General features: G+C 44.4%; 1 protein-coding gene across 1 annotated transcript; it reads left to right on the top strand.

The window, feature by feature from the left end:
- Nucleotides 1-24,896: 24,896 nt before the first annotated feature.
- LOC141116688 (Fc receptor-like protein 5) lies at nucleotides 24,897-175,956 on the top strand. Its single transcript, XM_073609078.1, has 11 exons — nucleotides 24,897-25,020; nucleotides 33,742-33,762; nucleotides 39,228-39,491; nucleotides 75,632-75,901; nucleotides 80,895-81,176; nucleotides 116,332-116,613; nucleotides 137,909-138,172; nucleotides 142,686-142,866; nucleotides 156,635-156,786; nucleotides 159,959-160,240; nucleotides 175,868-175,956. Exons 1-11 carry the CDS (start codon nucleotides 24,897-24,899, stop codon nucleotides 175,954-175,956), a joined length of 2,211 nt encoding a protein of 736 aa, XP_073465179.1.
- Nucleotides 175,957-225,998: the final 50,042 nt, after the last annotated feature.

Consider the following 225,998-nt stretch of genomic DNA (forward strand, 5'->3'; position numbering starts at 1 on the left):
TCTGTATGATCTTGGAGGAATTCCTCAATCTATCTTGATTTTGTGGATGGAGGACTCTATTAAGCTGGGTATTGACTGTAAAGCCTCGTACACATGATCAGATTTTCGCCAGGGGATTGTGTGATGACAGACAGTTTGCCTAAAATTCAACCGTTAGTACGCTCCATCAGACAATTGTTGTCCAACTTACCGCCAACAAATGTTGGAGTGCAGGCTAGTAAATTTTCGGCGGACAATGGTCTGTTGTCAGATTTTCCTATCGTGTACACAAGTCCGTCACACAAAAGTTGAAATTACAAACACGCATGCTCAGAATCAATGCTCACCAAACACGACATTCGCAGTTTGGATATGATCACCAGGTATAAATACATAGGGTGAATATTATCACCATGTATAAATACATAAGGGGGGACATGGTCTCCATGTATAAATACATAAGGGGGGATATTATCTCCATGTATAAACACATAAGGGGGGACATGGTCTCCATGTATAAATACATAAGGGGGGATATGATCTCCATGTATAAATAAATGGGGGGGGGATATGATCACCATGTATAATTATATAAGGGGTCCATGTAGTGAACTTGGTGTTGAGTTATTCACTTTAAGGTCATTACAGAGGACAAGGGGGCACTCTTTACATCTGGAGGAAAAAAGATTTCATCTCCAAATACGGAAAGGTTTCTTCACAGTAAGAGCTGACCAGCTCAGTAGATTGCTTTAAAAAATGCCTGGATCCTTTCCTAAATGTACATAATATAACTGGGTACTGACATTTATAGGTAAAGATTTTCCAGGGAAAATCCTATCCTCTGGATTAAATGTGGGTATAGGATTGTATATATGGGATTGTATAATTTTATTGTTTTTTTTTGTTGGTTGAACTAGATGGACTTGTGTCTTTTTTCAACCAGACTTACTATGTACTGTAGCTATGCTGGTGGCTTCTTTTCTGAAAAGAAACTTTTCACATGAGATGAGAAAACTTGAGCAGCAGTTTGTGGCATCATGCCTGCTCACTCGGCCTCACTTCTGATATGTGTAACAAGGGGTTAAATTCCGTGTTACATTTATTCATTTATATTTACCCTTCAGATTCATGTATGAAGTACAATGATTCAAACAACACACAAGTAGTATAGTAATAAAAGAGATGTACTTAGCTTCGAATAAAGATGTATTACAGATGATAAAATACAGATAAATACAGCCTTCAATCCAGGGGAGTCACAATCTCATTAGAAATGAAATACCTGGAGGCGACGGTCAACTTGATTCAGACTTTCTCTTCTTCAGTCCTGAATCAAAACTCAAATTCAATCCCCGGCCTCCCAGTTATATATGGCAGGGAAAACAATACTACAACTGGTGAAAAGAAAAGGTCAAAGGTTCCCAACTTCCCATAACATAATGAAACAGAAGTCTCATGCATTAAGCATGTTGTATATAGACAGAAGTGACTACTTATATACCAACATAAAACTATTACTAAGTTTCTTGTAAATCAATAACTAAAATGAATTCTGAATATAGACCCGTACTACAATATGTTACAAAGGAATCCTATCTTTCCTTTTCATAGAATGTTGAGAATACTTGCGCAGTCCTGTTTGCCCCATTGTGAGAAGGACTAGTAGTGCCAGTTTGACTACCAGGATCATTATCCCTTTTCTTATGCCCCGTACACACAATCAGATTTTCTGACAACAAATGTTGGATGTGAGCTTGTTGGCGGAAAGTCTGACCGTGTGTATGCTCCATCGAACATTTGTTGCCGGACTTTCCACCAACAAATGTTGGCTAGCAGGTTTTCAAATTTTCCACCAACAAGTGTTTGTTGTCGGACTTTCCGATCGTGTGTACACAAGTCTGTCGGACAAAAGTCCATGCATGTTGATGCTTGGAATGCAATTCCAGCAGAGATAGTGAGCCAGTGAGCAACATCTTTTTAAAATGGAGCTGGTCGTGGAACTCGATGTCTGTGGAGAAATAGCCTGGAGATGTGACCATCCATTTATGAGCTACCCAAGGAGGAGGAAAAGGACATCCCTTGATCTGTTGATGCACAACTAGACCCATTTGGGGTCTTCCCTTGAGGTGAGAGGCTAGCACTTACAGGGTGTGGATTGGAGAAAGGATTCTTATAAGTTATTATCTGCATTAGAACTTTTTTTTTACGTATTTACCCATATAGAGACCACTTGCTTAGCATCTGAAGATCCATCTTGTCAATTTTGTGAACTTTACTATTTTGATGTCATTATCATTGCATCATTTTGCACATTTAGCCTTTTGGAGCTACATCAGTCATCTTTGTGAATGATTTTATTTGATGATACTATTATTGCACCAGTTTGCACATTAATTATTATATTTTGCTAATAGCACTTTAATATTAGCACTTTATATTGCTACGATTGATTCAGAGGTACTCAGGAATAATATTAGCACTTTATTTTTATAATTTTTGAAGTGATATTTAGCTCTGCTTCACCATTTATCACTTTATATCTTGGTGCTGGCAACACTACAGACGTCAGCTGCTTTATATTTATCTTTTGCACATAAGCACTTTACTATATACTCTGTTGACATGTTTTAGCGGCGCATTAGTACTTCACTTGCAAAATCAGGCTCACTTCTGCAATGAAACCAATGAGCTTCCAGGTTTTATTACCAAAGCTTAATTGAACAATCTGGGGTTAGAAGCTCATTGGTTTCTATACAGAAGTGAGGCTGATTTTGCACTTTCCAGCTTTAGTAAATAAACCCCATTGTGTTTTTAAAAGTGGGATATGCCTGTATTTTGCACTGCGTACTTTACTCCCGTGTTTTTTTATTTTTTTTTTACATTTTTTCCAGATTATGTCATCCTGCAGAGATTTCCATCTGCCATCTATGAAGGAGACCCCCTGACTCTGAGATGTCATCATTTAAAAGGTTTTAGTGGCTTTCAAACAATATTTTACAAGAATAATGAAGAGATAAAATCACAATTCCCGAACTCTGAGTTCAGTATTCAGAAAGTGGATCTAAACACATCCGGACATTATAAATGTTCTAAACGAATAGCATTTCGTAGTAGTTCTGATTACAGTGAGTACTCTGATGAATTCTCGGTCTCTGTGAAAGGTGAGTCCCTATAACACGGCACATCCTGGGGATAGTACGGGGATCTGGGGATGGATGAAGGGCTCAGTATGGGGATCAATGTTATTATTGGATGGATGGGGGCGGAGACAACATTTTCTGCTGTCAGCAAGAAAAGCCTCGTACACCGATCAGATTTTCCGACTGGAAATGTTCGATGTCAGGCTGCTGGTGGAAAATCCGACTGTTTCTATGCTCCATCGGACAATTGTTGTCGGATTTTATGTGGACAAATGTTGGATGGCAGGTTTTAAAATTTTCCGTAGACAAATGTCTGTGGTTGGATTTTCCAGATCGTGTGTACACAAGTCCGTCAGACAAAAGTCCAAAGTACAAACACGCATGCTCGGAAGCAAGGACGAGCCGGAAGCGGTCGGTCTTGTAAACTAGCATTCGTAATGGAGAATTAACATTCGTGACGCGGCAAATTATGAAATCTGGAAATGCAGCGCACAATTCTCTTCTTCTTTAATGGGATAATAATGAAGCTGCTTTGCTGGTGAGACTGATGGAGTTATTGCAAACAAATTTTCAAAGGCTTTTTTTTCCTTGTCAAAAGAAGTTTATTGAGTATACAATGTTATAAAGATACATAAAGTAAGTTTACAAGGATCTATAAAGTAAGCTCATTGTTTTACAGTAGGGTTTATATAGGTAAATATCATGAAATTTCAAATATTAAACATTGGGTTCACGTAAACCTAAATTAAAGATATATATAATTTCCTTAGTTACTTTTGTAGGTATTTAAATGATTTATACCTACTATACATATTGTTTACAAGTAGAGTGTATATAGGTCACATAAATTCTGATAATGAGCTTTAATCGTAAGGTGGAGAAAAGGAAAGAGAAAGAAGAAAAAGGGTTGAAAGGTAGAGGTATGGTCCACAAGGTTGTCCCGCTCGTCAGTTTATTATTCTTTTTAGTTCTCTTTGAAGCCTTAGAATGGGTGTCTCTGTAAGTCATTTAATCTGTTACCATGGCAACAGGACATAGTCATTGAAGTTTGACAGGAACTGTTGTTTTATCCAAGGATGCCAAAGTTTTTCAAATTTTGGAATTTGATTTTGATCGATGGCTACCATCTTAGCATGGGACATTGTATTATTCATTCTGTGAATTGTTTCTGCTAGTACCAATGTAGGAGATTTCCATGCCTTGGCCACTGTTTGTTTTGCAGCCGTTATTAGTTGGATCATAAGTTTGAATTGAGAGAGTGTTAACCATTCCGGTTTTAGATTAAGTAAAGTTAAATATGGATCTGGTTGTATTATTTTTTTAAATATTTTAGATGCAATCACGAAGACTTCCTTCCAGAAGGTTTGGATTACTGGGCACGTCCACCATATGTGTAAATATGTGCCTATTTCTGGGCATCCTCGAAAACAAAGAGCTGAGGTATTAGGTGAATATTTTGCCACTCTAGCGGGTACAAGGTACCAGCGAGTTAGGACTTTATAATTTGTCTCCAGTGCTAAGATGTTAGGTGAAGATGACTTAGATGTGAGCCATATGTTAGACCAGTCCGTGTCTTCTAAAGTTCGTCCCAGGTCCTCCTCCCACCTCTGAACGTAAGAGGGTCTATTAAGATTTGCTACTCCATATAATTGATTATAAAGTGATGAAATTGTTCCTTTAGCAAATGGATCTTTTGTACAGATTGATTAAAAAATGGATAATTGGGATAATGGTGTATCCCCCTTTAGGAATGGTGTATAGAAATTTTTGATTTGGAGATATCTAAATATCTCAGAGTTTGGTAGATCATATTTTTCTCTAAGCGATGGGAATGAAAGGAATGATTTAGATGCTATGAAGTCATTTAGTGTCTGAATGCCTGATGTTGTCCAAGCTTTAAAAGAATTTGGGTAGATCCATGCCGGATAAAAGGCCGGATTTCTGATAAAAGAAAGGAGAGGATTGTGTGGAGATTGTAACTGATATTTGGTTTTTAGTTTATCCCAGAGAGATAAGAAGTGTTTAGTTATGGGATTATGAATTTTAAAGCGGTCTTTAGGATCAAGCCATAATAAATTTGATATTAATAGAGGGTCATTTTCTGAAGCCTCTATAAATACCCATAATGGGATTTCCTGTTTTGCATGGTATTTGGACAGACTGGCCAAATGTGCTGCTCTGTAGTAGTTAGTAAAATTAGGGTATCCCAGGCCTCCTTTATTTTTGGGAAGATGTAGTGTGTGTATAGGTATACGTGGTTTAGAAGAGCCCCATATAAATGAAGTTGCTCTTTTTTGTACTATTCTCAAAAAATAGGAAGGAATTGGAATAGGGAGGACTCTGAATAGATAAAGCAATTTGGGTAGAATAGTCATTTTGATTGCATTAATCTTCCCTATCCAGGATAAAGGAAGTTGCGACCATTGTTTTATTAGATTTGTGATCTGTCTTAATACAGGAGGATAATTGGTTGAGAATAAGTCAGAATGAGATGCTGTTAAATGAATTCCAAGATATGGGATTGATTTTTCTGCCCATGTGAATGGGAGTGCAGCCCTAGCCGGGATCAATTCCATGTTTGTGAGTGAAATATTAAGCACTAGGCATTTCTTAGGATTAATCATAAGGCCGGATAGGGCTGCAAATCCATCAAGAGCTGGTATTAAGTTAGGACCAGAGACCTGTGGTGATGATAGAAAAAGTAATATATCGTCTGCAAATATACATAATTTGTGTGTAATACCTCCTACTTCAATGCCAGTTATAGTTTGGTTTGTTCTGATGTATTGGGCCATGGGTTCGAGTATAAGGGCAAATAATAAGGGAGATAATGGGCAACCCTGTCGGGTACCTCTTTCGATATTAAAGGCTTCAGATTTGTATCCAGCATATTTTATATAGGCTTTGGGTTTATTATATAATGCTTTGATCCATGTTAAAAAGTGGGGTCCAAAACCCCATTTTTGTAATGAATATTGCATATATTGCCAGGATACTGTGTCAAATGCCCTCTTAATATCGAGAGATAGAAAACATAAAGGGATTTTCCGTTTTTTAGCAATATGTGCCAATAACACTGCCCTGCGTATATTATCGCCTGCCTGTCTATTTGGCATGAAGCCTACTTGATCTCTATGTATTAATTTTCCTATAATGCTATTGAGGCGTTTTGCTATTATTTTTGCTAATAATTTAATATCGAGGTTTAACAGAGAGATAGGCAGATAATTCACACAGGAAGTATCATCAGAAAGGGGTTTTGGGATCATACAAACAATTGCCATTAGTGTTTCTTGCCGAAAAGAATGTCCATCTAGAAGTTTGTTAAAAGTTTCAGTGAGAATGGGAGAGAGTATTTCTGAGAATGTTTTATAGTATAAAGCCGAGTAGCCGTCTGGGCCTGGTCTTTTGTTAAGTTTTAGGTCTTTTATGGCGTTAGCAACTTCATCTATAGTTATAGGCTCATCCAAACTGCTTTTTTGATTTTGAGATAACTCAGGTAAGGTTATTTTTGAGAAGAAGGATTCAGCCTCTGTAGGATTAAATTCATTGTTTGTCTTGTATAAAGTTGCGAGATGTGAGTGAAATTTATGGACTATTTTAACTGGATTACAAGTGTAAACATTTTTTGATAATTTCAAACGTATTGGTTTGAAAGATTTGTTAGTTGAATTTAATGCCCGAGCCTAATATGTACCTGGTTTGTTTGTATTCATGTAGAAATTGTGTTTGGAGCGTTTGAGGGATTTATCAACTGACTCAGTGAGAAATAGATCGTATTCCAATCTAGATTTTTCCAGATGAGATTTTGTACTCTGAGATGGATTATCTTGAAATGATATGTAGGCTGCATTAAAATTGAGTTCTAGTTTTTTTGCTAGATTTTTGCGTTCCCGTTTAAATAGTGCCATTTGTCTTTGTATTGTACCACGCAAGACAGGCTTATGAGCTTCCCACAGTGTTATTGGGGAGATGTCTGTTGTATTATTAATTGATATGTATTCCTTTAAAGCTTGTTCAATGGCCATCTGATGTAGTGGGTGTTTGAGCATTATGTCCGGTAAGTACCACGTTGGGTCATGCGCTTTTGGTATGGCTGAGGCTATAGTAGTGTATACTGCATTATGGTCAGACCACGGAATCGGAATTATATCTGATGCAATAATTTCTGGTATCATTCCTATTGTTAGAAAAATATGATCTATTCTGGTGAAGGTTTGATGAGGGTGCGAGAAATAAGTGAATTTCTTTTTCATTGGGTTACTTTCTCTCCATGAATCTACCAGATTGTATTTGGAAAGAAGTTGAGAAAAAGGTAATCTAGAGGTTATTTTGGATGGTGTAAAAGGTGATTTATCTAGAAATGGGAGGAGGACCTGGTTCGAATCCCCACACATTATCACTGTTCCTATTTTGTGTGTATTAATCACTTGTAATATATGTGAGAGGAATGGTGTAGGTTGTTTGTTAGGAGCGTAGTAGGAAATCACCGTGATTGCTGTATCCATTATATAACCCATGAGTATCAGGTATCTATCTTCTGGGTCTTTAATTTCTGATGATAAGGTGAATGGTGTGGATCGGTGAAATGCAATTAGAGTTCCCCTTTGCTTGGTACAGGCAGAAGCCGTGTAAATTTGTTGATAAAAAGGAGAAATATATTTTGGAGTAGAATCTTTGGTGAAGTGTGTTTCTTGGAGGCATACTATGTGAGCCTTCTTGCTATGGAAAGTACGGAAGGCTTTGGTCCTTTTTTGAGGGACATTTATTCCCTGAACATTCAGGGAAAGTATATTCAGTGGTGCCATGGCAATAGATCAAATAGTTTTGACTTACTTTTTGTTATGCAGAGCTGACTGCGCAGATCAACCTGTGTGGACTGAAGAGATGAATAGATAGAAAAGAAACCAGTGAATTCTGGAGTAAAGAGTAAACAAAAAACATACGAGATTAGATGATACATTGTATAAATTATTTTTTGCAGGTAATCACAATTTACCCGTGAAAGAGAATAAATATCTCTCTCAGGGGAATAAGTGCCTTTGTCACACTCCCACATAATATGGTTGGGAGAATGAGGAGGGCTAATGGGGGTACACGGATCTTCCGCTTACAGGAGAGAAGTGCTATGTCAAAAGACATCAAAATGATGTTTCATTAATTGGAGTGCAGAATATAGTTTTTGTTGAAATTATTTATTCCAGGGTGGTTGTATATGGTTAGTCTTGCTCTAGGCTAAATAATTCAGTTAGAAAGGTACTGTTAATAACTTTGGTATTGATGAAGATAGTTTGAATTATTTTGGGATTTTAACCCTTTTAGAGTAAACAATTACATATTTTATTCATACGTAACTGTTTAGATATGTTAACTCATAAAATTGAGGTTGTATTGCTTCAGATTAGAATAAACAAAAACATAATTCTAGGAACTAGTTAGGTAATAATATATTTGTTTTAAGAAAAGAAAGAAAAAGCTTCCATTACTTCTGGATTATTGAACATATTTGTCCTAAAAAGTAATAAATCTATTGTTATTACCTGATAATATATAACTGAACAAGAATTTCCTTATTTCACTTATATATTCTAAGGCTATATGAATCAGAAGTAATAAGAAATATAACTGGAATGTAACATGATCCCACACAGTGTGTGACTATCAGAATACAGTTACATTCAGTTATAAATATAGGTTTTTTATAGAGAACCATCTCTTAGTATAATAAATGAAGAGATATCAGGAATTAGGATGTCAGTCAATTGAATCTTCTTGGTCCATGGATGATGTGGCATAACGGCCTCTTTTGTGAGAATGATGATTCCCATTTTGTTCTGAAATTTTCTGGGTGCTGCCTGAAGGTGAAGATGATGCCATTCTTCTGCGTGTGGGAGTGTTGCTGCTTGTGGGTTCTGTCAGATTTAATTTTAAAAGGGTTTGTTGTAGTTCATCTGCTGATCTGCTTCTGTAAATTGTACCTTGGTAGTTAAATCTGACTGAAAAGGGGAAGCCCCATTGATACATAATGTTGTGGCGTTGCAGTTCCATTAGTTGGGGTTTCATGGATCGTCTTTTAGTAATAGTAAGTTGGGATAGGTCAGCAGAAATTCGATAATTGTGTCCTTGAAAATTAAGTTCCTTTTTTTCTCTTGCAGCAATTAGTATTTGTTCTTTCGTTCTGTAATAATGACATTTTGTGATTATATCACGTGGGGGTCCATCTTTCTTTTTGGCTGTGAGTGCTCTGTGTACTCTGTCCAGTTCTAAACGTTCAATAGGGATATCTGGCTTTAGTTCTTGTAATAGAGCAGTAATAGTAGATTGCAGGTCTGTCACAGTTTCAGGTATTCCCCTTATGCGCAAGTTTGAACGTCTGGCTCTATTTTCGTAATCTTCGAGCTTAGTTTGAAGTATTAAATTCTCTTTTTTTAATTGTTCCAATTCTGTTATATTTTCTTGGGTTGTAATTTCAATTTCATCCATTTTTATTTCTAAGGCTGCGGTGCGGTTTCCCAGCTCTCTTATTTCTTTGGTTAGGCTTTTTGTTATTTGGTCTGAGGTTTGTTTTAAAGCCTTATGAAGCATCTTTTCAAATTGTAATAATATTACTGGGGATACTGAGGAGGCTTGTGGAGAAGTTTGTGAGAGGATTTGTTCTGTATCTGACTCAAATGGAGAGTCTTGCTGTGACATTTTCTGTCTGTGAGAGCGCCCTGATGCTGTATCTTGTGAGGTGACTGGAGCTGCTTCAGCTGCAGTGAGTGCCTGTGAGCTCTTTGTGAGGTGATTTTTATTTCTGCCACGGTTTCCTCCCAGTACCATATTTCCTGCCCAAACTTTCACAGTTTGTTCCCTGGGGCAAAAAGGTTCAAATGGATACCTTTTGAGCCTGCAGGCTCCGCTTTGTCCTTCTCTTCTCTCCTCAGCGGTGTGGAGCTCTAACAATGCATGTCTGCTCCGCTAGGCTCCGCCTCCTGCCCCAAAGGCTTTTTTTTCTAGTGATATCAAGAATAATATTATTATGCTTTCTTTTTTTTTATTTGGGCAAGTTACCAAAACACCATTATCCTGTAGTTTTTAAGATCAAAGATACAACTATGTTGGTGTCCCTTGTCAATTTTACATTGTATTTTTTAAAATGTAACTGCCTACTCCCAGACTGTCATTTGAAGTAAAACACATAGCCAAGTATTATTCTCCATAATTTTTTTATTGTGCAATAAAGAAAGAAAACAAATAAAATTAGACATTCTATCTGCCAATAGAACTCAACCAAAAAGTGCATTCTATGCATCCAAAAATATAGAAAATATACCAAATCAAATCATTATTATTCAACCAAAAAATAATGTCAAAGCAATAACTCCAAGGCCAATAATAAATAACACGTTATCTCCTCCGATTCTGCAACATGTCTGGTTGACGAACGGCCGTTCAGAAATGAACCGAAAAGCACAAAATGAAAAACGCGAAATGAAAAGTGCGAAATGAAAAGCACGAATCAACACTCACCAAACTTCTACTAACAGGAAATTAGCAGAAGGAGCCCAAAGGGTGGTGCTAGAGAGCTGAAAAACGACGTAATACGTCACTACGTTCATATTTGTTGGCTGACAATTCCTTGCAAGACAAGTATGGGCCAACGCCCTTCGGACAAAAGTCCACGTTTTTGTTGTCCGACAATCCAATCGTGTGTATGAGGCTAAACAAACAGCTGTTGGCTGCATTTCAGCTACAGATAAAGACACAGAGGTAAGTAGCTGAGGATGGCGACTTGGCGAGACATTTATATACAAATACATTTTGAGGGTTATGTGTAAAGGGATTTTACTGTATATTGAGCACTTCAACTCAAATGTAATGCTTAGCCTTAGACCAGGGTTCAGCTTTAAGCCCCAAACTCTTTTTTTTTAAGTGGTTAAGTGGTAAACCCTTCTATATTCCCAGTGAAGGGACTGGTCTCAGGTGATACACAGAGATGAGACAAATCCTCCTTCATAAGTTGTACCTGTTTATCTGCAGTCTTCTCCTCTCTACATCCGTTCAAAGTCCAGAATGTATAAAGCTTGTCCAAGCATTCAGAAAAAAGGGGGCGGAGAGCTGATGTTATACTCTGCAGAGGTCAGTGGGGTCTCTGAGAGCTGATTGGAAGTAAGAGACACACCCTTTTTCACATAGCTCACAGAAACAGTGCTGAGGCTGTCAATCTGCTGAAGGTCCCTCCCCTGTCACCATTTTTCTCTTGGTGTCAGGAAAACTTGTCAGAAGTGATTCATGCTGATAGCAGAGGAACGAAGCAGCAGACAGAGATGACACTTAGTGCTCTGGACTGAGACAAGTACACACTATACAGGGTTATGATTTATTCATATTTCACTTCTGAGGTTTAGCAACAATTCCCCTCACAAAATATATGTGTAGCGCACCCCCTAAGAAGCCGCAAGTAGAAAGGTATCCCCCACACTGCACAGCCAGGCACATCACATTTTCACAGCACACTTGAGTCAGGAAACAGTCCAGTGCTTGATTTTTATGTTTTATTGAGAGGATAAAACTTGGATAGGAATAGGGATAACCTGGGATGTCCACTTGACTGGAAGAACGATTCTTCAGGGACACTTTAACCATGTACAGTCTTTATATACACTCCTCCTCTGCCTGCTGCACAGATTTGCTTGCAGAACAAATCGCAGACCCAGCTAGAATACTGTTGGCTGGGATCTGAAAGGGCATGCTGTCGGCTCCAGTGAAGGCCCATAACAGGCAGGGACTGTGGGCCCCTTTGTAATGTAGAAAAGTCCCAGTGCCCAGCTATCTTCCTGTGGCTACTAATCCCAGCACCACCTTTTCAGGCACTGCCAGCCCACCTGGCTGCAGCTGTCCCTTTCACTAACCCACCTGGCAAATCTCCCACAGTCCTCCCAGACTGACTCTACAACCGGGATTTGAATCATGTGCCCGGTTTTGAGCCCCCCTGAAAACTGGACACATTCAGATAGGATCGTGGCTCATAGCTGGAGAGAGGATTAGGTGTTCTCCCTCCAGCCTGCAGGTGGCAATAGAGAGCGGCACTGACTGAAAAGTCTCAGTACTGCCGAGGAACGAACACCGAGTATGTGGAGCCTGGAAAGAGAAATGAGGAACTTCTTTGCAGTTAGTGATCAGTGAATACAGGGGGAAAGGGGGGCTCTGGTGTCATATCTGATGTAAAAGGGGGCTCTAGTGTTACATATGATGTAAGGGGGGGCTCGGTTGTCATATCTGATGTAAGGGGGCGCTCTGGTGTCATATCTGATGTAAGGGGGGCTCTGATGTCATATCTGATGTAAGGGGGGGCTCTGCTGTCACATCTGATGTAAGGGGGGGCTCTGGTGTCATATCTGATGTAAGGGGGGGCACTGCTGTCATATCTGATGTAAGGGGGGGCACTGGTGTCATATCTGATGTAGGGGGGCACTGGTGTCATATCTGATGTATCTGAACGCTGATCAGGAGCCAGTCAGCTGCTGGTTTTCCAGCATCCTCTAGAAGATGGCAAAAATGGACGGGGTTCTGTCAGACTGGGTGCCATACACACAGGCCGGATGTCAGATGGTTTTTATTGAACCGGCCAATGTTGCCCAACATTTGGCCTGTGTGTACTAGGGTTTAGGGATGAGTGTGCTATGTAGCTCATACAGTAAAGTAGCCAATACCATGTCAGGTAAAACCGACCGAGACAATAAGAACTAACAACACAAAGCTAATAAATGCAAAGCAAGACAACAAAAAAATAAATAAACATAATGAAACATAAATACCAATGATGAACCTGTCACAGGTATGTCAGCCCACCAGTCTCCACCTTGTAATTTTACTGCAAAATCTACATATACAGCATATCTTAAATTATACAATCAGATCAGGGTCTGAGCAACCACAATTCCCTTACTTGAATATGCTGGGTTATATGTCATACACTTATGTGGTTTATAACATAATAAACATATGTAGCACCCTCTAGTGTGCTAGATTGAGAAATGTGCATATTTTTGTATGTAAAGTACGTAAATGCAGTGTTTTAAATCTGGGTCAAGGTGACTTACTCAGGTAGGCTGAAATGACTCACCAGGCAGCATATATGATACCTACCCCTACTTGCTGGAACTTTGCAGAAACTTCCAGAAGAGCAGGGTTGCCACCTTTTCATCAAGTCAAACCCGAGCACTTTAATCACTTCAGCCCCAGAAGAATTTACCCCCTTACATCAGATATGAAACCAGAACCCCCTTACATTAGATATGACATCAGAGCCCCCTTACATCAGATATGACACCAGAACCCCCTTACATCAGATATGACACCAGAACCCCCTTACATCAGATATGACATCAGAGCCCCCCTTACATCAGATATGACACCAGAGCCTCCCTTACATCAAATGTGACACCAGAGTCCCCCTTACATCAGATATGACACCAGAGCCCCCTTACATCAGATATGACACCAGAGCCCCCTTACATCAGATATGACACCAGAGCCCCCTTACATCAGATGTGACATCAGAGCCCCCTTACATCAGATATGACACCAGAGCCCCCTTACATCAGATGTGACATCAGAGCCCCCCTTACATTGGATGTGACACCAGAGCCCCCCTTACATCAGATATGACATCAGAGCCCCCCTTACATCAGATATGACACCAGAGCCCCCCTTACATCAGATATGACACCAGAGCCCACCTTACATCAGATATGACACCAGAGCCCCCTTACATCAGATATGACATCAGAGCCCCCTTACATCAGATATGACATCAGAGCCCCCTTACATCAGATGTGACATCAGAGCCCACTTACATCAGATATGACACCAGAGCCCCCTTACATCAGATATGACACCAAAGCCCCCCCTTACATCAGATATGACACCAGAGCCCCCCTTACATCAGATATGACACCAAAGCCCCCCTTACATCAAGAAAATAGAGACCTGACTCCAGGACAAATTGCCAATATCTTGATTTCGTCTTCCAGAGATCTTCTCTCCTCCAGAAATAAAAGTGACCCCGTCCAGGGTAATAGAAGGAGATGAGATGACAGTGAGATGTGACACCAGACTGGATCTGCTCAGAGGTTGCACAGAGCTGCACTTTGCCTTCTACAGAGATGGATGGACTGTGCGGGGATACAATGTATCTGATACATACAGAGTGCTGTCAGCTCAGCAGGAGGATTCTGGGAATTATACCTGTGAAGTGAGGATGGAAGTGAGGATGACGAATGACACAATGAGGAAAATGAGTGATGGGCTCTATATTTAGATATACGGTGAGCACATAACAATTAGCCAGCATCTTGTTCCATCACATATTACCTATATATAATGAGAGCTGCCATTGGAAATCATTGGGCCTGCAAACAGTCTATCTGGCAGGCCCCCTTTTGGTGGTGAATTGTGAATTTCACAAAATTGTGCTAACAGTGGGGGGGCCTTAAAATCTGAGCCTTCTTACAGTGTACAAGAGTCACAAATATGTAATGTACAGAGTGGCACCCGGAGTATGTAACATACACAGGTGCCAGCAGTGAGTAATGCACAGAGTTCAGGGGTTCAGGAGTATGTAATATACAGGGGTCAGGAGGAGTATGTAATCTATAGGGGTCAGGAGTATGTAATGTACAAGGGTCAAATGTATGTAATGTACAGGGTCAGGAGTATATAAGGTGCAGGGGTCAGGAGTATGTAATGTACAGAGTGCAGAAGTCAGGTGTATGTATGTAATGTACAGAGGTACAGGTGTCAGCAGTGGGTAACGCAAAAAGTTCAGGAGTATGTAGTGTACAGGTGTCAGGAGTATGTAATGTACAGGGGTCAAGAGGAGTATGTAATGTACAGAGGTCAGGAGTATGTAATGTACAGGGATCAAGAGTATGTAATGTACAAGGGTCAGATGTATGTAATGTACAGGGGTTAGGAGTATGTAATGTTCAGGGGTCAGGAGTATGTAATGTACAGGGGTCCAGTGGAGTATGTAATGTACAGGGGTCAGGAGAAGTATGTAATGTACAGGGGTCATGAGTATATAATGTACAAGGATCAGGAATATGTAATGTATAGGGGTCAGGAGTATGTAATGTAGGGATGAGCCCGATGTTCGGGTCGAACATCGGGTGCTTGGATGTTCGTCTGTTCACCGAACAGCGAACAATATGCGGTGTTTCGCGGCAAATTCAAAAGCTGCCGGAATACCGTTAAAGTCTATGGGACACTAACATGAAAAATCAAAAGTGCTAATTTTAAAGGCTTATATACTAGTTATTGTCATAAAAAGTGTTTGGGGACCCGGGTCCTGCCCCAGGGGACATGTATCAATGCAAAGTTTTTTTAAAAATGCCTGTTTTTTCGGGAGCAGTGATTTTTTCAATGCTTAAAGTGAAACATTAAAAATGAAATATTCCTTTAAATATTGTGCCTGGGGGGTGTCTATAGTATGCATGTAAAGTGGCGCATTTTTCCCGTGTTTAGAACAATACCACAGCAAAATGACATTTCTAAAGGAAAAATTGTCATTTAAAACTGATTGCGGCTGTAATGAATTGTCAGGTCTCTGCAATATAGATAAAACTCATTGAAAAAAAGAGCATGGGATCCCCCCCCCCAGTCCATTACCAGGCCCTTTAGGTCTGGTATGAATATTAAGGGGAACCCCGAACCAAAATTTAAAAAAAAATTGCGTGGGGGTCCCCCTAAAATCCATACCAGGCCCTTCGGGTCTGATATGGAAATTAAGGGGAACCCTGCACCAAATTTAAAAAAAAATGGTGTAGGGGTCCCCCAAAATCCATACCAGATCCTTCAGGTCTGGTATAGATTTTAAGGCGAACCCTGCGCCAACATTTTTTAAAAAATGGCGTGGGGTCCCCCCCAAATCCAAACCAGACCCTTATCCGAGCATGCTACCTGGCAGGCTGCAGGAAATGAGGGGGAACGAGAGAGCCCCCCCTCCTGAACTGTACCAGGCCACATGCCCTCAACTTGGGGAAGGTGCTTTGAGGTAGCCCCCCAAAGCACCTTGTCCCCATTTTGATGGGGACAAGGGACTCATCCCCACAACCCTTGCCCAGTGGTTGTGGGGGTCTGCGAGTGGGGGGCTTATCGGAATCTGGAAGCCCCCTAAAAACAAGGGGACCCCCAGATCCCCCCTGTGTGAAATGGTAAAGGGGTACAAATGTACCCCTACCATTTCACAAAAAAAGTGTCAAAATGTTAAAAACAATAAAACGCAGCTTGGGACAAGTCCTTTATTAAAAAATAAAAAAATAAAAATGTCCCACGATGTCAATTCATCTGCGACCAATCCACCTCCATGGGAGGCTCCCGCTGTCTGACGCTTGTGACAGTTCTTATATACCTGAGGGTGGGGCCACCCATGACATACCCGGGTGACCCCGTCCCCTCTGACACCACAGGGACTTCCCCATGGCTTCCCCGTGGCATCAGAGGGGGGCGGGGCCACCCATTTACGTAAATGGATGACCCCGCCCCCTGACGCCACGGGGAAGCCATGTGGAAGTCCCCCGTGGCGTCAGAGGTGGCAGGGTCACCCGGTTACCTCACCGGGTGGTCCTGCCCTCAGGTATATAAGAACTGTCACAAGCGAAGAAGCGTCAGAGGGCGGGAGCCTCCCATGTGTCGGATCGGTCACAGATTTTTTTTTCTTTTTCAGTCCATCGCAGCGTGATAGAAGAAGATGAATGGACATTTTTATTTATTTATTTTTTATCAAAGGACTTGTCCCAAGCTGTGTTTTGTAATTTTTAACATTTTGACAATTTTTTGTGAAATGGTAGGGGTACATTTGTACCTCGTTACCATTTCACACAGGGGGGGAGGTCGGGATCTGGGGGTCCCTTTGTTAAAGGGGGCTTCCAGATTCCTATATGCCCCCCTGCCCACAGACCCCCACAACCACCGGGCAAGAGTTGTGGGGATGAGGCCCTTGTTTCCATCAACATGGGGACAAGGTGCTTTGGGGGGCTACCCCAAAGCACCCTCCCCATGTTGAGGGCATGTGGCCTGGTGCGGTTCAGGAGGGGGGGCGCTCTCTCATCCCACCTCTTTTCCTGTGGCCTGCCAGGTTGCATGCTCGGATAAGAGTCTGGTATGGATTTTGGGGGGGACCCCTACGCCATTTTCTAAAACATTTTGGTGCAGGGTTTCCCTTAAAATCCATACCAGACCTGAAGGGTCTGGTATGGATTTTGGGGGGGACCCCTACGCCCTTTTTTTTTAAATTTGGCGCAGGGTTCCACTTAATTTCCATATCAGCCCCGAAGGGCCTGGTATGGATTTTAGGGGGACCCCCACAAATTTTTTTTTTTAATTTTGGTTCGGGGTTCCCCTTAATATTCATACCAGACCCAAAGAGCCTGGTAATGGACTGGGGGGGATCCCATGCTCTTTTTTTTCAATGAGTTTTATTCATTACAGCCGCGATCAGTTTTAAATGACAATTTTTCCTTTAGAACACTGCTCCCGAAAAAACAGGCGTTTTTAAAAAAAATGTTTGCATTGGGGCAGAACCCGGGTCCCCAAACACTTTTTATGACAATAACTTGCATATAAGCCTTTAAAATGAGCACATTTGATTATTCATGTTCGTGTCCCATAGACTTTAACGGTGTTCGTGTGTTCTGACAAATTTTTTGCCTGTTCGCATGTTCTGCTGAAACCCAACAGGAAGGTGTTCGGCTCATCCCTAATGTAATGTACAAGGCTCAAAGGTATGTAATGTACAGGGTCAGGAGTATATACAATACAGGAGTATGTAATGTACAGAGTGCAGAAGTCAGGTGTATGTATGTAATGTACAGAGGTACAGGTGTCAGCAGTGGGTAATGCACAAATTTCAGGGGTTCAGGAGTATGTAATGTACAGGGATCAGGAGAATGTAATGTACAGGGGTCAGGAGTATGTAATGTACAGGGGTCAGGAGTATGTAATGTACAGGGGTCAGGAGGAGTATGTAATGTACAGGGGTCAGGAGTATGTAATGTACAGGGGTTAGGAGTATGTAATGTACAAAGTGCAGAAGTCAGGTGTATGTATGTAATGTACACTGTGTAATCCTCTTTATTAAATAGTCCCCCCCTCTGTCCCCTGGGCCAGTCAGTTCAGCAGAGGGCTGGGGGCCGGGAAGGAACTCTTTAATTACTCTTGGAAGCAGGTGAAGTAATTCTCAGCTGCTAACATGCAAACATTTACATTAAAATCTTGGTCTTTACCAGCTAATTGATACATAAGAAGAGACCGGAACTTTAATTTATTTTCAGGTACCATGGCCTGGAGGTTTATTCCACCTATGCCCCAAAATGTTTAAATAGTCCCCTCTCCGCCCCTGCCCCCCTGCTGAACTGATGTGGATTGGGAAACTTTTGAGGTAAATGTTACACATTCATTCATAGTGTTTCAAAGCAGGCAGACAGTGTAAGGCTTTTAAATGTAAAGCCCTATATGAAGTGCCGGATTTAGATCTCAGGAGGTCCAGGGAATCTCAAAATTTTGGGTGAAAATTGCTAACAAAGTTTAACTCTATTCAACATTGCAGAGTGTTGAATTTGCCCCTTGATCTTCTCTCACTTCTTTCTCACTGCTGGTCATTACCTTCATTCCGACACAATGGGGTCGGGGCTGTTGCTTGGCATTTTCCAACATTTTTCAAACTTCTCCCTTTTTAACCCGCTTGTCTCTCATAAACAGGGCAATGAATTCCACAATGCAGTCATGTCAAAAGGAACATCTTAAAAAGTAAAATAGTATGAGAAGTTGAAATGTAAAACGTCTGCCAGAAGCCCACATCCCTTTCTTTGCCTCTGAAGTCAGCCTTAACTGCTCTGTATCCTGACACCCACACACTTTGTTAATTTTTTAATAATGAAACAAATTTTATAACTAGTAAATTTTTTATAAAGAAAGTTTAGGGCCCCCTCTGGCAGGGGGAATGGGGGCAGAGGCAATTGTCCTTTTTGCCCCCTTATAAATCCTGCTCTGCCTGTATGCTTTGCAAGCAAAGAAACTGATTTACTAAAGGAGTAAAGAGTACCTTGTATTAAAGAGTAAGGTGATCTTGTGTTTACTTTGAATATCCAATCATGTGTAGGGATGAGTGGAGGGATTTAGATGAAAATAATTTTGCTGTAAAATTACCAATTTAATTGAAATTTATTTACGAGGCTGGAGTTGACTTTTGCTGTTTTTAGTCAAAATTTTGCTGAAATTGTTTATAAAGAAAGCCAAGTCACTGACAACATTTCATTTCAGATAGAATAAATATATTATTATTACATTTTAGAAAATATAAGAAAAAATTTAAACTAATTTCACAACTACTACTACTAATACTAATATAGAAATACCTTGGATTGCGAGTAATGCGGTTTACGAGCGTTTCGCAATACGAGCTATTATTTTCCTGACTCGGTTTGCGAGCATTGTCTCGTAAGACAAGCAGGATTCAAGCCTCTGGGGTTTGCAGTACCGCATCTGGCCAGAGGTGCGGGGGTGTCGGTGACACTCGGAGCCGCTTGGAGACACCTGGAAGCACATAGAAACACTCTGTTCCCAAGTGTCTCCGAGCGGTCTCCAAGTGTTTCTGAGTGTCTCTGGCACCCCCCACCTCTGGCCACAGGCGGTATTGCATACAATGGCAGTCACTGTGGAACAAATTACCTGAGTTTCCATTGACTCCTATGAATAAACTCGCTTTGATATACGAGTGCTTTGGGTTACAAGTATTCTTTTGAATCTAATTATGCTCGTAATTCAAAGTACCACTGTAATGCATTTAAAAATATTTCAGAAAAATAAAACAATTGCAATTTTGTTTATCACTTTCTTGTCCATTTGTATGAAAGGTTGGGGTTAGCGTTCCTCGGTTTCTTAGACTCTAATGTCATCTTCTCAGCTACTGAGGGGCAATTTGTGCCACAAGAACTGGTCCAGAAAATAGTTGAAAGGAGCTATTTTCCCTGAACCTAGATTCAAGGTCTTCTATTGTCTTCCCTGCAGAGAAGGAGGGTTATTATTCTGGTGTCCATGCCACTGGCTGGGGGACATAGACCCTTCATTATGGGTCCTCCCAGGATCCTGAAGACTTTAGTGATGGGATGATAAGGTAAACTGTTCAGTGTGGGCTCAGATTGCAGCTCTGATCCACCGATTGTCAGTCCAGGAAGTGGCCTTGGTGAAGATCATGTGAATGGCAGAGTTGGGTGAGTATGAAAAACCTTTGTAAGGCATTATATTTTTTAAATAAGTGCTGAATGGGTGATAAGTGGGTAGAAGGAAGGGATGGGGGATGTCTTTCATACAGATGGTAAGCAAACACAGCTTCACTTTATTCACTAATCTAAGTGAACCTTACTTTTCAAACTGAAGATTGACTCTGCAAGGTCAATGGCCTCTACTCCTTTTCAGGATTCAGAAGACCTAAGTGATGACTAGGTGACCAATCAGTGTGGGCTCAGACTACACCTTTGAATCCGCTAGTTGTCTCTCCAGGAGCTAGGGGTGGTGAGGGACATAAATGGTAGATTTTGGTGAGAATAAAAAGTCTTTATTTTATTCTTATTTATTTTTCTAAAAAGCGAATGGAGGAGGGGGAGAGATTTATCCTAAGGTTGGGCCTTAAAATAAGCTTCACCTTATTAAATATGTGAACATTAAATTACTTTTTAAAGTGAAGATTGACTTGCAAGGTCAACAGCCTCTACTCCATTAGTGGATCAACATCAAAGAGTGAAGATCATTTCTATACAAGATTCATGCTTTATTTTGACTATGTATCCTCTGATTATCTCCACAGATTACACCATGCATAATATAATACGACTGGTGATCTCTGGATTTGTATTAGCTGCCGCTCTATGCTTCATCTACTTCCACAACAAGTGGTAGAGAAGAGGAAGAACTTCCAAGAGGCTTCCAACATCAGGGAAATTTACTATAGGAAAACAGAAACGGTTTTAGTTTGACTGAAAGAACAATTTTTTATGATATTTCATTTGGTTTATGCGAATAAATATACACACAGATACTTTATAACAAATATAATATAATAATAACAATAACAAACATACAGAGACGTTCTGATGTAGAAATGAAGATGGCATCACAGATATTTTCAGGCTTTGCAGCTTATGATTTTGTATTAGAGACTTTGTATGTTTTTGAAAAATATGTATACTGGTAATGTCCTTATTGTATGCATTGTGACTGTGCAATATAATAGAGTTAGGCGCGCTACATACAGATATAGATAGATATGGATAATAAAGAGGTCGGGGTTGAGGGTTTTTTCTTCAATGGAATATCCATAGTTAATGTTCATACAACCATCTGTATGGATCAGTCATTGGGATCTTCCATGAAAACCCAGGCAATGTATACAGTGGAGCATGATGGGAAAGGGAGGAGCTTCAGACAGACTTTGAGTTATATAGACCCCAGCCAATGATGTTTGAGGAGGAGGGAAATGCTGAATACTGCAAAAGGATAGTAAGCTTTAGTTCTGTCTTAAGGTGTTTCTAACCACCAAGTCCGGACACTTTCACTCCCTTCCAGTCCAGACCAATTTTCAGATTTCAGCGCTGTCACATTTTGAATGACAATTGTGCGGTCATGCTACACTGTATCCATATGACATTTGTATCATTTCTTTTCACACAAATAGAGCTTTCTTTTGGTGGTACTTGATCATCACTGGGATTTTTTGCTATATATAAAAAAAAAAATTTGCTTAGTTTTTGTTAAAAAAAACTTTGCAAATAAATAATCTTTTTTCATAAATTTAGGCCAAAATGTATTCTGTTTCATTTTTTGGGTAAAAAAAAACAAATCAGTGTATATTATTTAGTCTGTGTAAAAGTTATAGAGTCTACAAACTATGGGATATATATCTGAAAATTGATCAGCTGAGACCATAAATGCTGGACGCTGGTATGATGTATTGCAGTGGGCAGGACACTAGTATGGGGTATGGAAGTGACCAGGATGTTGGTATGGAGTATGGCGGTGATCGGGACAGTGGTATGGGGTATGGCGGTGATCAGGACAGTGATATGGGGTATGGCGGGGATCAGGGCAGTGGTATGGGTTATGGCAGTGATCAGGACACTGACATAACATAGGGTATGATCAGAACGTTGGTATAAGGTATGGCGGTGATCAGGATGCTGGTATGGTATATGGGGTGATCAGAACACTGATATGTGGTATGGCTGTGATCAGGATGCTGGTATGGGGTATGGCGGTGATCAGGATGCTGGTGTGGGGTATGGCGGTGATCAGGATGCTGGTATGGTGGTGATCAGGACAGTGGTATGGGGTATGGTGGTGATCAGGATGCTGGTATGGGGTATGGTGGTGATCAGGACACTGATATGGCATAGGGGATGATCAGAACGCTAGCACAGGGTATGTCGGTGATCAGGATGCTGGTATGGTATATGGGGTGATCAGAACACTGATATGCGGTATGGTGGTGATCAGGATGTTGGTATGGGGTGTGGTGGTGATCAGCATGTGGGTATGGGGTATGGTGGTGATCAGGATGTTGGTATGGGGTATGGTGGTGATCAGAATGTTGGTATGGGGTATGGTGGTGATCAGGATGTTGGTATGGGGGTGATCAGGATATTGGTATGGGGTATGGTGGTGATCAGGGTGCTAATATGGTGTATGGTGGTGATCAGGACATTGATATGGTGTATGGTGGTGTTTTTGTGAGCATTGGGACAGGTGACAAGGCTGCCTGCATTTATTATTACATTTCACTGGGGGCAGTGATCAGGGACACTGGGGGCAGTGATCAAGGACACTGGGGGCCAATGATCAGGGACACTGGGGGGCAGTGAATAGGGAGACTGGGGGCAGTGATCGGGGACACTGGGGACAATGATCAGGGACACTTTGGGCAGTGATCAGGGACACTGGGGGGGCAGTGATCAGGGACACTGGGGGGCAGTGATTAGGGATATGGGGGTTAGTGAATAGGGACACTGGGGGCCAGTGATCAGGGACACAGGGGGGGGGCAGTGATCAGGGACAATGGGGGGCAGTAATTAGGGATACTGGGGGGGCAGTGAATAGGGACACTGGGGCAGGCTGGCACTGCAGTTTTATGAGTGTACAAGCTGCCTGACAGGCTGCAGCATCAGTTCTTTCTGCTTTCACAAAGAGAGCAGAAAGAACCGATCTTTACTTTTGCTTTCTATTATTTACTACGTGATTGCTGTGAATAGACATAATAATCACAAAGTATAACAACTTCCTATCACCCAGACACACCGGTAATGTGATCCGCTATGCCCGGGTGACATACAGACCACCGGGCTCCCGGGAGCATGCTCTGTGAGCTGTACAGGAGCCGCCAATGCAGGGTGACGGAGTTAAAAGGCACCCAAACCCAAGAATGAAATGTAATGGGGGAGGTTTACTAAAACTAGAGCACTCAGAACAGTGGTGGCTGGTGCTTGATGATTTGGGGGAGGGGGGCACCAACCTCCACCCCCCCTGGCAGGAGACAAGTCAGTCCACCCCCCCCTCCCGAGGGAATTGAATGCAGAGACTGCGCCCCCCCCCATGAGACGGACGGCCTCCTTACCTCTTCACCTCCGAGCCTGTCGGAGCCGGGGAGTGCCGCTGCGGGTGAGCCAATAAATCAGTGGTGGCTGGTGGGTCAGCGGGTCTTCCCCAGTGGCTATGCTCTCCACTCTCCTCTCTCCTCCTTCCTCCTAGTCATCCAATAGGATCGCCTGGCATTTTGGCCAATCAGGAAATGGGTCTCATAACCCGCTCCCCGATTGGCCGGGAGGAGGATTAGTGTGAAAATAGCAGATATTCATTTGCAATTGTCACACAACTGGGTGGGCTCTGAGTGCAGTGCTCTGCGCCCCAAGCCCACCCTTTTTTGAAGCCAATAAAAGCCTCTGGCTCATCACATGCTTAAAAACAAACACCCCCCCATTGGAATCCATGGTCCAGCATCCCTGTATGTAGATCAGGGGGCCAGAGGCATGGATAGGGAGGAGGCAGCGCCCGTAACCCCTCTATGGATGGGCCGCCACTGACTCAGAATCTGGTGCAGCTGTGCACGGTAGCCAATCAACTTCTAACTTCAGCTTATTCAGTAAAGCTTTGACAACAAAACCTGGAAGCTGATTGGTTTCTATGCAGAGCTGCACCAGATTTTGCACCCTTCCGTTTTAGTAAATCACCCCCAATCCCAATAAATTGCAGTGTACCAGTCTTGTCAGACAATGAATGTGGACACCGCATTAAAAGACTTGTGAACTGATATATAACACACATGTGTTCCTTGGTTTATTACATTTTAAAATGGGCTTTAAATTGTAAGCCTAGGCAAAATAAAAAAATAAAAAACGGTAATCTCTACAATTCTCTGGGGGAGACGATGCCGACGACACCCAAATCTATTTCTCTACCCCTCAGCTCACTCCCTCCATCTCATCACATATCTCTAATTTACTATCAGATATATCAGTCTGGATGTCACACCACTTCCTCAAACTCAATCTATCCAAAACTGAGCTCATGATATTTCCTCCCCCAAATGCCCCTTCCGACTTCTCTGTCAAAATCGATGGCACAACTTGAAGCCCATCTCCGTATGCCGGGGTGCTAGATGTAATGCTGAACGCTAAACTCACCTTTAAGCCCCTCCTCCCCCCGGGTTTCTCTTGAATTTTATCCTCTGCCTCAGTTTTACCAGTTATGACATTTCCTATGTATAAACCTCAGGAAGTTAGAAGAGTCAGAACTTCTGCTTTACTGACAGAAGCTCAGAGCTTGCTGGACACGTCCACCATGTCTACCTTCATCATCATCATATTCCTGTGTAAGTACAAAGACATTTCTTCTATATCTTATCTGTGTTTCAGCTGAGAGACTTTTGTGTGTTACACCAACAAAAAGACACATGAACTATAACACACATAAAACACATAACACACATACAACACATGACACACATACAGTATAACCCACACAGACACAACACAAAGTGCAAAACACCCAACATTACACAGAGCAAACAGAACATACAACACAATACATAACACAGAGCAAACAGAAAATACAATACAAAACATAACACGCAGCAAGCAGAACATACAACACAATACATAACACACAGCAAACAGAACATACAACACAATAAATAACACAGAACAACAGAACATACAACACAATACATAACACAGAGCAAACATAACATACAACACAATACATAACCCGCAGCAAACAGAACATACAACACAATACATAACACACAGCAAACAGAACATACAACACAATACATAACACAGAGAAAACATAACATACAACACAATACATAACACAGAGCAAACAGAACATACAACACAATACATAACACACAGCAAACAGAACATACAACACAATACATAACACGCAGCCAACAGAACATACAACACAATACATAACACTAAGCAAACAGAACATGCAAAACAATACATAACACGCAGCAAACAGAACATACAACTAGGGATGAGCCGAACACCCCCCGGTTCGGTTCGCACCAGAACCTGCGAACGGACCGAAAGTTCGCACGAACGTTAGAACCCCATTGACGTCTATGGGACTCGAACGTTCGAAATCAAAAGTGCTCATTTTAAAGGCTAATTTGCATGGTATTGTCCTAAAAAGGGTTTGGGGACCCGGGTCCTACCCCAGGGGACATGTATCAATGCAAAAAAAACTTTTAAAAACGGCCGTTTTTTCGGGAGCAGTGATTTTAATGATGCTTAAAGTAAAAAAAAAAAAAGTGAAATATTCCTTTAAATATCGTACCTGAGGGGTGTCTATAGTATGCCTGTAAAGTGACGCGTGTTTCCCGTGTTTAGAACAGTCCCTGCACCAAATGTCATTTTTAAAGGAAAAAATCTCATTTAAAACTGCTTGCGGGTTTAATGTAATGTCGGGTCCTGGCAATATGGATGAAAATCAGTGAGACAAACGGCATGGGTACCCCCCAGTCCATTACCAGGCCCTTTGGGTCTTGTATGGATATTAAGGGGAACCCCGCACCCAAATTAAAATAAGGAAAGGTGTGGGGCCACCAGGCCCTATATACTCTGAACAGCAGTATACAGGCTGTAGGTTTGTTGTTAAGTAGAATCTCTTTGTAATTTTGAACGGGTACATTTTTAACGTGTTTAGCTCCAGCCAAAAAATCTTTTTTAAGCTTTTTGGAAAACATAGGGAAGGGTTATCACCCCTGTGACATTTGTTTTGCTGTCTTTCCTCCTCTTCAGAAGATTTCACCTCACTTTTTGTCCCAATGGATTGGAAAGCATCAGTGGAAAGGAGAAATGTTTTTCCCATATTAACTCTTACAGGAGAGAATTTCCCTTCCTAGGGGTAGATTTATTCTCACTTCCTGTTGTCTCCTTCCGTTTGCAAGTAGGAGTTGTTTGTAAGTTAGTTGTTTGAAAGTAGGGTCCTGCCCTATATACTCAGCAGAAATTTGGGCCTTAGGTGTTGCTGTGGCCACAACACTGTAAGCCCTCACAGGGCTCTGCTGTGAAATATTAGATCAAGAATTGTAATTACATGCCCCTGTTGAACAGGAGCTGAAAAATTAGGCCTTAGGCACTGGTGCTGGTGCCACAACAATGCAACCCCTCACAGACACTCTAGTTGGAATGCAGGAACGAGCCCTGCTGCAAAGTATTGCATCAAAAATTGTAATTACACGCCCCTGCTAAACAAGGGCTGAAAAAATTGGGCCTTAGGCACTGGTGCTGGTGCCACAACACTGCAACCCCTCACAGACACTCTAGTTGGAATGCAGGAACGAGCCCTGCTGCAAAGTATTACATCAAAAATCGTAATTACACGCCCCTGTTAAACAGGGGCTGAAAAATTGTGCCTTAGGCACTGGTGGTGGCACCCAGAACCAAAAATGTTCTTACAAGCTATCAGCGTGATGATTGAGGAGGAAGAGGATAATTACTCAGGGATAGTCACTCAGCATCAGCATAGGCAGTCTTTGAAGGGATCTGAGATTTCAAAAAAAATTATTCGGTTACATCAGCATCAGGTGCTTGGTAGCTGGTGGTGATCCAAGACTCATTCATTTTTATGAAGGTCAGTCGATCGACCGAGTCAGTGGACAGACGCACCCTGTGATCGGTTACCACGCCTCCAGCAGCACTGAATGTGCGTTCCAAAAGAACGCTGGATGCAGGACAGGCCAGTAGCTCAATTGCATACTGTGCAAGCTCTGGCCAGTGATCCATCCTCAAGACCCAGTAACCCAGAGGATTTTCGGTGGGAAAGGTGTCCAAGTCTGATCTTGTCCCTAGGTATTCCTGCACCATGTAAAACAGACGCTGGCGATGGTTGCTGGAACCGATCATACCTTGGGGCTGCGGACCAAAAAATTGTCTGAACGCATCGGTCAGACGGCCACCTTCTCCACCGCTCCTTCTTTGACTGACCAAAGCCTCAGCAACACGTTGTCCAGAAACAGGAGTTTGTAACCTCCCAGTCTCTGGGAACGTGTTGCACAGACCTTTCTGCAAGGCCTCCCGAAGATGTTTCATCCTCTGCTCCCTCTGCGATGGCAAGATAAGGTCCGCAACCTTACCCTTGTAACGTGGATCAAGGAGGGTTGCCAGCCAGTATTGGTCCTTCTCCTTGATACCACGAATACGAGGATCCTTACGCAGACTTTGCAGGATCAGGGAGGCCATGCAGCGTAGGTTTGCTGAGGCATTCGGTCCGGAGTCCTCTGGGTCACTAAGGACGACATGGTCCGCAGCCACCTCCTCCCAGCCACGTACAAGTCCATGTGTTTCTTGGGACTGATCCCTTAAAGACTGCTGCTGATGCTGAGTGCCAGGCTCCACATCCATACTGACACAATCTTCCTCCTCCTCCTCCTCCTCTTCCTCCTCGTCCTCTTCCTGTGTGATCGGCGGGCACGCAGGAACACTGTCTGGATAAAGGGGGCCTTGAGAGCTAAGGAAGTCCTCCTCTTCCTGCCTCTGTTCTGCCTCAAGTGCCCTGTCCATTATTCCACGCAGCGTGTGCTCCAACAGGTGGACAAGGGGGACAGTGTCACTGATGCATGCACTGTCACTGCTCACCATCCTCGTGGCCTCCTCAAATGGTGACAGGACAGTGCATGCATCCCTGATCATGGCCCACTGGCGTGGGGAAAAAAAACCAAGCTCCCCTGACCCTGTCCTGGTGCCATAGTCGCACAGGTACTCATTGATGGCCCTCTGCTGCGTGTGCAGCCGCTGCAGCATGGCCAACGTTGAGTTCCACCTGGTGGGCATGTCACAGATTAGGCGGTTCTTGGGCAGGTTAAACTCCTTTTGGAGGTCCGTCAGCCGAGCACTGGCATTATATGACCGGCGGAAATGCACACAGACTTTCCTGGCCTGCCTCAGGACATCCTGTAAGCCCGGGTACCTGCCCAAGAACCGCTGCACCACCAAGTTAAGGACGTGAGCCAAACAGGGCATATGGGTCATTTGTCCCTGTCGGAGGGCAGAGAGGAGGTTGGTGCCATTGTCGCAAACCACCATTCCTGCCTTAAGTTGGCGTGGCTTCAACCACCTCTGAACCTGCCCCTGCAGAGCTGACAGAACCTCTGCCCCAGTGTGGCTCCTGTCCCCCAAGCACACCAGCTCAAGCACCGCATGGCATCTTTTGGCCTGCGTACTTGCGTAGCCCCTTGAACGACTACGGAGCACCGCTGGTTCCGAGGAAGAGGCCATGGAGGAAGAAGAAGAGGAGGGGGTGGAGGAGAGAGGTGTGTCACAATCATTAGCATTTTGGAGGCGTGGTGGCGGAACAACCTCCAACACTACTGCACCTTGTCCTGCATCCTTCCCAGCTGCCAGCAGAGTCACCCAATGCACCGTGAAACTTAGGTAACGTCCCTGTCCATGCCTGCTGGACCATGAGTCAGCGGTAATATGCACCTTACCGTTGACCGCCCTGTCCAGCGAGGCATGGACATTGCCTTCCACATGCTGGTAGAGAGCCGGAATCGCCTTCCGTGAGAAAAAGTGGCGTTTGGGTACCTGCCACTGAGGAACCGCACATTCCACAAACTCACGGAAGGGGGCAGAGTCTACCAACTGAAAAGGCAGCAGTTGAAGTGCTAGCAATTTTGCCAAGCTAGCATTCAACCGTTGGGCATGTGGATGGCTGGGAGCAAACTTCTTTCGGCGGTGCAGCAGCTGGGGCAGGGAAATTTGCCTGGTACAATCTGACGTCGGTGTACCAAAATCAGATTGCCCACAAGTACGTGGCTGTGACACACCTAATTCTACACCTTCATTCCTCTCAGTGCAGGTCTCAGAGAGGACTGAAGGTCTAGTGGGGTTGGAAATCTCAGCTGATGAGGAGCAAGCAGAGGTCCTCTTTGTTCTTTGGTGTGGGTCTTTTAGATACGCTTGCCAACGAACTGCATGGCAGGTCAACATATGTCTGGTCAAGCATGTGGTACCCAAGCGGGAGATGTTTTGGCCACGCGAGATACGCTTGAGACATATGTTGCAAATAGCAGCGGTGCGATCTGATGCACTCGTCTCAAAAAAGGCCCACACCAAAGAACTTTTTGAATAACGCGCAGAGACTGCAGCGCCCTGCACATGTGGAGCTTTGGGGTGTGATGCAGTCAATGTGCTGCCCTTAGGCTGGCCCCTGGAGGGCATCCTGCCTCGTTGGTGATGTGCCGCCTCCTCCTCCTCCTCTCTCCTATCAGGCACCCACGTTGAGTCAGTGACCTCATCATCCCCTCCCTCCTCATCACTGGAGCAAACCTGGCAGTATGCTGCAGCAGGGGGAGCATGACTGCCAGATTGCTGTCCTTCTTGGGCACCCCCTCTGTCCGTGCTCGTGTTACTGCCTTCATCGAGCTCAGTATCATCATCAGAGCCTTCCAAACGCTGGGCATCCTCCTGGAGCATGTACCCAACACTGTGGTCAAACAGTTCGAGGGACTCCTCAGGAGGACATGGTGGGGCTAGGGAAGGAGTCACTGATGACATTGAGCCGAGGGAAGAGGCCGCTGCTTTGCCAGACAAAGTACCCTGGTCATGGATGATAGAGGAATTAGGAGGATGAGGACGGCTTGGTCATCCACTCGACCAAGTCTTCCGCATGTTGCGGCTCAACACGGCCAGCTGCCGAAAAAAAGGCCAAGCGTGTCCCATGGCCACGTGCTGATGAGGATGCACCGTCTCCACGACCAGCACTAGACACAGAGCCTGCTTGCCCTCTCTTATTGGCTTGTGACTGTCTGCCTCTCCTTCTTGGCCTTCCAGACATACTAATGGCCTGTAGCTGCACTAAGCTGGGATATATATATATATATATATATGTACTGATACTGCAGCTAGCAAAATCAACTGCCTGCCACCACCAACCTTCTACAGGTAGCTTTAGCTGAACACTGTGAGGTGGACGCACCCCACTAACTTGTAGGTTTAGCAGAACACTGTGAGCAGGACGCACTGCACTAACTGTAAATAGTCTAGCTGCCTGACTGTGGTACTAATAGGATCAAAAGAACACCAGCAATTTTCTTCAGGTAGCTGTATTTACTGTAACAAGACAAGCCTGCCTGTCAGTAAGAAGATAACAGAAACGGATCTAGCTGAACACTGTGAGCAGGACGCACCCCACTAGCTTGTAGGTTTAGCTGAACACTGTGAGGTGGACGCACCCCACTAACTTGTAGGTTTAGCTGAACACTGTGAGCAGGACGCACCCCACTAACTTGTAGGTTTAGCAGAACACTGTGAGCAGGACGCACTGCACTAACTGTAAATAGTCTAGCTGTCTGACTGTGGTACTAATAGGATCAAAAGAACATCAGTAATTTTCTTTAAAATACTGTAACAAGACAAGCCTGCCTGTCAGTAAGAAGATAACAGGAACGGATCTAGCTGAACACTGTGAGCAGGACGCACCCCACTAGCTTGTAGGTTTAGCTGAACACTGTGAGGTGGACGCACCCCACTAACTTGTAGGTTTAGCTGAACACTGTGAGCAGGACGCACCCCACTAACTTGTAGGTTTAGCAGAACACTGTGAGCAGGATGCACTGCACTAACTGTAAATAGTCTAGCTGCCTGACTGTGGTACTAATAGGATCAAAAGAACACCAGCAATTTTCTTCAGGTAGCTGTATTTACTGTAACAAGACAAGCCTGCCTGTCAGTAAGAAGATAACAGAAACGGATCTAGCTGAACACTGTGAGCAGGACGCACCCCACTAGCTTGTAGGTTTAGCTGAACACTGTGAGGTGGACGCACCCCACTAACTTGTAGGTTTAGCTGAACAATGTGAGCAGGACGCACCCCACTTACTTGTAGGTTTAGCAGAACACTGTGGGCAGGACGCACTGCACTAACTGTAAATAGTCTAGCTGCCTGACTGTGGTACTAATAGGATCAAAAGAACACCAGTAATTTTCTTTAAAATACTGTAACAAGACAAACCTGCCTGTCAGTAAGAAGATAACAGATAGCTGAACACTGTGAGCAGGACGCACTGCACTAAATGTAAATAGTCTAGCTGCCTGACTGTGGTACTAATAGGATCAAAAGAACACCAGTAATTTTCTTCAAAATGCTGTAACAAGACAAGCCTGCCTGTCAGTAGGAATATAACAGGAACGGATCTAGCTGAACACTGTGAGCAGGACGCACTGCACTAAATGTAAATAGTCTAGAAGATAACAGGAATGGATCTAGCTAAACTGAATACAGTGTATATATATATATATGCAACACCTGGGATGCATGTATATACACAATACACTTTAAGTGCAGCTAACTGACTGACTGTCCTGCCTAATCTAGCTAACTCAAATGAAATGACACTGTCTCTCTCTCTCTCTAAGCACACCGGAACACACTGCACAGGGCCGCCGTGCAGGCGGCCTTATATAGTGTGGGGCGTGTACTAAATCCCCTGAGCCATAATTGGCCAAAGCCTCCTTGGCTTTGGCCAATTATGGCTCTCTGTTAAGGCGGCGCTGTGATTGGCCAAGCATGCGGGTCATAGTGCATGCTTGGCCAATCATCAGCAAGCAATGCACTGCGATGCCGCAGTGAATTATGGGCCGTGACGCGCCACACGAATTTGGCGCGAACGGCCCATATCGTTCGCAATTCGACGAACGATCGAACAGCCGATGTTCGAGTCGAACATGGGTTCGACTCGAACACGAAGCTCATCCCTACATACAACACAATACATAACACACAGCAAACAGAACATACAACACAATACATAACACAGAACAACAGAGCAAACATAACATACAACACTACAACACAATACATAACCCGCAGCAAACAGAACATACAACACAATACATAACACACAGCAAACAGAACATACAACACAATACATAACACAGAGCAAACAGAACATACAACACAATACATAACACACAGCAAACAGAAAATACAATACAAAACATAACACGCAGCAAGCAGAACATACAACACAATACATAACACAGAGCAAACAGAACATACAACACAATACATAACACACAGCAAACAGAACATGCAACACAATACATAACACGCAGCCAACAGAACATACAACACAATACATAACACTAAGCAAACAGAACATGCAAAACAATACATAACACGCAGCAAACAGAACATACAACACAATACATAACATGTAGCAAACAAAACATACAACACAATACATAACACACAGCAAACAGAACATACAACACAATACATAACACAGAGAAAACATAACATACAACACAATACATAACACAGAGCAAACATAACATACAACACAATACATAACACAGAGCAAACAGAACATACAACACAATACATAACACACAGCAAACAGAAAATACAATACAAAACATAACACGCAGCAAGCAGAACATACAACACAATACATAACACAGAGCAAACAGAACATACAACACAATACATAACACACAGCAAACAGAACATGCAACACAATACATAACACGCAGCCAACAGAACATACAACACAATACATAACACTAAGCAAACAGAACATGCAAAACAAGACATAACACGCAGCAAACAGAACATACAACACAATACATAACATGTAGCAAACAAAACATATAACACAATACATAACACACAGCAAACAGAACATACAACACAATACATAACACACAGCAAACAGAACATACAACACAATACATAACACATAGAATACACACACAGCAAACACAACCTTTGTATCAATCAGTAATAAAACATAAATATCTGGTCCACAATATAAGAGTTTAAATCAGTTAGATTGAATTTGTTACTTCACCTCAGTTTTTCCCAGTTCAGTTTATTTAGAAAATAGATCTACAGCTTACAGAGGATTCCAGACAGGAGGGAGGGGAACACTAAAATATTGCAGGGGCTCTAGGCAGGCAGGAGGGGTTTGGTCTCAGCACTGTACATAGGCAAGAGGGGACCACTGAGATATACTGTAGGTGATATTATAGAAGATAGATTAGATATAGGAAATTTTACATTTTGTATTTTCTATTTTCAGCACTCATGATGGGAAAATCTGGTAAGTGCAAAACAATAATATACAATAAATAATATACAATACAATACAATATACAATAATAATAATATACAATAAAAAATAATAGTTAAAATGAATGAGTTGGTAATATTATTGTTAATATGTGGAATTGATAGATAAATTGTTTAATTTGATTACTTGAATTTGTTTTAACTTTGCAATTAATTAATACAGTTCCAAAAAACGAATAAAATAAAGCTCCCTGCACAAGAAGAGGTGTAAAGTACATTTTCACTTTTGCAGCCAAAGTGAGATAATAACACCCACTATATTAATCTTACAAGTTCCCAATCACATAGAATAGCCACAAATCCATCTCTACTTACATTTTATTACTTTTACTTGCTAAAAAATTCTACTTAGCTTCCCTCTGTATAAAATGTTAAGAAGGGGGCTGGAGAAAATTTAACATAATTAAAGTGATTGTTGTCATGAAGTTTGGAATAGTGGTTGATTCATAATGCTGGGACAGATACTGTTAGGAGACGCTGATGTAAATTCCAACACCTGTCTGTCTGTTCCCTGCTAGAATGTGTATTGTAAATAAGTCTACTATGGGATCTAAGAGTCATTAGATCCCCATTGTTGTTTGTGCTATTGTGTGAAGAAGAGTCTGTGTTGATTTGTGATAATGTTGATTGTGTTTTCTGAGCTACAAGACGGCCAGTCTGGCCTAAAGGTCATGTCTGAGTCATCTAGGCTGTCTAAAGGGATTAGTTAATTAGCCCATGTTAATTAGGTTTCTGGTCACAGGTGTATGTTCAGAGTAATATGAGCCGGAGGTACACACCTCCTCTTTTATTGTATAAAAGAGCCTGTATTTTTCAATAAAAGAGATTCCTGGTTGAACTTACATACAGCCTGCCTGGTGTTTGTTCTGAGCTACACCACTGGATTAGAACAGCACCTCGCTGTAGGTCTAATCCCGGAGCATCGGATCACCGAACAATCAGATGTTGCGATCTGCAATCTGATTCTATAGCAGCAGAGGAGTGTCGGGAGAGTGGGACCGAGCGAGCAAGGGCTCGTTACAATTGTAAAGCCTGATTTTTTTTAAAATAGCAAACATGTCATACTTACCTCCTCTGTAATGATTTTGTGCAGAGCAGGCCTGATCCTCCTCTTCTAGGGTCCCCAACTGGTGCTTCTGGATCTTTCTCTTCGCTTTGCGCCCCCATAGGAAGTAGCTTCCTATAGAGGTGTACCTGTGGGCTCCCTCCTGAGCTGGGCTGTGTGCGTCTATTGACATGCGCAGTACGTCTCAACCCCATTCCCCTCAAACTCTGCTCCTAGAATTTGATTGATAGCAGCAGGCACCAATGGTTCCCACTGCTGCTTCTGTGAGCAGAGAGAGGAGCGAGCAGAGAGCAATGAGGAGCGAGGAGAGAGGAGCGAGGAGAAAGGAGCGAGGAGAGAGGAGCAAGGAGAGAGGAGAGATGAGCGAGGAGAGAGGAGCGTGGAGAGAGGAGAGAGGAGCGTGGAGAGAAGAGCGAGGAGAGAGGAGAGAAGCGTGAGGAGAGAGGAGCGAGGAGAGAGGAGCGAAGAGAGAGGAGAAAGAAGCGAGGAGAGAGGAGCGAGGAGCAAGGAGAGGGGAGCGAGGAGAGAGGAGAGGGAAGCAAGGAGAGAGGAGCAAGGAGAGAGGAGCAAGGAGAGAGGAGTGAGGAGAGAGTGTCCACTTGATAGCACTAGAAAAAAAAAGCCTTTGAAAACTCATTTGCAATAACTCCATCAGTATCACCAGCAAAGCCGCTTCATTATTATCCCATTAAAGAAGAAGAGAATTGTGCGCTGCATTTCCAGATTTCATAATTTGCCACGTCATGAATGTTGATTCTCCATTACGAACCATTATTTTGTCCGACGGACTTGTGTACACACGCTCAGAAAATCCGACAACACACATTAGTCCGCGGAACATTTTGAAAACCTGCCATGCAACATTTGTATGCAAAAAATCCGACAACAATTGTCTGATGGAGCGTACATACGGTCGGATTTTCCGCCAACAGCCTGTCATCGAACATTTCCTGTCGGAAAATTTGATCGTGTGTACGAGGCCTTAGACTAAAACTAAATTGAAATTTGACGTCAAACTGCAAACCTCAATACCATAAATAGTAACATATTGGATTTTGCGCTCCAGCAGTATATAATGAGTTTGGAAATTGTAGAGAAATGCTTAAATAAAGTATTACAATTTAAGTACACCCATTAGATTTTAGACGACTAAAATGTACCGGAGATTTAGTCTACTAAATACGACTAAAACTAAAGCAATTGCAGATGACTAAAAGAGGACTAAAACTAAAATATAATTTTAGTCAAAAGACTAAAGCCTCGTACACACGATCGGACTTTCCGACAACAAAATGGTTAAATTTTGTCCGAAGGGCATTGGCCCAAACTTGTCTTGTATACACACGGTCACACAAATGTTGGCCAACAATTACAAACGTAGTAACGTACTACATGATTTTTCAGCTCTTTAGCGCCACCCTTTGGGCTCCTTCTGCTAATTTCGTGTTATTAGAAGTTTGGTGAGTGTTGATATATTGCAGCAATGTATTGAATAAATCATTATCAATGTTGATTGCATCTTAGACCGTCCTTCCAATAATGCTGTGCCCAAGGCTGTGCTCCAGGATTACACCACTATCCCTATTTGATTTGCTAAGCATGTATATTGGCTGAGCAAGGGTATTATAGAGAGGATTGTGGTTGCTAGTGGGCGGTTCCTGCATATTTAGGGGGCAGGACCACACCAGAAAGTGAGGAAAAGATGATCCGCACTCCGGTGATTGCTCTTAAGAAATATAATATTTATAGACAAGCCACAGTGACCAAACGCAAATAAGAACAGTTGACGCGTTTCAGCCTATAAGGCCTTAGTCATAACCAGAAAGTGGGCATTGCCTGGGTGTGACTGCCCAGGAAGTGGGTGTGTCAAGTGTTGGCAATGGGCAGCAGTGACAGTGGGACTGAGACTGATATGCTGGTAAGTAGGCAATCTTTGCTCTCTTGGGAGCTACAACAGCTTAAGCATTGAATTTTCACTTATATTAAGCAGCCCGGGTAGGGTTGCCACTTTTTCTTTAAGCCAAACCCAGACACTTTAACGGCACATGGCAAATTATTATTTTTTTTAGTATGTACTAGAGGATAACAGACCTGGGACACCTTTGGGCATGCCAAAGAGAAAAGTAATGCAGCGCGCATAGCGCCCCCTTCTGTCAGGCCCTGTTTTGAGCTACATTCATTTCTGAATAATGTGTCTGGGTTTTAGATGGACTAAAACCCGGACACATGATTCACAACCCGGGCTGTCCGAGTGAACCCCGCACAGGTGGCAACCCTACCAGTGGGTTGAAAAAAAAAAGACTCAATTCTCCCATCCACAAATCTAGTGTGGATGGGGGAATCCTCCACGCTGAACCATTGTATTCTGACAGGGGGGAGGCTCCCCAGGCATCAGAATACTGTCAGGGCTGGGCTCAGCCCTTCCTTCAATGAGCTGGCCACTCACATGTCAGCTAATTGCCAGCTCCTATCTCTCCACAGTTACTCAGCTGTTGATGATCCTGCTCATCAGTGCTGCCTACTTAAGCCGTCCAGCCCAGGTGATCTCTGCCTTCGCCTTGGTCAACATCACAGAGACTATCTCCTGCATTCCTGCTTAAAGACTTGCTTTGCTGACATCCCTTCTGGCTCCAGATCCTGCTTTCTGTACCACTACATTGATCCCTGACTTCTGGCTTGGCTGACTATCCATTCCGGTTCCTGAACTCTGGCTATGTTTTGACTATATTTATTAAACAAGTGTGATTTAACTGATCTTCTGTCTCGGTCTGATTTCATGGTTTCTGACAAATACATTGATCAGCTGGCAGCGCTGATGGAGTAGGGAAAGTCCAACAGGCTAGTTGTACAGAAGCTGATCAGTAGATGAGTTTCTGTACAGAGTGCCTGCCCATACAGGGGTTTAAATCCGGCCAGTCTCTGCTGAACCTGCCAAATTTTGATCCATGCATGACCAGCTTTAGTCAATGAGATGAAACAATGTAATAATTCACTTTGCAAGGAATACCCAATCATGTACAAGAAGAATGTAAAAAGCATGATTAGATGATTGAAGTCAGCACAACCTCCCTTCATTTACTAAACTAAGTGAAAATTCAATTTGCACAGAGAAAATCCATTTTGAAAGTGAACATGTTCTAATAATTTAGTATATCAATCTTGCTGCCGGGTGTGTTGGATACCGGGTCCTCCAATGTGTGTGGTGGTTCCATCCCCCAGGCCCTACGTCACTACTGAGGTCTTGTTATTTTTATAGAATGTTAATTACTTTCTTTGTCTTTCTGGATTGTAAACCGAATGTCTTAGATTTCTGAACATAAATTCTCTGTAGGATGCATTGTTAAACATTGTGCTATGTAGGGATTTTTTTCAGCGGGAACGCGGGGGAACACGGGGAACAAGGGGGAACGCACTTCCAGCACTGAATATACAGTATGAAATGGCAAGGGGTTCTGGAGGGTATTGATGCTGGCTGTTGAGGGATCTATTATGGCTGGGGGGGGTCCATTGTTGCTTGGTGGGGGTCTATTCTTGCTGGCTGTTGAGAATATATTATTGCTGGGTTGGATCTATTGTTGCTGGGGGGTCTATTGTTGCTGACTGTTGGGAGTCTATTGTTGCTGGGTTGGATCTATTGTTGCTGGGGGGGTCTATTGTTGCTTGGTGTGGGGTCTATTATTGCTGAGTGTTGGGAGTCTATTGTTGCTGGGTTGGATATATTGTTGCTGGGGGGTCTATTGTGGCTTGGTGGGGGGGTCTATTGTTGCTTGGTGGGGGGTCTATTATTTCTTAGTGGGGGGGTCTATTGTTGCTGACCATTGGGAGTCTACTGTTGCTGGGGTGGATCTATTGTTGCTTGGTGGGGGATCTATTGTTGCTTTGTGGGGGGGTCTATTGTTGCTGACCGTTGGGAGTCTATTGTTGTTGGGGTGGATCTATTTTTGCTGGGGGGTGTATTGTTGCTTGGTGGGGGGGGGGTCTATTGTTGCTGCCCTTTGGGAGTCTATTGTTGCTGGAGTGGATCTATAGTTGCTGGTGGTGTCCATTGTTGCTGGGGTGGATCTATTGTTGCTGAAGGGTATTTTGTTGCTGACTACGGGAAATCTAATTTACTGCTTTTCTTGTTTTCATTAACAAATTCCATATAAATTAGTTGGCACCACAAAGTGATATGTGGTTCTGTATTCTCTAAAAGGGGTGGTACTGGGAGGTGGGTTGGGGGCGGAACCAAGGGATGTTGCTTGGAGGTGGGTAGGGGGTGGGGACAGGGGGTAACTTGGAAGGGGGGGTTGTTCCTGCACCTATATTCTGAGAAATAAAGCTCTGGTACAATCAATGTGGTTATGTGTGATTCCCTCTCTCTTCTATAGGAGGTTCCATCAGACCGGTGGTGACCTTTACACCCAACTGGGGGAATATACTACAAGGTGATGATGTGACTCTAACATGTGAGTTGCCGTCTTCTGTACCATGGAAGCCCCAGACCTATCAGTGGTACAAAGATGGGGAAACAATACACGGAGATAAACAGATCCTTCGGATCGATTCTTCAGCAGAGCGGGACAGAGGAGATTACCAGTGCCGGATCAATACCAGTGATATCAGTGATCCCGTCAATCTAAATGTTACAGACCGTGAGTTATCTCCTCATCTCCATAATTCCATTATATGATGTCTGTATGATCTTGGAGGAATTCCTCAATCTATATTCATTGTTTGGATGGAGGAATCTATTAAGCTGGGTATTGACTGTTAGTCAAACAACAGATTCCTCCATCCCCTGTAGGAACTTTGTAGGGACATTGTAGGGACTTTGTAGGGACTTTGTAGGGACATTGTAGGGACATTGTAGGGACTTTGTAGTCACATTGTAGGGACTTTGTAGGGACTTTGTAGGGACATTGTAGGGACATTGTAGGGACTTTGTAGGGACATTGTAGGGACATTGTAGGGACTTTGTAGGGACATTGTAGGGACTTTGTAGGGACATTGTATTCTCACAGCTTTTGTTGAATGAGGAGGGCCACACACAGATTGAAACTTGGCTGGTTCCTGCTGCAACAGCTGAATTTCGATCCCTCTATGCCCAGCTTTATTTTATTTAGTGCAGCCTACTAGTATATAGCCAGCAGTAGAACTACACTTCATCTGAGCACCACAAACGCTATTTAATTTGTTTTTAATATTCAAAGCAATCGCCCCCCATTTACTCACGTCTCCATACTTCATTTTCTTGAGAAATCACTTTTACCCCCTGGAAAACCCCCCCCTATCCTTTCTGGCCATGGCCATCTTGAGTAAGGACAGATGATTCATTTACTTCCTGGAATCCATCTTCCCTTAGCGCAGGCATGCAGGCGGGAAGAGGTTCTTATTTGAGAAAGCCCCTCCCCTCCTGAAGACTCCTGGGATGTATGACATCATTTGCCAAGGCCAGAAACCAGGAAGACACTGAAGAAATTTAAAATAAAAAAGTTTAAAACAGACAAATATGATATACAGTACCTTCCTATCTATTTACTAATAGAGGCAGCATAAGGGTTAGACAATAGGGATGAGCCGAACACCCCCCTGTTCGGTTCGCACCAGAACATGCGAACAGGAAAAAAGCTCGTTCGAACACGCGAACACCATTAAAGTCTATGGGACAAGAACATGAATAATCAAAAGTGCTAATTTTAAAGGCTTATATGCAAGTTATTGTTATAAAAAGTGTTTGGGGACCTGGGTCCTGCCCCAGGGGACATGGATCAATGCAAAAAAAAGTTTTAAAAACGGCCGTTTTTTCAGGAGCAGTGATTTTAATAATGCTTAAAGTGAAACAATAAAAGTTTAATATCCCTTTAAATTTCGTACCTGGGGGGTGTCTATAGTATGCCTGTAAAGGGGCGCATGTTTCCTGTGTTTAGAACAGTCTGACAGCAAAATGACATTTTGAAGGAAAAATTCCATTTAAAACTACCCGCGGCTATTGCATTGCCGACAATACACATAGAAGTTCATTGATAAAAACGGCATGGGAATTCCCCAAAGGGGAATCCCGAACCAAAATTGAAAAAAAAAAATGAGGTGGGAGTCCCCCTAAATTCCATACCAGGCCCTTCGGGTCTGGTATGGATATTAAGGGGAACCCCGGCCAAAATTAAAAAAAAAAATGACGTGGGGTTCCCCCTAATTTCCATACCAGATCCTTCAGGTCTGGTATGGATTTTAAGGGGAACCCCGCGCCAAAAAAAAAAAAAAAAACGGCGTGGGGTCCCCCCAGATATCCATACCAGACCCTTATCCGAGCACGCAACCTGGCAGGCCGCAGGAAAAGAGGGGGGACGAGAGTGCGGCCCCCCTCCTGAACCGTACCAGGCCACATGCCCTCAACATTGGGAGGGTGCTTTGGGGTAGCCCCCCAAAACACCTTGTCCCCATGTTGATGAGGACAAGGGCCTCATCCCCACAACCCTGGCCGGTGGTTGTGGGGGTCTGCGGGCGGGGGGCTTATCGGAATCTGGAAGCCCCCTTTAACAAGGGGACCCCCAGATCCCGGCCCCCCCCCTGTGTGAAATGGTAAGGGGGTACTTACCCCTACCATTAAACTAAAAAACTGTCAAAAATGTTAAAAATGACAAGAGACAGTTTTTGACAATTCCTTAATTTAAATGCTTCTTCTTTCTTCTATCTTCCTTCATCTTCTGGTTCTTCTGGCTCTTCTGGTTCTTCCTCTGGCGTTCTCGTCCAGCATCTCCTCCGCGGCATCTTCTATCTTCTTCTCCTCTGGCTGCTCCACACCCATGGCATGGGGGGGAGGCTCCCGCTCTTCTCTTCTTCTTTTCTTCTCTTCTTCTCTTCTTCATTTTCTTCTCCGGGCCGCTCCGCACCCATGCTGGCATGGAGGGAGGCTCCCGCTGTGTGACGGCGCTCCTCGTCTGACAGTTCTTAAATAACGGGTGACCCCGCCTCCCTCTGACGCACGGGACATGACGGGACTTCCCTGTGGCATTCCCCGTGACGTCACAGGGAAGTCCCGTCAAGTCACCGTGCGTCAGAGGGGGGCGGGGTCACCGGGTGGCCCCGCCCCCGTTATTTAAGAACTGTCAGATGAGGAGCGCCGTCACACAGCGGGAGCCTCCCTCCATGCCAGCATGGGTGCGGAGCGGCCCGGAGAAGAAAATGAAGAAGAGAAGAAGAGAAGAAAAGAAGAAGAGAAGAGCGGGAGCCTCCCCCCCATGCCATGGGTGCAGAGCGGCCCGAGGAGAAGAAGATAGAAGACGCCGCGGAGGAGATGCTGGACGAGAACGCCAGAGGAAGAACCAGAAGAGCCAGAAGAACCAGAAGAACCAGAAGATGAAGGAAGATAGAAGAAAGAAGAAGCATTTAAATAAAGGAATTGTCAAAAACTGTCTCTTGTCATTTTTAACATTTTTGACAGTTTTTTAGTGAAATGATAGGGGTACTTTTGTACCCCCTTACCATTTCACACAGGGGGGGGCCGGGATCTGGGGGTCCCCTTGTTAAAGGGGGCTTCCAGATTCCGATAAGCCCCCCGCCCGCAGACCCCCACAACCACCGGCCAGGGTTGTGGGGATGAGGCCCTTGTCCTCATCAACATGGGGACAAGGTGTTTTGGGGGGCTACCCCAAAGCACCCTCCCAATGTTGAGGGCATGTGGCCTGGTATGGTTCAGGAGGGGGGGGGGCCGCACTCTCGTCCCCCCCTCTTTTCCTGCGGCCTGCCAGGTTGCGTGCTCGGATAAGGGTCTGGTATGGATTTTTGGGGGGACCCCACGCCGTTTTTTTTTTTTGGCGCGGGGTTCCCCTTAAAATCCATACCAGACCTGAAGGGTCTGGTACGGAATTTAGGGGGAACCCCACGTCATTTTTTTTTTTTAATTTTGGTTCGGGGATCCACCTTTGGGGAATTCCCATGCCGTTTTTATCAATGAACTTCTATGTGTATTGTCGGCAATGCAATAGCCGCGGGTAGTTTTAAATGTAATTTTTCCTTTGAAATGTCATTTTGCTGTCAGACTGTTCTAAACACAGGAAACATGCGCCCCTTTACAGGCATACTATAGACACCCCCCAGGTACGAAATTTAAAGGGATATTACACTTTTATTGTTTGACTTTAAGCATTATTAAAATCACTGCTCCTGAAAAAACGGCCGTTTTTAAAACTTTTTTTTGCATTGATACACGTCCCCTGGGGCAGGACCCAGGTCCCCAAACACTTTTTATGACAATAACTTGCATATAAGCCTTTAAAATTAGCACTTTTGATTTCTCCCATAGACTTTTAAAGGGTGTTCCGCGGCATTCGAATTTGCCGCGAACACCCCAAATTGTTCGCTGTTCGGCGAACTGGCGAACAGCCAATGTTCGAGTTGAACATGAGTTCGACTCGAACTCGAAGCTCATCCCTATTAGACAAGTCAATGTTGATAGGGTTGAGTGGAGTTCCACTTTAAAGTGCTTCCAAAGCCTTATGCACAGCACCCAACTTTCTGAGATGGGAATGAGGAACACCTATGAGCAAAAAAATATGTATGCATAGGACACACCCCCTGCCACACCTCCTTAAAGGTCACAAAGTGCTTTTTTTCCCACTTCTATTCCTTTATTTCGGCTTTCAGAATTTACAAATACAGCAATTTAGAAATCAGATGACAGATTTAGTGCTGGAAAACACTTTTTGAAAGATAAAAAGTGCATTTTATATACAACTCTATAGATCAGACCAAAATAAGGGACAGATGAGGAGGGACAGAAGGAGTTCCAAATCATGGAAAATCCCTCAAAATCAGGGAATGTCATTCAAAATCAGGGACAGTCCCTCCAAATCAGGGCCAGTCCTTCCAAATCAGGGACAATCCCTCCAAATCAGGGACAATCCCTCCAAATCAGGGACAGTCCCTCCAAATCAGGGACAATCCCTCCAAAACAGGGACAATCCCTCCAAATCAGGGACAGTCCCTCCAAATCAGGGATAATCTCTCCAAATCAGGGACAATAACTCCAAATCAGGGCCACTCCTTCCAAATCAGGGACAATCTCTCCAAATCAGGGACAATCTCTTCAAATCAGGGAAAATCCCCAAATTTAGAGACAACCCCTCCAAATCAGGGACAGTCCCTCCAAATCAGGGAATGTCCTTCCAAATCAGGGACAATCCCTCCAAATCAGGAACAGTCCTTTCAAATCAGGGACAATCTCTCCAAATCAGGGACATTCCTTCCAAATCAGGGACAGCCCCTCCAAATCAGGGACAATCCCTCCAAATCAGGGACAATGCTTCCAAATCAGGGACAATCCCTCCAAATCAGGGACAATCCCTCCAAATCAGGGACATTCCTTCCAAATCAAGGACAGCCCCTCCAAATTAGGGACATTCCCTCCAAATCAGGGACAATCCCTCTAAATCACGGACAGTCCTTCCAAATCAGGGACATTATTTCCAAATCAAGGACAATCCCTCCAAATCAGGAACGGTCCTTTTAAATCAGGGGCAGTCCCTCCAAATCAGGGACAACCCCTCCAAATCAGGGACAGTCCTTCCAAATAAGGGACAGTCCCTCCAAATCAGGGCCAGTCCCTCCAAATCAGGGACAGCCCCTCCAAATCAGGGACAGTCCCTCCAAATCAGGGCAATTCCTTTCAAATTATGGACAGTCCTTCCAAATCAGGGACAGTCCCTCCAAATCAGGGAGAGCCCCTCCAAATCAGGGACAATCCCACCAAATCAGGGACAGTCCCTCCAAATCAGGGGCAGTCCCTCCTAATCAGGGACAATCCCTCCAAATCAGGGACAGTCCTTCCAAATCAGGGACAGTCCCTCCAAATCAGGGCCAGTCCTTTCAAATCAGGGACAGTCCTTCCAAATCAGGGACAGCCCCTCCAAATCAGGGCCATTCCTTTCAAATCAGGGACAGTCCTTCCAAATCAGGGACAGCACCTGCAAATCAGGGACAGCCCCTCCAAATCAGGGACAGTCCTTCCAAATCAGGGACAATTCTTCCAAATCAGGGACATTCCCTCCAAATTAGAGACAATCCCCCAAATTTAGAGACAGTCCCTCCAAATCAGGGAGAGTCCTTCCAAATCAGGAACAATCCCTCCAAATCAGGGACAGTCCCTCCAAATCAGGGACAGTCCCTCAATATCAGGGATCGTCCTTCCAAATCAGGGACAATCCCTCAAAATCAGGGACAGACCCTTCAAATCAGGGACAGTCATTCAAAATCAGGGACAATCTCTCCAAATGAGGAATAGTCCCTCCAAATCAGGGACATTCCCTCCAAATCAGGGACAATCCCTCCAAATCAGGAAAAGTCCTTTCAAATCAGGGACAATCCCTTCAAATCAGGGACAATCTCTCCAAATCAGGGACAGTCCCTCCAAATCAGGAACAGTCCTCAGGGACAATCCCTCCGAATCAGGGACAGTCCCTCCAAATCAGGGACAATCCCTCCAAATCAGGGCCAGTCCTTCCAAATCAGGGACAATCCCTGCAAATCAGGGACAGTCCTTCCAAATCAGGGACAATCCCTCCAAAACAGGGACAATCCCTCCAAATCAGGGACAGTCCCTCCAAATCAGGGATAATCTCTCCAAATCAGGGACAATTCCTCCAAATCAGGGCCAGTCCTTCCAAATCAGGGACAATCCCTCCAAATCAGGGACAATCTCTTCAAATCAGGGACAATCCCTCCAAATCAGGGACATTCCTTCCAAATCAGGGACAGCCCCTCCAAATCAGGGAAGATCCCCAAATTTAGAGACAACCCCTCCAAATCAGGGACAGTCCCTCCAAATCAGGGAATGTCCTTCCAAATCAGGGACAATCCCTCCAAATCAGGGACAGTTCCTCCAAATCAGGGACAATCCCTCCAAATCAGGGACAGTCCTTTCAAATCAGGGACAATCCCTCCAAATCAGGGACAATGCTTCCAAATCAGGGACAATCCCTCCAAATCAGGGACATTCCTTCCAAATCAGGGACAGCCCCTCCAAATCAGGGACAATCCCTCCAAATCAGGGACAATGCTTCCAAATCAGGGACAATCCCTCCAAATCAGGGACAATCCCTCCAAATCAGGGACATTCCTTCCAAATCAAGGACAGCCCCTCCAAATTAGGGACATTCCCTCCAAATCAGGGACAATCCCTCTAAATCACGGACAGTCCTTCCAAATCAGGGACAGTCCCTCCAAATTAGGAACATTATTTCCAAATCAAGGACAATCCCTCCAAATCAGGAACGGTCCTTTTAAATCAGGGACATTACCTTCAAATCAGGAACATTCCTTCCAAATCAGGGGCAGTCCCTCCAAATCAGGGACAATCCCTCCAAATCAGGGACAGTCCTTCCAAATAAGGGACAGTCCCTCCAAATCAGGGCCAGTCCTTTCAAATCAGGGACAGTCCCTCCAAATCAGGGACAGCCCCTCCAAATTAGGGACAGTCCCTCCAAATCAGGGCAATTCCTTTCAAATTATGGACAGTCCTTCCAAATCAGGGACAGTCCCTCCAAATCAGGGAGAGCCCCTCCAAATCAGGGACAATCCCTCCAAATCAGGGACAGTCCCTCCAAATCAGGGGCAGTCCCTCCTAATCAGGGACAATCCCTCCAAATCAGGGACAGTCCTTCCAAATCAGGGACAGTCCCTCCAAATCAGGGCCAGTCCTTTCAAATCAGGGACAGTCCTTCCAAATCAGGGACAGCCCCTCCAAATCAGGGCCATTCCTTTCAAATCAGGGACAGTCCTTCCAAATCAGGGACAGCACCTGCAAATCAGGGACAGCCCCTCCAAATCAAGGACAGTCCTTCCAAATCAAGGACAATTCCTCCAAATCAGGGACATTCCCTCCAAATTAGAGACAATCCCCCAAATTTAGAGACAGTCCCTCCAAATCAGGGAGAGTCCTTCCAAATCAGGAACAATCCCTCCAAATCAGGGACAGTCCCTCCAAATCAGGGACAGTCCCTCAATATCAGGGATCGTCCTTTCAAATCAGGGACAATCCCTCAAAATCAGGGACAGTCCCTTCAAATCAGGGACAGTCATTCAAAATCAGGGACAATCTCTCCAAATGAGGAACAGTCCCTCCAAATCAGGGACATTCCCTCCAAATCAGAGACATTCCCTCTAAATCACGAACAGTCCTTCCAAATCAGGGACAGTCCCTCCAAATTAGAGACATTCTTTCCAAATCATGGACAATCCCTCCAAATCAGGGACAATCCCTCCAAATTAGGGACAATCCCTCCAAATCAGGGACAGTTAGGAGCTATGCCTTAAAGCAGGGGTCATCAACCCCCGGGCAATGGCCCACTACCGGTCTGTGGACTTTCTGCAGCCGGGCAGTGGGTGCGGGTGGTCGGCATGAGACACCTGGGCTGCCGGCATAAGAGAGCTGGGTGGATGAAAGATGTGAGTGGGCGGGCAAGCAAAGATGACATCATCTCTCTCCACCCCCGGCATCACCGCTCTTCCGCCCTCACAGCCGGTGTTCTTTCAGTGTCGGATGTGCGGCAGGGAGCAGAGAGATGACATTATCTCCCACCGCCCACTCTGCATCACCGCTCTCCTGCCTTCATTCGGAACCCACCACTGCACAGAGGCCTGCCTCTGTGCTAAATGGACCAGTGCTGCCACCAATGCAGTGCCAAAAAGGTTGAGGACTGCTGCTTTAACCACTTCCATACAAGGCATTTTCACCCCCTTCCTGCCCAGGCCAACTTTCAGCTTTCAGCGCTGTCACACTTTGAATGAGAATTGTGCGATCATGCGAGATTGTACGCAAATTAATTTTGTTAATTTTTTTCCCCACGAATAGAGCTTTCTTTTGGTGGTATTTGATCACCTCTGCGATTTTTAATCTCTGCGCTATAAACAAAAAAGAACGACAATTTTGAAAAAAAAACACAATATTTATTACTTTTTTCTATAATAAATATCCCAATTTTTTTAATAAAAACATTTTTTTTCTCAGTTTAGGCCGATATATTTTCTTCTACATATTTTTGGTAAAAAAAATCGCAATAAGCGTATATTGATTGGATTGCGCAAAAGTTATAGCGTCTACAAAATAGGAGATAGAATTATGGCATTTTTATTTAATTATTTTTATTTTTTATTTTTTTTAGTAATGGCGGCGATCTGCGATTGTTACCGTGACTGCGATATTGCGGCGGATTATACAGTGACCAGTGCTATAAAATGCATTGATTACTGTATAAATGTGACTGGCGGGGAAGGGGTTAACACTAGGGGGTGATCAAAGGGTTAACTGTGTGTCCTAGGGTTAACTGTGTTAACTGTGTGTCCTAGGGAGTGATTCTAACTGTAGGGGGAGGGGACTCACAAGGGGAGGAGACCGATCGGTGTTCCTCTGTAATGGGAACACACGGATCGGTCTCCTCTCACCTGACAGGACATGGATCTGTGTGCCTGGTGGACATCGTGGCCATCGGTCCCAAGTGATGCGGCGGCGCGTGTGCACTCTCCACAATGCAGGGAATCCCAGGACGTCATATGACGCCCGCCCGGAGGGACGAAGGGTTCCTGCGGACGTTGTATGACTATACAACAGTAGGGAAGTGGTTAAAGCATAGCTAAAGGCAAAACTTTTTTTTTTTAGTTTTGGAGTAGAGAGGGATTATAACTCCTGTCAGGTTTTATTGCTGTGTGTGACCCTGTTAGGGAGATTCACCCTCTTCATTTGTAGGAGGAGGAGCTCCAGGCTCCTCCTCGTTAGAAAGTGCTCCCCAAGGGAAAGTCGCTTTTCCTGGGAGTCACTTTCTAAAGAGAAGGAGCCTGGAGGGCTGGCAGGGGGCCTCAGAAGAGGAGGATCGGGGTCGCTCTGTGCAAAAGCATTACTCAGAGCAGGTAAGTAAAACATGTTTGTCATTTTAATAAAAAAAAAATTAAAGCTTAATAAGGTGGGGTTCACACATTTGGGGGTGTGGCTTCAGTGCGGGAGTCCGGTGAGGTTCTGTTCAGCAATTCAGGCGCAAATTTTTACCTGAAATTAAATTTGAACTGGACCCAAAATCGCTTAGCGCTCTTTTTAAAAAACGTTCAAAATGCATCTGATTCGCATATATGTGAACCGAGCCTTAATGTCACTTTAAGTTGCAATCCTGTGATAGGAAACTCCAGCTCTAATGACAGCTACCTCCCTCTGTCCTCAGCCACACATGAATAGCTCTAATAGGCAAAATACGAATGTGGATAAAATGTTGGGTTTGCTATGGAAGGAGCCCCTGGTTTTAGTAGATCATATGCTCAATAATTACATGCAATACCAAGCTGTGGTTTCCAAGTCGAGCAAAGTCCTTTCTTGTATTAGGAGAGGTATGGACTCCAGAGAGAGAGATATCATTTTGCCCCCCTGTACAAATCATTAGTAAGACCTCATCTGGAATATGCAGTTCAGTTTTGGGCACCAGTTCTCAAAAAGGATATCAGGGAACTGGAGAAAGTGCAGAGAAGGGCAACCAAACTGATAAGAGGCATGGGGGAGCTCAGCTATGAGGAAAGATCTTCAGAACTGAATCTATTCTCTCTTGAGAAGAGGAGATTAAGGAGGGATATGATCAACATGTATAATTATATAAGGGGTCCATACAGTGAACTTGGTGTTGAGTTATTCACTTTAAGGTCATCACAGAGGACAAGGGAGCTAGGACTCCCTCCAGAGGTGGTTCTGGTGAGCTCAGTAGATTGCTTTAAAAAGGCCTGGATTCTTTCCTAAATGTACATAATATAACTGAGTACTGACATTTATAGGTAAAGTTGATCCAGGGAAAATCTGATTGCCTCTCAGGAGATCAGGAAGGAATTTTTTCCCCTGCTGTAGCAAATTGTATCATGCTTTGCTGGGGTTTTTCACCTTCCTCTGGATCAACTGTGGGTATAGGATTGTGTATATGGGATTTTATAATTTTTATTGTTTTTTTTTTCTTAATTGAACTAGATGGACTTGTGTCTTTTTCATAGGCGTGCGCATAGTGTGTGCTAGGTGTGCCTGGGCACACCCTAATCCCCCCTTGCTGTGCCGATTCTCCCTTCTTTCTGTCTCCCCCCTGCAGTGCTGCCACCTTCCCTCCTCTCCTCTCAGGAGCGGGGAAAGGGCTGGTAAATATTTAATTGACTGGACCCTTCCTTTTCTAAATGAACACAGTGAGTGATCTGTACTGATCGCTCCTGTCTTGATTCTTAATTGAAGCATAGTAAACTATGTTTACTGCAGGCTGCAGAGAAAGGGACCAGGGAATCTCTGTCCTTAGTTTCTTTCTCTGTCTCAAAAGTGAGACATCAAGGGTCTGTTTAGATCCTTGATATTGCACCAACGCCCCATAACGGGGCTCCTAAAAAAAATAAAAATAAAATAAAAAAAAAAAAAAAAAAAAAAAACAATTGCAAAAAACTATAAAAAAATTCCAAAAATAAAAAAAGCTACTGACACCATGCACTGCCCTACTGACACCAATCTTTGCTCTGCTGATATAAATACATGTGTGTTTGTGCTCTGGGGTGCACACCCTAATGCAATAGGCTGCGTACACCAATGGTCTTTTTTCAACCAGACTAACTATGTACTGTAACTATGCTGGTGGTTTCTTTTCTGAAAATAAACTTTTCACAGTCTGCATTAGAAAACTTGAGCAGCAGATTGTGTCATCATTCCTGTTCACTCGGCCTCACTTCTGATATGTGTAACAAGGGGTTCAATTCCGTGTTACATTTATTCATTTATTGACAGGTTCATTTATATTTACCCTTTAGATGAAGTACAATGATTAAAACAACACACAAGTAGTATAGTAATAAAAGAGATTTACTTGGCTTCAATTAAAGATGTATTACAGATGATAAAATACAGATAAATACAGCCTTCAATCCAGGGGAGTCACAATCTCATTAGAAATGAAATACCTGGAGGTGACAGTCAACTTGATTCAGATTTTCTCTTCTTCAGTCCTGAATCAAAACTCAAATTCAATTTGGGTTGCCACCTGTCCAGGATTCACAGTCCAGGTTTTGAATCACGTGTCCGGGTTTCAGTCCACCTGAAACCCGGACACAATATTCAGACAGACAGAAGGGTGAGGGGCCACTATGTGCGCCACATTACTATTCACTTTGGAGTTCGCAAAGATGTCCCAGGTCTGTTACAATCCTATAGTGTATACTAAAAAAAATTACTGTGCGGCCGCTAAAGTGTTTGGGTTTAGCTTGAAGAAAAAGTGGCAACCCTAAATTCAATCCCTGGCCTCCCAGTTACAGTGCCTTGCAAAAGTATTCACCCCCTTGGCTTTTTACCTATTCTGTTACATTACAGCTAGGGATGAGCTTCGTGTTCGAGTCGAACCCATGTTCGACTCGAACATCGGCTGTTCGATCGTTCGCCGAATTGCGAACGTTATGGGCCGTTCGCGCTAAATTCGTGTGGCGCGTCACGGCCCATAATTCACTGCGGCATCGCAGTGCATTGCTGGCTGATGATTGGCCAAGCATGCACTATGACCCGCATGCTTGGCCAATCACAGCGCCGTCAGTAGAGAGAGCTGTAATTGGCCAAAGCCAGGGTGGCTTTGGCCAATTATGGCTCAGGGGATTTAGTACACACCCCACACTATATAAGGCCGCCTGCACGGCGGCCCTGTGTAGTGTGTGTTCCGGTGTGCTGAGAGATAGAGAGAGAGAGAGACAGTGTCATTTGATTTGAGTTAGATAGATTAGGCAGAACAGTCAGTCAGTTAGCTGCACTTACAGTGTATTGTGTATATATATGCATCCCAGGTGTTGCATATATATATATACACTGTATTCAGTTTAGCTAGATCCGTTCCTGTTATCTTCTATCTAGACTATTTACATTTAATGCAGTGCGTCCTGCTCACAGTGTTCAGCTAGATCCGTTCCTGCTATTTACATTTAGTGCAGTGCGTCCTGCTCACAGTGTTCAGCTAGATCCGTTCCTGTTATCTTCTAGACTATTTACATTTAGTGCAGTGCGTCCTGCTCACAGTGTTCAGCTAGATCCGTTCCTGCAATTTACATTTAGTGCAGTGCGTCCTGCTCACAGTGTTCAGCTAGATCCGTTCCTGCTATTTACATTTAGTGCAGTGCGTCCTGCTCACAGTGTTCAGCTAGATCCGTTCCTGCTATTTACATTTAGTGCAGTGCGTCCTGCTCACAGTGTTCAGCTAGATCCGTTCCTGCTATTTACATTTAGTGCAGTGCGTCCTGCTCACAGTGTTCAGCTAGATCCGTTCCTGTTATCTTCTAGACTATTTACATTTAGTGCAGTGCGTCCTGCTCACAGTGTTCAGCTAGATCCGTTCCTGTTATCTTCTAGACTATTTACATTTAGTGCAGTGCGTCCTGCTCACAGTGTTCAGCTAGATCCGTTCCTGTTATCTTCTAGACTATTTACATTTAGTGCAGTGCGTCCTGCTCACAGTGTTCAGCTAGATCCGTTCCTGTTATCTTCTAGACTATTTACATTTAGTGCAGTGCGTCCTGCTCACAGTGTTCACCTAGATCCGTTCCTGTTAAATTCCTACTGACAGGCAGGCTTGTCTGGTTACAGTATATAAAGCTACCTGAAGAAAATTACAGGTGTTCTATTTGATCCTATTAGTACCACGGTCAGGCAGCTAGACTATTTACATTTAGTACAGTGCGTCCTGCTCACAGTGTTCAGCTAGATCCGTTCCTGTTATCTTCCTACTGACAGGCAGGCTTGTCTGGTTACAGTATATAAAGCTACCTGAAGAAAATTACAGGTGTTCTATTTGATCCTATTAGTACCACGGTCAGGCAGCTAGACTATTTACATTTAGTACAGTGCGTCCTGCTCACAGTGTACAGCTAGATCCGTTCCTGTTATCTTCCTACTGACAGGCAGGCTTGTCTGGTTACAGTATATAAAGCTACCTGAAGAAAATTACAGGTGTTCTATTTGATCCTATTAGTACCACGGTCAGGCAGCTAGACTATTTACATTTAGTACAGTGCGTCCTGCTCACAGTGTTCAGCTAGATCCGTTCCTGTTATCTTCCTACTGACAGGCAGGCTTGTCTGGTTACAGTATATAAAGCTACCTGAAGAAAATTACAGGTGTTCTATTTGATCCTATTAGTACCACGGTCAGGCAGCTAGACTATTTACATTTAGTACAGTGCGTCCTGCTCACAGTGTTCAGCTAGATCCGTTCCTGTTATCTTCCTACTGACAGGCAGGCTTGTCTGGTTACAGTATATAAAGCTACCTGAAGAAAATTACAGGTGTTCTATTTGATCCTATTAGTACCACGGTCAGGCAGCTAGACTATTTACATTTAGTACAGTGCGTCCTGCTCACAGTGTACAGCTAGATCCGTTCCTGTTATCTTCCTACTGACAGGCAGGCTTGTCTGGTTACAGTATATAAAGCTACCTGAAGAAAATTACAGGTGTTCTATTTGATCCTATTAGTACCACGGTCAGGCAGCTAGACTATTTACATTTAGTACAGTGCGTCCTGCTCACAGTGTTCAGCTAGATCCGTTCCTGTTATCTTCCTACTGACAGGCAGGCTTGTCTGGTTACAGTATATAAAGCTACTTGAAGAAAATTACAGGTGTTCTATCCCAGCTTAGTGCAGCTACAGGCCATTAGTATGTCTGGAAGGCCAAGAAGGAGAGGCAGACAGTCACAAGCCAATAAGAGAGGGCAAGCAGGCTCTGTGTCTAGTGCTGGTCGTGGAGACGGTGCATCCTCATCAGCACGTGGCCATGGGACACGCTTGGCCTTTTTTTCGGCAGCTGGCCGCGTTGAGCCGCAACATGCGGAAGACTTGGTCGAGTGGATGACCAAGCCGTCCTCATCCTCCTCATCCTCTCTCACCCATGCCCAGGGTGCTTTGTCTGGCAAAGCAGCGGCTTCTTCCCTCAGCTCAATGTCATCAGTGACTCCTTCCCTAGCTCCACCATGTCCTCATGAGGATTCCCTCGAACTGTTTGACCACAGTGTTGGGTACATGCTCCAGGAGGATGCCCAGCGTTTGGAAGGCTCTGATGACGATACTGAGCTCGATGAAGGCAGTAACATGAGCGCGGACAGAGGGGGTGCCCAAGAAGGACAGCAATCTGGCAGTCATGCTCCCCCTGCTGCAGCATACTGCCAGGTTTGCTCCAGTGATGAGGAGGGAGGGGATGATGAGGTCACTGACTCAACGTGGGTGCCTGATAGGAGAGAGGAGGAGGAGGAGGAGGAGGAGGAGGAGGAGGAGGAGGAGGCGGCAGCACATCACCAACGAGGCAGGATGCCCTCCAGGGGCCAGCCTAAGGGCAGCACATTGACTGCATCACACCCCAAAGCTCCACATGTGCAGGGCGCTGCAGTCTCTGCGCGTTATTCAAAAAGTTCTTTGGTGTGGGCCTTTTTTGAGACGAGTGCATCAGATCGCACCGCTGCTATTTGCAACATATGTCTCAAGCGTATCTCGCGTGGCCAAAACATCTCCCGCTTGGGTACCACATGCTTGACCAGACATATGTTGACCTGCCATGCAGTTCGTTGGCAAGCGTATCTAAAAGACCCACACCAAAGAACAAAGAGGATCTCTCCTTGCTCCTCATCAGCTGAGATTTACAACCCCACTAGACCTTCAGTCCTCTCTGAGACCTGCAGTGAGAGGAATGAAGGTGTAGAATTAGGTGTGTCACAGCCAAGTACTTGTGGGCAATCTGCTTTTGGTACACCGACGTCAGATTGTACCAGGCAAATTTCCCTGCCCCAGCTGCTGCACCGCCGAAAGAAGTTTGCTCCCAGCCATCCACATGCCCAGCGGTTGAATGCTAGCTTGGCAAAATTGCTAGCACTTCAACTGCTGCCTTTTCAGTTGGTAGACTCTGCCCCCTTCCGTGAGTTTGTGGAATGTGCGGTTCCTCAGTGGCAGGTACCCAAACGCCACTTTTTCTCACGGAAGGCGATTCCGGCTCTCTACCGGCATGTGGAAGGCAATGTCCATGCCTCGCTGGACAGGGCGGTCAGCGGTAAGGTGCATATTACCGCTGACTCATGGTCCAGCAGGCATGGACAGGGACGTTACCTAAGTTTCACGGCGCATTGGGTGACTCTGCTGGCAGCTGGGAAGGATGCAGGACAAGGTGCAGTAGTGTTGGAGGTTGTTCCGCCACCACGCCTCCAAAATGCTGATTGTGACACACCTCTCTCCTCCACCCCCTCCTCTTCTTCTTCCTCCATGGCCTCTTCCTCGGAACCAGCGGTGCTCCGTAGTCGTTCAAGGGGCTACGCAAGTACGCAGGCCAAAAGATGCCATGCGGTGCTTGAGCTGGTGTGCTTGGGGGACAGGAGCCACACTGGGGCAGAGGTTCTGTCAGCTCTGCAGGGGCAGGTTCAGAGGTGGTTGACGCCACGCCAACTTAAGGCAGGAATGGTGGTTTGCGACAATGGCACCAACCTCCTCTCTGCCCTCCGACAGGGACAAATGACCCATGTGCCCTGTTTGGCTCACGTCCTTAACTTGGTGGTGCAGCGGTTCTTGGGCAGGTACCCGGGCTTACAGGATGTCCTGAGGCAGGCCAGGAAAGTCTGTGTGCATTTCCGCCGGTCATATAATGCCAGTGCTCGGCTGACGGACCTCCAAAAGGAGTTTAACCTGCCCAAGAACCGCCTAATCTGTGACATGCCCACCAGGTGGAACTCAACGTTGGCCATGCTGCAGCGGCTGCACACGCAGCAGAGGGCCATCAATGAGTACCTGTGCGACTATGGCACCAGGACAGGGTCAGGGGAGCTTGGTTTTTTTTCCCCACGCCAGTGGGCCATGATCAGGGATGCATGCACTGTCCTGTCACCATTCGAGGAGGCCACAAGGATGGTGAGCAGTGACAGTGCATGCATCAGTGACACTGTCCCCCTTGTCCACCTGTTGGAGCACACGCTGCGTGGAATAATGGACAGGGCACTTGAGGCAGAACAGAGGCAAGAAGAGGAGGACTTCCTTAGCTCTCAAGGCCCCCTTTATCCAGACAGTGTTCCTGCGTGCCCGCCGATCACACAGGAAGAGGACGAGGAGGAAGAGGAGGAGGAGGAAGATTGTGTCAGTATGGAGGTGGAGCCTGGCACTCAGCATCAGCAGCAGTCTTTAAGGGATCAGTCCCAAGAAACACATGGACTTGTACGTGGCTGGGAGGAGGTGGCTGCGGACCATGTCGTTCTTAGTGACCCAGAGGACTCCGGACCAAATGCCTCAGCAAACCTACGCTGCATGGCCTCCCTGATCCTGCAAAGCCTGCGTAAGGATCCTCGTATTCGTGGTATCAAGGAGAAGGACCAATACTGGCTGGCAACCCTCCTTGATCCACGTTACAAGGGTAAGGTTGCGGACCTTATCTTGCCATCGCAGAGGGAGCAGAGGATGAAACATCTTCGGGAGGCCTTGCAGAAAGGTCTGTGCAACGCGTTCCCAGAGACTGGGAGGTTACAAACTCCTGTTTCTGGACAACGTGTTGCTGAGGCTTCGGTCAGTCAAAGAAGGAGCGGTGGAGAAGGTGGCCGTCTGACCGATGCGTTCAGACAATTTTTTGGTCCGCAGCCCCAAGGTATGATCGGTTCCAGCAACCATCGCCAGCGTCTGTTTTACATGGTGCAGGAATACCTAGGGGCAAGATCAGACTTGGACACCTTTCCCACCGAAAATCCTCTGGGTTACTGGGTCTTGAGGATGGATCACTGGCCAGAGCTTGCACAGTATGCAATTGAGCTACTGGCCTGTCCTGCATCCAGCGTTCTTTCGGAACGCACATTCAGTGCTGCTGGAGGCGTGGTAACCGATCACAGGGTGCGTCTGTCCACCGACTCGGTCGATCGGCTGACCTTCATAAAAATGAATGAGTCTTGGATCACCACCAGCTACCAAGCACCTGATGCTGATGTAACCGAATAATTTTTTTTGAAATCTCAGATCCCTTCAAAGACTGCCTATGCTGATGCTGAGTGACTATCCCTGAGTAATTATCCTCTTCCTCCTCAATCATCACGCTGATAGCTTGTAAGAACATTTTTGGTTCTGGGCGCCACCACCAGTGCCTAAGGCACAATTTTTCAGCCCCTGTTTAACAGGGGCGTGTAATTACAATTTTTGATGTAATACTTTGCAGCAGGGCTCGTTCCTGCATTCCAACTAGAGTGTCTGTGAGGGGTTGCAGTGTTGTGGCACCAGCACCAGTGCCTAGGGCCCAATTTTTCTGCCCCTGTCTAACAGGGGCGTGTAATTACAATTTTTGATGCAATACTTTGCAGCAGGGCTCGTTCCTGCATTCCAACTAGAGTGTCTGTGAGGGGTTGCAGTGTTGTGGCACCAGCACCAGTGCCTAAGGCCCAATTTTTCTGCCCCTGTCTAACAGGGGCGTGTAATTACAATTTTTGATGCAATACTTTGCAGCAGGGCTCGTTCCTGCGTTCCAACTAGAGTGTCTGTGAGGGGTTGCAGTGTTGTGGCACCAGCACCAGTGCCTAAGGCCCAATTTTTCTGCCCCTGTCTAACAGGGGCGTGTAATTACAATTTTTGATGCAATACTTTGCAGCAGGGCTCGTTCCTGCGTTCCAATTAGAGTGTCTGTGAGGGGTTGCAGTGTTGTGGCACCAGCACCAGTGCCTAAGGCCCAATTTTTCTGCCCCTGTCTAACAGGGGCGTGTAATTACAATTTTTGATGCAATACTTTGCAGCAGGGCTCGTTCCTGCGTTCCAACTAGAGTGTCTGTGAGGGGTTGCAGTGTTGTGGCACCAGCACCAGTGCCTAAGGCCCAATTTTTCTGCCCCTGTCTAACAGGGGCGTGTAATTACAATTTTTGAAGCAATAATTTGCAGCAGGGCTCGTTCCTGCGTTCCAACTAGAGTGTCTGTGAGGGGTTGCAGTGTTGTGGCACCAGCACCAGTGCCTAAGGCCTAATTTTTCAGCTCCTGTTCAACAGGGGCATGTAATTACAATTCTTGATCTAATATTTCACAGCAGGGCCCTGTGAGGGCTTACAGTGTTGTGGCCACAGCAACACCTAAGGCCCAAATTTCTGCTGAGTATATAGGGCAGGACCCTACTTTCAAACATCTAACTTACAAACGACTCCTACTTGCAAACGGAAGGAGACAACAGGAAGTGAGATGAAATCTACCCCTAGGAAGGGAAATTCTCTCCTGTAAGAGTTAATATGGGAAAACAATTTCTCCTTTCCACTGATGCTTTCCAATCCTTGTTCCACAAAAAAACCCAAATTTTCAAAAAACATTTTTCATTGGGACAAAAAAGTGAGGTGAAATCTTCTGAAGAGGAGGAAAGACAGCAAAACAAATGTCACAGGGGTGATAACCCTTCCCTATGTTTTCCAAAAAGCTTAGAAAAGATTTTTTGGCTGGAGCTAAACACGTTAAAAATGTTCAAAATTACAAACAGATTCTACTTAACAACAAACCTACAGTCCCTGTCTTGTTTGCACCGCCTGTATACTGCTGTTCAGAGTATATAGGGCCTGGTGGCCCCACACCTTTCCTTATTTTAATTTGGGTGCGGGGTTCCCCTTAATATCCATACAAGACCCAAAGGGCCTGGTAATGGACTGGGGGGTACCCATGCCGTTTGTCTCACTGATTTTCATCCATATTGCCATGACCCGACATGACATTAAACCCGCAAGCAGTTTTAAATGAGATTTTTTCCTTTAAAAATGACATTTGGTGCAGGGACTGTTCTAAACATGGGAAACATGCGTCACTTTACAGGCATACTATAGACACCCCCCAGGTACGATATTTAAAGGAATATTTCACTTTTTTTTTTTTTACTTTAAGCATCATTAAAATCACTGCTCCCGAAAAAACGGCCGTTTTTAAAAGTTTTTTTTGCATTGATACATGTCCCCTGGGGTAGGACCCGGGTCCCCAAACCCTTTTTAGGACAATACCATGCAAATTAGCCTTTAAAATGAGCACTTTTGATTTCGAACGTTCGAGTCCCATAGACGTCAATGGGGTTCTAACGTTCGTGCGAACTTTCGGTCCGTTCGCGGGTTCTGGTGCGAACCGAACCGGGGGGTGTTCGGCTCATCCCTAATTACAGCCTTTAGTTCGATGTTTTTTAACCACTTAACAACCGGCCCATAGCCAAATGATGGCTACAGGGCGGTTGCTTAACTCTGGGAGGGCATCCAGGGACATCCTCCCAGAATTCTGCTCTCGCGCGCCCCCTAGGGCGCGCACTCGAGAGCATCCGTGACCCATCACGGATCTCGGTAAATGGCCGCTAATCGCGGCCGTTTACCATGTGATCGCTCCATCAAATGACGGAGCGATCACATGTAAACAGACCGGCGTCATTTGATGATGCCAGTTCCTCTCCTCCCCTCCTGTGTACCGATCGGTACACTGTGAGCGGAGAGGGGGATGGATGGATGGTAGCAACGTTGTGGACTGCATCTGTAGTGCCCACAGCGCTGCACAGAGACATCCAGCCATCCATCTATCCATGCTCAGCCATTCCCACTACTCTGCATGCCCTGCAATGCTGTGCAATACTCTGCAATGCCCTGCAATACTCTGCAATGCCCCGCAATACTCTGCCATACCCTGGAATACCCCGCAATACTCTGCCATACCCCGCAATACCCCGCAATACTCTGCCATACCCTGGAATACCCCGCAATACTCTGCCATACCCTGCAATACCCTGCAATACTCTGCCATACCCTGGAATACCCCGCAATACTCTGCCATACCCCGCAATACCCCGCAATACTCTGCCATACCCTGCAATACCCCGCAATACTCTGCCATACCCTGGAATACCCCGCAATACTCTGCCATACCCTGGAATACCCCGCAATACTCTGCCATACCCTGCAATACCCCGCAATACTCTGCCATACCCTGCAATACCCTGCAATACTCTGCCATACCCTGCAATACCCTGCAATACTCTGCCATACCCTGCAATACCCCGCAATACTCTGCCATACCCTGCAATACCCCGCAATACCCCGCCATACCCTGCCATACCCTGCAATACCCTGAAATACCCCGCAATACTCTGCCATACCATGCAATACCCCGCAATACTCTGCCATACCCTGCAATACCCCGCAATACTCTGCCATACCCTGGAATACCCCACAATACTCTGCCATACCCTGCAATACCCCGCAATACTCTGCCATACCCTGGAATACCCCGCAATACTCTGCCATACCCTGGAATACCCCACAATACTCTGTCATACCCTGCAATACCCCGCAATACTCTGCCATACCCTGCAATACCCCGCAATACTCTGCCATACCCTGCAATACCCCACAATACTCTGCCATACCCTGCAATACCCCGAAATATCCTGCAATACTCTGCAATACCCCGCAATACCCAGCCATACTCTGCAATACTCGGTGATACCCAGCCATACTCTGCCATACTCTGCCATACCCAGCCATGCTCTGCAATACCCCGCAAAAATCTGCAATACTCTGCCATAACCCACAATACTCTGCCATAACCCGCAATACTCTGCTATACCCAGCCATACTCTGCAATACCCCGCAATACCCAGCCATACTCTGCAATACTCAGTGATACCCAGCCATACTCTGCAATACTCGGTGATACCCAGCCATACTCTGCCATACCCAGTCATACTTGGCGATACTCTGCAATACCCAGCCATGCTCAGCCATACCCAGCCATGCTCAGCCATACTCGGCCATGCTCAGCCATACCCAGCCATTCTCAGCCATACTCGGCCTCTGTATGTGGCCAGGCTGTGGAAGTCTCACACATGTGGTATCGCCGTACTCAGGAGGAGTAGGAGAATCTATTTTGGGGTGTCATTTTTGGTATGTACATGCTATGTGTTAGAAATATTGAATAAATGGACAACTTTGTGTTAAAAAAAAAAAAAGCGTTTTAACCACTTCCCGCCTTCCGTCATACGACGTCCTTGACTTTGTGCGGGGATATCTGAATGATGGGTGCAGCTACAGGCATCATTCAGATATCAGCTTTTTCAGCCGGTGATTCCCTACACCATAAGAACAATCATAGCGGCTGTTACACTGCTTGATCGTTCTTACGGGAGGCGAGAGGGGACATCCCCCCTCCCGCCGCCCTCCGGTGCTTCTACCGACTCACCGCTACGATCGAAGCCAGGATCTTTTTTTTTTTTTTTTTATTTCAGGCACAGCCTAGAGGTGAGATGTGGGGTCTTATTGACCCCATATCTCACTGTAAAGAGGACCTGTCATGCCATATTCCTATTACAAGGGATGTTTACATCCCTTGTAATAGGAATAAAAGTGATCAAAAAAATTTTTTTTTGAAAAAAAGTGTCAAACTAATATAAATAAAGTAAAATGAACAATAAAAAAAAAAATTAAAAATTTTAAAGCGCCCCTGTCCGTGTGCTCGCATGCAGAAGCGAACGCATATGTAAGTCCCGCCCACATATGAAAACGGTGTTCAAACCACACATGTGAGGTATCGCTGCGATCGGTAGAGTGAGAGCAATAATTCTGGCCCTAGACCTCCTCTGTAACTCAAAATTTGTAACCAGTAAAAAATTTTAAAGCGTCGCCTATGGGGATTTTTAAGTGGCGAAGTTTGGCGCCATTCCACAAGCGTGTGCAATTTTGAAAGGTGACATGTTGGGTATCTATTTACTCGGCATAACTTCATCTTTCATATTATGCAAAAACATTGGGCTAACCTTACTGTTTTGTTTTTTTTCCAAAAAAAACGCGTTCGAAAAATTGCTGCGCAAATATCGTGCGAGATAAAAAGTTGCAATGACCACTATTGTATTCTCTAGGGTCTTTGCTAAAAAAAACATATATAATGTTTTGGGGTTCTATGTAATTTTCTAGCAAATAAATGATGATTTTTACATGTAGGAGAGAAATGTCAGAATTGGCCTGGGTGCTCCAGAACGCCTGAAGGTGCTCCCCTGCATGTTGGGCCTCTCTGTGTGGCCACGCTGTGTAGGAGTCTCACACATGTGGTATCGCCGTACTCAGGAGTAATAGCAGAATGTGTTTTTGGGTGTAATTTGTGGTATGCATATGCTGTGTGTGAGAAATAACCTGCCAATATGACAATTTTGTGAAATAAAAAAAACGAAAAAAAAAAACTTGATTTTGCAAAGAATTGTGGGAAAAAATGACAACTTAAAAAAACTCATCATGCGTCTTTCTAAATACCTTGGAATGTCTTCTTTCCAAAAAGGGGTCATTTGGGGGGTATTTGTACTTTTCTGGCATGTTAGGGTCTCAAGAAATGAGATAGGCCATCAGTACTTCAGGTGTGATCAATTTTCAGATATTGGCACCATAGCTTGTGGACGCTATAACTTTCACAAAGACCAAATAATATCCACTGATTTGGGTAATTTTTACCAAAGATATGTAGCGGTATAAATTTTGGCCAAAATATATGAAGAAAAATTACTAATTTTCAAAATGATATAACAGAAATGAAGAAAAATTTATTTTTTTACAGATTTTTCAGTCTTTTTTCATTTATAGCGCAAAAAATAAAGAACCCAGCGGTGATTAAATACCACCAAAAGAAAGCTCTATTTGTGTAAAAAAAAGGACAAAAATTTCATATAGATACAGTGTTGCATGACTGAGTAATTGTCATTCAAAATGTGAGAGCACCAAAAGCTGAAAATTGGTCTGGTTATTAAGGGGGTTTAAGTGCCAGGGCCGATCCTAGACGGGGCGCACGGGGTGCAGTGCACCCAGGCGCCAGAGAGGTGGGGGCGCTGAAGCGCCAGAGTGCTCCCTTCCCTCCTCCTCCTCCTCTTGATTGTGTCCGGCGGAGGCGCTCTCCGCCGGTGTTAAAAGAAGAAAGGCGCTGCCGCCGCTGTGTGTGCTGCTCAAGCCCCTCCCTCCTCCCGTCAGAGAAAGAGAGACATCGGAGGCAAAGCGGCTGGTCTCTGCGTGGAGAGAGACCAGCCTCACAGTGATGTCGCGCGGGGGGGGAGCGGAGGAGCGGAGGAGCGGTCCGTGCCTGACACATTCTCCTCTGTGTCTCCCACTCCTGCCTGCTTTAAACTGCTCTGCTCTCCACCCAGGCGGCGCGGCTGGCTGCACACTGTTCTCTCCTCTTCAGCTGCCGCCCGGGTGTATATAAATACCCTAATGGAGGGGGGGGCTGTACTAATGGAGGGGGGCTGTACTAATGGAGGGGGGCTGTACTAATGAAGGGGGGCTGTACTAATGGAGCGGGGCTGTACTAATGGAAGGGGGCTGTACTAATGGAGGGGGGCTGTACTAATGGAGGGGGGGCTGTACTAATAGAGGGGGGCTGTACTAATGGAGGGGGGCTGTACTAATGGAGGGGGCTGTACTAATGGGGGGCTGTACTAGTGGGGGGGGCTGTACTAATTGAGGGGGGCTATACTATAAATGGGAGGGGGCTGTACTAATGGGGTGGTCTGTACTAATGGGGTCTGTACTAATGGAGAGGGGGTCTGTACTAATGGGGTCTGTACTAATGGAGGGGAGGTCTGTACTAATGGTGGGGGGTCTGTACTAATGGGGGGGTTCTGTACTAATGGAGGGGGGTCTGTCCTGGGAGGGTCTGTACTAATGGAGGGGGGTCTGTACTAATGGAGAGGGGGTCTGTACTAATGGAGAGGGGGTCTGTACTAATGGAGAGGGGGGTCTGTACTAATGGGGGGTCTGTACTAATAGGGGGGGTCTGTCCTGGGGGTCTGTACTAATGGGGGGTCTGTACTAATGGGGGGGTCTGTACTAATGGAGGGGGGTCTGTACTAATGGAGAGGGGGTCTGTCCTGGGGGGTCTGTACTAATGGAGGGGGGTCTGTCCTGGGGGGTCTGTACTAATGGAGGGGGGTCTGTACTAATGGAGAGGGGGTCTGTACTAATGGAGGGGGGTCTGTACTAATGAAGGGGGGTCTGTACTAATGGAGGGGGGTCTGTACTAATGGAGGGGGTCTGTACTAATGGAGGGGGGTCTGTACTAATGGAGGGGGGGTCTGTACTAATGGAGGGGGGGTCTGTACTAATGGAGGGGGTCTGTACTAATGGAGGGGGGGTCTGTACTAATGGAGGGGGGGTCTGTACTAATGGAGAGGGGGTCTGTACTAATGGAGGGGGTCTGTACTAATGGAGGGGGGTCTGTACTAATGGAGAGGGGGGCTGTACTAATGGAGAGGGGGGTCTGTACTAATGGGGTCTGTACTAATGGAGGGGGGTCTGTACTAATGGAGAGGGGGTCTGTATTAATGGGGTCTGTACTAATGGAGGGGGGTCTGTACTAATGATGGGGTCTGTACTAATATGGGGGTCTCTACTAATGGAGGGGGGTCTGTCCTGGGGGGTCTGTACTAATGGGGGGGTCTGTACTAATGGAGGTGGGGTCTGTACTAATGGAGAGGGGGTCTGTACTAATGGGGTCTGTACTAATGGAGGGGGGGTCTGTACTAATAGGGGGGTCTGTACTGGGGGGTCTGTACTAATGGAGGGGGGGTCTGTACTAATGGAAAAGGGTTTGTCCTGGGGGTCTGTACTAATGGAGGGGGGGTCTGTCCTGGGGGTCTGTACTAATGGAGGGGGTCTGTACTAATGGAGGGGGGGTCTGAACTAATGGAGAGGGGGTCTGTCCTGGGGGGTCTGTACTAATGGAGGGGGGTCTGTACTAATGGAGGGGGGGGTCTGTACTAATGGAGGGGGGCTGTACTAATGGAGGGGGGGCTGTACTAATAGAGGGGGGCTGTACTAATGGAGGGGGGCTGTATTAATGGAGGGGGCTGTACTAATGGGGGCTGTACTAGTGGGGGGGGTTGTACTAATTGAGGGGGGCTATACTATAAATGGGAGGGGGCTGTACTAATGGGGGGTCTGTACTAATGGGGTCTGTACTAATGGAGAGGGGGTCTGTACTAATGGGGCCTGTACTAATGGAGGGGAGGTCTGTACTAATGGTGGGGGGTCTGTACTAATGGGGGGTTCTGTACTAATGCAGGGGGGTCTGTCCTGGGAGGGTCTGTACTAATGGAGGGGGGTCTGTACTAATGGAGAGGGGGTCTGTACTAATGGAGAGGGGGGTCTGTACTAATGGGGGGTCTGTACTAACAGGGGGGGTCTGTCCTGGGGGTCTGTACTAATGGGGGGTCTGTACTAATGGGGGTGGTCTGTACTAATGGAGGGGGGTCTGTACTAATGGAGAGGGGGTCTGTCCTGGGGGGGTCTGTACTAATGGAGGGGGGTCTGTCCTGGGGGTCTGTACTAATGGAGGGGTGTCTGTACTAATGGAGAGGGGGTCTGTACTAATGGAGGGGGGTCTGTACTAATGAAGGGGGGTCTGTACTAATGGAGGGGGTCTGTACTAATGGAGGGGGGTCTGTACTAATGGAGGGGGGGTCTGTACTAATGGAGGGGGTCTTTACTAATGGAGGGGGGGTCTGTACTAATGGAGGGGGGGTCTGTACTAATGGAGAGGGGGTCTGTACTAATGGAGGGGGGTCTGTACTAATGGAGAGGGGGTCTGTACTAATGGAGAGGGGGGTCTGTACTAATGGGGTCTGTACTAATGGAGGGGGGTCTGTACTAATGGAGAGGGGGTCTGTATTAATGGGGTCTGTACTAATGGAGGGGGGTCTGTACTAATGATGGGGTCTGTACTAATATGGGGGTCTCTACTAATGGAGGGGGGTCTGTCCTGGGGGGTCTGTACTAATGGGGGGGTCTGTACTAATGGAGGTGGGGTCTGTACTAATGGAGAGGGGGTCTGTACTAATGGGGTCTGTACTAATGGAGGGGGGTCTGTACTAATAGGGGGGTCTGTACTGGGGGGTCTGTACTAATGGAGGGGGGGTCTGTACTAATGGAAAAGGGTTTGTCCTGGGGGTCTGTACTAATGGAGGGGGGGTCTGTCCTGGGGGTCTGTACTAATGGAGGGGGTCTGTACTAATGGAGGGGGGGGTCTGAACTAATGGAGAGGGGGTCTGTCCTGGGGGGTCTGTACTAATGGAGGGGTGGTTTGTCCTGGGGGGGTCTGTACTAATGGAGGGGGGGTTACCTGGGGGGGATCTGTACTGAGTAAGGTCTGTACTGAGGGAGGGGTTTATACTTAGTGCGGGTTCTGCACTGACGGAGGGGGGTCTATATGTAGTGGAGGGGGGGTCTGTACTGAGGGGCGACTATAGTTGGTGGAAGTGGGGTGACCCCAACCCTAATGAAGCCAATGCAGCTGCCGCCTCTCCTTTCCCCCCTTCCTCTCCTTTCCCCCCTCCCTCTCCTCCTGCGTGCTGCTGTACTAGTGAGCGGTGCTTGCCAGCACAGTTGCCCACTATGTTTCTTCCCCCGCCTTCATATCAACCAGGGAGGAAACAGAATAGAAAAAGGAGCAGAGAAGAGGATTGTGGGACATATAGTCCCGAGAACTGGCAGCCCCACTGTAACACGGAAACTGCAGCCCACACAGCATGCTCAGCTGAATGGGAAAGAGAGAGAGAGAGAGAGACAGGAGCCTGGGAAAGTTTTCAGGGAAGTACACCCAGGACTCCAGAGGGAGAGGACAGTGCTGAGAGAACATTATCAGAGAGAGAACCCTGCTGCCCTGCGCCACTAGAGGGAAAGCCACACAGCCTAGCGCCATCCCTGGCATTGAAAGGAATGGAGTCATTGCAGGAATACAGCGGAGTCACCATGGGCAATTCAGAGTAAGCTGACTCTTGATCAGAGAAACCGTTGCTGTATCGCTGGGTCAGGTGAGAGGGCCGATCGGACAATATGTACTATGTCTGCAGTCTCTGACCATCTCTTGTAGTATGTCTGCAGTCTCTGACCACCTCCTGTATTATGTCTGCAATCTCTGACCATCTCCTGTACTATGTCTGCAGTCTCTGACCATCTCCTGTACTATGTCTGCAGTCTCTGACCATCTCCTGTAGTATGTCTGCAGTCTCTGGCCATCTCTTGTACTATGTCTGCAGTCTCTGACCATCTCCTGTTCTATGATTGCTTTCTCTGACCATCTCCTGTACTATGATTGCAGTCTCTGACCGTCTCTTGTATCATAACTACAGTCTCTGACCATCTCCTGTACTATGTCTGCAGTCTCTGGGCATCTCCTGTACTATGTCTGCAGTCTCTGATCATCTCCTGTTCTATGATTGCTTTCTCTGACCATCTCCTGTACTATGATTGCAGTCTCTGATCGTCTCTTGTATCATAACTACAGTCTCTGACCATCTCCTGTACTATGTCTGCAGTCTCTGATCATCTCCTGTACTATGTCTGCAGTCTCTGGCCATCTCCTGTACTATGTCTGCAGTCTCTGACCATCTCCTGTACTATGTCTGCAGTCTCTGGGCATCTCCTGTACAATATCTGCAGTCTCTGATCATCTGCTGTTCTATGTCTGCAGTCTCTGAACATCTCCTGTTCTATGATTGCAGTCTCTGATCATCTCCTGTATTATGTCTGCAGTCTCTGACCATCTCCTGTACTATGTCTGCAGTCTCTGACCATCTCCTGTACTATGTCTGCAGTCTCTGATCATCTCCTGTACCATGTCTGCAGTCTCTGATCATCTCCTGTACTATGTCCGCAGTCTCTGACCATCTCCTGTTCTATGATTGCAGTCTCTGATCATCTCCTGTATTATGTCTGCAGTCTCTGACCATCTCCTGTTCTATGATTGCAGTCTCTGACCATCTCCTGTATTATGTCTGCAGTCTCTGACCATCTCCTGTGTTATGTCTGCAGTCTCTGACCATCTCCTGTATCATGTCTGCAGTCTCTGACCATCTCCTGTACTATGTCTGCAGTCTCTGATCATCTCCTGTATCATGTCTGCCGTCTCTGACCATCTCCTGTACTATGTCTGCAGTCTCTGATCATCTCCTGTACTATGTCTGCAGTCTCTGACCATCTCCTGTACTATGTCTGCAGTCTATGATCATCTCCTGTACCAGGGCCGATCCTAGGGTCACCGGCGCCCGGGTGCAGAAATATTTCTGGCGCCCCCACATGGGCGTGGTCATCTTACCAACTGCTTCCCTTTACAAATGTTTCTATGGCAATGACTCAAACACAGAGATGCTCCCCTAAGAAGTCTTTGTTACCCTGGGATCCTCCCATGATCTTTTAACAATAAAAAAAAAATACAAGAAGAGCGTACACTAATGAGACCTGGAGGGGAGTCTCTCTGATGCACACAAAGAGGGCTTCTGTTAGAGAGTCTGTTAGAAAGAACCCCCAGACATAGTACAGGAGATGATCAGAGACTGCAGACATAGTACAGGAGATGATCAGAGACTGCAGACATAATACAGGAGATGGTCACAGACTGCAGACATAGCACAGGAGATGATCAGAGACTGCAGACATAGTACAGGAGATGGTCAGAGACTGCAGACATAGTACAGGAGATGATCAGAGACTGCAGACATAGTACAGGAGATGGTCAGAGACGGCAGACATGATACAGGAGATGATCAGAGACTGCAGACATAGTACAGGAGATGGTCAGAGACTGCAGACATGATACAGGAGATGGTCAGAGACTGCAGACATAATACAGGAGATGATCAGAGACTGCAGACATAATACAGGAGATGGTCAGAGACTGCAGACATGATACAGGAGATGGTCAGAGACTGCAATCATAGAACAGGAGATGGTCAGAGACTGCAGACATAATACAGGAGATGATCAGAGACTGCAATCATAGAACAGGAGATGGTCAGAGATTGCAGACATAGTACAGGAGATGATCGGAGACTGCAGACATAGTACAGGAGATGGTCAGAGACTGCAGACATAGTACAGGAGATGATCAGAGACTGCAGAAATGGTACAGGAGATGATCAGAGACTGCAGACATAGTACAGGAGATGGTCAGAGACTGCAGACATAGTACAGGAGATGGTCAGAGACTGCAGACATAATACAGGAGATGATCAGAGACTGCAATCATAGAACAGGAGATGGTCAGAGACTGAAGACATAGTACAGCAGATGATCAGAGACTGCAGATATTGTACAGGAGATGCCCAGAGACTGCAGACATAGTACAGGAGATGGTCAGAGACTGCAGACATAGTACAGGAGATGGTCAGAGACTGCAGACATAGTACAGGAGATGATCAGAGACTGCAGACATAGTACAGGAGATGGTCAGAGACTGTAGTTATGATACAAGAGACGATCAGAGACTGCAATCATAGTACAGGAGATGGTCAGAGAAAGCAATCATAGAACAGGAGATGATCAGAGACTGCAGACATAGTACAGGAGATGCCCAGAGACTGCAGACATAGTACAGGAGATGGTCAGAGACTGTAGTTATGATACAAGAGACGGTCAGAGACTGCAATCATAGTACAGGAGATGGTCAGAGAAAGCAATCATAGAACAGGAGATGGTCAGAGACTGCAGACATAGTACAGGAGATGGCCAGAGACTGCAGACATACTACAGGAGATGGTCAGAGACTGCAGACATAATACAGGAGATAGTCAGAGACTGCAGACATGATACAGGAGATGGTCAGAGACTGCAATCATAGAACAGGAGATGGTCAGAGACTGCAGACATAATACAGGAGATGATCAGAGACTGCAATCATAGAACAGGAGATGGTCAGAGACTGCAGACATAGTACAGGAGACGATCAGAGACTGCAGGCATGGTACAGGAGATGATCAGAGACTGCAGACATAGTACAGGAGATGGTCAGAGACTGCAGACATAGTACAGGAGATGGTCAGAGACTGCAGACATAATACAGGAGATGATCAGAGACTGCAATCATAGAACAGGAGATGGTCAGAGACTGCAGACATAGTACAGCAGATGATCAGAGACTGCAGATATTGTACAGGAGATGCCCAGAGACTGCAGACATAGTACAGGAGATGGTCAGAGACTGCAGACATAGTACAGGAGATGGTCAGAGACTGCAGACATAGTACAGGAGATGATCAGAGACTGCAGACATAGTACAGGAGATGGTCAGAGACTGTAGTTATGATACAAGAGACGATCAGAGACTGCAATCATAGTACAGGAGATGGTCAGAGAAAGCAATCATAGAACAGGAGATGATCAGAGACTGCAGACATAGTACAGGAGATGCCCAGAGGCTGCAGACATAGTACAGGAGATGGTCAGAGACTGTAGTTATGATACAAGAGACGGTCAGAGACTGCAATCATAGTACAGGAGATGGTCAGAGAAAGCAATCATAGAACAGGAGATGGTCAGAGACTGCAGACATAGTACAGGAGATGGCCAGAGACTGCAGACATACTACAGGAGATGGTCAGAGACTGCAGACATAGTACAGGAGATGGTCAGAGACTGCAGACATAGTACAGGAGATGGTCAGAGATTGCAGACATAATACAGGAGATGGTCAGAGACTGCAGACATACTACAAGAGATGGTCAGAGACTGCAGACATAGTACATATTGTCCGATCGGCCCTCTCACCTGACCCAGCGATACAGCAACGGTTTCTCTGATCAAGAGTCAGCTCACTCTGAATTGCCCATGGTGACTCCGCTGTATTCCTGCAATGACTCCATTCCTTTCAATGCCAGGGATGGCGCTAGGCTGTGTGGCTTTCCCTCTAGTGGCGCAGGGCAGCAGGGTTCTCTCTCTGATAGTGTTCTCTCAGCACTGTCCTCTCCCTCTGGAGTCCTGGGTGTACTTCCCTGAAAACTTTCCCAGGCTCCTGTCTCTCTCTCTTTCCCATTCAGCTGAGCATGCTGTGTGGGCTGCAGTTTCCGTGTTACAGTGGGGCTGCCAGTTCTCGGGACTATATGTCCCACAATCCTCTTCTCTGCTCCTTTTTCTATTCTGTTTCCTCCCTGGTTGATATGAAGGCGGGGGAAGAAACATAGTGGGCAGCTGTGCTGGCAAGCACCGCTCACTAGTACAGCAGCACGCAGGAGGAGAGGGAGGGGGGAAAGGAGAGGGAGGGGGGAAAGGAGAGGCGGCAGCTGCATTGGCTTCACTAGGGTTGGGGTCACCCCACTTCCACCAACTATAGTCGCCCCTCAGTACAGACCCCCCCTCCACTACATATAGACCCCCCTCCGTCAGTGCAGAACCCACACTAAGTATAAACCCCTCCCTCAGTACAGACCTTACTCAGTACAGATCCCCCCCAGGTAACCCCCCTCCATTAGTACAGACCCCCCCAGGACAAACCACCCCTCCATTAGTACAGACCCCCCAGGACAGACCCCCCCATTAGTACAGACCCCCCTCCATTAGTACAGACCCCCCTCCATTAGTACAGACCCCCCCTCCATTAGTACAGACCCCCCTCCATTAGTACAGACCCCCCAGGACAGACCCCCTCTCCATTAGTTCAGACTCCCCTCCATTAGTACAGCCCCCCTCCATTAGTACAGACCCCCAGGACAGACCCCCCCTCCATTAGTACAGACCCCCAGGACAAACCCTTTTCCATTAGTACAGACCCCCCTCCATTAGTACAGACCCCCCAGTACAGACCCCCCTATTAGTACAGACCCCCCTCCATTAGTACAGACCCCATTAGTACAGACCCCCTCTCCATTAGTACAGACCCCACCTCCATTAGTACAGACCCCCCCATTAGTACAGACCCCCTAGGACAGACCCCCCTCCATTAGTAGAGACCCCCATATTAGTACAGACCCCATCATTAGTACAGACCCCCCTCCATTAGTACAGACCCCATTAATACAGACCCCCTCTCCATTAGTACAGACCCCCCTCCATTAGTACAGACCCCATTAGTACAGACCCCCCTCTCCATTAGTACAGACCCCATCTCCATTAGTACAGACCCCCCTCCATTAGTACAGACCCCCTCTCCATTAGTACAGACCCCCCCTCCATTAGTACAGACCCCCCTCCATTAATACAGACCCCCTCCATTAGTACAGACCCCCCCTCCATTAGTACAGACCCCCCTCCATTAGTACAGACCCCCTCCATTAGTACAGACCCCCCTCCATTAGTACAGACCCCCCTTCATTAGTACAGACCCCCCTCCATTAGTACAGACCCCCTCTCCATTAGTACAGACCCCCCTCCATTAGTACAGACCCCCAGGACAGACCCCCCTCCATTAGTACAGACCCCCCAGGACAGACCCCCTCTCCATTAGTACAGACCCCCCTCCATTAGTACAGACCCCCCCATTAGTACAGACCCCCCATTAGTACAGACCCCCAGGACAGACCCCCCCTATTAGTACAGACCCCCTATCCATTAGTACAGACCCCCCTCTCCATTAGTATAGACCCCCTCTCCATTAGTACAGACCCCCCTCCATTAGTACAGACCCTCCCAGGACAGACCCCCCTCCATTAGTACAGAACCCCCCCATTAGTACAGACCCCCCACCATTAGTACAGACCTCCCCTCCATTAGTACAGACCCCATTAGTACAGACCCCCTCTCCATTAGTACAGACCCCATTAGTACAGACCCCCATTAGTACAGCCCCCTCCCATTTATAGTATAGCCCCCCTCAATTAGTACAGCCCCCTCCCACTAGTACAGCCCCCCATTAGTACAGCCCCCTCCATTAGTACAGCCCCCCTCCATTAGTACAGCCCCCCTCTATTAGTACAGCCCCCCCTCCATTAGTACAGCCCCCCTCCATTAGTACAGCCCCCCTCCATTAGTACAGCCCCCCCTCCATTAGTACAGCCCCCCTCCATTAGTACAGCCCCCTCCATTAGTACAGCCCCCCCCTTCATTAGTACAGCCCCCCTCCATTAGTACAGCCCCCCTCCATTAGTACAGCCCCCCCTCCATTAGGGTATTTATATACACCCGGGCGGCAGCTGAAGAGGAGAGAACAGTGTGCAGCCAGCCGCGCCGCCCGGGTGGAGAGCAGTGCAGTTTAAAGCAGGCAGGAGTGGGAGACACAGAGGAGAATGTGTCAGGCACGGACCGCTCCTCCGCTCCCCCCCGCGCGACATCACTGTGAGGCTGGTCTCTCTCCACGCAGAGACCAGCCGCTTTGCCTCCGATGTCTCTCTTTCTCTGACGGGAGGGGCTTGAGCAGCACACACAGCGGCGGCAGCGCCTTTCTTCTTTTAACACCGGCGGAGAGCGCCTCCGCCGGACACAATCAAGAGGAGGAGGAGGAGGGAAGGGAGCACTCTGGCGCTTCAGCGCCCCCACCTCTCTGGCGCCTGGGTGCACTGCACCCCGTGCACCCCGTCTAGGATCGGCCCTGTCCTGTACTATGTCTGCAGTCTGTGACCATCTCCTGTATTATGTCTGCAGTCTCTGATCATCTCCTGTACTATGTCTGCAGTCTCTGATCATCTCCTGTACTATGTCTGGGGGTTCTTTCTAACAGACTCTCTAACAGAAGCCCTCTTTGTGTGCATCAGAGAGACTCCCCTCCAGGTCTCATTAGTGTACGCTCGTCCTGTATTTTTTTTTATTGTTAAGAGATCATGGGAGGATCCCAGGGTAACAAAGACTTCTTAGGGGAGCATCTCTGTGTTTGAGTCATTGCCATAGAAACATTTGTAAAGGGGAGCAGTTGGTAAGATGACCACGCCCATGTGGGGGCGCCAGAAATATTTCTGCACCCGGGCGCCGGTGACCCTAGGATCGGCCCTGTTAAGTGCCCAGTGGTCAAGTGGTTAATCTGAATCATATGTGATGGATCAGAACACAATAGTCTAAGTTGGTGAAGTAAAATTAGAAAAATATATACATAAAACTTTTTTTCAGAAATAAAAAACTGATAATTGGTATGTGCGTATGTATTCACCCCCTTTGTTATGAAGCCCATAAAAAGCTCTGGTGCAACCAATTACCTTCAGAAGTCACATAATTAGTGAAATGATGTCCACCTGTGTGCAATCTAAGTGTCACATGATCTGTCATTACATACACACACCCTTTTGAAAGGCCTCAGAGGCTGCAACACCTAAGCAAGAGGCACCACTAACCAAACACTGCCAATGATGACCAAGGAACTCTCCAAACAAGTAAGGGACAATGTTGTTGAGAAGAACAAGTCAGGGTTAGGTTATAAAAAAATATCCAAATCTTTGATGATCCCTAGGAGCACCATCAAATCTATCATAACCAAATGGAAAGAACATGGCACAACAGCAAACCTGCCAAGAGACGGCCGCACACCAAAACTCACGGACCGGGCAAGGAGGGCATTAATCAGAGAGGCAGCACAGAGACCTAAGGTAACCCTGGAGGAGCTACAGAGTTCCACAGCAGAGACTGGAGTATCTGTACATAGGATGACAATAAGCCGTACGCTCCATAGAGTTGGGCTTTATGGCAGAGTGGCCAGAAGAAAGCCATTACTTTCAGCAAAAAATAAAATGGCACGTTTTGAGTTTGTGAAAAGGGCATGTGGGAGACTCCCAAAACGTATGGAGGAAGGTGCTCTGGTCTGATGAGACTAAAATTGAACTTTTTGGTCATGAAAGAAAACGCTATGTCTGGCGCAAACCCAACACATCACATCACCCAAAGAACACCATCCCCACCGTGAAACATGGTGGTGGCAGCATTATGCTGTGGGGGTGTTTTTCAGCAGTTGGGACTGGGAAACTGGTCAGAGTTGAGGGAAAGATGGATGGTGCTAAATACAGGGATATTCTTGAGCAAAACCTGTAGCACTCTGTGTGTAATTTGAGGCTAGGACGGAGGTTCAACTTCCAGCAGGACAATGACCCCAAACACACTGCTAAAGCAACACTTGAGTGGTTTAAGGGGAAACATGTAAATGTGTTGGAATAGCCTAGTCAAAGTCCAGACCTCAATCCAATAGAAAATCTGTGGTCAGACTTAAAAATTGCAGTTCACAAGTGCAAACCATCCAACTTGAAGTTGCTGGAGCAGTTTTGCAAGGAGGAATGGGCAAAAATCCCAGTGGTAAGATGTGGCAAGCTCATAGAGACTTATCCAAAGCGTCTTGGAGCTGTGATAGCCGCAAAAGGTGGCTCTACAAAGTATTGACTTTAGGGGGGTGAATAGTTATGCACATTGACTTTTTCTGTTATTTTGTCCTATTTGTTGTTTGTTTCACAATAATAAAAAAAAAAAAAAAAAAATCTTCAAAGTTGTGGGCATGTTCTATAAATTAAATGATGCAAATCTTCAAACAATCCATGTTAATTCCAGGTTGTGAGGAAACAAAACACGAAAAATGCCAAGGGGGGGGGTGAATACTTTTGCAAGGCACTGTATACATGGGAGGGAAAACAATATCTACAACTGGTGAAAAGAAAAGGTCAAAGGTTCCCAACTCCCTATAGCATAATGAAACACAACTCTCATTCTTTAAGCATATTGTATATAGACAGAAGTGACTACTTATATACCAACATAAAATTATTACTAAGTTTCTTGTAAATCAATAACTAAAATGAATTCTGAATATAGACCCGTACTACGATATGTTACAAAGGAATCCTATCTTTCCTTTTCATAGAATGTTGAGAATACTTGCACGGTCCTGTTTGCCACATCGTGAGAAGGACTAGTAGTACCAGCATGACTACCAGGACCATTACCCCTTTTCTTAGTCTATAGGAGGAAGCTCCAGCTGGTCTATTATTTGTATTTTTATCATAATTGGGATATCTGGAGGATTTCTCTATATCAGTCAGGCTGCTGTTATTCGGATACTGAGATTTTCCTTATATTTTGCACGGCGTAATTTACTCACTTTTTTTTTTTTTTTACATTTTTTCCAGGTCATGTCCTCCTGCAGAGACGTCCATCTGCCATCTATGAAGGAGACCCCCTGACTCTGAGATGTCATCATAATAAGGATTTTATTGGCTTTCAAACAAGATTTTACAAGAATAATGAAGAGATAAAATCAGAATTCCCGGACTCTGAGTTCCGTATTCAGAAAGTGGATCTAAACACATCCGGACATTATAAATGTTCTAAAGAAATAACATCTCCTGGTAGATCCGAGTACCATGAGCTCTCAGATGAATTCTCGCTCTCTGTGAAAGGTGAGTCCCTATAACACGGCACATCCTGGGGATAGTACGGGGATCTGGGGATGGATGAAGGGCTCAGTATAGGGATCAATGTTATTATTGGATGGATGGGGGCGGAGACAACATTTTCTGCTGTCAGGAAGAAACAAACAGCTGTTGGCTGCATTTCAGCTCCAGAAAAAGACACAGAGGTAAGTAGCTGAGGATGGCGACTTGGCGAGACATTTATATACAAATACAGGTAATGGGAGAAATGCCGCGCCAACTCTAAATTTTAAGCAGCCAACACGACAATCAGACTAATTGCAAAATATAAATGTGAACAAAAATGTGTAGCGCTAATAAAGTTGAGTATATTGAAAAATAACATACACAGTATCACAGTATCTAAACCGTGATGGTGACACAAAAGATAAAAAGTAGAAATGTATGTAATGAAACATATATCTATTTATGTGATTATATGGACAATTAAAAAACACAGAAATCGCTGTAACCTATATACCAAACAATCACTAATAGACTGTGTAAAAACCAATGTGAATGGTACTAGTGACAGGAATATATCTGTAGATCACAGTGAATATCACATCCCTAGTGCAAAGCCGAAAAAATTTTATAAATAGAAAAATCGGGATCGACACACAGTGAATGGGTGATCCTAAAAATCACAACATATTTGCTGGGGTAGCAAATAGACCCGACGTGTTTCGTCCTCATAGACTTCTGCTGGGTTATCATGTCTATCAGGACAAAACGTGTCGGATCTATTTGCTACCCAGCCACTTTTTTTACTGCGCTTTTTAGTTCAATTGAACCAAATTTTTACTGCCCATATTTTTACTGAATGTTGGATAACTTTTTTATTTCAATAAATCCTTTATCCTTGTCGGATTTACACTATGTGGAGGTTCTCTTATTTTCCTTTACACTATGGGAACTGTCTTTGATTGAGCGGAGCTCGGTTGATGATCAAAGCCAGCCCTAGGACAGCAAATCAAGAGAGCAGGAAGTCCAGGCTTAGTTCATCCCCTTTGGTGGCGAGTAAGTCTCCAGGCTCCCCTTCTGTCTAGAACATCCGATCAGTCGGGATTAGATCCACTCTCACCGCTTGGTGGTACAAGCACATTTGACTCACCGCTGATGGCCTGTGAGTCCACCATATCTGGTAAGGGTATTTCATCTTTCTTCACTTGAAGCTTTTTGATGAGAAGACAGCACCCTATATGTCAGCGCACTTTCAGCATTCTCCGAGAAGCGTTTAAGATTAGAAATATCAACAGTATTATGGTTTCATCTCCATGAACCTTCATCCTGTATATTGATATGGACTCTAGATGCAGAACATTATATCTACATGATAACATCTGTTAATATTTATGACATACATTATCTTGGCACATCAGGCACGTGGTGTTGTCATTTTTGTTTTATTCATTCACTTTTTTTACATTTTTGGTATGCTGTGATTTTTAGGATCACCCATGTGTGTCGATCCCGATTTTTCTATTTATAATTTTTTTTCGGCTTTGCACTAGGGATGTGATATTCACTGTGATCTACAGATATATTCTTGTCCCTAGTACCATTCACATTGGTTTTTACACAGTCTATTAGTGATTGTTTGGTATATAGGTTACAGCTGTGGCTTTAATTGTCCATATAATCACATAAATAGATATATGTTTCATTACATACATTTCAACTTTTTATCTTTTGTGTCACCATCACGGTCTAGATACTGTGTACACACGTTGATTATTTTTCAATATACTCAACTTTATTAGCGCTACACATTTATATACAAATACATTGAGTGTTTCGTTTAAAGAGCTTTAAACAACAAGCTCTTCAACTCAAATGTAATGCTTAGCCTTACACCAGGGTATAGCTTTAAGCCGCAAACTTTTTTTTTTCCTTAGGTCTCTTTCAGACCCGCGGATCCGTATTTAGCCATCCGCTTGCTCAGCGGGGATCACTCCATTGATCCTCGCTGAGCCGGCGGATGACAAGTCCGTCTCTGCACATTGTGCAGGGACAGACCTGTCAGAGAGACCGCTCTCCGCTATGGGTGGATCGGATGATTACGGACCGACTGTCCGTTTTCTTCCGATCCGATCCGCCAGACGGATGGAAAATACAACCTCCATCCGTCTGGATTTTGCGGAGCGGATCAGATCAGAGCGGATCGGATGTCAGCGGGCATGTCACCGCTGACATCCGTCGCTCCATAGAGATGTATGGAGCGACCGTTCAGATCCGCCTGAAAAAACTGACAGGCAGATCTAAACGGTCCACACATGTAAAAGGGGCCTTAATGGATGTAAACCCTTCCATATCCCCAGTGAAGTGAGTGGCCTCAGGTGATACACAGAGATTTAACAAATCTCCCTGGTTGTACCAGTTTATCTGCAGTCTTCTCTTCTCTCTTTTCAAAGTGCAGAATATTTTAAAGCTTGTCTAAGCGTTCAGAAAAACGGGTGTGGAGAGCTGATGTTACACTCTGCAGAGCTCAGTGAGGGGAGCTCTCAGAGCTGATTGGAGTGAAGGGACACACCCCCCTCCACACAACACACAGGAACAGAGCTGAGGTTGTCAATCAGCTGGAGCTCCTCCCCTGTCACCTTTTTCTCTTGGTGTGAGGAAAACTTGTCAGAAGTGACTTATGCTGATAGCAGAGGAAGGAGACCGCAGACAGGAATGACACTTTGTGCTCTGAACTGAGACAAGTACACACTATAGATGGATATGCTTTATTCACATTTCCTGTCTGAGGTTTAGCAACAATGCCCCTCACAAAATATATGTTTATTATGTTATGAATTACATAAATGTATTGCATATAACCCAGCATAACCAAGTAAGGGAATTCTGGTTGCTAAGACCCTGATCTGATTGTATAATTCAAGATATGCTGTATACTGTATGCAGATCTTGCAGTACAATATCAAGGTGGAGTCAGGTGGGCTGACAAACCTGTGATAGGTTTATCATTGGTATCTATGTTTCATTATGTTTGTTTTTTGTTCTGCTTTGCATGAATTCATTTTTTGTTAGTTCTTTCTGTCTCGGTGGGTTTTCCCTGACACGGTTTTGGCTACTTTAGTGTCTGGGCTTCATAGCACACTTATCCCTAATATCCCTTATATCTGCATATTAGTCTTTTGTTTGACAAGTTGGAGCACTGGTGTTTGTTTTTTGGTTTGCCTGGTGGGCTGAGCCTAGTTTCTTATATGTCTAGGGTGCTCCAACAGTGAGATCTTTCTGCCATACTTTCCAGGTCTGTTTCTGCCCACCTGGGAGTTCTAGGTGTTCCATTAGTGTGTTCCTGCTTCGCCAGTTACAGTATATTCTCCATGGTTTTATGTAACCCTATTGTTAACACTGTTAGGTATTTTCCTTTTTTTGAAGGCTACTAATATTTCTTTCACATGTATAGAACTAGAGACTGAGCCTCTGCTAAGAGGGGGTTATAATGGGACTTCACTGTACAAACTGGCAGAACCTCTACCCTGTTGGGCCTTGATTGTTACATTTTGGGGAATGGGTTCAGGTGGAACACTCAAAAAGTAAGCACATAATTCCCTGGGTGATAGTCCCCAGATGAATGGTCAGGCTTCCTCTTGCTGGTTCACCCTCATATCATATTAAAGTATCTTTGACAAAGCAGAGGTTCTGGTGTTGTCTCTGTATCAAATAGACAACTGCATTAATCAGACCAGTGGATGATCTAACGTGGCTTCATTGCCATCCCCAGCTCTAACTTTCTCATTAGAAACAGCATGGGTTAGGTCCCCAACAAGATTCAGGAGTTCTTACTCTCAGCCCTAGAGGGGTGAGCCATCATGGCCTGGACTCACACTCAGGATCTTCAACTAAGACCACAACCTGCAAGCTAAAGACCCTTCCAGAACTTGCTCTGTATATTTGTTATTTTTGGGTCCATTCCCTTGAAGATCATCTCTCCAGGGATTGACCAACCAACAAATATGCAGAGTTAAACAATGTTCCAACTCTAACACAGCACAAAAAAGTGGAACTCCCTTTCCCAGGTAGTTGTATCAGATGGGAGCATTAATAAATAAAAAAAAAAAAAACCCATGTGGATGTCCTCAGTCAGTACAATAAAAAATGCATGAGTATTTTCCTAGGCTCGAAAACGTGAACCAACATACACACAAATACTGTAGGTTGGAATAGATGAACATATGTCTTTATCCAGGCTAATCTACTATGTAGCTATGTGTAGCGCTACACCGTAAGGGCTGCTTGAAAAAGTTTGTCCGCAGTGGTTGCCCTGACCTTGAAAGTTTCCTGACCCCTCTGACAGCCTGGGTTCAGATATTGGTTGGTGCCTCAACCTAGGATAAGCACAACTGTTTAGCAATGTTTCACAGAATATTTGTAAACTCTTAATACACTGTTCTCTAAAAGAAACAGTTCCTTGAAGATATGGCCAATATAGTACCCAATAGCAGGTGGGGGTTGGGGGATTTGTGAAGCAAGAGAAGCCATTTTGTTGCAGGTATTCTGTAACTCAGCACAGAGATGGTGGGACCCCCCTCATAAAGTTTGTTAGTGGACAGATATCCCTTTATGCTCTGGATTTGCATTCTGTCTTGGTGAAGCTTAGCTTCTTTAGACACACCCTTGTTCAACACCATGAGTAAATGGGTGACATTCTTGGTTTGCAGCACTGGAGTTTCAAACTGAATTCCCACCAGAAACACCTCCTCCATTGAACTTGCCTATCTTTTACTTGTTTGTTGTGGGTTCTCCAGTTTCCTTCCACGATCCATACAAATAGCTGGGTTCTGGCCAACTCTATGGATATGGTGGCTATACAGAATCTCCTTTTGGGGACTAATGTCACAGATTCTATTTACTTCTATTTAATAATGTAAGTGCAGGATGTGAATCAAACAGTTTATAAAAAAAAACTTTCAGCAAGGGAAAAGAAAACCGACTCCAGAAATTTGTCATTGTCACAAATTTTTTCTTCCAGAGCTCTTCTCTCCTCCGAAAATAAAAATAACTTCTGATTGGGTAATAGAAGGAGATGAGATGATGGTGAGATGTGACACCAGACTGGATCCTCTCAGAGGCGGCACAGAGCTGCACTTTGCCTTCTACAGAGATGGACGGACTGTGCGGGGATACAATGTATCTGATACATACAGAGTGCAGTCATCTCAGCTGGAGGATTCTGGGAATTATACCTGTGAAGTGAAGACGGTGTCTGACACTGTGAGGAAGATGAGTGATGGGCTCTATATCCAGATATACAGTAAGTACCTAAATACTGATCCTGTCTTCATAGTGCTTTTAAAAAAAGAGTACTCCCATAGGAAGGTCTCTCATAAAAATGTACAAACTTTTGGGTGGATTGATCCTTTAAATCAGAACTTTAGCCCTTCACTAAAACTTTTCTAGGACCAGAGACCAACGAAGACCAACGAAGACCCCCAACCCAAGTCTTTATGATAACACCAAAAACAGTGGGAAGAGTAGCGTTTAGTAACCACCATCACTCATGGCTTTGAAATGCCTTGATGGTCAAGTGGTAAATGTGTTTGAGATTGAAGTTCATTTATGCTGAGCCAGGGCTGTAGTTATGCTTTATGGGGACCCATACCGCATAGTTAACAAAATCATTAATGGCCCTCATCTCTCTACTCTGCATCTCAAATGCAGTTCCTCTAGTGATACAAACACCAAATGCATTCGGAGCAAAATACATTCCCATACCACAAATATCATTAATTTCACCCAAACTTGTTTGTCCAATGTAACCACTACCTGCATAAATTAGATATGCTTCTGGGCCCCCTGTGGCAGTCTCATAGTCTGCTCTGGCTTACATACACTCTTGTGCTGCTGAGCAGGTCACACAACCTCAGCAAATGCCATGGATACTCATTAAATTATATTCTCAGAAAAGTCCTTACTATTGCTCTCAGCCTCCTCCATATCTTTCCTGAATTCCTGTTAGAGGGTGACTGTTAGGGTTGTCACCTGTCCAGGATTCACCCAGATAGTCCGGGTTTTTATTTCATGTGTCCAGGTTTTAGATCACCTGAAACCCAGACACATTATTCAGATAAGACTGTGGCTCCTGAAGTAACTGAGTACCGCAACCGTCAGCATAGGCAAGCGAACGGCCAAGGCTAGGGCAGTATATGGGAAGGCTAGGGTAGTATATAGACAGGCTGTGATAGTATATAGACAGGCTAGGGTAGTATATGGACAGGCTAGGGCAGTATAGGAAGGCAAGAGTAGTATATAGACAGGCTAGGGTAGTACATAGACAGGCTAGGGCAGTATATGGACAGGCTAGGGCAGTATAGGGGAAGGCTAGGGTAATATATAGACAGGCTAGGGCAGTATATGGACAGGCTAGGACAGTATATGGACAGGCTAGGACTTTATAGGGGAAGGCTAGGGTAATATAGGGACAGGCTAGGGCAGTATATGAACAGGTTAGGGCAGTATAGAGGAAGGCTAAGGTAGTATATAGACAGGCTAGGTGTAGTATATGGACAGGTTAGGGCAGTAGATGGACAGGCTAGGGCAGTATAGGGGAAGGCTAGGGTAGTATATAGACAGGCTAGGGTAGTATATGGACAGGCTAGGGTAGTATATAGAAAGGCTAGGGCAGTATAGGAGCGGGCTAGGGTAGTATAGGGGCAGGCAGTTGTCCTCATAACACACAAAACTGCTGGAAAAAATCTTGGTCGTCAATTTGCTTGGTAAATAGAAGAGAAAGAGAGGCGGCCGTGGTTCAGTTTGTCGCCCCTCTCAAAGTGCTGCCTAGGTCCAATGGACGCACTGGCACCTATGGTAGGGCCGGCTATGTCCATAACAATATTTATAGTCTTTTTATTTTTTTTCCCACAGGCAGAAAAGTCTTTGTGACAGTCCTTGCTGTGTCCATAGTTGGGGTTTTTGTGATCATTGTCCTTTCTGCTGTTCTTATCTGGAGATGTAAACATAGAAAAGAATCTTCTGCTTCAACTCAAGGATCACCTCAAGAGGCGGCCAGAATGGGTAAAAATGTTATCACACATGTACTGGGATGTCTAAATCCACAACAAAAAATTATTATATTGCAGCTTTTTGGTCCGTAGATGTGGCGTCTGCATTTTTTTTCCTTGTTCAGGTTAAAAACATTTTCAGCCTTTACAGAAAATATAGTTGATTTTGTCCACAAATACAAGGTTCTTGATGTTTCCTGAGAGCTGCACTGAAATCACAAGCAAGTTTATCAGCGTTTCAAACTATATTTTGCAAATACAAACCCCCCCATAGCCATGTGATGGAGATGAAGAGATGGAGGCGTGTTTGTAGTCCAAATCAGCAGATCAGCTTAGTCCCCTCTATTTATGTGTCTGGACCCCTAATCTACATGCAGGGCGCCAGACACATGGATTCCAATGTTTTTTTATTTTTTTTTTGAAGCACATGATTAGAAGCAGAGGCTCTAATAGGCTTCAAAATAGGGTGGGCTTGGGGCGCAGAGCACTGCGCTCCGAGCTCACCCAGTTGTGTAACAATAGCGAATGAATATTCGCTATTATCACACTGATTCTCCTCCCGGCCAATCAGGAAGCAGGTCATGAGACCCGTCACCCGATTGACTGAAAGGAGAGGCGATCTGATTGGCTGCCTAGCGGGAGGAGGGAGGAGACCCACGGTTCATGGAGGAGAGGAGGGAGGAGACACACGGTGCATGGAGGAGAGGAGGGAGGAGACGCATGGTGCATGGAGGAGAGGAGAAAGGAGATGCACGGTGCATGGAGGAGAGGAGGGAGGAGACGCACTGTGCATGAAGGTGAGGGGGAGAAGAAGCACGGTGCATGGAGGAGACGCACGGTGCATGGAGGAGAGGAGGGAGAAGACGCACGGTGCATGGAGGAGAGGAGGGAGGAGATGCACGGTGCATGGAGGAGAGGAGGGAGGAGACGCACTGTGCATGGAGGTGAGGGGGAGAAGAAGCACGGTGCATGGAGGAGACGCATGGTGCATGGAGGAGAGGAGGGAGGAGACGCACGGTGCATGGAGGAGAGGAGGGAGGAGATGCACAGTGCATGGAGGAGAGGAGGGAGGAGACGCACGGTGCATGGAGGAGAGGAGGGAGGAGACGCACGGTGCATGGAGGAGAGGAGATGCACGGTGCATGGAGGAGAGGAAGGAGGAGACGCACGGTGCATGGAGGAGAGGAGGGAGGAGATGCACGGTGCATGGAGGAGAGGAAGGAGGAGACGCACGGTGCATGGAGGAGAGGAGGAAGGAGATGCACGGTGCATGGAGGAGAGGATGGAGGAGACGCACTGTGCATGGAGGCGAGGGGGAGAAGAAGCACGGTGCATGGAGGAGACGTACGGTGCATGGAGGAGAGGAGGGAGGAGACGCACGGTGCATGGAGGAGAGGAGGGAGCAGATGCACGGTGCATGGGGAAGAGGAGGGAGGAGTTGCACGGTGCATGGTGGAGGGGGAGTGCACAGTGCATGGAGGAGAGGAGACACACTGTGCATGGAAATGAGGGGGAAGAGATGCACGGTGCATGGAGGAGAGGAGGGAGGAGATGCATGGTGCATGGAGGAGAGGAGGGGGGCACATGGTGCATGGAGGAGAGGAAAGAGGAGACGCACGGTGCATGGAGGAGAGGAGGGAGGGGATGCATGGTGCATGAAGGAGAGGAGGGGGGGCGCATAGTGTATGGAGAAGAGGAGGGAGGAGACGCACGTTGCATGGAGGAGAGGAGGGAGGAGACCCACGGTGCATGGAGGAGAGGAGGGAGGGGACACACAGTGCATGGAGGAGAGAAGGGAGGAGACCCACGGTGCATGGAGGAGAGAAGGGAGGAGACTCATGGTGCATGGAGGAGAGAAGGGAGGAGGCGCACGGTGCATGGCAGAGGAGGGGTGCACGGTGCATGGAAGAGAAGAGGGAGGAGACGCACTGTGCATGGAGGTGAGGGGGAGGAGATACACGGTGCATGGAGGAGAGGAGGGAGGAGACGCACGGTGCATGACGGAGGGGGGGTGCACGGTGCATGAAGGAGAAGAGGGAGGAGACGCACTGTGCATGGAGGAGAGGAGGGAGGAGATGCATGGTGCATGGAGGAGAGGAGGAAGGAGACGCACGGTGCATGGAGGAGAGGAGGGAGGAGACGCACTGTGCATGGAGGTGAGGGGGAGAAGAAGCACGGTGCATGGAGGAGATGCATGGTGCATGGAGGAGAGGAGGGAGGAGACGCACGGTGCATGGAGGAGAGGAGGGAGGAGATGCACGGTGCATGGAGGAGAGGAGGGAGGAGACGCACTGTGCATGGAGGTGAGGGGGAGAAGAAGCACGGTGCATGGAGGAGACGCACGGTGCATGGAGGAGAGGAGGGAGGAGACGCACGGTGCATGGAGGAGAGGAGGGAGGAGATGCACGGTGCATGGAGGAGAGGAGGGAGGAGACGCACTGTGCATGGAGGTGAGGGGGAGAAGATGCACGGTGCATGGAGGAGACGCACAGTGCATGGAGAAGAGGAGGGAGGAGACGCACGGTGCATGGAGGAGAGGAGGAAGGAGATGCACGGTGCATGGAGAAGAGGAGGGAGGAGTTGCACAGTGCATGGTGGAGGGGGGGGGTGCACAGTGCATGGAGGAGAGGAGAGAGGAGACGCACTGTGCATTGAAGTGAGTTGGAGGAGATGCACGGTGCATGGAGGAGAGGAGGGAGGAGATGCATGGTGCATGGAGGAGAGGAGGGGGGGCACATGGTACATGGAGGAGAGGAGGGAGGAGACGCACAGTGCATGTAGGAGAGGAGAGAGGAGATGCATGGTGCATGGAGGAGAGGAGGGGGGGCGCATGGTGCATGGAGGGGAGGAGGGAGGAGACGCACGGTGCATGGAGGAGAGGAGGGAGGAGACGTACGGTGCATGGTGGAGAGGATTGAGGAGACCCACGGTGCATGGAGGAGAGGAGGGAGGAGACGTATGGTGCATGGAGGAGAGGAGGGAGAAGATGCATGGTGCATGGAGGAGAGGAGGGGGGGCGCATGGTGCATGGAGGAGAGATGGGAGGAGACGCACGGTGCATGGAGAAGAGGAGGGAGGAGACGCACGGTGCATGGAGGAGAGGAGGGAGGAGATGCACGGTGCATGGAGAAGAGGAGGGAGGAGTTGCACGGTGCATGGTGGAGGGGGGGTGCACAGTGCATGGAGGAGAAGAGAGAGGAGACACACTGTGCATTGAAGTGAGGGGGAGGAGATGCACGGTGCATGGAGGAGAGGAGGGAGGAGATGCATGGTGCATGGAGGAGAGGGGGGGGGCGCATGGTGCATGGAGGAGAGGAGGGAGGAGACGCACGGTGCATGTAGGAGAGGAGAGAGGAGATGCATGGTGCATGGAGGAGAGGAGGGGGGGCGCATGGTGCATGGAGGGGAGGAGGGAGGAGACGCACGGTTCATGGAGGAGAGGAGGGAGGAGACGTACGGTGCATGGTGGAGACGATTGAGGAGACCCACGGTGCATGGAGGAGAGGAGGGAGGAGACGTATGGTGCATGGAGGAGAGGAGGGAGGAGACCCACGGTGCATGGAGGAGAGGAAGGAGGAGACGCACAGTGCATGGAGGAGAGGAGGGAGGAGACCCACGGCGCATGGAGAAGAGGAGGGGGGAGACCCATGGTGCATGGAGGAGAGAAGAGAGGGGACGCACAGTGCATGTAGGAGAGGAGAGAGGAGATGCATGGTGCATGGAGGAGAGGAGGGGGGGCGCATGGTGCATGGAGGGGAGGAGGGAGGAGACGCACGGTGCATGGAGGAGAGGAGGGAGGAGACGTACGGTGCATGGTGGAGAGGATTGAGGAGACCCACGGTGCATGGAGGAGAGGAGGGAGGAGACGTATGGTGCATGGAGGAGAGGAGGGAGAAGATGCATGGTGCATGGAGGAGAGGAGGGGGGGCGCATGGTGCATGGAGGAGAGATGGGAGGAGATGCACGGTGCATGGAGGAGACGCACGGTGCATGGAGAAGAGGAGGGAGGAGACGCACGGTGCATGGAGGAGAGGAGGGAGGAGATGCACGGTGCATGGAGAAGAGGAGGGAGGAGTTGCACGGTGCATGGTGGAGGGGGGGTGCACAGTGCATGGAGGAGAGGAGAGAGGAGACGCACTGTGCATTGAAGTGAGGGGGAGGAGATGCACGGTGCATGGAGGAGAGGAGGGAGGAGATGCATGGTGCATGGAGGAGAGGAGGGGGGGGGCGCATGGTGCATGGAGGAGAGGAGGGAGGAGACGCACGGTGCATGTAGGAGAGGAGATGCATGGTGCATGGAGGAGAGGAGGGGGGGGCGCATGGTGCATGGAGGGGAGGAGGGAGGAGACGCACGGTGCATGGAGGAGAGGAGGGAGGAGACGTACGGTGCATGGTGGAGAGGATTGAGGAGACCCACGGTGCATGGAGGAGAGGAGGGAGGAGACGTATGGTGCATGGAGGAGAGGAGGGAGGAGACCCACGGTGCATGGAGGAGAGGAAGGAGGAGACACACAGTGCATGGAGGAGAGGAGGGAGGAGACCCACGGCGCATGGAGAAGAGGAGGGGGGAGACCATGGTGCATGGAGGAGAGAAGAGAGGGGACGCACAGTGCATGGAAGAGAGGAGGGAGGAAACGCACGGTGCATGGAGGAGAGGAGGGAGGAGATGCACGGTGCATGGAGAAGAGGAGGGAGAAGACGCACAGTGCATGGAGGAGAGGAGGGAGAAGACGCACGGTGCATGGAGGAGAGAAGGTAGGAGACCCACGGTGCATGGAGGAGAGGAGGGAGAATACGCATGGTGCATGGAGGAGAGGAGGGAGGAGACGCACGGTGCATGGAGGAGAGGAGGGAGGAGGACCCATGACGCATGGAGAAGAGCAGGGGGAGACCATGGTGCATGGAGGAGAGAAGAGAGGGGACGCACAGTGCATGGAAGAGAGGAGGGAGGAAACGCACGGTGCATGGAGGAGAGGAGGGAGGAGATGCACGGTGCATGGAGAAGAGGAGGGAGAAGACGCACAGTGCATGGAGGAGAGGAGGGAGAAGACGCACGGTGCATGGAGGAGAGAAGGTAGGAGACCCACGGTGCATGGAGGAGAGGAGGGAGAATACGCATGGTGCATGGAGGAGAGGAGGGAGGAGACGCACGGTGCATGGAGGAGGGGGGGCGCACGTGCATGGAGGAGAGGAGGGAGGAGATGCACGGTGCATGGAGGAGGGAGGAGATGCACTCTGCATGGAGGAGAGGAGGGAGGAGACGCACAGTGCATGGAGGAGGGAGGAGATGCACGGTGCATGGAGAAGAGGAGGGAGAAGACGCACAGTGCATGGAGGAGAGGAGGGAGAAGACGCACGGTGCATGGAGGAGAGAAGGTAGGAGACCCACGGTGCATGGAGGAGAGGAGGGAGAATACGCATGGTGCATGGAGGAGAGGAGGGAGGAGACGCATGGTGCATGGAGGAGAGGAGGGAGGAGACCCACGGCGCATGGAGAAGAGGAGGGGGGAGACCCATGGTGCATGGAGGAGAGAAGAGAGGGGACGCACAGTGCATGGAAGAGAGGAGGGAGGCAACGCACGGTGCATGGAGGAGAGGAGGGAGGATATGCACGGTGCATGGAGAAGAGGAGGGAGAAGACGCACAGTGCATGGAGGAGAGGAGGGAGAAGACGCACGGTGCATGGAGGAGAGAAGGTAGGAGACCCACGGTGCATGGAGGAGAGGAGGGAGGAGACGCACGGTGCATGGAGGAGGGGGGCGCACGTGCATGGAGGAGAGGAGGGAGGAGACGCACGGTGCATGGAGGAGGGAGGAGATGCACTCTGCATGGAGGAGAGGAGGGAGGAGACGCACGGTGCATGGAGGAGGGAGGAGATGCACTGTGCATGGAGGAGAGGGGGGAGGAGACGCACAGTACATGGAGACATATAATACAGTCAGGTCCATAAATATTGGGACATGGACACAATTCTAATCTTTTTGGCTTTATACACCACCACAATGGATTTGAAATGAAATGAACAAGATGTGCTTTAACTGCAGACTTTCAGCTTTAATTTGAGGGCATTTACATCCAAATCAGGTGAACGGTGTAGGAATTGCAATAGTTTGTATATGTGCTTCACACTTTTTAAGGGACCAAAAGTAATGGGACAATTGGCTGCTCAGCTGTTCCATGGCCAGGTGTGTGTTATTCTCTCATTATCCCATTTACAAGGAGCAGAAAAAAGGTCCAGAATTCATTTCAAGTGTGCTATTTGCATTTGGAATCTGTTGCTGTCAACTCTCAATATGAGATCCAAAGAGCTGTCACTATCAGTAAAGCAAGCCATCATTAGGCTGAAAAAACAAAACAAACCCATCAGAGAGATAGCAAAAACATTAGGTGTGGCCAAATCAACTGTTTGTAACATCCTTAAAGGAAAGAATGCACCGGTGAGCTCAGCAACACCAAAGGACCCGGAAGACCACAGAAAACAACTGTAGTGGATGACCGAAGAATTCTTTCCCTGGTGAAGAAAACACCCTTCACCACAGTTGGCCAGATCAAGAACACTCTCCAGGAGGTAGGTGTATGTGTGTCAAAGTCAACAATCAAGAGAAGACTTCACCAGAGTGAATACAGAGGGTTCACCACAAGATGTAAACAGATTAGAGTTTGCCAAACAACATCTAAAAAAGCCTTCACAGTTCTGGAACAACATCCTATGGACAGAGGAGACCAAGATCAACATGTACCAGAGTGATGGGAAGAGAAGAGTATGGAGAAGGAAAGGAACTGCTCATGATCCAAAGCATACCACCTCATCAGTGAAGCATGGTGGTGGTAGTGTCAAGGCGTGGGCATGTATGGCTGCCAATGGAACTGGTTATTTGTATTTATTGATGATGTGACTGCTGACAAAAGCAGCAGGATGAATTCTGAAGTGTTTCGGGCAATATTATCTGCTCATATTCAGCAAAATGCTTCAGAACTCATTGGACGGCACTTCACAGTGCAGATGGACAATGACCCGAAGCATACTGCGAAAGCAACCAAAGAGTTTTTTAAGGGAAAGAAGTGGAATGGTATGCAATGGCCAAGTCAATCACCTGACCTGAATCCGATTGAACATGCATTTCACTTGCTGAAGACAAAACTGAAGGGAAAATGCCCCAAGAACAAGCAGGAACTGAAGACAGTTGCAGTAGAGGCCTGGCAGAGCATCACCAGGGATGAAACCCAGCGTCTGGTGATGTCTATGCATTCCAGACTTCAGCCTGTAATTGACTGCAAAGGATTTGCAACCAAGTATTAAAAAGTGAAAGTCTGATGGATGATTGTTAATCTGTCTCATTACTTTTGGTCCCTTAAAAAGTAGGAGGCACATATACAAACTGTTGTAATTCCTACACCGTTCACCTGATTTGGATGTAAATACCCTCAAATTAAAGCTGAAAGTCTGCAGTTAAAGCACATCTTGTTCATTTCATTTCAAACCCATTGTGGTGGTGTATAGAGCCAAAAAGATTAGAATTGTGTCCATGTCCCAATATTTATGGACCTGACTGTAAGTCTAAACCTAAAATGTCACTTTTGGGTGGACTGACCCATTCAGGAGGGCTTTAATCTGAAAACTTTGTGGTTGTTTCATACATTTACTGATTGAAATATTTTGTTTGACCTTCTCCCTCCAGTAACTGATGAAAACCCAGATCCACAAGATGTTTGCTACACCTACCTAGAATTAAGTCACCTGCCTAAAGGTAAGTTTATTATTTTGTGGCAGTCATGTTTTTGCCAAGAATAACCCCAAATAACCTAGTGTGACTGTTAAAGTTCTGTCGTATTTGACCACTTGCCGACTGCCGCACACACACATATACGTCGGCAGAAAGGCTCGTACAGGCAAATGGGCAAACCTGTATGTCCATTTGAATTTGGCTCCTTGCAGGCACGAGCCACCACCGACGGCAGGCGCACGCCGCGGGAGCGTACCCGCAAACTCAATGTTCGCTGGTGGCCCGCAATCGTGAGACGGAGAGGCAGAAGGGGGAGATGTCTATGTAAACAAGGCATTTCCCCGTTTTGCCTAGTGACATGACAGAGATCACTGCTCTCTGTCATCAGGAGCAGTGATCGCTGTCATGTCAGAGGTAACCCCTCCCCCCCACAGTTAGAATCACTCCCTAGGACACACGTAACCCCTTCATCGCCCTCTAGTGTTTAACTCCTTCCCTGCCAGTGTCATTTACACAGTAATCAGTGGCTATTTATAGCTCTGATCGCTGTAAAAATACCAATGGTCCCAAAATAGTGTCAAAAGTGTCTGATGTGTCCGCCATAATGTCGCAGTCCCGATAAAAATCGCAGATCGCCGCCATTACTAGTTAAAAAAAATAATAACAAAAATGCCATAAATCTATCCCCTATTTTGTAGACGCTATAACTTTTGCGCAAACCGATCGATATTGCAATTTTTTTTTACCAAAAATATGTAGAATACGTATCGGCCTAAACTGAGAAAAAATTGGGTTTTTTTATATATTTTTGGGGGATATTTATTATAGCAAAAAGTTAAAAATGTTGCTTTTTTTTTTTCAAAATTGTCGCTTTTTTTGTTTATAGCGCAAAAAATAAAAACCGCAGAGGTGATCAAATACCACCAAAAGAAAGCTCTATTTGTGGGGGAAAAAAAGACATTAATTTTGTTTGGGTACAGCGTCACATGACCGCGCAATTGTTAGTTAAAGCGAAGCAGTGCCAAAAAGCAAAAAATGCTCTGGTAAGGAAGGGGGTAAATCCTTCCAGGAATGAAGTGGGTAACCCCCTCCTGTCCTCAATCTGTATATTAATATTTCCCAGTACAATGCCCCATGCTGGCCATACGTTGTAAATAAATGTCTTCTGTTTGAGATCCATCAGCTGACAGCGGGTGACTCTCAATTCCTGATGCCACTGACAGCTTCAGTCCCCACTGAGGGTCAGGAACCAATCAGATTAGTTTCCAGCTATGTAAGCTCTTATCAGACATATTGATCATATGAGGACTGGAGGCTTTGCTGACAAAAATAGCTTTCAGCCTTCAGATGCTACTGCAGCCTGGTTGTGACCGCTGACATCTTTTTAGTACTATAATTGTCAAATACAATTAGAGCATTAAAAAAATAATACAAAATGTTTTTTAAAAAATAGGAAAAAAACCTTTGTTTTTATACATTTACCACAAGGCAGAAGTGCTAACCACTAAGCACGTCATCTTTATAGCAGCTGATGCATGATGACCAGTGTTCATCTTTATAGCAGCTGATGCATGATGACCAGTGTTCATTTTTATTTCACATTTCGATTTACTTTTAGCTATAGTCTTTTAACTAAAATGCCATTTAGGTTTCAATCGTATTTTAGTCATCTCAGTTGTTTTAGTTTTAGTCATATTTTAGTAATCTCAATTGTTTTAGTCGTATTTTAGTCATCTCAATTGTTTTTGTTTTAGTCATATTTTAGTCATTTCAATTGTTTAGTTTTAGTCGTATTTTAGTCATCTCAATTGTTTTAGTTTTAGTCGTATTTTAGTCATCTCAATTGTTTCAGTTTTAGTTGTATTTTAGTCATTGCAATTGTTTTAGTTTCAGTCGTATTTTAGTCATCTCAATTGTTTTTGTTTTAGTCGTATTTTAGTCATCTCAATTGTTTTAGTTTTAGTCACCTCAATTGTTTTAGTTTCAGTTGTATTTTAGTCATCTCAATTGTTTTAGTTTCAGTCGTATTTTAGTCATCTCAATTTTTTTAGTTTTAGTCGTATTTTAGTCATCTCAATTGTTTTTGTTTTAGTTGTATTTTAGTCATCTCAATTGTTTTCGTTTTAGTTGTATTTTAGTCATCTCAATTGTTTTAGTCGTATTTTAGTCATCTCAAATGTTTTTGTCGTATTTTAGTCATCTCAATTATTTTAGTTTTAGTCAAATTTTAGTCATCTCAGTTGTTTTTGTTTTAGTCGTATTTTAGTCATCTCAACTGTTTTAGTTTCAGTCGTATTTTAGTCATCTCAATTGTTTTAGTTTTAATCGTATTTTAGCCATCTCAATTGTTTTTGTTTTAGTCGTATTTTAGTCATCTCAATTGTTTTAGTTTTAGATGTATTTTAGTCATCACAATTGTTTTAGTTTTAGTCGTATTTTAGTCATCTCAATTGTTTTTGTTTTATTCCTATTTCAGTCATCTCAATTGTTTCAGTTTTAGTCGTATTTTAGTGGACGAAATTAACACTGATGATGACATGGCTAAATTTGTCCTTTGTATCTAGACATCACTAACATCTAGTAATAATGAGATAGTGGGGGGTTGATTTACTAAAACTGGAGCCCTCCAAATCTGGTGCAGCTGTGCATGGGAGCCAATCAGATTCTAACTTCAGCTTGTTCAGTTAAGTTTTGACAATAGAAACTAGAAGCTGATTGGTGCTGCACCAGATTTTGCACTCTCCAATTTTAATAAATCAACCCTCACTGTGTTCTCTGCAACTTTTTACTGTATTTAATAAAGCATTAAAGGTGCCCTCGCATGCATGTGAAAAGAGAATCACTCAACATGAATCATAAGCGGCACTGCAATGTGTAGATATGCAGAATGCAGATGTATTAGATCAAAGATCGGTCCAAACTTTTGTGTCAATTGGAAACATTTGGGATATGTGGGACTTTAAAGGTGCAAAACGACAAAATATGAGTCAAAGATGTATAAAAAAATATATACAATTTTTATTAAATGAGCAACGTCTTAAAAACAGTACATACCTGAACATAGAGTCAAATTAATCTGAATAAATCTAGGAAGCTGTGTATATGTATTTGTACTTTTATTGTATTTGTATTTTTATGAAATGAAAATAATAAAAAGAGATTGAAAACAAAAACAGTACATACAATATAATAATAGCCAAAGATGTGTGCAAGTCATCCTATAAATGACAGTGATTTACTGTGGTCACGTCCATATTTTCTGACATGTTTCGCCATATGGCTTCTTCAGGAAGAACATGATGGTTCGTTTAGTTAAATATGAGAGCCTATAATCCGACAACTTTAATTGTGCAACAAAAGACAAAAGAAAAATGTCAATTGATTAAAAATGTTTAATTATTCTCCAGTCATTAAACTGTTAGTAATTGTAACTGTTAGATTGTAAAATTGCAACTGTTAAATATTAGTAGACGTGTTGGCCTTCATGTTGGTTTTCTTGCAATGTGATGTAGTTACTATTATTCTATTTATTTTTTATTTTATTTGTGTTTCATCCTCTGTAGGAAATAAAATCAGAAATGTAAGTATGAAAATACTTTTCACGCTATATTTTAGATATGTAGTATCACAGTGCCACGAAAATGTGTTGTTAGTGTTTTAAATTGTTGCATGACCAATAATTGCTTACCTTTTCACCATGGAAAGCCTCTACTGACTTCATCTCAATTTTTTGGGAGAAAGTCTTCCACTTTACAACAAGGGACATAGTGATAGGAGGAGAGAGAGCGGAGTGACAGAGAGATGAGCTAAGAAGTCTGCTGCTTATCCCTTCACTATCCAGTCACAGGCTAAGAGAGGAACAAGAAAACAAGATAACATACATTGCCATAATGCCATTGCATGAAGAGGCATTACATTCCATTGCAAACATCTGCTTAGAGAACAAGAGGTGACCCCCCAATACATGTTAAACCCAGGACAGCCCATCAAGGGAGGCCAGGAGGTACATATGAGGGATGACATTGCTTCTCCCCCAATATGACTTCACTGCTGAACAATATAAGAGATGATATTGATAATATAAGGGATATCACAGGTCCCCAAATATAGGGATGTCGTCGCTGCTTCATTATGCAGAATGACATCACTGCTCCCCAGATATGAGGAATAACATCAGCACACCACACGTCCATTTAGGTATGGATTGGGGAGGCCAGGAGGTGATCTCACTACATAACCTAAACCCAAGCCTAGGGCCCTCTCACTACTTGGCGGCAGGGCCGATGGGGGTAGCACGGCACCTGCCCTCCTGTACAGGGCTCAGGCTCAATAAGTTCAACGGGGGGCCCAGATCAGTGGGAGGGGGGTGAAATTACTGGAACCAACCGCCCGGTGTTTACTATGCTTCAGTTTGTGAATGAACAGGGAGCCTCTGTACAGAGCGCCCCCTGTTCATTCATTCTGCAGCTAAGGCCGCACAGAAAGGATTGAGGGATCTGTGTCCTCAATCTCTCTCTCTGTCTCATAAATGAGACTCTGTTTAGTCCCCTGTTAAAAAAGAAAACATAAAAATAATGTAAAAACAAAATAATTGTACAAAAATAATAATATAAAAAACATAATTAAGGGCACATTCTCACTGCATGAAGGAGTGGTTTGTTCATGTGGGTGGGGCCATGTGTTAGACTTGGTTCACTGTTCCTGTCAGCTAGGCTGTACGGGCCCCATGATTTCGAACAGCAGCCCTGCTCGGCGGTTCCCATTCACATTTCTGGCCGGCTCCACTCTGCTAGTCCCAGGAGAGAGGCAGGAGCGGGGTCAGCGCAAGTCTGATTGGCAGTACTCCTACGTCAAAAGTTGAGCCACCAACAAAGTTGGCTGTCACTGAAGGGTTGCAAAGGAATGCAGCATGTCCACCTAATTCACTGGCCATTCTTGATGTTCCAGTAACAGCCAGTGAGTTAGGTGGACATGCTGCATTCCCTCACAATCCTGTGACAGCTGTGGGGGAGATGCCTGAACTCTCCACTGTACAGGACTCATCCTACTTCCAAGCTAAATCTGACCCCCTCTGCTGATCCAATGGGCATAATACATAATAGATGGATGTTCCACCCTATCAGCGGCCTTAAGAACATCCCAATAGCTTTATAAATAGTGGTGTAAAGTTCCCAGAGTAGTGATGCGGAACACCTGAAATGATATGAAGCCACCTAATGTCTCTTTTCACTAACCTGTCTGCGGTCACAATTCTTTCCCAGGATGGGTTGACTGTCACCTATGCTACTGTGAAGGATCCAGATATCTGAGCGTGTATATGAGACCCAAACCAGATGGAGCATCTCTGCTGTCCAGGATGTTTAAAAATGTTTTTATGTGGTCAGCAACTCAGCATATCCCGAAGATCTAACACAAAGCTATTACAACCTCAAGCCAAAATAATTGGATTCAATGGAGTGAAGAAGAATTAGATATTTTTGGATGTTCTCTGTGTCCCAGTTGGGGAAATGTCATCTGCCTGATGAAGGGCTCCTGTGTGGCCCTGAAATGTCGCTATTTTGCTGTGATGAGATCAATAAAGCTTTGGACCCTTTTTGGAGATCCTGTTGTACTGGTGACGTATCCTTCATTCCCAGTTTGGGAAAATTCCCCTCACTTGCTCTTCTTGTTGACACCCATCAGAGGACACAGATAGGAGTGAAACCTGGACAGAGGTTCTAATCGTTCAAAAAAAAAGTTTTTTTCCCAGAGTTGACTGTTTTATCAGTAAATGCAGCTTTTACCTTACTCAAGCTATCTGTGAATTAAGAGATTTATAACTGTTACAAGTTTTATTTTGGCTGTAAATAAGTGATTTAATTTTATAAAACATGTTTGGAACTTATTTTGACCCCCTTTTTACGAATAAAGGTTCAAGAAGAATTTTATGTTAAAAGCTTTTCTTAATGGAACATGGCAAATAAAAGTTACATTGTATGGTCTTTTCCATGGCGTCTAAGTGTGGTTTTTGGATTCCTCTTATTGGAATGGTTAGGGAAAGCCAATCAGAAGAGAGCACAGGGATTTCTACTGTAGGACAACCTGAGCTTCCTCCATCCTGACATGTGATCAGAAGAGGACAGCGCTGTCATGGGGGCTCCAAAGAAGGTCAGGTGTGTACATGCAGGTGAACAGGGTAGGTGAAGACTAAGCCAAGCTTCAGACCAGAATGGCTAAAGTACAGTTTCGCTGAAGAGTTAAAGAGCAACTACAGAGTATTGGACCCTACAGCCACCTGCCTCCCCTTGAAGCCCCTCCCTCCAAGTGTTTTTCATTAAAAATGGAACCCTACACATACCTTTTTTCTTGCAGTCTTCTAGCTGGTGGTGACACCAGTACTTCCTATTCTTCCTCTGGCAGCGGGGGGGGGGGGGGTGAGCATTCTTCCAGGACTGAACAACAGTCAAGCTATGACAAGTGAGTACCACTCAGTCCTGGAATACTCTGAAACCCATTCTGTTTATTGACCCGCCCCAGAGGTGCCGTGGAGGTGCAATGTAAACCACAGACCAGGATATAGGAAGAATGATGTGAGTGTCATTGTCTGGACCAAGATGGAAGTCAGGGCTGGAGCAGGGAGAGTTTAACCACTTAAAAATAAAAAATATGGGCTCCCAAGAATTGATGCGAAAAAATTGCCAACATCCCTGAATATAGTAAATGGAAATACCTCAGCTATTGGGATTTTAAGGGCAATTAGAGATAGATTGAAAATTGTGTAGAAAATTAAATTGAATTTATTGATATACAAAATTTAAAAACAAATTTAGAGCAAAAGACAATTACATAGATAACAAAAGGACATACAGTTTCTTTGGGTACAGCGTCACACGACCGCGCAATTGTCACTTAAAGTAATACAGTGCCATATTCCAAAAAAAATGGCCTTGTCACGAAGGGGGGTAAACCTTCTGGGGGGCAAGTGGTTAAACTCCAGATATTGGGATTTTAAGGGCAATTAGAGATACATTGAAAATTGTGTAGAAAATTAAATTGAATTTATTGATATCCACAATTTAAAAACAAATTTAGAGCAAAAGACAATTACACAGAATAAATAGTATATAATAATTAACAGTGGTGGCAAAAAAATCCCACTACATAAATGATCATCATCCATGAGTGAGAGGCTGACGCGTTTCGAAATGTATAAAAAAATATAATCTTCATCAGGGACAATTTGCCATTTCTGAAAATGTAACGTACAATGTCAATAAATGAAATACAAAAACAGTTCATGGATTACAAGACTGACAGGTTTATGTAATTCCTGTCAGAATATACAAAAACGTATGTGTCAAGAAGAAAATTCCTATATACCATCCGATGTTCACACAGCCTGTATTAGCCCTTCAACATGCAAAGGAACCCCAGGATATTGTAATCCAATCGAGGCGCCAAAATAATGAAGGCGTGGTAGCACCTTGGAAAACAAAGGCTCAAGGTAACAAGGCAAGGGGAATCTAAACGAAAAATAAAGACAGATGATAAGGCTCCCAATTCAAATTTAAATTATTATATAGATGGTATATATATTGATTGAACAGGTGGATCTGCACTCCAGACTTGAGCAAAAATTGGGGCAAACCCTCCACAGACCCCTCCAGAAGGGGGGTCAGGGGGGCTAGAGAACCCCGGTGCCACAGGTGTGGGGGCGGCCACTACAATCACAAAAAATCCATAGAAAATGATATTAATAAAGGTGACACTTACAAGTTGATGGATTTAAGCCATAACTTTAAGCGACAAACTTTTTCCCCACAAATCGAACTTTTTTTGGTGGTATTTGATCACCTCTGTGGTTTTTATTTTTTGCGCTAGAAACAAAAAAAAGGCTGACAATTTTGAAAAAAAAAAACAACAATATTTTTTACTTTCTGCTATAAAACATACCCAATAAAAAAAATTAAAAAATCAAATTTCTTCATCAATTTAGGCCAATATGTATTCTTCTATATTTTTTTTTCGGTCACAAAATCACAATAAGCATATATTGATTGGTTTGTGCAAAAGTTATAGCATCTACAAACTATGGTATATTTTTTTATTTTTTATTTTTATTTTTTTACTAGTAATGGAGGCGATCAGTGACATAGCAGGACTGTGATATTGTGGTGGACAAATCTGACACTAACTGACACTTTTGACACTTTTGGCGACCAGTGACTAATACAGTGATGAGTGTTAACAAAAATATTCAATATCACTGTACTAATGGCTGGGAAGGGGTTAACATCAGAGATGATCAAAGGGTTAAATGTGTGCCTATAACAAAAAGATGGCCCCTGACCCCACCTATAACTGGCCTTCACAGCGAGGAGCACATGGAAGGGCAACACATGAAAGACAAAACCAAAACAAATTCCCAGCTCAACTCACCAACCAGTCTGCTTACCAACTGAGTTAACCTGTCCAACAGTCTGCGTTAAAAAGCAATTTTCTTTAGTTTTCTCTTTCATGCTTTTCCCTTCCATGTGCTCTTTGCTGTGAAGGCCAGGTATAGGTGGGGGGCAGGGGCCATTCCATTTTTTACTGGTGTAAATTTGGTCAGGGGACACACTGGGCACCCTTGCTGCAATAGTGCTATGTGCTGGGTGTCCAATATGCCCCTTTGACTTTAACCACTTAAGCCCCGGACCATTTGGCTGGCCAAAGACCAGAGCACTTTTTGTGATCGGCACTGCGTCGCTTTGACTGACAATTGCGCGGTCGCGCGACGTGGCTCCCAAACAAAAATGACATCCTTTTTTCCCCACAAATAGAGCTTTCTTTTGGTGGCATTTGATCACCTCTGCGGTTTTTATGTTTTGCGCTATAAACAAAAAAATAGCGGCGATTTTGAAAATAACGCATTATTTTTTAAAATTTTTGCTGTAATAAATATCCCCCAAAAATATATAAAAAACATTTTTTTTCCTCAGTTTAGGCCGATATGCATTCTTCTACTTATTTTTGGTAAAAAAAATAGCAATAAGCGTTTATTGATTGGTTTGCGCAAAAGTTATAGCGTCTACAAAATAGGGGATAGATTTATAGCATTTTTTTTTAATTTTTTTTTTTTTTACTAGTAATGGCGGCGTTGTGGGACTGTGACATTATGGCGGACACATCGGACATTTTTGGGACCATTGTCATTTATACAGCAATCAGTACTATACAAATGCATTGATTACTGTGTAAATGACACTGGCAGTGAAGGGGTTAACCACTAGGGGGCGATGAAGGGGTTAAGTGTGTCCTGGGGAGTGATTCTATGTGGCTATGTGTGACACGACACTGATCACCTCTCCCGATTACAGGGAGCGGTGATCAGTGTCCTGTCACTAGGCAGAACAGGGAAATGCTTGTTTACATCAGCATTTACCAGTTCTTCCTCTAAGTGAGACGATCGCGGGTATGCCCGCGGACATCGAGTCCGCGGGACCCGCAATCACACTCACGGCCCGCAAACCGCTTCTTAAAGGGCAACGTACAGGTACGGTAATCTGCCTATATGTGTCCTTCTGCCAGTGTATATCGGCGTTAGCCGGTCGGCAAGCGGTTAAGGAGGATTGGACCACCTCCAGACCCACCTGCCCCTTATCTATCTATTAGACCCACCTGCCCCTTATCTATCTATTAGAATGCATGTGATCCCACTGTGGAGACACTCATAAATTTATAAGGGTTGGGACTGCAAGTGATACAGGGTGCTGTTAAGGGGCCTTGCAGCTTACGCATTCGTTTGCAAATGTGTGCTCCCATAGACTTCAATGGGGTTCGCCAGTCGGGTTAGAACTTTTCTCCTGTTTCGGGAGTTCTGCCACGAACTGAACACGGAAGTGTTCTTCCCACCTCTAGTTATCGGTGTGCGGCTTCTTCTTTTTCTATCGGGGGAATCTTCACGCAGCTAGGACTGGTTCCTTACACCAGTAGGTGATCAAGTTTGCAACAGTGGATATTTGGAGCGGTGACTCTTGTATGATTCACTGACATATTAACCACCTGCCGCCCGCCATATAGCAATATGATGCCGGCAAAGTGGTTGCGATATCCTGACTGGACGTCATATGACATTGCCAGGATATCAAGCCGCTGCTTGACCCCAGGGGCGCTCATTGCGGCGATCGTTGACACAGCCTGACACACAGCAACTCCGATCTAGGTAAAGAGTCTCTGACAGAGACTCTTTACCACGTGATCAGCCATGCCCAATCACGGCTGATCACGGTGAAAACAGGAAGAGCCGTTGATCAGCTTTTCCTCACTCGCGTCTGACAGGAGAGCCGATTGGCTGCTCTTCTGACAGGGGGGGTCTGTGCTGATTGATTATCATAACATACAACATACAAGGCCATTCACAACATTGCCCCCATCTACATCACCAACCTCATCTACAGATATCGCCCAAATCGTCCCCTCCGCTCCTCCCAGGACCTCCTGCTCTCTAGCTCCCTTGTTACCTCGTCCCATGCTCGCCTTCAGGAATTCTCCAGAGCTTCTCCCATCCTCTGGAACTCCCTGTCCCAGTATGTCCGATCAGCCTCTACCCTGTCCACCTTTAGGAGATCCCTGAAAGCTCATTTATTCAGGGAAGCCTATCCCACACCCACCTAACAACTATCCCTAAGCCACCCCCATCAAATCATTCTCTGCAGCTATTACCTTTTGTACCACCACCCCCTCCCTTTAGAATGTAAGCTCTACGAGCAGGGCCCTCCTGTACCCTTTTGTATTGAACTGTACTGTAATTGTGTTGTCTCCCCCTATACATTGTAAAGCGCTGCATAAACTGTTGGCGCTATATAAATCACCTATAATAATAATATAATAATAGTTATCAACGCAGCCCCCCCGAGGATGCCCACACTGGACCACCAGGGATGCCACCAGGACCACCAGGGATGCCCACCACTAGTCACTACCAGGTATGCCACCCATGGCCACCAGGGATGACAATCAGTGCCCACAATGGATGCCAATCATGGGCATCACCGATTGGCAGGCATTATTGTTTGGCACTGATTGGCATCCATCAGTACCATCCATTAATATACATCAGTGCCACCTATCGGTGCCCATCCATGCCAATCCGTGCCACCTATCAGTGCCCATCCATGCCGCCTATCAGTGCCCATCCATGCTGCCAATCAGTGCCCATCAGTGCTGCCTTTCACTGCCCATCAGTGCCACCTATGTATACCCATCAGTACTGCATATCAGTGACACCTATCAGTGCCCATCATTGCTGCCTATCAGTGCCCCATCAGTGCCACATTAGTACCCATCATCAGTGCCCATCAGTACCACCTCATCAGTGCCACCTCATTGGTACCACCTCATCAATGCCCATCAATGCCGCCTTATCAGTGCCCGTCAGTGCAGCCCCATCAGTGCCCATCAGTGAAGGAGAAAACTTACTTATTTACAAAGTTTTGTAACAGAAACAAAAAAAACTTTTTTTTTTCAAAATTTTCTGTCTTTTTTTATTGGTTTAGCAGAAAATAAAAGTCCCAGAGGTGATCAAATACCACCAAAAGAAAGCTCTATTTGTGGGAACAAAATGATAAAAACTTAGTTTGGGTACAGTGTAGCATGACCGTGCAATTGTCATTCAAAGTACGACAGCGCTGAAAATTGGTCTGGGCAGGAAAGTGTATAAGTGCCCAGTATTGATAAGGTTAAATGTTTACTTGTAAGACCAGTAATGTATCCCAATAGTGAATATACTGTATATATTTGTTTGTGTATTTTCTGCATGTTTGGTTGCTTGTTTGCGTATTAAAAAATGTTTTTCTTGTACTTATGATGTTGAGCGTGTGTTCACTTATCCTTGTAGCCTAATTTTTGATGGATATATGGAAGATCTATTGATTGTGCCAGTGTCCTGATGAAGCCGTTCCCAGGAAACATGTTGGCACAATATTACCCTCTTCTTATGCCCCGTACACACGATCAGACATTGATCGGACATTCCGACAACAAAATGCATGGATTTTTTTCCGACGGATGTTGGCTCAAACTTGTCTTGCATACACACGGTCACACAAAGTTGTCGGAAAATCCGATCATTCTGAACGTGGTGACGTAAAACACGTACGTCGGGACTATAAACGGGGCAGTAGCCAATAGCTTTTGTCTCTTAATTTATTCTGAACATGCGTGGAACTTTGTGTGTCGGATTTGTGTACACACGATCTAAATTTCCGACGGATTTTGTTGTCGGAAAATTTTATATCCTGCTCTCAAACTTTGTGTGTCAGAAATTCCGATGGAAAATGTGTGATGGAGCCTACACACGGTCAGAATTTCTGACAACAAGGTCCTATCACACATTTTCCATCGGAAAATCCTATCATGTGTACAGAGCATTAGAGGGCACGATATTGACAAAATATTTGTTGGTTTTATAATTCATTAGTGGTGTTCTTTACCCCATCTTTACTATTTTTGTTATATGATTACATTTTTTCATTTAAATATTTACATGTTATCATGTATCATAACCATATCTAATTTCCCGGGTGACATATTTTACAATCGTACATGGTCCATATTGCTTTTCTAGATTTCTCTACATGCGATAATGCCACCACAGTTTCACATTTGGAGTATCATTTAAATCCTACCTTTTATAGGTAGTATGGAGTATTTTAAATTTTGACTTGCAATGCTTTTCCTTTCTATAAATTATGTTTTATTCACTTACAATGGGCCTTTAAACTTGCTAGACAAATTTGACTATTCCAGGGAGAGTCAATTTCCTAGCCTAGTATTATACCTGTGAAGAAGGAGCAATAGTGACGTGTGGTTCTTGTTTATGTTATTCTTATCAGTACATTTACACCAAAGGAGTGCCCATATGGTGTAACCAGAGTTTACTATTCAGTGACATTGCAATAAAAGCCATACCTTGCCAAAGTGACAATAACACTAACACTGGACACCAAGCAAGGTCCTCAGCAATCTCAGGTACAAGTGGAGTTGCCACCTCATCCCTTAAAAACCAAACACATATTAATTACACGGGTTATGTGGCTGATTAGGATGGTAATTAAACTCACTTGGTGCCTTATCTGCATTAAATTAGCCTCAGAACCCGTGTAATTAATATGTGTTCAGGTTTAAAGGGATGAGTTGGCAACCCTAGGTACAAGGGCAGCAGCGTCCACCTTAAAATGTAACATGAGATTTGTCTAGACTATCATATCAGATAGAGCACTCGTAGCAGAACTAATTACACTAAGCTGAGGTATGATTGGATATCACAGATTGGTATTAACTCTCGTAAAATGTGTATAAATAATACTCAGGAAATGAGAAGATGATCATAACTTCTGCTTCTCCGAGAGACACTCACAACTTGCAGGTCTCGGCTACCATGTCTGTCTTCCTCACCATCATGTTCCTCTGTAAGTAGAACGGTTTTAATTTTTTTTATATTATCTGAGTATCAGTTGAGTGTCTTTCCGTCAAGATCGTGTGACACAGAAAAAAATAACTAATTACTATGAACCTGTTGTAGGTTCTATGAAAAACACACTCATTATATTTGCATCTGATGAGGACAAAGTATGGTGATGTCTCTTCTTCATCTACTTTACCTCATATTTACCTTCCAACTGGCACTCTATGAGCTGTCTTTTTCCATGAGAAATACATTATTTTATTTTTTTTAAATTCCTTTACTGAGCAGCAAATTACATCATACAAAAGGCAATGAAAACAAAATGAACTGAGATAAAGAGTAGTCTTGGACGGTAAACGGTGATGACAATAATAGATCAAGCAGTTTGAGCACTTCATCTTGTGATAGTACAGTCAGATAATATAGCATTTCTAAAGGAGGCTTAATTAACATAGACACCTTCAGTAATGTGTAATGAAATACACATAAACAAGGCATATAAATAGTTCTGGATAGGGGAACACACAAAAATATAAATCATGATGCTGCTGATAAAGGCGCATACATGGGAGAACATACCGGTGTACATATCCAGCAAATGGTCACATGGCCAAGTTGGGTTACGAAGGGGGGAAAAGAGGGGGAGAAGGACAAAGAGAAAGCGGGGAGGTAGGGAAAGGAAGAAGAAAAGAAAGTGAGGGAAGGGGGAAGAGAGAAGAAGTAATAGAAAAGCTATTGTAGTATAGTTGTAAACCAGAGGAGAAAGGTAGGACTTTCACGGGGAGAAACACAAGTAGACCAAAACGTGTCACACAGGTTGTGTAAACTCATTGAGATAGGCTTCGGTATATGCAAAATGCTGCCATGGTCTCCAGGTTTCACATTATGTTACAATTGTTTAGTATAACTCTCTCTAAGTGATAGTGGATTATACATCACGTAAAGAAGCTACAGAAGGTATCTGGGAGGAACATTTCTTGACTAGTGCTGCTTTATAAGTATTGATTGTAAACTCTGTTTGTGGTCTTGTCACACAGGTTAGACGATTCCCATTTATCTAAATAAATCAGAACCAAAAATTTAATTTTCAGAAGAGTTTTGTTTAAATTGCCAAAGTCAATAATGAAGGAAGCTGAGGGTCACCTGCAGGGTGAATAATGTAGTTAAATGTCAGGGCAATGCTATGGTTGGGTACCTGGGTACATGTACTGAATCTACTGTCAAAATGCCCCTTGTCTCATGTCATCGTTTTAAGTTATATTCTTTTTCCAATTCAATCCCAGAATTATACTTCTAACCCTTGGCTTATACAGGGGTGGGGGTGGGGGGTCTGATTACTCCATAAGGGAGTTGAATGAGGGTGTCTGGTTTAGTAAAGTGGAAATTGTGGTTTCATAGTTCAAAGTCTGATGACTGATTGACTGGAATTTCATGAGGAGGAATGGGAAGGGTCTGGCTGCTGATTGAAATAAGCTTCATAAAGGTGGTGGTGATGGATTGGCTGGAGGCTACATAAGCATGATAGAAGAGGTTTGGTAAGAGGGTTATGATGGATGCATTGAAGTATCTGATGGGTAAATGAACATGTCCATTCACTGTATAAGGAAGCTTATGGGACGAATATAAAGGCAGTTGATGTTGACACAATGGTGGAGTGGTAACATAAGGTCTGGTTGCTTAACCACTTCCCACATCCCCCCCTCCTGCCACCCTCCGGGGTCTCTCCAGGCTGGAAGTGGTTAAACCAACCTCTCTAAACCAAATATTTTGTTTTTCGATGTCTACTTGTCACATAGAAGAAAGTGGCAGTTCAACTGGTGACCTGAGAAAATTGGGATCCTAATATCATCATTGTTATAAAGAAAATGTATGATTTCCAACTAAAAATGGAAGAATGAAAAATGATTGAAATACATTAGATATGTTTTAATGACATACTGTACTGTACATAGCATTTTCTAAAAAGTGCATTTTGGCTTTTCAGCTTTAAACATGGGAAAATCCGGTGAGTACAGAGCTCATACTTGATACATCTATCATTATAATATGCCATAAATACATTAATATTATAAAGAAAATGTTGATCTTAATGTTTCTGAGAAAGAAGGAGTTTGGGGTATTGATTATAATTGAAGCACACTACCCCCGTAGGAGCTGCTGGGTAGTTCATTCTTTCCTGAAGTGTGTTCCCGTTACCCCCTTTCCCCTCAAAAACTGACACGGCAGACAGTCCATGAACATTTAAACTTTGAACTTTATTTTGCTTCCAGCATTCGTTGCGGTATTGCATTAAAGAGCCACTCTGAATAACTCCCAAAGATTTATGCAATGAGAACACAACACTCAATCCAGAACATGTAAAACCTCTGTAAATAACTTCGATCTTGCACCGGTTCCAAATGTGTAATGCAGCTTTCCTTCCTCCTGTTAGTTACTATTTTCTGACTTTACAGCACTTCCAAGCTAAGCTCTAAGGACGATACTCTGAATAAAATCCAAAGAGATGACTGATTGGATTCCTCCAGGGAGTTAATTCTTTAAGGCCCACTTCTGTACCTTCCCTCCTCCTCCTGGACGCGCACTCTAACCCCTTTAAAGTCTCTTAGAAGTGCTGTTCCCCTGGGTTTACACTCACGTGTGCTCCCGAGCGACCGTCCATGCTTGCCACAGAGGGTCCTCTCCCAGTCCTTGTATCTGTCAGTAGTAGCAACCTTCTCACGAAATCTCCTCCTGAAGTCTCCTCTCCACATGACTTATCCCCCTCCTCCAAAGGGGAGAGCACCCGAGCTGCACCAGCCTCTACATCCTTCTTCTCTGGATCTCCAAACTCCAACCTCCCCGAAAGCATGTGACCTTGTCTTATGTAGAAGTCCCGCCTTCGCCCAAGCAAAACAATGATTGGCTCAGAGGGGTCTCCAGAAGACTACCTGCCACTCTATTCCTTTATTTCTCCCACTTTCCAGAACATTTCATAGAAAGGGATGGAAATTACACAGGCAGAGTGTAGGTGGCCACTCCTTCCTCTACCTTAACATAACCTCCCAACCAAATTAAACCCACCAGCTTAGATCACAGGGTAAAACATTGGCAATTTGGCCTAGCTTTAATCCTAACTGTCTAATCTAGCACACACCTAAGTAGGTGGGCGCTACATAAATTTGTTAATAGCTTTACAGTAATGCAGTAATAGAAGAATCAAAAACAATGCGGGTTAGCAAAAATGTGCACGCAATTTAAATTAAACGTTAATTTGAATGTATCACAGGAAAGCTTGGTGGAAATGGCTGCAGTGCTGACATTTATTACAGGTCATTCTCAAATTCAATGTAAATTTATTAAAAAGAAAAAAAAAATGAAATATCACATGCACTTACAGTATGTATTCAGACCCTTTACTCGAACTACACTACTACAGCAATTACAGCTTTGAGTCTTTTTGGGTATGACATGACAAGCTTTGCACACCTGGACTGTGGGATTTTATGCATTCTTCCTTGCAAATCCTCTCTAGCTCAGTCAGATTGGGGGGTACTGTCGGTGGACAGCCATAGCCTTTAAGAGAAATAGTTTTCTTTATTACAGAGGTGTTGTAAAATCTCTGTGTCAAGGACTATAAACCAGTGGTGGCTGACCACAAATGCACCGGACCACCCAAACTCCCCCCCCTGCCCCTGGGCCCATGCGGGTGGTACTCACGCGGATGGGCTGTGTTGGTGCTGATGCAGAGCACTGCTACTGAGAGATTGCTCTCATGAGGACGACCTCCTCCGGATCTCCCGGATCTCTATGAATATCCCCCCCACCCCGGCCAATACGGTCGCTTCTCCTCTCGACTAATCGGGTCTCAGGACTAACTTCCTGATTGGCCAGGAGGAGAAGCAGGAAGACAATAGCAAATATTAATTTGTTATTGTCACACAAGTAGGTGGGCTCAGGGCACGTATATGACATTGCTATGACTCTGTAGCACCCTCTAGTGTTAGTGCAGAGAAATTTAAGTTATGACTCATGATTAGTTTGTGAGTCTGAAATTGGGTCAGGTTACAGCTGGTCAGGCTGGATGACTCTACAGAGTCAGGTCTCTGGTACCTTCCCCTGGATCTAGAAACTGGTAGAAGCTTCTGGATGCTAGTGGGAAAAAGCCAGGAGGTACTAATCTGAATACCTGAGGAAACTTAGACAATCCCCAGGCAGAATGTACTGGCCGGGTGGCTAGGTCAGTCCTTAAAGGGGTTGTAAAGGCTCATGTTTTTCCGCCTTAATGCATCCTATGCATTAAGGTGAAAAAGCACATTGCAGTCACTGCCCCCCTAGCCCCTTCGTTTTACTTACCTGAGCCCCGAATTTCCGTTGGTGCGTTCCTCTCTCCACGGGTTCCCGGCTCTTGTAGGTGGGCTCAGGGCACGTATATGACATTGCTATGACTCTGTAGCACCCTCTAGTGTTAGTGCAGAGAAATTTAAGTTATGAATCATGATCAGTTTGTGAGTCTGAAATTGGGTCAGGTTACAGCTGGTCAGGCTGGATGACTCTACAGAGTCAGGTCTCTGTTACCTCCCCCTGGATCTAGAAACTGGTAGAAGCTTCTGGATGCTAGTGGGAAAAAGCCAGGAGGTACTAATCTGAATACCTGAGGAAACTTAGACAAACCCCAGGCAGAATGTACTGGCTGGGTGGCTAGGTCAGTCCTTAAAGGGGTTGTAAAGGCTCATGTTTTTCCACCTTAATGCATCCTATGCATTAAGGTGAAAAAGCACCTTGCAGTCACTGGCCCCCTAGCCCCTCCGTTTTACTTACCTGAGCCCTGAATTTCGGTTGGCGCATTCCTTTCTCCACGGGTTCCCGGCTCTTGATTGGATAGATTGATAGCAGTGCAGTCATTGGCTCCTGCTGTTGTCAATCTAATTTAATGACGTGGGCATCTGGGGGCAGGGTCGAGTCCTGCATTCGACCTCTATGGATGCCAAATGCTGGACTCTGGAGCGCGCTCGCAAGGTAACCCCCTCCGCCAAGGGGGTTATCTAATGCAGGGAGGAGCCACAAGAGCCGCTTAGGGACCCCGGAAATGGATGTTCGGGGCCACTCTGTGCAAAAGGAGCTGCACAGTGGAGGTAAGTATGACATGTTTGTTATTTAAAAAAAATAAAAAATGATCCTTTAGTATCACTTTAAATATGGAAGAGTCATGCCAGCATAGGAGTCAGGTGGAATATGGAGTTCTGAGGAGGCTGTCGATAGCCTAGGAGGGACCCCTGGGCCTGGGGGCCTCTGCCACCAGGCTGGGCTCGGACTGGCTTGGGAAGATCCTGACAGCATTACGGTTTGAAAAGGAATCTTGCCTAAGGAGTAGCATGGAGCAAAGTGGACAGAGTGAGTACATCAGAACATCCGGGTATTCAGAAGGGGAGAGACTACTATATGTAGTAAGCATTCAGGAGGACAGTACTGTGCTTAACTCTTCCTATTCCTTGCCCTGGGAGATTTTTTGAGTGAACAGGTGGGCTGGTGGACAAGCAGCCAGGAGGGCTGGTAGTTCCTGCAGGCAGTAGAGCTGGGAGCAGTTCTACAAAGGAGAGGAGATACTCCTGTATGCAGCTTACAACATACTGTGCTGTTTTCTAAAGGGAGCTGAGAGCTTCTAGTCCTTAAGGGACTTTTGCTTTTGATCACTAAAACTGTGGGTGTCCAGGAAGGAGAACAGTCCAGGAATTGATAAAGTAATTGTATGTACTGCTAAGTAATGGTTAATGCTCGTTGCTGTAGGGGGTGTAACATTCTGTGCAAGGACGTGTCTTCCCCTGCATGACTCACTTACTGCTTCTGAAGTGATTTATGCATGAGTAGACCAGATCTCGAGGCTTTCTATGCATGGGAGGGCAATGTGAGGAGTACCTGTGTTGTTATGTGAGCCAATTTAACAAAGTAGTTTCCCAGTAGCCTCCCTGACGGTATTCCCGAGTGTGGCTCGAGATTAAATTTCAGTACCATTAGCGGTAACCCCGAGCCACACTCTGGATTGGATTGCAGGATCCTGGTGCGGTATACTTACCTTGTCCCCAGGATCCTGCGATGTCCCCCCACTGTGTCTGTGGGCTCTGTCCTCCTCCTGAAGCCTCTCTGTGCCGGACTCCTTTTCCCTGCGAGCGTCGCGACGCACGGGGGCGGAGCCTGGCGGAAAATTAAAAAAACTGTAAAAATCATAACACATACAGTACTGTATGAAATAATTTTACATCCCTTTTGTCCCCAATGCTTTATCCAATGCCCTGCATGCAGTTTTATATGATATATACTGTTCTTTCTGTCTGGAAACTTGAGATTGTCCATAGCAACCAAAAAGTGTCCCTTTACGTCAAAAGTGGTTTTAGAACAGCTAGAAAACAGCAATAGTAAATTAGAACACTTGCAGAATTGAGCGATAGTGAATCGTGGGGAAATTTATTTTGTTATTATTATATTATTGTTTTTTAAAATAATTTTTACTTATTTATTTTATTATAATTTATGATTTTGTGTTTCAAACTTCATCATACCCGGGATATCTACTAGACTCTTGGTGGACAGATTTAAGTGTGTTATTGCTAAGAATTACAGACCTACAATATAAAACGCCGAATTTTTATGCAAAATAATTGTACCACTTTGAGACGCAAAAATCTGAAATAATCATAATGCCAGGGAGGTTAACAGGATCCTGGGATGGGTTCTGCATATCGGACTGTTAAGACTATTTCATGGAAGGGGATTCATACTATTTTAAAGTTATGGACTGTACCACTCAAAACAGCACAGCCTAAAGTCTCGTGCACACGATCGGATCTTCCGAAGGGAAATGTGTGATGACAGGCTGTTGGCGGAAAGTCTGACCGTTTGTACGCTCCATCGGACAATTGTTGGATTTTCCGTGAACAAATGTTGGATGGTAGGTTTATAAATTTTCCGTGGACAGCGGTCTGTTGTCGGATATTCCGAGTGTGTGTACACAAGTCCATCGGACAAAAGTCCAAAGTACAAACACGCATGTTCGGAAGCAAGGACGAGCCGGAATCGGTCGGTCTTGTAAATTAGCATTCGCAATGGAGAATTAACATTCGTGACGCTGCAAATTATGAAATCTCCAAATGCAGCACAAAATTCTCTTCTTCTTTAATGGGATAATAATGAAGCTGCTTTGCTGGTGATATTGATGGAGTTATTGCAAACGTATTTTAAAAGGCTTTTTTTTCTAGTGATATCAAGAATAATATTATTATGTTTTTTTTTTGTTTTTTTTGAGCAAGTTACCACAACACCATTATCCCGTAGTTTTTAGAATCAAAGGTACAATTATGTTGGTGTCCCTTGTCAATTTTACATTGTATTTTTATAAAATGTAACTGCCTACTCCCAAACTGTCATTTGAAGTAAAACACATAGCCAAGTATTATTCTACACAATTTTTTTATTGTGCATTAAAAAAAGAAAACAAATAAAATTAGACATGCTATCTGCCAATAGAACTTAACCAAAAAGTGCATTCTATGCATCCAAAAATATAGAAAATATAACAAATCAAATCATTATTATTCAACCAAAAAAGAAAATAAAAGCCTCATGCATTTGTCCTGCTTCTTAATATAGGGGATCAACAATGCCAAGAGTTGGTGAAAGCAGGGGTCCGTCATCCGGAGATAATTCCGAAAATCATCTGGATTATTCTCCTGGAGCCTCCGCAGCAAAAGCATATGACATAATTGGTCACGATTAATAAAGCAACCAATTTTTGGTCCAAGAAATCTTCTTCCTCCTATTCCTGGACTAGACTTTGGTCAAAGCAATAACTCCAAGGCCAATATTAAATAACATGTTATCTCCTCCGATTTCGCGACATGGCTGGTTAACCTTTTCAATACCAGGCACTTAGACACCTTCCCGCCCAGGCCAATTTTCAGCTTTCAGCGCTGTCGCAATTTGAATGACAATTGTGCGGTCATACAACACTGTACTCAAACAATTTTTTAATCATTTTGTTCCCACAAATAGAGCTTTCTTTTTGGTGGTATTTGATCACCTCTGCGGTTTTTATTTTTTGCGCAACAATAAAAATAGCCCGAAAATTTAGAAAAAAACCAAGTTTTTCTTTGTTTCTGTTAAAATTTTTTGTAAATAAGTACGTTTTCTTCTTCAATGACGGGCACTGATATGGCTGCACTGACGGGCACTGATACGGCAGCACTGATGGGCACCGATGAGGTGGCACCAATGAGGTGGCACTGATGAGGTGGCACTAACGGGCACTGATGATGGGCACTGATAGGCGGCACTGATGGGTACTGATAGGTGGCACTGGTATGCGGCACTGATGGGCACTCATAGGTGGCACCGATGGGCACTCATAGGTGGCACTGATGGGCATTTGTAGGTGGCATTGATGGGTACTTATGGGTGGCACTGATGGGTACTTATGGGTGACACTGATAGGTGGCATGGATTGGCACTGATGGGCACTGATAGGTGGGCACTGATGGGCATGGATGGGCACTGACAGGTGGCACCGATGGACACTGATGGGTGACACTGATGACACTGATTGATGGCACTGATGCCCCTAAGGGTGGCATTGCTGGGCATCACTGCTATATAATGGTGCCAATCAGTGCCCATTTGTGGGCACTGATTGGCACAGATTGGGCACTGACTGGGCACGTTGGGCACATGTGGATGGCCATGGGGTACATACCTGGCCACCAACATGTTGCCCTCTTCCCTGGTGGTCCTAGTGGCGATCCCTGGTGGTCCAGTGCGGTGATCTGAGGGGGGCTGCGCTGATAAACAATCAGCGCAGACCCCCCCTGTCAGGAGAGCCGCCAATCGGCTCTTCTCTACTCCCGTCTGTCAGACGCGAGTGAGGAAAAGCCGATCAACGGCTCTTCCTATTGACATCGTGATCAGCCGTGATTGGACACAGCTGTTCACGTGGTAAAGAGTCTCCGCCTGACACACCTCTCCAACGATCGCCGCGATGTGCGCCCCCGTGGGCATGTTATCCTACTGGACATCATATGATGCCCAGTCAGGATAACTGAACCATAGCCTGGCCATCATCTACTATGGGCCGGGCGGGAAGTGGTTAAAGAACAGCCGTTCAGAAACAAATTAAAAAGCGCGAAATGAAAAGCGCGAAATGAAAAGCGCGAATCAACGCTCACCAAACTTCTACTACACGAAATTAGCAGAAGGAGCCCAAAGGGTGGTGCCTGACAATTGAACTTCCTCTTTATCGGCTCATAATATGCCTAGTACATCACTACATTTGTGCTTGTTGACAGACAATTGTGTGCCATTTGTATGCAAGACAGGTTTTTGGCCAACGCCCTTCGGACAAAAGTCCGAGGCTTTGTCTGCGGAAAATCCGATTGTGTGTACGAGGCTTAAGTCACGAATAGTGTGTACAATGGTTAAAGTGGTTGTTGGTCAATCACATAAAATCCCAATAAAATACATTTACATTTTTGGTTGTAACATGACAAAATGTGGAAAATTGCAAGGGGTATGAATACTTTTTCAAGGGACTGTAAATGTTGAACTTGCAACATGAGAACTTTTTTTTTTTACATAAAATGTGTCCCAGTATGTATATTTTGCTGCACACTGTGCTATCTACGTGTTCTGTGTGATCTCTTTACTTCTATAGGAGGGGCCATCAAACCTGTGGTGTCCTTCACACCCAACTGGGGGAATATAATATACTATGACAATGCGACTATAACATGTAATGTGCCGTCTACTGTACCAGAGGAAGCCGGAACCTATTACTGGTTTAGAAACAAGACACTGATAGAAGGAAATCAACAGAACCTTCATATCATTAAATCTTCAGTAGTGGAGGACAGAGGAGATTACCAGTGCCAGATCATCGGTGGTGATATCAGTGATCCCGTCTTCCTAAATGTTACAAAAAGTGAGTGAACCATCTCATCTCCATCATTACAGATTGTTGGGTGTGAATAGAACAACCTAAAGTATCATTTTATTACATTTCAGATTATGTCATCCTGCAGAGACCTCCATTTGCCATATATGAAGGAGACCCCCTGACTCTGAGATGTCATCATGTAAGAGATTTTAGTTCAATAAACACAAAATTCTACAAGGATGATCTGAAGATAAAATCATCAGAATATGACTCTGAATTCCATATTCCTAATATAGCGATGAGTCAGTCTGGACTGTACAAATGTACTAAACAAATACAAAGTTATGATAATTCATATGTACATGAGCGCTCAGATGTATTCAATATCTCTGTGAAAGGTAAATTAAAGCCCAAGTCATGGCAACTTTATTTTCTTAATGCTGCCCCAGCCATAGTTCAAAATGAAAATCAATCTGACATACATACCTTCTCTCTGACTCTGTCCCCACAGTGGTTACATTTAGCAACTAGATGTCCCCAGCCTTTTGGGTTGAATGAAACCCAGCGTCGTTAAGCCTGAAAGTTCGAGGACATCCTGTGGGTGTAGGGTGTCATGGACATCCTGTGGGTGTAGGATGTCATGGACATCCTGTGGGTGTGGGGTGTCATGGACCCTCCTCCCCACACACAGGGGGTGTTACCCCTATGCCCTGCACTCACAATGTAATGAGGCAAATACCGGCATCAGCCCCACTCTCGGCATCATTGAGAACAACCCAACACCAGAGGAGAAGACCAAGTGGAAAAAAGAGGTGGAAGGCACGTGATCTAACGCTTGGATTTTGTATATGAATAAATTGTATTAACTTGATCCAAGCGTTAGATCATGCGCCTTCCACCTCTTTTTTCCACTTGGCCTTCTTCGGACCACCCATGGTAGGTTTAGGCAGCGGGACACGCATGATCATCTTCTACTTTTCTTCTTTTGTAAGTACTACCACTCTATATCAACAACGCCTTCACAATCGCAGGAGAAATTCTTTCTTTGTTTACATTTTCACCGGAGGAGAAGACGCTGTATTTCACATGACTGGCTTGATGGCATTCAAAAAAGGTCAGTATTAAGAAAAGAAAATACATGCAGAAATTAAAAAAAAAACTAAATTTCCTCAAGCCAATTTTCTTAATTGTTAGTTTCTTACAGAGCAAAGCAGTGGGAAAAACCATCACATCCAAGTCCCCAACCATCCAATCAACTGTTCCCTATGCCACTACAGTACCTGACTACAGCAAGAAATATCTTTAAAAACATATAAATTTAGTCCTGACCATAAAAAAAACATGGAGATACTGTGTAACAACCTATACATTTCTAGAATTTCCTCAGTCTAGTCTGATAACTGAGGTCCTCGCAGCTCCTTTTGATTTCTTTGCACTCTTCCCTGTTCCAGGAAATCCTTATTTTGTGTGATGTGTGTGGTATTGTGAAAGGTGGCATTGGTCTAATCTGTCCAGTTACAGATGTAATAGATATGGACACATTTTTATTTTGGCCGAAAAACATGATAAATTCATATGAATTCTAGAAATTATGGCTTAGAGGAACTGGTCACCATATCTTGTGAAGTGATGTGTGGTGTATATGTGTGCCAAGACTTCCATTCAGCTCTGGAGGCTGCCATTGTGTGAATATTGGATGTGGTGCTAGTTCCAGGGACAGAGTAGACCTGTACAGCCTCCCATAGAGACACACCTGTCCCGGAACCATCACTACCTCCAGCAGTGAGGCTCAGGACTCCTCTAATACTGGATGAGATGGTCGGATGGTACTAACACTAAATATATTGCCTTTTCCCCCTCTTGTTGACGAGAAAAAAGGAAATATTACTGAAATTACTTAAATTTTTATTTTTTTTAGTTGAACTTGAAGGACTTGTGTCTTTTTTCAACCTGACTAACTATGTAACTATGAAAATGACTGGGTGGTTACATTGATGGTGGACTGCTAAGTCTTAATACTTTATACAGGGGGACTCCCTTGCAGCACTGGAGCTCTGAGCCTAGTTATCATTCAGTAGATTGACCGATTGAAGTTTGTATGTTTGTGCTGGTTTCCTCCAGTGTCTCAGTTTACCACTCACCATCCAGATATAAATACAGGTAGAATAAATGACTTGTGACAAAGCTGATCATACCGGATTCTCTATTACTGTGTATTATTGTAGTGGATACAATGGCTCTACTCAACTAAAGACTGATGTAAATTGTTTTATATCCCTGCACAGCATTGTGTGATCACCAACATTTAGCTTATAATTAATATATTCCCATCAATCTTCATTTTTAACAATTTCCTCTTCCAGAGCTCTTCTCTCCTCCAGAAATAAAAGTGACCCCATCCAGGGTAATAGAAGGAGATGAGATGACGGTGAGATGTGACACCAGACTGGATCCGCTCAGAGGCGGCACAGAGCTGCACTTTGCCTTCTACAGAGATGGACGGACTGTGCGGGGATACAATGTATCTGATACATACAGAGTGCGGTCATCTCAGCTGGAGGATTCTGGGAATTATACCTGTGAAGTGAGGACGGCGTCTGACACTGTGAGGAAGATGAGTGATGGGTTCTATATCCAGATATATGGTGAGTATATGAAATTAGGCCATTATTATTAATGTCCAATTGTAAATTACTTTACTAGTGTAGCACCACCCCGTAGGGGCCACTGGTGACCGACTCTCCTATTCCTGCACAGCCAGGCAACACACACTTTACCACTTGCAGCCAGACACAAGAAGTCAGTCCCAAAACTTTTTTTTGTTGTTTATTTTTGGGGGATAACAACTTGGATAGGGTAAAGGGATTTATGCCCAGCAAACAATGAACTAGGACTGCACGATTAATCGTTAAAAAATTGTTATCGCAATTCAACCCCCCTCACGATCTTAAAGGAGTTGTAAAGGCAGAAGGTGCATTCTATGCATTAAGATAAAAAACCTTCTGTGTGTAGCAGCCTCCACAGCACCCCCCTAATTACCTTCCTGAGCCCCATCTCTCTCCAGCGATGTCCATGAGTGTCTTAGCTGTCCCAGACACTCCTCCTGATTTGCTGAGACACAACAGCGGCGCCATTGGCTCCCGCGGCTGTCAATCAAAATCAGCCAATCAGGGGAGAGAGGGGGCAGGACCGCGCCGGGGCTCCATGTCTGAATAGATGCAATGAGCTCTGACTAGGCTTGTGTGCCCCCATAGAGAGCTGCTGGCTGAATTAGGGGCCAGGATCACAGAAGAGGGACCTGAGAATAGGAGGATCGGGGCCGCTCTGAGCAAAACCAACTGCACAGAGGATTTAAGTATAACATCTTTGTTATAAAAAACAAAACAAAAAAAAACGAGCCTTTATAATCACTTTAATACAGCATTTCCCCCGATTCTATGTAACAAGTGCAGAGCCTTCTCTGCTCAGAGCTGTCAAAAGAAAAAAAAGATAATTCAGCTGGCAGCGGTAAGGAAAAACAATGTATCTCTGGTTCTTTTAGATCAGGGATATGCAATTAGCGGACCTCCAGCTGTTGCAAAACTACAAGTCCCATCATGCCTCTTCCTCTGGGTGTCATGCTTGTGGCTGTCAGAGTCTTGCTATGCCTCATGGGACTTGTAGTTCTGCAACAGCTGGAGGTCCGCTAATTGCATATCCCTGTTTTAGATCAAAGAAATGAACTTTGGTCTCTGAATGAGGTCAGTTTAACCACTGAAAGACTAAACTTTTTTTGACACTTGTTGCTGACAAGTTAAAATCAGTATTTTTTGCTAGAAAATTACTTAGAACCCCCAAACATTATATATATATATATATATATATATATATATATATATATATATATATAATTTTTTTAGCAGAGACCCTAGATAATAAAATGGAGATCATTGCAATATTTTATGCCACACTGTATTTGCGCAGCGGTCTTTCAAAAGCACATTTTTAGGAAAAAATATATTTCAATTAATTAAATAAACTAAACAGTAAAGTTATCCCAATTTTTTTGTATGGTGTGAAAGATGTTGTCATGCCACAAGAATCGTGAGAGAGAATCGTGATCTTTATTCTAAGCAAAAAAATTGTGATTCTCATTTTATCCAGAATCGTGCCGCTCTACAATGAACACAGCAAAACTTGGGGACAATCTTCCTCTCTCTGTACAAAAATCCAAAACTGCTTCTTTCTGTACAAACTCACAGCCCTCTGTAGATTAATAGCAGTCCATTACAGACTAAGGGCCCTGGACCCACTTGGAAAGTAGCAAAAATTTGAGGTAACTGCTTGCAGGAGTATATCCCCTCCCCCTGTGGATCTGGTCCCAGCTCCACTACTCAGCTGGCCCTACCAGCCCTCCTGGCTGCTCCAGAGATCTCTCAGGGTAAGGATGAAGGGATGAAGCACATCGCTGTTCCTCTAGAAAGCTGGCTACATATGGTAGACTTTTCACCTGTAGTATCCTTGAGTGTGCTGATGTATTCACTGTCCTCGACTTGCTTCCACTGCTCCCAGGTGGTGGTCCCAATCACACCGCACTGCAGATGGGATGCTTCCTGAGCCAGCCCGAGCCTTCAGCCTGTGGGGCCCCCCTAAACCTAGAGAGACCTTTAAGGCCACCGACAGACTCCTTAGCACTCCATCCTCATCTTCCACCAGACTCTCTATGCCAGCCTGACTCATCCATACTTAAGGGCTGGCTCAGGAACCCTGCCATGTCCACTGCCTAGGGATTGCCCAAGCTCCCCTGAGTATGCAGAATGGCTCTCCTAGGCTCTGCCGTTCAGTTTCCAGAATGTTTTTTAACTTTCCAGAACCAGTGGGAGGCACCAGAGACCTGCGCGTATGAGTCAACCAGCCCTAAACTAAAAAAAACCCTGACCCAGATTCCATGACTCAGACTTAATCATAAGCCAAAATACATCTTGCCTGTTCAGACACTAGTAGCACTACATTCGTACTCTTTTTACGGTTTCAACCAATCATTGTGATCCTTTTCTCTGCCAGAGACCTTCTCTCCTCTGGAAATAAAAGTGACCTCATACAGGGTAATAGAAGGAAATTAGATGACGGTGAGATGTGACACCAGACGGGATCAGTTTAGAGGCGGCACAGAGCTGCACTTTGCCTTCTACAGAGATGGGCGGACTGTGCAGGAATTCAGTGTATCTGATACATACAGAGTGCGGTCATCTCAGCTGGAGGATTCTGGGAATTATACCTGTGAAGTGAGGATAAGGAATGACACATTGAGGAAAATGAGTCACGGGCTGCACATCCAGATTTACGGTAAGTGTAACCCTAAATTAATGTACAATCATATATTATCCTTATATACATGTTTCATTTCTTTTCATTTCATTCTAGTATCACTTCTGAGAATGAGAATCAAGTTCACCATCACCATTGATTTGTAGAAAATCTCTGGGATTTGCAAAGTTTGTGAGCTTCGAGCAAGGTTTATAAACTAGAAGAAAAAATGTCTGTCTCTGTGGTACCACATTCATTATTCGTATCAAACTCAAAAAGACCCTTTATATGTCAGACTTTGCTGGTACCAAGAAGGGCAGACACATGAAAAAAAAATGCACAATGAGTTTTATTACAAAGCGTAAAAAAATATATGCAGTAAAAACAATACAGGATTGAAATCCCTAGAAAGCAGTGTAGACCATATCTAGTATCAATTACACATATCTTTGCTTGATTATCCCAAGAGGTCAATGAGATTTGCATCAGCTTCTTCCGGACATTTAAATCTTGGTGGCAAAAAAATGTGGCCTAACTGAAAAAAAAACATATGAAATTACTATATTTTTACTAACATAACAATTTTCTCAACATCATAAATTATTGTCGTGACTCTTACTCAACACTTCCTGAAAACAGAGCAATGTAGACATGCTAGCTCGGTGGACATCAGCGTTTGTATGGTCAACAGGGCAGCCATGATTTTATTGGTGATACAAAAACTTAACAATAGTGGACATCTGAGTATGCTGTAAAGGGAGATAAAGAGGATGTATAAGAACAAAAATATACACAGTATAGATGGGCCAGGAAGAAACTAAAACCCAACCTAGCTTCACTGGAGTAAGGAGAACTGGGATTTTAGGAGAACCCCAAGCCAAAATATATAAAAAAAGGGGGTCCCTCCAAAATCCATACCAGATCCTTATCTTAGCACGCAACCAAGAAGGCCGCAGGAAAAGGGGGGGATGAGAGAGTGCCCTCCTTCCTGAACTGTACCAGGCCACATGCACTCAACATGGGGAGGTGCTTGATGGGGGCAAGGGCCTCCTCGTCCCCACAACCCTCGCCCAGTGGTTGTGGGGGTCTGCGAGCGGGGGGCTTATAGGAATCTGGAAGTCCCCTTTTATAAGGGGGCCACCAGATCCCGCCCCCCATGTGAATGGGTATCGGGTACATTGTACCCCTACCCATTCACCAAAAAAGTGTAAAAAAAGTAAAAATGACAGGAGACAGTTTTGGACAATTCATTTATTAAAAAAAAAAGTGTCCCGCGATGTAAATTCATCTTCAATCACAGCGCCGACGGTCCAGAGAAAAAAAAATACGGAAAAACTCTGCCTCCATGGGAGGCGTCCCACCGACTGCAGCCTTTTCGCAATGACAGGTGTTATAAAGTCGTGATGTAAACGGGTGACCCCGCCCCCTCTGACGTTACGTGACTTTATAACATAATGTCATCACGAAAAGGGACGCCTCCCATTGAGGCAGAGCTTTTCCAGTTTTTTATTTGTTTTTTTTTCATTGTCGATGCTGTGAAGATGCTTGAAGAGGGATTTACATTGGGGGGCAGGGGCAGGATCTGGGGCAAAGGTTGTGGGGAAGAGGCCCTTGTCCCCATCAACATGGGGACAAGGTGTTTTGGGGGGACCCCAAAGCACCCTCCCCATGTTGAGAGCGCTCTCTCGTCCCCCCCTTTTCCTGCGGCCTGCCAGATTGCATGCTCGGATAAGGGTCTGGTATGGATTTTGGGGGGACCCTCCACGCCATTTTTTTTTTATTTTGGCACGGGGTTCCCCTTAAAATTCATACCAGACCTGAAGGGCCTGGTAATGGACTGGGCGGGAACCCACGCCTTTTTTTCAATGATTTTTATCTATATTGCTGGGATCCGACAATAACAACACGTATAGTCCAGCGCCCCGGATATTTTTGAAAAGCAAAATGCAACAGGCATATAAAATTAAATGTTTTAATAGACCAGTGGTAAACCAGTCATAAGGATAATCTAGGGTAACAGTAGTAACTACTAGTGAAACCAGGTTAAAAAGCACTGTTGTATAAAAAACACATTAATGCAAAACCACACAATAACACAGTATTAAAACATAACAACCAAATTCTCACAGTTGTAGAAATAGTAAATGTATATATATAGCACTTAACATCAGCATGTGCTTGAATAGGAGGACAGTCAGCTAAGAACAGCAGGAGGCCAACACTGGAGATCCATCCAATTGTGTCCCACAGGACTATGACAAAGCGCTCATGCGCGAAACGCGTCGTCAAGGCAACCAGAGGACTGAGGCCCCAGCTAGAGCCTTTCACTGTGAGCTTTCACCCATGCATCCACCTTTTCTGTGAAGTCACCATTTCACCAGCATTGGTTTTTATTTTTCTCAGCCTCATCATCTTCACCATCCTACTTGGTTTTGGTGCTTTCTGGACTATTTTAATTACATTTTTTTCTTATTTTTAATTTTTATTTAATAATTTTTTTCCTGTTATCCATTGCCCACATGGTTTTTGGCCACTTCCAAAGCTGGTCGGGCAGATGTGAGCTCCATCAGCCCGTTGCCAGCACCAATTTCCCTTTTCCTTGCTCTCCAGATTCAGTTACCATTCCAGTGCAGTGTCACCACACCTCATCCTAGAGGTTTCAGCCTTGTGGAGTCACCTTCCGGCAGACCAGTGGCATGTTCACTCCCATCGACGCTCCAGCGGCTTCCCTGCACTGACGTCATCCGTCCTAGACACGAAGCTACGGCCAGGCTGCTTCCCGCACGGCGGTGTTACACATCTTTACGCCGCGGTCCTTCTACCATCTGCACGAGCAAGCGAGGCTACTTCCCGCACAGCGGAGCCGCACACCTCCACACCGTGGTCATTCCACCATCTGGCTGTGCAAGGAAGCCCCCCCCCACATGACGCCAACCTCCCCAAGGAACGAGGTAGATTTGAGCCTTCCTTCTGTTTGTGATTACTTTTTTTCATCCCCTTCATCTTGCCTACTGTCATCTGTTTGGAGCCTGTGTTTTACCATTTACCCAGTGTTTCCTGTGGGACACAATTGGATGGATCTCCAGTGTTGGCCTCCTGCTGTTCTTAGCTGACTGTCCTCCTATTCAAGCACATGCTGATGTTAAGTGCTATATATATATATACATTTACTATTTCTACAACTGTGAGAATTTGGTTGTTATGTTTTAAAACTGTGTTATTGTGTGGTTTTGCATTAATGTGTTTTTTATACAACAGTGCTTTTTAACCTGGTTTCACTAGTAGTTACTACTGTTACCCTAGATTATCCTTATGACTGGTTTACCACTGGTCTATTAAAACATATAATTTTATATGTCTGTTGCATTTTGCTTTTCAAAAATATCCGGGGCGCTGGACTATACGTGTTGTTCTTGTTATAATCTGTTTCTACCAGTTACGGTTCGTCTGGCTGCATGGGTCATTTTTGATGGTCTCCACTTTCTACATTATGTAAGGGCTGTGTGAAATATACCTATCATACATGTTATACAGCACATGTGTTGTTCTAAACTCTCCGGGTGGTCTATCACTGGCGCTGGGTTATTACTCTGTGTCCTTTTTCTGGGATCCGACAATACATTACATTTAAATTACATTTTTTCCTTTAGAAATGTAATTTTGCTGTGGTACTGTTATGAACACAGGAAAATGCGCTACTTTACAGGCAGACTAAGTACACCCCCCAGGCATGATATTTAAAGGAATATTTCATTTTTATTGTTTCACTTTAAGCATTAAAATCACTGCTCCTGATGTTTTTAAAACTTTTTTTTGCATTGATACATGTCCCCTGGGGCAGGACCCAGGTCCCCAAACACTTTTTATGGCAATAACTTGCATATAAGCCTTTAAAATGAGCAATTTTGTTTTTTCACGTTTGTGTCTCATAGACTTTAACAGCAATCGCTCAAATTTTTTGCCTGTTCGCATGTTCTGTTGCGAACCCAACCGGGGGGATTTTCGGCTCATCCCTAATAGCAAGCAGTATCTGGCTAGCAGAGCAAAACACTGAAGTGAGAGGTACTGGTAGAGGAGGGACTAAATACCTTCCCAGCAGCCAGCATCAGGTGGAGACTGATGATGCTGGGAGACACCTGCTGGTGGAAACCAGAACTAGAACCTTCCGCTCTGGGAACCACTGTGCGACCAGCAGGTGATCCAGGTTCTGACAGTAACATTTCATGCTCTAATAAAAAATATGTACTTGTTTAACTCTATAACGTGAGGACACTGGAGAAAAAAATTATTGTAAAAGGTCTTCTAATTTAAAACATAAAGTTAAATACACAGTTGAAATACATCTTTTTAACAGTTTGCCTGCCAATGGATTTGTAATCTTGGTCAGCCAATCTTTTGACTTACGCTCCTCTGGAGGGGGGTGACACACTTATCTCTCAGTTCAGTTTTGTTTCTTCCTGTGTCACGTCTCTTCCTATTAACGGAATATATTAGAACATACTGTATTATTGGAACATAAAACAACAATATTTCTTCTGTTCAATGAGAAGGAAACGTATCAAGGCCTTTCATAACCAATTTTTATAATATTTCAAAATTGCAATGTAAAAATCAAATAACTTTCATCACTGATTCTCTCCTCAGATTACACGGCACAGAATATATTACGACTGGTGCTCTCTGGATTTGTATTATCTGCTGCTGTATGTGTCATCTACTTCCACAACAAGTGGTAGAGAAGAAGAAGAAGTTCTAGGAATCTGAGCACCTCAATGAAACATCTAAGTTTATAGGGAAATGGTCTTGGTTGAATTTAAAGGAACCTCAGCATTTTTAAAAATAAATTAATATTCACAAAAATATTGGTATTAACCACTTGACCTCCAGAAGGTTTCACCCCCCCCCTCACAACCAGTATTTTCTGCTATAAAACATATCCAATAGAAAACTCAATCAAATTTCTTCATGAATTTAGGCCAATATGTATTCAGCTACATGTCTTTGGTAACCCTCTGCTCGGCTTGTGCTGTAATAAATCACAACACAATCAGGGTGGCACACACCCTACCCAGGAGCCCAGGTCACGTATCAGATAAGTGATCCAGCGCAGAACAACCACCCTGCAGCAATATATCTCTGTGGGGTGGTCCGGAAATAGTTAATCTGAAAACATATGAGAAACAAATCTACCAAGCTTTTATACTGAATATAGTAAGTTGTGGATAAAGCAGAAGTGGTCACTAAGATCACACGTTGAGGAGAGCTTGTCAAGAAGGAAATAAAGTGGTTTTCGTGAAAAAACTAAGATAAGATCTGCAACACATACTGTATCTCACAAAAGTGAATACACCTCTCACATTTTTGTAAATATTTTATTCTATCTTTTCATGTGACAACACTGAAGAAATGACACTTTGCTACAATGTAAAGTAGTGAGTGTACAGCTTGTATAACAGTGTAAATTTCCCCTCAAAATAACTCAACACACAGCCATTAATGTCTAAACCGCTGGCAACAAAAGTGAGAACACCCCTAAGTAAAAATGTCCAAATAGGGCCCAAAGTGTCAATATTTTGTGTGGCCACCATTATTTTCCAGCACTGTCTTAACCCTCTTGGGCATGGAGTTCACCAGAGCTTCACAGGTTACCACTGGAGTCCTCTTCCACTCCTCCATGACGACATTATGGAACTGGTGGATGTTAGAGATCTTGCGCTCCTCCACTTGATGTTTGAGGATGCCCCACAGATGCTCAATAGGGTTTAGGTCTGGAGACATACAGTATTTCTAGCCCTTTCCTCTTTCTGTCAGTTGGATACATATGATTCAGACTCCTGGTGGGGAGCAGTCTTCTTTCTTTACTGTTAAGCAGGAAGTGTGCCTTTCTGATGTACCCGTGATTTATATTGATATGCTGCATTTATGTCTTTGGGATATTTCTGTTTCTGATCATATTTGTAGCTTGTTTTTTGTTACTACCAGATACAGTATGCATTGTACACTGCCTGTAATTGTTCATTTATCTAACAAATACACTACTTGTTGTTAGAGATTACATTTAATAAATATATAATTTTTTTTTGTAGAATGGTCAGGACTAAAAAAGAACAGCCACAGATCTCAATAATCAAAGCTGACATTAGCACAAGTGAATGAGCAGTGACAGCTCCTTTATCAGTTGTTTCTATCCAAGATTTCATACAGACACAATAAGCCTCAAATCAGACAGCTGCTCTTTGGGTTACCCATTATGCTTTAGGGATCCTTTACCATGCTTTCAAATTTAACTGCACTCAAAAATTAGAGCTAATGCCTTCTAAAGATAAAGAGTAAAAGTCATTGCAAGTTTATAACTTTAATATAATGGCAAAATGAGTTTCTTTCCTAAAGAGATAAAGATCTATCATTATAATTTTTATTTTTAATTTTATATTTATCATTATAATTTTTATGCTAACCACTACATACAAGGCCATCCACAACATCGCGCCCCCAGCTACATCACCAACCTCATCTGCAGATATCACCCAAATCATCCCCTCCACTCCTCCCAGGACCTCCTGCTCTCTAGCTCCCTTGTTACCTCCTCTCATGCTCCTCTTCAGGACTTCTCCAGAGACTCTCCCATCCTCTGGAATTCCATGTCCTCAAATATCCGATCAGCCCCTAACCTGCCCACCTTTAGGAGATCCCTGAAAACTCACTTATTCAAGGAAGCTTATCCCACACCCACTTAACAAGCCCATCAAATCATTCCCTGCATCTATTACCTTTTGTACCACCACCCCCTCCCTTTAGAATGTAAGCTTTACGAGCAGGGCCCTCCTGTCCCTTCTGTATTGTACTGTAATTGTGCTGTCCCCCCTCTACATGGTGAAGCGCTGCGTAAACTGTTAGCGCTATATACATCATTAATAATAATAATAATAATAATTTTAAAGTTCTGTCCACTATGGGACAAAGTACATGTAGTATATTGTCTCATGTTGTCCCATGTGTTTTACCACTCACTAGATATGTAACTGAGCCAGTTTTAGTGCCAAGAAGGAGCAACTGTGTTATGCCAGAGGAGCTCCATGCTGTACATCCAACCTAGTAGTCCTTACCGTGTTTCACAGCTGCTCAGCAGCTTCCTCAGAAGGGCGTGTCCTACCTGTCATTTTCTAGTTAAGTTCCATGTTGGATCTTGTTTTGACAATTCTACAAGTAATTCATTTATGAACCTCACCTTCCAGAAACGACCTCATCTTTGATGAAACACGTAGGGAAGAGCGATGTGCTGACGTCACCGCATTTGTGCAAGTTCCAATACACAGGCTGCTATTATTAGCCGGCCGGCTTGAATTTTTATGCCAAAGATTACATTCCTTGAGGTCAGTGCAATCTAATTTTATAAACATTGAAGATTTTACACTATGGAGGCCTTATTTCTTTTTGAGGCTCACGTGTGATCGATTCCATTTTTGGTGGTGGAAGCTTGACAGAATGATCCCACCGGATGATAAAAAGCCCTGGCTGGATATATAGCCACAAAAGTGAAAGACCTCCCTATTTTTGATAGCTCTGTATTACCCATTGTTTTGAGAAATAAGATATTGACTGATTCATTGTAAAATAAAATTTTTATCTAACTACTAGATCAATCTGACAAATCCGAGGCACTGAATGTCAATCTCTCTTCCGGGAGACTCCAAACTATTCAGGAAAACTTCCCATTGACGTGGGCTACTGGGAAGCATAAATATCTCAACATTTACTTGACCCTGACCTTTTCACAAATTTTCACAGAGAATCTTCTCCCAATACTGGTTACTATCAGTAGAGATATTTAGAAATGGTGGTCCCTTTCACACAAGTGGTTTGGGAGAAATAGTATTTTAAAAATGAATGTATTGCCACGCTTACCTCCTGTAAACCCTTTCGATTTTTATCCCTCCTACCTTCCTGCACTCGGCCAGAAGAGATATCTCTCAGTTTCTCTGGGTGGACTGTACCTCCAACAAAAAAAAAGCTAAAATTCTTAGCTACCCTAAACTCTGTGGTGGCATCAGTTTCCCTGACCCGGTCCTCTTCCATCGAGCAATTCATCTTAACAGGATTTTAGACTTGTGTAAACATATTAAGACTAAACGCTGGGTAATTCTAGAGCAGTCTATGTCTCCCCTCCTGCTTCGTATGCTCTCTTGGTTACCAGGGCCAAGACCAATCTCTATTAGCAAGCAAGCAACTGACAATAGGATATACCCTTAAAGTTGCCCTAAAAGCTCACCAAGGTGCCTTCAATGCATTGGTCAACTCACTGGTGATTGGTAACCCTGATTTCCCCCCAGGCTGCCAAGACTCCAGGTTCCATTCTTATCCTAACTCAAACATTATCAGATTGCTGTACTTCAGGGATTAGGCTGGTTGGAAGAGCATTCTTGCAATTCAACCCATGACCCTCCATTGCCAGTTTGACAGATGTACCCCCTCAGACATATTCTACTCTCTGTCCAACCTAAACAGGAGGAACCCCCTGACCTGTCACCTTTTGAATTAAGCTGCAAGGATCTGGCCCCTCTCAAACGTGGTCTGTTAATGACTTTTGTTGCCCTGACCACTCCTCCTGAGCATTATGTGCCCCCCTTTCTGTCAGAATGGAAAAATAATCTTCCCAAAAATTTTAAAAGGGATTACATCTTTTTTTTGCACAAAAATCTTTTATATCCTCTAGACTCCAAGAGTAAAGCTATAAATTGTTAACTAGATGGTATAGGATTCCTGTTAGGGTACAATGTTCCCAGATATCATCTCTAACACCTGGAAATGTGGAGATCCTCAGGGAACTTTATTTCATATATTTTGGGAATGTCTGGGGATTTGCCCTTTCTGGGTAAAGGTATATGACTTGATCCTGAAACTGGAACTATCCCTTGCAGGCACCCCTGCCACATGTCTGCTTTATCTTAGCGCATTATCAAAATCTAAATACTACCGCACCCTGGTGATTCTCCTCTTAAATGCAGCCAGGACTTGTATTCCTAATAATTGGAAACCAATCACGACATCTATGATAGGCCATTGGGTGACTGCTGTGAATTATCTTATGCATATGGAGGACATAACCATGTCTCTGCATCAGAGAAGGGAAAGTTTTCACAAGATGTGGGTTTATTGGACCCAGTTTTAATTCTCCACTACTTACAAAGGATTATTAACATCTTGTCCCACCTAGGCAGGGTGATGGGGAGTCACCTTCCCTTCCTCTACTCTGTTTTTCTCCCCCCCCCCCTTTATTTTCTTTCTATCCCTCCTCCTTGTTGTTTCGGGTTCTTACTTAGTCCCTCTTTTTAATTTCTGTTTCTCAAAATTAGGAAAATTGTGTGTGGGGTAATTTTTGTGTTGTGCCCTTCACTGGCGAAATCTAAGATTAGACATCTTGCAGGGCAGTAGTGTGAACTTTGCTCAAGGACAGCTTGCCAATGTCTATGAAACAGCTAGTAATGAAGGAGGTCACACTGTACCTTGGGAAATATGTACCTGTTCAATATTGTCTTTAGAAAAAGAAAGAAAGGAGGGTGCACCGACCTAGTGCATTATCACTGGTAACATTTATTAAAAAAGTTAAAACTGCAAATGAATACTCACAAACGAGCATGAAATATCAGGCATAGACAATAGCTGCAGGTGAGCAGAATCAAACGTCAAAAAACCTGGACCAGACATCGGGTAGATGAGGCAATGGCTGACGCGTTTCAGGGGAGAACACCTTTCTTCAGAGCCTAGACGGGTAATGGCTTCTCACATGTGAGAGCTCCTCTATATATATGTGTGTGCATTCCACAGCTACACATACACACACACACATATATAGAGGAGCTCTCACATGTGAGCAGCCATTACCCGTCTAGGCTCTGAAGAAAGGGGTTCTCCCCTGAAACGCGTCAGCCATTGCCTCATCTACCCGATGTCTGGTCCAGGTTTTTTGACGTTTGATTCTGCTCACCTGCAGCTATTGTCTATGCCTGATATTTCATGCTCGTTTGTGTGTATTCATTTGCTGTTTTAACTTTTTTAATAAATGTTACCAGTGGTAATGCACTAGGTCAGTGCGCCCTCCTTTCTTTCTTTTTCTGTAGTCTATGAATACCCATTATTCTGAGGAGAGCTGCAAGACGGCAATTACCACTGAGGCATTTGGTCATACCACACATTGAGGAACTTAATACCCGAGCGCAGGAGAGATTTCTGGTTTTGTTTCCAATATTGTCTTTACACATGTTTTGCTGTTCTGTATAAACTTTTGGTTATGCCTTTACCTTCCATAAATAAAATAATACAATAAATACATTTAATTCCTATTTTTAATCAGGAAATATTAAATGTTTATTTGTAAAACAAATAATGTATACCAATAGTAAATATATATATTTGTTTGTGTATTGTCTGATTGTTTGTTTGCTTGTTTGCGTATATAAACATGTTTTGCCTGTACTTATGGTGTTGATTGTGTGTTTACTTATCTTCCTAGACTCATTTTTGATGGATATATGGAAGATCTATTGATTGTGCCAGTGTCCTGACGAAGCTGCTCCAATGAAACACGTTGGCACAATATTACCCTCCTCTTAGGGGGCATTGTATTTACAAAATATGTGTTGGTTTTATATTCATTTAGGGGTGTTCTTTACCCCATTTTTACTATTTTTGCTATATAATAACATTTTTACATTTTTATATTCACATGTTATCGTGTATCATGCACATATCTGATCTCCTGGGTGACATCTTTTTACAATCCCACATTGTCCATATTGGTTTTCTAGATTTCTCTACATGCGATAATGCTGCCACAGTTTCACATTTGGAGTATCATTTAAATCCTACCTTTTATATGTAGTATGGAGTACTTTCAATGTTGACTAGCAACGCTTTCCCTTGTAAATTATGTTTTATTCACTTACAATGTGCCTTTAAACTTGCTAGAAAATGTGACTATTCCAGGGAGAGTCAATTTCCTAGCCTAGTATTGTACCTGTGAAGAAGGAGCAATGGTGAAGTTGGTGAAGTGTGGTTCTTGTTTATATTATTCTTATCAGTACATCTACACCCAAGGAGTGCCCATATGGTGCCCAGATGGTGTAACATGAGTTTACTATTCAGCAATGGAAGCCATACCTTGCCAAAGTGACAATATAACTAACACTGGACACCAAGCAAGGTCCTCAGTATCATATAATCCATCTAGATCAGCAATCTTGGGTACAAGTTCACCTTAAAATGTGATATGAGATGTGTTTAGACTATCATATCAGGTAGAGCACTCATAACAGAACTAGTTACACTAAACTTGGATTGGATATGACAGATGGGTTTTAACTCTTGTGAAATGTCTATAAATAACACTCAGGAAGGCAGAAGATGATCATAACTTCTGCTTCTCCGAGAGACAGTCACAACTTGCAGGTCCCGGCTACCATGTCTGTCTCCCTCGCCATCTTGTTCCTCTGTAAGTAGAACGATTTTAATTCTTTATATTATCTGCTGAGTATCAGCTGAGTGTCTTTCCTTCAAGATCGTTTGACACACACAAAATAACTCATTACTATGAGCCTGTTGGAGGCTCTATAAAAAACACACTCATTATATTTGCATCTCTTGTGGACAAAGTATAGTGACGTCTCTTCTTCATCTACTTACATCATATTCACCATCCAATGGGCACTCTAATGCCCCGTACACACGGTCGGACTTTGTTCGGACATTCCAACAACAAAATCCTAGGATTTTTTCCGACGGATGTTGGCTCAAACTTGTCTTGCATACACACGGTCACACAAAGTTGTCGGAAAATCGGATCGTCCTGAACGCGGTGACGTAAAACACGTACGTCGGGACTATAAACGGGGCAGTGGCCAATAGCTTTCATCTCTTTATTTATTCTGAGCATGTGTGGAACTTTGTCCGTTGGATTTGTGTACACACGATCGGAATTTCCGACAACGGATTTTGTTGTCGGAAAATTTTATATCCTGCTCTCAAACTTTGTGTGTCGGAAAATCCGATGGAAAATGTGTGATGGAGCCTACACACGGTCGGAATTTCCGACAACAAGGTCCTATCACACATTTTCCGTCGGAAAATCTGACCGTGTGTACAGGGCATATGAGTTATCTTGTTCCATGAGAAATACATTATGTTACTTTTTTTTTTTTGCAATTCCTTTTATGAGCAGCAAATTGCATCATACAAAAGTCAATGAAAACAAAAGGAACTGACATACAGAGTAGTCTTGGATGGTAAACGGTGATGAAAATGGTGGATCAAGCAGCTTGAGCACTTCATCTTGTGATAGTACAGTCATAATCAGATAATATAGCATTTCCAAAGGCGGCCTAATTAACATAGAAAATTACACCTTCAGAAATGTGTAATGAAATACAAATAAACAAGACATATAAATAGTTCTGGATAGGGGAGCACACACAAAAACAAATCATGATGCTGCTGATAAAGATGGATACACAGGAAAACATACTGGTATACATATGCAGCAAATGGTCACATGGCCAAGGAGGGTAGAGAGAAAGCGGGGAGGTAGGGGAAGGAAGAATAAAAGAAAGTGAGGGAAGGGGGAAGAAGGGAGGGAAGAGAGAAGAAGAAATAGAAAAGCCAAGTTGTAAATCAGAGGAGAAAAGTAGGACTCTCACAGGTAGATCAAAACGTGTCACACAGGTTGTGTAAACTCATTGAGATAGGCTTCGGTATATACAAAATGCTGCCATGGTCTCCAGGTTTCACATTATGTTACAATTGTTTAGTATAACTCGCTCTCAGTGATAGTGGATTACATGTCACAGAAAGGAGCTACAAAAGGTATCTGGGAGGAACATTTCTTGACCATTGCAGCTTTATAAGTATCGATTGTAAGCTCTGTTTGTGGTCTTGTCACGCAGATTAGAAGTTTCCCATTTATCTAAATGAATCAGAAGGACAAATGTAATTTTCAGAAGAGTTTTGTTTTAATTGCCAATAATAAAGGCAGCTGAGTGTTATCTGTAGGGTGAAAAGTTTAGTTAAAGGTCAGGGCAATGCTATGGTTGGGTACCAGGGTGTATGTACTGAGTTTACTGCTGAGTGCCCCTTGTCTCATGTCATTGTTTTAAGCTATATTCTTTTTCCAAGTACATCCTAGAATTATACTTCTACCCCTTGGCTTATACAGGGGTGGGGGTCTGATCACTCCATAAGGGAGCTGAATGAGGGTGTCCAGCTTAGTAAAGTTGAAAATGTGGTTTCATAGTTCAAGTCTGATGACTGATTGACTGGAATTACTTAAGGAGGAATGGGAAGGGTCTAGCTGCTGAATCAAATAAGATTCCTAAAGATAATGATGGTGGTGGGTTGGCTGGTGGCTACATTAGCAAAATAGAAGAGGCTTAGTAAGGGGGTTATGATGAATGCATGGAATGATCTGATGGGTAAATGAACATGTCCACTCAATGTGTAAGGGGGATTATGGTGTGAATATAAAGGCAGTGAATGCCGAATGGCAATATAAGGTCTGGTCGCCTAACCCAACCTTTCTAAACCACAGACTTAGTTTTTGCAATGTCTACTTGTCACATAGGAGAGAGTGTCAGTCTTCTTCTGGTGACCTGAGAACATAGGGATCCTAGCAACATCCTTGTTATAAAGAAAATGTATATTAATTTCTAACTGATAATGAAAGAATGAAAATTGATTGAGATTCTGTATGTTTTAATGACATGTACTGTACATAATATTTTCTAAAAAGTGCATTTTGGCTTTTCAGCTTTAAACCTGGGAAGATCTGGTAAGTACAGAGCTGATACTGGACATATTTATCATTATAATGTGCCATAAATACAATAATACTATACATTTGTTTTGATTGTAACGTTTATGAGAAAGAAGGAGTTTGGGGCATTGATTATAATTTTGTTAATAGCTTTACAGTAATGCAGTAATAGAAAACTATTCAAAAACAGCGCGGGTTAGCCACAATTTGCACACAATTGAAATAAACGTTTATTTGAATGTATCATCAACATGCTTGATGGAAATGCCCATAGTGCTGAAATTCTGACACTTACTCAAGCTACACTATACTACACCACTACAGCAATTGCAGCTTCAAGTATTTTTGGGTATAACACGACAAGCTTTGAACACTTGGATTGAAGGATTTTTTGCCATTCTTCTTTACAATTTTGCTCTAGCTCAGTCAGGTTGGAGTGGTACCGTTGGTGGACAGTCATTCTCCACTCTCCAGAGATGTTCAATAGACTAAACTTAGGCTTCAAGAGAAGTAGTATAATGTTGTATAATCTCTGTGCCCAGGACTACAAACATTCTCATTTCTATAGCGAAAAGGGAATGGAATTTCAACAGTACATGGACTTTATTAGTGCATTGACTGAGTTGGGGAGAATATCAAAGATCTCAACATTGCTATGACTCCACCATCTTTGGATTTCAAGAAGATATCTGCTGGCCTTCAGCCAACCCTTATAAATATGGTTGTAGGCAATTTGTCTACTTTGGTAAATTAGGTAAATTTATGTACGACTAAGGAAGGGTTAATGCTCTGCTAATTCTGTGCAGGGATGTGTCTTCCCCTGCATGACTCACCTCCTCCTTCTGAAGAAATTTATGTAGGAGGAGACCAGACCTCGAGGCTTTCCATGCATGGGTGGGAAATGTGAGGACAACCTCTGCAGCTATGTGAATCCATTTAACAGAGTAGTTTCCCATTAACGGGATCCTGGGATGGGTTCTGCATATCAGACTATTACCACTTTTTCATGGAAAGGGTTTAATACTATCTTAAGGTTATGGACAGTACCACTAAAAACAATGCAGCCTAAGCCCTGAATAGTGTGTACGATGAGGGAAGTGAGTATGTGAAGCTCATTCAGGATGTTACACTGGATGTATTGTCATAGAATTGCCAAAGAACTGTGATCTAACTTTTATGCAGTAAAGAAATTACTGGTTTAGGAATTGTCTGGTCTGAGTTACTTGAGAAAGAGGAAATCAGTGTATGCTCACAGTGTAATAAAGAACTGGGGAATGAAGAGTACCATCTTAAGTTATCCCTTGAGGTTGTGGTAGGAAGTGTGCATTATGGTTACTCACAAGGTTAAGTAGTGAGGAATGTTAAGAAGGAAAAGCAGTCAGCTTGGAAATGGTGGTGGTCGGTGATGGAGTTTCCGAAGGTAGGGGTAGCCTGGCACTGGGAACCCTACTGGGAGGCAGGGTCCCTGATTTAGGGCCTGCTGCAGAATTTTTCTAGGGACTGGGCCTACAATCACATGTATGCAAGGCTTTGAAAATGAAGTGCGGTGACTTCCCTCTTGCCTTTAAAGGAGAAGTGTGGACTTAAAATAATAAACATACATACTCACCTCCATACTGCTATGTCGGCCATTGTCCCTTGTTGGTCCACCCAAGAACTCAGTGATAACATGACTGCTGATTGCTCAGTTTTTGGTATTCCTGGAGCAGAGAGCAGTGACTGTCAGTTATCGCTCTCCGCTCTGCCCCTCCAACATGCACCGGCTGGAGAAGGGTGGTCGCAGGTGGCTTCGGTTTTCAGCTGCACACTGAGAGCAGGAGCCAGCTATCAATCATTACATTAGATACTTTCTCGCCCAGAGGCCTCAATATCGAATTTGACCTCAATTGCTTTCTTAGCGACTTTTAATTATGCGTCTTTTCCCCCCATGCTGGTTTAGCGATTTTTAGATTTTTTATTACTTCTCGGTGTGCTCTTTGTTTTTCCCTTCCCCCCTCCCCCTCCTCTCTCCCCCCTCCCCCCCCTTTTACCGTGCGGTCACCTATCCTGCTCATTTATTTTAATTTTATTTTTGTGAGACTTATTTGACCCTCATTTATTGTAGCAGGTTAAGTTTTAAATCTTTTGCCTGTGTGATTTTACTTGATATTACTTGTCAGTGCTGCAGTCTATCCGGACCCGTTCGCCATAGATACACTTTTTTAATATATTTTTTAATTAATAAAATTATTTTAACATATTTTTATTTTTTATTTTTCTATTTTTCAATACTGCTATTTTTTGGTCATTTCCGAAAATATATCATATTTTGCAAGATTGTTTTATTGCGTTTTTGTGATGTCAGTCCATCATGTCAGCACCCTTAGTATGTATCTCAGCTTTTGATACTCTGCTGACAGTTCTCCCTTCTCTTAGATTAATGCCACACCCATCCCATGTAAGATCTGGGTATTGGCCATGCCCCTTCTGGTATCAAACAGGCTGTGATTGGCGGCTGGATTATGTAGTGATAGACCACCTAGAAAATGGCGGCGCCCATAAACTCCTGGAAAATGGCCATCAATACTATAACTATATAGAGCTACGGGAAAATGGCCACCCATTGAACTTAATAGGAGATACTATTTAAGGACACCTATGATGCCTCCCTTTATCCCCTGATGAAGTCACGTGACCGTGACATCACGCGTAGGGATGGGATAGGCATCCAAGACTGATATATGCAAACGAGCTCGCCGCTCGTAGGAGATAAGTTTTCTGTGTGTTTTTCTTGTAAGTGAAGTGAGTACCCTCACCATTGTATTAATAAAAACCAACCTCTGATTGAAATACTACACTGGTCCTACAATCACATGTATGCAAGGCTTTGAAAATGAAGTGCGGTGAGTTCCCTCTTGCCTTTAAAGGAGAAGTGTGGACTTAAAATAATAAACATACATACTCACCTCCATACTGCTATGTCGGTCTGATGCAGCCATTGTCCCTTGTTGGCCCACCCAAGAACTGAGTGATCACATGACTGCTGATTGCTCAGTTTTTGGTATTCCTGGAGCAGAGAGCAGTGACTGTCAGTTATCGCTCTCCGCTCTGCCCCTCCAACATGCACCGGCTGGATAAGGGTGGTCGCAGGTGGCTTTGGTTCTCAGCTGCACACTGAGAGCAGGAGCCAGCTGTCAATCAGGCAGCTGGGTGGATCCCAACAATGTAGTCAGGATCCTTCCAGAGCCTGAAGCTGCTCAGTGACTGCTCAACTGTCAGCTGATTCTGGGTCACGGGCAGTGGCGGTGCGTCCATAAGGGTGCACAGGCGCTGCCCCCTCTCTCCAGTCACCCCTCTATCACCAATAGATAGATTCATGCATTACAGCGTCAGGGTATTTTTTTTTTGAAGCACCTGATTAGAGCCATAGGCTCTAATAGGTGTTAAAAAAGGTAAACAGCGAGCGCCATGCTTGGCGCTTGCAGTTCACCCAGCTGTGTTAGAAAAGCGAATGAATATTCACTTTCCTAACACTGAACTGCCTCTCCGCCAATCAGGTGCTCGGGTCTGTTACCTGATTGGCTGAAACGACAGGCGCTGTGATTGGATGCCTATCAGGCGTCCAATCATAGCAGAGGATGGGAAGAGAGAATGGGAGAAGACATCGAGGAGCATCGAGAAGCATGGAGGACACCACTTGCCGCCATCACCTGCTGCCCCACCGAGATAGGGTAAGTGCCGGGCAGATGGCGGACAGGCAGGGGGGGGGGAACACTGGCAGCATTTGATGGGGCACAGTGGGAGCATTTGATGGCACAGTGGGAGCATTTGATGGCACAGTGGCTGTGTTTGATGGTACAGTGGTGGCAATTGATGGGCACAGTGGCTGCGTTTGATGGCACAGTGAGGCTGTAATTGATGGGGGTTTTTTTCAGAATTGTTCAGTTTGTTTGCGCCCCCCCCAAAAATTTTGAGCACCAGACGCCACTGTTCACGGGAGTGCAAAACCAAGTGCACTCTTCTGACCCAGAAGAGAGGTAGGACCAAAAAAGCTTTGTGCCATACTCCTTTTTTAAAGCCGGACATGAGCAAAGTATAAAGTGTGTTTTGAAAAGCTGGTGGAAAGTAATCATTACTCTGCACTATTCCCCCAAAATGACCCTGTAGTTAGTGGCGGGACAGGTGTCACTGGAAAGCTTGGAAGATATTATTTTTTGTGTACAGTATGGGGCCCTTTTAAGCAGTTCAGCCTCTGGCCATGAGATGGAGCAAACCCCCATGAGAATCAATATGCAGTCTACCGGGAGTTCCCCCGTACTGCCTACATCTAAAATGTCTACTTTTACTTATTCACAAACGCGCACTTTGCTTTATGAAACTGACAGTTTTTTTTAATCATCAATCAGGAAAAAATTTTAAAAAACAGGCATGAAATCTTATTTTCTTACAAAAAATGTGTTCACCTCTCTGTGTTTTGCTGCACACTGTGCTCTCTACGTGTTCTGTGTGATCTCTTTTCTTCTATAGGAGGGGCCATCAAACCTGTGGTGACCTTCACACCCAACTGGGGGGATATAATATATAAAGACTCTATGACTCTAACATGTAATGTGCCATCTACTGTACCAGAGGAGCCCCGGACCTATCACTGGTACAAAGATAAGAGACCAATACGTGGAGATCAACAGAGACTTCATATAACATCTTCAAGAGTGGAGGACAGAGGAGATTACCAGTGCCAGACCATTGTTAGTGATATCAGTGATCCCGTCTTCCTAAATGTTATAATAAGTGAGTCATCCATCTCATCTCCATCATTACAGATTGTTTGGTGTGAATAGAACAACCTAAAGTATCATTTTATTACATTTCAGGTCGTGTCATCCTGCAGAGACCTCCATCTGCCATATATGAAGGAGACTCCCTGACTCTGAGATGTCATCATCATCGGAGATTGTATAATGCAAAAAACACAAAATTCTACAAGGATGATCAGGAGATAAAATCATCAGAAACTGACTCCACATTCCATATTCCTAATATAACGATGAGTCAGTCTGGATTGTACAAATGTACTAAACAAATACAACGTTCAAGAGTGCAAGAGCACTCGGATGTATCCTTTATCTCTGTGAAAGGTAAATTAAAGCCAAAATCATGACAACTTTATTTTGTTAATGCTGCTCCAGCCATAGTTAAAAATAAAAAATCAGTCTGGAATACAGACCTCCTCTCTGACTCTGTCCCCGCAGTAATTATATTCCGCAACTATATAATTGTAATATGGAGGGGCGCTAAATAAAACAATAATGACAAAATATAGCAGCAGAAGAAACTATATCATAAAATTCAGTGAAAAAATATCAAACATAAGATAATATGTCATGGAAAATATCCACAATGAATGGTGTTGCAAAAGCTCCGTGCAAACAAGTGAATAAACACAATAATTAAAGTTCCTTGGTGAATTGTATAATAGTGCTTCCCAAAAAAAGATCCTGGTGAAATAAGAGCAATCATATATTCCCGTGCTCAATCCAAGACAAACTCCACCACCATGTGCAATGACCGCTCACCTTCAATCAAAAGGTAACACGTATCAACTGCAAACTCAATCTCCATATAGTAGACTTTATTCATTAGGTGGTAGCAATCGATCGGCTCACACATGTAATACGAATGATAATCCTCATGGTGTAGTATATAACAATACATTTATTAAGAAACAAAGGTAGACTTATGCCCCGTACACACGATCGGACTTTCCGACAACAAAACCGTGGATTTTTTTTCGAAGGGTGTTGGCTCCAACTTGTCTTGCATGCACACGGTCACACAAATGTTGGCCAACAATTACGAATGTGGGAACGTGGTGACATACAAGTTGTACGACGAGCCGATAAAAAGGAAGTTCAATAGTCATGTGATATCTCCATTATGGACGCTAGTTTTACAAGACCGAGTACTTCCGGCTCGTACTTGATTCCGAGCATGCGTGAACTTTTGTGAGACGGACTTGTGTACACAGGATCGGAAAGTCCGACAACAAACTTTTGTTAGCAGGAAAATTTGAGAACCTGCTAGCTAACATTTGTTGGCGGAAAGTCTGACAACAAATGTTCAATGGAGCAAACACACGGTCAGACTTTCAGCCAACAAGCTCACATCCAACATTTCCCGTCGGAAAGTCAGATCGTGTGTACGCGGCATTACAGTTAAAATAACTGCTATGAGTATAGCAGCTGGGGCCGGAAGTGAAGTCACCTGGCTCCTCCCGATGTGTTGCGTCACTGACACGTGACTTCCTCAAGGGTTGGAGGCTGGGTGACTGATGCCGGAATAAATAGCATATCAGTAACCTTAGGAACCGTATATCATAGCAAGGCAAACAGATTTCATTAACTACAGTCAGCATAAAGACATGATAAAAAACATGATGCAATGTATCCAAAATACTATTATACATACAGGAGGTGGAAAAAACATCAGATGGCATACTACTAGATAAGGTATAGGAAATAATAAGGAAACTCATCTGGTTGTCAAGTTTACCAAACGGCATGGCAGCAATGTAGTATAAACTACAAAATAATATAAAAAGATGTGTACTAATGTGAGAGGAGACCAGAGGAGACTGGCCTAAAGACATTCAAGAAAGGTAAGTATGAAAAAAATGATATACACCCAGAACTAAAAATAAATAAATAAATAAAAAATAAAAAAAATTAAATCTTTTCTTAAGACAGTTCTTTGAATTGTTGGTTTCTTACAGGGCAAAGCAGTGGGTAAAATCATCACATCCAAGTCCCCAACCATCCAATCAGTTCCCTTTGCCACTACAGTACCTGACTACAGCAAAAAAAAAAAATATCTTTAAAAATATATAAATTTGGTACTGACCATAAAAAACACTAATGCCCCGTACACACAATAGGATTTTCCGATGGAAAATGTGTGATAGGACCTTGTTGTCGGAAATTCCGACCGTGTGTGGGCTCCATCACACATTTTCCATAGGAATTTACGACACACAAAGTTTGAGAGCAGGCTATAAAATTCCGATCGTGTGTACACAAATCCGACGCACAAAGTGCCACACATGCTCAGAATAAATTAAGAGACGAAAGCTATTGGCTACTCCCCCGTTTATAGTCCCGACGTACGTGTTTTACGTCACCGCGTTCAGAACGATCTGATTTTCCGACAACTTTGTGTGATCGTGTGTATGCAAGACAAGTTTGAGTCAACATCCGTCGGAAAAAATCCATGGATTTTGTTGTCGGAATGTCCGATCAATGTCCGACCGTGTGTACGGGGCATTACTGTGTAACAAAAAAACTATACATTTCTATACTTTCCTCAGTCTATTCTCATAACCGAGGTCCTCATGGCTCCTTTTAATTTCTTTGCACTCTTCCCAGTTCCAGGAGATCCTTATTTTGGACTGGTACCCAAAACAAAATGGTACAATCAAGACAAAGTCTAACTAATGCTTTATATGTGGCAAAATTATGTGTTCTTCTTCAGCCTTTGGCTCTTTTAGTACCAGAGAATATATATTTTTAGTAGGAATGAGTGATTTCATCAAAATTGATTTTGCACTGAAATAACCAATTCTGTCTTTGCTGAAATTTTTTCAGAAATAGCGTCTGGTCTCACCATGCTAGAGTCTTCCAAAGTCATTTTTTTTTTTCAAAAACCTAATACTTGTTGGCCAACAATTACGAACGTGAGAACGGGGTGACGTACAAGACGTACGACGGGCCGAGAAAAAGGAAGTTCAATAGCCAGTGCGGCTCCTTCTGCTTGATTCCGAGCATGCGTGAACCTTTGTACAACGGACTTGTGTACACACGATCGGAAATTCCTACAACAAAGTTTTGCTGGCAGAAAATTTGAGAACCTTCTAGCAAACATTTGTTGGCGGAAAGTCCGACAACAAATGTTCGATGGAGCGCACACACGGTCAGACTTTCAGCCAACAAGCATCCAACACTTCCCGTTGGAAAATCCGACCATGTGTACGGGGCATAAGTATGTCAGTGCCTGCATTGACGGGAGAGTGGAGTCTCTCTGGTCTGCATGCTGGATGAGTTTATACAAACACTGTCACCCCTATTGCTGGACACTCAGGGAAAGTCGTGTCTTCTTGCTTTGAGCGCTGCTCCAGGTTTCTTTCATTGTCATTTCATGACTTACTTACTTACAAAAATCCATCACTGCCTGTTGGCACTACATTTCTTTATAGGTGAATACAGAGTGCACATAGAAAGCAATATATTCCCTAAAAAAAAAAAAAAAAAAATGTAAAAAAATTAAAAATGAAATTTAAAAAAATGTAAAATGTAAAAATTGAAAATGAAAACATTAAATGTTTTTATAAGTTGAAAAATTCTGCCCCAGGAGCCATTTAAAGCAAATTTTACCCCCCCCCCTCCAAAAAAAAAACTAAAATAAAAAAAAACTAAAAGAAAAATTAACAAACTGGCAAACATCCAAAAAAAGTCCCAATATCATGAAAATATCACAATGCCCCAATATCACAGATGCTTGTGAATCCTTCTCTATCATTGTTGAAAAAAAAAACAGCATTTGGTTGGGCCTTCTGGTATCAGCAGAAAACACTGAAACTCTCAGATATGCAAATACCCAATGTGTAATTATGAGCCGTGTTGTGGAAATTGGTATTGGTCTAACCCAGGGGTGTCCAAACTATGGCCCCCCAGTTGTTCAGGAACTACAATTCCCATCATGCCTAGTAATGTCTGTGAATTTCAGAGTTTTACAATGCTTCATGGGAAGTGTAGTTCTGCAACAGCTGGAGGGCCGTAGTTTGGACACCCCTCTAACCTGTCCAGGTACAGATCTGATAGATATGGACAAGTTTTTTATTTTGGCCTAAAAACATAATAAATTCACATGAATTCTAGAAATTCTTGCTTAGAGGAACTTAGAGGAACCTGTCACCATATCTTGTGAAGTGATGTGTAGTGTATATGTGTGCCACGACTTCCATTCAGCTCTGGAGGCTGCCATTGTCTGACCTTACTAGGTTCTCTATTACTGTGTAATACTATAGTGGATACAACAGGTCCACTTAACCAAAGACGTAAATATATACATGATATAAATTGTTTTATGTCCTTGAAAAGCATTGTGTAATTGTCAACAGAATAATTAATATATTCCCATCATTTGTCATTTCTATCAATTTCCTCTTCTAGAGCTCTTCTCTCCTCCAGAAATAAAAGTGACCCCGTCCAGGGTAATAGAAGGAGATGAGATGACGGTGAGATGTGACACCAGACTGGATCCGCTCAGAGGCGGCACAGAGCTGTACTTTGCCTTCTACAGAGATGGACGGACTGTGCGGGGATACGATGTATCTGATACATACAGAGTGCGGTCATCTCAGCTGGAGGATTCTGGGAAATATACCTGTGAAGTGAGGACGAGGTCTGACACTGTGAAGAAGATGAGTGATGAGCTCTATATCCAAATATATGGTGAGGATGTAAACCTAAAAGAATGGCTTTGATCCAATCATACATTATCCTTACATACACTTTCACTTTCTTTATTCCCTGACACTCACATGTTGAGGGAATAGGACTCATACTGACCAATCATTGTCATCCTTTCCTCTTCCAGAGATCTTCTCTCCTCCAGAAATAAAAGTGACCCCGTCCAGGATAATAGAAGGAGATGAGATGACGGTGAGATGTGACACCAGACTGGATCCGCTCAGAGGCGGCACAGAGCTGCACTTTGCCTTCTACAGAGATGGACGGACTGTGCGGGGATACAATGTATCTGATACATACAGAGTGCGGTCATCTCAGCTGGAGGATTCTGGGAAATATACCTGTGAAGTGAGAACGAGGTCTGACACTGTGAGGAAGATGAGTGATGGGTTCTATATCCAGATACATGGTAAGCACATGAAATTAGGCCATCATTAGTTACGTATGTGTCAGGGACACGCTGGTCATAGTGCAGTCGAAGCTCCATGGCGCAGACAAATTGGCAGGTGCGACCCGGCGGGTGACCCTCTTGCAGTACATAGGCGTGCACATATGCGAATGTGCAAGGGTGCGTTCATTTGCAAATTATGCTGCGCCAAATATATATATAAGTTCAGCAGCTGTACTAGTTGATTGCTGTCTGATCTGCAGCTTTTACCAGTGTTCCTGTATCTGCTTGAGTGCTGACTTTGGTGATCAAGTCGGCAATCAGGTGCTCGGGTCTGTTACCTGATTGGCTGAAACGACAGGCGCTGTGATTGGATGCCTATCAGGGTAAGTGCCGGGCAGATGGCGGGCAGGCGGGGGGGGGGGACACTGGCAGCATTTGATGGGCACAGTGGGAGCATTTGATATAGCACAGTGGCTGCGTTTGATGAGGCACAGTGGGAGCATTTGATGGGGCACAGTGGGAGCATTTGATGGGGCACAGTGGGAGCATTTGATGAGTGTCTTCATCAGGGGGAGACTTTTTGATGGAATTACACTATATAGTCTCTCTTTACATTTATGGTATGATGTCTATGGAGCCACATTGATCCAGGTTGGAGATAGCATCTAGCCTACTATACAGAGCCCAGGGGTGGCTCCACAGCGTGGTTTGATGCAGCTAATCACTGTGTCACACGCTCTAAGGTGAGCGCAATCACTTTGGGGGGTCACCGAGGCACACCGTGGCATGTTTTGTGACATTCGGACTAAGCACGCTGGATAATTTGGACAGTTAATGTTTTCTTTGGACACGAATATACACATAACCTTTCTGGATAGTTTGAAGACTGTTATATGCATATTTTTTGGGCGTTATTTCACCGTCATAGATTTTATTAATTTATCTAAGGTTCACTTGGCACTTAAATGTAAATTATTTTTAGATTACAATAGAATATATGCATGTTGCACCTTAAGTGAATTGCTGCACGTTTTTTATCCACTCTTTATCAACGTATATATACATTATATGCACAGTATTTTATGATTATATGTTGGAATATTTTATCTATTTATATGCACATTGCACTTATGAGGAATTGTGTGTAAAAATATATATATTTTCTTTCTTATATGGTTTTTGGTATTATTATCACGTTGAATAGTTCATATGTTATATACTTGAGCGCAGCGCAATTTTGATTTACATTTATTTGCACGGTCATGAATACGTGATCTGCGTTTGCTGCTAGGTATTCACATTTTTGTTTGGTTTTCACTGGGCATTGGATTATTGTGGCTCACAAGACTTTTTGCCTTTAAACTTTATTTTCTTAATGCTGCTCCAGCCATAGTTAAAAATAAAAATTAGTCTGGAATACAGACCTCCTCTCTGACTCTGTCCCCGCAGTAATTATATTCCGCAACTATTCCGCAACTATATAGTTGCAATATGGAGGGGCACTAAATAAAACAATAATGACAAAATATAGCAGCAGAAGAAACTATATCATAAAATTCAGTGAAAAAATATCAAACATAAAATAATATGTCATGGAAAATATCCACAATGAATGGTGTTGCAAAAGCTCCGTGCAAACAAGTGAATAAACACAATAATTAAAGTTCCTTGGTGAATTGTATAATATTGCTTCCCAAAAAATGATCCAGATGAAATAAGAGCAATCATATATTCCCGTGCTCAATCCAAGACAAACTCCACCACCATGTGCAATGGCCGCTCACCTTCAATCAAAAGGTAACACGTATCAACTGCAAGCTCGATCTCCATATAGTAGACTTTATTCATTAGGTGGTAGCAATCGATCGGCTCACACATGTAATAAGAATGATAATCCTCATGGTTAGGGATGAGCCGAACACCCCCCAGAACCTGCGAACGGACTGAAAATTCGCACGAATGTTAGAACCCCATTGACGTCTATGGGACTCGAACGTTCAAAATCAAAAGTGCTCATTTTAAAGTCTAATTTTCATGGTATTGTCCTAAAAAGTGTTTGGGGACCTGGGTCCTGCCCCAGGGGACCTATATCAATGCAAAAAAAACTTTTAAAAGCGGCCGTTTTTTCGGGAGCAGTGATTTTAATGATGCTTAAAGTAAAAAAAAAAAAAGTGAAATATTCCTTTAAATATCGTACCTGGGGGGTGTCTATAGTATGCCTGTAAAGTGGCGCATGTTTCCCGTGTTTAGAACAGTCCCTGCACAAAATGTCATTTTTAAAGGAAAAAAAGTCATTTAATAGTCATTTAAAACTGCTTGCGGCTTTAATGTAATGTTGGGTCCTGGCAATATGGATGAAAATCAGTGAGACAAGCGGCATGGGTACCCCCCAGTCCATTACCAGGCCCTTTGGGTCTTGTATGGATATTAAGGGGAACCCCGCACCCAAATTAAAAAGGAAACAGCAGTATACAGGCTCTGTACTCTGAACAGCAGGTTTGTTGTTAAGTAGAATCTGTTTGTAATTTTGAACTGGTACATTTTTAACGTGTTTAGCTCCAGCCAAAAAATCTATTTTAAGCTTTTTGGAAAACATAGGGAAGGGTTATCACCCCTGTGACATTTGTTTTGCTGTCTGTGCTCCTCTTCAGAAGATTTCACCTCACTTTTTGTCCCAATGACAAATGTTTTTTGAAAATTTGTTTTTTTTTGTGAAACAAGGATTGGTGATAAAGCATCAGTGGAAAGGAGAAATGTTTTTCCCATATTAACTCTTACAGGAGAGAATTTCCCTTCCTAGGGGTAGATTTCATCTCACTTCCTGTTGTCTCCTTCCGTTTGCAAGTAGGAGTCGTTTGTAAGGTGGATGTTTGAAAGTAGGGCCCTATATACTCAGCAGAAATTTGGGCCTTAGGTGTTGTTGTGGCCACAACACTGTAAGCCCTCACAGGGCCCTGCTGTAAAATATTAGATCAAGAATTGTAATTACATGCCCCTGTTGAACAGGGGCTACAAAATTAGGCCTTAGGCACTAGTGCTGGTGCCACAACACTGCAACCCCTCACAGATACTCTAGTTGGAACGCAGGAACAAACCCTGCTGCAAAGTATTGCATCAAAAATTGTAATTACATGCCCCTGTTAAACAGGGGCTGAAAAATTGGGCCTTAGGCGCCCAGAACCAAAAATGTTCTTACAAGCGATCAGCGTGATCATTGAGGAGGAAGAGGATAATTACTCAGAATAGTCAGTCAGCATCAGCATAGGCAGTCTTTGAGGGGATCTGAGATTTCAAAAAAAATTATTCGGTTACATCGGCATCAGGTGCTTGGTAGCTGGTGGTGATCCAAGACTGATTAATTTTTATGAAGGTCAGTCGATCGACCGAGTCGGTGGACAGATGCACCCTGTGATTGGTTACAAAGCCTCCAGCAGCACCGAATGTGCTTTCCAAAAGAACGCTGGATGCAGGACAGGCCAGTAGCTCAATTGCATACTGTGCAAGCTTTGGCCAGTGATCCATTCTCAAGACCCAGTAACCCAGAGGATTTTCGGTGGGAAAGGTGTCCAAGTCAGATCTTGCCCCTAGGTATTCCTGCATCATGTAAAACAGACACTGGCGATGGTTGCTGGAACCGATCATACCTTGGGGCTGCGGACTAAAAAATTGTCTGAATGCATCGGTCAGACGGCCACCTTCTCCAGTTCTTCTTTGACTGACCGAAGCCTCAGCAACACGTTGTCCAGAAACAGGAGTTTGTAACCTCCCAGTCTCTGGGAACGCGTTGGACAGAGCTTTCTGCAAGGCCTCCCAAAGATGTTTCATCCTCTGATCCCTCTGTGACGGCAAGATAAGGTCCACAACCTTACCCTTGTAACGTGGATCAAGGAGGGTTGCCAGCCAGTATTGGTCCTTCTCCTTGATACCACGAATACGAGGATCCTTATGCAGGCTTTGCAGGATCAGGGAGGCCATGCAGCGTAGGTTTGCTGAGGCATTCGGTCCGGAGTCCTCTGGGTCACTAAGGACGACATGGTCCGCAGCCACCTCCTCCCAGCCACGTACAAGTCCATGTGTTTCTTGGGACTGATCCCTTAAAGACTGCTGCTGATGCTGAGTGCCAGGCTCCACCTCCATACTGACACTCCTCCTCCTCTTTCTGTGTGATCGGCGGGCACGCAGGAACACTGTCTGGATAAAGGGGGCCTTCAGAGCTAAGGAAGTCCTCCTCTTCCTGCCTCTGTTCTGCCTCAAGTGCCCTGTCCATTATTCCATGCAGCGTGTGCTCCAACAGGTGGGCAAGGGGGACAGTGTCACTGATGCATGCACTGTCACTCCTCACCATCCTCGTGGCCTCCTCAAATGGTGACAGGACAGTGCATGCATCCCTGATCATGGCCCACTGGCATGGGGAAAAAAACCAAGCTCCCCTGACCCTGTCCTGGTGCCATAGTCGCACAGGTACTCATTGATGGCCCTCTGCTGCATGTGCAGCCGCTGCAGCATGGCCAACGTTGAGTTCCACCTGGTGGGCATGTCACAGATTAGGCGGTTCTTGGGCAGGTTAAACTCCTTTTGGAGGTCCACCAGCCGAACACTGGCTTTATATGACCAGCGGAAATGCACACAGACTTTCCTGGCCTGCCTCAGGACATCCTGTAAGCCCGGGTACCTGCCCAAGAACCGCTGAACCACCAAGTTAAGGACGTGAGCCAAACAGGGCACATGGGTCATTTGTCCCTGTCGGAGGGCAGAGAGGAGGTTGGTGCCATTGTCGCAAACCACCTTTCCTGCCTTAAGTTGGCGTGGCGTCAACCACCTCTGAACCTGCCCCTGCAGAGCTGACAGAACCTCTGCCCCAGTGTGGCCCCTGTCCCCCAAGCACACCAGCTCAAGCATCGCATGGCATCTTTTGGCCTGCGTACTTGCGTAGCCCCTTGAATGCCTACAGAGCACCGCTGGTTCTGAGGACAAGGCACAGGAAGAGGCCATGGAGGAAGAAGAAGAGGAGGGGTGGAGGAGAGAGGTGAGTCACAATCATTAGTAGTGGCATTTTGGAGGCGTGGTGGTGGAACAACCTCCAACACTACTGCACCTTGTCCTGCATCCTTCCTAGCTGCCAGCAGAGTCACCCAATGCGCGGTGAAACTTAGGTAACGTCCCTGTCCATGCCTGCTGGACCATGAGTCAGCGGTAATATGCACCTTACCATTGACTGCCCTGTCCAGCGAGGCATGGACATTGCCTGCCACATGCTGGTAGAGAGCTGGAATCGCCTTCTGTGAGAAACAGTGGCGTTTGGGTACCTGCCACTGAGGAACCACACATTCCACAAACTCACGGAAGGCGGCAGAGTCTACCAACTGAAAAGGCAGCAGTTGAAGTGCTAGCAATTTTTCCAAGCTAGCATTCAACCGCTGGGCATGTGGATGGCTGGGAGCGAACTTCTTTCGGCGGTGCAGCAGCAGGGAAATTTGCCTGGTACAATCTGACATCGGTGTACCGAAAGCAGATTGCTCACAAGTACTTGGCTTTGACACCCCTAATTCTACACCTTCATTCCTCTCAGTGCAGGTCTCAGAGAGGACTGAAGGTATAGTGGGGTTGGAGATCTCAGCTGATGAGGAGCAAGGAGAGGTCCTCTTTGTTCTTTGGTGTGGGTCTTTTAGATACGCTTGCCAATGAACTGCATGGCAGGTCAACATATGTCTGGTCAAGCATGTGGTGCCCAAGCGGGAGATGTTTTGGCCACGCGAGATACGCTTGAGACATATGTTGCAAATAGCAGCGGTGCGATCTGATGCACTCGTCTCAAAAAAGGCCCACACCAAAGAAATTTTTGAATAACTCGCAGAGACAGCAGCGCCCTGCACATGCAGAGCTTTGGGGTTTGATGCAGTCAGTGTGCTGCCCTTAGGCTGGCCTCTGGAGGGCATCCTGCCTCGTTGGTGATGTTCCTCCTCCTCCTCTCTCCTATCAGGCACCCACTTTGAGTCAGCGACCTCATCATCCCCTCCCTCCTCATCACTGGAGCAAACCTAGCAGTATGCTGCAGCAGGGGGAGCATGACTGCCAAATTGCTGTCCTTCTTGGGCACCTCCTCTGTCCGTGCTCACGTTACTGCCTTCATCTTGCTCAGTATCATCATCAGAGCCTTCTAAACGCTGGGCATCCTCCTGGAGCATGTACCCAACACTGTGGTCAAACAGTTCGAGGGACTCTGCAGGAGGACATGGTGGGGCTAGGGAAGGAGTCACTGATGCCATTGAGCCGAGGGAAGAGGCCGCGTTGGCAGCTGCTTTGCCCGACAAAGTACCCTGAGCATGGGTGAGAGAGGATGAGGAGGATGAGGATGGCTTGATCATCCACTCGACCAAGTCTTCTGCATGTTGAGGCTCAACACGGTCAGATGCAGAAAAAAAGGCCAAGCGTGTCCCACGGCCACGTGCTGATGAGGATGCACCGTCTCCACGACCAGCACTGTTGCCTCTAGACACAGAGCCTGCTTGCCCTCTTTTATTGGCTTGTGACTGTCTGCCTCTCCTTGTTGGCCTTCCAGACATACTAATGGCTTGTTGCAAAATCAACTGCCTGCCTGTAGTATGAGAACACCACCAACCTTCTACAGGTAGCTTTAGCTGAACACTGTGCAGAGCTCACAAAAAACGAACTTGTAGCTTATTTAGCTGCCTGCGGTAGTGATAAGATCAGGAAAACACCACCAACCTTCTACAGGTAGCTTTAGCTGAACACTGTGCAGAGCTCGCAAAAAACTAACTTGTAGCTTATTTAGCTGTCTGCGGTAGTGATAGGATTAGGAAAACACCACCAACCTTCTACAGGTAGCTTTAGGTGAACACTGTGCAGAGCTCGCAAAAAACTAACTTGTAGCTTATTTAGCTGTCTGCGGTAGTGATAGGATCAGGAAAACACCACCAACCTTCTACAGGTAACTTTAGCTGAATACTGTGCAGAGCTCGCAAAAAACTAACTTGTAGCTTATTTAGCTGCCTGTGGTAGTGATAGGATCAGAAAAACACCACCAACCTTCTACAGGTAGCTTTAGCTGAACACTGTGCAGAGCTCGCACTACACTAACTTGTAGTTTTAGCTGAACACTGTGAGGAGGACGCACTACACTAACGTGTAGCTTTAGCTGAACACTGTGCAGAGGTCGCACTACACTAACTGTAAATAGTCTGCTGCCTGACTGTGGTACTAATAGGACCAAAAGAACACCAGCAATTTTCTTCAGGTAGCTGTAAATACTGTAACAAGACAAGCCTGCCTGTCAGTAGGAAGATAACAGGAATGGATCTAGCTAAACTGAATACAGTGTATATATATATATATATATATATATATATATATATATGCAACACCTGGGATGCATATATATATACACAATACACTGTAAGTGCAGCTAACTCACTGACTGTCCTGCCTGATCTAGCTTGTAGTTTTAGCTGAACACTGTTCAGAGGACGCACTACACTAACTTGTAGCTTTAGCTGAACACTGTGCAGAGGTCGCACTACACTTGTAGTTTTAGCAGAACACTGTTCAGAGGACGCACTACACTAACTTGTAGCTTTAGCTGAACACTGTGCAGAGGTCGCACTACACTAACTTGTAGTTTTAGCTGAACACTGTGAGGAGGACGCACTACCCTAACTTGTAGCTTTAGCTGAACACTGCGAGGAGGACACACTACACTAACTTGTAGTTTTAGCTGAACACTGTGCAGAGGTCACACTAAACTAACTTGTAGCTTTAACTGAACACTGTGAGGAGGACGCACTACACTAACTGTAAATAGTCTAGCTGCCTGACTGTGGTACTAATAGGATCAAAAGAACACCAGCAATTTTCTTCAGGTAGCTGTAAATACTGTAACAAGACAAGCCTGCCTGTCAGTAGGAAGATAACAGGAACGGATCTAGCTAAACTGAATACAGTGTGTATATATATATATATATATATATATACAACACCTGGGATGCATATATATATATATACACAATACACTGTAAGTGCAGCTAACTCACTGACTGTCCTGCCTAATCTAGCTAACTCAAATGAAATGACACTGTCTCTCTCTCTCTCAGCACGCCGGAACACACTACACAGGGCCTCCGTGCAGGCCGCCTTATATAGTGTGGGGCGTGTTCTAAACCCCCTGAGCCATAATTGGCCAAAGAATTACAGCTCTCTCTACTGACGGCGCTGTGATTGGCCAAGCATGTGGGTCATAGTGCATGCTTGGCCAATCATCAGCCAGCAATGCACTGCGATGCCGAAGTGAATTATGGACCGTGATGCGCCACACGAATTTGGCGCGAACGGCCCATATCGTTCGCAATTCAGCGAACTGGCGAACAGACGATGTTCGAGTCGAACATGGTTCGACTCAAACACGAAGCTCATCCCTACTCATGGTGTAGTATATAACAATACATTTATTAAGAAACAAAGGTAGACTTATGCCCTGTACACACGATCGGACTTTCCGACAACAAAACCGTGGATTTTTGTTCGAAGGATGTTGGCTCCAACTTGTCTTGCATACACACGGTCACACAAATGTTAGCCAACAATTACGAATGTGGGAACGTGGTGACTTACAAAATGTACGACGACGACGTATCGTAGCAAGACAAATAGATTTCATTAACAACAGTCAGCATAAAGACATGATAAAAAACATGATTATGCAATGTATCCAAAATACTGCTATACATACAGGAGGTGGAAAAAAATCAGATGACATACTACTAGTTAAGGTATAGGAAATAATAAGGAAACTCGTCCGGTTGTCAAGTTTACCAAATGGCATGGCAGCAATGTAGTATAAACTACAAAATAATATAAAAAGATGTGTACTAATGTGATAATATTACATAATCTAAGCTAAAACATAAGTAGTATAAAACTGTCAATACCAATGCAGGACATAATAGTATGTAATAAATCAAAAACATATGTTGTCCAAACCTGGTGAAGCGCCAGTAAGAAGAGCAGTAGGGAATAACACTAATGCACATAGCACTTTGAGAAATAAATCTCTATTTAATCCTCCATAAGGGAATGACGGCCATGTGGAAGTGTTTAAAAAGATGGCGTTACAAGATTTGAACTAATTACAGATAAAAAAAGTATGGGACCCAGGAGGGAGAGTCGCGGAGACACCCGTGCATATTGCTGGATAGAGATGGGGCTCAGGAAAGTATTGGGGTGGGGGGAGGGTTCTGCACACATAAGGCTTTTTATCTTAATGCATAAGATAAAAAACCTTCTGACTTTACAACTACTTTAAGCCTGAAAGATTGAGGACACCCCCCCTCCATCCTCCCTGGGAGTGTTAGCCCCATGCTCTGCACTCACAGTGTAATGAGGTAAAGACCAGCATCAGCACCCCTCTCTGCATCATTGGGAACAACCCAACACCAGAGGAGACTGACCTAAAGACATTCAAGAAAGGTAAGTATGAAAAAAATTATATACAAACAGAACTAAAAATAAATAAATAAAAAAAATTAAAAAAATTAAAACTTTTCTCAAGACAGTTCTTTGAATTTTTGGTTTCTTACAGGGCAAAGCAGTGGGAAAAATCATCACACCCAAGTCCCCAACCATCCAATCAATTGTTCCCTATGCCACTACAGTACTTGACTACAGCAAAAGAAAAAAATATCTTTAAAAATATATAAATTTGGTACTGACCATAAAAAACACTTACTGTTTAACAAAAAAAACTATGCATTTCTATAATTTCCTCAGTCTATTCTCATAATTGAGGTCCTTATGGCTCCTTTTAATTTCTTTGCACTCTTCTCAGTTCCAGGAGATCCTTATTTTGGACTGGTACTCAAAACGAAATGGTACAATCCAGACAAGATCTAACTAATGCTTTATATGTGGCAAAATTATGTGTTCTTCTTCAGTCTTTGGCTCTTTTAGTACCAGAGAATATATTTTTTAGTAGGAATGAGTGATTTCACCAAAATTGATTTTGCACTGAAATAACCAATTCTGTCTTTGCTAAAATTTTTTCAGAAATAGCGTCTGGTCTCACCATGCTAGAGTCTTCCAAAGTCATTTTTTTTTTCAAAAACCTAATACCTCATAAACAAGATCGGACTTTCTGACAACAAAACCATGGAATTGTATTTGAAGGTTGTTGGCTCAAATTTGTCTTGCATACACACGGTCTCACAAATGTTGGCCAACAATTACGAAAGTGAGAACGGGGTGACGTACAACACGTACGACGGGCCGAGAAAAAGGAAGTTCAATAGCCAGTGCGGCCCCTTCTACTTGATTCTGAGCGTGTGTGAACGTTTGTATGACGGACTTATGTACACACGATCGGAAATTCCGACAACAAAGCTTTGTTGGCAGAAAATTGAGAACCTTCTAGCAAACATTTGTTGGCGGAAAGTCCGACAACAAATGTTCGATGGAGCGTACACACGGTCAGACTTTCAGCCAACAAGCATCCAACACTTCCCGTTGGAAAATCCGACCGTGTGTACGGGGCAAAAGTATGTCAGTGCCTGCATTGACGGGAGAGTGGAGTCTCTCTGGTCTGCATGCTGGATGAGTTTATACAGACACCGTCACCCCTATTGCTGGACACTCAGGGAAAGTCGTGTCTTCTTGCTTTGAGCGCTGCTCCAGGTTTCTTTCATTGTCATTTCATGACTTACTTACTTACAAAAATCCATCACTGCCTGTTGGCACTACATTTCTTTATAGGTGTACACAGAGTCCACATAGAAAGCAATATATTCCCTAAAAAAAAAAAAAAAATGTAAAAAAATGAAAAATGAAATTTAAAAAAATTGAAAAATTGAAAATTTAAGTTGAAAAATGCTGCCCCAGGAGCCATTTAAAGCCAATTTTACCCAACCCCCCCCCCAAAAAAAAAACTAAAATAAAAAAAAACTAAAAGAAAAACAAACAAACTGGCAAACATCCAAAAAAAGTCCCAATATCATAAAAATTTTGGATAAACCATTAATTTTTGCTCTAAAAGAAATAGAATTGTGATCTGTCCACAGTCCACACCAATAGTTGCATTGACATGTCTCCATCCCAGTAATTTATGACAAAAAAGGGGGGTGGTGGTGAAGGGACTTTACTTGAGACATGTCAATGGATACAAAGACTGTTTGTTCCACATCCAAGAGGATTGGTCTGAAACAAGTGATATGTCTATAGTTGGTGAAATGTTGTAATTACCATATATGTACATATAACCTAGGATACCATAATCTCCAAAAATATTCCAAGTATAGAATGATACACAATATTTTAATAGGGTTTGCGTAAAACATACTTCATGGAATGCATTGTACAACATGGTTTAGACATATACAGGCAGTAAGGCAAAAGGTATAATTCAGGTAATTGAAGCAGTTACAGAAAGAAAGAGGATATTGTTATTCTTATATAATAAAACAATATGTGCATCCATAAAATGGTAACTCTACGCGTTTCTTGGCTTTCTACCAATCATCAGGAGTCAGATGCAAATTAACAAAAAATTTAAAACAATAGAAACATCTATTAATATATAGTCAGTCAGGGATAAATGGAAAGTAAGTACAGAAGAAACATATGTTTCGATAATACTTACAATACAGTTCCTTGGTCAATGACAACCAATGGGCCGGGATATGTGAGTGGTCTGGGCCAGCAAAGTCTCGCCCGGGGCTGAGGCCGAACACATGCCCCCTGGGCCACGGACAACAGCCGCAGAGGAACCGCAGCACACGAATAAAAACACCACCACCACCATCACCACTTGTATTGTGGAGGAAGTGCCCCCTCCCCCCTTGATGCCGTCATCATGCCCTCACATGACGTTGGCGTGAGCACGCCCCCAGCCTGCGGCATATAGCGGCTGCCCCAGACCGTCTCACTCCAGGCATTGCCATGGTCAGGGAAGGACCTTCCGCTTCGCACTGGTACCATCCAGGTAATCACATCTTTCCTTCACACTCTCCTTTCATCACTTTGTTCAATATAATTTGATTGACTCCTCAAGCACACACACTACCTGCCCTTTTTCCCTCAACATCACCCAATACCCACCACACCTTTACTTGTTTCTTAGCATTCATACACTACACCCATCACTTCGCCATATAGTTCTCACTGATACATCTATCCTTCACATACACACATTCATCTCCTCCTCTCACCTTCATCTAATTTTCCTCCTTTTTACAGCCCATCCTGTGCTTAGCGGCCTGGTTGCACCTCTCCTTCCTGGTGGTGTTTTTATTGGGGTGCTGCGGTTCCTCGGCGGCTGTTGTCCATGGCCCAGGGGACATGTGTGTTGGGCCTCAGCCCCGGGCGAGACTTTGCTGGCCCAGACCACTCACATATCTCAGCCCATTGGCTGTCATTGACCAAGGAATTGTATTGTAAGTATTATCGAAAGATATGTTTCTTCTGTACTTACTTTCCATTTATCCCTGACTGACTATATATTAATAGATGTTTCTATTGTTTTAAATTTTTAGTTAATTTGCATCTGACTCCTGATGATTGGTAGAAAGCCAAGAAACACGTAGAGTTACCATTTTATGGATGCACATATTGTTTTATTATATAAGAATAACAATATCCTCTTTCTTTCTGTAACTGCTTCAATTACTTGAATTGTACCTTTTGCCTTACTGCCTGTATATGTCTAAACCATGTTGTACAATGCATTCCATGAAGTATGTTTTACACAAACCCTATTAAAATATTTTGTATCATTCTATACTTTGAATATTTTTGGAGATTATGGTATCCTAGGTTATATGTACATATGTGGTTATTACAACATTTCACCAACTATAGACATACACTTGTTGCAGACCAATCCTCTTGAATGTGGAACAAAAAGTCTTTGTATCCATTGACATGTCTCAAGTAAAGTCCCTTCACCATCCCCTCCCCCCTTTTTTTGTCATTAATTTTTGCTCATTCTTCATGTTCGTTTTAGAAGCTGCATACTGCCATAGCCTGCTGCTATTAAGCCGTTGACCTACAGATGCTTGTGAATCCTTCTCTATCATTGTTGAAAAAAAACAGCATTTGGTTGGATCTTCTGGTATCAGCAGAAAACACTGAAACTCTCAGATATGCCAATGTCCAATGTGTGATGAGCCATGTTGTGGAAGTTGGTATTGGTCTAACCTGTCTACGTACAGATCTGATAGATATGGACAAGTTTTTTATTTTGGCCTAAAAACATGATAAATTCACCTGAATTTTAGAAATTCTTGCTTAGAGGAACTTAGAGGAACCTGTCACCATATCTTGTGAAGTGATGTGTAGTGTATATGTGTGCCAAGACGTCCATTCAGCTCTGGAGGAGGCCATTGTCTGACCTTACTAGGTTCTCTATTACTGTGTAATACTATAGTGGATAACCAAAGACATAAATATATACATGATATAAATTGTTTTATGTCCCTGCAAAGTATTGTGTAATTGTCAACAGAATAATAATATATTCCCATCATTTGTCATTTCTATCAATTTTCTCTTCCAGAGCTCTTCTCTCCTCCAGAAATAAAAGTGACCCCGTCCAGGGTAATAGAAGGAGATGAGATGACGGTGAGATGTGACACCAGACTGGATCCGCTCAGAGGCGGCACAGAGCTGCACTTTGCCTTCTACAGAGATGGACGGACTGTGCGGGGATACAATGTATCTGATACATACAGGGTGCGGTCATCTCAGCTGGAGGATTCTGGGAATTATACCTGTGAAGTGAGGACGGTGTCTGACACTGTGAGGAAGATGAGTGATGGGCTCTATATCCAGATACATGGTAAGCACATGAAATTAGGCCATCATTAGTTACGTATGTGTCAGGGACACGCTGGTCATAGTGCAGTCGAAGCTCCATGGCGCAGGCAAATTGGCAGGTGCGGCCCAGCGGGTGACCATCTTGCAGTGCACAGGCGTGCATATATGCAGATGTGCAAGCGTGCGTTCATTTGCAAATTATACTGCGCCAAGTGGCCTATATAAGTTCAGCAACTGTACTAGTTGGTTGCTGTCTGATCTGCAGCTTTTACCAGTGTTCCTGTATTTGCTTGAGTGCTGACTTTGGTGATCGAGCAGGCAATCAGGTGCTCGGGTCTGTTACCTGATTGGCTGAAACGACGGGCGCTGTGATTGGACGCCTATCAGGCGTCCAATCATAGCAGAGGATGGGAAGAGAGAATGGGAGAAGACATCGAGGAGCATCGAGAAGCATGCAGGACACCACTTGCCGCCGTCACCCGCTGCCCCTCTGAGACAGGGTAAGTGCCGGGCAGATGGTGGGCAGGTGGGGGGGGACACTGGCAGCATTTGATGGGCACAGTGGGAGCTTTTGATATGGCACAGTGGCTGCGTTTGATGGGGCACAGTGGGAGCATTTTATGGCACAGTGGGAGCATTTTGATGGGGCACAGTAGGAGCATTTGATGGGCACAGTGGGAGCATTTGATGGGCACAGTGGGAGCATTTGATATGGCACAGTGGCTGCGTTTGATGGGGCACAGTGGGAGCATTTGATGGCACAGTGGGAGCATTTTGTTGGGGCACAGTGGGAGCATTTGATGGGCACAGTGGGAGCATTTGATATGGCACAGTGGAAGCATTTGATGGGGCACAGTGGGAGCATTTGATGGGGCACAGTGGGAGCATTTAATGGGCACAGTGGAAGCATTTGATATGGCACAGTGGCTGCGTTTGATGGGGCACAGTGGGAGCATTTGATATGGCACAGTGGGAGCATTTGATGGCACAGTGGCTGCGTTTGATGGCACAGTGGTGGCAATTAATGGACACAGTGGCTGTGATGGATGTCATAGTGGCTGCGTTTGATGGTACAGTGGCGGCAATTGATGGGCACAGTGGCTGCGTTTGATGGCACAGTGAGGCTGTAATTGATGGGGTTTTTTTTTTAGAATTGTTCAGTTTGTTTGCCCCCCCCAAAAAAAATTTTGAGCACCAGTCGCCACTGGTCACGGGAGTGCAAAACCAAGTGCACTCTTCTGACCCAGAAGAGAGGTAGGACCAAAAAAGCTTTGCGGGCGCGCATCGGGGAAGTTCTGTGCTGGCCGTGTCCCTTGGACACAGCCAGTCACAGATCGCTGAAAACGGCCAATCATAGCGGCCGTTTTCAGAGCGATCGGCGGTGCCAATGAGAGATGATCTCATATGTTTACATATGAGATCATCTCTCATCGCTGGTGTTCTGCGGCTCTCCCTCCTCACACAGAGACAGCGTGTGAGGAGGGAGAGCGAACCGCTGCGGCGGTAAGTAAAAAAAAAAAACGAAATAAAGTGTCAAACTGCCATCTGTCCCTGCCATCTGTCCCTGCCATCTGTCCCAACTGTCATGTCAGTGCCATCTATCCCCAGTGCCATCTGTCCCCACTGTCATCTGTCATCAGTGCCACATAGTGCCATCTGTCATCAGTGCCATCTGTCATCAGTGCCACATAGTGCCATCTGTCATCAGTGCCATCTGTCATCAGTGCCACATAGTGCCATCTGTCATCAGCACCACCTGTCAGTGTCACGTGCCATCTGTCATCAGTGCCACGTATCAGTTCCATCTGTCATCAGTATCATCAGACAACATTCATCTCTGAAACGCGTTGGGTTCCGGAAGCTATATCTTTTCTTTGCATCCTTGTATTTATACATCCACGTTTTTGTGTAATATTCTATATGTGTTTTTCAATAAATACTTGATATTTTTCAAACATTGTTTGCTTATGTGGTAGTGCCGGTAAAGTCCTACCCATAGGGGGTTCCTCTTTGTTCCCTGATACATTTTGGGATGTGGCATACCTTTTTTGAGTTCTCCTTATCAGAAACCTTTTTCATTTTTCTTTCATGACTTACATAAGCAAAAATACATAACTGTCTGTTGGCACTACATTTCTTTATAGGTGCATACAGAGTGCAAGCAATATATTCCCGAACAAAAAAAATGTAAAAACTATAAATAAATAAAAAAAATTAAAAATGAAATGTAAAAAAAATGTAAAAATTGAAAACGAAAGAAATTAAATGTTGTTATAAGTTGAAAAATGTATCAGTACAATAATAAATATAAAGTGGCAGGTGCTAAATCTATGTAAGCAAAATAATAAAAGTGTATCAGTGCGAAATGGTAATATTTTTTAAAAAAAGGAGAGGGAGCTCACATGCTCTCGTGCTCTTCAAACGACAGAATCCTAGAATCGCCGCTTGCATTCCACCGGTCGAATATCCGGAACCACGGTACCTGGAAAAAAAAACAAAAACAAAAAGAAAAAACAAAAAGAAAAACAAACAAACTGGCAAACATCCCCAAAAAGTCCCAACATCATAAAAATTTTGGAGAAACCATTATTTTTTCCTCATTCTTCATGTTCGTATTAGAAGCTACATATTGCCATAGCCTGCTGCTATTAAGCCATTGACCTACAGATGCTTATGAATCCTTCTCTATCATTGTTGAAAAAAAAAAGCATTTGGTTGGGTCTTCTGGTATCAGCAGAAAACACTGAAACTCTCGGATATGCCAATACCCAATGTGTGATTATGAGCCGTGTTGTGGAAATTGGTATTGGTCTAACCTGTCCAGGTACAGATCTGATAGGTATGGACAAGTATTTTATTTTGGCCTAAAAACATGATAAATTCACATGAATTCTAGAAAGTCTTGCTTAGAGGAACTTAGAGGAACCTGTCACCATATCTTGTGAAGTGATGTGTAGTGTATATGTGTGCCAAGACTTCCATTCAGCTCTGGAGGCTGCCATTGTCTGACCTTACTAGGTTCTCTAGTACTGTGTAATACTATAGTGGATACAACAGGTCAACTTAACCAAAGACATAAATATATATATATATGATATAAATTGTTTTATGTCCCTGCAAAGCATTGTGTAATTGTCAAAAGAATAATTAATATATTCCCATCATTTGTTATTTCTATCAATTTTCTCTTCCAGAGCTCTTCTCTCCTCCGGAAATAAAAGTGACCCCGTCCAGGGTAATAGAAGGAGATGAGATGACGGTGAGATGTGACACCAGACTGGATCCGCTCAGAGGCGGCACAGAGCTGCAATTTGCCTTCTACAGAGATGGACGGACTGTGCGGGGATACAATGTATCTGATACATACAGAGTGCGGTCATCTCAGCTGGAGGATTCTGGGAAATATACCTGTGAAGTGAGGACGAGGTCTGACACTGTGTGGAAGATGAGTGATGGGTTCTATATCCAGATACATGGTGAGGATGTACCCTAAAAGAATGGGTTTGATCCAATCATACATTATACTTACATACACTTTCACTTTCTTTATTTCCTGACAGTCACATGTTGAGGGAATAGAACTCATACTGACCAGTCATTGTCATCCTTTCGCTTTCCAGAGCTCTTCTCTCCTCCAGAAATAAAAGTGACCCCGTCCAGGGTAGGGATGAGCCGAACACCCCCCGGTTCAGTTCGCACCAGAACCTGCGAACGGACCGAAAGTTCGCACGAACGTTAGAACCCCATTGACGTCTATGGGACTCGAACGTTCGAAATCAAAAGTGCTCATTTTAAAAACTAATTTGCATGGTATTGTCCTAAAAAGGGTTTGGGGACCCGGGTCCTACCCCAGGGGACATGTATCAATGCAAAAAAAACTTTTAAAAACGGCCGTTTTTTCGGGAGCAGTGATTTTAATGATGCTTAAAGTAAAAAAAAAAAAGTGAAATATTCCTTTAAATATCGTACCTGAGGGGTGTCTATAGTATGCCTGTAAAGTGACGCGTGTTTCCCGTGTTTAGAACAGTCCCTGCACCAAATGTCATTTTTAAAGGAAAAAATCTCATTTAAAACTGCTTGCGGGTTTAATGTAATGTCGGGTCCTGGCAATATGGATGAAAATCAGTGAGACAAACGGCATGGGCACCCCCCAGTCCATTACCAGGCCCTTTGGGTCTTGTATGGATATTAAGGGGAACCCCGCACCCAAATTAAAATAAGGAAAGGTGTGGGGCCACCAGGCCCTATATACTCTGAACAGCAGTATACAGGCGGTGCAAACAAGACAGGGACTGTAGGTTTGTTGTTAAGTAGAATCTCTTTGTAATTTTGAACGGGTACATTTTTAACGTGTTTAGCTCCAGCCAAAAAATCTTTTTTAAGCTTTTTGGAAAACATAGGGAAGGGTTATCACCCCTGTGACATTTGTTTTGCTGTCTTTCCTCCTCTTCAGAAGATTTCACCTCACTTTTGTCCCAATGGATTGGAAAGCATCAGTGGAAAGGAGAAATGTTTTTCCCATATTAACTCTTACAGGAGAGAATTTCCCTTCCTAGGGGTAGATTTCATCTCACTTCCTGTTGTCCGTTTGCAAGTAGGAGTCGTTTGTAAGTTAGTTGTTTGAAAGTAGGGTCCTGTCCTATATACTCAGCAGAAATTTGGGCCTTAGGTGTTGCTGTGGCCACAACACAAGCCCTCACAGGGCCCTGCTGTGAAATATTAGATCAAGAATTGTAATTACATGCCCCTGTTGAACAGGAGCTGAAAAATTAGGCCTTAGGCACTGGTGCTGGTGCCACAACACTGCAACCCCTCACAGACACTCTAGTTGGAACGCAGGAACGAGCCCTGCTGCAAAGTATTGCATCAAAAATTGTAATTACACGCCCCTGTTAAACAAGGGCTGAAAAATTGGGCCTTAGGCACTGGTGCTGGTGCCACAACACTGCAACCCCTCACAGACACTCTAGTTGGAACGCAGGAACGAGCCCTGCTGCAAAGTATTGCATCAAAAATTGTAATTACGTGCCCCTGTTAAACAGGGGCAGAAAAAATGGGCCTTAGGCACTGGTGCTGGTGCCACAACACTGCAACCCCTCACAGACACTCTAGTTGGAACGCAGGAACGAGCCCTGCTGCAAAGTATTGCATCAAAAATTGTAATTACACGCCCCTGTTAAACAGGGGCAGAAAAAATGGGCCTTAGGCACTGGTGCTGGTGCCACAACACTGTAACCCCTCACAGACACTCTAGTTGGAATGCAGGAACGAGCCCTGCTGCAAAGTATTACATCAAAAATTGTAATTACACGCCCCTGTTAAACAGGGGCTGAAAAATTGTGCCTTATGCACTGGTGGTGGCGCCCAGAACCAAAAATGTTCTTACAAGCTATCAGTGTGATGATTGAGGAGGAAGAGGATAATTACTCAGGGATAGGGATGAGCTTCGTGTTCGAGTCGAACCCATGTTCGACTCGAACATCGGCTGTGCACTGCAAGATGGTCACCCGCAGGGCCACACCTGCACATTTGTGTTTGCCTTGGAGCTTCGACTGCACTATGACCAGCGCAGCCCTGACACATACGTAACTAATGATGGCCTAATTTCATATGCTCACCATATATCTGTATATAGAGCCCATCACTCATCTTCCTCACAGTGTCAGACACTGTCCTCACATCACAGGTATATTTCCCAGAATCCTCCAGCTGAGATGACCGTACTCTGTATGTATCAGATACATTGCATCCCTGCACAGTCCGTCCATTTCTGTGGAAGGCAAAGTGCAGCTCTGTGCCGCCTCTGAGCGGATCCAGTCTGGTGTCACATCTCACCGTCATCTCATCTCCTTCTATTACCCTGGACTAGGGATGAGCTTCGTGTTCGAGTCGAACCCATGTTCGACTCGAACATCGGCTGTTCGATCGTTCATCAAATTGCGAACGATATGGGCCGTTCGCGCCAAATTCGTGTGGCGCGTCACGGCCCATAATTCACTGCGGCATCGCAGTGCATTGCTGGCTGATGATTGGCCAAGCATGCACTATGACCCGCATGCTTGGCCAATCACAGCGCCGTCAGTAGAGAGAGCTGTAATTGGCCAAAGCCAGGGTGGCTTTGGCCAATTATGGCTCAGGGGATTTAGTACACACCCCACACTATATAAGGCCGCCTGCACGGCGGCCCTGTGTAGTGTGTGTTCCGGTGTGCTGAGAGATAGAGAGAGAGAGAGACAGTGTCATTTGATTTGAGTTAGATAGATTAGGCAGAACAGTCAGTCAGTTAGCTGCACTTACAGTGTATTGTGTATATATATGCATCCCAGGTGTTGCATATATATATATACACTGTATTCAGTTTAGCTAGATCCGTTCCTGTTATCTTCTATCTAGACTATTTACATTTAATGCAGTGCGTCCTGCTCACAGTGTTCAGCTAGATCCGTTCCTGCTATTTACATTTAGTGCAGTGCGTCCTGCTCACAGTGTTCAGCTAGATCCGTTCCTGTTATCTTCTAGCCTATTTACATTTAGTGCAGTGCGTCCTGCTCACAGTGTTCAGCTAGATCCGTTCCTGTTATCTTCTAGACTATTTACATTTAGTGCAGTGCGTCCTGCTCACAGTGTTCAGCTAGATCCGTTCCTGTTAAATTCCTACTGACAGGCAGGCTTGTCTGGTTACAGTATATAAAGCTACCTGAAGAAAATTACAGGTGTTCTATTTGATCCTATTAGTACCACGGTCAGGCAGCTAGACTATTTACATTTAGTACAGTGCGTCCTGCTCACAGTGTTCAGCTAGATCCGTTCCTGTTATCTTCCTACTGACAGGCAGGCTTGTCTGGTTACAGTATATAAAGCTACCTGAAGAAAATTACAGGTGTTCTATTTGATCCTATTAGTACCACGGTCAGGCAGCTAGACTATTTACATTTAGTACAGTGCGTCCTGCTCACAGTGTACAGCTAGATCCGTTCCTGTTATCTTCCTACTGACAGGCAGGCTTGTCTGGTTACAGTATATAAAGCTACCTGAAGAAAATTACAGGTGTTCTATTTGATCCTATTAGTACCACGGTCAGGCAGCTAGACTATTTACATTTAGTACAGTGCGTCCTGCTCACAGTGTACAGCTAGATCCGTTCCTGTTATCTTCCTACTGACAGGCAGGCTTGTCTGGTTACAGTATATAAAGCTACCTGAAGAAAATTACAGGTGTTCTATTTGATCCTATTAGTACTACGGTCAGGCAGCTAGACTATTTACATTTAGTACAGTGCGTCCTGCTCACAGTGTTCAGCTAGATCCGTTCCTGTTATCTTCCTACTGACAGGCAGGCTTGTCTGGTTACAGTATATAAAGCTACTTGAAGAAAATTACAGGTGTTCTATCCCAGCTTAGTGCAGCTACAGGCCATTAGTATGTCTGGAAGGCCAAGAAGGAGAGGCAGACAGTCACAAGCCAATAAGAGAGGGCAAGCAGGCTCTGTGTCTAGTGCTGGTCGTGGAGACGGTGCATCCTCATCAGCACGTGGCCATGGGACACGCTTGGCCTTTTTTTCGGCAGCTGGCCGTGTTGAGCCGCAACATGCGGAAGACTTGGTCGAGTGGATGACCAAGCCGTCCTCATCCTCCTCATCCTCTCTCACCCATGCCCAGGGTGCTTTGTCTGGCAAAGCAGCGGCCTCTTCCCTCAGCTCAATGTCATCAGTGACTCCTTCCCTAGCTCCACCATGTCCTCATGAGGATTCCCTCGAACTGTTTGACCACAGTGTTGGGTACATGCTCCAGGAGGATGCCCAGCGTTTGGAAGGCTCTGATGACGATACTGAGCTCGATGAAGGCAGTAACATGAGCACGGACAGAGGGGGTGCCCAAGAAGGACAGCAATCTGGCAGTCATGCTCCCCCTGCTGCAGCATACTGCCAGGTTTGCTCCAGTGATGAGGAGGGAGGGGATGATGAGGTCACTGACTCAACGTGGGTGCCTGATAGGAGAGAGGAGGAGGAGGAGGAGGAGGAGGAGGAGGCGGCGGCACATCACCAACGAGGCAGGATGCCCTCCAGGGGCCAGCCTAAGGGCAGCACATTGACTGCATCACACCCCAAAGCTCCACATGTGCAGGGCGCTGCAGTCTCTGCGCGTTATTCAAAAAGTTCTTTGGTGTGGGCCTTTTTTGAGACGAGTGCATCAGATCGCACCGCTGCTATTTGCAACATATGTCTCAAGCGTATCTCGCGTGGCCAAAACATCTCCCGCTTGGGTACCACATGCTTGACCAGACATATGTTGACCTGCCATGCAGTTCGTTGGCAAGCGTATCTAAAAGACCCACACCAAGAAGAGGAGGGGGTGGAGGAGAGAGGTGTGTTACAATCAGCATTTTGGAGGCGTGGTGGCGGAACAACCTCCAACACTACTGCACCTTGTCCTGCATCCTTCCCAGCTGCCCCCTTTATCCAGACAGTGTTCCTGCGTGCCCGCCGATCACACAGGAAGAGGACGAGGAGGAAGAGGAGGAGGAGGAAGATTGTGTCAGTATGGAGGTGGAGCCTGGCACTCAGCATCAGCAGCAGTCTTTAAGGGATCAGTCCCAAGAAACACATGGACTTGTACGTGGCTGGGAGGAGGTGGCTGCGGACCATGTCGTTCTTAGTGACCCAGAGGACTCCGGACCGAATGCCTCAGCAAACCTACGCTGCATGGCCTCCCTGATCCTGCAAAGCCTGCGTAAGGATCCTCGTATTCGTGGTATCAAGGAGAAGGACCAATACTGGCTGGCAACCCTCCTTGATCCACGTTACAAGGGTAAGGTTGCGGACCTTATCTTGCCATCGCAGAGGGAGCAGAGGATGAAACATCTTCGGAAGGCCTTGCAGAAAGGTCTGTGCAACGCGTTCCCAGAGACTGGGAGGTTACAAACTCCTGTTTCTGGACAATGTGTTGCTGAGGCTTCGGTCAGTCAAAGAAGGAGCGGTGGAGAAGGTGGCCGTCTGACCGATGCGTTCAGACAATTTTTTGGTCCGCAGCCCCAAGGTATGATCGGTTCCAGCAACCATCGCCAGCGTCTGTTTTACATGGTGCAGGAATACCTAGGGGCAAGATCAGACTTGGACACCTTTCCCACCGAAAATCCTCTGGGTTACTGGGTCTTGAGGATGGATCACTGGCCAGAGCTTGCACAGTATGCAATTGAGCTACTGGCCTGTCCTGCATCCAGCGTTCTTTCGGAACGCACATTCAGTGCTGCTGGAGGCGTGGTAACCGATCACAGGGTGCGTCTGTCCACCGACTCGGTCGATCGGCTGACCTTCATAAAAATGAATGAGTCTTGGATCACCACCAGCTACCAAGCACCTGATGCTGATGTAACCGAATAATTTTTTTTGAAATCTCAGATCCCTTCAAAGACTGCCTATGCTGATGCTGAGTGACTATCCCTGAGTAATTATCCTCTTCCTCCTCAATCATCACGCTGATAGCTTGTAAGAACATTTTTGGTTCTGGGCGCCACCACCAGTGCCTAAGGCACAATTTTTCAGCCCCTGTTTAACAGGGGTGTGTAATTACAATTTTTGATGCAATACTTTGCAGCAGGGCTCGTTCCTGCGTTCCAACTAGAGTGTCTGTGAGGGGTTGCAGTGTTGTGGCACCAGCACCAGTGCCTAAGGCCCAATTTTTCTGCCCCTGTCTAACAGGGGCGTGTAATTACAATTTTTGAAGCAATACTTTGCAGCAGGGCTCGTTCCTGCGTTCCAACTAGAGTGTCTGTGAGGGGTTGCAGTGTTGTGGCACCAGCACCAGTGCCTAAGGCCTAATTTTTCAGCTCCTGTTCAACAGGGGCATGTAATTACAATTCTTGATCTAATATTTCACAGCAGGGCCCTGTGAGGGCTTACAGTGTTGTGGCCACAGCAACACCTAAGGCCCAAATTTCTGCTGAGTATATAGGGCAGGACCCTACTTTCAAACATCTAACTTACAAACGACTCCTACTTGCAAACGGAAGGAGACAACAGGAAGTGAGATGAAATCTACCCCTAGGAAGGGAAATTCTTTCCTGTAAGAGTTAATATGGGAAAACAATTTCTCCTTTCCACTGATGCTTTCCAATCCTTGTTCCACAAAAAAACCCAAATTTTCAAAAAACATTTTTCATTGGGACAAAAAAGTGAGGTGAAATCTTCTGAAGAGGAGGAAAGACAGCAAAACAAATGTCACAGGGGTGATAACCCTTCCCTATGTTTTCCAAAAAGCTTAGAAAAGATTTTTTGGCTGGAGCTAAACACGTTAAAAATGTTCAAAATTACAAACAGATTCTACTTAACAACAAACCTACAGTCCCTGTCTTGTTTGCACCGCCTGTATACTGCTGTTCAGAGTATATAGGGCCTGGTGGCCCCACACCTTTCCTTATTTTAATTTGGGTGCGGGGTTCCCCTTAATATCCATACAAGACCCAAAGGGCCTGGTAATGGACTGGGGGGTACCCATGCCGTTTGTCTCACTGATTTTCATCCATATTGCCATGACCCGACATGACATTAAACCCGCAAGCAGTTTTAAATGAGATTTTTTCCTTTAAAAATGACATTTGGTGCAGGGACTGTTCTAAACATGGGAAACACGCGTCACTTTACAGGCATACTATAGACACCCCCCAGGTACGATATTTAAAGGAATATTTCACTTTTTTTTTTTTTACTTTAAGCATCATTAAAATCACTGCTCCCGAAAAAACGGCCGTTTTTAAAAGTTTTTTTTGCATTGATACATGTCCCCTGGGGTAGGACCCGGGTCCCCAAACCCTTTTTAGGACAATACCATGCAAATTAGCCTTTAAAATGAGCACTTTTGATTTCGAACGTTCGAGTCCCATAGACGTCAATGGGGTTCTAACGTTCGTGCGAACTTTCGGTCCGTTCGCGGGTTCTGGTGCGAACCGAACCGGGGGGTGTTCGGCTCATCCCTACTCAGGGATAGTCACTCAGCATCAGCATAGGCAGTCTTTGAAGGGATCTGAGATTTAAAAAAAAATTATTCGGTTACATCAGCATCAGGTGCTTGGTAGCTGGTGGTGATCCAAGACTGATTCATTTTTATGAAGGTCAGTCGATCGACCGAGTCAGTGGACAGACGCATCCTGTGATCGGTTACCACGCCTCCAGCAGCACTGAATGTGCGTTCCGAAAGAACGCTGGATGCAGGACAGGCCAGTAGCTCAATTGCATACTGTGCAAGCTCTGGCCAGTGATCCATCCTCAAGACCCAGTAACCCAGAGGATTTTCGGTGGGAAAGGTGTCCAAGTCTGATCTTGCCCCTAGGTATTCCTGCACCATGTAAAACAGACGCTGGCGATGGTTGCTGGAACCGATCATACCTTGGGGCTGCGGACCAAAAAATTGTCTGAACACATCGGTCAGACGGCCACCTTCTCCACCGCTCCTTCTTTGACTGACCGAAGCCTCAGCAACACGTTGTCCAGAAACAGGAGTTTGTAACCTCCCAGTCTCTGGGAACGCGTTGCACAGACCTTTCTGCAAGGCCTCCCGAAGATGTTTCATCCTCTGCTCCCTCTGTGATGGCAAGATAAGGTCCGCAACCTTACCCTCGTGGATCAAGGAGGGTTGCCAGCCAGTATTGGTCCTTCTCCTTGATACCACGAATACGAGGATCCTTACGCAGGCTTTGCAGGATCAGGGAGGCCATGCAGCGTAGGTTTGCTGAGGCATTCGGTCCGGAGTCCTCTGGGTCACTAAGGACGACATGGTCCGCAGCCACCTCCTCCCAGCCACGTACAAGTCCATGTGTTTCTTGGGACTGATCCCTTAAAGACTGCTGCTGATACTGAGTGCCAGGCTCCACCTCCATACTGACACAATCTTCCTCCTCCTCCTCCTCCTTGTCCTCTTCCTGTGTGATCGGCGGGCACGCAGGAACACTGTCTGGATAAAGGGGGCCTTGAGAGCTAAGGAAGTCCTCCTCTTCCTGCCTCTGTTCTGCCTCAAGTGCCCTGTCCATTATTCCACGCAGTGTGTGCTCCAACAGGTGGACAAGGGGGACAGTGTCACTGATGCACGCACTGTCACTGCTCACCATCCTCGTGGCCTCCTCAAATGGTGACAGGACAGTGCATGCATCCCTGATCATGGCCCACTGGCGTGGGGAAAAAAAAACAAGCTCCCCTGACCCTGTCCTGGTGCCATAGTCGCACAGGTACTCATTGATGGCCCTCTGCTGCGTGTGCAGCCGCTGCAGCAAGGCCAACGTTGAGTTCCACCTGGTGGGCATGTCACAGATTAGGCGGTTCTTGGGCAGGTTAAACTCCTTTTGGAGGTCCGTCAGCCGAGCACTGGCATTATATGACTGGCGGAAATGCACACAGACTTTCCTGGCCTGCCTCAGGACATCCTGTAAGCCCGGGTACCTGCCCAAGAACCGCTGCACCACCAAGTTAAGGACGTGAGCCAAACAGGGCACATGGGTCATTTGTCCCTGTCGGAGGGCAGAGAGGAGGTTGGTGCCATTGTCGCAAACCACCATTCCTGCCTTAAGTTGGCGTGGCATCAACCACCTCTGAACCTGCCCCTGCAGAGCTGACAGAACCTCTGCCCCAGTGTGGCTCCTGTCCCCCAAGCACACCAGCTCAAGCACCGCATGGCATCTTTTGGCCTGCGTACTTGCGTAGCCCCTTGAACGACTACGGAGCACCGCTGGTTCCGAGGAAGAGGCCATGGAGGAAGAAGAAGAGGAGGGGGTGGAGGAGAGAGGTGTGTCACAATCATTAGCATTTTGGAGGCGTGGTGGCGGAACAACCTCCAACACTACTGCACCTTGTCCTGCATCCTTCCCAGCTGCCAGCAGAGTCACCCAATGCGCCATGAAACTTAGGTAACGTCCCTGTCCATGCCTGCTGGACCATGAGTCAGCGGTAATATGCACCTTACCGCTGACCGCCCTGTCCAGCGAGGCATGGACATTGCCTTCCACATGTTGGTAGAGAGCCGGAATCGCCTTCCGTGAGAAAAAGTGGCGTTTGGGTACCTGCCACTGAGAAACCGCACATTCCACAAACTCACGGAAGGGGGCAGAGTCTACCAACTGAAAAGGCAGCAGTTGAAGTGCTAGCAATTTTGCCAAGCTAGCATTCAACCGCTGGGCATGTGGATGGCTGGGAGCAAACTTCTTTCGGCGGTGCAGCAGCTGGGGCAGGGAAATTTGCCTGGTACAATCTGACGTCGGTGTACCAAAATCAGATTGCCCACAAGTACTTTGTGACACACCTAATTCTACACCTTCATTCCTCTCAGTGCAGGTCTCAGAGAGGACTGAAGGTCTAGTGGGGTTGGAAATCTCAGCTGATGAGGAGCAAGGAGAGGTCCTCTTTGTTCTTTGGTGTGGGTCTTTTAGATACGCATGCCAACGAACTGCATGGCAGATCAACATATGTCTGGTCAAGCATGTGGTACCCAAGCGGGAGATGTTTTGGCCACGCGAGATACGCTTGAGACATATGTTGCAAATAGCAGCGGTGCGATCTGATGCACTCGTCTCAAAAAAGGCCCACACCAAAGAACTTTTTGAATAACGCGCAGAGACTGCAGTGCCCTGCACATGTGGAGCTTTGGGGTGTGATGCAGTCAATGTGCTGCCCTTAGGCTGGCCCCTGGAGGGCATCCTGCCTCGTTGGTGATGTGCCGCCTCCTCCTCCTCCTCCTCCTCTCTCCTATCAGGCACCCACGTTGAGTCAGTGACCTCATCATCCCCTCCCTCCTCATCACTGGAGCAAACCTGGCAGTATGCTGCAGCAGGGGGAGCATGACTGCCAGATTGCTGTCCTTCTTGGGCACCCCCTCTGTCCGTGCTCATGTTACTGCTTTCATCGAGCTCAGTATCATCATCAGAGCCTTCCAAACGCTGGGCATCCTCCTGGAGCATGTACCCAACACTGTGGTCAAACAGTTCGAGGGACTCCTCAGGAGGACATGGTGGGGCTAGGGAAGGAGTCACTGATGACATTGAGCCAAGGGAAGAGGCCGCTGCTTTGCCAGACAAAGTACCCTGGGCATGGGTGAGAGAGGATGAGGAGGATGAGGACGGCTTGGTCATCCACTCGACCAAGTCTTCCGCATGTTGCGGCTCAACATGGCCAGCTGCCGAAAAAAAGGCCAAGCGTGTCCCATGGCCACGTGCTGATGAGGATGCACCATCTCCACGACCAGCACTAGACACAGAGCCTGCTTGCCCTCTCCTATTGGCTTGTGACTGTCTGCCTCTCCTTCTTGGCCTTCCAGACATACTAATGGCCTGTAGCTGCACTAAGCTGGGATATATATATATATATATATATATATATATATATATATATATATATATATGTACTGATACTGCAGCTAGCAAAATCAACTGCCTGCCTGTAGTATGAGAACACCACCAACCTTTTACAGGTAGCTTTAGCTGAACACTGTGAGGTGGACGCACCCCACTAACTTGTAGGTTTAGCTGAACACTGTGAGCAGGAAGCACTGCACTAACTGTAAATAGTCTATCTGCCTGACTGTGGTACTAATAGGATCAAAAGAACACCAGCAATTTTCTTTAGGTAGCTGTATTTACTGTAACAAGACAAGCCTGCCTGTCAGTAAGAAGATAACAGAAACGGATCTGGCTGAACACTGTGAGCAGGACGCACCCCACTAGCTTGTAGGTTTAGCTGAACACTGTGAGGTGGACGCACCCCACTAACTTGTAGGTTTAGCTGAACACTGTGAGCAGGACGCACCCCACTAACTTGTAGGTTTAGCAGAACACTGTGAGCAGGACGCACTGCACTAACTGTAAATAGTCTAGCTGCCTGACTGTGGTACTAATAGGATCAAAAGAACACCAGCAATTTTCTTCAGGTAGCTGTATTTACTGTAACAAGACAAGCCTGCCTGTCAGTAAGAAGAGAACAGGAACGGATCTAGCTGAACACTGTGAGCAGGACGCACTGCACTAAATGTAAATAGTCTAGCTGCCTGACTGTGGTACTAATAGGATCAAAAGAACACCAGTAATTTTCTTCAAAATACTGTAACAAGACAAGCCTGCCTGTCAGTAAGAAGATAACAGGAATGGATCTAGCTGAACACTGTGAGCAGGACGCACTGCACTAAATGTAAATAGTCTAGCTGCCTGACTGTGGTACTAATAGGATCAAAAGAACACCAGTAATTTTCTTCAAAATACTGTAACAAGACAAGCCTGCCTGTCAGTAGGAATATAACAGGAACGGATCTAGCTGAACACTGTGAGCAGGACGCACTGCACTAAATGTAAATAGTCTAGAAGATAACAGGAACCGATCTAGCTAAACTGAATACAGTGTATATATATATATATATATATATGCAACACCTGGGATGCATATATATACACAATACACTTTAAGTGCAGCTAACTGACTGACTGTCCTGCCTAATCTAGCTAACTCAAATGAAATGACACTGTCTCTCTCTCTCTCTATTTCTCAGCACACCGGAACACACTGCACAGGGCCACTGTGCAGGCGGCCTTATATAGTGTGGGGCGTGTACTAAATCCCATGAGCCATAATTGGCCAAAGCCTCCTTGGCTTTGGCCAATTACGGCTCTCTGTTAAGGCGGCGCTGTGATTGGCCAAGCATGCGGGTCATATTGCATGCTTGGCCAATCATCAGCAAGCAATGCACTGCGATGCCGCAGTGAATTATGGGCCGTGACGCGCCACACGAATTTGGCGCGAACGGCCCATATCGTTCGCAATTCGATGAACGATCGAACAGCCGATGTTCGAGTCGAACATGGGTTCGACTTGAACACGAAGCTCATCCCTAGTCCAGGGTAATAGAAGGAGATGAGATGACGGTGAGATGTGACACCAGACTGGATCCGCTCAGAGGCGGCACAGAGCTGCACTTTGCCTTCCACAGAAATGGACGGACTGTGCAGGGATGCAATGTATCTGATACATACAGAGTACGGTCATCTCAGCTGGAGGATTCTGGGAAATATACCTGTGATGTGAGGACAGTGTCTGACACTGTGAGGAAGATGAGTGATGGGCTCTATATACAGATATATGGTGAGCATATGAAATTAGGCCATCATTAGTTACGTATGTGTCAGGGCTGCGCTGGTCATAGTGCAGTCGAAGCTCCAAGGCAAACACAAATGTGCAGGTGTGGCCCTGCGGGTGACCATCTTGCAGTGCACAGGCGTGCACATATGCGAATGTGCAAGCGTGCGTTCATTTTCAAATGATACTGGCGCCAAGTGGCTTATATAAGTTCAGCAACTGTACTAGTTGGTTGCTGTCTGATCTGCAGCTTTTACCATTGTTCCTGTATCTGCTTGAGCGCTGACTTTTGTGATTGAGCCGGCATGACCTGACCTCGCTTGAATGCTACCTGCCCTGACCTTGGCTTTCCTCTGGACTCCGCTTACCTCCTGCTTATCTGCCTGATCTTGTGTTGCTGTCCTCTGCCTGTATTCCGACCATTCTCTGCTTACGTCTATGCCTATATCTGACCGTCTGTTGCTGACCTGGCTTGTCTGACCTTCCATCCAGTCATTCCCCTGTCCTGCTCTGCATGCTGCCTGGTTCCCACTGGCTCTCCACCTGCCATGTGCTGCCAGTCTTCCTGCACCTGCAATCAGCTGCTGTAAGTGAGGACAGTGAGTGATGGGTTCTATATCCAGATACATGGTGAGCATGTAAACCTAAATGAATGCCTTTGGATCAATTATACATTATCCTTATATACACTTTCCATTTCTTTTCATTTCATTCCAGTATCAGCACAGGGAATGAGGCTCGGGTTCATCATCACCATTGATTTGTAGACAATCTCTGGGAATTGCAAAGTTTGTGAATCACAAACTTTTGGCCAAAAAGTTTTTGCAGGTTTACCCCCAAAAATAAGGGACAGCAAAAGCCAATTACTTGAAGGAATAGTTTACCCAGTCCCGTTCTATAAAAAGGGGGGCTCACAACAGCTGCCACATTGTCCATGTGGGTTGGAGCTTTTAGGGAGAGCTGATAATTCAATGAAAATTTTTTAAATTAGTTAATAATAATAAATATCTTTTTTGACATTGGTACATGTCAGTGCCCCATGGCAGTGCCCAGATTCCCATGTCTTTTGTTTGACAATAGCTTGCTAATTAGCCCTTAAAATGTCCAGAATAACAAGCTTTGTCCCCTCCCTAGACTTCAAAAGCGTTTACTGAAAAGTTTGTGAACTTTGAGCAAGATTTATAAACTAGAAGAAAAAAATGTCTGTTTCTATTGTAACCCATCCATTATTTGTATCAACCTCAAAAAGACCCTTTATATGTCTGACTTTGCTGAAGGACAGACACATGATTATATAAAAAAATTACAATGAGTTTTATTACAAAGCTTAAAAACATATATAAAAACAACACAGGATTGAAATCCCTAAAAGGAATGTAGACCATATCTAGTATCAATTACAAATATCTTTGCTGGATTATCCCAAGAGGTCAAGGCGTTTCACATCAATTGGCTTCTTACGGACCTTTAAATCTTGGTGGCAAAGAAATGTGTCCAGAACTGAAAAAACATATGAAATAAAAATATTTCTACTAACATAACAATCTTCTCAACATCATAAATTATTGTCTGTGCCACTTATACATCGCTTTCAGAAAACAACAACGTAGATGATGCTAGCTCGGTGGACATCAGCATTTATATGGTTAACAGGGCGTCCTTAATAAAGGTGGTACAATAACTTAACAATAGTGGATATCTGAGTATGCTGTAAAGGGAGATATAGAGGATGTATAAGAACAAAAATATTTATAGGTGGGCCAGGAAGAAACCAAAACCCAACCTAGCTTCACTTACATCAGTAGGGTTTTGGTTTCTTCCTGGCCCACATTACATTAAAGGCTTTCTTCTTCCTTTTCTTCTTGTCCATCATTCACATGGACCTACAGCAGCCAAACAAGACCCTGATGTTTGGACTTTGAATCTTCTCTCTTCTCTAACCAACAACTATATTCAATCGCTGATCCCTTCTAAGTAACAGTCAGGGATCAGCAGCAGGGATGGCAAATCCGCGTAGCTGCACTAGAAAACGGAGACCAGACTATATATGATTTAAGCAAGTTTATAAGCATTTAAATAAAAGACATCCAAACACCAGCAAACAGGAAACAACAAATACATGAAAAGATACAAGTGAACCATCAACTAAGTGGCAAAAATACCTAACAAGTAGCCTAAGCAACAGAAATACTAACTAGAAAACAAACTATATACTGTACAATATGTACAAAATGAGAAACACGGATAAATAAGGTAAGACCAGAGATGCAAGGAAGAGGGGAACCAAGACTGGGATCAGGAATTAGGGGAGCATGTACAAGGTAGCAAGGTAGAGGATACAGGGCAAGAGCAAGATCAAGGGCAGGAAAATAGGAAACAGTATCTGGCTAGCAGAGCAAAACACTGAAGTGAGAGGTACTTGTAGAGGAGGGAATAAATACCTACCCAGCAGCCAGCATCAGGTGGAGACTGATTACTGGGATCTGCTGGCTGCTGGGAGACACCTGCAGGTGAACACTGGAACTAGAACCTTCCGTTTTGGGAGTCACAGTGCCACCAGCAGGTGATCCAGGTTCTGACAGTAACATTTTAAGCGCTAAAAAAAAATAAAAATGTATACCTCCATAATGTGAAGACTTTGGGGAGGAAAAGTATAGTAAAAGATCTTCTAAGTGAAAACATAAGGTTAAATACACAGTTGAAATAAATATTTTTAATGGTTTGCCTGCTAATGGATTTGTAATTTTGGTCAGCCAGTCTTGTGACTTACGCACCTCTGGAGCAGGCGACACACTTTTCTCCCAGTTAATTGTTGTGTCTTTGTGACCTCTCCTCTTATTAATGGAATATATTAGAACATACTGTATTATTAGAACATGAAACAATATTATTTCTTGTGACCAATGAGAAGGAGGCTTATCTAGGCCCTTCATATATACGTTTTGTAATATTTCAAAATTGTAATGTAAAAATCAAATAACTTCCATCTCTGGTTCTCTCCTCAGATTACACGGTGCAGAATATAATACGACTGGTGATCTCTGGATTTGTATTATCTGCTGCTGTTTGTTTCATCTACTTTCACAACAAGTGATAGTAAAGAATAATTTCTATGAATCGGAGGACATCAATGAAACATCTAAGTGAATAAGGAAATAGTCTTGGTTGAATTTCAAGGAACCCCAACATTTTTACAATTAAATTAATATTCACAAAAAAATTGGTATTAACCACTTGAGCTCCGGATGGTTTTACCCCCATCATGATCGGGGCATTTTTTGATATTCAGAACTGTGCTACTTTAACTGTCTATTGTGCGGACATGAAACACTGTGCCCACATTTACTTTTTATTATTGTTTTCATATAAATAGAGCTTTCTTATGGTGGTATTTGATCAACACTGGATTTTTTATTTTCTGCTATAAAACATATCAAATAAAGAAATTCTAAAATCAATTTTTTTTATGAATTTAGGCAAAAATTTATTCTGCTACATGTCTTTGGTACAAAAAAATCCCAATAAGTGTATATTATTTAGTTTCTGTGAAAGTTATAGCATCTGGTCAGCAACTTGTGAGTGGCACTGTGATAGTGTGGCGAGCAATCTGACACTGGCTGGGGGGTTACACTAACGGACACTGACATCAATAGTGACACTAATACAGTGGTGAGTGCTAATACTATGAAATACTTAAAAAAGAACAAGCGCCAGAACAAAGGGCCTGACCAGAACTCCGATGTAGCTGCAGTGGAGGATGGAATTCACTGGGTTGAAGTTGGACTTGAGAAAGCGCATGCGTGTGAAATGTGTTGTCATTGCAAGATGGAGTTATGGCTTCTGAGAGCAGGCTTGCATCAAGAGCCACAGATAGCGATACAGAAGGTGGCGTCCCTGTGCGTTGGCTAGGGTCACAGCGCCCAAGAATGACATCATAACAGGCCGGCCAAATACCAACCAAAGCTGAGGAGGAGTCGCACTCCGTGGAGAGCAGGTGGAACACAAACAATGGTGTGGGGTGTTACTATGACAACGTGTTTCGCGCACATGCGCTTTCTCAAGTCCAACTTCAACCCAGTGAATTCTATCCTCCACTGCATCTACACCGGAGTCCTGGTCGGTTTGTTCCCATTTCCACCGGCTGAGGATTTCTTTCTACCATCTCCACTCAGCATACAGCAAATGTAAGATCTACCACTATGTGTAACAATAATTCAGGGGCTTGCTGACATACTCAATGACCCTTCTGCCTACAGTAACTGATATTGATACTGTCCATCTAAGATGAATTAAGGTCAATCCGTAGATTGTATGTTTTCTTTTTATTCATTTAATTCATTTTTTTCTTGTTATGGCACTCAATCAATTTTTGGTGTTTCTTTTTATTACTATGGATTAGTTTTTTTGTATGGCTTCACAACTATGGATTTTTACAAAGCCACAGAACCTGACACAAGTCCTAAGCGCTTACATTAGAGATCAAAATTGTTAGTGCTAATACTATACACTGTCACTGTCCTAATGACACTGGCTGGGAAGGGGTTAACATCTAGGGGTGATCAAAGGGGTTCACTGTGTGCCTAACAATGTGTAATGTGTGTGTTACTGTATGTGCTGCTTTTACTAAGCAATCTTGCTGTTTTTTTTCCTTGCTTTGCTGAAAATAAAAAATTGACAACATCGCCTGTCAGTGTTCAGAGCTCTGTGTTGTTTACAACACGGAGCTCCCTTCCCTGAATGATGGAGCCGATCAGCAAGTGCCACCAATCAATCATTGGCCAGCATCTGCTGATCAACTTGTGCTGTAATAAATCATAGCAGAGCCAGGGTGGCAGGCCTGTGGCGTGCCCCCTGTGTGGCGTGCCCCCTACCCAGAAGCGCTGGTCACGTATCAGATAAGTGATCCAGAACAGAACGGCCACCTTGCAGCAGTATATCTGTGTGGGGCGGAAATGGTTAATCTAAAAAAAAATATGAAAAATGTAACTTCTGAGCTTATACACCGAATATAGCAAGTTGCGGAGAAAGCAGAAGTGGTCACTGAGATCACACATTGAGGAGAGTTTACCAGGAAGGAAATAAAGTGGTTTTCTTGAAAAAAAAAAACTAAGATAAGATCCAAAACACAAATATAGCAAAATATTAGGTGGCACATACAGGTGATACTCGAAAAATTAGAATATTGTGCAAAAGTTATTTTATTTCACTAATGCAACTTAAAAAGGTGAAACTAATATATGAGATAGACGCATTACATGCAAAGCAAGATAGTTCAAGACGTGATTTGTCATAATTGTGATGATTATGGCTTACAGCTCATGAAAACCCCAAATCCACAATCTCAGAAAATTAGAATATTGTGAAAAGGTGCAATATTCTAGGCTCAAAGTGTCCCACTCTAATCAGCTAATTAAGCCATAACACATGCAAAGGGTTCCTGAGCCTTTAAATGGTCTCTCAGTCTGGTTCAGTAGGAATCACATTAATGGGAAAGACTGCTGACCTGACAGTTGTGCAGAAAACCATCATTGACACCCTCTAAAAGGAGGGAAAGCCTCAAAATGTAATTGCAAAAGAAGTTGGATGTTCCCAAAGTGCTGTATCAAAGCACATTAATAGAAAGTTATGTGGAATGGAAAAGTGTGGAAGAAAAAGGTGCACAAGCAGCAGGGATGACTGCAACCTGGAGAGGATTGTCAGGAAAAGGCCATTCAAAAGTGTTGGGGACTTTCACAAGGAGTGGACTGAGGCTGAAGTCAGTGCATCAAGAGTAGGGATGAGACGAACACCCCCCTGTTCGGTTCGCACCAGAACATGCAAACAGGCAAAAAATTTGTCCGAATACACGAACACCGTTAAAGTCTATGGGACACGAACATGAAAATTCAAAAATGCTAATTTTAAAGGCTTATATGCAAGTTATTGTCATAAAAAGTGTTTGGGGACCTGAGTTCTGCCCCAGGGGACATGGATCAATGCAAAAAAAAGTTTTAAAAACGGACGTTTTTTCGAGAGCAGTGATTTTAATAATGCTTAAAGTGAAACAATAAAAGTGTAATATTCCTTTAAATTTCGTACCTGGGGGGTGTCTATAGTATGCCTGTAAAGGGGCACATGTTTCCCGTGTTTAGAACAGTCTGACAGCAAAATGACATTTCAAAGGGAAAAAAGACATTTAAAACTACTCGCGGCTATTAATGAATGGCCAGTCCGACAATACACATAAAAGTTCATTGATAAAAACGGCATGGGAATTCCCCACAGGGGAACCCCGAACCAAAATAAAAAAAAAAAATTACGTGGGGGTCCCCCTAAATTCCATACTAGGCCCTTCAGGTCTGGTATGGATATTAAGGGGAACCCCGACCAAAATTTTTTTTAAAAAATGGCGTGGGGTCCCCCTCAAAATCCATACCAGACCCTTCAGGTCTAGTATGGATTTTAAGGGGAACCCCGCACCAAAATTAAAAAAAAATGGCGTGGGGTCCCCCCAAAAATCCATACCCGATCCTTATCTGAGCACGCAACCTGGCAGGCTGCAGGAAAAGAGGGGGAGACGAGAGAGCGCCCCCCTCCTGAACTGTACCAGGACCCCACGCCATTTTTTTTAACAAGGGGACCCCCAGATCCCGGCCCTCCCCCCTGTGTGAAATGGTAAGGGGGTACACGAGTACCCCTACCATTTCACAAAAAAAGTGTCAAAAATGTTAAAAATGACAAGAGACAGTTTTTGACAATTCCTTTATTTAAATGCTTTTTCTTTCTTGAATCTTCTATCTTCTTTCTTCTATCTTCTATCTTCTTTCTTCTATCTTCTATCTTCCTTCGGTTTCTTCCTCCATCTTCTTCTTCTTCTGGTTCTTCTGGTTCTTCCTCCTGACCTGAAGGGTCTGGTATAGATTTTGAGGGGGACCCCACGCCATTATTTTTTTAAATTTTGACCGGGGTTCCCCTTAATATCCATACCAGACCTGAAGGGCCTGGTATGGAATTTACAGGGACACCCCCACGTCATTTTTTTTTTTTAATTTTGGTTCGGGGTTCCCCTGTGGGGAATTCCCATGTCATTTTGTTGTTAGACTGTTCTAAACACGGGAAACATGCGCCCCTTTACAGGCATACTATAGACACCCCCCAGGTACGAAATTTAAAGGAATATTACACTTTTATTGTTTCACTTTAAGCTTTATTAAAATAACTGCTCCCAAAAAAACGGCCGTTTTTAAAACTTTTTTTTGCATTGATACATGTCCCCTGGGGCAAGACCCAGGTCCCCAAACACTTTTTATGATAATAGCATGCATATAAGCCTTTAAAATTAGCAGTTTTGATTTCTCTCATAGACTTTAAAAGGTGTTCCACGGCTTTCAAATTTGTCGCGAACACCCCAAATTGTTCGCTGTTCGGTGAACTGGCGAACAGCCGATGTTCGAGTCGAACATGAGTTCGACTCGAACTCGAAGCTCATCCCTAATCAAGAGCCACCATACACAGATGGATCCTGGACATCGGCTTCAAATGTCTTATTCCTCTTGTCAAGCCACTCCTGAACAACAAACAATGTCAGAAGCGTCTTACCTGGGCTAAAGAAAAACAGACCTGGTCTGTTGCTCAGTGGTCCAAAGTCTTCTTTTCTGATGAGAGCAAATTTTGCATCTCATTTGGAAACCAAGGACCCAGAGTATGGGGGAAGAATGGAGAGGCACACACTGCAAGATGCTTGAAGTCCAGTGTGAAGTTTCCACAGTCTGTGTTGATTTGGGGAGCCATGTCATCTGCTGGTGTTGGTCCACTGTGCTTCAATAAGTCCAGGGTCAACGCAGCCGTCTACCAGGAGATTTTGGAGCACTTCATTAGCTTTTTTCTTTGAGGTACAGTCCACCCAGAGAAACTGAGAGATATCTCTTCTGGCAGAGTGCAGGAAAGTAGGAGGGATAAAAATTGGAAGGGTTTGCAGGAGATAAGCGTGGCAATACATTCATTTTAAAAATACTATTTCTCTCAAACCACTTGTGTGAAAGGGACCACCATTTCTAAAAATCTCTACTGATAGTAACCAGTATTGGGAGAAGATTCTCTGTGAAAATTTGTGAAAAGGTCGAGGTCAAGAAAATGCTGAGATATTTATGCTTCCCAGTAGCCCACTTCAGTGGGCAGTTTTCCTAAATAGTTTGGAGCCTCCCGGAAGAGAGATTGACATTCAGTGCCTCGGATTTGTCAGATTGATCTAATAGTTAGATAACAATTTTATTTTACAATAAATCAGTCAATATCTTATTTTTCAAAACAATGGGTAATACAGAGCTATCAAAAATACTAAGTGATTGCGTTTAGAAAAATATTATAGTGAGCATAAGCAGCAATTTTCTTGTGAGATACACACAGCACCTTATAATAAATCAAAAATGTAATTAAATGGTTATGAAATATTGATGAATCTGCGTTCATAAGCACATTAAGAAAGAAGACAGAAAAAAGTCCATAAAGTGACGTGAAGTCCAATATATTCCTCAGTGCTTTAAACTTTCACCAAAATATTTGAGTATTCTCAAGAAAAGCCTCCACCTCATGAAATGGCCGCTTACCAGCTCCTCATGACCTCCTGTTATGGGAGGTCTTTCACTTTTGTTGCCCCAAAAAGAAATAAGGCCTCCGTAGTGTAAAATCTTCAATGTTTATTGGTATAAAATTAGGTTGCACTGACATCAAGGAATATAATCTTTGGCATAAAAATTCAAGCCAGCCGGCTAATAATAGCAGCCTGTGTATTGCAACTTGCGCAAACGCGGTGACGTCACCACATCGCTCTTCCCTATGCGTTTCATCAAAGATGAGGTTTTTTCTGGAAGGTGAGGTTCATAAATGAATTACTTGTAGTATTGCCAAAACAAGATCCAACATGGGACTTAACTAGAAAATGACAGGTAGGACACGCCCTTCTGAGGAAGCTGCTGAGCAGCTGTGAAACACAGTAAGGACTACTAGGTTGGATGTACAGCATGGAGCTCCCCTGGCATAACACAGTTGCTCCTTCTTGGCACTAAAACCGGCTCAGTTACATATCTAGGGAGTGGTAAAACACATGGGACAACATGGGACAATACACTACATGTACATTGTCCCATAGTGGACAAAACTTTAAAATTATTATTATTATTAATGATGTATATAGCGCCAACAGTTTTCGCAGCACTTTACCATGTAGAGGGGGGACAGCACAATTACAGTACAATACAGAAGGGACAGGGGGGTCCTGCTCGTAGAGCTTACATTCTAAAGGGAGGGGGTGGTGGTACAAAGGTAATAGACGCTGGGAATGATTTGATGGGGTTGTTAGGTGGGTGTGGGATAGGCTTCCCTGAATAAGTGAGTTTTCAGGGATCTCCTAAAGGTGGACAGTTTAGGGGCTGATCGGATATACGGGGACCGGGAATTCCAGAGGATGGGAGAGGCTCTGGAGAAGTCCTGAAGACGAGAATGAGAGGAGGTAACAAGGGAGCTAGAGAGCAGGAGGTCCTGGGGGGAGTGGAGGGTACGATTTGGGCGATATCTGCAGATGAGGTTGGCGATGTAGCTGGGGGCCATGTTGTGGATGGCCCTGTATGTTGTGGTTAGCTTAAAAATTATAATGATAAATATAAAATTAAAAATAAAAATTATAATGACAGATCTTTATCTCTTTAGGAAAGAAACCCATTTTGCCATTATATTAAAGTTATAAACAATGGCTTTTACTGTTTATCTTTAGAAGGCCTTAGCTCTAATTTTTGAGTGCAGTTAAATTTGAAAGCATGGTAAAGGATGCCTAAAGCATAATGGGTAACCCAAAGAGCAGCTGCCTGATTTGAGGCTTATTGTGTCTGTATGAAATCTTGGATACAACCAACTGATAAAGGAGCTGTCACTGCTCATTCACTTGTGTTAATGTCAGCTTTGACTATTGAGATCTGTGACTGTTCTTTTTTAGTCCTGACCATTATAAAAAAAAAAAATATACATTTATTAAATGTAATCTCTAACAAGTAGTGTATTTGTTAGATGAATGAACAATTACAGGCAGTGTACAATGCATACTGTATCTGGTAGTAACAAAAAACAAACTACAAATATGATCAGAAACAGAAATATCCCAAAGACATAAATGCAGCATATCAATAGAAATCACGGGTACATCAGAAAGGCAGACTTCCAGCTTAACAGTAAAGAAAGAAGACTGCTCCCCACCAGGAGTCTGAATCATATGTATCCAACTGACAGAATTGGAAAGAGGAAAGGGCTAGAAATACTGTATATCTCCAGACCTAAACCCTATTGAGCATCTGTGGGGCATACTCAAACGGAAGGTGGAGGAGCGCAAGGTCTCTAACATCCACCAGCTCTGTGATGTCATCATGGAGGAGTGGAAGAGGACTCCAGTGGCAACCTGTGAAGCTCTGGTGACCTCCATGCCCAAGAGGGTTAAGGCAGTGCTGGAAAATAATGATGGCCACACAAAATATTGACACTTTGGGCCCAATTTGGACATTTTCACTTAGGGGTGTACTCACTTTTGTTGCCAGCGGTTTAGACATTAATGGCTGTGTGTTGAGTTATTTTGAGGGGACAGCAAATTTACACTGTTATACAAGCTGTACACTCACTACTTTACATTGTAGACAAGTGTCATTTCTTCAGTGCTGTCAAATGAAAAGATAAGAAAATATTTACAAAAATGTGAGAGGTGTATTCACTTTTGTGAGATACAGTATGTGTTGTGGATCTTATCTTAGTTTTTTCAGGAAAAACATTTTATTTCCTTCTTGACAAGCTCTCCTCAACGTGTGATCTTAGTGACCACTTCTGTTTTATCCACAACTTACTATATTCAGTATATAAGCTCGGTAGACTTGTTTCTCATATTGCTGCAGGGTGGTTGTTCTGCCCTGGATCACTTATCTGATACGTGACCTGGGCTCCTGGGTAGGGTGTGTGCCACCCTGATTGTGTTGTGATTTATTACAGCACAAGCCGAGCAGAGGGTTACCAAAGACATGTAGCCGAATACATATTGGGCTAAATTCATGAAGAAATTTGATTGAGTTTTTTATTGGATATGTTTTATAGCAGAAAATACTGGTTGTGAGGGGGGTAAAACCTTCTGGAGGTCAAGTGGTTAATACCAATATTTTCGTGAATATTAATTTATTTTTAAAAATGTTGAGGTTCCTTTAAATGCAACCAAGACCATTTCCCTATAAACTTAGATGTTTCATTGAGGTGCTCAGATTCCTAGAACTTCTTCTTCTTCTCTACCACTTGTTGTGGAAGTAGATGACACATACAGCAGCAGATAATACAAATCCAGAGATCACCAGTCGTAATATATTCTGTGCTGTGTAATCTGAGGAGAGAACCAGCGATGGAAGTTAGTTGATTTTTACGTTGCAATTTTGAAATTTTACAAAAATTGTTCATGAAAGGCCTGGATACGTTTCCTTGTCATTGAACAGAAATATCGTTGTTTTATGTTCCAATATTACAGTATGTTTTAATATATTCCATTAATAGGAGGAGACGTGACACAGGAAGAAACAAAACTGAACTGAGAGATAAGTGTGTCACCCTCTCGAGAGGAGCGTAAGTCAAAAGATTGGCTTACCAAGATTACAAATCCATTGGCAGGCAAACTGTTAAAAAGATGTATTTTAACTGTGTATTTAACTTTATGTTTTAAATTAGAAGACCTTTTACAATCATTTTTCTCTCGAGTGTCTTCGCTTTATAGATTTAAACAAATACATATTTTTTATTAGAGCATGAAATGTTACTGTCAGAACCTGGATCACCTGCTGGTCGCACTGTGGTTCCCAGAGCAGAAGGTTCTAGTTCCGGTTTCCACCAGCAGGTGTCTCCCAGCATCATCAGTTTCCACCTGATGCTGGCTGCTGGGAAGGTATTTAGTCGCTCCTCTACCAGTACCTCTCACTTCAGTGTTTTGCTCTGCTAGCCAGATACTGCTTGCTATTAGGGATGAGCCGAAAATCCCCCTGGTTCGGTTCGCAGCAGAACATGCGAACAGGCAAAAAATTTGAGCGAACGCTGTTAAACTCTATGGGACACGAATGTGAAAAACCAAAAGTGCTAATTTTAAAGGCTTATATGCAAGTTTTTGGCATAAAAAGTGTTTGGGGACCTGGGTCCTGCCCCAGGAGACATGTATCAATACAAAAAAAAGTTTTAAAAACATCAGTTTTTTCAGGAGCAGTGATTTTAATGCTTAAAGTGAAACAATAAAAATGAATATCGTGCCTGGGGGGTGTCCTTAGTCTGCCTGTAAAGTAGCGCATTTTCCTGTGTTCATAACAGTACCACAGCAAAATGATATTTCTAAAGGAAAAAAGTCATTTAAATTTAATGTATTGTCAGAACCCAGCAATATAGATAAAAATCATTGAAAAAAAGTCGTGGGTTCCCCCCCAGTCCATTACCAGGCCCTTCAGGTCTGGTATGGATTTTAAGGGGAACCCTGTGCCAAAATTAAAAAAAATGGTGTGGGGGTCCCCCCAAAATCCATATCAGACCCTTATCCGAGCATGCAATCTGGCAGGCCGCAAGAAAAGGGGGGGACAAGAGAGCGCCCTCAACATGAGTAGGGTGCTTTGGGGTCCCCCCAAAACACCTTGTCCCCATGTTGATGGGGACAAGGGCCTCTTCCCCACAACCTTTGCTCTCAAATCCTACTCCTGCCCCCTATGTAAATCCATCTTCAATCACAGCGTCGACAACGCAAAAAAAAACAAATAAAAAACTGGAAAAGCTCTGTCTCGATGGGAGGTGTCCCCGCCACTGCAGCCTTTTCACAATGACAGCTGTTATAAAGTCACGTGACGTCAGAGGGGGCGGGGTCACCCGTTTACATCACCGGCTTTATAACACCTGTCATCACGAAAAGGCTGCAATCGGTGGGACGCCTCCCATGGAGGCAAAGTTTTTCTGTATTTTTTTTCTCTGGACCGTCCGCGCTGTGATTGAAGATGAATTTACATCACGGGAGACTTTTTTTTTATATGAATGAATTCCAAAACTGTCTCCTGTCATTTTTACTTTTTTTACACTTTTTTTGGTGAATGGGTAGGGGTACAATGTACCCGATACCCATTTGCTTGGGGGGGGCGGGATCTGGTGGCCCCCTTATAAAAGGGGACTTCCAGATTTCAATAAGCCCCCCACTCGCAGACCCCCACAACCACTGGGCGAGGGTTGTGGGGATGAGGCCCTTGTCCCCATCAAGCACCTCCCCATGTTGAGTGCATGTGGCCTGGTACAGTTCAGGAGGGGGGGGACTCTCTCATCCCCCCCTTTTCCTGCGGCCTGACAGGTTGCGTGCTAAGATAAGGGTCTGGTATGGATTTTGGGGGGACCCCCTTTTTTTATATTTTGGCTCGGGGTTTCCCTTAATATCCATACCAGACTTGAAAGGCCTGGTAATGGACTGGGGGGGAACTTACGCCTTTTTTTTCGTGATTTTTATGTATATTGCCAGGATCCGACAATACATTACAGCCACAAGCAGTTGTTTTAAATGACATTTTTTCCTTTAGAAATTACATTTTGCTGCTCTCATTCATTACACTATGTACTGCCGCTATGTAAGCAGCCTTACATACTGTGGTGCATCGACTTAACCCTCTGAGCCATGATTGGCCAAAGGCACCCTGCCTTTGGCCAATCATGGCTCTCACAGTAAAGCACGCTGTGATTGGCCAGAGCATGCGGGTAGGGTGAATGCTTTGGCCAATCAGCAGCCGTCAATGCACTAAGATCTCGCAGTGCATTGACAATCTCGCAGTGCATTATGGCGCATTCCGCGGGTGCTCGAATTTCCCATGAATGCACCATAATGTTCTAAATTCGGCGAATGGGCGAACACCCGATGTTCGAGTCAAACTTACATTGGGCTCATCCCTACTTGCTATTTATCCTGGGCCTTCTCTTGATCTTGCTTTTGCCCTGCTTTTTGTATCCTCTACCCTGCTGCTTTGTACCTGCTCTCCTCATTCCTGATCCCAGTCCTGGTTCCCCCCTTCCTTGCATCTCTGGTCTTACTTTATTCGTTTTCCTCATTTTGTAAATAATTGTATGTAGTTCATGTTCTAGTTAGGATTTCTCTTACTTAGACTACTTTTTAGGTATTTTTGCCACTTAGTTGATGGTTCACTTGTATCTTTTCATGTTTTTGTTGTGTTTCCTGTTTGCTGGTGTTTGGATGTCTTTTATTTCACTGTTAATAAACTTGCTTAAATCATATATAGTCTGGTCTCTGGTTTTCTAGTGCAGCTATGCAGATGTGGCCCCTGCTGTTGATTCCTGACAGTTACTTAGATGGGATCAGTGGTTAAATATAGATGTTGGTTAGTTGTTGGTTAGAGAAGAGAGACAATTCAAAGCCCCAACATCAGGGCCTTATTTGGACATCATGCCGTTGTAAGTCCACCTGAATGATGGATAAGAAGAAGAAGGCCTTTAATGTCATGTGGGCCAGCAAGAAACCAAAACTCAATCTAGCTTCACTTACTCCAGTGAAGCTAGGTTGGGTTTCGGTTTCTTCCTGGCCCATCTATACTGTGTATATTTTTGTTCTTATACATCCTCTTTATCTCCCTTTACAGCATACTCAGATGTCCACTATTGTTAAGTTTTTGTATCACCAATATAATCATGGCTGCCCTGTTGACCATACAAATGCTGATGTCCACCGAGCTAGCACGTCTACATTGCTGTGTTTTCAGGAAGTGTTGAGTAATGCCCCGTACACACGGTCGGACTTTGTTCGGAAATTCCGACAACAAAATCCTAGGATTTTTTCTGACGGATGTTGGCTCAAACTTGTCTTGCATACACACGGTCACACAAAGTTGTCGGAAAATCCGATCGTTCTGAACGCGGTGACGTAAAACACGTACGTCGGGACTATAAACGGGGCAGTGGCCAATAGCTTTCATCTCTTTATTTATTCTGAGCATGCGTGGCACTTTGTCCGTCAGATTTGTGTACACACGATCGGAAAATTTTATCTCCTGCTCTCCAACTTTGTGTGTCGGAAAATCCGATGGAAAATGTCCGATGGAACCCACACACGGTCGGAATTTCCGACAACACGCTCCGATCGGACATTTTCCATCGGAAAATCCGACCGTGTGTACGGGGCATTAGAGTCACGACAATAATTTATGATGTTGAGAAGATTGTTATGTTAGTAAAAATATATTAATTTCATATGTTTTTTTTCAGTTAGGCCACATTTTTTTGCCACCAAGATTTAAATGTCTGGAAGAAGCTGATGCAAAACTCATTGACCTCTTGGGATAATCAAGCAAAGATATGTGTAATTGATACTAGATATGGTCTACACTGCTTTCTAGGGATTTCAATCCTGTATTGTTTTTACTGCATATATTTTTTTTACGCTTTGTAATAAAACTCATTGTGCATTTTTTTTTATAATCATGTGTCTGTCCTTCTTGTTACCAGCAAAGTCTGACATATAAAGGGTCTTTTTGAGGTTGATACAAATAATGAATGTGGTACCACAGAGACAGACATTTTTTCTTCTAGTTTATAAACCTTGCTCGAAGCTCACAAACTTTGCAAATCCCAGAGATTTTCTACAAATCAATGGTGATGGTGAACTTGATTCTCATTCTCAGAGCTGATACTAGAATGAAATGAAAAGAAATGAAACATGTATATAAGGATAATGTATGATTGTACATTCAATTAGGGTTACACTCACCGTAAATCTGGATGTAGAGCCCGTGACTTATTTTCCTCATTGTGTCATTCCTTATCCTCACTTCACAGTATAATTCCCAGAATCCTCCAGCTGAGATGACTGCACTCTGTATGTATCAGATACACTGAATTCTTGCACAGTCTGTCCGTCTCTGTAGAAGGCAAAGTACAGCTCTGTGCTGCCTCTAAACGTATCCCGTCTGATGTCACATCTCACCGTCATCTCATCTCCTTCTATTACCCTGTATGAGGTCACTTTTATTTCCAGAGGAGAAAAGGTCTCTGGCAGAGAATAGGATCACAATGATTGGTTGAAACCTTTAGTGTGCTACTAGTGTCTGAACAGGCAAAATGTATTTTGGCTTATGGTTAAGTCTGAGTCATGGAATCTGTGTCAGGGTTTATTTGAGTTTAGGGCTGGTTGACTCATACGGGCAGGTCTCTGGTGCCTCCCACTGGTTCTGGAAAGTTACAAAACATTCTGGAAACTGAACAGCAGAGGCTAGGAGAGCCATTCTGCATACTCAGGGAGCTTGGGCAATCCCCAGGCAGTGGACATGGCAGGGTTCCTGAGCCAGCCCTTAAGTATGGATGAGTCAGGCTGGCATAGAGAGTCTGGTGGAAGATGAGGATGGAGTGCTAAGGAGTCTGTCGGTGGCCTTAAGGGTCTCTCTAGGTCTAGGGGGGCCCCACAGGCTGAAGGCTCGGGCTGGCTCAGGAAGCATCCCATCTGCAGTGCGGTGTGATTGGGACCACCACCTGGGAGCAGTGGGAGCAAGCGAGGACAGTGAATTCATCAGCACAAGGATACTACAGGTGGAAAGTCTACCATATGTAGCCAGCATTCTGGAGGGACAGCGTTGTGCTTCATCCCTTCATCTTTACCCAGAGAGATCTCTGGAGCAGCCAGGAGGGCTGGTAGGACCAGCTGAGTAGTGGAGCTGGGACCAGATCCACAGGGGGGAGGGGATATACTCCTGCAAGCAGTTAACTTAAGTTTTTGAAACTTCCAGGTGGGTCCAGGGCCCTTAGTCTGTAATGGACTCCTGCTATTAATCTATAGAGGGCTGTGAGTTTGTACGGAAAGAAGAAGTTTCGGATTTTTGTACAGAGAGAGAGATTGTTCCCAAGTTTTGCTGTGTTCATTGTAGAGCGGCACGATTCTGGATAAAATGAGAATCACAATTTTTTGCCCAGAATACAGATCATGATTCTCTCTCACGAACCTTGTGGCGTAACATCATCTTTCACATTATACAAAAAAATTGGGCTAACTTTACTGTTTAGTTTTTTTAATTCATTGAAATATATTTTTTCCTCAAAAATTGCTTTTGAAAGACTGCTGCGCAAACACAGTGTGACATAAAATATTGCAACGGTCTCCATCTAATTCTCTAGGGTCTCTCCTAAAAAATATATATAAATAATGTTTGGAGGTTCTAAGTAATTTTCTAGCAAAAAATACTGATTTTAACTTGTAAGCAACAAGTGTCAAAAAAAGGTTTAGTCTTTAAGTGGTTAAACTGACCTCATTTAGAGACCAAAGTTCATTTATTTGATCTAAAAGAACCAGAGATATATTGTATTGTATTATCCTTTCCGCTGTTGATAAACATTTGCCAGCTGAGTTTTTTTTTCTTTTGACAGCTCTGAGCATAGAAGGCTCTTCACTTGTTACATAGAATCGGGGAAATGCTGTATTAAAGTGATTGTAAAGGCTTGTTTTTTTTTTATAACAAACATGTTATACTCACCTCCTCTGTGCAGTTGGTTTTACACAGAACAGCCCGGATCCTCCTCTTCTCGGGTCCCTCTTCTGTGATCCTGGCCCCTCCCTCTGGTGAGTGCCCCCTCAGCCAGCAGCTCTCTATGGGGGCACCCAAGCCGAGTCAGAGCTCCATGTATCCATTCAGACACAGAGCCCCGACCAGGCCCTGCCCCCTCTCCCCCCTGATTGGCTGACGGATTTTGATTGACAGCAGCGGGAGCCAATGGCACTACTGTTGTGTCTCAGCCAATCAGGAGGAGTGTCTGGGACAGCTAAGACACTCGTGGACATCGCTGGAGAGAGATGGGGCTCAGGTAAGTAATTAGGGGGTGCTGCGGAGGCTGCCACACACACAGAAGGTTTTTTATCTCAATGCATAGAATGCATTAAGATAAAAACCTTCTGCCTTTACAACTCTAATGCCCCGTACACACGGTCGGATTTTCCTATGGAAAATGTCCGATCGGAGCGTGTTGTCGGAAATTCCGACCGTGTGTGTGCTCCATCGGACATTTTCCATCGGATTTTCCGACACACAAAGTTGGACAGCAGGAGATAAAATTTTCCGACAACAAAATCCGATCGCGTCAATTCCGACCGTGTGTGGCCTGTTCCGACGCACAAAGTGCCACGCATGCTCAGAAGAAATTCCGAGACGGGACAGCTCGTTCTAGTAAACTTAGCGTTCGCAATGGATACAGCACTTTCGTCACGCTGCAATGTTAAAAATGGTTTAATACAGCGCAATCTCTTCTTCTTTATAATGTGACAAGAATTAAGTAGTTTTGCTGCTCATATTCACACACACTTCTCACAAAGTTTGATTTGTGTTTTTTTTGTGGGATTCCCTGAATATATTGTTATTAGTTGTCACATCTGACAGTTTTATATATTTTTTTTTTTTTTTTTTGGATTTTCAGCCTTTTTTTTTCTTTCATGTTTGGATTTTTTGCAAGGCTGATCTTTGTTCAATGTTATTTGTATTTTTACTCCAGAATATTTTTGTGTTTGTTTTGTGTGTCAAGTTACCCCAACACCATTGATATCTTTTATTATTTAATCTCCAGGATATTGTTTGGTGTTGGTGTCCCTTGTTCATTTCACATTGTATATTTGAAATGTACCTGAATCCTCACAAACAAACTGTCCTTTTTGAAGTAAAACACATAGGAGAGTATAATTCAAAACAAAAATCCTTTATTAAGGGATCAGAACCAAACAAAGAGGAAGGCAACACTGGATCAACAGGAGAAATTAGCGAAGCCTGGGACCCCCCATGGCAGACATCAATTCTTCAACATCAAAATTGGTGGCCTGAGGAGTCCATATGTAAGGGAGGGCAGTCTGGTCCAGAATTTGCAGAGATCTGGATAGCAGCAGATGACATGTGTGTCCCCAGGCTGTGGTACCACAAGAGGCTGCATTTTTTGGCCGACCAGACTGAACCCAGGGCAATCACTGTCTGGTCTTCCTTTCACGCTTCATTCCCGGCTGTGGCTGTGCAGTTGGAGATGTGGCAGGAGGAGGAGTAGGACCTGGAGGAGGAGGAGGACTGGGAGGACCTGAAGGAGGACTGGGGGGACCTGGAGGAGAGGGAGGAGGAGGACCTGCAGGAGGAGGAGGAGGACCATCGCGAAGGTGTGTCTGAGGTGTAATTTGGCCCCTCATACCTTTCTCCAGAGCCTCCGATATGAGGGCCTCACACATGACTTTTTGGCCCTTCTCCATCCTCTGCATTTTATATGCAATGAAGGCAGCAATGTTCTCCTCCATGGTGTGGGGTGCTCCCAGGACCTCTGTAGCCCTCCAAAAGAATCCTATAGCAGCCTCCTCTAGGGCACTCCTCCTACTGCCACTTTCTCTTTTCAGGGGGGGTGGAGGGACCTGCAGATCAGCCAGCCGGCTCGGCCCGGCCACCTCCTGGCTGAGACTTCCCTGTGTATGAAAAAAGGACATGGTTGTAATGTTTTGCACCATCAATCACAATCCTAAATTAGTACTCCCAACTAACATCTAGTTAACATCATTGATTGGACAAGCAGAAATATTTAGAGGAATGCTATACCTGGCTCAATCTGGGGTCCTCCACATATCGCCTGGAAGGCCCAGGTTGGGCATCAGAAGCCTCAGCCGGGGGGGAAGGAAGCGTGGAAGGAAGACTTGAGAGGGATGGCCTGGGTTCAGTCTGGCCTGCCAGAAAGTGCAGGCTGTCATAGTACAACATCCTGGGGACATAGATGTCATCTGCTGCTCCGGATCTCTGTGAATCCAGGACTTTCTTGCGCTCCCTTAGATATGTACTCCTCAGGCAACCAATTAATATCTTTAAATAGGTGATGTCTGCCGTGGGGATCACCTGCTTCACAATTTCACACAATTGCACCAGTGCTGCCTTCCTCTTTGCTTGGTTCTTGAAATGGGGGTGTTTAATCTCCCACAGACAGGGCAGCTCCCTTAGCATATCTATGAATACTGACATGAAGTCATTATCTTTGAGTACCATATCCATGTTCACTGCAAGACACAACACAAGACAAAGCCTAATGTCAGACAAAACTCTCCTAATCTTGTTACAATATAGGCCTCAATCTAGAAGCAGTATAGGCACAAGTTTGTCTCTTACCTTCGTTCTTACGATCGGCGCGTCCAATGCTCCTTCCTCCGCTCACAGATCGTACGTAATACGCACGCGTGTTCCGCTTTATACACACTGCGCATGCGTGTAACTCCGCCCGCCCCTGACGTTCTTTCTAGTCTATTCCCCACCCCTTTTTGTTCGGCGCAGTGGGTGAAGAGCACATGGCGGAGTTACAGCAGGTGCATGCTAGCAACGAGGAGGAGAAGGAGGAAAGCCTGGATCCGGACACGTCCTTATCCAGAAGGAGACGTTTTAAGGCCACAAATATGTCCTTTGGGGAGATGTTGGAGATGGTCGACATCATGAGGAAGTCCGACTATGACGGAAAGTATGGGCCTTACCCCAACCCCAACATCAGAAAGGCCAAAATCATTGCTAAAGTGGTCAAAAGCCTTCACAGGAATTTCGGGGTACGAAGATTGAAAGATCAGCTCAGGAAGCGGTGGTCGGACCTGAAGTTGAGAGAGCCAGAGCAGTACCGAAAGATCCAGAGAGTGCTGCAAAAAAGTAAGTAGTTGTGCTGTGTTCCTATTCTTTCTGTCTTTATTCCGTTCGTTCTGCTCCATATGCTTTTATTAATTGTAACTTTTAAAAGGGCAACTTTAATGTTCATGGGCCCATTATTCGTTCGTATCAAACATTTTTCTTTCGGCCTCTAGAACACCATTGTTTAGGCCATATGCATTTTCACACATTTTTTTTGGGCCTACTTGGATGCCAAATATTTGTTTGTGTAGATGGGTTTGTTACTAGAATGAAATGCCAACTAGATTGTGTGTAAGGAGAGGACACTGAGCAGCTGTTTTCACATCTGGACACTGGAGCACTAGTGTGGGACACAAGAACACCATTTTTATTAGGGGGGGCACACAGGTGCTCCAGTGTATACTATAGGGGGGCTACATCTGTGAAGCTTGTACCAAACAGGTAAAGTATTGCAGCTTGACAAAGGGCAATAATAAAAATACATCTTGGAACTCGGCTAAAATAGACAATTGTACCCCACTTCCAAGCAATGTTTCCTATTTCTAGTTCTGCCATCAAATATCTGTGTGCTAATTATACCATTTTTGTTTTACATAGGGGAGAAAAGACTCGGAGGACACCCCTCATCCGAGGAGACCACAGACCCCTCACCTATGGAAGAAGGTGAAATACCCCCAAACAAAGCTGAGCAGGAGGAAGAAGAAGATGTGGTGGAGATTGGCACCACAACAGGTGAGTGTCTGTGACCACAGGTTCAGGTAAACGAGATGGATGGTGGCAGATTTTTGAGACTTTTTTTTTTATTTATCTCTTTTTAGGTGATCGTGAGGTTGTGGATCCCCATCGCTTTACTTCTGAAAGTGCCCAGATCCTGATCGGGGAGATCATGGGGTGTAATGCCGAACTGCAAAACATCCAGCAAAAAATCCATGATGTTATTAAAAAAAATAATAACATCATTGATGTTTTGGGGCGAATTTAAACCCCACAAAATCACTTTTTGGATTGTGGTTCAATCTTTTAAATTTTTTTGCAATGTTTTGAAAAGCCAAATTTGGAGGATGCACACAGTGTGCCAACATGTGCTATCTGCCATCACGGGAGATCAATGGATGCGTTTTGGGGGTGCAACCCCTTCCTCAATTATAAAGTCGCATTGAGGAAGGGCTTGCTCCCCCAAAACACGTCCCTTGATCCCCCCCTGATGGCAGATAGCACATGTTGACATTCGTAAATTGGTGTGCATCTTCCAAATTTGGCTTTTCCAGGGGTGATTTCCCCCCATCTGAACGCTATATCAAACCCAGTTCCTAAATACTGATGTCTGATATAGCCTTCAGGTTTTACCTAATGTGAACTTTGTAAGTTCAAGTTTTTTGGCTTTCTTGTTGGTTTTACACAGGCCTGTTTTATCTGAAATGGATATTTCGATTTTTGATAATGCTACTGCAACAATTGTTATACAACAACCATGTTGGTTTGTTTTAAAAACCTTTGGTAAATGCACATGTGATTGTGCAGGTATAAAAAAGTGGCTTACTCAAGAATGTGTGGATTATTGTCTCAACACTACAACACTTTTGGGGTGATGTAATAGCTGTTTTATGCAAAAATGGGGTTTATTTCCTAAGGGCAAATCCACTTTGCCCTACAAGTGCAGGTTCAGTGCTGTTGCAAGTGCACTTGTAGTGAAATGTGTTTTTGCATTTAGAAAATACCAGCCAACAGTGCTTTATATAAGGTTACCCAATCACGACATTTTCTGCACTCAAAACATTTCTGTCAGGGTCAGCTAAAACAAACACAAGCAGTAAATGTCCACAAAGAATTTCTTTTTTTTTTTATTTGAAAAAGGCTTCACATATTGTCTGGCATATTGATAGCCCCCCTACCCGCAAAGAACTCCAGGTATCGTAACCGGACATCACGGGCATTTAGGGAGGGCAAGCCAGGACGGCCACTTTCAAGCGCCGTCAGTGTTGTTGGATGTAGGATTCCGGCCTCGGGCCCAACTGAGCCAGCATAGTTGGCAGAATGTTTTCTTAAAAAATTATGGAGAACACAGCAAGCCAGTATTATATGGTTCAGTTTATACTCCGCTATATGGATGGGTGTCAGAAATAGTCGGAACCGGCTGGCCAGGATTCCAAATGTGTTCTCCACCACTCTTCGGGCTCTGGCCAGCCGGTAATTAAAAACCCTCTGTTCCGGGGTGAGGGTCCTCATCGGGAATGGCCGCATCAGGTGGTCCCCCAGCGCAAACGCTTCATCAGCAACGAACACAAATGGGAGACCTTCCACATTGTCCTCTGGAGCTGGCAAGTCCAAGCTGCCATTCTGGAGATGCCTGTAGAACTCTGTCTGGGCGATGACTCCACCATCGGACATCTGGCCATTCTTCCCCACGTCCACATACAAGAAGTCGTAATTAGCCGACACCATCGCCAACATCACTATACTATTAAACCCCTTGTAATTATAATAGTACGACCCCGAGTTAGGTGGTGGGATGATGTGGACGTGTTTCCCATCAATTGCCCCTCCGCAGTTAGGAAAGTCCCACCGCTGGGCAAAGTGGGAGGCCACAGTCTGCCATTCCTGTGGCGTGGAAGGAAACTGTTGAGGAAAAAACAATAAACATTACTATTTTTTCACAGAAACATGGCAAGCAGATTAGACACAAACATTATGGGTCAACCTCCAGATAGCATTTATTAAGGGGAATTTAACAAGGCCAAAGTATAAGGTACACCTATCATATTCCCCCTCCCCCCCTCTCATGGGCCATTTCTAACATTATAGGGGGGGAACTCTTGGACAGGTAACCCTCTTCACTTCATTGAGAGATGAATGCCTAAATAATGGGTATTACTTGGAACAGCCCCTCCTTAGTTACACTATTGGCAGCCCACTGGACAGGTAAGAAGTGTCATAATACAAAGATATAAATACACATTGTACACATTTGGACATTCTGCTATTACCTATCAAGATAATAATAGGATACAAAAACTTTAAACAGTACCATTGGAAAGTATACAGGCAGGCCCTTGCACTACATGCTTTGGGGAATTCATCCATAAATCTGAGCACAAATTAGATGGGTATAGTCTGTAGTCAGCAGATAGATGATTGAGGATACATAGAGAATTGGGATCAGCTGACTTAGCAGTTGGGGGGAGGGAGGGTTACTAAAAATTATTTGGGGACACCACAAAAAAAAGCCTCTGCCACTCTGCCTGAATTTAAATCAAAAATAACATTTACAAACATTTTAGGGGGTGTTTGGGGTAAAGCACTACTATGGAGCTCATAAAATACATTGTTAAGTGACTACATGAGGTGAATATAGGGCAGGAGACACCATGCTGGGGAGGTTAGTGAAGGGCAAATATGTATGAAGGACCTAAAATAATAATTACATAAAAATCCAGCATGCATGAGGACAAAGGGGACATTCACAGCATATTACAATCATGGTAATTAGGGAATGAGGAAAGAAATACAATATATTAGCAAACATTAAATACAATAAAATGTGATATAAAAGGAAAAAAATCTTACCTTCATATACTACTTCTGCAGGACCTGTATGATGGCAGAACAGGTCTCTGGGATAATGATCCCCAGAGCCTGGGGGGAGATGCCTGTCGAGAACTTTAAGTCCTGCAGGCTTCTCCCTGTGGCCAAATACCGCAAGGTAGCGACCAACCTCTGCTCCGGAGTGATGGCTTGCCTCATGCAGGTATCCTGCCTGCTGATATAGGGGGTCAGCGAAGCCAACAGACGGTGAAACACGGGGTCCGTCATCCTGAGAAAGTTCCTGAAATCATCAGGATTATTCTCACGGATCTCACGGAGCAAAGGCATATGAGAGAACTGGTCACGCTGAAGCAACCAATTCTTGGTTCATGAACTCCTCCCCACCCTGTTCATGGACTGGACTTGTGTCAAGGTCAGGACCCCAACACCAAGCCCCCGCACAGCACGAACTCTATGAGGAGTACGCATACGAAACATGGCTAGAAAACGGTCGGCTGCTCAGAACGAAGTAACAGAACGCACTGAAGAACAGCAAGGCCTGTGAAGAGCGACCTGAAAAACAGCAACGAGCAGGCAAGATCACACAGAAAACTCTGATACGAACTGACTGCACACACTGAAGAGCAGAGGCAAACCCACAAGCACAAACTGAACGGCAGAAAACGATCTGAAAGCCACGAGTCTGAAAAAGCGCGAATCGTGTCTCACCAAACTTTTACTAACACGAGATTAGCAAAAGGAGCCCAAAGGGTGCCGCGTTTGGTTCTGAACCGGCCTTTTCTAGTCTTGCCGTACGTGGTGTACGTGACCGCGTGGTTGCCGATCGGAAATTCCGACAACTTTGTGCAACCGTGTGTAGGCAAAACAAGTTTGAGTCAACATCCGTCGGAAAAAATCCTAGGATTTTGTTGTCGGAATGTCCGAACAAAGTCCGACCGTGTGTACGCCCTATAAGAGATCGTGAGGGGGGTTTAATTGCGATAACGATTTTTTAACCATTAATCGTGCAGTCCTAGTTCCCATAAATCCCTTTACCCTATTCAAATTGTTATCCCCTAAAAAAAAAAAAAAAAAAAAAAAAAAAACAAGTTTCGGGACTGACTTCTTGCGTCTGGCTGCAAGTGGTAAAGTGTGTGTTGCCTGGCTGTGCAGGAATAGGAGAGTCGGTTACTAATGGCCCCTACAGGGTAGTGCTACACTAGTAAAGTAATTTACTTACTTTTTCTCATCATCAAGAGGGGAAAAAGGCAATATATTTAGTGTTATTACCATCCGACCATCTCATCAAGTATTAGAGGAGTCCTGAGCCTCACTGCTGGAGGCAGTGATGGTTCCGGGACAGGTGTGTCTCTATGGGAGGCTGTACAGGTCTACTCTGTCCCTGGAACTATCACCACATCCAATATTCACACAATGGTGGCCTCCAGAGCTGAATGGAAGTCTTGGCACACATATACACCACATATCACATCACAAGATATGGTGACCGGTTCCTCTAAGCCATAATTTCTAGAATTCATATGAATTTATCATGGTTTTAGGCCAAAATAAAAATGTGTCCATATCTATTACATCTTTAACTGGACAGGTTAGAGCAATGCCACCTTTCACAACGCCACACACATCACACAAAATAAGGATTTCCTGGAACAGGGAAAAGTGCAAAGAAATCAAAAGGAGCTGCGAGGACCTCAGTTATCAGACTAGACTGAGGAAATTCTAGAAATGTATAGGTTGTTACATAGTATCTCCATTTTTTTTATGGTCAGGACTAAATTTATATGTTTTTAAAGATCTTTCTTGCTGTAGTCAGGTACTGTAGCGGCATTGGGAACAGTTGATTGGATGGTTGGGGACTTGGATGTGATGGTTTTTCCCACTGCTTTGCTCTGTAAGAAACCAACAATTCAGAAAACTGACTTGAGGAAATTTAGTTTATTTTTTTTATTTCTGCATGTATTTTCTTTTCTTAATACTGGCCTTTTTAGAATGTCATCAAGCCAGTCATGTGAAATACAGGGTCTTCTCCTCTGGTGAAAATGTAAACAAAGAAAGAATTTCTCCTGCGCTTGTGAAGGCGTTGTTGATATAGAGTGGTAGTACTTACAAAAGAGGAAAAATAGAAGATCATCATGCGTGTCCCGCTGCCTAAACTGACCAGGGGTGGTCCGAAGAAGGCCAAGTGGAAAAAAGAGGTGGAAGGCGCGTGATCTAACACTTGGATCAAGATAATACAATTTATTCATATACAAAATCCAAGCGTTAGATCACGTGCCTTCCACCTCTTTTTTCCACTTGGTCTTCTCCTCTGGTGTTGGGTTGTTCTCAATGATGCCGAGAGTGGGGCTGATGCCGGTATTTGCCTCATTACATTGTGAGTGCAGGGCATAGGGGTAACACCCCCTGTGTGTGGGGAGGAGGGTCCATGACACCCTACACCCACAGGATGTCCATGACACCCTACACCCACAGGATGTCCATGACACCCTACACCCACAGGATGTCCTCGACCTTTCAGGCTTAACAACGCTGGGTTTCATTCAAACTAGAAGGCTGTGGACATCTAGTTGCTAAATGTAATCACTATGGGGACAGAGTCAGAGAGAAGGTATGTATGTCAGATTGATTTTCATTTTGAACTATGGCTGGGGCAGCATTAAGAAAATAAAGTTGCCATGACTTGGGCTTTAATTTACCTTTCACAGAGATATTGAATACATCTGAGCGCTCCTGTATATATGAATTATCATAGCGGTGTATTTGTTTAGTACATTTGTACAGTCCAGACTGACTCATCGCTATATTAGGAATATGGAACTCAGAGTCATTTTCTGATGATTGTATCTTCTGATCATCCTTGTAGAATGTTGTGTTTATTGAACTAAAATATTTTACATGATGAGTCAGGGGGTCTCCTTCATATATGGCAGATGGAGGTCTCTGCAGGATGATATAATCTGAAATGTAATAAAATTATACTTTAGGTTGTTCTATTCACACCCAACAATCTGTAATGATGGAGATGAGATGGATGACTCACTTTTTGTAACATTTAGGAAGACGGGATCACTGATATCACTACCAATGGTCTGGCACTGGTAATCTCCTCTGTCCTCCAATACTGAAGATTTAATGATATGAAGGTTCTGTTGATTTCCTTCTATCAGTGTCTTGTTTCTAAACCAGTGATAGGTCCGGGGCTCCTCTGGTACAGTAGACGGCACATCACATGTTATAGTCGCATTATCATAGTATATTATATTCCCCCAGTTGGGTGTGAATGACACCACAGGTTTGATGGCATCTCCTATAGAAGTAAAGAGATCACACAGAACACGTAGAGAGCAGTGTGCAGCGAATTATACATACTGGGAGACATTTTATGTAAAAAAAAAAGTTCTCATGTTGCAAGTTCAACATTTACAGTCCCTTGAAAAAGTATTCATACCCCTTGCAATTTTCCACATTTTGTCATGTTACAACCAAAAACGTAAATGTATTTTATTGAGATTTTATGTGATTGACTAACAACCGCTTTAACCATTGTACACACTATTCGTGACTTAAGCCTCGTACACGCGATCGGATTTTCCGCAGACAAAGCCTCAGACTTATGTCCGAAGGGCAGTGGCCAAAAACTTGTCTTGCATACAAACGGCACACAATTGTCTGCCAACAAACACGAATGTAGTGATGTACTAGATGTATTACGAGCCGATAAAGAGGAAGTTCAATTGTCAGGAGCCACCCTTTGGGCTCTTTCTGCTAATTTTGTGTAGTAGAAGTTTGGTGAGTGTTGATTTGCGCTTTTCATTTCGCGCTTTTCATTTTGCGCTTTTCATTTCGTGCTTTTCCAATTTGTTTCTGAACGGTCGATCTTTAACCAGACATGTTGCGGAATCGGAGGTTGATAACATGTTGTTTAATATTGGCCTTGGAGTTATTGCTTTGACCCTAGCCAATTCAGGAACAGGAGGAAGAAGATTTCTTGTACCAAAAAATGGTTGCTTTATTAATCGTGACCAATTATGTCATATGCCTTTGCTGCGGGAACTCCAGGAGAATAATCCGGATGATTTTCGGAATTATCTCCGGATGACGGACCCCTGCTTTCACCAACTCTTGGCATTGTTGACCCCCTATATTAAGAAGCGGGACACATGCATGAGGCTTTTATTTTCTTTTTTGGTTGAAAAATAATGATTGGATTTGTTATATTTTCTATATTTTTGGATGCATAGAATGCACTTTTTGGTTAAGTTCTATTGGCAGATAGCATGTCTAATTTTATTTGTTTTCTTTTTTTAATGTACAATAAAAAAAATTGTGTAGAATAATACTTGGCTATGTGTTTTACTTCAAATGACAGTTTGGGAGTAGACAGTTACATTTACAAAAATACAATGTAAAATTAACAAGGGACACCAACATAGTTGTATCTTTGATCCTAAAAACTATGGGATAATGGTGTTGTGGTAACTTGCCCCCCCCCCAAAAAAAAACAATAATATTATTCTTGATATCACTAGAAAAAAAAGCCTTTTAAAATACGTTTGCAATAACTCCATCAGTATCACAAGCAAAGCAGCTTCATTATTATCCCATTAAAGAAGAAGAGAATGTGCGCTGCATTTCGAGATTTCATAATTTGCCGCGTCACGAATGTTAATTCTCCATTACGAACGCTAGTTTACAAGACCGACCGCATCCGGTTCGTCCTTGCTTCCGAGCATGCGTGTTTGTACTTTGGACTTTTGTCCGACGGACTTGTGTACAACAGACCGCTGTCCAGGGAAAATTTATAAACCTGCCATCCAACATTTGTCCGCGGAAAATCCGACAACAATTGTCTGATGGAGCGTACAAACGGTCAGATTTTCCGCCAACAGCCTGTCATCACTCAATTTCCGTCGGAAGATCCGATCGTGTGTACAAGGCTTTAGACTGTGCTGTTTTGAGTGGTACAGCCCATAACTTTAAAATAGTATGAATCCCCTTCCATGAAATAGTGGTAACAGTCCGATATGCAGAACCCATCCCAGGATCCCGTTAACCTCCCTGACATTATGATTATTTCAGATTTTTGCGTTTCAAAGCGGTACAATTATTTTGCATAAAAATTTGGCGTTTTATATTGTAGGCCTGTAATTCTTAGCAATAACACACTTAAATCTGTCCACCAAGAGTCTAGTAGATATCCCGGGTATGATGAAGTTTGAAACACAAAATCATAAATTATAATATAATAAATAAGTATAAATAATTACAAAAAAATAATAATATAATAATGATAAAATAAATTTCCCCACGATTCACTATCGCTCAATTCTGCAAGTGTTCTAATTTACTATCGCTGTTTTCTAGCTGGTCTAAAACCACTTTTGACGTAAAGGGACACTTTTTGGTTGCTATGGACAATCTCAAGTTTCCAGACAGAAAGAGCAGTATATATAATATAAAACTGCATGCAAGGCATTGGACAAAGCATTGGGGACAAAAGGGATGTAAAATGATTTCATACAGTACTGTAATCTGTAAGATTACAGTACTGTATGTGTTATGATTTTTACAGTTTTTTAAATTTGCCACCAGGCTCCGCCCCCATGCGCCGCGAAGTTCGCAGGGAAAGAAGTCCGGCACAGAGAGGCTTCGGGAGGAGGATGGAGCCCACAGACACAGTGGGGGGACATCGAAGGATCCTGAGGACAAGGTAAGTATACCGCACCAGGATCCTGCAATGCAATCCAGAGTGTGGCTCGTGGTTACAGCTATTGGTGCTGAAATTTAACCTCGAGCCACACTTTGGAATACCGTCAGGAAGGCTACTGGGAAACTACTCTGTTAAATTGGCTCACATAGCAACACAGGTTCTCCTCAGGTTGCCCTCCCATGCATAGAAAGCCTCGAGATCTGGTCTACTCATGCATAAATCACTTCAGAAGAAGTAAGTGAGTCATGCAGGGGAAGACACATCCTTGCACAGAATGTTACACCCCTACAGTACCAAGCATTAACCCTTACTTAGCAGTACATACATTTACTTAATTTACATAAATGGACACTTATCTACAACCATATTTATAAAGGTTGGCTGAAGGCCAGCAGATCTCTTTTTGAAATGCAAAGATGGTGGAGTTGTAGCACTATCCCTGTGCTGCTGATAACTGTCTCCCCTATTCCTGCACAGCCAGGCAACAAGCATTTTCCACTCTTTATCCCGGACACAGGAAAACAGTCTCTGAGCTTGGTTTTGTTGTTTTATTAGGGGTAATAGCTTGGATGGGGTAAAGGGTTTTGGGATGCCCAACTTGACCAGAACAATGAATGGGTAAACTTTCTCCCTCTGTCCAAAATCCTGGACTGTTCTCCTTCCTGGACACCCACAGTCTTTAGTGATCAAAAGAAAAAGTTCCTTAAGGACTAGAAGCTCTCAGCCCCCTTTAGAAAACAGCACAATATGTTGTAAGCTGCATACAGAGTATCTCCTATCCTTTGTAGAACTGCTTCCAGCTCTACTGCCTGCAGGAGCTACCAGCCCTCCTGGCTGCTTGTCTACCAGCCCACCTGTTCTCTCAAAAAATCTCCCAGGGCAAGGAATAGGAAGAGTTAAGTACAGTACTGTCCTCCTGAATGCTTACTACATATAGTAGTCTCTCCCCTTCTGAATACCCGGATGTTCTGATGTACGCACTCTGTCCTCTTTGCTCCCTGCTACTCCTTAGGCAAGATTCCTTTTCAAACCGTAATGCTGTCAGGATCTTCCCAAGCCAGTCCGAGCCCAGCCTGGTGGCAGAGGCCCCCAGGCCCAGGGGTCCCTCCTAGGCTATCGACCACCTCCTCAGAACTCCATATTCCACCTGACTCCTCTGCTGGCACGACACCCCCATATTTAAAGTGATGCTAAAAGATCATTTTTTATTTTTTTAAAATAACAAACATATCATACTTACCTCCACTGTGCAGCTCGTTTTGCACAGAGTGGCCCCGAACATCCATTTCCGGGGTCCCTCAGCAGCTCTTGCGGCTCCTCCCTGCATTAGATAACCCCCTTGGCGGAGGGGGTTACCTTGCGGGTGCACTCCCGAGTCCAGCATTTGGCATCCATAGAGGCTCGACCCTGCCCCCTGATGCCCACGTCATTGGATTGGATTGACAACAGCAGGAGCCAATTTCTGCACTGCTATTAATTTATCCAATCAAGAGCTGGGAACCCGTGGAGAGAGGAACGTGCCAACGGAAATTCGGGGCTCAGGTAAGTATAACGGAGGGGCTAGGAGGCCAGTGACTGCAAGGTGTTTTTTCACCTTAATGCATAGGATGCATTAAGGTGGAAAAACACGAGCCTTTACAACCCCTTTAAGGACTGACCTAGCCACCCGGCCAGTACATTCTGCCTGGGGATTGTCTAAGTTTCCTCAGGTATTCAGATTAGTATCTCCTGGCTTTTTCCCACTAGCATCCAGAAGCTTCTACCAGTTTCTAGATCCAGGGGGAGATACCAGAGACCTGACTCTGTAGAGCCATCCAGCCTGACCAGCTGTAACCTGACCCAATTTCAGACTCACAAACTAATCATGAGTCATAACTTAAATTTCTCTGCACTAACACTAGAGGGTGCTACAGAGTCATAGCAATGTCGTATAGTGCCCTGAGCCCACCTACTTGTGTGACAATAGCAAATTAATATTTGCTATTGTCTTCCTGCTTCTCCTCCCGGCCAATCAGGAAGTTGGTCCTGAGACCCGATTAGCTGAGAGGAGAAGCGACCGTATTGGCTGGGCGGGGGGGGAGGATATTCGTAGAGATCTGGGAGATCCGGAGGAGGCCCTCCTCATGAGAGCAATCTCTCAGTAGCAGTGCTCTGCATCAGCACCAACACAGCCTATCCGCGTGAGTACCACCCGCGTGGGCCAAGGGGCAGGGGGGGGAGTTTGGGTGGTCCGGTGCATTTGTGGTCAGCCACCACTGGTTTGTAGTCCTTGGCACAGAGATTTTACACCATCTCTGTAATAAAGAAAACTACTTCTCTTAAAGGCTATGGCTGTCCACCGATGGTACCCCCCAATCTGACTGAGCTAGAGAGGATTTGCAAGGAAGAATACATAAAATCCCACAGTCCAGGTGTGCAAAGCTTGTCACGTCATACCCAAAAAGACTCAAAGCTGTAATTTCTGTAGTAGTGTAGTTCGAGTAAAGGGTCTGAATACTTACTGTAAGTGCATGTGATATTTCATTTTTTTTTCTTTTTAATAAATTTACATTGAATTTGAGAATGACCTGTAATAAATGTCAGCATTGCAGCCATTTCCACCAAGCTTTCCTGTGATACATTCAAATTAACGCTTAATTTAAATTGCGTGCACATTTTTGCTAACTTGTCACTGTTTTTGATTAGTCTTTTATTACTGCATTACTGTAAAGCTATTAACAAATTTATGTAGTGCCCACCTACTTAGGTGTGTGGTAGATTAGACAGTTAGGATTAAAGCTAGGCCAAATTGCCAGTGTTTTACCCTGTGGTGTAAGCTGGTGGGTTTAATTTGGTTGGGAGGTTAGGTTAAGGTAGAGGAAGGAGTGGCCACCTACACTCTGCCTGTGTAATTTCCACCCCTTTCTATGAAATGTTCTGGAAAGTGGGAGGAATAAAGGAATAGAGTGGCAGGTAGTCTTCTGGAGATCCCTCTGAGCCAATCATTGTTTTGCTTGGGGTGGAGGCGGGACTTCTATAAAAGACAAGGTCACATGCTTTCGGGGAGGTTGGAGTTTGGAGATCCAGAGGAGAAGGATGTAGAGGCTGGTGCAGCTCGGGTGCTCTCCCCTTTGGGGGAGGGGGATAAGCCATGTGGAGAGGAGACTTCAGGAGGAGATTTCGTGAGAAGGTTGCTACTACTGACAGATACAAGGACTGGGAGAGGACCCTCTGTGGCAAGCATGGACGGTCGCTCGGGAGCACACGTGAGTGTAAACCCAGGGGAACAGAACTTCTAAGAGACTTTAAAAGGGGTTAGAGTGCGGGTCCAGGAGGAGGAGGGAAGGTACAGAAGTGGGCCTTAAAGAATTAACTCCCTGGAGGAATCCAATCAGTCATCTCTTTGGATTTTATTCAGAGTATCGTCCTTAGAGCTTAGCTTGGAAGTCCTGTAAAGTCAGAAAATAGTAACTAACAGGAGGAAGGAAAGCTGCATTACACATTTGGAACCGGTGCAAGATGGAAGTTATTCACAGAGGCTTTACATGTTCTGGATTGAGTGTTGTGTTCTCATTGCATAAATCTTTGGGAGTTATTCAGAGTGGCTCTTTAATGCAATACCGCAACGAATACTGGAAGCAAAATAAAGTTCAAAGTTTAAATGTTCATGGACTGTCTGCCGTGTCAGTTTTTGAGGGGAAAGGGGGTAACGGGAACACACTTCAGGAAAGAATGAACTACCCAGCAGCTCCTATGGGGGTAGTGCGCTTCAATTATAATCAATACCCCAAACTCCTTCTTTCTCAGAAACATTAAGATCAACATTTTCTTTATAGTATTAATGTATTTATGGCATATTATAATTAAAGATGTATCAAGTATGAGCTCTGTACTCACCGGATTTTCCCATGTTTAAAGCTGAAAAGCCAAAATGCACTTTTTAGAAAATGCTATGTACAGTACATGTCATTAAAACATATTGAATGTATTTCAATCATTTTTTATTCTTTCATTTTTAGTTGGAAATCATACATTTTCTTTATAACAATGATGATATTAGGATACCAATTTTCTCAGGTCACCAGTTGAACTGCCACTTTCTTCTATGTGACAAGTAGACATCGAAAAACGAAATATTTGGTTTAGAGAGGTTGGTTTAACCACTTCCAGCCTGGAGAGACCCCGGAGGGTGGCAGGAGGGGGGGATGTGGGAAGTGATTAAGCAACCAGACCTTATGTTACCACTCCACCATTGTGTCGACATCAACTGCATTTATATTTGTCCCATAAGCTTCCTTATACAGTGACTGGACATGTTCATTTACCCATCAGATACTTCAATGCATCCATCATAACCCTCTTACCAAACCTCTTCTATCATGCTTATGTAGCCTCCAGCCAATCCATCACCACCACCTTTATGAAGCTTATTTCAATCAGCAGCCAGACCCTTCCCATTCCTCCTTATAAAATTCCAGTCAATCAGTCATCAGACTTTGAACTATGAAACCACAAATTCCAATTTACTAAACCAGACACTCTCATTCGGCTCCCTTATGGAGTAATTAGACCCCCCCCCCCCCCCCACTCCTGTATAAGCAAAGGGTTAGAAGTATAATTCTGGGATTGACTTGGAAAAAGAATATCATTTAAATGACATGACATGAGACAAGGGGCATTTCGACAGTAGACTCAGTACATGTACCCTGGTACCCAACCATAGCATTGCCCTGACATTTAACTACAATATTCACCCTGCAGGTGACCCTCAGCTGCCTACATTATTGACTTTGGCAATTTAAACAAAACTCTTCTGAAAATTACATTTTTGCTTCTGATTTATTTAGATAAATGGGAATTGTCTAACCTGTGTGACAAGACCACAAACAGAGCTTACAATCAATACTTATAAAGCAGCACTAGTCAAGAAATGTTCCTCCCAAATACCTTCTGTAGCTTCTTTCCGTGATGTATAATCCACTATCACTGAGAGCGAGTTATACTAAACAATTGTAACATAATGTGAAACCTGGAGACCATGGCAGCATTTTGCATATACTGAAGCCTATCTCAATGAGTTTACAAAACCTGTGTGACATGTTTTGGTCTACTCGTTTTTCTCCCCGTGAAAGTCCTACCTTTCTCCTCTGGTTTACAACTTGGCTTTTCTATTTCTTCTTCTCTCTTCCCCCTTCCCTCACTTTCTTTTCTTCTTCCTTCCCCTACCTCCCCGCTTTCTCTTTGTCCTTCTCCCCCTCTTTTCCCCCCTTCGTAACCCATCTTGGCCATGTGACCATTTGCTGGATATGTACACCGGTATGTTCTCCCATGTATCCGCCTTTATCAGCAGCATCATGATTTGTATTTTTGTGTGTTCCCCTATCCAGAATTATTTATATGCTTTGTTTATTTGTACTTCATTACACATTACTGAAGGTGTCTATGTTAATTAAGCCTCCTTTAGAAATGCTATATTATCTGACTGTACTATCACAAGATGAAGTGCTCAAACTGCTTGATCTACCATTGTCATCACCGTTTACCGTCCAAGACTACTCTTTATCTCAGTTCATTTTGTTTTCATTGCCTTTTGTATGATGTAATTTGCTGCTCAGTAAAGGAATTTTAAAAAAATAATGTATTTCTCATGGAACAAGACAGCTCATAGAGTGCCCATTGGATGGTAAATACGATGTAAAGTAGATGAAGAAGAGACATCACCATACTTTGTCCACATCAGATGCAAATATAATGAGTGTGTTTTTCATAGAGCCTACAACAGGTTCATAGTAATTAGTTATTTTTTTCTGTGTTACACGATCTTGATGGAAAGACACTCAACTGATACTCAGATAATATAAAAAAAATTAAAACTGTTCTACTTACAGAGGAACATGACGGTGAGGAAGACAGACATGGTAGCCGAGACCTGCAAGTTGTGAGTGTCTCTCGGAGAAGCAGAAGTTATGATCATCTTCTCATTTCCTGAGTATTATTTATACACATTTTACCAGAGTTAATACCAATCTGTGATATCCAATCATACCTCAGCTTAGTGTAATTAGTTCTGCTACGAGTGCTCTATCTGATATGATAGTCTAGACAAATCTCATATTACATTTTAAAGTGGACGCTGCTGCCCTTGTACCTAGGGTTGCCACCTCATCCCTTTAAACCTGAACACATACCTGAACACATATGAATTACATGGATTCTGAGGCTAATTTAATGCAGATAAGGCACCAAGTGAGTTTAATTACCATCTTAATCAGCCACATAACCCGTGTAATTAATATGTGTTTGGTTTTTAAGGGATGGGGTGGCAACTCGTACCTGAGATTGCTGAGGACCTTGCTTGGTGTCCAGTGTTAGTGTTATTGTCACTTTGGCAAGGTATGGCTTTCATTGCAATGTCACTGAATAGTAAACTCTGGTTACACCATATGGGCACTCCTTTGGTGTATATGTACTGATAAGAATAACATAAACAAGAACCACACGTCACCATTGCTCCTTCTTCACAGGTATAATACTAGGCTAGGAAATTGACTCTCCCTGGAATAGTCAAATTTGTCTAGCAAGTTTAAAGGCCCATTGTAAGTGAATAAAACATAATTTATAGAAAGGAAAAGCATTGCAAGTCAAAATTTAAAATACTCCATACTACCTATAAAAGGTAGGATTTAAATGATACTCCAAATGTGAAACTGTGGTGGCATTATCGCATGTAGAGAAATCTAGAAAAGCAATATGGACCATGTACGATTGTAAAATATGTCACCCGGGAAATTAGATATGGTTATGATACATGATAACATGTAAATATTTAAATGAAAAAATGTAATCATATAACAAAAATAGTAAAGATGGGGTAAAGAACACCACTAATGAATTATAAAACCAACAAATATTTTGTCAATATTGTGCCCTCTAATGCTCTGTACACACAATAGGATTTTCCGATGGAAAATGTGTGATAGGACCTTGTTGTCGGAAATTCTGATGTGTGTAAGCTCCATCACACATTTTCCATCGGAATTTCCGACACACAAAGTTTGAGAGCTTGCTATAAAATTTTCCGACAACAAAATCTGTTGTCGGAAATTCCGATCGTGTGTACACAAATCCGAAACACAAAGTTCCACGCATGCTCAGAATAAATTAAGAGACGAAAGCTATTGGCTACTGCCCCGTTTATAGTCCTAACGTACGTGTTTTACGTCACCACGTTTAGGACGATCGGATTTTCTGACAACTTTGTGTGACCGTGTGTATGCAAGACAAGTTTGAGCCAACATCCGTCAGAAAAAATCCATGGATTTTGTTGTCGGAATGTCCGATCAATGTCCGATCGTGTGTACGGAGCATAAGAAGAGGGTAATATTGTGCCAACGTGTTTCCTGGGAACGGCTTCATCAGGACACTGGCACAATCAATAGATCTTCCATATATCCATCAAAAATTAGGCTACAAGGATAAGTGAACACACGCTCAACATCATAAGTACAAGCAAAACATTTTTTTATACGCAAACAAGCAACCAAACACGCAGAAAATACACAAACAAATATATACAGTATATTTACTATTGGGATACATTACTGGTCTTGCAAGTAAACATTTAACCTTATCAATACTGGGCACTTATACACCTTCCTGCCCAGACCAATTTTCAGCGCTGTCGCACTTTGAATGACAATTGCACGGTCATGCTACACTGTACCCAAACTAAGTTTTTATCATTTTGTTCCCACAAATAGAGCTTTCTTTTGGTGGTATTTGATCACCTCTGGGACTTTTATTTTCTGCTAAACGAATAAAAAAAAGACAGAAAATTTTGAAAAAAAAAGTTTTTTTTTGTTTTTGTTACAAAACTTTGTAAATAAGTAAGTTTCCTCCTTCACTGATGGGGCTGCACTGATGGACACTGATAATGCAGCATTTATGGGCACCGATGAGGTGGCACCAATGTGGTGGCACTGATGAGGTGGTACTGATGGGCACTGATGATGGGTACTAATGTGGCACTGATGGGGCACTGATAGGCAGCAATGATGGGCACTGATAGGTGGCACTGATATGCAGTACTGATGGGTATACATAGGTGGCACTGATGGGCAGTGAAAGGCAGCACTGATGGGCACTGATAGGCGGCATGGATGGGCACTGATAGGTGGCACAGATGTGCATGGATGGGCATTGATAGGTGGCACTGATGTACATTAATGAATGGTACTGATAGATACCAATCAGTGCCAAACAATAATGCCTGCCAATCGGTGATGCCCATGATTGGCATCCATTGTGGCACTGATTGGCATTCCTGGTGGCCATGGGTGGCATACCTGGTGGTGACTAGTAGTGGCCACCCCTTTTAGTCCTGGTGGCATCCCTGGTGGTCCAGTGTGGGCATCCTCGGGGGGGCTGCGTTGAGAACTATTATTATATTATTAATATAGGCGATTTATATAGCGCCAACAGTTTACGCAGCGCTTTACAATGTATAGGGGGAGACAACACAATTACAGTACAGTTCAATACAAAAGGTACAGGAGGGCCCTGCTCTTAGAGCTTACATTCTAAAGGGAGGGGGTGGTGGTACAAAAGGTAATAGCTGCAGAGTATGATTTGATGGGGGTGGCTCGGGGACAGTTGTTAGGTGGGTGTGGGATAGGCTTCCCTGAATAAATGAGCTTTCAGGGATCTCCTAAAGGTGGACATGGTAACGGCTGATCGGACATACTGGGGCAGGGAGTTCCAAAGGATGGGAGAGGCTCTGGAGAATTCCTGAAGGCGAGCATGGGAGGAGGTAACAAGGGAGCTAGAGAGCAGGAGGTCCTGGGAGGAGCGGAGGGGGCGATTTGGGCGATATCTGTAGATGAGGTTGGTGATGTAGATGGGGGCAATGTTGTGAATGGCCTTGTATGTTGTATGTTATGATAATCAATCAGCACAGACCACCCCTGTCAGAAGAGCAGCCAATCGGCTCTCCTCTACTCGCGTCTGTCAGAGCCGATCTTCCTGTTTTCACCGTGACCAGCCGTGATTGGACACAGCTGATCACGTGGTAAAGAGTCTCTGTCAGAGACTCTTTACCTAGATCGGAGTTGCTGTGTGTCAGGCTGTGTCAACGATCACCGCAATGAGCGCCCCCAGGGTCGAGCAGCGGCTTGATATCCTGGCGACGTCATATGACGTCCAGTCAGGATATCGCAACCACTTTGCCGGCGTCATATTGCTATATGGCGGGCGGCAGGTGGTTAACCACTTAAGGACCGCCTCACGCCGATGTACGTCGGCAAGGTGGCTCGGGCAGGCAGAATCACGTACATGAAGGTGATCTGCCTCTCACGGGCGGGGGGTCCGATCGGACCCCCCCGGTGCCCGAGGCAGTCCGCTTTTGTCTAGCGGCGATCGGAGGTAAGGGGGAGACCATCCATTCGTGGCCCCCCTCGCGATTGCCGTCGGCCAATCAGATCATTCCTCTGCTGCTGTATGCTAAACAGCAGCAAAGGAAATAATGTCATCTCTCCTCGGCTCAGTATTTTCCGTTCCGGCGCCGAGGAGAGAAGACTGTAATGTGAGTGAAAACACACAACACACACAGTAGAACATGCCAGGCACACAAAACACCTCCCTTTACCCCCCGATCCCCCCCGATCACCCCCTAATCACCCCTCCCCCCGTCACACTGACACCAAGCAGTTTTTTTGTGACAGTTAGTGTGGTAGGACAGTTACTGTTAGCCCCCTTTAGGTCTAGGGTACCCCCCTAACCCCCCCCTAATAAAGTTTTAACCCCTTGATCGCCAGTGTCGCTAAGCGATCATTTTTCTGATCGCTGTATTAGTGTCACTGTTGACGCTAGTTAGGGAGGTAAATATTTAGGTTCGCCGTCAGTGTTTTATAGCATCAGGGACCCCCATATATTACCTAATAAAGGTTTTAACCCCTTGATTGCCCCCTAGTTAACCCTTTCACCACTGATCACCGTATAACTGTTACGGGTGATGCTGGTTAGTTCGTTTATTTTTTATAGTGTCAGGGCACCCGCCGTTTATTACCGAATAAAGGTTTAACCCCCTGATCGCCCGGCGGTGATATGCGTCGCCCCAGGCAGCGTCAGATTAGCGCCAGTACTGCTAACACCCACGCACGCAGCATAGGCCTCCCTTAGTGGTATAGTATCTGTACGGATCAATATCTGATCCGATCAGATCTATACTAGCGTCCCCAGCAGTTTAGGGATCCCAAAAACGCAGTGTTAGCGGGATCAGCCCAGATACCTGCTAGCACCTGCGTTTTGCCCCTCCGCCCAGCCCAGCCCACCCAAGTGCAGTATCGATCGATCACTGTCACTTACAAAACACTAAACGCATAACTGCAGAGTTCGCAGAGTCAGGCCTCATCCCTGCGATCGCTAACAGTTTTTTTGGTAGCATTTTGGTGAACTGGCAAGCACCAGCCCCAGGCAGCGTCAGGTTAGCGCCAGTACCGCTAACACCCACGCACGCACCGTACAGCTCCCTTAGTGATATAGTATCTGATTGGATCAATATCTGATCCGATCAGATCTATACTAGCGTCCCCAGCAGTTTAGGGTTCCCAAAAACGCAGTGTTAGCGGGATCAGCATAGATACCTGCTAGCACGTGCGTTTTGCCCCTCCGCCCGGCCCAGCCCAGCCCACCCAAGTGCAGTGTCGATCGATCACTGTCACTTACAAAACACTAAACGCATAACTGCAGCGTTCGCAGAGTCAGGCCTGATCCCTGCGATCGCTAACAGTTTTTTTGGTAGCGTTTTGGTGAACTGGCAAGCACCAGCCCCAGGCAGCGTCAGGTTAGCGCCAGTAGCGCTAACACCCACGCACGCACCGTACACCTCCCTTAGTGGTATAGTATCTGAACGGATCAATATCTGATCCGATCAGATCTATACTAGCGTCCCCAGCAGTTTAGGGTTCCCAAAAACGCAGTGTTAGCGGGATCAGCATAGATACCTGCTAGCACGTGCGTTTTGCCCCTCCGCCCGGCCCAGCCCAGCCCACCCAAGTGCAGTGTCGATCGATCACTGTCACTTACAAAACACTAAACGCATAACTGCAGCGTTCGCAGAGTCAGGCCTGATCCCTGCGATCGCTAACAGTTTTTTTGGTAGCGTTTTGGTGAACTGGCAAGCACCAGCGGCCTAGTACACCCCGGTCGTAGTCAAACCAGCACTGCAGTAACACTTGGTGACGTGGCGAGTCCCATAAGTGCAGATCAAGCTGGTGAGGTGGCAAGCACAAGTAGTGTCCCGCTGCCACCAAGAAGAAGACAAACACAGGCCCGTCGTGCCCATAGTGCCCTTCCTGCTGCATTCGCCAATCCTAATAATTGGGAACCCACCACTTCTGCAGCGCCCGTACTTCCCCCATTCACATCCCCAACCAAATGCAGTCGGCTGCATGAGAGGCATTTTCTTTATGTCCTCCCGAGTACCCCTACCCAACGAACCCCCCCAAAAAAGATGTTTTGTCTGCAGCAAGCGCGGATATAGGCGTGACACCCGCTATTATTGTCCCTCCTGTCCTGACAATCCTGGTCTTTGCATTGGTGAATGTTTTGAACGCTACCATTCACTAGTTGAGTATTAGCGTAGGGTACAGCATTGCACAGACTAGGCACACTTTCACAGGGTCTCCCAAGATGCCATCGCATTTTGAGAGACCCGAACCTGGAACCGGTTACAGTTATAAAAGTTAGTTACAAAAAAAAAGTGTAAAAAAAAAATATATATATATATATATATATATATAAAATAAAATAAAATAGTTGTTTTATTGTTCTCTCTCTCTCTATTCTCTCTCTATTGTTCTGCTCTTTTTTACTGTATTCTATTCTGCAATGTTTTAATGTTATTATTTTTTATCATGTTTGCTTTTCAGGTATGCAATTTTTTATACTTTACCGTTTACTGTGTTTTATTGTTAACCATTTTTTTGTCTTCAGGTACGCCATTCACGACTTTGAGTGGTTATACCAGAATGATGCCTGCAGGTTTAGGTATCATCTTGGTATCATTCTTTTCAGCCAGCGGTCGGCTTTCATGTAAAATCAATCCTAGCGGCTAATTAGCCTCCAGACTTCTTTTACAAGCAGTGGGAGGGAATGCCCCCCCCCACCGTCTTCCGTGTTTTTCTCTGGCTCTCCTGTCTCAACAGGGAACCTGAGAATGCAGCCGGTGATTCAGCCAGCTGACCATAGAGCTGATCAGAGACCAGAGTGGCTCCAAACATCTCTATGGCCTAAGAAACCGGAAGCTACGAGCATTTCATGACTTAGATTTCGCCGGATGTAAACAGCGCCATTGGGAAATTGGGGAAGCATTTTATCACACCGATCTTGGTGTGGTCAGATGCTTTGAGGGCAGAGGAGAGATCTAGGGTCTAATAGACCCCAATTTTTTAAAAAAAGAGTACCTGTCACTACCTATTGCTATCATATGGGATATTTACATTCCCTGAGATAACAATAAAAATGATTAAAAAAAAAAAAAAAAGTTTAAAAATAAGATTAAAAAGCCAAAAAATAATTAAGAAAAAAAAAAAAAAAGCACCCCTGTCCCCCCCTGCTCTCGCGCAAGGGCGAACGCAAGCATCCGTAGCAATTGCACCATGCATGTGAGGTGTCACCGCGAACGTCAGATCGAGGGCAGTAATTTTAGCAGTAGACCCCCTCTGTAAATCTAAAGTGGTAACCTGTAAAGGCTTTTAAAAATGTATTTAGTTTGTCACCACTGCACGTTTGTGCGCAATTTTAAAGCATGTCATATTTGGTATCCATGTACTCGGCCTAAGATCATCTTTTTTATTTCATCAAACATTTGGGCAATATAGTGTGTTTTAGTGCATTAAAATTTTAAAAAGTGCGTTTTTTCCCCAAAAAATGCGTTTGAAAAATCGCTGCGCAAATACTGTGTGAAAAAAAAATGAAACACCCACCATTTTAATCTGTAGGGCATTTGCTTTAAAAAAATATATAATGTTTGGGGGTTCAAAGTAATTTTCTTGCAAAAAAAAAAAAAATTTTTCATGTAAACAAAAAGTGTCAGAAAGGGCTTTGTCTTCAAGTGGTTAGAAGAGTGAGTGATGTGTGACATAAGCTTCTAAATGTTGTGCATAAAATGCCAGGACAGTTCAAAACCCCCCCAAATGACCCCATTTTGGAAAGTAGACACCCCAAGCTATTTGCTGAGAGGCATGTCGAGTCCATGGAATATTTTATATTGTGACACAAGTTGCGGGAAAGAGACAAATTTTTTTTTTTTTTTTTTTGCACAAAGTTGTCACTAAATGATATATTGCTCAAACATGCCATGGGAATATGTGAAATTACACCCCAAAATACATTCTGTTGCTTCTCCTGAGTATGGGGATACCACATGTGTGAGACTTTTTGGGAGCCTATCCGCGTATGGGACCCCGAAAACCAAGCACCGCCTTCAGGCTTTCTAAGGGCGTAAATTTTTGATTTCACTCTTCACTGCCTATCACAGTTTTGGAGGCCATGGAATGCCCAGGTGGCACAAACCCCCCCCCCCCCCCAAAATGACCCCATTTTTGAAAGTAGACACCCCAAGCTGTTTGCTGAGAGGTATAGTGAGTTTTTTGCAGACCTCACTTTTTGTCACAAAGTTTGAAAATTGAAAAAAGAAAAAAAAATGTTTTTTCTTGTCTTTCTTTATTTTCAAAAACAAATGAGAGCTGCAAAATACTCACCATGCCTCTCAGCAAATAGCTTGGGGTGTCTACTTTCCAAAATTGGGTCATTTGGGGGGGTTTTGTGCCACCTGGGCATTCCATGGCCTCCGAAACTGTGATTAAAAAGTAAAAGAGTAAAATCAAAAATTTACACCCTTAGAAATCCTGAAGGCAGTGATTGGTTTTCGGGGCCCCGTACGCAGCTAGGCTCCAAAAAAGTCCCACATGTGCTATCCCCATACTAAGGAGAAGCAGCTAAATGTATTTTGGGGTGCAATTCCACATATGCCCATGGCCTGCGTGAGCAATATATCATTTAGTGACAACTTTGTGCAAAAAAAAAAATGCGTCACTTTCCCGCAACTTGTGTCAAAATATAAAATATTCCATGGACTCAACATGCCTCTCAGCAAATAGCTTGGGGTGTCTACTTTCCAAAATGGGGTCATTTGGGGGGAGGTTTGTGCCATCTGGGCATTTTATGGCCTTCAAAACTGTGATAGGTAGTGAGGAGTGAAATAAAAAATTTACGCCCTTAGAAATCCTGAAGGCGGTGATTGGTTTTCGGGGCCCCGTACACGGCTAGGCTCCCAAAAAGTCCCACACATGTGGTATCCCTGTACTCAGGAGAAGCAGCTGAATGTATTTTGGGGTGCAATTCCACATATACCCATGGCCTGTGTGAGCAATATATAATTTAGTGACAACTTTTTGTAATTTTTTTTTTGTCATTATTCAATCACTTGGGACAAAAAAATTAATATTCAATGGGCTCAACATGCCTCTTAGCAATTTCCTTGGGGTGTCTACTTTCCAAAATGGGGTCATTTGGGGGGGTTTTGTACTGCCCCGCCATTTTAGCACCTCAAGAAATGACATAGGCAGTCATAAACTAAAAGCTGTGTAAATTCCAGAAAATGTACCCTAGCTTGTAGACGCTATAACTTTTGCGCAAATCAATAAATATATGCTTATTGACATTTTTTTTACCAAAGACATGTGGCCGAATACATTTTGGCCTAAATGTATGACTAAAATTGAGTTTATTGGATTTTTTTTATAACAAAAAGTAAAAAATATCATTTTTTTTCAAAATTTTTGGTATTTTTCCGTTTATAGCGCAAAAAATAAAAACCGCAGAGGTGATAAAATACCATCAAAAGAAAGTTCTATTTGTGGGAAGAAAAGGACGCAAATTTCGTTTGGGTACAGCATTGCATGACTGCGCAATTAGCAGTTAAAGCGATGCAGTGCCAAATTGGAAAGAGTCCTCTGGTCTTTAGGCAGCCAAATGGTCCGGGGCTGAAGTGGTTAATATGTCAGTGAGTCATACAAGAGTCACCGCTCCAAATATCCACTGTTGCAAACCTGATCACCTACTGGTGTAAGGAACCAGTCTTAGCTGCGTGAAGATACCCCGGTAGAAAAGAAGAAGCCGCACACCAATAACTAGAGATGGGCCGAACATCCTCCATGTTCAGTTCGCAGCAGAACTCCCGAAACAGGAAAAAAGTTCTAACCAGAATTGGGAACTCCATTGAAGTCTATGGGAGCACACATTTGCAAACGAATGCGTAAGCTGCAAGGCCCCTTCACGGCACCCTGTATCACTTGCAGTCCCAATCCTTATAAATTTATGAGTGTCTCCACTAAGGATGAGCCGAACACCCCCCCAGTTGGGTTCGCACCAGAACCTGCGAACAGACCGAAAATTCGTACAAACGTTAGAACCCCATTGACGTCTATGGGACTCGAACGTTCGAAATCAAAAGTGCTCATTTTAAAGGCTAATTTGCATGGTATTGTCCTAAAAAGGGTTTGGGGACCCGGGTCCTGCCCCAGGGGACATGTATCAATGCAAAAAAAACTTTTAAAAACTGACGTTTTTTCGGGAGCAGTGATTTTAATGATGCTTAAAGTTTAAAAAAAAGTGAAATATTCCTTTAAATATCGTACCTGGGGGGTGTCTATAGTATGCCTGTAAAGTGGCGCGTGTTTCCCATGCTTAGAACAGTCCCTGCACAAAATGTCATTTTTAAAGGAAAAAAAGTCATTTAAAACTGCTTGCGGCTTTAATGTCATGTCGGGTACTGGCAATATGGATGAAAATCAGTGAGACAAACGGCATGGGTACCCCCCAGTCCATTACCAGGCCCTTTGGGTCTTGTATGGATATTAAGGGAAACCCCACACCTAAATTAAAAAAAGGAAAGGCGTGGGGCCACCAGGCCCTATATACTCTGAACAGCAGTATACAGGCGGTGCAAACAAGACAGGGACTGTAGGTTTGTTGTTAAGTAGAATCTGTTTGTAATTTTGAACTGGTACATTTTTAACGTGTTTAACTCCAGCCAAAAAATCTATTTTAAGCTTTTTGGAAAACATAGGGAAGGGTTATCACCCCTGTGACATTTGTTTTGCTGTCTGTGCTCCTCTTCAGAAGATTTCACCTCATTTTTTGTCCCAATGACAAATGTTTTTTGAAAATTTGGGTTTTTTTCTGAAACAAGGATTGGTGATAAAGCATCAGTGGAAAGGAGAAATGTTTTTCCCATATTAACTCCTGTTGTCTGCTTCCGTTTGCAAGTAGGAGTCGTTTGTAAGTTGGATGTTTGAAAGTAGGGGCCTGCCCTATATACTCAGCAGAAATTTGGGCCTTAGGTGTTGTTGTGGCCACAACACTGTAAGCCCTCACAGGGCCCTGCTGTGAAATATTAGATCAAGAATTGTAATTACATGCCACTGTTGCACAGGGGCAGAAAAATTGAGCCTTTGGTGGTGGTGCTGGTGCCACAACACTGTAAGTCCTCACTCGCTCTTGGTGGGCACAGAAATGGGCCCTGCTGTGAAATATTAGATCAAAAAGTGTAATTATGAAAAACTGGGCCTTAGGCACTGGTGCTGGTGCCACAACATTGCAACCCCTCACAGATACTCTAAGTGGAACGCAGAAACGAGCCCTGCTGCAAAGTATTGCATCAAAAACTGTAATTACACGCCCCTGTTAAACAGGGGCTGAAAAATTGGGCCTTAGGCACTGGTGGTGGCACCCAGAACCAAAAATGTTCTTACAAGCTATCAGCGTGATCATTGAGGAGGAAGAGGATAATTACTCAGGGATAGTCACTCAGCATCAGCATAGGCAGTCTTTGAAGGGATCTGAGATTTCAAAAAAAATTATTCGGTTACATCAGCATTAGGTGCTTGGTAGCTGGTGGTGATCCAAGACTGATTCATTTTTATGAAGGTCAGTCGATCGACTGAGTCGGTGGACAGACGCACCCTGTGATCGGTTACAAAGCCTCCAACAGCACTGAATTGCGTTCCAAAAGAACGCTGGATGCAGGACAGGCCAGTAGCTCAATTGCATACTGTGCAAGCTCTGGCCAGTGATCCATCCTCAAGACCCAGTAACCCAGAGGATTTTCGGTGGGAAAGGTGTCCAAGTCAGATCTTGCCCCTAGGTATTCCTGCACCATGTAAAACAGACGCTGGCGATGGTTGCTGGAACCGATCATACTTTGGGGCTGCGGACCAAAAAATTGTCTGAACGCATCGGTCAGACGGCCACCTTCTCCACCGCTCCTTCTTTGACTGACCAAAGCCTCAGCAACACGTTGTCCAGAAACAGGAGTTTGTAACCTCCCAGTCTTTGGGAACGCGTTGCTCAGACCTTTCTGCAAGGCCTCCCGAAGATGTTTCATACTCTGCTCCCTACCTTACCCTTGTAACGTGGATCAAGTAGGGTTGCCAGCCAGTATTGGTCTTTCTCCTTGATACCACAAATACGAGGATCCTTACGCAGGCTTTGCAGGATCAGGGAGGCCATGCAGCGTAGGTTTGCTGAGGCATTCGGTCCAGAGTCCTCTGGGTCACTAAGGACGACATGGTCCGCAGCCACCTCCTCCCAGCCACGTACAAGTCCATGTGTTTCTTGGGACTGATCCCTTAAAGGCTGCTGATGCTGAGTGCCAGGCTCCACCTCCATAATGACACAATCCTCCTCCTCCTCCTCCTCTTTCTGTGTGATCAGCGGGCACGCAGGAACACTGTCTGGATAAAGGGGGCCTTGAGAGCTAAGGAAGTCCTCCTCTTCCAGCCTCTGTTCTGCCTCAAGTGCCCTATCCATTATTCCACGCAGCGTGTGCTCCAACAGGTGGACAAGGGGGACAGTGTCACTGATGCATACACTGTCACTGCTCACCTCGTGGCCTCTTCAAATGGTGACAGGACAGTGCATGCATCCCTGATCATGGCCCACTGGTGTGGGAAAAAAAACAAGCTCCCCTGACCCTGTCCGGGAGCCGCTGCAGCATGGCCAACGTTGAGTTCCGCCTGGTGGGCATGTCACAGATTAGGCGGTTCTTGGGCAGGTTAAACTCCTTTTGGAGGTCTGCCAGCTGAGCACAGGCATTATATGACCTGCGGAAATGCACACAGACTTTCCTGGTCTGCCTCAGGACATCCTGTAAGCCCAGGTACCTGCCCAAGAACCGCTGCACCACCAAATTAAGGACGTGAGCCAAACAGGGCAAATGGGTCATTTGTCCCTGTCGGAGGGCAGAGAGGAGGTTGGTGTCATTGTCGCAAACCACCATTCCCGCCTTAAGTTGGCGTGGCGTCAGCCACCTCTAAACCTGCCCCTGCAGAGCTGACAGAAAATCTGCCCCAGTGTGGCTCCTGTCCCCCAAGCACACCAGCTAAAGCACCGCATGGCATCTTTTGGCCTGCATACTTGCGTAGCCCCTTGAACGGCTACGGAACACCGCTGGTTCCGAGGACAAAGCACAGGAAGAGGCCATGGAGGAAGAAGAAGAGGAGGGGTGGAGGAGAGAGGTGTGTCACAATCATTAGTAGTGGCATTTTGGAGGCGTAGTGTCGGAACAACCTCCAACACTACTGCACCTTGTCCTGCATCCTTCCCAGCTGCCAGCAGAGTCACCCAATGCACAGTGAAACTTAGGTTACGTCCCTGTCCATGCCTGCTGGACCATGAGTCAGCGGTAATATGCACCTTACCACTGACCGCCCTGTCCAGCGAGGCCAAGACATTGCCTTCCACATGCCGGTAGAGAGCCGGAATTGCCTTCCGTGAGAAAAAGTGGCGTTTGGGTACCTGCCACTGAGGAACCGCACATTCCACAAACTCACAGAAGGGGACAGAGTCTACCAACTGAAAAGGCAGCAGTTGAAGTGCTAGCAGTTTTGCCAAGCTAGCATTCAACCGCTGGGCATGTGGATGGCTGGGAGCGAACTTCTTTCAGCGGTGCAGCAGCTGGGGCAGGGAAATTTGCCTGGTACAATCTGACATCGGTGTACCGAAAGCAGATTGCCCACAAGTACTTAGCTGTGACTCACCTAATTCTACACCTTCATTCCTCTCAGTGCAGGTCTCAGAGAGGACTGAAGGTATAGTGGGGTTGGAGATCTCAGCTGATGAGGAGCAAGGAGAGGTCCTCTTTGTTCTTTGGTGTGGGTCTTTTAAATACGCTTGCCAACGAACTACATGGCAGGTGAACATATGTCTGGTCAAGCATGTGGTGCCCAAGCGGGAGATGTTTTGGCCACATGAGATACGCTTGAGACATATGTTGCAAATAGCAGCGGTGCGATCTGATGCACTCGTCTCAAAAAAGGCCCACACCAAAGAACTTTTTGAATAACGCGCAGAGACTGCAGCGCCCTGCACATGCGGAGCTTTGGGGTGTGATGCAGTCAGTGTGCTGCCTTTAGGCTGGCCCCTGGAGGGCATCCTGCCTCGTTGGTGATGTGCCGCCTCCTCCTCCTTTCTTCTATCAGGCACCCACGTTAAGTCAGTGACCTCATCATCCCCTCCCTCCTCATCACTGGAGCAAACCTGGCAGTATGCTGCAGCAGGGGGAGCATGACTGCCAGATTTCTGTCCTTCTTGGGCACCCCCTCTGTCCGTGCTCACGTTACTGCCTTCATCTAGCTCAATATCATCATCAGATCCTTCCAAACGCTGGGCATCCTCCTGGAGCATGTACCCAACACTGTGGTCAAACAGTTCGAGGGACTCCTCAGGAGGACATGGTGGGGCTAGGGAAGGAGTCACTGATGACATTGAGCCGAGGGAAGAGGCCGCTGCTTTGCCAGACAAAGTACCCTGAGCATGGGTGACAGAGGATGAGGAGGATGAGGACGACTTGGTCATCCACTCGACCAGCTGCCGAAAAAAAGGCCAAGCGTGTCCCATGGCTACGTGCTGATGAGGATGCACCGTGTCCACGACCAGCACTGTTGCCTCTAGACACAGAGCCTGCTTGCCCTCTTTTATTGGCTTGTTACTGTCTGCCTCTCCTTGTTGGCCTTCCAGACATACTAATGGCCTGTGGCTGCACTAAGCTGGGATATATATATATATATATATATATATATATATATATATATATATATATATATACTGATACTGCAGCTAGCAAAATCAACTGCATGCCTGTGGTATGAGAACACCACCAACCTTCTACAGGTAGCTTTAGCTGAACACTGTGCAGAGCTCGCAAAAAACTAACTTGTAGCTTATTTAGCTGCCTGCGGTAGTGATAGGATCAGGAAAACACCACCAACCTTCTACAGGTAGCTTTAGATGAACACTGTGCAGAGCTCGCACTACACTAACTTGTAGCTTTAGCTGAACACTGTGAGCAGGACGCACTACACTAACTTGTAGCTTTAGCTGAACACTGTGAGCAGGACGCACTACACTAACTTGTAGCTTTAGCTGAACACTGTGCAGAGGTCTCACTACACTAACTGAATGAATGAATGAATGAATGAATGATTTGTATAGCGCTGCAGTTGCTAACTGAATCACCTCAAGGCGCTGGATCCATCCTGAGTAGTCAAGCTTCTTAGAAGAGGTAGGTCTTGAGTTTCTTTCTGAAGGCCTGATGGTTTTCTTCCATGCGAATGTGTGTAGGTAGAGTGTTCCAAAGTCGTGGTCCTTGGACTGCGAATTTTCATTCTCCCTTTGTTTTGTAGGGTTTTTGGAATAAGGAGGAGGTTATGGTTAGGAGATCGAAGACTGCAATTGGGTGTGTAGCATTTTATTTTATCGCATAGTTATTGAGGAGCATGTATACATTTGTGGGTGAGGCAGAGGGTCTTGAAAGTGATCCGATTCTTTACGGTTAGCCAATGTAGGCTCCTCAGGGAAGGGGAGATGGATTCCCAGGGTTTTTTTCCTGTTAACAGTCTTGCCGCCGTGTTTTAGATGAGTTGTAAGCGCGCAAGCTGATATTGGGGTAGTCCTATGTAGAGGGAGTTTGCGTTGTCGAGTCTGGAATTGATGATTGTTCCAACTACTGCTGCTTTTTCCTCTTCTGGCACAAATGGAATGAGTCTACGTAGCAGGCGGAGAAGATGGTGAGATCCGCTGACTGCTGATCCTATTTGTGCATCCATTGACATTTTTGAGTCAAAAATGACTCCGAGACTCTTGGCTTTGATGCTTGGCGAGATGGTCTGTCCAAACATGGTAGGAGGTGTCCATGGGGTCTTAGTTTTGGAATTTTGGTTTCCGTATAGGAGAAGAAGCTCTGTTTTTGATCCGTTGAGTTTGAGAGAGCTAGTAGTCATCCAGTCGTCTATCAGAGTGAGGCATTTTTCTAGTTGCTGAAGGTGGTTGTTTTCTCCGGTGATGCGGAGGTAGAGTTGAGTATCATCAGCGTATGAGTGGAAGCAGAGGTCCGATTTTCGGATGATTTTGAGGAGTGGGCGTATGTAGATGTTGAAGAGCACTGGTGACAAGGGTGAACCTTGAGGGACTCCACAAGAGATTTTGCGGGTTTCAGAGTAGAACTTGTAGTTTTAGCTGAACACTGTGAGCAGGACTTGCGACTTGCTTGACAAAATTAAATAAATGACTCGACTTGACTTTGACTTGCCACTAATGATTTGCGACTTGACTTTGACTTGGGTTATTTGACTTGCAATGACTTGCAATGACTTGGCACCACCAGTGCTGTGTCTTGGCCTAGGCAAAAGCCGCCCCCCCACAAAAAAAAGCTCCCCCGAGTCCCGGCTTCTGCCTGCACAAATACAGCTTGCTAACATTGTGGGCGGGGATCGGATAGGTGTCCGCGAGTGGCGCTTGCAGTGTTCGCTGCCGCCGCAGACTTTTTTTTTATTTGATGATGACTGCACTGCAGTCTCTCCTCCTAGGCTGCCTAGGCCGCCCCCCTCCTGCTGCGGAGTGATACCTGAGGGAGGGGCTGGGCTTCTGTGCAAGTGTGCAGAGCCAGCAGCGTGAGTCCCGGGCCTCACGGTGAGGGAGGAAGAAGGAACTGGAAGTTGCCCAAGGAGCCAGCCAAGCCTAGCCGACTGACTGATCCTGAGTGGAGTCCAGTCCAGCAGCCATAGAGTAAGTCATGGCAGACTATTATTCTTCTACTGAGGGGGCACTGGAGCAGGGACAGTCACACGACTCAGGGAGGAACTGGTCTGAGAATGGGGGTCAGTGCAGTGGTCGTCGCAGCGCAGAAGAAAAAGCACAGAGTCGAGGAGGAGGAAACAGATTTGCAGAAGCTGCAGATTTGTTTGATGCAGTGCCAAGCAAATGCTTTCCTGAAAACTTCCCTGCAAACTTTGCAGGGAAGCAATAGCTTGCTTGGCACTGCATCAAACAGACCAGCAGTTTCTGCAAATCTGCACTAGTGATGTAGCAGCTAGCAGGGCCCTGGCCTGTACTGATGATTGCAGGATGCAGATATGATTGCAGATGCAATCAATCATCAATATCATTGCACATGCTAAACCTATGAAACCTAGGTAGGTACAAACCTTCTTTCCTTGTTTTCTCCTCCTCTTTGGCTCTGTGCTTTTTTCTCCTGCGCTGCGACGGCCACTGCACTGACCCCCAGTCCCAGACCAGTTCCTCCCTGAGTCCTTCACTAATTAACTATTACTTGTGCAAAGTACAAAGTGCTCAACGTGAATATTACATAAAAATCATATTGCAATTAAGTGCTCCATGCGTACTACAAACTCATTAAACAGTCCACATCCAGTGAAAGTTCATGTACTGCAGTGCTCCATGCATGCTGAAATCAATGCAAGCTTTAGCACTGGTCACTGTATTGGTGTCACTGGTGCCCAAGTGTCACTATGAGTCACTAATGTAATATTCTAATCTGGAATGATAAACGTGTCACTGTTTTAAACAAGGTTAGGTTAGGACCGTATATATATAATACATTAAAAATAGTTCTGTAAGTACTAGTGTACTAAGCAGCAACACCTTATTTTCTGGCAGTGCCCGGGCACTCCCGACAGCAAATTCTGGATCCGCCCCTGACAGACCAATGCACAAGGCAGCTATAATGGAGGGAGCGATTCCAAAAATAATTAAATTTGGATTTAAGGATTATGTTTTAGATGTTGGTGAAAAGAAGAGAACGGCAATATGCAAGGTCTGCAACTCAAAAATAGGAGACACGTCCACCACAACATCCAACTTCATCCGTCACTACAAAACCCA

This window comes from Aquarana catesbeiana, linkage group LG13, assembly GCF_042186555.1.
Source record: "Aquarana catesbeiana isolate 2022-GZ linkage group LG13, ASM4218655v1, whole genome shotgun sequence".
Classification (NCBI taxonomy): domain Eukaryota; kingdom Metazoa; phylum Chordata; class Amphibia; order Anura; family Ranidae; genus Aquarana; species Aquarana catesbeiana.

Bases quoted from the DNA above. Each gene is read 5' to 3' on its own strand.
- LOC141116688 (XM_073609078.1), top strand. From the start codon at position 24,897: ATGACATTTCCTATGTATAAACCTCAGGAAGTTAGAAGAGTCAGAACT. The intron at 116,614-137,908 runs GTGAGTATATGA...ATTACATTTCAG, and splicing joins GTTCTATATCCAGATATATG to GTCGTGTCATCCTGCAGAGA. The intron at 138,173-142,685 runs GTAAATTAAAGC...TTCCTCTTCCAG, and splicing joins ATCCTTTATCTCTGTGAAAG to AGATCTTCTCTCCTCCAGAA.